This window comes from Podarcis tiliguerta (assembly GCF_965153285.1).
Source record: "Podarcis tiliguerta genome assembly, chromosome: 6".
NCBI lineage: Eukaryota > Metazoa > Chordata > Lepidosauria > Squamata > Lacertidae > Podarcis > Podarcis tiliguerta.
In genome coordinates, this window is record NC_139539.1 from 86,387,073 (window position 1) to 86,656,819 (window position 269,747).

Below are 269,747 nucleotides of genomic sequence, written 5' to 3' on the forward strand. Positions count from 1 at the left end.
GGGGGTGTCAAAGTATAATGGGATAAGACCACAGTGCATCTTAGGGCCCCCACCCAGAGTGGCTTGGGTAACTCAGCCAGATGGGCGGGGTATAAATAATAAAATTGTTGTTGTTGTTAAAAAGGTAAAGGTAAAGGGACCCCTGACCGTTAGGTCTAGTCGCGGATGACTCTGGGGTTGCGGAGCTCATCTCGCTTTATTGGCCAAGGGAGCCGGTGTACAGCTTCCGGGTCATGTGGCCAACATGACTAAGCCGCTTCTGGTGAACCAGAGCAGCGCACGGAAACGCCGTTTACCTTCCCGCCGGAGCGGTACTTATTTATCTACTTGCACTTCGTGCTTTCAAACTGCTAGGTTGGCAGGAGCAGGGACTGAGCAACGGGAGCTCACCCCATCACAGGGATTCGAACCGCCAACCTTCTGATCAGCAAGTCCTAGGCTCTGTGGTTTAATCCACAGCGCCACCCGCATCCCTAAGGCAAACACATACATATGTATATAAACCATGTGTCTGAAATAGTACAGGAGAACAATCCTCAAGCCATGTTGACTCTCCCAAATTGACCTCAAATATTTCTCAGCAAGCAGGAAGGAAATGGGAAAGTCCATTGTCTTTGGACTGTTGGGGTTTACATCTCCCTTTTCAAATACAGTCTGGCAGGTATCTGTTAAGCTGAGCAATATGCGTAAGAGTTTCAGGAACTGAGTATTTACTATCTCAAAGAAACGGCCAGGCTACCCAGAAAATGCAATTAAGTAAGGCACTATCAGGCAGACAGGAGAGGCAGCACTCTCAAATTTCTGCTGGAGACCACCTCCTTCTGTGATGTATGTACAGTGGTGCCTCGCAAGACAAAATTAATCCGTTCCGCGAGTCTCTTTGTCTAGCTGTTTTTTCGTCTTGCGAAGCAACCCTATTAGCGGATTAGCGCTATTAGCGGTTTAGCGGCTATTAGCGGCTATTAAAGGCTTAAGGGATTAGCGGATTAGCTGCTAAAAGGCTATTAGCAGTTTAGCGCCTTAGAAAAAGGGGGTGGGGAGCGGGAAAAAATCTCAAGAATCGCAAGACATTTCTTGCGAAGCAAGCCCATAGAGAAATTCGTCCTGCGAAGCGCATTGAAAAACGGAAAACCCTTTCGTCTAGTGGGTTTTCCGTCTTGCGAGGCATTCATCTTGCGGGGCACCACTGTATGATGTTTTGGGGGGTGGTCTTGGGCTATAGGGCGGGCAATTTCAAAAGCCTTTATAGGGTCTTGCACACCATTGTTCGGGGTTCTCTCTCCTGTGTGTGGTGAGTGGGGATCCTGTTGTAATAGTTTATTTCCTTTAATAAAGATCAGGTTTACTAGCCGTTTTGCTTTCAGTATACAGTGGTACCTCGGTTTAAGTACTTAATTCGTTCTTAACCTGAAACTGTTCTTAACCTGAGGTACCACTTTAGCTAATGGGGCCTCCTGCTGCCGCTGCGCCACCGGAGCACGATTTCTGTTCTCATCCTGAAGCAAAGTTCTTATCCTGAAGCACTACTTCTGGGTTAGCAGAGTCTGTAACCTGAAGCGTATGTAACCTGAAGCGTATGTAACCTGAGCTACCACTGTACTCTGGCTGGCCTGTGCTTTATCTCCATCTGGTAGAGATCTCCTGAGGGACTCTGTATGGGCTCTGGATACCCCATAAGGGAATTAGAGGTAGTTTTCTTATAACATTTTATGCTCAGAATTGTCGTTTTTGTTACATCCTGCCGCCCGGGACTTATCTTGCCTAATCATTTCCCTCTCTCTTTATGCTCTTAGCTGATGTCACCATTGCTCATCCTGGCCAATAGGGGGCGTGATAGACATCTGCCCACAATGGCCGATGCTGGTTGGTGGTGAGCCGTAGTGAGGTATTGCAGGACAAAGCCTCTCCTCCTCCCATAGGGTATTGCAGGACAAAGCCTCTCCTCCTCCCATAGGGGAGGGGTTGTGAGTGGGAGCAGCCTCCTGCGGGGGCCCCCCTGATTGGTTCTGCTGCCGCAGCCAAGCCTCCCAGCCAACCAATAGGATTGGCTGGTGGGCGGGGCTAAATGCGCTTAAACAGCCATGGCAGCCCACTTCTCTCATTCTGTTCCTGCTTCCTTCGGATATGGGTATTCCGTTAGAGGAATCCGGCGGTTGTGGATCCTGTCCGATGCCCTACTAATGGCTAGGGCCATGGCACGACCCCCAGTGACGTCATGGGGTTGCTTCCAGTTGTATTTGCATCAACAAGCTCCTCCCATTGGTTGTTAACCCTGATATGAATCCCGGCTGAGCGGGGTGGAGTTTTGGATTGCTGTTTCATCCAATGCCTAAGCCAATACTCAGTGGCGTAGCGTGGGTTGTCAGCACCCGGGGCAAGGCAAGTAATTTGCGCCCCCTAACCCGTGGATTTTAGCACTCAGAGAGCTGCGAGTGCGAGCGCGCGCCCCCCCAGATGTTGCGCCCGGTGTGCCTGCACCCCCCTGCACCCCCCACACTACGCCACTGCCAATACTACTCAGATGCTGTAACCAATAAAAGTTGTGGCCTAATTTTGCCCATTAACCTAAAATAACGTGTCTGTGTGTCTTATTATAATCCTATGCAGGTGGAGGGTCCTTGACTCACAAAGCTTTATGCACTGCATGACCTGTCATGCGCCTCCTAAGCTAGCTTGCTGCCCTCATGTGCTGTGGAGATCACCGGTCCATTTGCCACTGTTGAAGTGAGAATCAGCCAACAGCCTGGCCGGCTTCTGTAAATAGAGCCAGAGTGGTTGCACCGTGTTTTCCTTCGCCTTGAGCGTTCTGCCAAGACTCTCCACATTTTTCAAGTATTCTGAGAGTTTCACTCAGGCATCTTCCGATTTCATGCTCATTCTTCTCTGCGGCCGACCTTTATTTGCAGGAGAAGGTGCTAGAAAGAAAGGGCAGACATCTGGAGTACACATGTGTGGAGCTGTCAAGACCTTGAAAGCTGAAGAATACTCTTCAACCACCTCCTTTCATTCTCCCCTATTTCCCTATGGAATTACCTTGCTTGTCTCATTCTCCATAGCAGACTTCAGATAACATGTCATCCAGGCCCAGGAGGGGTTCTCAAAAAAAGAAGGAGAGAGAATGCACCTTAGCTAAATGGTCCACAGTCACCACACATCACTAAAATACCTACATTGTTCCTAGTAATAATTTCACCCTAATGAGAAAGCTCAATGCTACACCCTCTGAAGTCAAGTAGTGATTTCATGTTCTTTATTTCAGCTCAAAGGAACAGTGATTGAATTCCCCCCCCCAACCTCAGGCTTTTATATACATTATTTACACAACGGGTCCCGTGTGATTGGCTGATTCTGCTTCCCTCCTGGAGCCTGATTGGTCTGCTCCTGCCGGCCAATCGGCTATTGCATTCTAGGATCCTACTGGCCTAATAAGCTGATTCACTTCTTCCTGGTGTCTGATTGGTCTGCTCCTGCAGGCCAATCAGGTTGTTGCATTCCAGGATCCTACCTGCCTATTGTCCTAGGATCCAAGCTCAGTACATAATACCCTCCCTCCTTAAAAACACAAAAAGAGCTCTGCTGGATCAGGTGAGTGGTCCCTCTTGTCCAAAATCCTGTCTCAAGGTGTCAAGAGAAGCCTATGGAAAGTGCACAAGTAGAATTTGAATGCAACAAATTTCCAGCAACTGATGTTCAGAAGCATTTACTGCCTTCCTGAACTTGTGGAACTTCCCAGAACAGTGAAATGCTTATAGGTGCAGTGTTTTCCCTTTGGTCGGAGAGATCGCTGGAGACACAGATGTCAGTAATAGCTGGGTTTATTTGCAAATATACAAATAAAGCATAGAGGAAGGCAAACAGCTTAAGGATTTCTACAAGGAGTAAATCCACTGTCCCACATCAGATTGTCAAAGTGAAACTCAGCACCCCAAAATGTTTTTTCTCTTGGCTCTCTCCTCCTTCTGTCTCATTCTCCATTGTTCTTTACACATACAGATCTAACATATAGTGTATAGACCTGGCCACAGTGATCCATGCGACGGTCACCTCCAGGCTTGACTACTGTAATTCGCTCTACGCGGGGCTGCCCTTGAAGCTGTCCCACAAACTCCAGCGGGTGCAGAATGCTGCAGCGAGGCTCCTCACGGGGTCTCTGCCATGGGAGCATATTCACCCAGTGCTTTTCAAGCTGCACTGGCTCCCGGTGGAGTACAGGGTCAGATTTAAGGTGCTGCTTTTGACCTTTAAAGCCCTTCACGGCCTAGGACCCTCGTACCTACGGGACCGCCTCTCCCGGTATGCCCCACAGAGAGCCTCAAGGTCCATAAATAGCAACACCCTAGTGGTCCCGGGCCCTAAGGAAGTTAGATTGGCTTCAACCAGAGCCAGGGCCTTTTCAACTCTGGCTCCGGCCTGGTGGAACGCTCTGCCTCATGAGACCAGGGCCCTGCATGATCTGATTTCTTTCCGCAGGGCCTGTAAGACACAGTTGTTCCGCCTGGCCTTTGGCTTGGAGCGAATTCGATTCCCTCCCTCTCTTTCTTTTTTCTTTTCCTTCTCCTCCTGCGATGAGGCTACCTTTTAATATTTTAATGTTCTCATCCTGAAGCAAAGTTCTTAACCTGAAGCACTACTTCTGGGTTAGCGGAGTCTGTAACTTGAAGCGTATGTAACCCGAGGTACCACTGTATTGCAGTGGCCAGGAGTTCCTCATCATTGCGAGACAAGAGGGGGATCTCAGGAGGGCCAGGAATGCAGCCTTTTGCTCTGCAAGATTTCCGGGCAAGCTTTGGGTATAAGGCTATAAAGGCCTCTCCCCACATTTCTTGGCCTTGATATGGGCCAGCATGTCAAACACCCAACCCTTCCTCCTTCAACGTCAGGTTTACCACAGGCATCTGCTGGCTGTACTTTTATAGAACTGGGAAGGAGTTTTTTTCATGTGCAGAATGTCTGGGGGTGGACATGGGTTGTTGTTGTTGTTTTGCCTTCTTTGGTGTTTTTATGGAGTTGGTATGGTTGTTACTTATTAATTGCATCATTGCATGCTTTATTATTTTAATCAGAACTAGTCAGGAGGGCAATAAAGTTTGGGTAAGTCCCCCAAACTGCAGATATACCCCTTTCTTAGTAATTGTAAGACAGTAATGGTCCCCTCAGGTATGGGGGAGAACATTTACCTGGCTTGTGGACATAGCAGCAGAGCAAGGGCCAGACAGCTGATCTTTCCAGATGTTGGCGAGGTGATGGTATCTGCTGCCAGTCTAACCATCACACAAGGCTTGAGGCACCTGAGGAACACATACAGCATGGGCAGTCAGGCCAGTTCCTCAGGTCAGCGAGTATTCAAAATGTGGTACAGTGGTACCTCTGGTTACGAACGTAATTCGTTCTGGAGGTCTGTTCTTAACCTGAAACTGTTCTTACCCTGAGGTACCACTTGAGCTAATGGGGCCTCCCGCTGCACCGCCGCCGGATGATTTCTGTTCTCATCCTGAAGCAAAGTTCTTAACCCGAGGTACTATTTCTGGGTTAGTGGAGTCTGTAACCTGAAGCGCCTGTAAGCTGAAGCATCTGCAACCTGAGATACCACTGTATAATGCATTTGCATGCATTATTTTCATGCATGTATTAATTTTTATACAAGCTTTCCCCAAATAGATTTATTTTTGTAAACATTGGTTTGCTGAAAAATTGCATTGCAAAATTCAGTTAAGTGCAAATTTTGAAGAGTTTTGGTTTGCTGCTTCTTCTTTCTTCTTCTTTGGTGATCCCTCGTAGCTGAGTAAGATTGTCTTCCAAAAACACGGTTTTAACAGTGTGGAGGCCAATTCTGGATCCACACGTCCTTCCACAGTGGGGATATTGGTTTCCGGGCTGGAGTTGATCACGGTGAGGATTTGCCAAGCGTGCCTTCCTCTTAGCACGTTTCTCCCTTTCGTCCTGCGTTCGGGCGTCTTCAAAGCCCATGGCACCTTTGGTAAAGGCTGTTCTCCAACTGGAGTGCTCGCAGAGCAGTGCTTCCCAGTTGTCAGTGTTTATACTACATTTTTAAAGATTTGCCTTGAGAGAGTCCTTAAACCTCTTTTGTTGACCACCAGCATTACGCTTTCCATTTTTAAGTTTGGAATAGAGTAGTTGCTTTTGAAGACGATAATCAGGCATCCACACAAACATCCAGGGATCCAAGTACCCGCAACTAGGACTCAACGCTGTCTTTCACAGTTTTATTTTTTTCATGCTGATTTGGCTTTTAGTGTGAATTTGTATTCCCGTCATATCTTAAAAGTTGTCGTCATTAAACTTATTGCACATCATCTAGAGAATCTAAATTATGAGGTAGCTACTAAATACAAATAATTGATTTATTGACTTTACCAAAACCACGATATGTTCCACATGCCACTTAACGGGAGCATTTAAAAAAAAAAAAAAACTGCAATGGTAAATAGTATTACTCAAGTGGCAACTGGTTTCCTTCAACAGGTCATTAAACGCTTCGTATAAATTGGTTTCTGCCCACAGTCCTCTGCTATTTTAAGTGCCACATGTCTAGGATGTGAAAATACAAAAAGAAAAAAGTGACCCTTAGCATAGCACCTTCTTTAACCTTCAAATTATTATTATTTATTATCGCTTCCAACACTAACATTTGTTTAAGAAACAGGTAAAGGTAAAGGTACCCCTGCCCGTACGGGCCAGTCTTGACAGACTCTAGGGTTGTGCACCCATCTCACTCAAAGAGGCCAAGGGCCAGCGCTGTCCGAAGACACTTCCGGGTCACGTGGCCAGCGTGACATTGCTGCTCTGGCGAGCCAGAGCCGAACACGGAAACGCCGTTTACCTTCCCGCTAGTAAGCGGTCCCTATTTATCTACTTGCACCCGAGAGTGCTTTCGAACTGCTAGGTTGGCAGGCGCTGGGACCGAACAACAGGAGCGCACCCCACCGCGGGGATTCGAACCGCCAACCTTTTGATCGGCAAGCCCTAGGCACTGAGGCTTTAACCCACAGCGCCACCCGCGTCCCCAAGAAACAGGTAAGAAGACGCATTTGCTTTTCTTAACACCCTCTGTCTTGTGTATCAATCATCAGCAAAGACATGGCAGATGAATTTTTAATAAACAACAGCTACTGTTTCTAGGACTGTGATGGTTTATGATTCTTAGAGATGGGGGGAGGGAATTAAATTCATCCCAATGCGAAGATTTTCCAACTTTGGGTTTGAATATAACCTCTCGGGAGGAGCTTCTTATATTTTTTTAAGACTTATAAAACTGAATTGATTTTAAAATGTTCTCAGAGGTTGCACATGGAGAAAACCACATTGCAGAATGAGGAATGATGGTTTGAGCCAACATAGTCTTTTAAGAAATGAAAAAGTTTTGTGCCCTGTATATACTCTTTGTACATTCCGTAGATATTGCCATTCAAAACACCTCTAACCGCATACCTCTTACTGAGGCACCAGGCTGGGATCTGGTTCAGCAGGCAGCCAAACCGCCTGGTCACAAAGCTTTGATTGAAGGCTACTGAGACACTTTGATGATGCTCTTTCAAATCACTCATGAGAACAGCCACAACAGCAACTGCTATGAAATTAGGGATCAGCATCAAAAGGTAAAGGACCGCTGACAGTTAAGTCCAGTCGCGAATGACTCTGGGGTTGCAGCGCTCATCTCGCTTTACTGGCCGAGGGAGCTGGCATTTGTCCCCAGACAGTTTTTCCGGGTCATGTGGCCAGCATGACTAAGCTGCTTCTGGAGAAACCAGAGCAGCGCATGGAAATGCCGTTTACCTTCCCGCCGGAGTGGTACCTATTTATCTACTTGCTTTTTGACTGCTTTCGAACTGCTAGGTGGGCAGGAGCTGGGACCGAGCAATGGGAGCTCACCCCGTCGCGGGGATTCGAACCACCAACCTTCCGATCAACACGCTTTAGGCTCAGTGGTTTAGACCACAGCGCCACCCACGTCCCCGAGGGATCAGCACAGCAATAAACAATTGAATTAATTGCTTGTTTTTTCTTTTTCTTTTCTTTTTCTTTTTTTTTTTTGTATCTCTTTGTTGCATTGCTTTAAGCCACCTTGAGGCCTGCTTTCTGAGAAAGGTGACCTAAAAATTAAATACAAAGTCCAACTGGATTTTCACAAGTAGAGTCTGTTAAGAATGACCCCAATTTTGGAGATGGGCTAACTTGGTGCCAGGTCTGGCTCGCACCACAAGCATCTCCCTAACTCCTTGGCTTTCTGAGCTTTGCTTCACAGGTGACTGTGTAAAGTGTGTGTGCCCTTTCAAGCACAAAGAGGGGATTCAAAATGTGGTACAGTGGTACCTCTGGTTATGAACTTAATTCATTCTGGAGATCCGTTCTTAACCTGAAACCGTTCTTAACCTGAGGTTACAGGCTGAGGGAGCCGGCGTTTGTCTGCAGACAGTTTCTCCAAGTCATGTGGCCAGCATGACTAAGCTGCCTCTGGAGCAACAGAAGACCGAAACCAGAGCAGTGCACAGAAACACAGTTTACCTTCCCGCCGGAGAGGTACCTATTTATCTACTTGCACTTTTTGGCGTGCTTTTGAACTGCTAGGTTGGCAGGAGCAGGGACTGAGCAACGGGAGCTCACCCCGTTGTGGGGATTCGAACCGCCGACCTTCCGATTGGCAAGCCCTAGGCTCAGTAGTTTAGACCACAGGGCCACCCACGTTCCTAATTTGTCATTGTTATAATGAGGCTATTAATGGACTGTAATTGAAAACTAATAAAAAATATTATTTAAAAAAGAGAGAATGCCATCTTCTGCCCTGACAAGGGCTGTATGCCTTTCAAAAGGTTCATGTTGGGCAGAAACTACTTGCATTTGGTGTTTCCTCTCACAGCATCTTAATGCTAATAAACTGTACTTGTTGCATTTCTGCCTGTCATACAGCTGTTAAAGGAGCAGAAGCTTCCGCGGCAAGCCATTCTCTATGACCCTGGGGATTCCAGATAAAGCAAACTGTGGCCTCCGTGCCTCCTGCAAATGGGAATGGGCCCAGGCCAGTGACTCAGATGGCCTCAGGAATGCATTTGCATCCGAGCTGTTTTCCTTTGAACATCTGGAGAACATCCTCCTCCTGCCGTAACCATAGCTATACCTTCCCAGAGCACGTCAATTTTCACTGTGTGACGAAGTGGGGGGAGAAAGGCATGTGAACATCACACGTTTGAGATGAAAGAGGTCCTTTAGTGCAAGTATTTCTCTGGAAAATGCTGGTTATGTAGATGAACAGCTCGCAAACCACAGCATGCAGTTGGTTGGTAGAGCAATTCTGCCATAAACATGAGAGAAGATGGGTTTCTGGTGCTTAAGGTCCACCTGAAGGCCCTCCAAACAGAAGTTTCACCAGCAGTGGTCTACCACCAAGTTGCTGCTTCCAAGGAAGTAATAGGTTCAGCAGAGGGTGAGTGGTCCATGGGAAGGGAGCCAGGATGAGCAACCACCTCCATAATACATTCCTACAAGTCTGAGCTGTTATCTCCATGAATGCCCACTTGGCCATTTAGGATTGTTGTTGTTCTTGTTTAGTTGTTTAGTCGTGTCCGACTCTTCGTGACCCCCTGGACCAGAGCACGCCAGGCACTCCTGTCTTCCACTGCCTCCCGCAGTTTGGTCAAACTCATGCTGGTAGCTTCGAGAACACTATCCAACCATCTCGTCCTCTGTCGTCCCCTTCTCCTTGTGCCCTCCATCTTTCCCAACATCAGGGTCTTTTCCAGGGAGTCTTCTCTTCTCATGAGGTGGCCAAAGTATTGGAGCCTCAGCTTCACGATCTGTCCTTCCAGTGAGCACTCAGGGCTGATTTCCTTAAGAATGGATGTGTTTGATCTTCTTGCAGTCCATGGGACTCTCAAGAGTCTCCTCCAGCACCATAATTCAATAGCATCAATTCTTCAGCGATCAGTCTTCTTTATGGTCCAGCTCTCACTTCCTTACATCACTACTGGGAAAACCATAGCTTTTACTATACGGACCTTTGTTGGCAAGGAGATGTCTCTGCTTTTTAAGATGCTGTCTAGGTTTGTCATTGCTTTTCTTGGCCATTTAGGATTACATTTACCCAACTTTATCCAGACAGAATATAACCTACGGAGTAGGGAGCAGAGACAGTGGATTTTCCCTCCACCCCTTACTGCACTTCTTTTCTTTCAAGATCCCTTCTAGATACATTCGCAGATGGATATATTGTGATAATAGCATTTTCACTTTAGTTCTGCTGGAAGGAACTGCTGTTGTTCTAGGCATCTCAAGGAAGCTGTTATTAAATGACTTTTGTGTAAAGCAATGTAGTCCCCCTTGGTGGAATGAATTGTTCTGTCCATTTGATTGTGGCCCAGACTGAAATAATCTCCTTATATGCGCTGAAGAAAATTGGGCTGCTTTTTACCCAGAGGGCTTCGGAAGCTTAAGATCCACCTACCCGTAGATCAGATCCCAGTCTGGTAACTGTAAGCAAAGGATTAACTATAGAAATATGGGGAATACATGGCTTTGTCTTCCCTTAAGGTTATTGACTAAGCCGAAAACAACAACAAAAATGGAAAAGATCCAAGTGAACAGGGTAGAGGAGGCTGGGCATTGGCTGGAGTTGAAGCAATTTCATAGAATCGTAGAATTGGAAGGGAACCAAGGGTCATCTAGTCCAACCCCCTGCAATGCAGTAATTTCAGCTAAAGCATCCATGACAGATGGCCACCCAACCTCTGCTGAAAAACCTCCAGGGGAGAATTTGTCCTTGTGGAGGTCAAAGAGACTGGACAATGTGGTCATTTGGACACGGCATGGCATAATTAAATGGTCGGTCTGTGAACCCTTCAAAAAGGATGCTGTTTTTATATGCAACAACAGTGGCAAGAGTATTGTTGGCCCAGAAATGGAAGCAAGAAGAATTACCGACGAAAGAAGAATGGCACACAAAATTAATGGACTACGCAGAATTAGATAAGATGACAGGAAGGATTCGAAACCTGCGGGACAAGAGATTCGCAGAAGATTGGAATAAATACACAAACTATTTGAAGAGCAACTGTAATCAACAAATTACGCTAGTAGGACTACAAGAAGTTTTGTAAGGAGGAATATATGAAATTTTGCAAAGAAGATAAAGAAGAGAGACGTTAGTTATGATACTTAAAAGTAATAGTGAAAGTAAGAAATGTAAACTAAGTGGGAAAGATTGGAAAATTTTCAGATGTGATTGACGGAAGTAAAAAAAAATTGTATAAGATATGAAAGTATGTTTTATAATTGTTGAAAATGATATGTTAAAACACACACACACACACATATATGAATGAAAAGGATGCTGTGATTACTAAGACCTAGCATGGGTTTCTCAAAAACAAGCCATGCCACGTGAATCTCATTTCTTTTTTTGATAGAGTTACAAGTTAGGTGATCAGGGGAATGTTGTGGACGTAGTGTACCTTGATTTCAGTCAGGTTCCCTGATGATATTCTTGCAGAGAAGCTGGTACAATATGGGCTGGAAGAGGTAACTGTTAGATGGATTTGTAGCTGGTTGACTGACAGAAACCAAGGAGTGCTCACTAACAGTTCCTTGTCATCCCGGAAAAAAGTGACAAGTGGTCTGCCGCATGGGTTCTGTCCTGGGCCCATTGTCATTCAACGTCTTCCTAAATGACTTGGATGAAGGAATTGAGGGGATGCTCATCAAATTTGCAGATGACACCACACGGGAGACAGAATCGGGATTCAAAATGACCTTAACGGTTTGGAGAACTGGGCCTAAACTAACAGAATGAATTTCAATAAGGACAAGTGTAAGGTTCTACACTTAGGCAGAAAGAACAAGCTGCACCCATCAGTGGAACCAACTGCAGCGGCCCCTGGGGGCCCAGGCACCCACGTTTTTTTGCCATTGGTTCCTGGGCTTCGCTCGTGACTGCTGCATACTGCCGCCACTGTCCGCCACCTTACTTCTGGCGCTGCAGCGCTGCGGCGGCAACTGGCCTGGCCCCGTCGCTGCTGCAGCACTGGCCGGGGCTGCCACCGCAGGACCTCTGTTGGGGCCCACTGCAGCCGCAGACATGGACAAGTCAACCTGAACATGATAAAAGTGGTTCTCTGGCTGATAAACATGATAAAAGTGGTTCTCTACACAGGCACTGATTGTTTAGACATGTTCAAGCATACAAAGAATGAACAGTAATCATGCACAGTATTTACTTTCAATGCATTGGTTATGGAACACCTTACTGCAGGGGTAGGCAACCTAAGGCCCATGGGCCACAAGTGGCCCAAAGGGGTCATTTAACTGCCCCACAAACTGAGCTGCCTGCTCAGCAAGTCCCCACACACTGCGCTAAACTGGCGCAGCACGGCGTGGGGACTCGCTTCCACGTTGCCAGAAATCGCACCTGTGCATGCTCGGAGTCCAAAAAAATCCGTCTACACAGATACTGGAAATCGTGTCTGCGCAGATGCCGGAAATCGCGGCTGTGCACATGATCTGGCCCACGGAGAGATCTCCGTTGGAGTGAACCGGGCCAGGTGAGGTAAACCTTGCCGACTCCTGCCTTGTGATTCGAGGACCCGATCCCCGCTTGGGGAATAAAGACATGTGAACACAGAATGTAAGGTTAATGGGTAAGGTAAAGGCCACAACTTTATTGATTGCAGCATGTGAGAAGGTATTGGCTTAGGCATTGGACCACGGAACATTAGACTCCACCCACTCGTAGAGGGGTGAGTCTGAGGAGGGGTTAACCACCAGTAGGGGAAGCCTGTTGATGCTAATCCAACTATAGGCTCTCTTCCTGATGTCACCGAGGGTCGTGCCATGGCCCCCCGCCACACGGGCATCGGACAGGATCCACGACTGCCGGATTCCTTTAGCAGAATACCCAAAATTGTCGGGGAAGGCGATGGCCACGCCTTGCACCCCGAAACACCAACAACACATTCCAATGCCTAACCGCCAAATACCACGAAAGTTGTGATGGTTGCTACGAGGTAGGCGGAAAAAACCAAGAGGCTGGGCCAATTTAGCCAATTGGAAAAAACTCCTACCAGGCCCCCTGGTTAAACAGGGCGACCAACCAGAGGTCCATAGCAAAGTCTCAGGAACAGCTAATCTAAAGGGAGTGGAGGGTGGGTGACTCGAAGAAAATGTGTGTGCAATGGTGGGGATACCTGGCGCGGCTGCGTTTGAGCAGCAAGCTATGCCCCCGCCGAGCTTCCCTATTGGGTGCCCACCTGGGGAGGGGCGTGGCACCAACCCTGGAGGTGAAGCAGGGGGCGGCGCACCCCCTGCATGATGCAGGAATCATCTCCCGATCACAACCCCTGCCCTCCTGGGAGGAGGAAAGGCTTTACTGTCTTGCAAACCAATTCAGTGGGAAAAAGCTACGTGGTTCTTGGGAAGGCAGGAGAAGTTTGGGATAGGTCAAAGACCAAGTTCCCAGCTGTGAATAGAGTTTTCTGAGAGTTCAGTCCATCACTACTAATTCTGAAGTAACTTCATTAGCCCAAACCTGCAAATAAGGTAAAGGTAAAGGGACCCCTGACCATTAGGTCCAGACGTGACCGACTCTGGGGTTGCGGTGCTCATCTCGCTTTATTGGCCGAGGGAGCCGGCGTACAGCTTCCGGGTCAGGTGGCCAGCATGACTAAGCCGCTTCTGGCGAACTAGAGCAGCGCACCGAAACGCCGTTTACCTTCCCGCCAGAGCGGTACCTATTTATCTACTTGCACTTTGACGTGCTTTCGAACTGCTAGGTTGGCAGGAGCAGGGACCAGGCAACGGGAGCTCACCCCATCGCGGGCATTCGAACCGCCGACCTTCTGATCGACAAGTCCTCGGCTCTGTGATTTAATCCACAGCGCCACCCATGTCCCGCAAACCTGCAAATATACTGACCTTTTCTCAACCCTACAAGTACCTTTTGTTGCATTTCAGGAGAAGAGGTGGCTCTTCTGCAACCAGAGCAGACAAAAAGATGTGGTGAGGAATGTGTGGATGTGAACCATTTGAAAATATTTTTAGGGTATATTTGGGTCCCCTCTCTTTCACACAGTCTGTCAATGAAAACAGTGTGAGGAACATGACTCGCCCCTCCCAAATCAGTGCTATGAAATAATTCCAACTTTTTTCAATATGAATCCAAAAATAAGAATTTTGCAAAAGCTCTCGTCATACCCGTTGCCTAGATCCTCCTTGTTCATTAAAAAAGTTCTCCATCTCTCTGAAAACTAAACTGCTCTTGTGCAAATCCACCTACATGCTAACTAGCACAGCCCAGACAATCTCACAATTTTGGGAAGTCCATTAAGGTTTCCCTCCCTACTTTCTTCAACATCATATCAAAATTACCAGTGCATTTGGTTGCTGAGATGTTCGGTTGCAATTAGCACACATTTCAGCAATATATATATATATATATCTCCGTATTTTTCACTCTATAAGACGCACCAGACCACAAGACGCACCTAGTTTTTGGAGGAGGAAAACAAGGAAAAAAATATTCTGACTCTTAGAAGCCAGAACAGCAAGAGGCATCTCTGTGCAGTGAAAGCAGCAATCCCTCTTGCTGTTCTGGCTTCTGGGATAGCTGCGCAGCCTGTATTCGCTCCATAAGACACACACTCATTTCCCCTTACTTTTTAGGAGGGAAAAAGTGAGTCTTATACAGCAAAAAATACAGTATATTTAAAGAAAAAGATCCTTCAGATACTGATGGAAGACACTCGCCTAAAGGACGAAGATGGGACCATGGGGAGCAAACTGAAAGCAGGAGAAATGAGAGAAGAGGAACCGAAGCAGATACTTCTGCTGCTTCCAAAACTGCCTGTGGAAGTCATCCTTAGGTCCTTAACCCAGCAGGGCCTAGGACCAACACCCGAGCTATTCTTGAGGTTTGAAGCAAACTCCAGTTGCACCCGAATGCATAGCAAAAGGCTTTTGCCAGCCTGTAGGAATCGCACAAAGGACCATTGAGAACCTGAATCCGACCTCTACCGCCCCTGCCCCTTCACTGCAGGTTCATTAAGGCTTTTTCCATAGAAAACAGGCTGCATTTTGGGGGCCGCTGGAGCGTTTGATATTTTCCACTCCGAGAGTCAAGGGCATTTACAGTCGGCGTCAGAATGTTCTGTCAGTCTGAGGGAAGCACTTTGAAGTGTTTGTGGTCTGGGCCACATCTGCAGGCAACATGTGCCTCTCCAGCAGTTCCTCTCTGCTGCCCAAGATCTTACTCAGCTCACATTCCCAGAGTCATGTGACAAGGAACAACACTGCTTAACCCTTTCCTACGGCCGCAGCCGGCTTCCTCCGAGAACGCTGGGACCATTGATGCATGCAAAGGAGACCCAGAAGCAAAGGAGCCTTCTACTTATGCTGCTGTTTCCGTTCCTACCACTGTATTTCCAAAGCTATGGAAACCAAGACGACTTCATGGATGGATGGCGGCTAACAGATTGAGGTTGAATCCTGACAAGACAGAAGTACTGTTTTGGGGGAACAGGGGGCGGGCGGGTGTGGGGGATTCCCTGGTCCTGAATGGGGTAACTGTGCCCCTGAAGGACCAGGTGCGCAGCCTGGGAGTCATTTTGGACTCACAGCTGTCCATGGAGGTGCAGGTTAATTCTGTGTCCAGGGCAGCTGTTTACCAACTCCATCTGGTACGCAGGCTAAGACCCTACCTGCCTGCAGACTGCCTCACCAGAGTGGTGCATGCTCTGGTTATCTCCCGCTTGGACTACTGCAACATGCTCTACGTGGGGCTACCTTTGAAGGTCACCCGGAAACTGCAATTAATCCAGAATGCGGAAGCTAGACTGGTGACTGGGAGTGACCACCGGGACCACATAACACCGGATCTGAGAGATCTGCATTGGCTCCCAGTACGTTTCCGAGCACAATTCAAAGTGTTGGTGTTGACCTAAAGCCCTAAATGGCCTCGGTCCAGTATACCTGAAGGAGCGTCTCCAGCCCCATTGTTCAGCCCAGACACTGAGATCCAGCGCCAAGGGCCTTCTGGTGGTTCCCTCATTGTGAGAAGTAAGGGTACAGGGAACCAGACAGAGGGCCTTCTTGGTAGTGGCACCCACCCTGTGGAACACCCTCCCTTCAGATGTGAAGGAAATAAGCAGCTATCCTATCTTTAAAAGACATCTGAAGGCAGCCCTGTTCAGGGAAGTTTTTAATATTTAACACTGTATTGTTTTTAACACTTGATTGGGAGCCACCCAGAGTGGCTGAGGAAACTCAGCCAGATGGGCGGGGTATAAATAATAAATTAAAATTACAGTGGTACCCCGCAAGACGAATGCCTCGCAAGACGAAAAACTCGCTAGACGAAAGAGTTTTCCATTTTCTGAGGTGCTTCGCAAGACGGATTTCCCTATGGGCTTGCTTCGCAAGACAAAACGTCTTGCGCCTTTTTTTAAAAAACCGCCAATGCATTCCTATGGGAAACCGTCAGTACACATTGGTGCTTCACAAGATGAAAAAACTCGTAGAACGAAAAAACTCGCAGAACGAATTAATTTCGTCTTGCGGGGCACCACTGTATTATTATTATTAGTAGTAGTAGTAGTAGTAGTAGTAGTAGTATTCACAGATGGCCTTAGCTTAACTTTACTAGCCTGAACTGAAATTTATCCGGTTAGTCAGCAGCCAGAATTCGAGGGCAAATCCAGAGGAGATCCCTGCCCCAAACACAGCTTTGCACTTACTGTGCATGTGTGTGCTATGCACATGGCCATTACATCACCACATGTTGGGGTGATGGTGAGCATGACAGCATTTGCAGCCGAGAGCATGCATGTGAACTGAGGACTGGGAATGAAAATGCACCGATGCTGCTCTGCCACGTGAAGCTCTGCCACGTCAAAGACGAGGCAGGCACCTTTTAATGTTCCTTTCCCTTGCATGCGCAGAATTTCTGGCGGGCTTTTGGCATGCGCTAACACATTTGGTGAAAGGGAACAGTCGCTAGGAAAATATACGGAGTTGGTGGAAGCACTTGTATGAGTAGTTACTGCAGTAAAATGCTACTGTAAACACACCCAAATGGCCTCAGGTATAATAATAATAATAATAATAATAATAATAATAATAATAATAATACATTATTTATTCCTTATTCTTCATTCTTTATTATATATACCTCGCCCATCTGGCTGGGTTTCCCCAGCCACTCTGGGTGACTCCCAACAGAGTATTACCGTATTTTTCGCTCTATAAGACGCACCAGACCACAAGACGCACCTAGTTTTTGGAGGAGGAAAACAAGAAAAAAAATATTCTGAATCTCAGAAGCCAGAACAGCAAGAGGGATCGCTGCGCAGTGAAAGCAGCAATCCCTCTTGCTGTTCTGGCTTCTGGGATAGCTGCGCAGCCTGCATTTGCTCCATAAGACGCACACACATTTCCCCTTACTTTTTAGGAGGGAAAAAGTGAGTCTTATAGAGCAAAAAAATACGGTAATAATAATAATAATAAAGTGATAAAACATCAAACATTAAAAGTTTCCCTAAACAGGGTTGCCTTCAGATGTCTTCTAAAAGTCAGATAGTTTCCTTGATATCTGGTGGGAGGGCGTTCCATAGGGCGGGTGCCACTACCGAGAAGGCCCTCTGCCTGGTTCCCTGTAACTTGGCTTCTCGCAGTCAGGGAGCCGCCAGAAGGCCCTCAGTGCTGGACCTCAGTGTCCGGGCTGAGCAGGTATGTTCACATCATCACTTTCTCTGCATCCACTGCAATCCTACTGCTAGTTTAATGCATATTTCGTTTCCTCAAACCAGTTCCAATTTGACTAGAAAGACACATTCTCTTTGTACTTGAAAATGGGCATGCGCAGACAACAGCTTCATGAATCGTTGCTGAGAAGGGGGAGTCGCAGGGGCAGGAAAACCCAAAAGCTCTTGTGACCAGGTGATGACATCACCACCACCCCTGTGACACAAACATCACTGTGAAAATGCAGGGGGACAGCCTAACTGCATTTTAAGTGGCCCGTGTGAACATACCCTTTGACTGGAGGCAGCCAATTGTTTTCCAATACGTCTACACCGAAAGCATCGCTGCCTTTTAATGTACACACTCATTTCTTCTTTTGCAGCCCTCTTATCTTGGGAGGTTTACGAAGCTCTATGAAAACGTGTGAAGGGTGTTGCTTGCAGGATGGGCACCCACAGCACAGGCAAGAACACCATTAAAAAAACCTGTTGTGTAGCTCTGGCTATTGATAACCAGGAACACTCTTAGAGACACAGGAAAAGAAACAGCCTCTTGCCCTCTGCGACACTGAGGCAGGTCATCTGGAGAGCAAATACCAGCAATTCTTCATTCTAGATGCCAGAGGGAAGGGAGAGCTCTGAAACTTACTTGTCCGTGGGGCACGACCCGCTAGGAACCATGCCTTTCAGAGCACAGCTGGAGAGCCAAACAACGTGCAACGAAGTAACTTCAAATCTCTATGTTACTGTATTTTAATATTTTGTTGGAAGCCACCCAGAGTTGGGAAGCCCAGCCAGATGGGCGGGGTATAAATAATAAATTATTATTATTATTATTGTTGTTGTTGTTGTTGTTGTTGTTATGTTATACTGGGTACGGGGAATGGCAGGGGAACCATCACGCTCAGGACTGTGAGGAAGGAGAACAATAGTCTGATCCTGCCTTAAACAACAACAAAAATAATTCAACATTATTATTAACAACAACAACGGGGACGTGGGTGGTGCTGTGGGTTAAACCACAGAGCCTAGGGCTTGCTCCTGCCAACCTAGCAGTTCGAAAGCACGTCAAAGTGCAAGTAGATAAATAGGTACCGCTCCGGCAGGAAGGTAAACAGCGTTTCCGTGCGCTGCTCTGGTTCGCCAGAAGCAGCTTAGTCATGCTGGCCACATGACCCGGAAGCTGTACGCCGGCTCCCTCGGCCAGTAAAGCGAAATGAGCACTGCAACCCCAGAGTTGGCCATGACTGGACCTGATGGTCAGGGATCCCTTTACCTTTTTAACAACAACAACTATTTTATTATATATACTGAGCCCATCTGGCTGAGTTACCCAAGCCACTCTGGGTGGCAGCCCTAAGATGCACTGTGGTCTCATCCCATTACACTTTGACACCCCCTCCCCTTATTTTTATTGTTATTAATACAGCTGCCTGGCAACCCAGCAGCCTGGCCCCTGTCACAATAGGCAGGTTTGCAAGCAAGCATCATATTGCCCTGAGAGACGGATGTCTGTCAGTCTAATGGTGATACACTTGCCAAGGCCCGTGGTGCCCATAAGCGATAATGAGCAGGAACTGTGAAGGTAAGAGGAGTTTAGATGCCAGATTCTTGAACTGGGGGGGGGGGGGGACCACATTCATTGGGAATGGAAAACCAGGAGGGGGTTGTGTGTCAAAGGATTGTGCCTTGACTTCAAGGGGAACGCTGGGGAGATGTGTTTTGCTCTTGCTCAAGATTGCCACACTGGTTTTCCCACATATTGGAGGACAGGAAGGCTGTGCTAGTCCAGGGGGGGGGGGCATGATCCGTGTCTGGTCCAAGGCTGAAGCAGGGTCCAAGGCAGGGAGTCGGGCGTGGTCAGGAACTCAGGCAGAAAGCAGGACAGGGTGCCGGCAGGAACAGGTAACCAACGATGTTGCTCCTGCAACCTGGGACTGGGGCTGGCTGGCCCAGGCTGCCCCGAGGCATAGGGTGGCCCCAGTCCATAGGTGACTCATCTCTCCTGGCCTGGAGGCGAGCACTCCTCCTGCGGGAACTTAGTTCCCTCCGCCTCTCTGCCCTCAGCCTCCGCAGCTCCGGGGAGGCTGGAGGGTTACCGGAACCAGAGGCAACCTCAGCTTCTCCTGACAGGGCTGGGAGAGGAGCACTTGCAGGCAATGGGTCCTCCATCACCTCTGGAGCCAGAGCAGATTCAGCTGGTGTCTGCTCCTGAGGATCGAGCACAGGTGAGGGCCCTTCAGGTTCAAGCCCCTGCCCCGGCTCAGCCGGCCCTGGAGGCGGGGACTCCTGTGCAGGCTGGGATTCCTCAGGTTCAGCCTCTGAATCAGATTCCCAGGCCATCACAAAGGCCTTGGGAAATGCATAAATGAATCCTGCTATTTCCTACCAACCAATCCCATTTTAACGAATATTAAACAAATCTCACACCCAACCAATTAATTCAGCCTGTCTTTTTCAGTGGAAATTTTAGGGCCAGATTCAACTGAATAGTCAGGCTAGTAGGAACCTGCACAATGAGTCCCACTAGCATTTTCCTCTCCTTCCCACACCCAACTGCCATTTGCTCCAGTTGAGTGCTAAAGAGCAGCTTTCCCAGGGGATGGGAAGCAGCCAGGTGAAATGGAAGTGCAGATAAGCTCCCCGCTACCTCATCCCCATTTTGAAGTGGGTGAAAAGAGCTCAGAAACGGTCCTTGCCAATTCAGTACAGTCCTAATAGTTTTTTTATGGGACGCAGGTGGCGCTGTGGGTAAAAGCCTCAGCACCTAGTGCTTGCCGATCGAAAGGTCGGCGGTTCAAATCCCCGCGGCGGGGTGCGCTCCCGTCGTTCGGTCCCAGCGCCTGCCAACCTAGCAGTTCGAAAGCACTCCCGGGTGCAAGTAGATAAATAGGGACCGCTTACTAGCGGGAAGGTAAACGGCGTTCCGTGTGCGGCTCTGGCTCACCAGAGCAGTGATGTCACGCTGGCCACGTGACCCGGAAGTGCCTCCGGACAGCGCTGGCCCCCGGCCTCTTTGAGTGAGATGGGTGCACAACCCTAGAGTCTGTCAAGACTGGCCCGTATGGGCAGGGGTACCTTTACCTTTACCTAATAGTTTTTTTAAAATTGAACATAAATATGGAAAGCGTAATCAACAAAAGAGGTTGCAAGACTCTCTCGAGGCGAATCTAAAAAGAAATGTAGTATAAACACCAACAACTGGGGAAACACTGGCCTACGAGCGCTCCAGTTGGAGAACAGCCTTTCCAAAGTTGTCATGGGCTTTGAAGACACTCAAACTCAGGACAAAAGGGAGAAACATGCTAAGAGGAAGGTACGCTTCGCAAACCCTCACTATGATCAACTCCAGCCCGGAAACCCATGTCCCCACTGTGGAAGGACATGTGGATCCAAAATTGGCCTCCACAGTCACTTACGGACTCCAGACCATGTTCATGGAAGACTATCTTACTTGGCTACGTGTGATCGCATTCTCCAGAGAAGAGTAGTTTAGGAATTTCATTCAAGTAATTGAATTTCAGGACTTAATGTGAGCCAAGCTTGCCAATACTGCTCTGTCCTAAAACATAGGAAGTAGCCAAACTTGAATGCTCCATTTCTTCACCACCAATTAAGCGCCACCACTGTTCACACATCTAAAAACATGTGTCAGAATCCATTAGTACGCAGACAGGCTTGGGCCTTTTGCAGTGTTTTCCTGTCCTTTAAGTCTTTCATATTTGGTCTTTATGATTGCAGTTCCTCTGTTGGCCAATATCCCAAACCACAATACTCCACCAAACAAACCCCAGTGAGGCAGTCCTGTTTTCCTTTTCTCCTTTCTCTGACAGCCAGCAGAGTGTGTGACTCACAAACGGAACTGGATTTACCCCTTTAATGATTCATTCCTTTGGGGGGAAGAATCTGTGTTTCTATGGAGGGCCTAGATCCAGCATCCCCTTTCTGGCGGTGTTAGTGTCAAGAAAGCACCCTCAGAGGTCAGACTGTTGGCAGCACAAACGGATCGAACTTACCGTTTGTTATGATTCATCCACCCCCTTAAACATAAAATAAGGAGTTTTACTGGAAAGCTCAACACTGCTAAGAAAGGGCAGTTTTTCAAAATTCTAAAAATACTAACTGCACCATCCTGGGTCCTCTTCTTGCTGCTGGATTCTGGACCTAGAAAACAGGATTGTTTTATTTGTTCTGTGCATTTCACGGGGATTTTTATTACAAATGTTGCACCTCTGGTGCCCTACGAACAGGTAAGGACAGTCTAATCTTTATAGACAAGGCTACTTTCTCTCCTTGGAGCTTTCCATTGTTTTTTCCACCACAGTCTGAACGCTACCAATCCCTCTGGCAGCATAGGAGAATGCCTTCCTGGCTTGGTCTATATACAGGTAACTCACTCATTTAAGATTACCGTATTTTTCGCTCTATAAGACGCACCAGACCACAAGATGCACCTAGTTTTTGGAGGAGGAAAACAAGAAAAAAAATATTCTGACTCTCAGAAGCCAGAACAGGAAGAGGGATCACAGCACAGTGAAAGCAGCAATCCCTCTTGCTGTTCTGGCTTCTGGGATAGCTGCGCAGCCTGCATTCGCTTCATAAGACGCACACACATTTCCCCTTACTTTTTAGAAGGGAAAAAGTGAGTCTTATAGAGCAAAAAATACGGTATTTTATTTATGATGTAAAAATGGCATGCATGGGTGGTGGGGGAAGGATAAAATTGTGAAAATGGGAGGGAGGTGGTGGTAGAGCAGGCAACAGCCCAAGAAGGGAAGAAGAAGAAGAAGAAGAAGAAGAAGAAGAAGAAGAAGAAGAAGAAGAAGAAGAAGAAGAAGGTGGGAGGAGGAGTTTGGATTTGATATCCTGCTTTATCACTACCCGAAGGAGTCTCAAAGCGGCTAACATTCTCCTTCCCCTTCCTCCCCCACAACAAACACTCTGTGAGGTGAGTGGGGCTGAGAGACTTCAGAGAAGTGTGACTAGCCCAAGGTCACCCAGCAGCTGCATGTGGAGGAGCGGGGAAGCAAACCCGGTTCACCAGATTACGAGTCTACCGCTCTTAACCACTACACCACACTGGCTCTCAAGCCTTCTTGTTTAGATGAGGAAGAGGCAGTTGATGAGGACGATTGGAGGAGGCAGAGAGATTTGCAGAGTGGAAGAGCTCATTGAGGACCAACAAACTGTTGAAGCATTGGAGGGACTGGTTAGAGCAGGTTCAGGATGCAAGGATTGATGGTGCTGGCATGAGCCAGCAAGCTAGAACAACTCCTCCAAGTCGCATAGAGCGCAAATGATCCCTTTGCAGACTTTGAACCCCTCCATAGAACGCAGCCTCAAGATCATCCATGGGATTGCATACACCCCAAGACCGTATAAGGAGCTCAAGAGGCAGCAGCAGCTGCCAACCACTGTATTCCTCACCAGGAAAACCACCAGCAGCAGGCATTAGTTGTGCCCCACCCCTTGGTCTTGAACCACAGCCAAGCACTTCTTCTGGCTACTGGTCTTTATATCATCTGAAGCATCATCTGGCGAGGGAGAGGAGGAGGAAGAGGAGGAAAACTTAGTGCTGCATTCAGCCGCAATTTTCTACGTGGTTTTTATATGGTATTCTAGGGGTCAGTCTGACTTTACGCGATTTTGCCTATATGCATGGTGGCCAGAACCTAACCGCCACTGTCAGGAACTGGGCAGAAGAGGGATGGTGGAGACCACCTCCCCAGCCTGACCCTTCCAGAGAAGAAGAAGACAGTTCAGAATTACAACAGGGATCTGAGGGAGGTCACAGCTCAGGGGAAGATGAGGGGGAAAGTTGGGAAATAATGGGAGAGGAGAAGGAGGCAGAGCTGGAGCAGCTGGCTGACACTTTATCACTAGAAAGCCTTCCAGACCCTCCACCTCCAGAACCTGGCGAGCCTTGAAAGTAGGAGAGCAAAGAGCTCAAAGACAGAGGACAACGCCGTTATCCAAGAGGCTGCATTCTCAAGCCTCTCTCTGTAAATATTGAATAAACAGCAGATGGTAAGCAGATGGTAAGAGAGCCAGTGTGGTGTAGTGGTTAAGAGCGGTAGATTCGTACTCTGGGGAACTGGGTTCGCTTCCCCGCTCCTCCACATGCAGCTGCTGGGTGACCTTGGGCCAGTCACACTTCTCTGAAGTCTCTCAGCCCCACTCACCTCACAGAGTGTTTGTTGCGGGGGAGGAAGGGAAAAGAGCCGCTTTGAGACTCCTTCGGGTAGTGATAAAGCAGGATATCAAATCCAAACTCTTCTTCTTCTTCTTCTCTGTTCCTGGCAACCTGCTGTGGGAGTTGGTTCCTCTGCTGCCTGACACCCATATCAGATGCGAGTTACCTTTATAAATCCATAGCTAAAGCTATACAGACCTTTCCAGACAGACAAAGCCATTGTTGGCCTTTACCTGTAGCACCAGTCCCATTATTGATGAATACCTAAAGGGGAATAGCCTTGTTGCAGTGGGTGGTTGCTTTGGCAAGGTATGTGTGCAAATATTGTTGCATACTTCAAGACTAGATGGGAAACGGGCATATCAGATTGCAGCCTGAATCATATCCTGTTAGATCATCCCTGCTTCCCTTACTGGTGGAAAGTTCCAGGACAGTATTGCTGGGGTTCTTCCATTTGGAGCAATTTAAACTTAGGATGTCTTTGTAACGTTTGGCTTATTTGCAAATATACAAAGCAGAGTGAAAGTTGGGCCACATACACTCGGCAGTAGGTAGCAAATCTGTTGACCCATAATAATGAAATGTGTAAAGATGCTCGAGGAATTCAGCCTCTTTGAATTCAAACATGAACCATCCTCTCAGACTAATTTGTGGTTGAGAACTTAATTATCCGTTGGCATTCACACTTCCTTTGACAGTTCTTCCACTGACAGTTCTCAACTAAAAAAAAACACATGAAAAGGCACTTCCTATTTTCTTTTCAATGTAAATACTTTTAGAAGTGCATATTTTGAGAGAAAATACGCTTAAAATACATATTCACATACATATTTAAATATACATTTTCATGTATATGAAGATGGGCAGAAAGAGAGTGAGCAGACTTAAAAGCGACATGGATCAAAAATCTCCACAACCGTATTTCCTGCTTACAATGTAAACCTTCTGTGAATTGATGTTTAGGGCATACATCAACTTAAAATTTCCATGCTTTTTTATGCATGACTAAAGTCATGAGTGTCTTAATTTTTTTCCTGTTTAAAAAGTGACCCCTCCCCCATCCTGGAATCTATTTTACACTCCTAAGTACTGTACAGTTCAGAGCTAGGTAAAGGGTAAAGGGACCCCTGACCATTAGGTCCAGTCATGGACGTCTCTGGGGTTGCGGCGCTCATCTCGCTTTATTGGCCGAGGGAGCCAGCGTACAGCTTCCGGGTCATGTGGCCAGCATGACTAAGCCGCTTCTGGCGAACCAGAGCAGCGCACGGAAACGCTGTTTACCTTCCCGCCGGAGCGGTACCTATTTATCTAGTTGCACTTTGACATGCTTTCAAACTGCTAGGTTGGCAGGAGCTGGGACCTAGCAACGGGAGCTCACCCCGTCGTGGGGATTCGAACCGCCAACCTTCTGATCAGCAAGCGCTAGGCTCTGTGGTTTAGACCACAGCGCCACCCGTGTCCCTTATGGTTCAGAGCTAACCTTGGTCAAATAGTGGTGGTGGTGCTCAGTGGGATCTGAATAGAAAAGACACCCAACTTTTCATACATCAACGACAACTCCAGTTCTAGCTTTCTGATATTTGGGTGCAGGGGCATGTTGGCTTGTTGCCGTCAAAATGAGCTCACTTTGAAACTCCAGTTCCTTGTTTGATCTCTTATTTGTGTTGCTTGACTACTGTCAGTCCTATCAGGGTTGTCTTTACCCAGGGGTGCAAGGGGTTTGGGGCACCCAGGCGCCAAATTCTGGGAGGCGCCAGGCACCCGCCACTGAAGCCTCCTAAGCTCTTAACCAGGGGTAGGCAAACTAAGGCCCGGGGGCCGGATCTGGCCCAATCGCCTTCTAAATCTGGCCTGCGGACGGTCTGGGAATCAGCATGTTTTTAGTTGAGTAGACTGTGTGCTTTTATTTAAAATGCATCTCTGGGTTATTTGTGGGGCATAGGAATTTGTTCATTTTTTTTTCTTCAAATATAGTCCAGCCCCCCACAAGGTCTGAGGGACAGTGGACCGGCCCCCTGCTGAAAAAGTTTGCTGACCCCTGCTCTTAACTATCTACCTGTTATGAAATAAGAAATAGTTTTGATCAAGCTAGAAAAACAAAATACATATATACCTATGTGTCAGAGCTGGCTCCTGGTCCCAGCTCACCAAGGACCAACGCTAGCCGGTAGTAAAGTATCAAAGTCTTTATTGAAGAATAGTCTCCATTTCCAAGCCTCAGCGTCCCAGCTCTACGTCTGGACTCTAGACCGGCGAAGCTCCGTCTGAGTCTCCACCCCCTGTGCACCAGTTTAAGACTCTAATCTTACTCCACCTCTTCCTTCTCTCTCTCTTCCTCTGGGTCCTACTACCCCCCGGGGTCTCCTCCCTCCTGGACTCTTCTGACGCAGACGTTGACCCCTCTGACTCCTCCCCTTCTCTTCGGCGGGCTTTAGGACCTGGCTCCCTACCCGGGCTGCCCACCTTGCCGCCCTCCTGTACATTTGAACTTGGCGCGCGCGCGCGTTTAACTTTCCTGATGACCGTTTCCTCGCTCCCTGACGAGGGTGTGGTCACTCCTGCCTCACGTTCTCCCTCTGCCCGCGCGCCACCTGATCCCGATGCCTGGGACTCCTCCCCCCTACTGCCCTCTGGGGGGGACGCTGGTCCGGATTTCCAGCTGCTACTCTCTGAGTCCCCTCTGGCCCCTTCTTCCCGAGGTGTCCCCCTGGGCACTCCCCTTGCCCTGACTATGGGGGCCCCTTTCTGTGAATCCTCCGAGTCACTGGAGAGACTCAGAGACCTCGGACTGCTGTCATAGCTGACATTTCCTTCGGACTCCTCCCCCTCGCTCTCCATTTCCTCCCTCTCCTGTGACTCTGCTCCTGAACCCCTGACACTATGTATTACCGAAACGTATACCTACTGTTTCACTAAAGGACTTTCGACTTTGTGCGCTCATTTACCAAAGATGCGCTGTACCAGCGACGGCGCTTGTCATTTACAACAGTGGCGCTTGTCATTCACAATGGCGCCGAGCACGCGAAATTAACTCTTACATCAAAATATGATATTACATATTGTATTGAGCTGCTATGCGGCAGCGGAGTCAGTGACACCTTTGACACGACTGATGTTTCTCCTAAGGAGTTGCCTAAACAATACTTATAAGTTTAAGTGTGGTGGTGTTGTATACTTAAGTATAAGTGTATTGTAAATAAATGAGCAAATTTAAAAGTTTTATTTCTTTTTCCTCCCTTCTTTCGTAGACAAGAGATAAGGCGTAAGCGTGGTGTCTGACATAAGCATAATAAAAGTTAATTGGGGGGCTAAACTAAATTTGGGGGCGCTGGGTGGATCTTTGCACCCCGGCGGCGCATATGCGAAATACAGCGTTGAGTCCAAGTTGCAGGTACCTGGATCCCTGGATGTTTGTGTGGATGCCTGATGATCATCTTCCAAAGCAACTACTCTATTCCAAACTTAAAAATGGAAAGCGTAATGCTGGTGGTCAACAAAAGAGGTTTAAGGACTCTCTCGAGGCAGATCTTTAAAAATGTAGTATAAACACTGACAACTGGGAAACACTGGCCTGCGAGTGCTCCAGTTGGAGAACAGCCTTTTCCAAAGGTGTCATGGGCTCTGAAAACGCTCGAACTCAGGACGAAAGGGAGAAATGTGCAAAGAGGAAGGTATGCTTGGCAAACCCTCACCGTGATCAACTCCCACCCAGAAACCTATGTCCCCACTGTGGAAAGATGTGTGGATCCAGAATTGGCCTCCACAGTCACTTACAGACTCACTGGTAAGACCATGTTCATGGAAGACAATCTTACACAGCTACGAGGAATCGCCAAAGAAGAAAAAGACCTGGATCCCAGTGGCAGCAATGCTTATACTGTAGCAATGATTCGAGGGGGGCTTCTCTGAAGTTTCTCATTTGAGAACTCGCTTGGCTGGGGTGGGAGAGACGCAGAGGGAGAAAAATCACATCTGGCTGGCTCTTATCCCAGATAAATTCTCTCCCCTTCATTCATGTTTCCTGCGGCTTCGGGACAATCAAACTAAGGAATGTTTCCATGAACGTACCTTTCAGAAGGCACAGTATGTGAGCGATATGCCCCAAGAGCACCCCACTGCTTCTTCCTTTCCCCGGCTTCTACGCTCTGCAAGGCTTTCTCCAGCAATTACGTAAAACACTGTCAACATCCTGGCAAGCCTCAGCCCCTGGCAAGATCAAAGGCCCTGATGTGCCAGTCCTTGAAAGTGAAGAAAAACAAGAAGCACGGTTATCTATCTAGGAGTGCCAACCTTCACACACAGCTCTGCAACTTAAAAGACTGAAAGGAGAGCCGTATTGTGAAGAAGAATATATTCTTAAGATGGCTGTTCAGTATTATTATTTGCTTCTTCTTCTTCTTCTTCTTCTTCTTCTTCTTCTTCTTCTTCTTCTTTTATTTATGCCCCACCCATCTGGCTGGGTTTCCCCAGCCACTCTGGGCGGCTTACAACACATAAAAAATTGTAAAACATTAGTAAAAATTTCCCAATACAGGGTTGCCTTCAGATGTCTTCTAAAAGGCAGGTGGTTGTTTATTTCCTTGACATCTGATAGGAGGGTGTTCCACAGGGCAGGTGCCACTACTGAGAAGTCCCTCTGCCTGCTTCCCTGTAACCTCACTTCTTGCAGGGAGGGAACCGCCAGAAGGCCCTTGGAGCTGGACCTCAGTGTCCAGGCAGAACAATGGGGGTGGAGACGCTCCTTCAGGTATACTGTGCCGAGGCTGTTTAGGGCTTTAAAGGTCAGCACCAACACTTTGAATTTTGCTCAGAAACATACTGGGAGCCAATAGAGGTCTTTCAGGACCGGTGTTATATGGTCTCAGCGGCCACTCCCAGTCACCAGTCTAGCTGCCACAGTAGTCCAAGCGGGAGAGAACCAGAGCATGCACCACTCTGGCAAGACAGTCTGTGGGCAGGTAGGGTCTCAGCCTTTATACCAGATGGAGCTGGTAGATAGAAAAGCAGGGAGAGGAGTTAAATGTTCGCATTTGATACCAGAAGGACAAATCATTGGAGTTTAATCCTTGTGGACAGCCTCATTCCCCCACACCAAGGTGTAATGGGACGGCAGATCACAGCTTGGGGAGCAGCTATAGTTGAGAGATCACATACTTTGAATGCAGAAGATCCAGGTTACATGTACCTGACAAGATTAGGAGAGGCCAGGCATACAATATCTGTGGAGCATGCACATTGAACACGGCCTATTCAGTCCATCCAAATGCCAAAACAGATCTGCCTACAGAACACTGTTTCTTTCCCTATTTTTGTGCGACTGATTATTTGCTCATAAATGCCAGCAGGGTATAAAAATAACCATTGCCAACTAAGCCTACGAGGGCTGATTTTTTTATTTATTTTTTGCACGTGCAGCCATGCTACATTTATTCCCCACAAAAAAAATATTATTTTACTCTAATTGGAACCCTGTTTCTCATCTGTGACTAAGCCCTTCTAATTTTTAGCACCGAATAGTTCAAATTCTGGCATAGGATAAAGGATACCGTTTCAGTGCATTAGGCCTCCAGAAGAAAATGGGTTCCCTTTTTTGTTCGTTTTAAATCAATGGTAAAACAATAAAGCAGAGGCATTAAGGTAAAATATTGTGGTGAAACCAACTGACAAAGTCACCTTTGTGGGATATTGAGGTGAAATTCACACACCAAGAGGCCCAATTTACACATTTAGGGTTCATTGAATAGAACCTGGGGTCTTCTAGACAGTGTAAAAAATGGAAGCACCGCAGTAGCATAAGTAAAGGTAAAGGACCCCTGGACGGTTAAGTCCAGTCAAAGGCAACTATGGGATTGTGGCGCTCATCTTGCTTCAGGCCGAGGGAGCCAGCATTTGTCCACAGACAGTTTTCTGGGTCATGTGGCCAGCGTGACTAAACCGCTTCTGGCACAACAGAACACCGTGATGGAAACCAGAGCACACGGAAACGCCATTTACCTTTCAGCCACAACAGTACCTACTGGTATTTATCTATTTACACTCATATAAGATTTTTTTATTTATGATGTAAAAATGGCATGCACGGGTGGTAGGGAAAGGATAAAATTATGAAAATGGGAGGGAACAGCCCCAGAAGCCTTCTTGAGAGTGTTTAGATGAGGAAGAGGTAGTTGATGAGGACGATTGGAGGAGGCAGAGAGATTTGCAGAGTGGAAGAGCTCATTGAGGACCAGCAAACTGTTGAAGCATTGGAGGGACTGGTTAGAGCAGGTTCAGGATGCAAGGATTGACGGTGCTGGCAGGAGCCAACAAGCTAGAACAATTCCCTCAAGTCGCATAGCACGCAAAAGATCCCTTTGCAGACTTTGAACCCCTCCATAGAATGCAGCCTCAAGATCATCCATGGGATTGCAGACACCCCGAGACCGTATCATGAAATATATAAGGAGCTCAAGGAGCAGCAGTTGCCAACCACTGTATTCCTTACCAAGAAAACCACCAGCAGCAGGCATTAGTTGTGCCCCACCGCTTGGTCTTGAACCACAGCCAAGCACTTCTTCCAGCTACTGGTCAACCCCGCTGGTCCTTATATCATCTCAAATTTCATCCAGTGAGGGAGAGGAGGAGGAAGAGGAGATAAACTTCATCGGCAATTGCACTGGCGTGCTTTCGAACTGCTAGGTAGGCAGGAGCTGGGACAGAACAACAGGAGCTCATTCTGTCGCGGGGATTCGAACCGCCAACCTTCTGATCGGCAAGCCCAAGAGGCTCCTTGGTTAAGACCACAGTGCCACCTGCATCCCATAAGTGCATTAGTGGACAGTGCTGGACTTGGATTTCAGAAATCTGGATAACCCTGGGCTAGTATCTTTGCGTCTTACCTCAAAGGGCTGTTATGATGCTAGAGTGGGACACCCTAAGTGTACTGCCTAATAATGTAGTTCTGCCAGTGCCACCAAAGTGGTGAGCCCATCTAACTGGTTTTCACTTTCTGGTACCAAAACGGTCCAGTCTAAATTCCTAAGACAGATTCTAGCCGTTCCATCATGCGTACCAAATGCGGCCCTACGGCTGGAGACCGGCCTCCTCTCCGTTGAGACCCGGACCTGGATAAGAACATTCAACTATTGGCTTCGTTTAAATTTAAACCCATCCGGACTATTACCTCTAGTAGCACGAGACGCTCATAGAAGTCGGTGGTCCAAAGCAGTGCATCAAAAACTACTTACATGTGGCCTACAAGCACAGCATCTCCTGAAAGTGGGTCTCCCCAAGGCAAAAACCATTATCGAACAGCGCTTGAAGGATATTGAGCAGCAGAATAATTTGGCCTATATTAAGAAATTTAGTGCCTGGTACGCTTATCTGCCCCCCTCCCATTTTGATTTTCGGGCACCTTATTTGTCTACCCTAACCATTCCAAAACTTAGGCGGGCCTTTACACTGGCCAGACTAAATATGTTACCGTCAGCTGTTCTCGAAGGTAGATATCAAAAAATTCCATTTGAGAACCGGCTCTGCCCCTGTGGAGCTGGCTATGTAGAGACGGCGTCACACGTTCTCTTGTCTTGCTCCCTATATAAAGATCTCAGGGACGAGACCATCACGCCGCTCCTATCGGCCATCCCCGGCCGCTCTTGCGAAGCCAAATTGTGCTCACTTCTAGCCGATCAGAACAGCTTGACAACAGAGAAGGTTGCCAATTTTATCGAGAGAGCAATGAGACTGAGAGCTGGTATCTGAATGATATCAACGTGGTCACCCGGATTCCTCGCCTGGGTTTTTATGATTATTATCATTATGTTTTATTACTATTATTTTATTACTTCTGCCAAGTTTTAAGTACTGAGATTATTAATTTACCTAGGGTTTTAATCGGTCACAAGATTTTAATTATATTTGTAATGTACTTCTGTTGTTTGTCCTTTGATGCTATGGCCTGTTGGCTATGCAAATAAAGTTTATTCTATTCTATACCAGAAATCTCCTGGTTGTGGGGAGAGCTGCCATTTGTATGTGATGTTTTCCATCACCCCAGGTTCACACTGCAGTTTAAACTGGGACCCCATGCGATGATACAGCCATTTTCAAAGACTTTGAACAACTATGGACCAAGAGTGCCAGGAAACAGACCTGAAATAGACCAGAAACAAGGAGGAGATTTTGCTCTACTGATGAGCAAAATGGAAGGTTCATAGCATTTATATCAGGTCCACTCAATGCAGAGGTCTCTTACTGCTCACGGTTCCAAGAGATGAGAATGGACATCTTTATTCACTTCTATGCCCAAAAAGAGGTCTCTCAGTATATTAGGGACTCAGCAACATTCGTCAAAAAATGACGCTTTGAATGTGTTATGAACATACAACACAAGATGGCGACGGAGAGCAAAAAAGTTTTCTATGAGATTTTTACATAGCGTTTTTTCTCTCTTCTGTTATAACAATTTAATTTCTGGCTTAATTGTAGCTTTTTTCGCCCTGTGTGTAGATCCACCCACAGCTGAACAGATCGGTCGGGGAAGTCCCTACCTCAGATTATACAGATTTTGTTTCTAATCCTAGATCCCATGACACCTCAAGGCGAAACCGTACACCACAAACAGAGTTCAGTATAATTTTTCCCTGCTCATTTTTTTTTAAATGAAAAGCAGTCACTGCTAGGGTTGCCATATTCCCAAAAGTGAAAATCTGGACAAAGTGGTTGAGCTTGCTTTTTTTTTACTTTTACTTTTTTCTTTTTTAGTTGTTGAGCATTTTCTATGGATTTTTCATTTTTAAAAAAATTACCTCCCCCCACCCCAATACCATACGTCCAGGTTTTCCCAGACATTTTGCCGATTTGGCAAAAATCTGCACAGACATCGTTCTGCTGCCCGAATCCTGGTTGTGTCCGAGGAAATCCAAATGTATGCAGCCATGTTGTTGTTTAGTCGTTTAGTCGTGTCCGACCCTTTGTGACCCCATGGACCAGAGCACGCCAGGCACTCCTGTCCTCCACTGCCTCCCGCAGTTTGGTCAAACTCATGCTAGTAGCTTCGAGAACACTATCCAACCATCTCGTCCTCTGTCGTCCCCTTCTCCTTGTGCCTTTCCCAACATCAGGGTCTTTTCCAGGGAGTCTTCTCTTCTCATGAGGTGTCTCAGCTTCAGGATCTGTCCTTCCAGTGAGCACTCAGGGCTGATTTCCTTCAGAATGAATGCGTTTGATCTTCCTGAAGTCCATGGGGCTCTCAAGAGTCTCCTCCAGCACCATAATTCAAAAGCATCAATTCTTCGGCGATCAGCCTTCTTTATGGTCCAGCTCTCACTTCCATATATCACTACTGGGGAAACCATGGCTTTTACTATACGGACCTTTGTTGGTAAGGTGATGTCTCTGCTTTTTAAGATGCTGTCTAGGTTTGCCATCGCCTTTCTCCCAAGGAGCAGGCGTCTAGTACTCAGAAATCAAAGAATAGTCAGTGAACTGCCCTCTTTTCAGTGAACTGCCCTGAGACCTCTGCGTATAGGATGGTATATAAATTCAGTAAATAATAATAGTACAATTAAACTGCGCTCAACTTTTTCCCCTGCCACCCTTTCCCCTCTCAAAACTGCTGTCCTCAAACTGCTTTTCTCCCCGTGCAAGTAAATGCACAGAAACCGATACGTTTTCCTCTCTGAGGGAAAAAGCAGCTTTAAGTGACAGCTTTAAGAGACGCTCTTGGTTGTGAGTCATGGAAGACCTGCTCCCTGCTTTGCTGGCCTGGAAGAAGAGGCCTTGACTGACTTCAGTCACAAAACCCGAGGCTGCTGTTTAGGGGTTTGTGTCGTTATTGATACTCACTTTTTGCCTCTTTATTTTTAGACCTTATTATGATTTAATGCTCTAATGGTTAATCTGGTTGTGTATTTTTTTAATGTGTTTTATTATTGTGTGACCATTTTTATTATATTTATTTGTAATTTTGTGGTGTGTTTTCATGTTGTAAGCTGCCTCGAGTGTGGCATGAATTATGGAAAGGCGGCATACAAATAAAATGATTTATGATTTATGCATTCTGTATAATAATACGTAAATGGTCAGTAGGGAAAGGGTTAAGCACCCCCTCCCCTCCCCCTCTTTTTTCCTTCCTGATTGCAACAGCTGTTTTTCATATTAAACAAGCAAACAAAAAAATATGACTTTTTTTGAAGAACATTTGTTGACAGCCTAATCAGCAAAAGTCCTCTGGGCAGTTGCAACAGAGTAAAAACAATATACAATTAAAACGTTATAATATTAAAACATTAATTAAAACGTTAAAACCGAGTCCATTTCCTGCCTAAAAACCAGTGTATGCAGCTAAGAGCTTTTAAAATGCAGCTTTGACAATATGTATACACTTGCCGCATTCACAAGCCGAAAAGACGCAACATGAACCTAACGCAACCCTGACCATTAGGTCTAGTCGTGATCAACTCTGGGGTTGCGGCACTCATCTCGCTTTATTCGCCTAGGGAGCCAGCGTACAGCTTCTGGGTCATGTGGCCAGCAGGACTAAGCCGCTTCTGGTGAACCAAAGCAGCGCACGGAAACGCCGTTTCCCTTCCCAGTGGAGCGGTACCTATTTATCTACTTGCACTTTGACGTGCTTTCGAACTGCTAGGTTGGCAGGAGCAGGGACCGAGCAACGGGAGCTCACCCCGTCGCGGAGATTCGAACCGCCGACCTTCTGATTGGCAAGTCCTAGGCTCTGTGGTTTAACCCACAGCGCCACCGGCATCCCTTAGTTTTAAAAGGTAGGGCAGAATAAAAATCAGAGAAAGCTACATCGAGCTATGCCTAACATGTAGTCGGGTCTTTAATCCCAAATGTTAATACATCAAAATTCCATGCATGCTACCAAAAGTTATATAGAAATAGTAGAGCAAGGAGCTCCAATCTTTGGTGGAAATCCATCCACCACCAAAAAGTAACGCAAAACAACCAGCTGAAAAAACACACCCACCAATTGGTTCAAATATGACACACAGTATCATTACAATTCACTATAAAGTTTCCAGAGACATGAGAACCTTGCTCTTAGCATTGTAGATCAAATACTGAAAGGTTAAGGTTCAAGCTTACTGGGAAATGATATATAATGAATTGAAAAAGATGTTTAAAATAATGTTTGTAAAAAAAACCCAGAAGCCTTTCTCTTAGGAATTATAGGCATAGATTCACCTTTGTTAGAGCCAGATTTAATGTGTTCCCCTCAAATGTGCTGAGCAATAGATTTTCTAACGGTAAAACCTCGGTTTTATGCGCATGTGACAACAAATCAATAGAATCCCTTTATCATATCTTGTTTAATTGTCCTTTATATTTTGTTCCCCGATCAAGGATTCTGAGTTCAATCATTTTGGAAACTGTTGCTAAACCACTTGAATTACATCTTGCCTATCTACTCCAGGACATTGACTCTTCTAGAACATTACAGGTTGCCAGATTCCTGAATTCAGTTCTTTCATACAAAAGACTTCATGGAATGCTGCATGACTATTAAAAATCTAGTAAACTTTATCCACCATCCTTATACTCAGGGCCACAATATGGTATATCTAGAGATGGTACGTAACGTGAAGGAGATTATGCGTTGAAATATTTTAGTTGATATTTTAGAATGTAAAATGCTATTTTATTTATTGAGTGGTTTTATCTTGTGGACTTATAGCCGAATAAAGTATCTGATCTGATCTGATCTAGGGATAGAACTACTGAAACTGTATAGAAATGTATTCATGTAGGCTACTACAGCGGCAAGAATGTTACTTGCCCCAAAATGGAAAGAAACAGAAGTCCCAGCAAAGGAAGAATGAATACAAAAACTATGGAACATGCAGAAGTGGTGGAACTTAGCAGAAATCAAGACAACAAGATTTTTTTAATGGAAATGGTTTATTGAATATTTACAAATATATTGTAAACAGATGAGAACATTGGCAGGGTTATTGTAACAACCTGCAGTTTTATAAGAGTATATATTTAAAGGTAGCCCTGTGGTCTAAACCACTGAGCCTCTTGGGCTTGCTGATCAGAAGGTTGGCGGTTCGAATCCCCGTGACAGGGTGAGCTCCTGTTGCTCAGTCCCTCCTCCTGCCAACCTAGCAGTTCAGAAGCACTTCAAAGTGCAAGTAGATAAATAGATACCGCTCCAGCGGGAAGGTAAACGGCGTTTCTGTGCGCTGCTCTGGTTTTGGTGTTCCGTTGTGCCAGAATGTCATGCTGGCCACATGACCCGGGAAAACTGTCTGCGGACAAACATTGGCTCCCTCGGCCTATAAAGTCAGATGAGCACCGCAACCCCAGAGTCATCTGCGACTGGACATAACTGTCAGGGGTCCTTTACCTTTACCTATATTTAAAGTAGATAAATAAATGAGAGCAAATTAAGTTAATTTGGATCTGCAGAAGATATTAAAAAAAAATAATAAGGAATCGCAGAAAGAGGGGGAAGGAAGTCGAGTTTTGAAATGTTAAAATGATTGTAAAATCAGGGAAATGTATAAATAAAAAGTATAAATAAGAAGTTTGAAATAAAACAAAAATAGCACTGAATACAAAATGCTGATTTCTCTCTCTCTAAGGCTCTCATGGTGACATGATAGTATCCTTCCCTGCACCTGAGGCAGAAGGCCAGACCAGTGGTCCCAGGACATACCATGGGACAAAACAGGACTAGCTAAGAACTGACTATCTGTGTCTAAACTGTGTGAAAAGACTTCAATCTCTCTTGTAGTAGAGATTCCCCACTATGACCCACACAGAACGGGAACAGACCAACTGTTGGAAGGTTGGCACCCAATGCTTCTTGACCCAAAATCAATTACAAGATCTTCAGGTGACCATGAAGATGGATAGGAGGCACTTAAGAGATTGTCTCTTCAGGTCCAATGCAGAAAGGGATTTTGCCTCTACCAAAAGTTCACCATGGTTCCCACTTATCAAAACGGAGCACATCCGAGCTAGTTATTTGACAAAGCTCCCACCTGTGTTACTAAGAATTGCTTTTACAGAATTACAATTCCAATTGATGCCCTCGGTGGTGGTGGATGGTCAGTAAGGCAAGGAGAGACTTTGTCTGCGTGGGCAACCTTGCGTAGAAGACCTGTACCACTATTTATTGCAATGCCCGCTATATATAGAACCAAGAGACCAATTTATAAAACCCCTGCTCACGAATGGAACACCCTTGAACAGGGTGGAAAGGGTGAAATGGCTGCTGAGCGATACTGATGACTTTGTAACTTATAAAGTAGCACTACATGCGTTGGCAGCTAAGAAGATCAGGAGAAAAGAACTACATGGCCTTTGGCTAGTGCAATAAAGTTCATGATGAAAGAAAGACTAGCTAGGGAAGGTTTGGGAGGGACAGTGGCTGTTCCTCTGCATTTACCACCTGAAACAGTCACCAAATTGGGAAGGACGGACCTGTGGTTCCTCCTTCCTGAGTCTCAGGGTTATGGCTTCCCACGGCTACCCAAGTCATTCTCCTTTTTCTGAATACGAATGCAAATTTCCCTAAAGCAGCTGGTGGCCATCTCAGCCTCTTCAGCTCCAGCAAGTGATTTGTTGTTGTTTAGTCGTTTAGTCGTGTCCGACTCTTCGTGACCCCATGGACCAGAGCACACCAGGCACTCCTGTCTTCCACTGCCTCCCGCAGCTTAGTCAAACTCATGCTGGTAGCTTCAAGAACACTATCCAATCATCTCGTCCTCTGTCGTCCCCTTCTCCTTGTGCCCTCCATCTTTCCCAACATCAGGGTCTTTTCCAGGGAGTCTTCTCTTCTCATGAGGTGGCCAAAGTATTGGAGCCTCAGCTTCAGGATCTGTCCTTCCAGTGAGCACTCAGGGCTGATTTCCTTAAGAATGGATAGGTTTGATCTTCTAGCAGTCCATGGGACTCTCAAGAGTCTCCTCCAGCACCATAATTCAAAAGCATCAATTCTTCAGTGATCAGCCTTCTTTATGATCCAGCTCTCAATGCCATACATCAGTAGTGGGAAAACCATAGCTTTAACTATATGGACCTTTATTGGCAAGGTGATTTCTCTGCTTTTTAAGATGTTGTCTAGGTTTGTCATTGCTTTTCTCCCAAGAAGGAGGCGTCTTTTAATTTTGTGACTGCTGTCACCATCTGCAGTGATCATGGAGCCCCAGAAAGTAAAATATAATAATAATAATAATAATAATAATAATAATAATAATAACAACAACAACAACAACCCCGCCCATCTGGCTGAGTTTCCTCAGCCACTCTGGGCAGCTTCCAATCAAGTGTTAAAAACAATACAGCATTAAATATTAAAAACTTCCCTAAACAGGGCTGCCTTCAGATGTCTTTTAAAAAGAAGATAGCTGCTTATTTCCTCCACCTCCACCACCTCCATTATTTCTCTTACCACCTCCATTTCTTCCCCTTCTATTTGCCAGGAGGTGATGGGCCCAGTGGCCATGATCTTCGTTTTTTTGATGTTGAACTTCAGACCATATTTTGCGCTCTCCTCTTTCACCCTCATTAAAAGGTTCTTTAATTCCTCCTTACTTTCTGCCATCAATGTTGTGTCATCTGCATATCTGAGGTTGTTGATATTTCTTCCGGCAATCTTAATTCCGGCTAGGGATTCATCCAGCCCAGCCTTTTGCATGATGAATTCTGCATATAAGTAAAATAAACAGGGAGACAATATACAGCCTTGTCGTACTCCTTTCCAAATTTTGAACCAATCAGTTGTTCCATATCCAGATCTAACTATAGCTTCTTGTCCCACATAGAGATTTCTCAGGAGACAGATGAGGTGATCAAGCACTCCCATTTGTTTAAGGACGTGTCATAGTCCAGCAAGTGATATGGAAAGCAAAAAAAAAAGCCATCCTATCTATTTCATGGAACTCTTAGAAACAGCATGGTGGGTTCGGCAAGCCTTAAGCTGCGAAGGAGAAGCTGAAAGCCTATCCGTAGATCATTTGTGGTATGCCTGAACTTCTGCCAAGGTGGATAAAAATAAAATAAGAGAAAATAAGGTCATTTTAAAAAATAAAATAAAAAATGGGGGTGGGGGTAGCATTACATTTGAAAATAGGAGTAACTGTGTTCTATATCTGAAATGGCATCTGAAAATGATTTAGCTGAACAATGTGGTTTCTGATTGGTATTTGAATTGGTTCCAGAACATTTTTAACAACCATCATAAAGATCCCAATTATCTGATCCTTCCCCCTCCCGATTCACCCCCCAGCCTGGTTAGAGAGTTAAGTTTCCTGGAGGGAGATATTTTTCCTCCTTTGCTTTCTGAACCTTGCACACAATTCCAGGACTACACATGCACATTCCTGTCTAAGTGAAAGCTGCTCATGTGCGCAGTAAACGCTCTTAATGTGTTTGAAATAGCATGGTTTACAGAGGAGTGCATTTTGTACTCCGGTCTGGTGAATGAGGCCGCTAATTCTAGGCCCACTCGCCATTCCAAGGGCTATGCAAGATTCATTTATAAAGCCCTGTAAATCTCAACATTCCTCAAATAATTCCTTACTTAAACAGCTCCGTAAAACCCAACAACGGGAAGAAATACGAACCAGAAACCTTTCCTACTTCAACGGTATCAGGTCTGAATGTCAGACCAATTTCTGAGCTGCTTCCCCACAAACATCATCCCTTTTATGTCAGTAAAGAGTCCTTAGTAGCGATAACAAACCTTGAACATAAATCTGGCCTGGCTGGGAGGTGGTTTTATTTTCTGGAACAGTTGCCAGATTTTGTGTGTGTGTGTGCAGGCCAACGTTTGGGTCTGATTGCCATAATATGTTTGACTACAGCTGGAACTGGAAAAGTTGGCCGAATCGTGTTTGCATGCTTGAGCTATGTAGCTCACAAAGGCTGCAAGCCAAGCTCCGCTTACCTGGCAGAAGACACCCCCCCCCCCAATAAATTCAGTAGGACTTACTCCTGAGTAGAAATTATAGAATCATAGAATCATAGAGTTGGAATAGACCACAAGAACCATCGAGTCCAACCCCCTGCCAAGCAGGAAACACCATCAGAGCACTCCTGACATATGGTTGTCAAGCCTCTGCTTAAAGACCTCCAAAGAAGGAGACTCCACCACACTCCTTGGCAGCAAATTCCACTGTCGAACAGCTCTTACTGTCAAGAGGTTCTTCCTAATGTTTAGGTGGAATCTTCTTTCTTGTAGTTTGGATCCATTGCTCCGTGTCCGCTTCTCTGGAGCAGCAGAAAACAACCTTTCTCCCTCCTCTATGTGACATCCTTTTATATATTTGAACACGGCTATCATATCACCCCTTAACCTCCTCTTCTCCAGGCTAAACATGCCCAGCTCCCTTAGCCGTTCCTCATAAGGCATCGTTTCCAGGCCTTTGACCATTTTGGTTGCCCTCCTCTGGACACGTTCCAGTTTGTCAGTGTCCTTCTTGAACTGTGGTGCCCAGAACTGGACACAGTACTCCAGGTGAGGTCTGACCAGAGCAGAATACAGTGGCACTAAATGGCTAGGATTGCAGTGTAAAGAAGCTTACAGTGCTGCAACACACCACTGCATTGAATTTTGCTGCCCTCCCAGCTCCACTTAAAAGAAGCCAGCTGAACTGGCAGCTGAATCTCATATGAATGCTGGCGACAGAATAACATCTTCTACCCCATGGGAGGCAAAATGCAAGATTATGGCAGGAGACAGGCACACCCACCTTCCCTGGGGCTACATAATAATAATAATAATAATAATAATAATAATTTTTTATTTATACCCCGCCCTCCCCAGCCAAGGCCGGGCTCAGAGCGGCTTACAAGCAATATTAAAAACAAGATGAATGATTACAACTTAAAAACAAAAGTAAAATACAACATTAAAATGTAGCCACATCACAGGAGGAAAAGGAAAAGAAAAAAGAAAGAGAGGGAGGGAGGGAATCAAATTGGCTCCAAGCCAAAGGCCAGGCGGAGCAACTCTGTCTTACAGGCCCTGCGGAAAGAAATCAGATCCTGCAGGGCCCCGGTGTCATGAGGCAGAGCGTTCCACCAGGCCGGAGCCAGTGTTGAAAAGGCCCTGGCTCTGGTTGAAGCTAATCTAACTTCCTTAGGGCCTGGGACCACTAGGGTGTTGTTATTTATGGACCTTGAGGCTCTCCGTGGGGCATACCGGGAGAGGCGGTCCTGTAGGTACGAGGGTCCTAGGCTGTGAAGGGCTTTAAAGGTCAAAAGCAGCACCTTAAATCTGACCCTGTACTCCACTGGGAGCCAGTGCAGCTTGAAAAGCACTGGGTGAAACATGCTCCCATGGCAGAGACCCCATGAGGAGCCTCGCTGCAGCATTCTGTACCCGCTGGAGTTTCTGGGACAGCTTCAAGGGCAGCCCTGCGTAGAGCGAATTACAGTAGTCAAGCCTGGAGATGACCGTCGCATGGATCACTGTGTGTCCTGGGAAACAAAAAAGAAGTCAGGAAATCCAGACCAAGGAGCCAGTTCCATTAGCTCCTGCAGTTGGCCTAATGATATTATGTATTTACAGCACTCTAGTACTGTGGTATCGCGGTTCTCAAACGCCTTGGTACTCAAACAACTTTGCACCCCAACACTGCAAATCCGGAAGTAAGTGTTCCGGCTTGCAAACTTTTTTCGGAAACCAAACATGCTCCGTTTTGAGTGTTACACTTCTGATTTGAGTGCCACACTTCTGTTTGGAGTGTTACCCTGAAGTCTGTCTAATTTTGCTATTTATTCTGCGTTTTTGTGGCTCTGTTTTTTGCTTTTTGTGACTGTGTGGAACCCAGTTAATTGATTGATTGTGTGACTGCAGTATATTGTTTATTGCTTTCATTTTATGGATCAATGGTCTCGTTAAATAGTAAAATTCATGCCAACTTGCTGTTTTAGGGGTTGTTGGTTTTCTGTTAAATAATTTTTATTGATTTTCTTTTCTCATAACAGATATTCAATATGATCATTTAGCATCCATTTTCTAGTTTCCCCCCTCCCTGTTGATTTCCCCCAACTTCCATTTCTGGTTTATTACATCAAAGTCTGGAACAGAATAATCCATTTTGCATTACTTTCTATGGGAAAGCGTGCCTTGGTTTTGGAACGCTTTCATTTTGGAACAGACTTCCGGAACGGATTAAGTTTGAGAACCAAGGTACCACTCTATTTCGAATTGGCAAGTGCCTTGGCACAGCAAGCAGTATATAAATAGGGGGGGAGTAGCCAAGGGCTCCTACTGCTGTCCTTGCCTGACTCTGCCTAATAGTTGTAGGGCAGGGGTTAGCAACCTTTTCCATCTGTGGGTCGGTTCACTGTCCTTCAGACCATGTGGGGGGGCCTGGACTATATTGGGGGGGGGGATGAACGAATTCCTATGCCCCACAAATAACACATTCTACTCATGTAAAAACACACTGATTCCTGGACCGTCCACGGGCCATATTTAGAAGGCGATTGGGCCGCATCCGGCCCTAGGGCCTTAGGTTGCCTACCCCTGATGTAGGGTAACCAGCCTCATATAACCAGCAAGCTTTAGTCTAATTAATGCATGAAGAGGTTAATGCCACGGACATGGAGTAATCTGTCCTACTAGGCTTAGCCCATATCACTTCCCCTCAGCTTGGGAGGATATGTGCAACAAAGCCTTTGGTTGTACTCAGCCAACCTGTGAAATTGGTATTTGAGTAAATAAATTTTATTTGCAGTACCTCGTACCTACGGGACCGCCTCTCCCGGTCTACTTGTAAGCTGCTCTGAGCCCTGCCTTGGCTGGGGAGGGTGGGGTATAAATAAAATATTATTATTATTATTATTATTATTATTATTATTATTATTATTATTGGTTTTACAATTTCAACAATTATTTTCCATCAAGTAGAATGAAAGATACAAAATATCCAACATAAAAAATAAAAAGTGAAATAAAAGTAAAGAGAAAGGAAAAAGAAAAGATCTTTTCTGAGGTTCTCTTTAATCTCCTGACTTCCCTCCCATTTCCTTTCCTGGTTCATTGAATATATATACAGTATATATACCTTTTCTGCATCCGTAAGTAATTTGTATTTTATTCTTGACTTTTCCCCTTTCCAGGTAAATTTTGTAATGCCTTTTTGCCATTCTTTGAAGCGTCTCGTGTTATTTATCACTAGGATTGATTGAAACAAAAATAGCATTTCTGGCAATACGTTCATCTTAATTACTAAAATTCTTCCTATAAGTGATAAATTGGTGTTTGAGGACTGAGGAGCTCCTCTTTTGCTTCAGACCAGAATGGAGTTTGAAACTATCATTTTCCTCTACAAATTGTTTCGGAACTTGTGCCATTCTGTAGCCAAGCGAAGCTTTACTGCCTGTGCAACTTTTTCTGACTGCTGTATGGAAAAGCACATGAATTTAGAGAGTTTTGTAAGTAATATGAAAATGTTATATCAATGGTACCCGACACCAAGTAAATTGGTAAAAATGTATAAATCCAAATCAAATAAGTGCTGGAAATGTAAAGAGAAAGAAGGTTCTTTTTATCATAGGTGGTGGTCTTGTAGTAAGGTTAAAGCTTACTGGGAAATGATGTATAATGAATTGAAAAAGATGTTTAAAATAACATTTGTAATAAAACCAACCCAGAAGCTTTTCTTTTGAGAATTATAGGGACAGAACTACTGTATAGAAATGTATTCATGTCTATGATTAAATGGGCACAAGACGTTGGACATAACATAATGATGGCTGACTGGGAACAGTTATGGACCACAGGTATGAAATTTACGGCATGTAATGCCTTAAGATAGAATATTATGAAAATGATATACAGGTGGTACATGACACCAGTCAAGCTTGCAAAAATCTACCATTTGCCCGATAATAAATGTTGGAAATGCAAAGAAATTGAAGGCACATTTTTTCACCTTTGGTGGACGTGCCCAAGGATTAAGGCTTTCTGGGAGATGATTTACAATGAAATGAAAAAGGTATTTAAATATACCTTTCTGAAGAAACCAGAGGCCTTTCTCCTGGGCATGGTCGGCCAATTGGTGTTAAAGAAAGATAGAACCTTTTTTATGTATGCTACAACAGCAGCAAGAATACTCATCGCAAAGTATTGGAAGACACAAGAACTACCCACTCTGGAAGAATGGCAGATGAAGGTGATGGACTATATGGAACTGGCAGAAATGACCGGCAGAATCCGAGACCAGGGAGAAGAGTCAGTGGAAGAAGATTGGAAGAAATTTAAAGACTATTTAAAGACTATTTACAGAAACACTGTAAAATCAATGAATGTTAGAATGATGCTGGATTGAAGTTAAGTGGGATTTTTTAGCAGCAATGTTAAGGAATATGAAAAAAAAGGGACTGTTAACAGGTGAAAATTTAAAGTTATAATATATTAAGATAAAGGACAGGATAAAATTAAAGAGGGAAAGGATTTGCTGAATTAACCATTCCAGTTCAATTAACCAATTGAACTGGAATGCAAGAAAGGGAGGTGTGGGGAGGTCAGGGAAACAAGTAAATGAAAGATAAGACATGGAAAGACTGTTTTTAACTGTTCCTATTTTGTATTTTCTTTTCTTTTTTCTTTTTTTTCTTTTTTCTATTCTTTTTGTAATATATTGAAAACTTTAATAAATATCTTATATAAAAAAAAAATAGAAATGTATTCATGTATGCGACTATAGCAGCAAGAATGTTACTTGCCCAAAAATGGAAAGAAAAAGTCCCAGTGAAAGAAGAATGGATACATGTGGAATATGCAGAAATGGCAAAAGTTACCGGAAAAATAAGAAATCAAGACAACAAGCTTTCTTTTTTTATAAAAGAACGGAAATGGTTTATTGAATATTTACAAATAAATTGTAAACAGATAAGAACATTGGCAGGATTATTGTAATAACCCGCAGACTTATAAGAGTATATATTTAAAGTAGATGAATAAATGAGCAAATTAAGTTAATTTGGAATATGCAGAAAATATTAGAAACAAATTTAAGGAACCCCGGAAAGAGGGGGAAGGAAGTTGAGTTTATATTAAAATGATTGTAAAGTTATTGAAATGTATACAACTGAAAATCATAAGTAAAATAATAAAAACGAAGTGTTTTGTAAGTAAACCATTTTATGACTTCCTAAGTGTGTGGTCTAGCTTTGTACTTTGGAGAGAAGCATTAAAAGTGGGATACTTTCAGAGTTCACCGGAAAGGGCACATTTCAAAGATCTAGCAGCCCATATTTCCATGCTTTTCTTTGCGGCATGTTTTGCTATGTTAAATCTCTGGTGGGGTTTGTAATAATAAAATTTAAGGTCACATATATATATTGTATTTTTCACTCTATAAGACGCACCAGACCACAAGATGCACCTAGTTTTTGGAGGAGGAAAAAAAGAGAAAAAAATCTGACTCTCAGAAGCCAGAACAGCAAGAGGGATCGGTGCGCAGTGAAAGCAGCAATCCCTCTTGCTGTTCTGGCTTCTGTGATAGCTGCGCAGCCTGCATTCGCTCCATAAGATGCACACACATTTCCCCTTACTTTTTAGGAGAGAAGAGGTGAGTCTTATAGAGCAAAAAATACGGTGTGTGTATATATATATATGTGTGTGTGTGTGTGTGTGTGTGTGTGTGTATATATATATATATATATATATATATAGTCATAAATGTACCAACCAAGCACGTCCATAAATCAGCACAAGAAGACTGACCTGAAACCATTTTGACTCCCAAACTGACCAAATGTTTTCTCTGCAAGGAGGGAGGGGGTCAGGGAGCCTTCCCATTGTCTTAGGAATTGGGAAATCACAATCCCAAAGGAATGGCCAGACTACCAGGAAAGGCAATCAGATAAGGCATTATCAGATAACCTGGCAGACAGGAAATACAGCATTCAAATTTCTGTTGTAGACCGCCATTTCTGTGGTGTAGGTATGATGTTTGTGGGGTGTGGTCTTGGGTTACACCCCTTTTGTGATGTATGTATGATGTATGGAGGGGTGGTCTTGAGCTCCAGGGCAGGGAATTTAAAATGTCTATATAAGGGCGGGCACACCTTGGTTCTGGGTCCTCCTCCTTTGCTGCATGTGAGGGGAGCGTCCTGTTGTAACAGATCAATAAAGATCAGGCTTGCTAGCTGCTTTGCTTCTCAATATTCTCTGGTTGGCCTCTGTTCTTTTCTCCTACCAATAGGGAACCCACTTAAGGACTCCATACGGGCTCCTGGATACCCCATAAGGGGAAATGGGCAGATTTTGTTTACAACAGGTTCTCTCACCAAAGAGCCCTTGCCCCCCCCCCCATACTTACTTGGCTTCCAAGGATTTCCAGCATTAGTAAGGTCAGCCCTGCAGTGTTGCAGGAGAGAATTGCAGGGCTGAATCAGAATGAGGTGGTTCCTTGATGGCTTTTCTTTTCAAAAATTTGTTTCTGTTAAAGATTAAGAGTACATGCCGATGTCGGAAGTCTAGATTTTGGATAACTTTTTGAAACATGGCAACCCTCAAATAGGAGCTACTCAAGAATGTGGGCAGGTCAGTTTGTGGGAGTGTGGGGAGCGGATCTATTATTATTATTATTATTATTATTATTATTATTATTATTATTATTTATTAAATTTCTATACATATTCCTATATAGAGGAGGGAGAAAGGTTGTTTTCTGCTGCTCCAGAGAAGCGGACACGGAGCAATGGATCCAAACTCCAAGAAAGAAGATTCCATCTAAACATTAGGAAGAACTTCCTGACAGTAAGAGCTGTTCGACAGTGGAATTTGCTGCCAAGGGGTGTGGTGGAGTCTCCTTCTTTGGAGGTCTTTAAGCAGAGGCTTGACAACCATATGTCAGGAGTGCTCTGATGGTGTTTCCTGCTTGGCAGGGGGTTGGACTCGATGGCCCTTGTGGTCTCTTCCAACTCTATGATGCTATGATTCTATACCACCCTTAAGCCGAAAGTGACAGGATGGTTTACACTGCCAAGCTTCCTCAACCTCGGCCCTCCAGATGTTTTGAGACTACAATTCCCATCATCCCTGACCACTGGTCCTGCTAGCTAGGGATCATGGGAGTTGTAGGCCAAAAACATCTGGAGGGCCGAGGTTGAGGAAGCCTGGTTTACAATATAAAAACACAAAATACATATCATAATAACAAAAGGGAATAGTACCTCCCCCCCACACATACACAGATTTAAAAGGCCATCAATTGTCACCAGTCGTCTAAAATTTCTAAATGTCTCCCATCAGCAGGAGGGGGGCAGGGGGAGTTGAAGAGTCATTTTTTTGCTCCTGCTGTTCCCTTTTAGATGGTTTCCAAAGAACGGAAAAAGTCTCTGGGAGTGGAGAGATGGAAAAATGAATGCTGACCTCAGCATCCCATGTCACCCTCTTTTGTTTAGGGCTTATGCGTATAATTTATGAGGTGTCAGACCAAAATGGCTTTGGGCAGGGCCCATTTTTACACTTCAGTTGTGGTTTCATTCTGTTTCTTTCTCCCCGCACGGTCTGTCTCCTTAATCAGCGGAGCCTCACGCCTTCCAGAGATTATTTGTATAGTAAAGTAACTATACTAAGTCGCAGTTACACCGAGACATGTGTGATTTCTCCTCCTTTTCCTTACTGGCCTTTTCATCCCTGATTAGATGGGAACTCCCTTTTCTTGGGGCTTGGAAACGCTGGCTTTGACAAATTGCTTCGTGTGTGTTTTGAGAAGAGCTGGGAGGGAGGACGTTTATTAAGGATTCCTCCATATACTTGAAGAATCAGGAACTCGGGCAACCACCTTCATCAAACCGCAGCAACCCAGAGGCATATGGAGCCTAAGGTTTCTTTGCTGGGAATTTACGAAGGGAAGGGAAGAGAAAAAGAGGCCCCAGCTCAGCAGTCTCCTCCAAATCCGCTACACGTCCCTGTCTCTGTAAAAGCGTTCTTGGGACCGAAGCCCTGTTTCCTTTGGCTGGCATGCCCAGCCTCCTGGCTCCTCTTGACATGCAAAGCTGTAGACATTCTGCGGAGTATCTTGCGACCTTGCTTGCCAGGAAAAGCCAATGTCTCCGCGGAGAAATCTCAGCGGAGGCTCTTCGTATCAAACCTCGGGCAGAGAGGAAGGGAGTTTGTTCCTGCTTTTTGGATTTTGAGACAAAGAAAGAAAAGAAAGAAAGAAAGAAAGAAAGAAAGAAAGAAAGAAAGGAGAAAGAGAGAAAGGCAAAGCCATGTCAGTGGGCTAGCCACTATATGAACCACCCAAGGCAATGGAGCAAAAGTGTCGTCATATTTGGCTAGAGATGGAGACAACTGTAAGATGCCTGATGGATCCAAAATCCAGTGAAACCACTGGGATTCTGCCTTTTTAAAATAGCAACAGACTGTTGCAGTAGAAAGTTTCCTTTTCTTTGAAATAAAAATTTTAAGGTCATATATATATAATGTTCATAACTGCATATATAAACCACATGTCTGAAAGCCCACAGAAAAAGTCCTGAGACCCTTTTGTCCCTCCCAAATGGTCCTCAAGTATTTCTCTGCAAGGTCGAAGGAAAACAGAAAACCCTTCCCATTGTCTTTTTGTTCACAAATCCTGTCTTAAGAGTATGAATAGGGTGAGCCTGTGACCTGGCTCAGTTCCTCAGTATTTATTATTACAAAAGACTGGCCAGGCTCCCCAGGTAATCCAGTCAAGTGACCATTAACAAGTGACCTGCCAGACAGAAGATAAACAACGCACTCAGATTTCTGTTGTAGACCGCCCTTTCTGTGATGCAGGTATGATGTATCCATGGGGTGGTCATGTGCTACACCCCTTCTGTGATGTATGTATGATGTTTCTGGGGGTGGTCTTGGACTCCAGGGCGGGCAATTTAAAATGTCCATATAAGGGCGGGCACACCTTTGTTCTGGGTCCTCCTCCTCTCTTCTGCGTGTGGGGCGAGCACCCTGTGGCAACAGCTCAATAAAGATCAGGCTTACGAGCTGTTTTGCTTCTCAATATTCTCTGGTTAGCCTCTGTTATTTTCTCCAACCGATGGAGAACCTACAAAGGACTCTCTGAGGGCTCTTGTGTTCCCCATAAGGGAATAAGGGAAGATTTTTGTTTATTACATCTTCATTTGTCTTTTAAAAAATTGTGCTGCCACCACTGCAACAGGGTAAGACCTTGGTGTGAATTTTGTTTCCCCAAAATCACAAACATGCCTGTCCCCTTCAGATGGAGGTATCTGGTACCAGCGAATATGAGTACCCTGGACTTTACCACAATTTCATTTGTGGGTGCATGTATTTAAAATGAAGGTGGGTAGCTGAAATATACTCTGAGTCCTGCAGTGATTTCATGCTCTTTATTGCAGCTTGTAAAACAGTGATTGAATTTCCCCCCAAACCTCAGGCCTTTATATACATTATTTACACAATGAGTCCTGTCTGATTGGCTGATTCTGCTTCCCTCCTGGAGCCTGATTGGTTTTTTCCTGCAGGCCAATCAGTTGTTGTATTCTACTATCCTACCAGCCTAATAGGCTGACTAACTTTCTCCTGGAGCCTGATTGGTCTTTTCCTGCAGGCCAATCAGTTGTTGCATTCTAGGATCCTACTCGCCTATTGTTCTAAGATCCAAGCTTAGTACATAACAGTAGCCGTGTTGATCTGACACAGTAGAAATATATATAAAAATTGTCTAGTAGCACCTTAGAGACCAACTAAGTTTGTTCTTGGTATGAGCTTTCGTGTGCATGCACACTTCTTCAGATGTATTTAAAATGTTAAAATGCTTTCCCATTAGGACAGCTTCCAAGGAATCTTAACTCCAAGAGCTAAAGCAATCAGTTTAAAACATGCAACAATCAAGCTCATATAAAACAGCAGAAAAGACCAATGGCAAAACAATAAATCAGGAGCAAAGACAGCACTTTTCACTCCTGTACCTCCAACTAAACCTGTGGCCCCAAAAAGCCACCAACTGGAATGGTTGGGCTTCTTTCGCCTGAAAAGCCCCGCACTTATTCAGCCAGTCAAAGGGACGTGGGTGGCGCTGTGGGTTAAACCACAGAGCCTAGGACTTGCCGATCAGAAGGTCGGTGGTTGAAATCCCCGCAACGGGGTGAGCTCCCATTGCTCAGTCCCAGCTCCTTCCAACCTAGCAGTTCGAAAGCACGTCAAAGTGCAAGTAGATAAATAGGTACCACTCCGGCGGGAAGGTAAACGCCGTTTCTGTGTGCTGCTCTGGTTTGCCAGAAGCGGCTTAGTCATGCTGGCCACATGAGCCAGAAGCTGTACGCCGGCTCTCTTGGCCAATAAAGCGAGATGAGCGCCGCAACCCCAGCGTCGGTCACGACTGGACCTAATGGTCAGGGGTCCCTTTACCTTTACCTTATTCAGCCAGATATGTGCTGTAGCAGTCGGCTGCCTGCTACAGCACATATTTTTTAAATACGTCTAGATCACATGTTATTCCCCGCTGCCCATACTTAGGGCCTCTCAAATTGCAGTTGAAGTCCACAAGTCTGCATTACAAGTGAGTCGGCCCTTAGGTTTGCTTCCCATCCAAATGGCAGTAAGCCTGCTCCGAAATAACATCTCAGTCAGTAGGTGTTCGGATACTGCCAGGGAGACAAAGTCCATCTTGACTCCACGTCGTCTCCGGACGTCCATCTCCCGTAGACACGCAGTATCAGCAATTAGCGGCACGAGCTCCAGAAATAGCTTCCCACATTCTAGAGCCGATGCACGCTCTTATCAGCAGATAAAGTACAGCGAAAGACGCACACAGGAGAGCATGATTTCCAAGTTTATTCAGCGTTGATCAGAACAAAGAAAACTGTGACTGCCTGCTTGAGAGTTTCCGGCAGAGAGAGAGAGAAAAACGAAAGCAAAGACACAACATAAACATCCTGTGAAACAGGAAATACGCAGGCTGTGACACAAACATCCTGCTCCCTTTTAAGGTGGAACGGAAATATCCTAACAGTAGGTGGCACTGAGCACTGAAAAGCTGGGGACTCAGGTTTCCCATCAGCAAAGATGGGATGGCAACAGAAAGCTGTGGGATGCTCTACAGATTTAAAGAATATGTAGTAAAGGTGAGAGTCCAGGACGGAGAGAAAGTTCATAGACAGGACCACGTGCTTCATTTTTGTTTGTTTGGTTTCAGGTGGGGGCTTCCTTGCCTCTGGAAAGCAAATGTTGGGAGAGAGGAGAGGTTTCTCAATCCGAGCTCCCAAGCCAAAAGAAGGATTAGTGGAAGGAATAGCTCCTGGTGGATAAAGGCCTCGCATGGATTCCTCTTGGCTTTTCACCTTGGCAGTCTTGGCTGGGGATTCTGTGCTACTGAACTCCACACAATGCTGCCTCTGAAAAGCCGACCCAAGTGCCTGCTGGGAAGAGGTCCCTGACACACCAGTGCCAAAACGTTTAGGCAGGGAATTTGCCCTGGGTGAAGTTTCCAGAGGGCACTATGGATGCTCTTGGCATGCCAGCCAGTCCACAGTGAGCCCTGGCTGTTTCTCCCCATTATACTGTCTGGGCTTTTTTTCCAGCTCCCTTCTCTCTCTCTCCCAGACACCCTTACCTGCAGCCCTGGAACACACCTTCATCCCAGTGATAAGAATTTTAAAGTCTTAGATACATAATAAATGTTCATAAATGTACCAACGTAAATCAGCACAGGAAGACCGACCAGAAACCATTTTTGATTCCCAAACTGACCAAATGTTTTCTCTGCAAGGTCAAAGGAAAATGGAGAAGCCTCCCCATTGTCTTTTCCTTCACAAATCCGGTCTTAAGGGTATGTCTGTCTGTGTTTGAATAGGGTGAGCCTGTGACCTGGCTCAGGAACTAAGTATTTATCATTACAAAAGACTGGCCAGGCTCCCCAGGGTATCCAATCAAGTGAGCATTAACAGGTAACCTGCCAGACACACTCAGATTTCTGCTGTAGACCGCATTTTCTGTGATGTATGTATGATGTATGGAGGGGTGGTCTGGAGCTCCAGGGCAGGGAATTAAAAATTTCTATATAAGGGCAGGCACACCTTTGTTCTGGGTTCCTCCTCCTTTCCTGCGTGTGAGGGGAGCACCCTGTTGCAACAAAGCAATAAAGATCAGGCTTACTAGCTGCTTTGCTTTTCAATATTCTCTGCTTGGCCTCTGTTATTTTCTCCTACCAATAGGGAACCTAGAATCATAGAATCATAGATTTGGAATAGACCACAAGGGCCGAGTCCAACCCCCTGCCAAGCAGGAACCACCATCAGACCACTCCTGACATATGGTTGTTAAGCCTCTGCTTAAAGACCTCCAAAGAAGGAGACTCCACCACACTCCTTGGCAGCAAATTCCACTGTCGAACAGCTCTTACTGTCAGGAAGTTCTTCCTAATGTTTAGGTGGAATCTTCTTTCTTGTAGTTTGGATCCATTGCTCCGTGTCCGCTTCTCTGGAGCAGCAGAAAACAACCTTTCTCCCTCCTCTATGTGACATCCTTTTATATATTTGAACATGGCTATCATATCACCCCTTAACCTCCTCTTCTCCAGGCTAAACATGCCCAGCTCCCTTAGCCGTTCCTCAGAAGGCATTGTAAGAACTCTTGGATACCCCATAAGGGGAAAAGGACATATTTTTGTTTACAACACTCCCAAAACAGGGAGCTCACCCAACCCCAGGAGGGAAGCACCGGCACAACCCTTTGGAAAGAGAAGGCAACACAGGCATGCACAGCAGTGCAGGACAGACACTGTGGCTCAGGCGCTGCAGGCCCAGCAACTCCCATGGGGCCAGCGCATACCAGTTACGCCCATCTCAGCTGCCTTCTGGCAGCTGGGGGGGGCAGCAGTTTGGTGTGCTGCAAGCCCAGCCTTGGCCTGTGCCCTTTTCTGGGGCGCATGGACTTGCATACCACCTTAGGCTCCGGCATGCTGCATGGCCACGGCAGCAACAACAGGAGGAAGAGCCACCAGCCACCAAAGATGTGCTGCACCTGGCTCCGTATTCACGCCCCCCCCCCCCGAACAATTCACACACACTCCTGAACAATTCACATGCACCCCAAAAATTGCATGGCCCAAAGTGCCTTGGCCCCTAGGAGTTGGCGCCTATGCAGGTTTCTATGGAGGGCACCGTGTGTGTGTGTGTGTGTGTGTGTGTGTGTCCCTGCAAAACAAATTCCCCCCATCCCGCAAATTCCCTTCCTCTCTAGGAACCTTGCTCAGTTTATCTTTAACCCTTTGAAAGGAAGGCCAAGCAGCACTGCCGTCTCCCTCGGGTGCTCAGAGAAGCTAAGGAGGAAAGAAGCCCAGTCTGGGATGCTCCTGCCCACCCTATGCGAGTACCGTATTTTTCGCTCTATAAGACGCACCAGACCACTAGACGCACCTAGTTTTTGGAGGAGGAAAACAAGAAGAAAAATATTCTGAATCCCAGAAGCCAGAACAGCAAGAGGGATCACTGCACAGCGAAAGCAGTGATCCCTCTTGCTGTTCTGGCTTCTGGGATAGCTGCGCAGCCTGCATTCGCTCCATAAGACGCACACACATTTCCCCTTACATTTTAGGAGGGAAAAAGTGAGTCTTATAGAGCAAAAAATACGGTATATTTCAGTCATCTCACCCCATTCTGCTCATGGCAGCCCTGGTTGCCTCAATCCCTCCTGGTCTCAACTGTGCGAAGCTCCAGCAAAGCCCTCCCCACCCCACTTACAGCGGGGCTCCCTCCAGCCAGGAGCATGGGTAGGTTGGTGTCTTGCCGCAAATGAATCCATGAAATCTTTGAATACCAAATTTTGTTTTTTCTATGTAATAATACGTCACCTGCTTTTTATGCCCTTTAAGAAAAAAAAGTGTTGAGGTGTATGTGCCGAAATGAGTCTTTGACTGGGTGAAATCAAGCCTAGTTTCACCTCTGGCCACACACAGTTTGCAGTCCACCAGCAATTTGTGATCATGATCTATGTGCATTGATGTATTATTGGTGGCATGTAAATTGTCCTCAATGAATAGTCCTTGGGCAATTCCTCCGGAGAGCAACTCCATCAACCCCTCCATCAATTCAAAGGGGACTTTGCTCTGGAGGTGCAATTTGACTATACAATTCTCTCCCCACCCCCACCCCAATAATTATCTCATGAAATGTGGATATGCTGTCACACAGTATCAAATCCTATGTTCTCAAGGTTAAGGAGATCAACGTAAATCTTTGCCAAGCGCCTCAGCTCTTCTCTGTCCAATGATGGATGTAAACGGTTACTCAGTTTCAGCAGCTTTCATATGTGTCAGGATTGGGTCTGTAAAGATGGAAGCAGTTTGCAGGTGATTTGAGCTCTGAAAGAGACACCTGGAAAAAGCTAGAACTTATGTCTAGCCCATCAACACGGTTTTTATGCTGTGATGATACTGTTTTTCCCTAGATGAAAAGAATTGCTTCAACCAGATTTTCTATTTATTTACCAGGGTTATGATGACCTTCCAAAGGAAGAAGGGAAGGTTTGCAAATAACTGCAGTAGCCTTTTCTTGAGTTTATCACACAATCATCAAAGGAAGAAAAGAAAAGGAGGGAATCAACACAACTGGTTTTAATCACACATAACAGTTAAACGCATTTGACCATTATCTGACAGAGCAACAGGAGATGCTTTATAAAGGAAACAGAAAATCATGATGATGGTAACACTAGTCAGGATACACATATCGTAGATGGCTTTATTACATTAAATGTGAGACTCTGGTTGTGCCCAATTTGTGTGTCCAGTACAAATAGCTAATTATTCCCATGGATACTTTACATACATTGTTGCTATAGTCACATTGAAGGCCATTAATTTGGCTTCATTTCTGTGTGCCAAGGAGCAACATGAGTTACATACAATTTGCTACAGCCAGCTCAGACAGCAGACAGGTTTGGCCCATGAGGCCCAGTCCATTATCTCCCACTCAGACTACTGAGGTGCCAAATTTTGTCAGCAAAACGTAAGGTGTAAGAATCTGTTTATTAATTTTTCTGACAGTAACACAACAGGCCCCTGTTGGAATTCTCCCTTCCCCTCTGACCTGACATTTCACATGTCATGAGGATTTCTCATGACACCTCCAAAATGCCATGTTTTGCTGGAGGGATTCAGATGCATACTTTAGATTTCCACATTTGAGGTGGGTTAAAGCAGCTGTGGCTCTGTGGTCTAAATCACAGAGCCTAGGGCTTGCTTATTGGAAGGTCAGTAGTTGGAATCCCTGCGGCGGGGTGACCTCCCGTTGCTCAGTCCCTGCTCCTGCCAACCTAGCAGTTCGAAAGCACGTCAAAATTGCAAGTAGATAAATATGTACCACTCCGGCGGGAAGGTAAACAGCGTTTCCGTGCACTGCTCTGGTTCACCAGAAGCGGCTTAGTCATGCTGGCCACATGACCCGGAAGCTGTACGCCGGCTCCCTCGGCCAATAAAGCGAGATGAGCACAGCAACCCCAGAGTCGGCCACGACTGGACTTAACTGTCGGGGGTCCTTTACCTTTACCTTTTTAAAGCACTCTAGCACAATAAATCAACATAGGAAACTTTTTTTTTGTAGTGATGGGGAAATGCATTGAAAAGTTTGGGATGGAGGAATGGATGAACGATTAACAGGAAGACATATAAACACCCTCAAGAAAATCTGGATGAATGCTCAATAAATCAGTTATTGACAAACTAGAGCTACTTTCATTGCTGTACTAAAGATGTGGGCAAAAGATCTCTACTTTTATTCTGCCCACAGCCATACATTTTGCTGTATGATCTTAGCGAGTTACTGTATCTTGGGTTCAACCCACCTCATGGGACTATTGTGAGAATAAAAGGGAGTGAATTACCCCAGGGTCTTTGGTGAAATAATGTGATAACATGGAATAATGAAATAAATTTTAGCTTTAAAAGTGGCTCCAGCCTAAAGTTACCAGATTTTTTTTCAGTGAATCCGGGGACACTTTTCAACTTGAGTTGAAGGGGATGGATTTTGTCAGGGGACTGATTTGTAAATCTGGGGACGTCTGGTAACCTGACTCCAACCACCTGCTTCCATTTATACAAAACTAGAGAAAGATGGGGAGGTTTTGCCTCCCCGGCTACCACAGACTCATTGGGGAGGAATGGTGTGGTATAAATTCAATGAATAAATAAAAATAAATAAACCTACTCTTAATGCCTAGACTCCTACAAGTGCTTGGGTACGCCTATACTACCATAGTTTGGCTAAGGCATGCAACCAAAACGGAATATTTTAATTGTCATCGTCAAAGAAATAACTAAATTCCTCATCTATTGTCAGATAACCTTGTAGTCATTTGACTGAATCTTCCTGAATATGTAGCATATGGACCATTGTATCAAAGCCAGAGGGAGATAATCTAAAACATTTTCATTCCACATATTCTGCTTCTATTTCTTCTGTGGGTTGTTTAAAGTTTCAAGCTAAATGCGCATAAAATGCTGTGTTTGAATGCATTGCATTTAAAACGCTGTACAGGGAAGAGGTTTTGCTATGGCAAAAGCTTCAGAGAACACCGGTATTTTACCATTTCAATGAGCTAAAAACCAACTGAGGACTTATTGCCGGAAACAGGCGCTTACAGGAATCTGAAACTTGAGAAGTCTCTGTGTGTTCTTGTTGGGGGTGGCTAGCAGCAGCAACCATGGCGGAACAACTGCACATCTATGAACAAGCTTAGGATCATTATGTGGTGGAGAGAATTTGTCTGAGGTGATAAGAAACTACGAACTCCCAGTTGCATGCATCCAGGTTTTCAAGCGAGAATTGCCACTGGCATTTGAGTTACTCATGCCCCCCCGAATCTCAAACTTTGTGGAAACACCACAGAATGAATACCTTGAATACTATTCTAGATAATGCCCAACAGAAAGGAGCAAGGAACAACCGTAAGTTAGGAACAGAGCAGCGTGTGAAGAAGAACAAAACAAACCAACAAAAATAGCTGTACATTTTTTCTTTCAGGGAAAAAAAGCAGTTTAAAGGGGGCAGTTAGAGCTGAAAACAACCAAAGGGGAACAGATTAAGTAACTTATTAAGTAACCTCTCCTTCTTCTGCTCAGACGTGAAGACTGCCCAAGCTGGTTGAGATTAAAACTCAAACAAAAACCCAAAAGGAAGTCATCACAAAGCTCCATGTAACTCTGCCTTGGCCACAATGAGATATTTCAGGAAACATGATCTGTACACTTCCAGTCACAATCACATGTACACACCAGCAGCTTAAAACTCAGCGAGATTGTTTCCCCTGCCATGCTTCAAGTCACGTTTCTGTGTTACTGTACACACCTGAGTGGGGTGTCGGCAATGCTGTTTAGAAAGAAGAAGAAGAAGAGTTTGGATTTGATATCCCGCTTTATCACTACCCGAAGGAGTCTCAAAGCGGCTAACATTCTCCTTTCCCTTCCTCCCCCACAACAAACACTCTGTGAGGTGAGTGGGGCTGAGAGACTTCAGAGAAGTGTGACTGGCCCAAGGTCACCCAGCAGCTGCATGTGGAGGAGCGGGGAAGCGAACCCAGTTCACCAGATTACGAGTCCACCGCTCTTAACCACTACACCACACTGGCTCTCAAAGAGAAGGGTTAACGTGATAAGAGTTGATTCTAAGAAAGGCAAGTGACAGAGAAGGAAATGGCTAGAGTAGATGCTATTCCAGCCATTATCACACTGCATAGGACAGCTGTTTGATGGGTCCTCTACACTCATTGCAATAAAAAGAATGACAACCATTCTTCTGAGCTCTGAAAACCAAGGAAACTGCAGAGGAGAAACATGGGAGTGCCGCTGCTGTTTTACAATGAGAAATCCAGTCTGGAAACACTAATTCCCCCCACTTTGTTGCCCTGAACTCCAGCCCTATGTCAATGGCCCTTACAACATCCCATTTCTCATAGGGATAGGATTCTTCTGCATGGCTATCATCCAGACTGGTACACACTGCTCAGGGAAGCCCTCTTGCTTTTCCCGTCTCACGATGGTGAGGCCGCTCTTTTCAATAAGACTGCTGAGGATGTTCAGGTCTCGGATGACACTGCTGTCCAACGGATCGAGGACGCAGCCCTCCCGTGCCACGTTGTCCTTGAGAATAATAATGCCGTTCTCCTTCAAACCATCCTGGCAGCGAATGAAAAACCCCAGTAAATCCTTATCTGTCAGGTTTCCTGCAGGAGGTCAAAACAGAACAGGGCTATACTTTTCGTTGGAACGGTGGCTTCAGCCTTCCAACAGTATTACTGTATTTTTTGCTCTATAAGACTCACTTTTTCCCTCCTAAAAAGTAAGGGGAAATGTGTGTGCGTCTTATGGAGCGAATGCAGGCTGTGCAGCTATCCCAGAAGCCAGAACAGCAAGAGGGATTGCTGCTTTCACTGCACAGCGATCCCTCTTGCTGTTCTGGCTTCCGAGATGCAGAATATTTTTTTACTTGTTTTCCTCCTCCAAAAACTAGGTGCGTCTTGTTGTCTGGTGCGTCTTATAGAGCGAAAAATACGGTAAGTTCTTTAAGGTGTAGATGCAATATTTATTATTGCAAATTTTGTACAATATTGCCCCAAGGCATAGAATAGGGGCAAAGTACCGATAATTATTTTTTTGGGGGGAGCACTGCCTTACATCTCTGATTTCTGAAATAAAAAAAGAAAAGAGAGAGCAGGGGGCAAGCTAGTTATCAGAGGAGTAGATTGGGGGGAAAAACTCCTTGCTTAGCATCATCCAGGAATGTCTAACAAATAACTATACTTAATATTCTGCAAACTCCACAACTGCTTCACTGTGGCACATTTTGGTTAGGGACGCATGGACATGTAAATTCTGGTCCACCCCAGATCTCAGATGGAATGGGACTAAGAAATTATGAGGTGATGCAAGGTTTGCAACTATTCTGTTGTTGTCGTCGTTGTTGTCCCCATTTTTCATTTAAAAACTTCTAAAATAGGATATCCAGTGACTCACATTCTAAGCAGCTGGTTTGCAGCGTTCCTTGCCACTACATATTTTGAACGCTCATAGAGCAAGTCCCCTTTGGAAGAATGGGTCTTGACGGCATTCTGTTGCTCTCCAGAGGAATTGGAGAGAAAAAGCAAGGCTGTCCTCATGCAAAAGACTGCTTTGCAGTTCAAGGATGCATTCCAAGGAGACAAATACATTGGAGGTGGGTCCAGAAAAGGGTTGTCAAGGGGTGTGACCCAGATAGAGAAACGTGGAGGGCAGTATTGGACCACATCCCTGTGCTGTAAGCACTGACTACACAGGGAGTTTTGGTAGGAAAATGGGAAGGTGCCTTATACCAAGTGCACTGAGTTGGATCTTCTAGATATAAACTCTTGTTCATTAGGCCTTGGTTCTATACCTGCAGCCTGTGATGCAGTGTGTGGCCATGGTCTGTACAAGGTATGAGGAAAGATGGAGAGAGGTAGCCTGAGGACATTTGGTCCACTGATGCCTAGGGCTTATTCACACCTAAGTTTGCACCACTGCTTGTCCAGTGAAACCTGCCCTTCCTCTCTTTTAAATCAGAACCAGTGAATAATAGTAATAGTAATAGTAATAGTAATAGTAATAATAATTTAGTATTTGTACCCTGCCCATCTGGCTGTGTTTCCCCAGCCACTCTGGGCGGCTTCCAACAAAGATTAAAAATACAGTGGTGCCTCGCAAGATGAAATAAATTTGTTCCGCGAGTCTCTTCATCTAGCGGTTTTTTCGTCTTGCGAATCAACCCTATTAGCAGCTTAGCGGATTAGCGCTATTAGCGGTTTAGCGGCTATTAGCGGCTATTAGCGGCTATTAAAGGCTTAAGGGATTAGCGGATTAGCTGCTAAAAGGCTATTAGCGATTTAGCGGCTTATAAAAAGGGGGTGGGGAGCGGGGAAAAATCTCAAGACTCGCAAGACATTTTCGTCTTGCGAAGCAAGCCCATAGGGAAATTCGTCCTGCGAAGCACATCGAAAAACGGAAAACCCTTTCGTCTAGCGGGTTTTCCGTCTTGCGAGGCATTCGTCTTGCGGGGTACCACTGTACATTAGAATGTCACACATTAAAAACTTCCCTGAACCGGGCTGCCTTCAGATGTCTTCTAAATGTTAGGTAGTTGTTTATCTCTTTGACATCTGATGGGAGGGCGTTCCACAGGGCAGGCGCCACTACCGAGAAGGCCCACCACCTGGTTCCCTGTAGCTTTGCGTCTTGCAATGAGGGAACTGCCAGAAGGCCCTCGGAGCTGGACCTCAATGTCTGGGCAGAATGATGGGGGTGGAGACGCTCCTTCAGGTTTACTGGGCCGAGGCTGTTTAGGGCTTTAAAGGTCAACACCCACAGTTTGAATTGTGCTCGCAAACATACTGGGAGCCAATGTAGGTCTTTCAAGACCGGTGTTATGTAGTCTCGACGGCATGAAGTGAAGGCGGTGAAGGTCCTGTGTGAGTGCCTGGAGGCGGTTGGAGGATGGATGGCAGCTAACAGATTGAGGTTGAATCTTGACAAGACAGAAGTACTATTCTTGGGGAACAGGGGGCGGGCGGGTGTGGGGGACTCCCTGGTCTTGAATGGGGCAACTGTACCCCTGAAGGAGTAGGTGCACAGCCTGGGAGTCATTTTGGACCCACAGCTGTCCATGGAGGCGCAGGTCAATTCTGTGTCCAGGGCAGCTATCTACCAGCTCCATCTGGTACACCGGTTGAGACCCTACCTGCCCGCAGACTGTCTCGCCAGAGTGGTGCATGGCCTAGTTATCTCCCGCTTGGACTACTGCAATGCGCTCTACGTGGGGCTACCTTTGAAGGTGATTTGGAAACTACAACTAATCCAGAATGTGGCAGCTAGACTGGTGACTGGGGGCAGCCGCCGAGACCATATAACACCGGTCTTGAAAGACCTATATTGGCTCCCAGTACATTTCCGAGCACAATTCAAAGTGTTGGTGCTGACCTTTAAAGCCCTAAAGAGCCTCAGCTCAGGATACCTGAAGGAGCGTCTCCACCCCCATCGTTCTGCCCGGACACTGAGGTCCAGCTCCGAGGGCCTTCTGGTGGTTCCCTCAGTGCGAGGAGCGAAGTTACAAGGAACCAGGCACAGGGCCTTCTCGGTAGTGGCGCCCGCCCTGTGGAATGCCCTCCCATCAGATGTCAAAGAAATAAACAACTATATGACATTTAGAAGACATCTGAAGGCAGCCCTGTTTAGGGACGTTTTTAATGACGGATATTTTAATGTATTTTTAATCTTTTGTTGTAAGCCATCCAGAGTAGGGTAGAAATAAATTATTATCATCATCATTATTTAGTAGTAGTAGTAGTAGTAGTGCTGAATCAGAACAAATGGTGGTGGATTGCCATTTGTTCCAATTCAGCACTAAAGAGCATGTTTTCAGGGGGAAAGCAGAGACAAAAGTGCTCCTACCCATGCTTAGAAAGCATATGAGACAAGCAGAAAACCACTTTGACCCATGCTTTCTAGGTACAGGAAGAGCCCCTGGCTGCTGCATATCCTGTGTCACTCGCAAAGATGACCAGTTATGTGCCCTTCCCATAGCTTCTCTTGCTCACTTGTTTTTACATGGTTGACCAAATGGCAGAACTGACCTGAAACCCACTGGATCCAGATGACGTCGTATTTCCTAGGCGTTGGTGTGAATTCCTGGAGGCTGCAGCAATAGTACATGTCGACTTTTTCTCCCTGGCCATGCAAGTAGTTCTGAGCTTCTGTCAGAAATACATCCATCATGTCCACCAGCTCCACGTGCTTGAATAAGGGAAGGAGGACATGTTTGCTCACCCTCCCTATTCCTGAGCCGCAGTCAAGAGCGAAGTCAGTGCCCGCTTTGCCAGGCCCCTGCGGAGAGCATGAAAAACAGCACTTGAGTGCTCTGGCCTCTCACATTCATTACCTCAGTAAACCTCACGGATATCTTGCAAAGCCAGTATTGTCCTTCTGTTATTGCTGAAAGAGGCAAGGAAGAGGAACAGTGGATTGCCCAAACATTCACACCAGATACAAAACCCTTTCCTTTTTAAAAAAATAAACAAATAAATTGCTTTTGCGTTTTCTATTTTACAAACAATAACCGAAAAGCAAAAAACAAAAGACAAAAAGAAACAGAATACAAACAACTTATCCCGGGGTCAGCAAACTTTTTCAGCAGGGGGCCGGTCCACTGTCCCTCAGACTTTGTTGGGGGCCGGACTATATTTTGATTATTATTATTTTTTAAAATGAACACATTCCTATGCCCCACAAATAACCCAGAGATGCATTCTAAATAAAAGCACACATTCTACTCATGTAAAAACACGCTGATTCCAGGACCGTCCACAGGCCGGATTTAGAAGGTGATTGGGCCAGATTTAGAAGGCGATTGGGCCGAATCCGGCCCCCGGGCCTTAGTTTGCCTACCATGAGATATCCCCTTTGACTTCCCTCCCCCCACCTTTTATGGATTCGTATGTTATTATTTTCCCTCTGCTTCTTCTCAAAAATTCCAATTATTATAAAGCCTTAATCAATCCGTAATTCAGTTTTTTTACTACAAGGTTTCTGCCAATCCCACTAATGTGTGTAATTGTTTGCAGTACATTATATACTTTCCCCATGCCTTATTCAAGGGGGCTGAAACCCTTTCTGCCCCCTATAGCTGCCCCCCCCCCCCCCGTGGGGATATATAGAATAACAACAGATTCACATGGAAATGACTTCCCTGTTGCTCCGCGATACCCCAGGAGCGATGAAGTTAAAGTCCCCTCCAAACCATTGGCGCCACATATATAGGAGCTATCGTAGGGCAGAGTTTGGCTCTAAATAGTTTCCCTCTAACATTACTAATAGTTGTAAATCATGTCAGGTGCCCATATGCCATTTCTACTTGGGCTGTGCTTCAGTGTTTAATTCAGCAGATTATTAAGGTCAAACCAGGGGCAAACAGACAGTGTCATAGCTATAAATATCCCTGGTTGCAAAGAGTAATTGTAGAACGAGCTCATTCTGCCCCTTCCCACTTTGCTCTGCCGATGGTGCTGTCCTCAACGTAAGCAGGCAACACAATTTAATTTCCTTTTTTTAGAAGGAGAAGAGTCCTTTGTTCTCGCACAGATGTCATGGGAGCAGATGTCAAACCCTCAAGCAGGTATAAAAAAAGGTAAAGGACCCCTGACAGTTAAGTCCAGTTGCAGACGACTCTGGGGTTTCGGCGCTCATCTCGCTTTACAGGCCAAGGGAGCCGGCGTTTGTCTGCAGACAGTTTTTCCAGGTCATGTGGCCAGTATGACTAAGCCACTTCTGGTGAAACCAGAGCAGCGCACGGAAACTCTGTTTACCTTCCTGCCAGAGCGGTACCTATTTATCTACTTGCAATTTTTGGGCATGGTTTCAAACTTCTAGGTATAACAGGTGGTTTTCATGCCAGAGGCAGCAATTGTCGAAACGACCGGCTGTATTGAATGTCTACTATCACCTTTAGGACAAGATCCCATTTTAGAAGTACACAAAGTCTCTAACTCAGGGGTTGCTAACCTGTTAAATCTAAGAGCTGCACCCCAGCCGAAAGTGGGTGTACGCACTTTGCATGCACAGACTTATGGAGAATACACACAGACCTCCTTGGCTGTTCTGTGCTGCAAGCACAGCAGCGGGCATCATTCGGTGTGAATTCTACCAAATTCAAGTTGTTGCAGTACGATAAAACACCATATGAACAAATGGAAAGCAATTTGTAAAAACCAGTCAAAACTCACTGGGCATCTATCACATGACAATGGCTACGGCTACAAAGACCCTCAGCAACTTTCAAGGAGTCTATGCTGCGAGAGGGAGGCATTTTTTAAAACTCTGATTTTGCCTATTCCCACATGGTTCCACACTTCCAATTATATTCACAATGCAGAGCATTTTGTATAAAACATCCTATGATGAATTTCAGAGACACAAGAAATTTCAGGTGTTATGAATGCAACTGAATAGGCATGCAAATCCATCTGAATAACAGAGCACGTGGAGTCATTTTAATTTACACTTAAGCACACGCACTGAATAGACAGTGTTGGGAATGGGAGTTCAGCTTTCACTTACATTTTTTCATTTACATTTATGATAAGCAGTATAGAGTTGAGACTCTGGGAAACTGGGAAGGGATTTAAGGCAGGGCAGAAGCACCAGTTGCCGTTGTTGTTTTAAATTCATAGAATCATAGATTTGTAGCCACCTATTTCAGCCATGAAATCTTCACCAGAAGTTTGCACTTCCTTGGTCCCCATTCATGTAGGGTAAGCTCTCAGTCATATTCTCCTTGAACCTTATGCCAAGCTCCAAAAATACACACAACACCAATGCCAATAATGAATTAAGACTTAACTCATTCCTGGTGCTTATGGTTCATGTTACTGTGTGAGAGACCATCCATAGATTGCACCCATGCTTTATGTCACAGGTTTCAAAGAGAAACTGCTGGCAGTTTTGGAGACAGAACTTTATTAAAACTTAGAGCTAAACTCACATACAAACCTGGCATGTAGGTTGTACACAGGAAAGGAGGGGCAGTCTGAACTGAGCACCCTCCCTTCTCTAACAGAGAATCGTGGTAATTATATTGTGTATTTATATGTTGTTGTTGTTTAGTAGTTTAGTCGTGCCCGACTCTTCGTGACCCCATGGACCAGAGCACGCCAGGCACTCCTGTCTTCCACTGCCTCCCACAGTTTAGTCAATCTTATGCTGGCAGCTTCGAGAACACTATCCAACCATCTCATCCTCTGTTGTCCCCTTCTCCTTGTGCCCTCCATCTTTCCCAACATCAGGGTCTTTTCCAGGGAGTCTTCTCTTCTCATGAGGTGGCCAAAGTATTGGAGTCTCAGCTTCAGGATCTGTCCCTCTGGTGAGCACTCAGGGCTGATTTCCTTAAGAATGGGTAGGTTTGATCCTCTTGCAGTCCATGGGACTCTCAAGCATCTCCTCCAGCGCCATAATTCAAAAGCATCAATTCTTCAGCTATCAGTCTTCTTTATGGTCCAGCTCTCACTTCCATACATCACTACTGGGAAAACCATAGCTTTAACTATAAGGACCTTTGTTGTCACATTCTAATTCACAAAGTTCTTCAAGTATGTTATCTTTTTGTAAACATCGCTGCAGTGTAGGTGAGGAATGGAGGAGAAATTTGATTTAGTTCTCATTTAAAGGCAAATCTACCTACTTTGCCCTTTCTGAAACAACGAGTGGGCCAAAACACAACCGTCCTTCAATATTTGCAATTCTCTGAATCTTTGTAGTGCAGTTCTCTGGCCAAGCAATGTGTAAAACAAAAAATGCACACGCTAGAGCAAAGTGTGTTGGTTAAAATAACATACAAGCATGCATATTAAGGAAAATTCCTTTGTGAAAATGTATATAGTAGACAAAATTGCACACAAATGTGTATATTGGAGAAATCTGCGCAAAAATGCTAATGAATTCTCCCCATCCCCACCCCATAAACTGATGTGAGAATGTGGAGAACTGATCTGAAGACTGGAAAAATGAGAAACTCAGAGAAACAGAAATTGGCCAACACTTCCTTCCATCCCTAAAGGTAAGTGTGTGTGGTGGCCTGGGAGTCCGATTCAGAGGCTGAACCGGAGGAACCCCAGCCTGCACAGGAGTCCCCGCCTCCAGGGCCGGCTGAACTGGGGCAGGGCCTTGGATCTGAAGCACCTGCACCTGTGCCGGATCCTCAGGAGCAGGCACCAGGTGAATCCTATCTGGCTCCGGAGGTGATTGAAAACACAGTGCCTACAGGTGCGCCTCTCCCAGCCCTGTCAGGGGAAGGCGAGTCTCCCCCTGGGTCCAGTAACCCTCCAGCCTCTCCTGAGCTGCAGAGGCTCAGGGCAGAGAGGCGGAGGGAACTGGTTTCTCCCAGGAGGAGTGCTCACCTTAAGGCCAGGAGAGGCGGGTCTCCTGTGGGCCGGGGCCGCCCCTGGCCTCAGAGAAGATAAAGGCGAGTCAGCCCAGTCCCAGGTTGTGGGAGCAACGTCGTTGAAGAGCTGTTTCGGCCAGCACCCTGTCCTGTTCCTCGAGAGTTCCTGTCCTTGCCCTGCTCCTCGCCCTGGACCCCGCTTCACCCGTGGAGGACTGTCTGCCGACCCTCGACTCAGGTCCTGGACCTCGCCCCACGGTAACCTCCCCCTGGGACCAGCACAGTGTGACTTATTACCCCTATCTCACAGATTGGGGAGTTGAAGCTGAGTGTATGGCTTGCTTAAGGTCACATATCAAATTCCTGGCAGTGGCAAGATTAATAAAAACCATTGGCTTCCTGGCTTGGTCACTTGGTTCCTATGCTTGCTCTTACCTTAAGCAAGAACTGGAGTCTATGTGTGAGAAGGCTGCACTCATGAAAGCAATCCATATTTTATGGCTCTGCTGCATGTGCAACCTTATGCGCTGGTGCCAGATGTGACTTGGCTCCACGGCATCACGAAGTGACAACACAGCATGAGAATGAAATCTAAATACGTAACGAGTAGCTCTTTGGAATTTCTGGTTGATTAAATTCGTAACTTTTTTGCTGTACAAGCAACCATATAAATGTGACTGCTTTCAAGTCACTGAACGAACAGTTTGATCACTGCTAAAAGTCGCAGTGAACACGGTGACTAAGTGAAAGGATTAAGTACCACTTGAGAGCTGTTTAAGATAACCAAACAGCCCTGAAGTGGAATTTATTACACTTAATCCTTGTTCTAGCTCCAGCGCCACTGAGGAGTTACAAACCTCTACAACTAAATTATTATTATTATTTCAGATATTTCTGATTGATATTGTAGATTAGGGCCTTTTGACATCTTCTCAGAAAAGCTTTGTTACTTTCAAGCGACTTTTTTATACAGTGGTACCTTGGGCTAAGTACTTAATTCGTTCCAGAGGTCTGTTCTTAACCTGAAACTGTTCTTAACCTGAAGCACCACTTTAGCTAATGGGGCCTCCTGCTGCCGCCGCGCCGCCGGAGCACGATTTCTGTTCTCATCCTGAAGCAAAGTTCTTAACCCGAGGTACTATTTCTGGGTTAGCGGAGTCTGTAACCTGAAGCATCTGTAACCCGAGGTACCACTGTATTGATACATGCCACCCCTGTCTCTGAGTGGTGTGAGATTTCAGGAGTTCCAGGCACTTACATAGGGTTTGTTTTTTGCTTTGGGAGTAAATTACAGCAGAGACTGTGGTGTGTGGCCCTCCAAATATTGCCGAGCATATTATGCATTCCTGGCTGAGGCTAATGCAAGTCGAGAGCCCATCAACATTGAGGAGGGCACATTTCCATGCTGCTCTGCCAGACAACTGGAGGATTTCGATACTGTCATCTGTGTGAATGTTTTCAGTTGTCATTTTAAAAATCGCCTTTATATTTAACATGGATTGATTTCTATTCTGCAGTGTATTTCTAATTGGTTTTAAATTTGGTTTGCTTAAATGTCTTTTATTGGTTTCGTACATTGCTTTGGGGGCTAATTTTTTGCAGAAAGGCAATTGAGAACTGTAATAAAATACATAAATAAATCAACTGGTTGTCTGAGATACATCTTTCCAGTCTGTTTAACTTTTCCTTAAATGAGTCCCAGGCTTAGTGGTGTGTTTTTTCCCCATAAGTTATTTTTCCTTCCTATAGGTCTATTCCTTCTTTAAAAATTAACCAAATACTGACAGTCAGGCATCTCAGGGCAGCCGAATTATATTATTGCATTGCCACACCTGGTGGAAGGCATGAGAAACGCACTGAAGGAACATAAAACTGCTACCCAGGAAAGTGTGCAACCAGTTCAAGTCTCTGAGATAAAGGGTTGCAGATTATCATGGCTGACCGGAACAAATGTACAAAAGCCATCACTGCTTTCTTGCAAGGAGTCATTGAAATATCTTGTCATTGGAAAAATGTGATTTCCTGTCCTTACCCTCAGCAAACATGTATACAGCCAGTTAAGACCAAATTCTCCTCACCAGGGCTGACTGGATTTGAGCAACGCACTTCCAAATGCAAGTTTCAAATTTGTGGGCTATTTTCCCTCAAAGACGTTTACACACACACCCCTCAAAAAGACAAGAACCATGTTTCTCTTGCACAAAATGGAGGCATCATCATAAAACCAAAGGGGTTTATAACAAGAGATGTGAACTTCAAAGACAGACACAACTCACCCCTACAAAATTCTTAAGAAATTCCCTGGAGGACTCAATATCTGTGTTGGACAACTCGATGAAATCCCCCATCATGCCTTCTTCTGATGCCGGCACCTCTTTGTAGAAATGTTTGGCTCTGGCGTAGAACTGCATCTCACCGTTGATGACTTCACTTGTCAGAGCATAAAGTTTGACTGCAAAGAGACAAAAGCAATAACTGCTTGTGGACTTTCCCAGTTGTATAAACTGATTTTTTAAAAATATATATATAAAATTACTTCTTGTTAGAAGGCAGCAGAGCCGGCCCATCCATTAGCCTCAATGAGTCAATTGCCTCAAGCGGCAGGTTGCAGAGAGCTGGGGCCGGGGGGAGGCAGATCTGGAAAGGATAGACTGGGACGTCCTTGTGTGCCTTTGCCAATTTTCTGGCGGTTGTGGCTGCAGAACCAAAAGAATCTTGCAGCCACCCACCTGGGCAGGGCTCCAGGTATGGGTTAGTTCAGGTGAGGAGAGGCACTCCTTGAAGCATTGGTGTCATACCCTCCAACATTTCTCTGATGAAAATAGAGATTAACAGCTAAATGATGTTCAAATGTGGGCAAACAAGGAGTCTCAGTGCATAGAGAGGGCTCCTTGATGCAGAAACTCCCTTTTCATTCAGCTCCCTTTTCATCATGCTTGCCCTGTACAAATAACATATGCAGAAACTGCAGCTGCCCTTTTCTGTTTTGTAATTCATTCTACATTGCCTGCACATACAATTGCATTATCTTCTGGATTTTCTCCTGCATTAACAAAAGTTGCCGTGATACATATTGTTGGAAGTGCAACAGCAGTTGTTTTTTATTGTTGTTATGTTATGTTATGTTATGTTATGTTGTTATGTTATGTTGTTGTGTTGTGTTGTGTTGTGTTGTGTTGTGTTGTGTTGTGTTGTGTTGTGATGTGATGTTATGTTATACAGTGGTGCCCCGCAAGACGAATGCCTCAGAAGACGAAAAACTCGCAAGAAGAAAGGGTTTTTCGTTTTCTGAGTTGCTTCGCAAGACGGATTTCCCTATGGGCTTGCTTCGCAAGACGAAACGTCTTGCGCCTTTTTTTTTTTTAAACCGCCAATGCATTCCTATGGGAAACCGTCAATACACATTGGTGCTTTGCAAGACGAAAAAACTCGTAGAACGAAAAAACTCGCAGAACGAATTAATTTCGTCTTGCGAGGCACCACTGTATGGGTTAATTTCGTTGTTGGTGAGTCAGCTAACCAAGAGGAAAGGGTAGATGTGTTGTTTGGTAGAGTGGCAGAGTGGTCTGATCTTCACTGAGGTAGGATGTACCCTGATTGGCTATGTTGTTTTGAGGGAATTTCCCCTCTGTGTTTTGGTTGTATGTCTCCCTGCTTTGTACAAGGTTTAAAGTAAGAAAGAGAAAGCCTCTCTGTTCCTTTCCCCTCAAATTGCATTATTTTGTGTTCAGTTTCCTCAGTAAAGTGTTATCAGGATTCCTTTTCACTCTGGCCTCCCTCTGCATTAGTCAAGTGATTTTGCTAACACATACATTGTGAGAAAGCCAACTGCACTCTTAATTGGTCATTTATAGTTTTATTTTCTTTAACGTTTGCTACTGACAGCAAATCCAGAAGTGTGGGACTGCACAGTTTAACAATGACGACGTCCCTTGCAAGGATCAAGAAAACGTAATGGGAATAATTCACAGCAAGGCAGACTGTGAGAATAGGGCTCTTAAGTTTCATCTAAACAACATGCCTGGGCTGTTGCTCCTTCCAACAAAAGCAATGTTCCCAGCCCTCCTTGTCATCACCTGCTTAAGACAACTGCTGAGCGGATACTATTAAACCTTTAATCCATTACACATTTATGTTATGCCTGAGAGATGTATGCTGCAAGTGAGTGCTGAACTCAGCACAGGTCAGACCTGGGGTTGTTTTTACACCCCCTGGTGATTTATTTTTGCATCCTCTGCCTCAAACAATTTTGCAAATGGAAACAAACAATGGCAGATGATTCCCCTGGTTGTGGTGACTGGGCTGTAACGGTTGCTGTGCAATTCTGGGAGATTCTCTTTCTGTCTCTTGACACATATATAGCCATATATGACCTGCGGAAAGGAAATAGCATCTGATATATTTTATCTGTATCTTGAGTACCATTCCAGTGGAGTGGGTGCGGTAGCCTGCAGCACAGCTGTAAAACCCTCAAAGGCACGAGAGAGAAAGTTGTGGAAGTGGTATGATAGAGACACAATTGCAGCTCATTTATGTTCTGCCACCTTTGCCTCCACTCGAACAGGCTTCACGGGTTTGTAAGCACTACCAAAAAACGCTGCAAAACCTGTTTACAGAAATTGACAGTGGGATAGGTGTGCAATGGACAGCAATCACACTGCCGTGCCACTTTGCGGGTGCAGATAGAGCATTGTAAAAGCAGTTGTGTCAGATTTTTGCCTATGGCATAGACCAGGGGTAGGCAACCTAAGGCCCGTGGGCCGGATGCGGCCCAATCGCCTTCTCAATCCGGCCTGCGGATGGTCTGGGAATCAATGTGTTTTTACATAAGTAGAATGTGTCCTTTTCTTTAAAATGCATCTCTGGGTTATTTGTGGGGCATAGGAATTCGTTCATTTTTTCCCTTCAAAATATAGTCTGGCTGCCCACAAGGTCTGAGGGACAGTGGACCGGCCCCCTACCGAAAAAGTTTGCTGACCCCTGGCATAGACATAGCATCTCAACTTATGTTACACATGAACATACCATGATAATCAATTACTGGACCTGACCTGCTTCTGATAGGCAAGTCTAGACATGCCCCACATTCCCACATAGGCTGTTCATCTCATAAGGGATGCGGGTGGCGCTGTGGTCTAAACCACTGAGCCTCTTGGGGTGAGCTCCCGTTACTCTGCCCCAGCTCCTGCCAACCTAGCTGTTCGAAAGCACACCAGTGCAAGTAGATAAATAGGTACCACTGCTGCGGGAATGTAAACCGTGTTTCCATGCATTTTGGTTTCCGTCACGGTGTTCCGTTGTACCAGAAGTGGTTCAGTCATGTTGTCCACATGACCCGGAAAGCTGTCTGTGGACAAACGCTGGCTCCCTTGACCTGAAAGTGAGATGAGCGCCGCAACCCCATAGTCAATTTGATGGACTTAACCGTCCTTTACCTTTTACCATCTTATAAAAGCATTTAAAAGCAACACATGCTCATTTATTTTGTATACATATGTTTATCTTTCAAACAAAAAATGAACTTTTTTTTTTAAGGCTGCAAAACTTCCCTGGATGTTGGCGATATCGTAAGCCTCAGCCAATACTAGCCCACGACATGCAGATTTCTGCTGACATGAAAAAGGAGTCATGCTGTAAACCTGCAGAAAACCCACTCCCCCCCCCCCGCACCTGCTTCAAAGCTCATCCCAGAACAAAAGAAAGAAGTAAGTGGGTTTGGAGAACAGTGACAAGGTTGTCCACCGTTCACGAAGTGACATGTCTGCCTTCAAATTGAGACAACTACCCCTAGTCTCCATCGCAGCTGAATACAAATCTGGTGTTCTGTTGTTGTTTAGTCGTGTCTGACTCTTTGTGACCCCATGGACCACAGCACGCCAGGCACTCCTGTCTTCCACTGCCTCCCGCAGCTTAGTCAAACTCATGCTGGTAGCTTCGAGAACACTGTCCAGCCATCTCGTCCTCTGTCATCCCCTTCTCCTTGTGCCCTCCATCTTTCCCAGCATCAGGGTCTTTTCCAGGGAGTCTTCTCTTCTCATGAGGTGGCCAAAGTATTGGAGCCTCAGCTTCACGATCTGTCCTTCCAGTGAGCACTCAGGGCTGATTTCCTTCAGAATGGATAGGTTTGATCTTCTTGCAGTCCATGGGACTCTCAAGAGTCTCCTCCAGCTCCATAATTCAAAATGTTCTAGTTATTGTTAAAAATTGTCTGGAGCCAAGTGAGGATTCCCAGGTAAGATCCTCCCTCTATTGTGTGGGCAGGTAGTCCCTCCCCTACCTGGCCTGGTCTCCTTGGCAACGCTTCCCCCAGGCGGGATTGGACAACTGACTGAGGTAGGCAGAGACCTCCAGGTATCCCACCTGGGGGAAGGTGAAGCCAAGCCTGTGTTGATGGAGCCGTTCCAGATCCAGGGGCTGAGCTCGTCCACGCAAAGGGCGCCCCCCATTTTATGCGGGGAGTGGTCATTGTTAAAAATTGTTTGGTATACAAAGTTTCTCCTTTGCTTGCTTCATGATCGCTGCATGAATGACAGTTCTGTGCTGACTGTGCTTCAGATATTTAAGAAGTATGTGACAGCTATTGCAACCAAGCATCTGAGTGTTTAGCTTCACAAGATCTTGCACCACAGGGGTTCGCTCTGCAAATGTCTTAAGCATTTTTACTAGACAATGCATCTAGTCCTTCTCCCTGATGTACGGAAAGGGAACTTTAATGCTGTTTGCAGAGCCAGGTACAGGATGTAGTAGGTACCACTAGAACAGTGGTGTGCGCCCATGCAAACTAGGGGTCCCGAATGCGATACAATAATAAATAATAATAATAAATTTTTATTTATACCCCGCCCTTCCCGGTTCAGGAAACCGGGCTCAGGGCGGCTAACAACAAATTTAAAACACTTAATTGATGCAACAAAAAAACTGCATAAAATACAGTACAAAACATGAATAACAATAAATTCAGAATTCAAAAATCAATTTAGGGGGAAAATCCATCCAATAAACGTTAGATTATCACCAGGGCTAGCTGGCTAAATTAGTCCTATTTGGGCCAGCGAGGAGACCAGGGAAGAATTAGCTGTGGGATCCCAGAGCGGGTAATCTTCATAAAAAAGGGGAGGGGGAAGGAAGGAAGGAAGGGGAATAAAAGATCAGGCTAAGTTCAAATTTAAAGCCAGGTGGAATACCTCTGTCTTAAAGGCCCAGCAGAAGGAAGTTAAATCCTGAAGGGCCCTAGTCTCATGGGACAGAGCATTCCACCAGGTCGGAGCCATCACTGAGAAGGCCCTGGCCCTGGTGGAGGATATTCTGGCTTCCTTTGGGGCCCGGGACCTCTAAACTATGATTATTCATGGACCTTAAGGTCCTCTGCAGGGCAGAGGAGAGGCGGTCCTGTAAATACGAGGGCCCTAAGCCACAAAGGGCTTTAAAGGTCAAAACCAGCACCTTAAACCTGGTGTCTTGTGTCTTGACTGCAGACCCTACGGGACCCCAGTCAATGTTGCTATATGTAGCAGCAACAAATGCATCCAGACAGTAGTCCAGGTCAAGGGAAGTCATAGTACCTCTCTATTCTGCCTTGGTCAGACCACACTTGGGAGTCCTGTGTCCAATTTTGGCCCCACATTTTAAGAAGGGTGTGGAAAAGCTGGAATGTGTACAGAGGAGGAGGACCAAGATGATAATGGGTCTGGAAACCAAGCCTGATGAGGAATGGTTGAGGGAGCTGGGTATGTTTATCCTGGAAAAGAGGAGACTGAGAGGAGATCTGATAGCCATGTATCTCAAGGGTTGCCACAGGGAAGATGGAGCAAGCTTGTTTTCTCCTGCGATGGAGGGTAGGACACAAGCCAATAGTTTCAAATTGCAAGAAAGGACTAAGCATCAGGAAAAAAACTTTCTGACAGTAGGAACTGTTTGACAGTGGGACAGAATCCTTCGGAAGGCTGTGGACTCTCCTTCCTTAAAGGTTTTTAAGCAGAAGTTGGAAGAAGAAGAAGAAGAAGAAGAAGAAGAAGAAGAGGAGGAGTTTGGATTTGATATCCCGCCTTTCACTCCCCTTCAGGAGTCTCAAAGCAGCTAACATTCTCCTTTCCCTTCCTCCCCCACAACAAACACTCTGTGAGGTGAGTGGGGCTGAGAGACTTCAAAGAAGTGTGACTGGCCCAAGGTCACCCAGCAGCTGCATGTGGAGGAGCGGAGACGCGAACCCGGTTCCCCAGATTACGAGACTACCACTCTTAACCACTACACCACACTGGAAGGCCATCTCATACCCTCCAACATTTCTCCGATGAAAATAGGGACATCCCATTCCACGATAATTTTACTATTTATGCCCCACACATCTCACTGGGTTGGCCCAGCCACTCGGACAGCTTCCAACATATATAAAACATAATAAAACATTAAGCTTTTTTAAAATAAGTAAATAAATCCTTCCCTATACAGGATTGCCTTCAGACAATTCAGGGGTTAGATAACTCCATAGCCTCCAACATTCTGTCCATGAAAATAAGGACATCCTAAGGAAAAGTGGGACATTATGGGATCAATCGGAAACCGGGACGGCTTCTCTAAATCAGGGATGTCCCTGGAAAATAGGGACACTTGGAGAGTCTGTCATCTGTTTTGTTTGCTTTAGTTGAGACTCCTGTATCACCTAGATGACCTTTGGGGTCCCTTCCAACTCTACAGTTCTATCATTCTATATGTATCAGCATTAGCCATGGACTTTCAAAAAATGTACGTTAGCAGATCTTAAAAGCGAGCAGCATACAAGTGAATTTCAAACGCAAGACACAGCAGAATCATAGAATCGTCGAGTGGGAAGAGACGCTGACGACTACTCTCTGCAAATTCTAATTTCTTTTTTTTAAAGATATTTATTAACATTTCAACATATTACAAAAATTAGAGAAAATAGAAAAAAATAAAATAAAAAGAAAGAGAAAATACAAAATAAAGACAGTTAAAAACAAACCAGTCTTTCCATAACTTATCTTTCATTTACTTGTTTCTCTGACCTCCTCACACCTCCCCTTCTTGTATTCCAATTCAGTTGGTTAATTCAGCAAATCCTTTCCCTCTTTAATTTCATCTTACTCTTATAGCTTTAAATTATCACGCATTAACAATCCATTTTTACATATTCCTTAACATTGCTGCTAAAAACCCACTTAACTTCAATCCATCATCATTCTAGCATTCATTAATTTTGCAATGTTTCTGTAAATAGTCTTTAAATTCCTTCCAATCTTCTTCCACTGACTCTTCTCCCTGGTCTCGGATTCTGCCAGTCATTTCCGCCAATTCCATATAGTCCATTACCTTCATCTGCCATTCTTCCAAAGTGGGTAATTCTTGTGTCTTCCAATACTTCGCAATAAGTATTCTTGCTGCTGTTGTAGCATACATAAAGAAAGTTCTATCCTCCTTTAACACCAATTCTGCAAATTCTAATTTCTTCCTGGCGTTACTCACTGACCTGGTCCATATGACACACTAAGGCAAATCATGGTTTAGCACGAATATGTGGGCAAGGAGGTCCCCAGGGAGGAAACAGAGGCTTTGCTTCTTCTGATGCTGCGCTGTTGCCAGCTAAGTCATGGTTTGGCATAGTGTTTTATCCAAACCTGGGCCTGTGGTCTGTCTTGCATGAGACAAGCCATGAGCTGTAACCAAAGTTTGTTCTGTTTGTCTGAAGGAGGCAAACTACAAGCCCAGATTCCGATGACATTTGACGCCAAACCATGGCTTAGCTCATAGCACCATAAGGGCTGGAGAAGCTCAGCAACTGCAATCTCCTCTCTGGGGACCTGCAGGCTTGTGGTATATTCGCTCTAAGCCAAGAGTTTGACTTAGGGCTCGCATACACGTCCCATGCATAGAAACCATGGGTCTGAGCGATCTTCTGCTTGCCCCGTGCTTTCTAGACTTGTTTCCGATTAGTTTTTCCTTTGCTGCTTTCCCATGGAAAAAAATGTTTTTTAGTGCTAAATCAGAACATACAGCCATCTGCAGAAGACCCAGTTGCTGTTTGTCCTGATTCAGTGCTAAACTGCTGGCTTTCCTGGGGGGAAATAACAAGGCAAAGAAAAACATGGACGGGCCCTTAGTGTTATGTGTGAGCCAACCCACTGACTCATAGTACTAGCTAAAGCAGACTGTACCCATACCTTTCTAACACAACCTGCAACTATAGGGGCATGCAAGAGACAGACGCAGGCAGGCAGGCAGGGGAAAGGGAACCTGGTGAAACCTTGGTGATGGATTCTGGGGGTAGTCCAATATCAATTTTTAATCTGCAACCAGGCCATTAACAACTGGTCAGTGGCACTGATTAATGGAGCTCACAGATACGTCCTTCAGCAATAATTAAACATTTGGAGATGTACTGCCAAGATTTATTTTGCTAGTTGACTATCACATTTAAAGATGACTGCAAATCAGTATTTCAAGAGCAAATAAATTGATTAATTTCACATCTCTGAAAAAATTTCAACCAGAGGTCCGAAACCCTGCTCTTCTTTTCAGAAGCCAAGCATACTCTGGCAAGCCACTCAACGCTGCTGCTGCTTTTCAGCTTACTCACCCAGAGGCAGCCGCTCCAGAAGGTAGAGGTAACTCTGGAAAAAATCGTTCCGAATTGCCTTGTGGAGGATGAAGGACATGCTGTGTCGACAGAGTTCCTCATCTGTCTTGTGCCAGCGTGATTTAAAGGCTAAATGGGCCCCCATATACTCCATGCTATTCAGGACTTTCTGGAGGAAGTTGCCTGGGTGCCAAGTGGGACCTCTCTGCTCTCTCAGAGGGCTCCGGTGGTGTCATTTAAACCACGTCCATCTCTGTCATTCTATATGTGGCTGTCTGTCTGTCTGCCTGCCTGAGTCTCCTGACACTTGCTCAGAATAATCCCTGAAGTGTCATGCTCTTCCACTAGCAGGTGCTGGGAAGTGATAAAAAGCCAGATTGCTTAGACAGGGGAAAAGTATATCTGCTCTTAGATAGGTCACTTTACCTCCCATCTTAAAACTCGTTAGCTTCTTCTTGAAAGGGACAGAAACATTGTCCCATGGCTTCTCCTGCACCCCATAGGACTGTTTCCCAATACAAAGGCCATTACTTTAGGTTTGTAACCCACCCGCAACCGCTAAGGGCTCAGAGCCATACAAAAACAACATGATCATGCACTAGGGCAGGGGTCTGCAACCTTTAAGACAAAAAGAGCCACTTGGACCCGTTTCCGAAGAGAAAAAAACTGGGAGCCGCAAAACTTGTCATTATAAAAATAACTTTTTTGTCACTTTTTTATTATTTCTTTGTTTGACCCCTCAGAATTACTCCTCCTCATAGAAATAAACGTTAAATTAACAAGTTACCTTTTTTGTGTGTGTTCTTCACTCTCCTTCAATGCAGTGACCAGCGTACATGCCCCCTTTCAATGCAGTGACCAGCGTACATGCCCCCTTTCAATGCAGTGACCAGCGTACATGCCCCTTACAATGTAGCAGGCAGGCGGGCGGGAAGGTGACGTCGGGACAGTGCGTGACTAAAGCACGCACCGCCTCCATGCGACGTCACAGCCAGTACAGCACCCGCCACAGTGGGGAGTGTCGGGGCGCACAATGTGCCTCCTCCCCTCGCTAGTATCCGCCCCGGAGCCGCAGCAAAGGTGTAAAAGAGCCACATGCGGCTCCGGAGCCGCGGGTTGCTGACCCCTGCACTAGGGCATGTGAGAGGTCAGCTACATTAACGACAATGTATCTGTAGCATAAAAGAACTACAAGGACTTCTTCAGATTGTAGCTGCTTGCAATCCATGAAACTTTCCCCTGGAGGTTCATCAAACCTGAATTTGCACTTTCATTCATTCTGAGCTGATGCAAGACCTTTTTTTATTTTTTTAATGCAAACGGGCATTTAGTGGCCATGAATAAGCAAATGCTAAAGGTAAAGGTAAAGGGGCCCCTGACCATTAGGTCCAGTCGTGGCCGACTCTGGGGTTGCAGCACTCATCTCACTTTATTGGCCGAGGGAGCCGGTGTACAGCTTCCGGGTCATGTGGCCAGCATGACTAAGCCGCTTCTGGCGAACCAGAGCAGTGCACGGAAACGCCGTTTACCTTACTGACGGAGCGGTACCTATTTATCTACTTGCAACAGGAGCTCATTCCGTTGCGGGGATTCGAACCGCCGACCTTCTGATCGGCAACTTCTAGGCTCTGTGGTTTAACCTACGGAGCCACCCACGTCCCAAACATATGCCAGCCACATCCTAAATATCTGTATGGGCATAACTGCCTGTTGCACTGCTACATTGTGAAAACGCTGGCAACGTCACATCATTTTGTCATGTTGTGCGGACACAGGTGTTGACATGCCATCTCTTCCACCTTTTGCATTTATGTTACCCTATGAAGCACAAAGTAAATTGATGGCACCAAAACATGCCCCCCCCCCCCGGTGCCTGTGTGATGCTGCAGCAAGACACAGGATGGGGCATTTAGCAATAAGTTCTATTTATTGTTTTAGGGTATTTGGGATGTGTCTGTATTTTTCAAAACACTGCAAGCTGGTTTTCTTTGGGGGGGAGGGTTACACTTAAACTAGGAGTGGGCCACATTTCGGCCACATGGGGTGGTGAGTGAGTACTCAGGGGCCACATAGCAGAGGTATGGCCACTGGTTCCCAGCATGTTTCAGAGCACAATTAAAAGTGTTGGTGCTGACCTTGAAAGCCCTAAACGGCCTCGGTCCAGTATACCTGAAGGAGCGTCTCCACCTCCATCGTTCTGCTCAGACACTGAGGTCCAGCGCCGAGGGCCTTCTGGCAGTTCCCTCACTGTGAGAAGCCAAGTTACAGGGAACCAGGCAAAGGGCCTTCTTGGTAGTGGCACCTGCCCTGTGGAACGCCCTCCCACCAGATGTCAAAGAGAACAACTATCAAACTTTTAGAAGACATCTAAAGGCAGCCCTGTTTAGGGAAGCTTTTAATGTTTACTAGGTTATTGTATTTTAGTGTTTTGTTGGAAGCCGCCCAGAGTGGCTGGGGAAACCCAGCCAGATGGGCGGGGTATAAATAAATTATTATTATTATTATTATTATTATTATTCACTGGTGGAGGACTTTGGGTGAATACACTCACAGATGCAGTTAGTTCTTACATTCAAAGTCCTTCTCTGTTGTAGCCAAGAAAGGCAGACTCCATCAGTGAGAGAGAGACCACTTTGAAAAAGGGGATTCTGTCAAAAATCTCCAACAGGAACTATTTGGTGGAATGTACATTACCCGTCTTCTGATACTGTGTACTAATTGTTTGTCCTTCAACTTGTAACTAATGCTGGATTACTCGCTACCCAACTGTAGTTCTCTGGGCAATAGAAAACCAGCTGCTCATTATTCTACTGCTTTGGAAGGATACAGAGTTTGAGGTTCTGAAAAAGGTATGTGCTGTATCTAAGGGCAAAAATTTGTTTACTGGGTGGTGTATATTTAGAACATACAGTTTATATTGAAAATCTCCCCCCCCCCCCAAAAAAGGGAATGATTCAAAGTTAATATTGATCTCTTGCTGGAAGGGGGGGATGGGTGATTGCTTGAGGGCACTATAATATTTTTGGCCATAAATTTCAAGGAGCAAGAACTATTTCATATGGGCATGTTGCCCTCTGTTGGTTAGTTGCTCTTCAAATGGGGGCCTGCTTGCTCCTTGAAGGTTGAAAACAGGTAATAATAGCTTTTAGGTGTTGTGTTAGAGTCATTATTGGGTTCAGTCCAATGATTTAGTCATACTTTCAGACCAACTGAAAACAATAGTCCACAAGCCTCATTGATTTCAATATGCCTGCTCCAAGTCTGGATCCAAGGTTCCAAGGCTGCAGCAGGCATTCATCTCTTTTGCCCATTTTTTACTCTGGGCAAACAGCATTCAGCATGGCAGAATATTTTTTTTGAAATGGTTGTTTTAATAACTAAAAACAACCACTTAAGTCGCAAATTCAATAATGGACACACAACAAAATAACCCAGCTGCAAACCATCATGCCAAATTATATGATATGCCACTTATTATTATTGTTGTTGTTGTTGTTTAGTCATGTCCGACTCTTTGTGACACCATGGACCAGAGCACACCAGGCACTCCTGTCTTCCACTGCCTCCCGCAGTTTGATCAAACTCATGCTGGTAGCTTCGAGAACACTGTCCAACCATCTCGTCCTCTGTTGGCCCCTTCTCCTTGTGTCCTCAATCTTTCCCAGCATCAGGGTCTTTTCCAGGGAGTCTTCTCTTCTCATGAGGTGGCCAAAGTACAGTATTGGAGCCTCAGCTTCACAATCTGTCCTTCCAGTGAGCACTCAGGGCTAATTTCCTTCAGAATGGAGAGGTTTGATCTTCTTGCAGTCCATGGGACTCTCAAGAGTCTCCTCCAGCACCATAATTCAAAAGCATCAATTCTTCGGCAATCAGCCTTCTTTAGGGTCCAGCTCTCACTTCCATACATCACTACGGAACTTTGTTGGTAAGGTGATATCTCTGCTTTTTAAGATGCTGTCTAGGTTTCTCATTGTTTATCTCCCAAGTAGCAGGCATCTTTTAGTTTCGTGGCTGCTTTCACCATCTGCAGCGATCATGGGCCCCAAGAAAGTAAAATCTCTCACTGCCTCCATTTCTTCCCCTTCTATTTGCCAGGAGATGATAGGACCAGTGGCCATGATCTTCAGTTTTTTTTATGTTGAGCTTCAGACCATATTTTGTGCTCTCTTCTTTCACCCTCATTAAAAGGTTCTTTAATTCCTCCTTACTTTCTGCCATCAATGTTGCGCCATCTGCGTATCTGAGGTTGTTGATATTTCTTTCGGCAATCTTAATTCCGGCAAGGGATTCATCCAGCCCCGCCTTTCGCATGATGAATTCTGCATATAAGTTAAATAAGCAGGGAGACAATATACAGCCTTGTAGTACTCCTTTCCCAATTTTGAACCAATCAGTTGTTCCATATCCAGTTCTAACTGTAGCTTCTTGTCCCACATAGAGATTTCTCAGGAGACAGATGAGGTGATCAGGCACTCCCATTTCTTTAAGAACTTGCCGTAGTTTGCTGTGGTTGACACAGTCAAAGGCTGTAATAATAAATTATTATTACTTGGCTGCTTTGTGTATATAGTTCTTTCAGACTGTCAATCTTGATACTTGTGTTCATTCTTCCTTTACTTTCTTGTTATGTACTGAGTTGAATAGAATCCAAACTGCAGCAGTCTGATTGGTCCTAGAACAACAGGATCCAAAAGGCAGCAGTCTGATTGGTCCTAGAACAATAGGATTCAGAATGCAGCAGTCTGATTGGTCCTAGAACAATGCAGCAGTATGATTGGTTGGCAGGAACCACCCAATCATGCTCCAGATAGAAGTGAATCCACAACCTGATTGGCTTACAGTAGGATTCCGGAATTAGCCAATCATGTGCAGCCCATTGTGTAAATAATGTATATAAAGCAGATACTTTGAGGGGACTTTCATTCATTCCTCCTCACCACTATGAGCTGAATAAAGAGCATGAAATCACTTTGCGACTCAGAGTATATTTCATTTCTGATGCCTTGCTATCTGCTTTCTTCCCTTGAATCCTTTTCCCCTCCCCTCTTTCATCAACAGACTTTTCTCCTTGCTCATTCCCAGCATTCAATCCTTCCTCTTTATTAGGCTCACATTCTATGACCTTGCAGAAGTTGGCATCACAGAACTCCCTCCTCAGAGAGGCTCGCCAGATGTGTTCCGCTGAGGCCATTTCACATTTACTGCTGAATCAATTATATACAGAAATACCAGAAAGCCTTGTTTCTTCAGTCCCAGGGTTTCAAGGTAGGATTGCAGATATGAAACCTGGAGCACAGAGCCTTAGGTTCTATCAGAGCTGTGTAGGTGATCCTTTCACACGAAGCAATGCCCAATATAATAATAAATAATAATACATTTTTATTTTTACCCCGCCCTTCCCGGTTCAGAAAACCGGGCTCAGGGTGGCTAACAACAAATTTAAAACGCTTAATTGATGCAACAAAAAACAGCATAAAACACAGTATAAAATGTGAATAACAATAAACTCAGAATTCAAAAATCAATTTAGGGGGGAAATCCATCCAATAAACATTAGATGATCACCAGGGCTAGCTGGCTAAGTTAGTCCTATTCGGGGCAGCGAGGAGACCAGGAAAGAAATAGCTGTGGGATCCCAGAGCGGGTAATCTTCATAAAAAGGGGAGGGGGGAGGAAGGAAGGGGAATAAAAGATCAGGCTAAGTTCAAATGGAAAGCCAGGAGGAATAGCTTTGTCTTAAAGGCCCTGCGGAAGGAAGTTAAATCCTGCAGGGCCCTGGTCTCATGGGACAGAGCATTCCACCAGGTCGGAGCCATCACCGAGAAGGCCTTGGCCCTGGGGAGGATAATCTGACTTCCTTAGGTCCCGGGACCTCTAAACTATTCATGGACCTTAAGGTCCTCTGCGGGGCAGACCAGGAGAGGCGGTCCCATAAATATAAGAGCTTTCTTGAGAACCAGTCCAGTTCAGCTGCCATGTTCAATCCATGACTGCACAGCCTGTGACCAACAAAGTCAAATCCAGTCCATGGCCTGCAAAGGGCTTGACATCCCTTCCCAGTTTGTGCACTCCTAGACTGAGATTGAGAGCAAGACAATCACTGTGTTCCTGGCAGGCCGTGTGATATAGCTAACCGAAGGGCATTTAACTTGGTGGGTCAAAAGTTGTGCATACAGTTTTATAATTTGAGAACTTGCCTTGAGTTGTTTGGGATGCCTGTGTGTGTTTTTAAAGAAAAGTCAACAAACTGTATACACCAACAGATAATTTGTGTTGGAAGACAGTGGTTTTTTTAAAATGTTCTATCAAGTGGGAGGATAATTTTAGTACTCATATGTATTCTATCAGACATTTATTTGGAGAGCCAGGTGGTGGTTAAAATAAATCCTCAAAACTTGATGGAATGGAGTAGAACACTACAGATGAACAGCTTTTGATATAGCTACCTTCAGAGCTTGGGACGTTATCAGTTGGTAAGTGGCCATTTGGACTTATTCACTGACCTTAAAAAACATATTACAAACCATTTTATCTGCTTTTATTTTTAGTAGTTTACTATTACTTTACTGTTTAATCATCAATAATAATAATAATAATAATAATAATAAACTGCCCTTCATTTGAGGATCACAGAGCGGTTTAGAGTATAAAACCACAATAATACAGAACGTAATTAAAAATACTTCTATCTTTTCTTTCCTTGCATTGACATGACTCTCTTCAGCTCTGTTTAACTTAGGACTAGTGGTTAAAATAACATTTGTATCAAGCTGTCCCCAGTAACTGTGAAACCGTTGAGACATGAAAAGACTAAAGATTTCCTCCAGAGATTGGGGATAAGGAGTCTGATCAAGTAGCAAATGTAAATTTAAGAAAAACGCTTGAAGTGACCTGACATGGGAAGCATACATTGTATTTTTAATGGGTTGGGTTGTACAAAGCTGTCCCAGGAGAGCTATATCTCACTAAGAAAGCACCATGTTAAGTTTATCAAATATCCAACACCTAGATATTAAGCCTTGGGGACTCAGTATTTCCCCTGGATTAGTAAAATACATATTAGTAAATTTGGATGAAGACAATCTCAAGTGCCAGAGCTTTTAAGGTAAACATTAAAAGTGTTCTAGTTACAATGGAAAGCTCATTGACAATCCCTGCTTCTTAGGTTATACTGATTTTCCTTGAGAAAGTTTCCATCATTATAATGTTTTATTTTGAATCATTTCTTTGCAGGCCTTTTCCCACCCAACCTAGGAGGGTGAGGCCCTGAATGACTACAACTACAAAAACTGAGGCTAAACAGAATCTTGAGCTAGGGTATGATGGTTAGAGTATTGGACTATGACCGGGATTTGAATTCCAACTTAGCCATGAAGCTCACTTGGATGCTAAGGCCAGTCACCATCCCTTAACTTAACATCGTACCTACGGGACCGCCTCTCCCGGTATGCCCGACGGAGAGCCTCAAGGTCCATAAATAGCAACACCCTAGTGGTCCCGGGCCCTAAGGAAGTTAGATTGGCTTCAACCAGAGCCAGGGCCTTTTCAACACTGGCCCCTGCCTGGTGGAACGCTCTGCCTCACGAGACCAGGGCCCTGCAGGATCTGATTTCTTTCCGCAGGGCCTGTAAGACAGAGTTGTTCCGCCTGGCCTTTGTCTTGGAGCCAATCTGATTCCCTCCCTCCCTCTCTTTCTTTTTTCCTTTCCTTCTTCTCCTGCGATGAAGCTACATTTTAATATTTTAATGTTTCAATATTTTAATGTTGTATTTTAATTTTGTTTTTAAGTTGTAATCATTCAACTTGTTTTTATTATTGCTTGTAAGCCGCTCTGAGCCCGGCCTTGGCTGGGGAGGGTGGGGTATAAATAAAAATTATTATTATTATTATTATTATTATTATTAACCTACCTAAAACGTTTGTTGCAAGAATGAAACAAAGAGGAAGTTCTTGGAAGATGAAGGTTGTTGGTGAATGAATTAATGAATGAATAGGGTTTTTTGTGGGAGGGGGGAGCTTGTTGCTACTATTGATATTTTTTTCCATCTTTATTTGAGAACGTATTCTGATTTATGCTGAAATTGTTGAATTCTGTTGTGTACTTTTTGACATATTATTGTTTATGACATCTTTTATTGTGTTTGTAATTATGTATTTTTTCATGTTGTAATCCACCATGAGCATGATTGGAATGCTCAAAAGACGGCGTACAAATTAAATGATATATGATGTATGATGATGTAAGTATTTAGGGCGGCATTCAACATCGCACTAATGAGATTTTTCTGTCATTGCAAACATTTCACCCCTCTCTTCCTGCAGGGTTCTCCTGACCCTCCTGAACAAATTTGGAAAAGGCACAGGGGGGGAGGATAAGAGGGAAAGTCCCACTGCAAGACTTTTGTGCTGGCTTCCGTAAGCACAACTTAGTTAAATCTAGCCCACTGTAATTAAAATGTTCTCTTAACAATACATCCCACGTATAAGGAGGAGAATTTCATCTGGTCAACATTTTTAAGCAAATGGACTTGATTTAGATGAATCAGAACATGATAATCATTTGTATTAAAATGTATCCAGATCTTACAAATTTGGCTCAAAAAAGGACCGATTTTTTTAAAAATAAATAAATGTTATTTTTAGGACAAAAAATGTTTAGAGATGCATGAAAAACAAAACCCCAGAAAGACAAAGAGCACAAGTTAATGACCACTGTGACTTTCCTTTTCTTACCAGCAAGTAAGTCTGGAGTTATCATAGTGATGTCACAGTTCACAGGTCACTAAGATGCTGAGTCTCAGCAACACCCAATGCCCTTTTCACCAAAGCTGCCTTTAAAGTATCAATTTAGCACATGCTAAAAGAACATCACAGTCCATCATGATGGGTGAGGTACCTGGACAGCAGGAAGCCTTGGACCCATTTTTCAGCATCATAACTAGGTAGGACTGCAATAATTCCATCTTATGGGCAGAGATCCCTTTTATATTCATTTTTACCAACAACTCAGGGCGGCTTACAGACTAAAACAAGGAAAGTTAAAAACACAGAGGAATAGAAACCCCATCATTTTTTAAAAATATTATTATTAGAATCAAAAATAGCTTTATTTGCACCAGCCACCAGCCATAGCAATAAAATAAAATGTACTGAAGACATAGGTAAAAATTTAATTATAGAAAATACATTTTGGGGGTTTACATCAATAATCAAATAATATATATTATTATTATTAATGACTGTTTGATTGATTGATACCCCGCTTCCCCCCACCCCCCGCTGAGGGACTCAACAAGAAAAGTTAAAAACACAGAAAAATAGAAACCCCAACATTAAAAAAGCAACAACGACGCATTAACTGAATTAAAATTCAGTCTCTCACAGAGAGACATATAGGAACAGATTCCGAAACTGACAGAACTCAACCGCCTCAGAGCACTTCGCCCCGCCCCCTCGTGACGCCGCGCGCGCCTGCGCAGTTCGGAGGCCGCGCCTGCGCCTGCGCCTCTCTGCCCTCAGCCCTCCGCCTGCCGCCTCTCCATCCCTCGCTCTCTCCGTCTCCCTGGCAACGGCGCCTTCCCCGCCCCCTCTGCCCCCCGATGTCCGCCGGCGACGGGCGCCCCGCGCAGCCCCCCTCGCGCTTCAGCACCGCGGCCGCCGCCATGCAGGGGGAGGACGCCCGGTACCTCAAGAGGTAGAGCGCCTCAGGGCCTGGTGCTGAGGGAGCGGCAGTGAAATGGCCCCACCTCCCCCCCGCCGGCCGAGCATCCTCCCCTTCTCTCCCCTCACCTCCCCTCAGATGTCAACGAGTTGGGGGGGCGCCGGTGAGGGGGTCGCGGAGAGGTTTGGGGTAGGGGGGCTGTGGGGCGGGAGATGGTGGGAGGTGGAGAAAAAGCCGGGGGGGGGGGAGAGAAGATGGCGGCGTGTTTGGGGAGAAGGTGAGGGTCCTTGGGGTGGGGGGAGAAGGTGAGGGTGGGTTTGGGGACAAGGTGAGGGTCCTTGAGGTGGGTGGAGAAGGTGAGGGTCCTTGGGGTGGGGAGGGGGGAGAAGGTGAGGGTGGGTTTGGGGACAAGGTGGGGGTCCTTGGGGTGGGGTGAGTGGAGAAGGTGAGGGTCCTTGGGGTGGGGAGGGGGGAGAAGGTGAGGGTCCTTGAGGTGGGGTGGGGGGAGAAGGTGAGGGTCCTTGGGGTGGAGGGAGAAGGTGAGGGTGGGTTTGGGGACAAGGTGAGGGTCCTTGAGGTAGGGTGGGTGGAGAAGGTGAGGGTCCTTGGGGTGGGGTGGGTGGAGAAGGTGAGGGTCCTTGAGGTGGGGTGGGGGGAGAAGGTGAGGGTCCTTGTGGTGGAGGGAGAAAGTGAGGGTGGGTTTGGGGACAAGGTGAGGGTCCTTGAGGTGGGGTGGGGGGAGAAGGTGAGGGTCCTTGAGGTGGGGTGGGGGGAGAAGGTGAGGGTCCTTGGGGAGGGGGGAGAAGGTGAGGGTGGGTTTGGGGACAAGGTGAGGGTCCTTGAGGTGGGGTGGGGGGAGAAGGTGACGGTCCTTGGGGTGGGGAGGGGGGAGAAGGTGAGGGTCCTTGAGGTGGGGTGGGGGGAGAAGGTGAGGGTCCTTGGGGTGGGGTGGCGGGTTGAAGTTGGCGGTGGGTTTGGGGACAAGGTGAGGGTCCTTGGGGTGGGGTGGGGGGAGAAGGTGAGGGCCGTTGAAGTGGAGGTGAGAACTTAGTGGGATTGAGGAAGCTGCCTCAGGTTGAGTCAGACCATTGGCTCATCTTGCTCCGAATCAGGTCCCCCCCCCATGAAGTGTTGGATGGAACACAACTCCCATCATCCTTAGCCAACTTCTTCTTTGGCGATCCGCCGTAGTCGAGTAAGATTGTCTTCCACATGGTTTTAAAAGTCAGTCTGTAAAAGACTCTGGAGGCCAATTCTGGATCCACACATCCTTCCACAGTGGGGACATTGGTTTCCAGGGGGGAGTTGATCACAGTGGGGGTTCGAGCGTCTTCACAGCCCATGACACCTTTGGTAAAGGCTGTTCTCCAATTGGGGCCCTCGCAGGCTTGTGTTCCCCAGTTGTTGGTGTTTCTACTACATTTTGTTAGATTTGCCTTGAGAGCATCTTTAAACCTCTTTTGTTGACCACTGCCATTACGCTTTCCATTTTTAAGTTCGGAATGGAGTAGTTGCTTAGGAAGACGATAATCAGGCATCTGAACAACATGAACAATCCAATGAAGTTGATGTTGAAGAATCATTGCTTCAACACTCTGGGCAGCTTCCAGCACATATATAAAAACAGGTGTCTTCTAGAAGTTGGGTAGTAACTGATAAGACTTCTACAGGATTGGCTAGTAACTGATAAGACTTCTACAGGATGGGGTATTAGTGTGTGAAAGGAGTCCGGATCCAATGATCCCCAGGCATACATCTGCAGATGGTGAGAGATGTCTGGCACCCAGACATCTTCACTTGGTCGCAAGTGGTCAAAAGCTAAGTGTAAAATGCTAACACCTTGCTAATTTCGAACATTGGCCAGCGGGGGGATTGGACCTCAGGGGACCATCTGCTCACAAGGCACATATTCTCTTCCACTGAGCGATAGGTGAGAGAGCTTGACAATGTCACAGGAAAGCGCTTTTGGAAGCTTTTGCACTGCTTCATGGCAAGAAGAAAGCAGACAGTTCAAGGGCATCTTTCTAAGGCATGATACTTAGCAGAATAAACTTTAAATGTGAGGGCACTTTTCAGTGGCTGCTAACATTCATGTCTCTGAATGTTAGTTCCTGGGGAACAAGCAACGGGAGGGCTGTGACCTTCATTCCCTGTTTGTGAGACTTCTTTCTGATCACTGTTGGGTTTTGCAGCAGTCTAGCAGTATTTGATATATTTTTATGATCTTGTGGCTTGATAGTACATCTGGTAGATGGAAGGCCAAGTAGTGTGCTCAGCTTTATTTCCTCATCCGTTACTGTGACAAATAATAGGTGCTGATTGCTATCTGAAGTGCCATCCATGGATACTCTGAGACAGCTGCTTGAAATAGCATCTCCTGTATCAGTGGTTCCCAAACAACCCATCCATGAAAATTGCTGAGGGTTTTGGTGGACCACAGTGCTTTTTCTGCCTGTTGTAGCAACTGAAATGTGTTGGGCTAGATGACACACTGGAGCACGTCAGTGGAGCTCAGGGATGATGAATGATGCAAATATGGCCTGGAACTGGTAGATACTGCTTTCCTAGAAACATCTGCATTTGCTAGCTCTCCATTTGTCAAAATGGGAATAGTAGTAACTGCCTCAGCTGACTATTCCAAGAATAAACAAAACAGACTAAAGTACATTTTGCACTAAAAGTTCTGTGTAGGTAACAAAAAATTCTATTTACCTGAAAAGGAGAATTGTATCTTCTTGTTTTGGTGATGGGAAGCGGTAATTGGCTCTGTCATTCTTATTGTTCTAGGATCAGATGTTTTTCCTTATGGCTTTTTCATTAGAAATGGTTTTAATAGTAGTTAGTTGTATCCCACATTTCAAGAGCAAAACATGACAGTAAGGCTTTGTACTGAGAGACAAAGCCAAGAAGTATTATCCAAATGAAGAGAACAAAAAGGAACATATACTTTGGCCAAAGAAATACAAGCAAGTCAATAAGGGATGCTAAAAAGAAAAAAAGGACTTTAGGAGCATATTGCTTAAAACATAAAAGACCAATAACAAACCAGTCTTTAAAGAAATACAATAGTAGCAGGAGACCACCTAAGGAGGGCGGTAGGACCTTTGAATGTCAAGAGGGTCAAATATAAGTTGAACTTATTGTATCAAATATATGTTTTTCTTATCACCCAGCATAATTGCTACACATAATTTTTCTTACTTAACAGGAAGGTAAAAGGGGGAAATATAGATGTACATCCATCAGAAAAGGCACTTATTGTTCACTATGAAGTGGAAGCTACCATCCTTGGGGAGATGGGAGATCCTATGCTGGGAGAGCGAAAGGAGTGTCAAAAAATGTAAGTTTATAGTATTCAGAAGTTCTTGTTAAAATACCTTTGATGTCTAGCTTTTTTCATTTTTAAAGTTTCAAAAAGTTTAAATCAGGAAATTTTAGATAACCTAAATCAGTTGAGACTTGATTGAGCATATAGTAAACCATATCAACTCTACATAATATATAAAGAAATGGGAGTAGCGTTATTGGTTTGGTTTGGCTTTTGTTTATTTTTATTATGTATTTTGTGTTCTCATTTTGTATTTTAATGTTGTGAACCACCCTGTGATCTTCGCATGAAGGGTGGTAGACAAATTTAATAATAATAATGTCAAAAAGATTTTCAAAAGCCAAATATTTCAGGAAAAAACAAAAAGCATAATATTCTAAGCCAAAATGGTGGGGGAGAGCTGGAAAGTCCTTGTGGCTCGCTAGGAGACCCTCCCCTGAGCCCAAAGAGGATACCAATGATCCAAAAGTCCAGAAAAAAAGACTCCAAGGGCTCCAAAATGGCATGTGGGAGCTCTTGCTCTCCTGTGCTACCCTGCTCAACAGCTGGGGGGGGGGACTGTATGTACTGCAGTGGGCTCCCCACAGAATGCAACCCCCATGTAAGTGGGGAGTCACCTGATTATGAGATCTGCATCAGCTAAGAGTGAAAAATCTTGGATTATATTTTACAGCATCCGACTGAAGAGTCTCAATGCAAACACAGACATTTCTTCCCTGGCTCGGAAGGTGGTGGAGGAATGCAAGCTTATTCACCCCTCCAAACTAGCAGAGGTAGAACAGTTGCTGTATTACCTGCAGAACCGCAGGGACACCTCATCGGCAAAAGGTGGGCAAAACAAGATTAAATGCAGACTTTGAAACAGTCTGTGGTGTAGGCACCTCTCACTTTTACCTGTTTATTGAGGGAAGAGCAGTGGTGAAGGCAGCCTCTCTTTCCACCAGATAAACAACTTTCTGGGGAAAACATAACCAGCCAAGTAGAAGAACACTAAAATATGAATACGTTTTCATTAATCAAGCAATATCACTGGCATTTTTGTTGTTGAAAATTCTTTCCCAAATGTGCATTTAGTGAGATAGAGAAAGATGCCGCATGATGCTTTCAATCAACTCTGATCAGTGTTGTTTTTTTTGGGGGGGGGTGTAGAGGGAAGCTAGAAGGAAAGTCTTTAAGGTTGGGATCCTAGAAGGTTGCATTAAATTATAGCCCCCTGCAATGTCCTATTTACAGAGTATTTTACCCATGATTCCCAAGCTCAGCAATGGCCCCCACTAACAAAAATCCTGGCTGCACCCATGCTGCCTTTCTGTTGTTGTTGTTTAGTCGTTCAGTCGTGTCCGACTCTTCGTGACCCCATGGACCAGTCTTCCACTGCCACCCGCAGTTTGGTCAGATTCATGTTTGTAGCTTCGAGAACACTGTCTAACCATCTCGTCCTCTGTCGTCCTCTTCTCCTTGTGCCCTCCATCTTTCCCAACATCAGGGTCTTTTCCAGTGAGTCTTCTCTTCTCATGAGGTGGCCAAAGTATTGGAGCCTCAGCTTCACGATCTGTCCTTCCAGTGAGCACTCAGGGCTGATTTCCTTAAGAATGGATGTGTTTGATCTTCTTGCAGTCCATGGGACTCTCAAGAGTCTCCTCCAGCACCATAATTCAAAAGCGTCAATTCTTCGGCGATCAGCCTTCTTTATGGTCCAGCTCTCACTTCCATACATCACTACTGGGAAAACCATAGCTTTTACTATACGGACCTTTGTTGGCAAGGTGATGTCTCTACTTTTTAAAATGCTATCTAGGTTTGCCATTGCTTTCCTCCCAAGAAGCAGGCGTCTCTTAATTTCGTGGCTGCTGTCACCATCTGCAGTGATCATGGAGCCCAAGAAAGTAAAATCTCTCACTGCCTCCATTTCCTCCCCTTCTATTTGCCAGGAGGTGATGGGACCAGTGGCCATGATCTTCGTTTTTTTGATGTTGAGCTTCAGACCATATTTTGTGCTCTCCTCTTTCACCCTCAATAAAAGGTTTTTTAATTCCTCCTCACTTTCTGCCATCAAGGTTGTGTCATCTGCATATCTGAGGTTGTTGATATTTCTTCCAGCAATCTTAATTCCGGCTAGGGATTCATCCAGCCCAGCCTTTCGCATGATGAATTCTGCATATAAGTTAAATAAGCAGGTAGACAAAATACAGCCTTGTCGTACTCCTTTCCCAATTTTGAACCAATCAGTTGTTCCATATCCAGTTCTAACTGTAGCTTCTTGTCCCACATAGAGATTTCTCAGGAGACAGATGAGGTGATCAGGCACTCCCATTTCTTTAAGAACTTGCCATAGTTTGCTGTGGTCGACACAGTCGAAGGCTTTTGCATAGTCAATGAAGCAGAAGTAGATGTCTTTCTGGAACTCTCTAGCTTTCTCCATAACCCTGCGCATGTTTGCAATTTGGTCTCTGGTTCCCCTGCCTCTTCTAAATCCAGCTTGCACTTCTGGGAGTTCTCGGTCCACATACTGCTTGAGCCTTCCTTGAAGAATTTTAAGCATAACCTTGCTAGCGTGTGAAATGAGTGCAATTGTGCGGTAGTTGGAGCATTCTTTAGCACTGCCCTTCTTTGGGATTGGGATGTAGACTGACCTTCTCCAATCTTGGGATTGGGATGTAGACTGACCTTCTCCAATCTGGAGCAGGAACCGGCAAGCCACTCCAGTATCCCTGCCAAGAAAACTCCATGGACAAAGACAACAGGCTGCCTTTCTAATGGAAAATAATAACAAGTATAAAGTTATTTACTAGTAACTACTTCTCAAAATTAAATACAGTTTCTCATAATGTCAAAATCAACATCGTGACATAACATATTAAAATGTAGCTTATTCAGTTAACCACCAAGTCCAGTATGTACAAAATGCAATTCCTATTTTGTCAGTCCCGTAGTATATTCATTTCTTCATCTTCTCTTGTATATTTCTATGTGATGGAGATTACCATGGAATAGCCTTCTAAGTGTCTAATGATGATGATAAGGTTGGTAGACATAAGAAACTGGCACTGGTAGATGCTGGCACAGGCAGACGAGACAAGAATTCCTGGATATTCCCCTGTTTCGCCCCAAGGGGCTTCATCATTCATTCATTTTCAATTGGTTTTGCGTAATATAGGCGTTCTAGTGGTTTTGCCTTTCTAATGGCAGCTGCTCCTCTGGAATGACATTCTTTAGGTTGCGATGAGCTGCTGCTAGGAGGGATAGTGTCCCCTTAGGATAAGCAGTTTGTGTGCTCTTTTTTTTAGTGCGTAACCTAAGTGGTAATCTGTGATAATGGACTAGACTGATACCCTGACCTCAAAATACGTCTACCTAGAAATGAGTAAACTATGGATTTCAATGGAACTTCCCCAAGCATGCATAGGCCTTTGGCATGTATGAGTACCACTGACCCAGCACTTTTCAGTTCTCCTCCAGATCCTTTTTTGAGCTGAACATAAAGAGACGGTTTAAAATAAAGCGAGAATGTTAAAGGAGCCTTTATTGCCATGACCCTGTTTTCTTTCCATAGAAAAGAAGGAAAAATCCAATAAGCCAAAAGACCCACCACCTTTTGAAGGGATGGAGGTAGGCATTGTTAAAGTTAGCGGATTTTAAATACTGTATAGTTAAACTTTTCTGTCATCTCATTGACTTGTTTGGAATGAATTCATCTATTCTAGACGAAGTTTAAAAATTACTGAAAGATGCAGTAGTACATGATAATAATGTACTTCATAACCATTTTGTAAAATTGCAAAATAGTGAATTCCTTCCTTGAAGGGGTTTTAAGCTGAGGTTGGATGGCCATTTGTCATGGATGCTTTACTTGAAATTCCTGCGTTGCAGGGGGTTGGGCTTGATGACCCTCAGGGTCCCTTCCAATTCTACGATTCTGTGATTCTATAGTGCACTTTGTTGTTGTTGTTTTAAAAAATTCAAACAATGTTTGATATAATTTTATGCTGCTTAACTACTGTGTTTAATGATACGTAAACTGACACTTTACAAAATAAAATGATTAATTTGGGTAGCACATTCATGTTCATAATGGCTATCTTCCCCACCCCTGAAGTTTTCATTCATACTTATCTCTCAGTGTCTCATTTCAAACCTGTTTATACAAGATTTCATTCCTCACTAGCTACTTATACAAATTATCCTTTAAATGCAGTGGGGCTACTTATATGAAAAATAAGGAATGAATTTAAGTACTTGCAATTTGTTTCCTGGCATGTCTGCAGTAGTTTTCTTTTGCTCTGCTTGATATTTTCAGATTGATGAAGTAGCCAATATCAATGACATGGACGAATACATTGAACTACTTTATGAAGATATTCCTGATAAAGTGCGTGGCTCTGCACTCATTCTGCAGCTGGCCAGAAATCCTGATAATCTGGAAGAACTTCTGCTTAATGGTAATTTTAGGCTTATTTCTAACTTTCAGCTTGTGAAGGGAATTTTGCCTCAGTAAATGGAGCAGGCTTAGTAGTCAGATTTTCATTTAAGCTTTTCAGATAAGTACCAGCCAAAGGCCCTGGCATCATCCAGAGAAGGAAAACAAAAACCAGAACAGCATACATATGTAGTAAAACCATGATCAAATCCACCAAAACTACTTATTGCACAGAATAAAAAGTAATTCTAAAAAAAAATATGCAAATTAGTCCTCAGAGTCCCCTTTGCAATTGACCACTAGCCCATTCAGTTCTTTCTTCCTAATCTTCCTAGCCTGTGCTTTTTTCAGGGGGACGCATACCCCTGAACATTTTGTGAATCTAAGTTTGGCCTCATTGAGGGGCAGTATTTCAATATGAGTAGGAAAATGAGAGTACCCCTAAACATTTTTTAAGAAAAACAGCACTGTTCCTAGCTGCTAGGGCATAGACAGACACTATAAGTCACAGAGTCCTCAGTATCACTCAGCAGCCATTTCACCCTCTCCGCCCTGGTTAGACTTAGTAGTCTTTATGCATGTTTGTTAGGTTTATCTTAATTACTTATTTTTTAATATGCATATGCATCACTCTGCCTCACAGTTACTTGAACCAGGAATTTTTCAGCCACTGGTTTGCTAAACTATGATCCCTTGAGACACAGAATTCTAACTTCTAGCAGTGAGAAGCTGAAGTGGAAGCTCTTTAGACAGTGACTGTCTTGTTCTAGTGTTGGCGTCTTTTGCTTTGATTTCTGGCTCCTCTTCTTTATACCTCTCCATCTTTGCTCCTTGCTATTTTTCATCTTTATCATTTTTAATTTAAAAAAAATAATTAAATTTTTATAGCGCCCTAATACCCATAGATCTCAGGACAATTCACAACATAAAATTACACAAAATACATGAGAACAAAGACAACCCTGTAATGTCCCCTTCCACAACACATTTAAAAGGGCATTGGATGTCAGTCAGCCAAAGGCAAGGTTAAAGAGGAACGTCTTCACCTGGTACCTAAAGGTGTATAATGAAAGCGCCATGCGAACCTCCCTAGGGAGAGCATTCCACAAATGAGGAGCCATTGTGGAAAAGGCCTGTTCTTGTGTTGCCACCCTCCAGACCTCTTCTGGAGGAGGCACACAAAGAAGGGCCTCAGAGGATCATCTCAGGTTGCAGCTAGGTTCATATGGAGAGAGGCGGTCCTTGAGGTCCTGAGCCATTTCAGGCTTTATAGGTCAAAACCAGCACTTTGAATTGGGACCAGAAACTAATTGGTAGCCAGTGCAGTCAGGCCAGGATCGGTGCAATAGGCTCAAAGCACCTTGCCCAGTTGAGCAATCTGGCTGCTGAATTCTGCACTCACTGAAGTTTCTGAGCTGTCTTCAGAGGCAGCCTTGATATGCTTCAGAGGCACCTGGAGTACTGTGTCCAGTTCTGGGCACCACAGTTCAAGAAGGACACTGACAAACTGGAATGTGTCCAGAGGAGGGCAACCAAAATGGGCAAAGGCCTGGAAACAATGCCTTATGAGGAACGGCTAAGGGAGCTGGGCATGTTTAGCCTGGAGAAGAGGAGGTTAAGGGGTGATATGATAGCCATGTTCAAATATATAAAAGGATGTCACATAGAGGAGGGAGAAAGGTTGTTTTCTGCTGCTCCAGAGAAGCGGACGAGGAGCAATGGATCCAAACTACAAGAAAGAAGATTCCACCTAAACATTAGGAAGAACTTCCTGACAGTAAGAGCTGTTCGACAGTGGAATTTGCTGCCAAGGAGTGTGGTGGAGTCTCCTTCTTTGGAGGTCTTTAAGCAGAGGCTTGACAACCATATGTCAGGAGTGCTCTGATGGTGTTTCCTGCTTGGCAGGGGGTTGGACTCGATGGCCCTTGTGGTCTCTTCCAACTCTATGATTCTATGATTCTATATAACACATTGCAGTAATCTAAGTTAGAGGTTGGTTCTCATTCCTGCTTTCTGCACGTAACGCAAACTTGCTTGCCGTTTTTGTGTGCCTAGATAGCATATTGTAAAGCAAGTTCTAGAGGTATCATGAATTGAAGAGGCAACTCTAAAGTAACATGGCAGGATATATTTTGTGGCTAAGTGCATGTTTCAGATGGTCTTAGGGGGCAAGAATGTTTGCTTCCTGATGCAATGTAATCCGCAGCTGAGACTGATCATACTCTCCCCCTTCTTTAGAAACGGCACTGGGTGCTTTGGCCAGAGTTCTACGAGAGGACTGGAAACAAAGTGTAGAACTTGCTACTAATATCATTTATATTTTCTTCTGCTTCTCTAGGTATGTCACATAATTTATAATGTATATGAATGTTTTCTGAAAATTTAATATATATATTTTAAATGAGGATGCTGAAGCACAGAGTAGAACCTCTCTATCGTTGCAACATCACTGATCTGTTTTTGTATGTGTTAGACTGGCAATAGAAGTTTTGTTTCAAAGCCAATCACCCTGGTCTGATTTTTTTTATTGGTATTTTTCATAATGTAGTTTTTCTCAGTTTCATGGACTTATCACACACTACAAGATTGGGGCTCTCTGCATGAACATCATTGATCATGAATTGAAGAGGCATGAGCTGTGGCAAGAAGAACTCACGAAGAAGAAGAAAGCCGATATCCTTTCTGTAATTTTATCTTAGCCTTCACCTTAGCTTAGTTATCTGTAGTAGACAAGTGGGACTGCAACACAGTATTGTAGCATTTAGTGCTCCTGTTCAGAGTTCCAGCCAGTTAACCTCCTTCCCTTAAAAAATCCAGTCACTACTGTGTGTTCACTAAGAATGGTCAGTCTCCATTGGAGTATTTTGGGGTCCCCTCTTAGGGTTCCTCCCCTAAAGTTCTGCAGGCCAGGTATTACTTCTCTTTAAGACTGGATAGTGTCATTTTGACTACATAAGGATGCACACCGATGGGATGAGCTCACTGTTGATTATAGGGCTGAGACAGCAAATTGCCTTAGACTAATCTGATTGCTTTGGGACACGGGTGGAGCTGTGGGTTAAACCACAGAGCCTAGGACTTGCCGATCAGAAGGTCGGCGGTTCAAATCCCCGCGACGGGGTAAGGTCCCGTTGCTCGGTCCCAGCTCCTGCCAACCTAGCAGTTCGAAAGCACGTCAAAGTGCAAGTAGATAAATAGGTATCACTCTGGCGGGAAGGTAAACGGCGTTTCCGTGCGCTGCTCTGGTTCGCCAGAAGCGGCTTAGTCATGCTGGCCACATGACCCGGAAGCTGTACGCTGGCTCCCTCGGCCAATAAAGCGAGATGAGCGCCGCAACCCCAGAGTCGGTCACGACTGGACCTAATGAACAGGGGTCCCTTTACCTTTACCTTTAATCTGATTGCTTTACTTACAGAAGTTGTCAGATCCTAGCTTTGAATTGCATCAGACTGCTTGTACTCAAGACTGAAGAGTTTCTGTTCTTTCTTTTTTCCCTGATGTGTTGAGCATATTCTTAACTCCCAGTGTTCACTTGATGAAGATCCTGATAATCAGACCCTGAAAAAAGAATATGAAAAAACCTTTAAAAAGTACCAGGGGCTTGTTGTCAAGCAAGAGCAGCTACTTCGAGGTACAAATTCCTAATGTAGTAGTTACTTTCTCCATTTTAAGGGAAATTGTTGACAAGGACTCCAAGGTTGTTCATGTCCTTTTAACACTGAAGTTATTTGGGCTACTCAGAACTGCTGTTTCAGCGAAGCTTATTTTGGTTTTGCAGCTATTAATAGCAGGTGGGCACCTTTGCTGAACTGTGTTGTGTTTTTTTTACACCTGTTAAAAACATTTTCATTTCAGCAAGCTTACCCAGACTTGTTACTTTGTTACTGAAGTGTCATTGGTTGTTCCTAGAGTTGGTGAGGCCCATGTGTAACAACAAAAAACAGAGCTGTGTCATTGACCCAGTAGAGCAGGTGCCCCCAACCTGCGGCCCTCCAGATGTTTGGCCTACAACTCCCATGATCTCTAGCTAGCAGGACCAGTGGTCAGGGATGATGGGAATTGTAGTCCAAAACATCTGAAGGGGTCAAAGGTTGGGGATGCCTGCAGTAGAGGTTCCTCAGGCACTTTTTATTGAAAATGTAAATGCCTGCTGAAAACCTTTCTATTCCACAGGCCTATGCAGGCAATTAAGGACACATCTGTCTGCAATAGCTAGTTGATTTTTTAAAAATAAATAAATAAATGTATTATTATAAACCGCTTTGATTTTTTAAAAAAGGAAATAGCAGTATGTAAATATTTGTTATAAATAAATTACATTTATTTATTTTTAAAGTTTGATTATTTTATTGATTTTTAAAATAAACATTTTAGACTTATGTAAAATGCTTAATATACTTTTTCATTAAACAGTCTATGAATTTTGTTAAACAGCCAATCATTTCTACTTACAAATTCATCTGTTGAGAAAAGCCCCCTGCTTTCAGGTTACATGAGGCCTGCACAGAGCTAAGGCCCTAGCACACTACCAACATCAACTAGGTATCAGCTAGTGACCATCAGAAAATGAGAAATTTCCAGCGTTTGTTTAAGAATTTGTGTACAGCGCTGGAAGTGAAAAGGCACTGAATGGATAGAATATGTTGAATAGATAAAACTTTCTGTGGAAATTTGATACTAGATCATGGATATTAATAGTACAGGAAAATGTGAACTCCGATATTCTTCTAAATATTGTTGGCACAGTCAAGCCACTGTGTTAGCAATACTGAAGTGACCTTCCCTGGGTACAATGCCTAAATATGGTTGGATGTTATTACACAATTTGGAAGCATGTATAATCTTTTGTGGCACTTGGTTGAAGTATAGATAAGACTACAGATCAGTAGTGTATGAAATCTCTTAATGCTTTGTTCATTCATATAATTCAACTGGAGAATAGAATTTGCCTTTCATTATGAGTTGTAGAGTCCATTGATTTCAGTGGGATGTGTAACAAATAATACTGCCTGGGTATAGCTTCTTATTATTTATGCTTATGGTGGAATGAACTTAAACCTTCTCCTATCATTTATTTGAAATGTTTCCCTTTATTCAGAAGTCTTACTGTAGGTAGCAGGTTTAGAAAGAGAGCCCATTTAACTTTAAGACTAACCATCAAATTCCAACTCAACTGAAAGGCGTTTCTCTGCCTCTGGAACCTCCATGGAAACAGTTCTGAGCAACCACTCACGAAATGTGCTAGTCCACCTTTGCTGTTTAAATATAGTCCACTGATGATTCTGTAAAGAGAGAGGTGGTGCCCCAGGGGGGGAAAGGTCAACAACTTTGTCCAGATTTTCACTTTTGGGAATATGGCAACCCTAGGTAGGAGCCAAGCCATGTTTAATATTGTTATGATAATTGGTGTAAATATTTGAGTTTATTTTTAAAAGACCAAGCTACACTTTTCCAGTAAACTAAAACACTTGAAATATATGCAGTAGCTTACTTCCACCTTTTTGTTGTTGAAATCACTTAAGCATCAAAGAGGATATGCTATGCTTAAGTGGCTCTCATTTCACTGAGCCATACACAGGAGATGTTTGCAGTATCCAAAATCCTTGGAAATATTTCACATTCTTAGAAATGAATGAGCGCTACATTTTTTGTTTCTCAGTATTGTGATTTCTATCTCACCCCCTCCCCAAATGTGCCAGTTGCCCTTTACCTGCTGTTGAACCTTGCGGAGGATACTCGTACTGAGCTGAAGATGAGAAACAAAAACATTGTCCACATGTTGGTGAAAGCTCTGGACCGGGATAACTTTGAGCTGCTGATACTGGTTGTGTCATTTCTGAAGAAACTCAGCATCTTCATGGAAAACAAAAATGATATGGTAAATCTTCTAGCATTTTGCTGAAACCGTGTTAGTTGTCTATGGAAAGCTAATCAACAAAAGGCAATGTCATTGTTTTTCTGTTCTCCATTTGTAACTAGGTCTTCATTTGCAGTTTGCTTGAATTGGTATGGTGTTAGATCAATTAGTTTGCAATGCCTAAGTATCTGGGAACTTGCACCTTCATGTACCTCACACAGGGAAAGATAAAAGTTCACTGGAAGCGTGCATGTCTTCCATGTAGAGGAGTCCCTCACAACTCCAGGGCTTGGAAAGGTCTCTGTCTGATATGCTGAAATGCTATGGCCAATCACAGTAGATTTCTATGGGATCAACGGACAAATGGCTGACTTGGTGTATGCAGGCATGCCTTTTATCTGAATATATTAGGTTATTCAGAGGAACGCAGGTGGTGCTGTGGGTTAAACCACAGAGCCTAGGGCTTGCCGATCAGAAGGTTGGCGGTTCGAATCCCCATGATGGGGTGAGCTCCCATTGCTCGGTCCTAGCTCCTGCCAACCTAGCAGTTTGAAAGCACGTCAAAGTGCAAGTAGATAAATAGGGACCGCTCCGGTGGCAAGGTAAACGGCGTTTCCGTGTGCTGCTCTGGTTCGCCAGAAGTGGCTTAGTCATGCTTAGTTTGTCTGAGGACAAACGCTGGCTCCCTCGGCCTATAGAGCGAGATGAGCGTGCAACCCCAGAGTCGGTCACGACTGGACCTAATGGTCAGGGGTCCCTTTACCTTTTTATTAGGTTATTCAAGACCAGCAATACGGAGCCTATAGCCCTTCAGATGTTGTTTGACTGCAACTCCGATCATTCATTTCAGCAGTTAAATAAAGGCAACTCCCCTCTTTTATGGGGGTTAAGTTCCGGCGCCCCACACACCTAATGGGGAGCACCGTCTAGACACCCTTTCAACACCCTCCCTGTCACATTCTTTCCACCTAGATAAAAAATACTGTACCAAAAATATCCACAACTGGAATTGAAGGAGACATTGTGCTTAAACTCTCTGGTATTTTTGCAACATTCTGAACTTTATGATATGATTATGTTTAAAATGCTGCAACAGATCCTTGAATTCAGTTACTGAGTTCTTGCTTGTACCCTTCTATGACTCCCGTTGATTTAAAAACGGATCATAAAGACATTCTGATTGTTTTCTTTCCATTTTGCTTCTTAGATTAAAGAAATAGGCATGCTTTTGCATAAAACTAGAGAGTCTTGACATGTATCAGGGAATTGTTGCTGAGGAGAGAGATCTTGTTTACTGCCAGTCATGATCAAATGTCTCTCTTTGCTCTGTCCTCTGTGCAGAAAACATGATATCGGGATATGATACTGCTCATAAGTCTTTGGAATATAGCTTTTAAAATGAATTAATTAAATCGTTGTGGCATTTAAAATGATATGCAGTTGAACATGACCTTCATACATCTGTTAAAGGGTAACATTTTGCTGCCTAGAATAAACACAGTGTCTTGGTAGTTATAGTTTCATATTGTTAATTGTTTCATCTCACTCCACCACCCCAGTTTTTACTATTTCTTGAATTGCATTCCTAAAGTTCTGAGCCTGTAGTTTCACTTGAACAGGTTCATTTTCCAGATGCTAAGCATTGCTGAACTTTGACTTAAGTATTGTTTATGTTTTGGTAACCTTCAGCCAGAAGCTATTCATGAGGAAACTTCAGCAGACCTCTTTTTAGGAAAATAAAAATTACTGTATTTGAGGAGAAAGTGCTGTGGAAGCCTTAACCTTTTAACTGTTGTTCCATTTTATGAAATCTTTGCAAGAAGGCTTTCAGAATTCTTACTTCCCTATGCTTTTAACACAGGTTGAAATGGATATTGTTGACAAACTGGTTAAAATGGTACCATGTGAACATGAAGACTTGCTGAACATTACCCTTCGACTTTTACTGAACCTTTCGTTTGACACAGGCTTGAGAAATAAAATGGTACAGGTTGGGCTTCTTCCAAAACTCACTGCATTGTTGGGTAGGTTTCAGTCTTTTTTTCACTACTCACTTTAACCTTAGAGCTACTGAAAGCATTTTCTTAGTGAAAAATGTTCTGGAGAAATACATATTTTTGCTACTATATCCTAATTATTACCAGTTCTCTAACATCCCCTCCTTAAATGAAGCTGTTTCAGAATATAGCAAGCATAGTTCAGGGTATAATTTGAGCTGAAGCTCTCAAGGTAGGGGGGAAATGAAAATAAGATGTGGGGAATGGGAAGAAATTTGGTTTTGTTTGCCTTTTAATGAGAAGCAATCTAAGATGTACTTCTTGAACACAGCTAGCTTCTAAAATTTGCACTTCTCTGGTTTTTATATAATGTTTTTCAACCAAATAATCTGCACAAAAACACATTTATTATTGTTGTTATTAAAAATTGTATACTGCCCTTCATCCAAAGATCACAGAGAAGTTCACAGCATAAAAAAAATGAGAAGACAAAATAGTGTGCATAAAAATGCATACATTCATGAAAATGACAGAAAAAAATGCATTAGGTTGGAGGAAATTGCTTGCAAAAATGTGTATATTGGTCAAACATGCATTCAGAAATGTATTTATTAAGAGAAATTAATATTTCAATTTGGACAAGTATCTTTCTAGACTGTAGTTCATTCATATATCTCTGTAATAAGCGAGCTTGAATTAGGTCCACACTTGGAAATTATTTCTTCTATGTAATGATTAATACATGAAGTGGAGCACCACTTCTAGATGTAGTATTAAACATGATATATCTTCAAAATTAGATTCTGGATATTCTCAATCAGTGTTCAAAACTCCCATTGCTCTAGGTGCATTTTGTGACATGGAATTTCACTAGCACAAGCAGTTTCTGAGCTCTGGGTGCAGTACTGTGCCGAAGATTTCAGATTAAAACTGCAGAGTGGAAGGAAAGGCAGGTCCTTTTTCTGCCTCCCCACTTCCAGCTACTCTCTGAAGCCTGGAGAAGAGACCCTCTGAAGAATATTAGGGGGTGGGCAGGGGAAGGACTAGACCAATGTGAAAAATGAACATAATATTTTAGCTGCAGTTCATTCATTTTCAGCTTTGTATTCTTATTATTAACAAAAGCATGCCTAGACATTCCATTGTTGCGCCCATAACCTCAGTTTAAGGTGCCATTTAGCTCCTAGCTTTCATATCTCGGTTTCTAACACTGTTCTCAATATGTATTTGTCTGCAGTTCTTTAGTACAGGAGTATAACAAGACTGCATATTTATTTCTCTGTCCAGATCATCACTTTACATAGTCATCCAGCTAAAAGATGTATTTTGGTGGGCCATCCAATCTGATGAAGTTCAAACAGGCCACTGTTTGTAGTAATATTGAATTACCTATTGGCAAGGGGATAATATTTATAATTCTGAACCCTCGCTTACATTCTGCTTTTGATATGATCATCATAACAGTTGCTTTAAGTGGCTGAAAGTCCTTTGGTATATTGACAAAGGCAGCACATATCACAGGTTCTCAAAAGACTTCTGCTGATATGCCCACACAGATATTTAGCACTTCGGCACTCCATGAACCTGTTTGTCTCCAGAACGCAGCTTGCTGTCCGTCAGCCAGTTCTGTCAAAAACTTCTAGCACGCATATCAGTTAGCTATACTTTTATTTTGTTGGCTGCAAATTTTGCGCAGGCTGTTCTGAAGCCGGGCAAGGCAAATCCTACAGAGATGGCTTTTTATTCCCTTAACAGCTGAAAACCCAAGCCTTGGGAGCCTGTTTCCATTTAGCCTTGTCCAGAGAGATGTGAGCAGCAAAATATTTCCTCATAATTCTTTTGCAATCCTGGCATGACCCTGCTTTGTGTTGGTTTGAAAATAAGAGGAATAGCTGTCGGTCTGCCTGAAAAAAGTAGGTTGGGATCTCAGTGTGCTTGAAGCACGCTTGTGGATACTACGGAGACAGACACTTGGGGTGGATTTTTGCATTCTTGTTTCTTGATTTTTGCATGGTGCCTTTTTTATATAGAAAAATTGTGTCCGTACTCACCATGAAGTTGTTCTAGTAAGTGCCACACTTTTAACATTTGGGAAGGAAGGTGCCGGTACTGTGTACCTTTGAGTATCCCCATGGGAAAAAAAGCACTGGACCGTCAAAATAGCAGGGGGAGCTAATGGGTTGCTCTCTAGAAGCAAGGACAGGAAGGCCTTTCTTGACAACCTTTCAGAACGTAAAGAGGATTGTGGCAGAATGAATTGATTATTGCAAGTTAGTGCCGGGCCCAGATAAATTATGCTTGAGTGGTGTTATAGTCCAGGGTTAGGGAGCTGGCCAGTGGACTGGATCCTCATCTCCCCCAACCCCTGTGGGTCATTTTAACAGGTGAGTGAGGGTTGTCCACCTATCAGTCCCTGCTTCCTGCATCATTGCCTGCCTGTTGGGTTTAGGGCAGGTGGGTGTGGCTTGGAAGAAATGGCCTTCCCAGCCAAATTAGGATCCCTACCAAGCCTAATTAGGCCTACAGGACCAAGGTTCCCCATTGCTGCTATGGTCCCTTAATTGGCAGGCATTCATTCTTTACCTTTGGACTCAGCTGCACTGGCAAAGAAAAAGCGCTTTATATGTGTCGTTTATGCATTCTAACACTGTGACACCAGATGGTGCTGTGGAGTTCTCTTTTAGCTAACCCGATTTCTCATACAAAGTTTGAGGTGCATTTAACTGACACACTTCTTTGATGTGTCAAGATACAGCTTTTGTTTCCCTAGGAAATTATTTTCTTGACAAATATAGTGTAATAAGGCCTGTCTCTGAAGTCACTCAAGCCATCTGCCTATAAAGTGAATTGTTCATCACAATTGGGGCATTGTAAAACGACTTTAACCAAGGTGAAATTTTAAGTTAGTAAATATTTTTTAACCTTCTTTTGACTGCAATACCTTGTTCTTTCTCCTGAGTCAGTTCTATGAGGGGTGCTGCTGTTGGTTAAAAAAAAAAAAATGAAGGCGAAAATGTTTGTACAATCCCACTTCAAAATGATTCTCCACCTCACCTTCTTAGTTTCACGTTTGTGGCAAAATTGAATGGCCTTAACTTTGACTGTCTTGATTTTTCTAAACCCCCTTCCGAAAAAGGCCTGGTCTTCAAAACCTGTTTGCTACTTCTGATTTCTCTGAAGGAAAGCATTGCAATTTGTTTCCTTAATAAATGGTGATTTAGAACCTCGAAACAGATGATCATATTGAAATCTGGAGATAAACAAGTTCATGGAGTGCTGAAGTGCTAAATATCTGTTTGGGCATATCAGGTTGTGCTTATAACTTGTAACTGCTGCCTCCTGTGCTTTTGCTGTATTTGCAACACTGAAGTGACCTCTTAGATGCAGACCTGGGTAGTGTGTATAGAGGTCCTGGGCTGCCCAAAACAAGCCCCTGCCTTGCTGTTGTGGTCTAAAGAAAAGGAAAGCAATACATTTGGCACCAGCTTAGTGGTAGGAGTTGCCTAAAGGAGGCATACAAGACACTATCCAACAGCCTCAAGGACTCCACTCCAGATTTGTGTAGGGTTTACTGCTTAGCCTTTTGTTCTCCCAAAGATGTATTGCAAGGCGTTTTTCCTTGGGTTTACACCCGAAGCCTTTCTCATGTGCCACAAGGCTGCAGTGGTTTAGGACCAGAGTTTTCCTTCTCCTAGTTGCAGTGGCGTAGCGTGGGTTGTCAGCGCCTGGGGCAAGGCAAGTAATTTGCGTCCCCTAACTCGGGGCAAGGCAAGTAATTTGCGCCCCCTGCTGCACTGTCCCTCCCCCAGATAGTCCCTCGCTCTCTCTCCGCACCGCACCGCACGCCTGGCACCCTCCCCCCTCCACAGTGGGCAGCGACCCAGCGGCTCGGATCGGATTCGCACAGCCAGCACTGCAGTGAGAGAGAGTGAGTGAGCCAGGTAGGGGCAGAGAGCTGCGAGTGCGAGCGCCCCCCCCCCAGATGTTGCGCCCGGTGCGGCCGGCCCCCCCTGCACCCCCCACGCTACGCCACTGCCTAGTTGGGCTACTTTCCCAGGTTGCCCATCTGCCCTTCAAGCTTAACTTGTTCACAAAGTTTAATTGACAGTCAAAAACAACCGCAAATAAACTTTGTTTTTATGTCTTTACACATGTCTTGTGGTATTATATGCTGCTATTGTGTTCAGTTTTATCTTCAGCTTTTAAAAAGTTGTATGCTTTCTTTGTCTACCAGAGCTATGGTCTTTTTTCTTTTTTTTAATAAAGGTTCCATTATTTTTATGAACGTTTATTTCCAAGAAGTTTTAAACCAACTTTTCCTTTATGCCCTGGCTTGGCCTTTTCATAATGAATTTAATATGCAGTTTCACACATTTGTTTGAGAAAGGACCTTCTTATTGGCTACAGCAATGTTGTTCTAATTTTAATAAGCCTAATTTATCCTATAAAGAAACATACATTTTCCAACCCGATTAAGTGAGCAAACAATTGGGGTTAGATGTGGCAGATCGTAACAGAAAGCACATGTCTTGCCCTGAGAGCACAGCAAAGTCTCTTATCAGGATTGCTTGAAGTTATTCATGGTAGTAAAATGTTATGCTTCCTCCTGTTTTCCCAATTAAATGAGGAAACCTTTATTCCTATGGCAGCCCTGCCACAGCTGGTTTCAATATTTTGTGTGTGAACATTGCCTAAGGTGTCCTTTTCTTTCTAGCAGTAACTAGCTGAATCATATTAAGAATGAAAGGGATTGGTCTTGGGAAAACAGTAATTATTCAGAGATTTATTCAGAAGGTGGGTTTTGTGCTATTTGCAGCATGCATGTCTTGGAAAAACATGTTGCCTCCATAATCCATGTAGGTCTAGAGTTGTCTAGATAGAAGGCACTATGGAAGAAGAGATCCTAGGGCCCTAGGCTATGCTTGCACTGAAGTCTCAACAGTGCTAGATTACGTCATTCAAGGGTGGGTGGGATTACAAAGTGCAGATTTGCCTGTTTTTGAAGGGAAGCTCACCCATATTGCAGGATCCAAGTGCTACTTGGATGGTCATTTCCAGAGGGTGATGCTTAGGGCCCCACGGAGCCTTCAGTGTGGAGTTCCTCAGGGTTTAATTTTATTCCCTGTGCTGTTTAGCATCTACATGAAACCACTGAGTGAGGTTATCTAGAGTTTGGGAGTATGCTGTCAGCAATATGCTGATGACACACAGCTCTACTTCTCCTTTACACCTGCAGGTGAGGCAGGGATGAACGGGACCATGGTCTTACCTCAGTAATGAGGACGAGAGCCAACAAACTGAAACGCAATCCAGGTAAGACCTAGGCCAGGCATAGGCACACTCGGCCCTCCAGATGTTTGCGAGACTACAGTTCCCATCATCCCTGACCACTGGTCCTGCTAGCTAGGGATCATGGGAGTTGTAGTTCCAAAACATCTGGAGGGCCGAGTTTGCCTATGCCTGACCTAGGCACTGTTAGTGGGGTGACGGATGAGAGGTTGCTTGCTCTTGATGGGGTTGCAATTGCCCCCGAAGGAGCAGGTATGCAGCTTGTGGGTACTCCGGGATCTCTTGGTGTCGCTTGAGGCTCAGGTGGCCTCAGTGTTGTGGGGTGCCTTCCATCAGCTTCTGCTGCACCCCTTATTTGGACAGGGATAGCTTTGCTTCTGTTTTCTTGGCTCTGGTAACCGCTAGGCTGGATTACTGGAACACATTATACGTAGGGCTACCTCTGAAGACGGTTCAGAAACTTCAGCTGGTGCAGAATTCTGCTGGTTAATTCCACCATATCTTCTGCTTTGTCATGCAGTCAATGAGAGGGAAGTTTCTTGTCTCAGTTCCAGGGCTGGTGTAAAGTTGCCCCATTGACAGGGATGTGCTCATGGTCTGGAGGGGTACAGCATATGTCTGTCCCTCCCTGTGTTGTCTCCCACCCTGTCCCACTTTTAGGTGTTTTCAATGGCATACGTTTGCCAGCAGAACTGCTACACTGATGAAGTTTTCCATTGGCCTATCTGCCATGGTGGCAGCATATTTCGTGTTCCATTGGCATAGTAGGACTTCTGCCATATTGCCTCGTGGCCCGTGTGACCTTTTTTGGCGGAATTCCTCTGTTAATCTAAAAATTATTACATGTGGGAAACAAAACAAAAAGTGGAAAAATAAGCTCAATAGGGTACAGGCATTGTTTTGTTCTGTGCGGGAGCAGGCAAAGGTGATATGATGATATTGCATATATGTTGGGGTTTCATGTAGTGATGTGCACATATTCTTTAGCGCAGATGCATCAGATTGGTTCTAATGAGTAGGGCGTACAAGTCACAAAATGTAGAGAGAGGATTAAAACTCAGTGTTGCATTGCAGCCCTAGCATGGTTAGGATTTGTGTACTAATGAGCAGAATGGAGTAGTTTTGGTCTATAATTGCTGCTACATGGCTTGCTTAATGTTCAAAAGCTTAAAATAATTTTGAACTTTGGATTCATCATATGTGTAGTTGGAGCTTTTAATTTGTTGAAAACTTGTTGTGAAAACAGCCCAAGGGACACAATATTTTTCCACCCCAGCTGTTCCAGATGAACTGCAGCTGCAAATTTAACGGTATTATTTCTATAAACCACTGAGTATATTTTATAATGGCAATAATTTCCACAGAAAAACCAGTTATTGCTGCTAATGACTGGGTTGTTGAGCATTAACAGCCTTCAGCTGGGAATGACCAAGTGTTCTGGAATGGCAGTATAAATGCAAAGGACAATTGAATAACACTTTGGAATAATGATTTGATTAATCAATGATAAATTCCTGTGGGAATAAATTCAAAGTATTTCTGACCACCCAGTTTATTGGCCAGTGAGCTCATCATTATTTAACCTTATTACCATAATACATAATGTCCAGGCTGTTAGTTGCTAGAGCTGTCCTTAAGTGTTTTGGCCAACCCACTATTAGTCATTAAATGCTGTTGTTTTCAAGCAGCTTGTCTCTCTGCAAGGCATCATATGACTATTTTTATCCTTGTCTTTTAAAAACCTTGCAATTGGCATTTGTGTTTATATCTGAATTGTTGCCTTGCTATGACTTTCCCTATGAAACATCATGTAATCTTGTGCTTAAATTGGGTCAATCTGGTGTGCTGTGCTTCTCCCTTCCCTTTGCCTATCTGCCTTCCAACTTTATCCACTCATGGCGCAAATAATTGGCAGATGTACAATGCCATCAAAACTCCTTGTGATAGAATTGCTGTGACAGTTATGCGTACCCTCTGAACATTGTTAGTACAAAATGAGTGCTGACCACCCATAATGTCTTGGTCTACTTGACCAACTGCATAACAAACCAGAGAGCTGCCAACCCCATAACCTTTTTCTTGATTTTCCCGTGCTTTTAGCAACCAACTGCTTCTAGCATATTGCAGTGGTTGAGAAACTCGCTTTCAAATTGAGATTGGCAAAGGGGGGAAAAATCAACATTGTCTGTTATATGGAACATGCCCATGATTTATATTAGAGGACACAGACCTGCAACAGGAATGGCAGGGTGTATGTATTCCTCAAGTTCTGGGACAAGGTTAGAGTGGGAAAAGATGTAGGCTGTACAACTGAAATAGCCTCCTTTTCACACTAGGTTTGCAGGAGGTGTTGATGCTGTAGCACTTATACTAAGCTATATTGCTAAGGGGGACACGGGTGGCTCTGTGGGGATGCGGGTGGCGCTGTGGGTAAAAGCCTCAGTGCCTAGGGCTTGCCGATCGAAAGGTCGGCGGTTCGAATCCCCGTGGCGGGGTGCGCTCCCGTTGTTTGGTCCCAGCGCCTGCCAACCTAGCAGTTTGAAAGCACTCCCGGGTGCAAGTAGATAAATAGGGACCACTTACTAGCGGGAAGGTAAACAGCGTTTCTGTGTGCGGCTCTGGCTCGCCAGAACAGCGATGTCATGCTGGCCACGTGACCCGGAAGTGTCTTCGGACAGCGCTGGCCCCCAGTCTTTTGAGTGAGATGGGCGCACAACCCTAGAGTCTGTCAAGACTGGCCTGTACGGGCAGGGGTACCTTTACCTTTACCTTTATATAGCTATGTGCAATATCATCCCCCTGCTTTATTTTTTTTATTTTTTTACTGGTGGTGGGGCAAGATAAGGATTTGCCACATGATTTGGTGGAAGGAGTGAGTGTGCATTTCTAAGCACTTTGAACTTAGATTGGACTTGCAATAGGATCTTTACAGATTCCCTTGCCAGTTCCCCCTTGCTCTTCACCACGGAACCATTACAGTACTAAGGAAATTTTCTTTAAATGGTATGCATAAAAGGGGTATGCATATTGGTAAAAGGGGTGTGCATATTGTTAATTGCCCCTATAATAGAGCAATGCTCTCTTATCTTCAGAACACAGTGGGCATGATTAATCTAAAATTAAGTACTTTTCAGTTCCATTGATTTCCATAGGAAAAATCCAGAACATATTGCAGCTAGACTGTGCTAAATCTATTTTTGATTAGATCTTTGATATGGAGCGAGCTGCCTACCTCTACTCTAAAAGCCTTCATCCCCCAGTTCTTTGTTGAATCTACAGAATCAACTATGAGAATTCCCATGATAAATGGCAGCTCCGTAACACTAAGCTTATCCTTAGCTTACTGAGTTGAAAGGGTTGGGACGGGCAGGAAATGGCAAAGACACGGGAACAGTGGGAGTGAAGAGACCTGGTCGCCTGACATCCTGAAGTATTAGAACCTAATACTAAGAGAGGAATACTTGGGGGCATGAAGAATAAATCAGGAGACACAACAATTGGCTCAGTGTCTATTAAGGTGTATCCAAAATGGTTCTTACTTTGATTCTGCCTGGTGTTGCATTTACTTCAAAATGTTTTCTTTGTTCCTTTTTTATTTTTAAAGGGCAGTAACAGTAGAATAGTACAAATGCTTGTCTCTGAAATGGCAAACTTTGAAAAGTCTTTAAAAACCTGGTTAAACGTGCATTAATGCCAATTCAAACATCATGAATTAATCTAGGTTATCCTTTTTGTCCATTTTTTTTCCCGTAGCCAATGAAAATTATAAGCAAGTGGCCATGTGTATTCTCTACCATATAAGCATGGATGATCGCTTTAAATCGATGTTTGCATACACAGACTGCATTCCTCAGGTAGGTGTGTCTTCTTTTCAAATGGCCATTTCACCCATACTGTATTATTCCTCGGTTTCTTTGTAGCAGAATTCATAAGGACATTACAGTAAAAGTGACAATATCTCCCCCCTTTCTAATGCTCTTCAGTGGCTTTTTTTTGGGGGGGGGGGGAACCACCCATTTTTCTTCTAGGCGATAGGATTTGCCCATTGATTTGGCAGGCAAATGCTTCGCCTCTGTTTTGTTGCAGTGCTGCTCCTGATCATTTTTAGAAATTGTAACTCCCAAAAGCTGCTGCTGCTTCAGAAAAATCTCAGTGAGTAGGAAGGTTTTGAAATCTTATCTTTCTTGTATGGTCTTGGGATTTTCTGTTGTTTTCATTTATGTAGTTTTGGATCTCTATACTTTTGAGCTTTCACTGATCAATGGTAACAGGTTACTCTCCTTGGTTCAGTCCATTCATTAGTAACTTTACTGAAAAAGGAATATTTATGATATTTCAAACTGGGTTCACCTAAGTTAGACTTCTTTTATCTCCTTCATAAGTTTATTTTGGTATGTTAGCTCTCCCAAAGTCTGCATCCTTTCCCCTGTAAATTGGACCTAATGGCTTGGGTCCTGCTTTCTGGAGTGCCTTTTGTCTATGTTGAAATTGATATCAAACACCCCATAACCTACTTAGACTCCAGTTAAATCTAGGTCGGTTCTTGCTGCACTCGCCAGTGGTTTGACATGACAAATGATAAAGCTGGTAGCGAACAGCCTTGATGAGTTCCTGAAGAGCCTTCAATAGTCTGATTTTGTACTGTTTGTCACTAGAGAGATACTGCTTACCTTTAGTATTTATATTCCGAACTGGTTACGTTCAATTTTTAAAAGTTAAGTCTGCATAATCAGCATTTTTCTAGGGCAATAAAGAGTTGTGATTACTGTTCTATTTGTTTGTAATCCTGCTAGTCTTTTGGCATCCAAATACATATGCAGCTGTGAGAATTTACGTCTTAAAAGAATAAATTTGAATTCTCAGGCTTGTAACTGGAGGTTATACAAAAGTGCTACATGGACAGCAAATCAACTCACTTTTGTGAGTTAGACGCTTCTGTGGGTTTTCGGTTTGCAACCTGTAGGTTCATTGGGTTGCTATCTTTTTTAAAACCATTTTTAGTGGCTGAAAGGAATGCAATATCACTGGAAGGCTCTCATGCCTTGCCCGAGTTAATGGGTGCTATTGTAGTAAGAGTTAAAAGTGAGCATTAACAGTCCATTCTTGTTTAGACCCCAGCAGTGCATGCTTTATTTAAATAGGTGCAAATGCCATCCAGATGTTTATGAAAGCATTTATAGGTAATAGCCTGGCCAATCAAAGGGCATGGTTGTACTGTGATGTCATCGTGATATTCAATATTCTTCCACAGAGCAGTATGCAAACTCCTCTGCAGCTTACTTATCCACATGTTTTTCCATCACAGTTGTCAGTTGGGCCTCTCTTTGATCTGCAAGCTTCTTTTTAGCTTAATGCTGGTAAACGTTCTCTCTTGACAGCCCCCTTTGCTTTTGTCCACCATTATCTGCTGAAGTTCAGAAACCAGAGCATTACTTCAAACATTAAGAGTGAGGGAGTAGCCAGTCAAGAGAGATTCTTGAGGCATGCAGTTCTGGCATAATCATTCAAAGATGTTTGAGCCGGGGAGAGGGAGAGGGCTGGACTGAGGTGTATGAACGGAAAGCTGTGGGGGTTGGCCTCTGGTCACTGGTAAATAAGTGAAGTCAGGTGCCAGAGAGTCTAGACACAGTGATTTTAGTCCTGGGCTGTGGTATCTGATACTCAATATGGGACTTGTCTGATTGAAAACTACTGCCTCTTCGTTGCACACGCTGCAGCCCTTTTACTGCTTTCCTGCTAAATGAAGAAAAGATGACAATGGACATAGTAAAAGCAGAACAAATTTAATTTTAATATTTCCTATTTGGCAGCAATTACACTCCCCTTTGAAGTGGCATGAGTAGCAATCAAATTAAATGAAGACATAATGGGAAACATGGAGCTCGTACCAAAGGATTATTCTAAAAACTTGAACTAGTTTAGATAAAATTACAGGACTTCCCTCCCTTTCTACAGGAATGCAGTTCAGCGCTGGCAGCACACTTTAACTTCAATTCATTTTTCATTTAATTAAGAGAGGACAATTTTATCTTCTAAATACAATAGATAATTTACAGACAAACTACAGGTGAAATAATTTAATTCAGTGGGTCTGCACTGCGTATGACTTAGTTGGAGGATCCCCTTTAGCATTTTTAGATTAAGTCCTTTGCAGATTCAAGTAGGTCAAAATAAGTTACAACAATTCTTTAAAAAGATAGTTTAAAAGACTTTTCTTAGAAACCTAAAACCTCCCTTAAAAGAATCAAGTCTTCAGAAAAGTTATATGATCTAAGAAAGTCTTTAAAAGAATACTTCCAGAAGAATTTAAAAATTATAAAGTAGTACCTTAGAGACCAACTGAGTAGTTTTAGGTATAAGCTTTTGTGTGCATGCACACTTCTTCAGATACACCCTTTGCAGATGTTTTGTTTAATTCCTGCTCTGTAGCATTCCCCATTCTTGATATGAAAACCAAGCGTCAGGACAGGTAAAATGAAGTCCTCCTTCACACAGTACGTTGTTAAACTGTGAAATTTGCTGCTACAGAAAGGTTTTTCTGACTTCTTAAACTCTCTTCTGTTGCAGTTCTTTATTACATTATCTTTCTCTTCATTGCTGCAGTATGAGGTCACAATTATTAAACTGCTCTGGCAATTGTGTAGCTGAAAAGCAGTCTATAAATGCTTAAAATAAAATAAAATAAAAATCATAAGGTGTTGTGCTCTAAGAGACTTCTAGGCATACTGAACATTAAAGGAATAGTAAGGAAGAAAAGACTTGAGGGCAGGTCTGCACTATACATTCAAAGCATGTGACACTCACCCCCAACCACATCTTGGGAACTATAGTTTCCCCGCCCAGAGCTGCAATTCCCATCCTATAAAAACTACATTGTTGGGGGGGAGCTATGTGTGCATTTCAGTGTGCGTTTCAGTGTGCATTGAATGTGCCTTAATATATGGTTTGGATCTGTTCCCATGGGTGTTCCAAAGTCCTACCAGCAGCTGAGGATAGTAGACCTGCAGGGGCAGAAGGGGAGGAATAGGGCTAGTGAGGATGCCAAACACAAAAGGTATGTGTTGGATATGATATAGAAAAATAGGGTTGGTTGGCTTCTGCTGCCCAACTCCCCAAAGGACTGAGTCCCTTAAGTCCATGTTCAGTCAGAGATGAATGGATGGAGGCAGGATTCAGGGAAAGCAAGGCAGATCTTTAATTTTCTTTTGCAACAGAGTTCCCTCCCCTCCTTGCGAGGAGGCAAGAGAGACCCTGAGCCAATAAGAAACATCTCTTTTAAGGTTTGCATCCCCTTTACGAACCGTCAGAAATTACATCACACATAAGGTAGGGTTACTGTGTCTCAGGCAGGCCGAGGTGCCATATTCCTGAGGATATAGCAAGTTTTACATAGTTCCAGACACAGTTTATACAAAACATTAGCGTTTGAGAAGACAATTTGGATGCCCGTCAGACATCCCTCAGTGCAGAGCATCTGGGCAAACAATGACAATTAATACAAAGGAGGTTCATAGATATATAGGAGAGGAATCCCTTCAGGAACTTCCCCTGACTGCTGTCTGCCTGCGTTTTCTCAGGCAAGGGGGATTAAGGAGGCAGAGGAAATATTGAGAGTCTTTAGAAGAACCAAGATGACTTTTGGGTTGCTCTCCTGTACTATGTTAGACATGTGGGTTATATACTTATGTATGCGTGTTTACCTTGTGCAGTTATCAACATTTATTCTATATTTGAGACCTTAGAATTCCTGTAACAGATAGGAGACTGGATTGAAGCTAGTATGGAAATCTTAAGGAGTGTTGCACAATGTCAACTCTTGAGAGATGTGAATGTTTCTGGTGGTAAAATTCTGGATCTAGGTAAGAGGGCCGAGATGTGACAATGAAAGGCCAGAGTGGAGAAAGTTGCAGTAGAATGAGAACATGAACCAAAGGTTTCACCAAGGAGATGGAGAGGTAGGGTAGTATAGTGTTGGACTAGGACCTGGAAGATCAGGGTTCAAATCCCTGCTCAGCCATGAAGCTCATTGACCCAGTCACCTTAAGTGTCTCACAGAGTTGTTATAAGCATAAAGGTAAAGGTAAAGGTACCCCTGCCCGTATGGGCCAGTCTTGACAGACTCTAGGGTTGTGCGCTCATCTCACTCTAGAGGCCGGGAGCCAGCGCTGTCCGCAGACACTTCCAGGTCACGTGGCCAGTGTGACGAAGCTGCTCTGGCGAACCGGCACCAGAGCAGCACACGGAAACGCCGTTTACCTTCCCGCCAGTAGCGGTCCCTATTTATCTACTTGCACCCAGGGGTGCTTTCAAACTGCTAGGTTGGCAGGCGCTGGGACCGAGCGACGGGAGCGCACCCCGCCGCGGGGATTCGAACCGCCAACCTTTCGATCGGCAAGTCCTAGGCGCTGAGGCTTTTACCCACAGCGCCACCCGCGTCCCACTGTACCCGCGTCCCGTTGTATGTATAAGCATACAACGGAGTAATGTACAAGTTTGTACATTGCGTGAGCTCCTTGGAGGGCAGGTGGAAGATAAATGTAGGAATAAATAAATAATTTTTGTCACTTTGTACAGAAAGAAACAACAGAATATGGCAGCAGACGGAAGGTCAGTTAAATTTTAGAGAGTGGGTTATCTTTAAGGCATTTTGATTAAGATAAAATCAGTCCTTTGGCTGGGAAGATTAAAAACCCTCCTTTTATGTATCTTTGCAAAAGCCCTTAATTATCCATATTAATCAATGAGTCGCAGCCTCAATGATCTCATTAGGAGCGTCTTATGGATGACAATTTATCTTGTAAAATATATGTGTTAGTTAAACCAGGTTTAACCTCATCACCGAGGGGCCATAATATAATTACGGAGCCAGAACCCACTTTAGCAATCTAACTGATGACATTTTACAGAACTGTGCCGTTTCCATTTCTTTCCTGGAGGGAAAAATACTCTAGCCCTCATACTGGAAGACGAAAGGGCAAATACATTTTTGATCCCTTAGGATTGGGAAGCAGAAAGGATCTGAGCACTGGAACTCCTAAAGGAAATATTTACGTAAACTGGAATTGTAACGCTGCTAAAATGCCGCTTGTGCTGATTGGGCACAGAGTGTGTCCGCGTTACAAAGGTCTGATAGCAGCATGGGGCAGGGGGGAAATCGGTTGGGAATTGTTTCACTGCATTCTAGTGCAGTGCTGTATTGTTGGAGGAGAAGGTGGGGAAATGCAAGGCCCAAATAGGGGTTGTGGAGATGGGTACTCTTTTAACAGTATGTAACCTCCACTGCGGGAGGCAGTGGAAGATAGGAGTGCCTGGCGTGCTCTGGTCCATGGGGTCACAAAGAGTCGGACACGACTAAACGACTAAACAACGACAGCCTCCACTGCACACCTAAGTCCTAAGAGATAAGGAATGAGACCAAATTGTATGTCTTAGTTGAGGATGTTTATGTGAACCTACTTCCCTGTATTTATATGGGGTGTTCAAATCTTGCGAGATTTCCTGGGTCAAATCAGAAGCAGATAAAAAGTCTTGAAATCACATACTCATTGTCTAGAAACAATAATTCATGGTTCTGTTTGAGACCATTTCTCTCTTGCAAGTGACAGCTGCCTCAAATAGAGAAATGCAACATTTTAGCATAACTGTGATTGGGCAGCGGTTTTTCTTCTTGCAAACCAAGTATGGCAATGAACAGATACTCATCATGTTCTTTCTGACCCCAGCCTTTTTGCAACTGAAACATGTGGTGTTAATTTTGTTAAGGGTGAAATGCTTTAAAAACTGCCTTGCAAAGAAGGTCTGTCATTGTGATTCCCAGATCGCAGGTCGAGGGAACTGTGGCTGGGAAAGCATGGCTTGTTCCTCTGTAGTCGATTTAGAAAAGCTAATAATAAACGCAAACATAAAATTCTGCATATTGAAGCACAATAAAACAATTCCATTCTGATGAACATATCCGTAAAATATCTTTCTAATGATGAAATACTACACATTTAAGCCTCATTGAATATAGTGGGACTTCTGAGTAAACATGTGTAGGATTATGCTATATAAGACATTTATGAGTAATTCACATATATATAAGTCCACACGACCATGTCTCGCATAAGGAGACATGTTATAGAAAAATAGGGGGGCTGGCTTTTGCTGCCCAACCCTCCATAGGACTAAGCCCCCTAAGTCCATGATTGGTCCATGATCGGTCAGAGAAGAATGGATAGAGGCAGGATCCAGTGAAAGCAAGGCAGATCTTTATTTTTCTGTTGCAACAGAGTCTCCCCACCTTTGGACTTTCCCCACTGTTGGACTGGGGCGATGGAATAAAAACTTGCCCACAATATCTTTGCTTACTTTATTTTTAAATAATATTTAAACAGCTGCAACTCACCACTCTACACCAGCCAGTACCATACAAAGTGTTTGGTCAACTTAAATACAGTTTTCAAAATAATCAATTACCCTATCACATCGCTGCATCACATAACTCCACCTCTAATTAGTTACGTTGTTAAGATACAGGTGTGCTGAAACATTGATAGTTCGCAGGTGTGCTGCCATGCAACACATTATTATAAACAAACGCATACCACTCAGTAGCACCGTTGACCACATCAATACTGTATTAAGAAAACCCAACACGCCCCCCCTCAAGAAGGTAAGAGAAACCAAGAACAAGGTGTGCAGGAACCTTTAAGGACTTTTGACATTGCCCAACCCCATAGCCAAAGACCACCCTAAAAACATCATACATACATCACACATTTCTGCATCCTGTACTGGTTGTGTTTGATCATTTGTATTGGCCTGTTACACTGTCTATCTTCCATATAGTTTTTTACTCTGGGACTAGCTTACTGCCTTTCTTTCCCTGCCTAAAAGTTGTCCAAGAAAACCATCCACAAAAAGCTGCTGCACAACTTCCACTCACATTTTTATTGGTGACCTAAGTTGTTTCACCAAGGTCTGCCACCATATTTGAGCAATGCATGGAGCAGATAAGTTGAGATGATGTGGCTGTCTTCTTCTTTGGCAATCACTCGTAGCCCAGTAAGATTGTCTTCCATGAACATGGTCTTAACAGTGACTGTGGGGGCCAATTCCTGATCAACACGTCCTTCCACAGTGGGGACATAGGTTTCTGGGCAGGAGTTGATCACAGTGAGAGTTTGCCAAGCGTGCCTTCCACTTAGCATGTTTCTCCCTTTCGTCCTGAGTTCGAGCATCTTCAGGGTCCATGGCACCTTTGGTAAAGGCTGTTCTCCAGTTGGAGCGCTCACAGGCCAGTCTTTCCCAGTTGTCAGTGTTTATACTGCTTTTTTTTTTTTTTTTTTTTTTTTTGCCTCGAGAGTCTTTAAACCGTTTTTGTTGACCACCAGCATTACACTTTCCATTTTTAAGTCCGAACAACATGACCATCTAACAAAGTTGAGGTTGAAGAATCATTGCTTCGACTCTGGTGATCTTTGCTTCTTCCAGTACACTGGCATTAGTTCGCCTATCATGTGGGTATCATGTAAGAGATGGGTTCATTTTTATTGCTGCTAATGCAGTTGCTTGACATTTATGTGTTGATAGTTAATGAAGATGTTGTTTGAGTGCCCTGATGAACGTGTCGACCTCGAGCTCATTTCCTTTTGCATTAACCTGGCAGCTAACAAGAGAAATGTACAACTCATTTGTGAAGGTGAGTATTCCACTATGGCAGAGGAACTGCTTAACTATGAATAATGTCATGAATCAGGATAGGCTCAACCCTGACTTGTTTTAGAAACTGAACCAGTTCCAATACAGATCTTTAAAGCACCTAACTTCCCTTAGTTGAAGGAGCAGCCAGCTTATGTCTACCTTCTTGTTCCATGTTTCAGATATGCAACAGAACCTGTTCTCATACCCCATGACTGCTAAGTTTATTCAACAGCTTTAGTTAGTAGATTCTGTCAAAAGCATTTTGGAAGTCCGGGTATACAATGTCTACCAGATTAGCCCTGTCTGCATACTTTTTGACACTTGAAAATCTCAAAAGACTGGCAAAATAAGACTTTCCTATGCAGAATCCATGATAAGTCTTCCTTAGAAAGATGTAGTATTCCGAATATATAAGATTAAAAAAATGTATAATATATTTTGTGTATAAGATGATTGTTGTCATCTGCCCTGCAACCCTAGGAAGAAGGATGAGATATACCGTTAAATCTCAATAACGAATGAATGAAGGGAAGTTTTCTACCAAATTACTAAGCCAGTCTTTTTTCTTTCTTTTTTAAAAGAGTCTCCCCCCCCCCCCAACATTAAGAAATTGAACAACAAAACATGCTATCACTGATAGCAGCTTACAGGAGAGCAATCTAGTCAAGACTACTACCTTTGCCATAAATGGACAGCTCAGTAGGTCTGCTCTGTGTAGGACTAGATTGCATACTACCCTTTGTTGACTACTTATAGCAAGCCCCTACCAAGATGTGATGTTGTTTGTGCTACATAACCAGAGTAGGCATCATGTACAATGTAAATAGATTGGATGGTCTCTTTGTTAATGTTGTATACAAAATGTTATAATCAGTTGGTTCATACATTTCTCCCTCCCCTTTCATTTGGGTTGTTTCTTTTCAGGAAATGGACTGAAGATGCTGATGAAGAGAGCACTGAAATTCAAGGACCCATTATTGATGAAGATGATTAGGAACATCTCTCAGCATGATGGGCCAACCAAAACTCTGTTTATTGTAAGCATGCCTTATAAGTAACTTCTACCCTTCATAAGGTGGGGGACTTGTTTTATTTTAATGAAATTGAATAATGGATAAAATAACTTCACGTTGAACACTGCATTTGATAGTTTGCAGCTTTGCAAATGCTTTCACTTCCCATGACTTAATTATGTTGGAATACTATAGTAAACAATGTAAACTCTGACTTCTCTAGTTCATATTACTGCATGCCAGTATTTTTTTAAAAAAAGATCATTTCTTCTGTCCTTCCTGTTGCTGTGCAGTAGCTGATTACTGAGCTTTCAGACCTCAGCATCCCTGCCATCATCTTTCTTATAAGAATATCTGACTTGCCTTTATAAAGCTGTTACCATGTGTATGGAGTGCTTTGAATACTGAGAATGTATTTGAAAGTATTTTTGAAAGTGTAGTTGGCATTCATATAGCACTTCTTTCTAAATTTAGATTTTAATATATAAAAAAAGTGTTTGTTGGACTGGATAATGAGTCTGGAACTGAAAAAGTATTCATTAGCTTGACATAGGAAGAACAGTTAAGGGTTTCTGTTGCCAAAGTACACTCTTGATGTTGGATCCACAATATTGTGTGTGTGTTGTCTTTCTAATATAATCAGCAGTTTAGTAACCACCTAGGCACACCTGCTCATTCCAGTTCACCAGCATTATAACAGCCAATGCCTTTTCCTTTATGCACACAGTGTATTTGTTAAATGCTTGCTTTATTTGTTTGTTTAGGATTATGTTGGTGACCTAGCTGCCCAAGTATCAAATGATGAAGATGAGGAATTTGTGATCGAATGCTTGGGAACACTGGCCAATTTGACATTGCCTGATTTGGATTGGGAACTTGTCTTGAAAGAATACAAAATGGTACCATACCTCAAAGATAAATTAAAGCCAGGTATGTATTATGAATGCCCAGTAACTCAAGATACTTTCTTTTGCTGTGCGGCATGGTTGTAGGTTCATTAATTTGCATGGGTTTTACTTTGAATTTTGGGAAGTTGAAGAACATAAAGTAACACTTCAGCAAACTTTCATAGTTGGGCTAAAATCCCAAATGACAATCCAGGCATGGTCTATTTCTCAGTCAGATGAAAACATCAGATATCCTAGTCAGGTTTTTGAAATGATATAGGGGGCTTTTCCCTGTATCCAGAAAGCAAGTTTTCTAGAGGTATAAACCAATAATCATATGTTTTCATTTACTACCCAGATATGCTTTCACATCTGTACAAGCATTGAAATATAGTTTTCCTATAAATAGCCAGCGGCTTCCATGCTCAAACTCTTTCTGACCAGAAATCCAAAGAAGAGTCTAATGGGGTGTGTTTTATGACACGTGTGTGCTGATTTTCTTTGCTGGTGGCAGCTGTTTGCACATTATGGACCGCCATTCCAGATGGTCTCCTGACATTTAGGGGCAGCCTTTTAGAGGTTACAGGGGCTAAAATAGAAAGGGTACAGCTCTTTAAATCCTGATTTCTCTGTTTGGCTAAATAAACCAAGAAAGCTGACTTTACTTGGCCAAATGATTAACAAATACAGGAACAGACAGTGTTATAACACATGTGGGTTATCTAGGCTTCCTTCCCTTTCTCCAGTAATAATGATTGTGACACATTACAGTAATTCACTTGACCATGCATGTGCTCTCTCGAGCTCTGTCCCTCTTGCCTAATCAAATCTAGCTGGCAAGGTTTAACCAGCTGGGTCCAGGAGGTGGTAATTGTGCCTTTACCTAAGGCAGTGATGGCCAAACTTGGCCCTCCAGCTGTTTTGGGACTACAATTCCCATCATCTCTGACCATTGGTCCTGTTAGCTAGGGATGATGGGAGTTGTAGTCCCAAAACAGCTGGAGGGCCAAGTTTGATCATCACTGGCCTAAGGGGATCGTCCCCACTGCCCTTAAAGAGGAAGTAGTACAGCCACTCCTAAAGAAGCCCACCCTGAACACAATGCTTTGTGACAGCTTTCATCCAACCACAAATACCCTGTTTGGGGGGAAGGTGGTCAAGGCAGGGTTGGTGGTGTAACAGCAGACCTTCTTTAAATATACCAGTTATCTAGACCTATTCCAGTCTGGTTCAGCGCTGACTTTGGGATGGAATCAGTCAACGTCGCCCTGATCAATGACCTTTATAGAGAGAACAAGACAAGTAAAGCATGACCTTACTCCTTCTCCTCAGTGTCTCTGCAGCTTTTGATACGTTTGATGATTGCGTTCTCCTGGACCCAACTTTGTAGGGTGGGTACTTGGGGCACGTTTTACAGAGGTTCCACTCCTACTTCCAGGGTCAGCATAGTATTGAGGAAGTGCTCTTCTGCCCTGTGGCAATTAGGCTATGGCGTTCTGCAGAGCACAGTTTTGTCCCCAGTGCTATTTAACATATATATGAGGTCATTGAGAGAGGTCATTGGGCTGAATGAGGACCAATAAACTGAGCTTGACTTCTGGTAAGATGGGTGCAGGGCTGGTGAAAATGCTCTGATGGACCCATGAATCTAACCAGTGCTTTTTTTCTGGGGGTGGGGGCACAGGGGTACGCATACCTCTAAACATTTTGTGAATCTTTGTACTTTTGCCTCTTTACTGTATTTATTTTCCCCAATTTGAACTATAAAATGGTGATTTTCTTGAGTCAAAATGAGAGTACCCCATAACATTTGCTTAGAAAAAAAGCACTGGATCTAACAATCCCTAACCAGATATTGTAACTCCCAAAGCAATGCTTGTCTCAAAGAAGCTGTGACATAGGTGCTGTCCTAAAGCCTTCCTGGCTATTAGCCCACGGTATTGGTTTTTTTAAAAAAAAGAGTTTAGAATGGGCAGAGGAGTTACGATCAGCGACCCTGTTGTACTTTGTTGGGGCTGAAGGCTAAACAAGGATGTTGCATCAGTATGGCAGCCACCTCAAATGCTTGCTTGCTGCTAAAAAAAAGAAGACATTTTGCTGGGCATATTGAAAGATTCTCTCTGTGTGTGGCTTTCTTCCAGCATGAAGCTTAGTGTGTGTCTGTGGGATTCAACAATACCCTCTCTCTTTGTTAAATTTATCAGGTTCTGCAGAAGATGACCTTGTTTTGGAAGTGGTGATAATGATTGGCACAGTGTCCATGGATGATTCTTGCGCAGCGATGCTAGCTAAATCTGGGATTATTCCAGCACTCATTGAACTACTAAATGGTATGTTATTAAGAATCTCCTATGGGTGTTTGGGGGGGGGGGGTGCGCGCACAGTTTCTAGTTCCACAAGTCTGTAAGCACTTGAATATTAAACCTATGTTGTGAAAGCTTATTTAATGTTAGATTGTTTATTGCCCTCTGATGCTCATCCAAGACAAATACTTTCAGTGGATATACCACTTCAAAAAAAACCCCACATTGTACAAAAATTACTGTGGATTTTTTTTCGACGGGATCAATTTACTTCAGCTTAGCAACTCCTCTGATTAGACCTCTCATTAAAAGCAATAATATTCAAGAGGTTGGGGCTTGAAATGCTAACTCTTCTCTGCCCCTTCTTCAAGAAGGCCGGCTATTATTCATGTTTGGATCCATCTTCTTAAGACCTTGGACGAGCTAGAAATGAGGTTTGTACCTTCCCTCTACTATGTCCCATCTCTTTATTCTTCCGAACCCTTGCTTTTCCCTTAGCTAAAGAAGTTTTCCGTTGGCAAAGGAGAACGGGTAATGATCTACAGAAGACTCCTTTTGGCTGTAACGAAAGGATGCATTGGTGAAAAGCAGCAGCTCACATGCGGGGCATGGCTTAGAGCTGAGAAAGGGACACATGCTCTCTGGAGAGCTGTTCTCAGTTCAGCTCAAAGGAGAGCAGAAACATCACTAACCCAGAACTGAGCTTCAGATGGTTTTGACTTGGGAATTCAGTGTGACTTTCGACAAAGGACCTGCCCCTCTGAGGCAGTCGGGTCCTGGGAACCACATATTTCAGGGGAGTGACCAGAATTTGAGGACCCACCCTTCCACAAGTTATGGATTATTATTATTATTATTTTACTTGAGCAAGGGGGTGTCTAGTAGTGAAGAGGGTGTGGTGAATAAATTGGACTTTTCAAGTCTTCCAGAGGAACACTCAAAAATCCCTTGAGGTTTTTTGAGTTTTGAATTGGAACTCTTTAAAAGCCCAATTTATCTTCAGGCCAATCTGGCACCGGTTGACACATTCCTGACTTTCCAGATGTGAGATGGACATGTAGATTAAGCCTGAAAACTGCACATTCTGTCTACTTCACGTCTTGAAACTTGCGACTGCTACTTTCCCTCTGCAAAGTGGTATCAGCGCATGAGTGATTAACAGGAGAGGAGAAATTTAGGAGGTGTGTGTGGGGGGTGTCTAACCTTTCCCTTGCCTGCCATTTCCCACAATTCTCTTCCTAGTGGTTTTTATTCCAACCTGTGCCTCCGTCACAAACACAGATCTGGGATGCCAGCTGGAAAATAAGTGGCAGGGGTGTGGAAAGTTGGCAGGAGCATGATTAAATTCCTTTCTCCAAACTGCCACATTGCTTCTTCTTGGTGCTGCTTTGCTCAGGAAAAGTGGTGTCCAGATTTTCTGGATGTGGAGTCAGAGTGCAGTGGGTATTTCTGTCCTAAAGGCAAGGAGAGTTGTGCTCCAAAGCCCTGCCTTCTGTCCTTAATGCAGGCAACCACCTCCATTGTCCACCTCCTTCAGAACTAGTTTAAAAAACAAACAAGGAGTCACTTTTTACTTCAAGCAGACCAGGGACTCCTAGTTTACAGTGAAACCTCAGTTCTCGAACATCTCTGTCGATGAGCAATTTGGAACCCGAACGCTGACAACCCAGAAGTAATTGCTTCCGTTTCTGAATGCGCCTCAGAATTCGAACAGCTTTCTCCATTTTTTCAATGGATTTTGCTGGCCACCCTTTGATCTTCGGTTTTCAAACTTTTCGGAAGCTGAATGGTCTTTTAGAACGGATTACATTCAAAAACTGAGGTTCCACTGTATTTGCTTTGAGCTAGGCCAGGTAGCAGAGCTATTTGGATTTAGAGGGTGGGATTTTCACTTTTGCTTTTTTTATGGAAGTGGCCTGAGCAAAGACAATTCTTGGGGTTAAGTGGGTGGAGCAAAGCAGTGTGCTAACTCAGAGTGCATATCTTCCAAATCTCCAAAAGTAAAATGGGGTGGGAAGATTGGTGGCATATTCTGCCCTCCCCCCACCCCCCAAAGCGAGAAGAATATGTTGAAAGCTGTAGAAAGTAGTGGCATTGATTTCCTTCCAATTCAGGATGTCCCTTGGAATTATAAGCGCATGCTTCTCCGCTTCTGTAAGTAACTCTGGAGAACCTTCAGACAAATGCCACTCCAGAACTTTGGTTAAAACTGGTATGTTTTTAGTGTATATGTTCGTGTGGATTATGATCTAGAAAATTTAATGCATCGTCTTCATGATTAAATGCTAGTAATTGGGGATTTAAAGTTTGATGGGGCAATTCTTTTTCCTTTTGTATAGCTCAGCAAGAAGATGACGAGTTTGTGTGCCAAATCATTTATGTGTTTTACCAGATGGTCTTCCATCAAGCCACTAGAGATGTCATAATCAAGGAGACTCGTATCCTTCTTCTATAGATCAAATAGTCCTGCTGCAGTGCTTTTATTGGTTCTACAGAATATGCAGAAGCTCTTATTTCAAGGTTTCATCACTATAGGTTCACCACAGACCATGCATTTCTATTTGAAATTGAATTGCTTTGTATTTTAAAGGTAAAGGTACCCCTGACCGTTAGGTCCAGTTGCGGATGACTCTGGGGTTGCATGCTCATCTTGCTCTCTAGGCTGAGGGAGCCGGCGTTTGTCCTCAGACAGCTTCCGGGTCATGTGGCCAGCATGACTAAGCTGCTTCTGGCGAACCAGAGCAGCACACGGAAACGCCGTTTACCTTCCCACCGGAGCGGTACCTATTTATCTACTTGCACTTTGACGTACTTTCAAACTGCTAGGTGGGCGGGAGCTGGGACTGAACAACGGGAGTTCACCCCGTGCGGGGATTCGAGCCGCTGACCTTCTGACCGGCAAGCCCAAGAGACTCAGTGGTTTAGACCACAGCGCCACCCGCGTCCGCTTTGTATTTTAGGATCATTAAAAAATATATATATAACCAACTATTTTCTAGAGATGCAGTGAAGCAATTGAAGCTAATATTGGTGTTGTATCTTAAGCTGCTATTTATTGAGGAGGAGTAACTCCTTTGTGGGGTTACTAGTTTGGTCCTCCCAGGATTCCTGTGCCTTCCCGGGGCAAATGTAATGACTGCAGCCATGCCTACCACGGAGATGCAGTGACGGTGAAAGGCTATTTGTTACTCTTCTGTGTGTCACGCAGCTTTCTTAAAAACGGGAGCTCTGCAAAAGTGAAAGGGCTGGCAATCCAATTATTCTGTGTTGCCTTCAGAAATGGCCCCACTTCACAGCTGTGTTTCTGTTCTTATAAGGGATAGCAAACGAAATAACATGCCTTCTCCTCTTCTGTCCACCCCCATCCCTGTCACTAATCTTGGATGTCTTCATTCACAACAGTAGGTGGTCAGTTTCAAAGGATGATGGCAGGAATAGCTGTGGTTTTTGATCTGTAGCTTTTGTTTCCAAAGCTGCTGCTGCTGCTCTTCTGTGAACTCTGCTGCTGACGCTGCATGGGATCATAGCTATGGGTGGTATCCCGTTCAGTTTTACTCAGAGTAGACCAATCACAATTACTGGACCTTAGTAACGTACATTTTGTTGAGTCTGTTCTGAGTTAATCTGAGTTGAATATCACAGTATGTTATAACACTCCTTTTTGCTCTGGAATAGAAGTTGTTTAGTGTAGTCAGGTCATAGAACGAGCTTATTAGCATGTGTGCTAAACCATCTCCATAACAACTGTATTTTTTTTTTGTATCCATAAACATTTACATGACTTTTTAGTAAGGCTGCAAGCTTTAATAAAATGTTCATATGATCTTAGCTTAATGGGTGGCGCTGGGAACATGTACATATGCAAAACAAATGGCTGTTATTTCCGTTTTGCATGTGATGCTAGCATATCTTTATGCTTTCAAAATCAGTTACTGTGGGCGGTGATGTAATAGGGATTAGGGAATGATCTGTATTCCTGCTTTCCAAATGTAATGAAAAGAAACACCTATTGGTTGTTTTTCCTTCTAGCATTGTTAATAGTAAGTCTATCTCCCACTTAAAAAGCACACTCCCTTTTCTTTAGAGTTCTCGGTAAAGGTAAAGGGACCCCTGACCATTAGGTCCAGTCGTGGCCGACTCTGGGGTTGCGGCGCTCATCCCGCTTTATTGGCCGAGGGAGCTGGCGTACAGCTTCCAGGTCATGTAGCCAGCATGACTAAGCCGCTTCTGGAGAACCAGAGCAGCGCACGGAAACGCTGTTTACCTTCCCGCTGGAGCGGTACCTATTTATCTACTTGCACTTTGACATGCTTTCGAAACAGGAGCAGGGACCGAGCAATGGGAGCTCACCCCGTCCGGGGATTCAAACTGCCAACCTTCTAATCAGCAAGTCCTAGGCTCTGTGGTTTAACCCACAGCGCCACCCACGTCTCAGTAATTTAATGTTAACAGATGTGCGTTTCTTCCAAGCCTTATGAAGATGGTTGAAGGAGCTGGAGATGTTTAGCCTGGAAAAGAGGACACTAGGGGGAGATAGGTTAGCCATGTTCAAATACCTTAAGGGCTGTCACATGGAGTAAGCTTGTTTACCCCTGCTCTGACAGGTAGGACCAATGGCTTCAAGTTACAAGAAAGGAGATTCTGACTCAATATTAAGAAGAACTTTCTGACAGTGAGAGCTGTTAGACGGTGTAACAGTCTCTCTCAGGAGGTGATGGACACTCCTTCCTTGAAGATTTTAAGCAGATGTTTGATGGCCATCTGTCATGGATGCTTTAGTTGAGATTCCTGCATTATAGGGGGTTAGACTAGATGATGCTTGAGGTCCCTTCCAACTCTGCAGTTCTGCGATTTATTTAAATTATTTCTTACCTACCCTTCACCACAAGGGTCTAGAATGAATTTAAAATGCTATGTTAAAATAAGTTTGAAACAGTTTCTTCACCCCTGGCATACACTGTTCACACCAAAATTGTATAGAACACTATTTGGAGGCATCCATAATTGCTTTATGTCCTTAACTATGTCTTTGTAGAGGCTCCAGCATATCTTATAGACCTGATGCATGATAAAAATGCTGAGATCCGTAAAGTCTGTGACAATACACTGGATATAATAGCAGTAAGTGACTTTTTACTTTCTTCCTTCTGAGTGTTAATGAAAATAACAAGCACCTTTTTTTCTGAAAAGCAGTAGTATTTTCTGACATGTGACTGAAAACTATGTCAATTGTGTTGCAAATACGTTTCAGTAAAATTTGTTCCTCCGATTTTACTCAGTTATTTTTGCTTCCGAAATTATAGGTGCATTCAGAAAACATAGGATTGGTGGAGTCCTTTATTATGTGTTGCCTTTTGAAGCTTCTATGCCAGGTTATATGATTTAAAAAAACAATTCAGTGTGTTTATTTTAAGGCGCTTTCTCCCGTCTTATATGGTGAATATTTTCTTATAACAGAATAATTGTTATACCATGTGGATCAGATCAGATTGAAATATTAGGCAGAAACAGCAACTCCTGTGCACTGAAACACTGCCCTGAATGTCTGTGTGCATAAAAACGAGTAAACTCTATTTTTTCAGATTATTTTTTTAGATGCAAGATTGTTTACAATATTTTAAGACTTGGAGATTTTAATTCATGCAAAATCATATTTATAGTCCTCAAAAATACTTAATTTACCCTTGCGAGGAAGTCGCGATCAGTGGTGTTTTGTAACATTTTTGCATGTATGCAGTTCCCCACACCTGGATTATTTCACCTATTTAGTACTATGATATATTTCATGAAAATAAATGTTTCGTATTTAGTAAGGCAGAGCTGTTTCTCCTAGACTTTGGGTTGTTTCTGTAGGTCATTCCTGTATAAATATTTGCACATAGCATGGTTGCGTCCCCTCTGTGGCTTTTCCAGGTCTCCGGGTCCCCCATCTTCTGGCTCCAGTAGCAGCTTACTGAGCCTGTGGCAATTGCCATCTTGCTGGCATTTTCTCTCTTCAGAACCTGGATGTTCTGCTCAAATCCACTCTGCGGTGATTAATGCGGTGAAAGCTTTGGAACCGATTTTAGGGCTGGAGAAAAATGGGGTGTGACTATTATGCGGTGGCAACGATTATGCGATGAAATACGGTAGTTTTAGAATGTAATGTACCATCTCCACAGTGTGTCTTCACAATATATTTACAAGTCCAACTTGTCTCCCTATTTCAACTGTACTTTATTGCCACAGGGCAGATAATAATACTACATCAGCCTAAATTGTTGGACAAATTGTGGTTAGAAGCTATGTGCTGGCACCGTTTAAGATAAATAACCCCAAGAAGTAAAATTCAAGGTGGCAGTTTTGTGATACAATCCTGGTGGTTTCAGGCATATTGTGTTTTACCACAGTAGCTGTGAGCTTATGTAATGTGCAAAGATATGTATGGCTGTATAACATTTCAAGTGGGGTTTTTTTTGCTGTGCTTCCAACTTACTGCATTGCAGCTTTAATTTAGTTGAGCAGTTGTCTTTAATGAACCTTATTACTGACCAGATTAAGGACCTGCCACGTTAAAGAAAAAAGGGGAATCTGTTTTCCATCAGACACAGCGAAACACAGAACAGATTTATATAGTTCTCTCTTAGCACCGAGTATTTTAATTAGATAAAAGGTGTGACGGAAACCAGTGACAAAGAGGACCCCAATGGATAGCACCCAGATTTTGAGAGGCTACTTAATGCTTTATAAAGTGTCAGTGGTTTAGTACTCTAGGGAAAGGTTTAGTCGTTCAAAAAGGATGGCACATACCCTGCAGAAATAATTTGTGTATTTTCCACGATGAAGGTGCTAATAAAGGTAGATGACAATAACAAGAACTGGTTAAATTTGCAGCAGGGGGAAGAACAGTATTTTCACTGCTATACATGCTCAAACAATCGTCTTGCCTCCCATGTTCTTATCTTCTGTTTTGGCTATTTGTCAGAAATCCCCACACATCTGATTCAGAAAGCTTGAAGCCACCCCCCACTTCAACCCTGCTTTCTGTGGGAATTATCTATGTCAGAGGTTCCCAAACTTATTTGGCCTACTGTCCCCTTTTCAGAAAAGAATTACTCAGCATGCCGCCACCTTCTTTAGGCGAACAAACAGAAATATGCAGTGACAAATTTGCATTCTTTTATGTATCTTTATTTCTACCTACGTCGTACTGCACTACATCCTATGTCCTCCATGCCTGATTTGCACACACACCATCCGCCGGACCTCTGGGACTGCTCCTTTCCTTATCCCCATGACTGATCTCCAGTTTCAGACATCGTGATATATCGGAATATCACAATGTTTAACTGCTGATGTATCACAATGTTGAAAACCGGATATCACTTAGCCCTAGTCTGTTTGGTTTTTTTTAGTATGCCTAAAATCCTTTGCTTATAAGGGGCTACCCCACATTTTGTCCATAAAATTGCTTTGCAGAGGTAACTACCAAAGAGTTATCAAAATTTACCAGAGTAGGGGGTCCATGGCTTGGGTTTTGAAAAATAGGGGGTCCTCAGTAATTGGTTAATTAGGAACCACTGTCCTACAACATTGGATGTGCAGATGAAACATGTACAAACAGATTTTCAAAACTTGGCGAGGAGGTGGACTAGGCCCCAGGACCAGAGTCAAGCCTGCCTGTTCAGTCCAATCTTCCCCAGGGGTGGGGCCAGCGCTGCAGCTCCGCTGCCATTGGCCAAATAGGCAGGCAAGCTGTGACCTACTTCTTGGGCCTGGGTGAAGCCAAAAAGTGTTCACCCACACCCAGGAAAATCCCTCCCTCCAGCACAACCATCAGATCCAGGGGGAGGCATTGTTGCCATCTCGCAACAGCGCCAGACCTGGCGGTACGTGTCATTACGCAACAGGCGAAACATGTATGAACAGTTTTTCAGAATTCTATTCTTTAGGCTTCCGCCAGCCCCTTATTTTTATTTAATGCCCCCCCCCCAATTGCACTTGAGGCTTCTACTGCTCCCCTGGATTGTTCCAGAGCCCCCCAGGAGGCGTTATTGCCAACTTTGGGAAACCCTGATCTTTGTGATCAAGTTTCCCATGGGGTACTCAGCTGTGCAGCCAATCCAGCCACTTCTGTACCTGCACCAAACTGGACAAGAAGTTAGGAGGAAATGGACTCATGGCACAAATTTGGCCTAGGGGCTGGAGATTCTCCCCACACTTTAAACAAACTGCAAGCAGCAAGCTGAGAACAAAACATTGACTTTTGCTCATGATTTGTTGGCAGAAAAGTAAAACCTGAGCCTGGGTCCACTCTTGTGGGGAGCGTTTTGATTTTAGCTTTTAAGGTGCCTTTTTTAATTACCTATCCAAAAAGTTTAATAGCAAAAGTGAAGAACTAATAACAGTTTTTACTTTAAGACTAGTTAGTATTAAAGCCTTTAAATCTCCCAACAGGAATATGATGAGGAATGGGCCAAGAAGATCCAGAGTGAGAAGTTTCGATGGCACAACTCTCAGTGGCTGGAAATGGTGGAAAGTCGGCAGATGGATGAAAATGAGCAGTACTTGTATGGGGATGACCGGATTGAGCCATATATTCATGAAGGGGACATTCTTGAAAGACCTGATCTTTACTACAATGCAGGTAAGGCTGATACAGATAACATTAACTTCCCCACTGCACAAGCTCCCTGCAAGCATTTCATGGAGTTGATTCCCAGTATACCCAATCTTACAGAGAGGTTCAGCTAAAGTTAAGATATTTTGCTGGGAAAGAAAAAAACGTTGCCTTACATTAGGTTTGTTATTATAGGAAGCTGAATGCATGCTTAGCAACTGGCATAAGTTCATAATTCACATGGTTTTTACAGTGATAAAGTTAAATTAATACATGCACCATTATTTTACGATGCAATCACTTTGCTTTTGATATGTATATTAATGCATTATGGGTGGCACTCGACCATGCTTTACTTTGAGTAGACCCACTGAAATTAATTGACCATGGTCATGTTCATTAATTACATCCGCATAAAACTTAGTTGAATACCACCCTGTATCTCTAAATACTACACGTTAAAATGATTAATTTTTAAGAGCGATCAGTTTGATAGGCAATGTTTTTCTTTCAAAATGTATTTTAGTACAGTGGTGCCTCGCAAGACGAAATTAATTCGTTCTGCTAGTTTTTTCGTTCTGCGAGTTTTTTCGTCTTGCGAAGCACCACTGTGTATTGACGGTTTCCCATAGGAATGCATTGGCGGTTTTTAAAAAAAGGCGCAAGACGTTTCGTCTTGCGAAGCAAGCCCATAGAGAAATCCGTCTTGCGAAGCAACTCAGAAAACGAAAAACTCTTTCGTCTTGTGAGTTTTTCGTCTTGCGAGGCATTCGTCTTGCGAGGTACCACTGTACAGTGGTACAGTAATACCTCCATGAACGTACGCCTCATCTAGCGTCCATTCCGGCGAATGTCCGCGGCAAACCCGGAAGTACCAGAACAGGTTACTTCCGGGTTTGCCACTTGCGCAGTGGTTTGCCACGCTTGCGCAGATGTGGCACTTTGCCCTGCGTCCTTTTCAGCTAGCGGCCGGGGCTCCAGAATGGATCCCAGCCACCAAACAAGGTACGACTGTACCTCGGTTTAAGAACAGCCCTGTTTAAGAACTACAGTGGACGCTCGGGTTGCGAACGTGATCCATGCGGGTTGCACGTTCGCAACCCGCAATGTTTGCAGCCCGACCCGCGCATCTGTGCAAAGCGTGATTTAGCATTTCTGCGCATGCGCGAGCGCCAAAACCCGGAAGTAACCCGTTCTGGTATTTCCGGGTTCGGCGCGGTGCACAACCCGGAAACGTGCAACCTGAAGCGTCTGTAACCCGAGGTATGATTGTATTCGGTTTACGAACTCCGCAAAACTGGAAGTAGTGTCCCAGCTTGCGAACTTTATCTCGGTCTAAGAACGGAATCCGAACGGTGGAAGGGCACCAGTGGTGGGAGACCTCATTAGGGAAACCATGCCTCGGTTTAAGAACGGTTTTGGTTTAAGAACGGACTTCCGGAACGGATTAAGTTCGTAAACCAAGGTATCACTGTATATAAAAGAGGCATTGGATTTTCAATACATTCTCAAAAGCCTGTGGAAGGAGATCTTGACCCACCCCCCCACACACAAAGGAATGGTATAATAATAGTTATTGTCAGCTGCCTCCTGCAAAACACTCTCGCCAGGAATGGGTCCACAAAGCTGCCCTATTGACCATGGAGTTGTGTCACTTAACTAGGATGGGGCAGAACATGATGGCAGTGACTTTGGGGTGGTATGACTGCAACAGTGGGATCGATGAATTGGCTGTGCCAATGTGCCCTTGCCACCTCAACTGCACCTCTGCCCTACCCCCCCCCCATCATGTTGGTAAGCACATTGGGTATGCACCCCCCCCCCCCATTGCTTGCTTTGATTCTGAGTCTTAGTTGTGAAAGAAAGCAGTGGTAGGATATTGGACTTGCGGGTAGTTGATACGCAAAAGGAACTGAGACTCACAGAGAGCAAAGCTGAGCTGTGAAGACTCCCACCTGCTACATACTAAAAGCCCCAACTATAGCACTGGTCAGTTCAGTTGAAATGAGATGGTATTGCTGCGAACAAAATCTTGCCTCTCAGTTGCTCACTCTTACTCACCACCTTCTTTGTCACACCTTGTTTATGCTGAAAGCTTTCTTAGGGATCTCTACGTTGCAAGGGAATTTGTGTTTCTTTACTAAGTCATCCATTTGTGCTTAATTTAGGGTAGAAAGCATGTGGATCTGTTTATCTACTGCTTAGTAATGAAATTGTAACCATCCCCTGTTGGCCTGTTCTTTAGATGCAAATTGCAATTGTGGTAAATAACAGTCTAATACCCGTGGGCTGGATGCGGCCCAATCGCCTTCTCAATCCGGCCTGCAGACAGTCCGGGAATCAGCATGTTTTTACATGAGTAGAATGTGTCCTTTTATTTAAAATGCATCTCTGGGTTATTTGCGGGGCGTAGGAATTTGTTCATTTATTTATTTATTCAAAATATAGTCCAGCCCACCACATGGTCTGAGGGACGGTGGACCGGCGCATGGCTTAAAAAGGTTGCTGACCCCTGGTCTAATGGGAATTGGTTTAAATTGTTTATATTGATAACTGCTGGGACTGAATTTTCACAAGTTTGCCAAGACTTCCTAGGTTAGGGTAGAGTAGTGGTCAAAGGGTCAGACTACATTCTGGGAGACTAAATCCCCTCTCCGGCTTGAAGGTGACCTCAGGACAGTCCCTATATTCCAACTTAATCTACCTCACAGGGTTGTTATGAGGATGAAATGAAGAAGCATATTGTAATGGTTCTAGGGGTTGCTCGTGCATAAGCTTGTTCCAACCTCTGGCTGGGTTACTTGAGTGAACCTTTCCTGTCCGGGCAGCCACTCGCCCGTGACCGTCTCAATCGCTGGCAGAATCCGTCAGTGGGCATTTCTTAAACTTCTTCCAGCAAAGAAGCTCTTTGACGCCTAGTCTCCTCCTACTCTCCCTGCGCGGAAGCCTTCTGCGCAAGGAGGGCGTAGGTAGCGGAGGACCCTTCCTCTCGCCGCTGGCCCCGGCTAGGAATCATGGGACCGCCTCGCCGATTCCCCCATCTGCCCCCCTTCTCCACTGGAGCTACGCTGATTCTCTTCCCCAGAAGATGGGCTGCCCCTCCCACTCCCGGGACGCTCTCTGGGATCCCTTTGGAGCTTGCTCTCTCCCTCGGACACTGATGGCAGTTCCCTGACACATATACACCACCTTGAGCTCTTTGGAGGAATGGTGGGGTGTAAATGTAATAGTAAATAAAAATGGATAAACAGCACATTCAGCCTCTACCTCTTCTCTTTATATAGAAGGACTGATAGCACACGATGGAGCAGTGAGTCCTGATTTCTTCGGTGATTACCACCTTCAGAATGGAGACCTTGTGGGTCAGCATCATTTCTCCAGCAGGTAAATTGATTCTGCAAAAGGCTAAGCTTATCTTAATTCAAACGTTATCAATGTCACATCTTCAGCTTTGGATTTGTACATTTTCAAACACGTGTTTCAGGGTAGGTGCGATTCTGTACTCCATCTCTGCTGCCTGAGGGGCTGTAGGATTTGGTGGAAGCCCTATGTCAGGAGAATACGGCAGACATTCTCTTTCTGTATCTCTCCAGCCACCCGGTGCATGACGGAGTATAACTGTCAAGTCAAGCCACTTTTAAAAAGCATAGTAAGGGAATAAAGCTGCAAAGTAGAAACCATTCACCAAACTTTACCATTTTGTTATGTTGGAAGCCCCAGCTGTCAGTTGAATCCTGGGTTTCTTCTAACAGATTGGTATAACAAAGTATTTCTGATAGCTTCCCAAAATCAATAAAACAAAACACAAAACCAGACCACACAATTATTTCCATGTTGTGACAGGCATTGTTGTTTGAAAACTGGTCTGCATTTGGAGTTTTGATTTACTTCACAGAGATGCTTTCAGTAATTTTAAATGAGTTGTTAAATATAAATTTCTCTACTGCTATTATTATTTTTCAACTAAAATCTTTCTACCTAATGGACAGCATTATTGCTGATGCCCTGGGCTCCAAAAAGCCGCTCAGAGTAATTTTAAGCATTGAGCTGAAATGGGTGGTAGTGGCACGTTTTGCAACACTTTCTTCTACAAAACGACCCTCCCTTTAGTGATTTTCCACATCCTTTTAAGAGAGGCTCTTCGCAAGAGTGTGTCAAGGAAGAGAGGATAGGCTTTGTCATTGACGGTGTGCTCTCCCGTCCAGCCACACACCTGATTAAGTTAGGTGAGATGTGAATGAGAAGACACATTCAGAAGTGCATCTCCCTGTGTATATCTTAGCTCATGTAGCCATGTGTGTTATATGCTTCTAGATCAAGGCAGATGCTGTTGAACACAATAAAACGGCAACTGCAGCGTAGCAAAACAAAATGCTTCCCACATGCCTTTGCAATCAGTGTGAGGGCTTTTTTGCCCTTAGTTGAGTTATTGCAATATTAGATCTGGCTGGCTGTGTACTGCCAGGAAAAGTGAACCTTGATCACAAGAAGCAACATTTAAATGATAGAAAAGCAACCATATACATCACTGAAAAGGGTTGCAAAAGATCTCTAAGGTGGGGCTATTTTCCCTAGGGCTTCTAAAATTACTCAAAAGCACACTTCTCATCTTGAAAATTTAATATCATAAAAATCCATTGCCGCACTAGTTTTTTCAGAAATGTGTGTCTGCACCTCTCCCGTCTCTTCCATTCTGATCATGTGCCAACTTTTCTGGGAAGACCAAGTAGGTGAACTTTGATTTTGCAACAGATTTGGCATTGCTTCTTTGCTGGAATTATGGAACACCTTTTATTTAGGAGACATGTTTGTGAAATAAAGAGATGGGTTTGGAAGCTATCCCTTTGAACAGTGCATAAACAAACTGTAGTATTTTCTTCAGTAAGACACGTGTGGGAGAAGTGCATTGTATGTGAATATTTCCTAACAAGAGAATCACACAAAGGAAGAATGTAGATGGTAAGAAATGGCACTGAAACTTTTTCCAGGAATACTACAACCCGGAGCTGCTTTAAAATTTTGGTATAGAAATGTGAAAGCCCTGAGAGCTGAACTGCCTTTGCGTCCTTTATTTTAGACACCTAAATTGCCAACCAAATAAATATTACTATTTACTAGAGGAATTTGAGCATGGAAGTATGCAAACTAGCTTATGGAGTCTTGAAAGTGAGGTTCACAGATCTGTATTTTTATTTATGGCCCATTCAGATGACAGATTTCAGCAGGCAATAATCCATCATGATCACTAAGGTCCCTCTTGGCTGTATATTCTTATGAAAGATGATGATGGCTGCAATCTGGCTTGGGGTGTGTGTGTGTGTGTGTGTGTGTGTGTGTGTAAAACATCTTGTCTGTTTGCCAAATGAGGCCCTTTTCTTCAGCTGTGAAAAAGCAAGTTGTCCTCACACGAAAGTTACAGTTGCTTTCAGGACCTTGAATGCAAACGTATACGGTGGTACCTTGGGTTACATATGCTTCAGGTTACATACGCTTCAGGTTACAGACTCTGCAAACCCAGAAATAGTACCTCGGGTTATGAACTTTGCTTCAGGATGAGAACAGAAATCGTGCTCTGGCGACGCGTCAGCAGCAGGAGGCCCCATTAACTAAAGTGCTGCTTCAGGTTAAGAACAGTTTCAGGTTAAGTACGGACCTCCAGAACGAATTAAGTACGTAACCAGAGGTACCACTGTATATAAAAAGACATCCTGAAAACGGATGCATTTTGGTCCCTTGCGCTGTAGAGACCAAGTAGCATTAGTGCTGAGGGCCCTTTTCACCAAACCTTTTACATTCTACAAAAGTGCCTCACAGTTTTGGTAGATTTAAGGAGATGCGTGAGAAAAGGCAAAACATTCCTCTCCTTTCCAGTGGCCGCTTAGAGCTGTGGTACACACTTAGGCCCCTCCCCTTCTCTTGCCTGCCAGGTGGAAGAGAGATCGTGATGTGCATCATTCAGCATGAAAAGCTGGCATCTTTTGGCAGAATCTCCCCCCTCCCTCCACTCTTAAAAAATAAAAAATGTGAAAATTCAGTGCAGTGCTAAATTCACATAGCTAACATTTTGGGTAATTGATTTACTTTTTTCAGAGATCCGGATTGGTTTAGAGTAAAATCAAACATAAAAATCAAGAGTTGACACTCCCTTTTCAAATGTAGCTTGGGGGCACTTCCTGCACTGTTAATTTATCGTAGGATTGAACACAATGGGAGGGGCGATTGCAGGACCAGAACTTTGGGTGCTGCCTGCCAAGCAAATGCTTGTTCATTTTATGGCGGTGGGTATTGCTTTAAACTGCTTTAGGTGCTAATTTTGCAAGTGTCACATGGACACCTACCTTAGAGGTATTCACACAGATTGCTGCAAATATTTAAAAAGGGGTTTTAGGTATCTGATACATAATTATTCATATACAGTGGTGCCTCGCAAGACGAAATTAATTCGTTCCGCGAGTTTTTTCGTTGTGCGAGTTTTTTTGTCTTGCGAAACACCACTGCATTTAAACACTAACAACGGCGGGGAGGGGGGGGGAGAAGCAGGACAGCTGCCGCAGCCGGTACCTCAGACTCACCCGCACCTTGTGGCCACCGTGTGACGTGGCTGCTGGAGGGCGGCGGGGCTCAGGAGCGCGACTCCGGCTGCAACGCTGGCTGCTGGCGGCAACAGCTCTCTGAGGGGAGCGCGCGAGGGGGGTGGGCAGCGGCGCGAGGCACTAACCGTCAGCCGGAAGGTCGGAGGGAGCCGGAGGAGCCAGAAGGTGGGAGGGAGCCGGAGGAGCCAGGAAGCGAGCGTGCATGCGTGCAGTGACCGTTGCCATGACACGAGAGGCAGGGCCGTTTTGTCTAGCGAAGCAAGCCCTTAGGAAAATCTGTCTTGAGAAGCACCTCAGAAAACGAAAAACCCTTTCGTCTAGCAGTTTTTCGTCTTCCGAGGCATCCGTCTTGCGGGGTACCACTGTACTGTGCTATATGGAGGCCTCTCAGATGCAGAAAATAGTAATGCAAGAACCCCACCTAACTCAAGTCAAAACCAGTCAAATACTTGCAAAACATCAAGGATTTTTGCAAGTGTTCAACAGCAATGCTCACAAAGGTACCGGTCATTCTTGTGGCTCTCTTCCTTACGCTGCCAAATCTTTCTCCCTTCCTCACCTCCAGACAATACAACATTGTTCTGTGTATATTCAGGCATCATTTCCTGCTTGGAAATTATTATCATTAAATTTATTTACCACCCTTCATTCGAGGATCACGTGGATCATTGAATTTGCAATACAGTTTGTACTATAGGAATGACAATAAATTTCCCTCTTGAGCATTCTCCAAAGCACCATTTCAAGCTCAGAAACTGAATAGGTAACCCCATCAGCGAGCCCTCGCTGCTCCTGGTTTCCCCTTCTCACAATGTTGTTGTTGTTGTTTAGTTGTTTAGTCGTGTCCGACTCCTCGTGACCCCATGGACCAGAGCACGCCAGGCACTCCTGTCTTCCACTGCCGGGTCTTTTCCAGGGAGTCTTCTCTTCTCATGAGGTGGCCAAAGTATTGGAGCCTCAGCTTCAGGATCTGTTCTTCCAGTGAGCATTCAGGGCTGATTTCCTTCAGAATGGAGAGGTTTGATCTTCTTGCAGTCCATGGGACTCTCAAGACTCTCCTCCAGCACCATAATTCAAAAGCAATTATCTCACAATGTATCAGCACACAAATGCTTCAAATGGGACTGGCAAGTTGTTGCAAAGGCACAGCTGTGATGTTATGATAATTATGCTGCAATATTGCTAATGTTCAATAATATATGGCTTACTGATAAAATTGTAGCTTTTCTGCCAAATATTAGAATTTGGGCAGCATAGTAGGATATATGCACAAAGCCTGTGTTATGATTTTCCAGTGCATTCCTTCTTTCTGGGAATACTTCTTATATGGTTATCCGCAGAGCTATTCGTAAGACAAAAACTACCTAATTGAAAACATGTTCTGCTGCAAATACTCCGTTTCACATAGCAAAGGAGGGGGAGACAGTGATTTGCTTGAAAGAATAGACAGCAGCATTTGGATAGTGAATCCCAGTTTTCAGACATGTGTCATTACAGTTTTGAACTTCTTGGCGCCAGAAGCCAGGATTTCCTGATGTTTGAGCTTGATGTAAAATGCATTAGTGCTCTGGGGCATGAACAACAGAATTGCTATTCCCCAGTGTTCGGAGTTCAACTGCCCATCTCTTCAAATCTGACTTGGTGTTGGAAGTTAAAATCATACTTAATAGGAAGGCTAATTAAAAATAATTGCAGAAAGGCGGGATTCTCTTATATAGTGTGCATTTCATTCATTTCATAATATCATTCTAGGGCATTTTAATGCTTAACTGTTTACAACCTAATAAGAATCGTATGTTACTGTGCTTGAGGCTTCCCCTTCTCAATTTGAGAAACACTTTCAGCATTTCATCAGCTGTAACTGCATTTAACACAGTACTACCACACACATGTTTCTTGCTGTCTTTTGGTTCTTTATTAGATAACTTCCATAAAATAACTTTACCCAGGGGTTTGTAACTTTGGTCTGCCCTTGTATCCACACCAAATATTTTAGCCACCACCTCTTAACACAGTAGTATAGTGGCAAATTCAGAAGTGCAGGGTTCATGATAGTCACGCCTCACCCCCTGCCAGCCATGCCCCCTTCTAAGACTACAATAAAAATGAGCTTTCAGTCTCTTACTTTGTTTGGAGTTCTGTTGAACTTCAATGCTGGATGAGGGTAGTATTGCTTTCTGAGGTTCAGCAAGAAGACGACAATGATAAACAGAAAAAAATGTGGGTTTTTTGCACAAAATAAAGCACAGCTCAAAAGCGCAAGTCTCACAGACACGCTCAGAGCAAAAGTGTGTTTTGCTTTATTTTGCAGAGCAGAGTAATGCAGTTTTCAAAAGTTTGACTAATGCAGCCCCCAAGTGAAAAATACAGGATAGTGATATAAATGCACATAAATGAAAAGCCCTGCAATTTCAGAATAACAGGGTTCTTGCTGAAGTAATAGCAATTTTGCTTTCAAATGAATCCAGTTTCAAACACTTCTCAGAAGAATGGAGGGGGAAGGGAAGGAGAAAACGGAGAAAAGAATTTTCAGATAGCCCAGGAAAATCATAGCCAGAGTAGTCCCCTGTTCTAACTAAGTCATTGGTTGATGCTTCACACAGCTAAAACAGGCTAACCATGTACAGTGGAACCTCGGGTACCAAGGTACGCCTGTCCTGTATTTGCAGCAGAGTGTTGTCATGCAGGTGGGCAGCCCAGGTGGGCAAGCAGATGGGCAGGTGACCCAGGTGAGCCACATAGGAACTGTCAGGACAGACAGACCAGCTTCCTAGCAACTGGCTTGCCCTGCCAATACCTATCTCAGACTGATGCTGCTATTTCAGCCTCTACAGTGGCAATGGCCAAGGAGGCCCATGCAAGCCACAGAGGAACAGGCAAAACAGAGCAACTCCTCAGCACCTCTCCTCTTCTGCCACTGTCATCGGTCGCTTTCCCCTTCCTCATCTGAGGCTGAAATGATAATTGTTTGAGGCAAGCAGTAAGGAGAGGGGGGGATGAACTGTTTTGGGGTACTGTTATTGCTCAGCGATGTAACATGGGAGCTTAGCATGGTGCATGGAGGCAGGAGCTTTGAATTGGCTCCACCACCATGCACTGAGGTCCCTGCCCCTTTTGCTAAGTGGTAGTGACCCACAGTGTTGGCAAGCTGGGAGAGTAACTGAACCCCACCCATGCCAGCTCACCAGCCACTATTGGATTGAGCAGTGGTTTGGGCAAAGTGGGGGGCCTTGGATGAGCTATAAGGGCAGGGTTGGCAAGGTCTAAGGGAAGAGAGCTTGGTGAGGGCAGGCACAGCCCCTAGTATGCATATACTAGTACTGTATCCTTATATAGAACCATGTATGTGCCTTTATTCGGATAAGGAGAACTTTATGGGAAAGCAGGCTCATGTTTGCAGGTCAGCAAACATAGAGGTATATCAGATGCATGTTTTCATGTGCATTTGAAGATGGATGATACAATCCACACTGCAGCGCTTTTAGCTGGTTGCAAATTTTGATGCTTATCTGGAGTTGCTAGCCATCATAACGTCACGTAGCCAGAGTTGGATCCTGGCGATAGTGGCTATGTTGGCGGCGACTCTTAATCATTACATATAACGTGCACTTTTGTTGAATGTCCTTAAGACGCTTCTGAGTTCCCTTTAAGTCCAGTGAAATGAAGTGATATTTGACTTTTAGCACTTGGACATCATTCATTTGCCTACCCTCTCCAGGAAGAACTGAATTAGATTTTATTAGCAGATTGGGCCTATAAACCAGTAGTAACGTTTTATTAGTTTATCACACATCAGCATTAGCAAACTGTAAATCTACTTCAGTGAACAAGAAAAGGTCTCTAGAGGCTTTGAAAAACTGGTGTTTCCAGAGGAAAGAATGTTCTAATCCGAAAAAAGGTATGACCTTAACCGGCAAATATCTTCCTTCCCTCCATTTCCAATGCCCAGCTTGGGACTCCTGTTGCATTCAAAATGCAACCCCCACATGCAAGGGGGTGCTATTGGAGGTTTTGAAGGAACCCAAAGTCAGCTAAAATCCCCCAAAAATATTTAGACAAAAGTACTATAAGGGTATGGGATGTGGGTGGCGCTGTGGGTAAAACCTCAGTGCCTAGGACTTGCCGATCGAAAGGTCGGCGGTTCGAATCCCCACAGCGGGGTGCGCTGCTGTTGCTCGGTCCCAGCGCCTGCCAACCTAGCAGTTCGAAAGCACCACCGGGTGCAAGTAGATAAATAGGGACCGCTTACTGGCGGGAAGGTAAGCGGCGTTTCCATGTGCTGCGCTGGCTCACCAGATGCAGCTTTGTCATGCTGGCCATGTGACCCGGAAGTGTCTCCGGACAGCACTGGCCCCAGGCCTCTTAAGTGAGATGGGCGTACAACCCTAGAGTCGGACACGACTGGGCCGTACGGGCAGGGGTACCTTTACCTTTACTATAAGGACAGGGACGTGGGTGGCCCTGTGGGTTAAACCACAGAGCCTAGGACTTGCCAGTCAGAAGGTTGGTGGTTCGAATCCCCGCAACGAGGTGAGCTCCCGTTGCTCGGTCCCTGCTCCTGCCAACCTAGCAGTTTGAAAGCACATCAATGTGCAAGTAGATAAATAGGTACCGCTCCAGCGGGAAGGTAAACAGCGTTTCCGTGCGCTGCTCTGGTTCGCCAGAAGCGGCTTAGTCATGCTGGCCACATGACCTGGAAGCTGTACGCCGGCTCCCTCGGCCAGTAAAGCGAGATGAGCGCCGCAACCCCAGAGTCGGTCACGACTGGACCTAATGGTCAGGGGTCCCTTTACCCTTTAACTTTACCATAAGGATATGAACCCCCAAAACAGCCCAACGAGGATTGAATCATAGAATTGTAGAGTTGGAAGGGGCCCAAGGGTCATTTAGTCCAACCCCCTGCAATGCAGAATCTCAACTAAAGCATCAGTGACCAATGGCCACCCAGCCTCTGCTTAAAAACCTCCAACGAAGGAAAGTCCACCACCCCCTGAGATGGTCCAGTTTACTGTTGAACAGCTTTTACCATCAGAAAGTTCTTCCTGATGTTGAATCAGAATCTCCTTCCTTGTAACTTGTACCCATTTGTTTGGGCCTTGCCCTTCAGAGCAGGAGAAAACAAGCTTTGAATATATTAGATATTCCTTTCATGTTTCCCCCTTCAATTCTGGGCAGAGCCACCAGGGGCTCTTTCTCCGCCTCCATCAGTGTCTTCTAAGCAACACCGGCTTCCCATTTCCCTTTCACTGCTGAGGAAGAGCTGTAGCTACTCAGGAAAGCATCCAAACACATTTGCAACTCAACTTTCAAGTACTGCCCATGCCAGTGGCATCAACATCAGCTTGCCTGCTTTATGCCCAGGTATTGCTGTCTATAGGGGACACGGGTGGTGCTGTGGGTTAAAGCCTCAGCACCTAGGACTTGCCGATCGAAAGGTCGGCGGTTCGAATCCCCGCGGCGGGGTGCGCTCCCGCCGTTCGGTCCCAGCGCCTGCCAACCCAGCAGTTCGAAAGCACCCTCGGGTGCAAGTAGATAAATAGGGACCGCTTACCAGCGGGAAGGTAAACGGCGTTCCGTGTGCTGCGCTGGCTCACCAGATGCAGCTTGTCACGTTGGCCACGTGACCCGGAAGTGTCTCCGGACAGCGCTGGCTCCCGGCCTTTAGAGTGAGATGAGCGCACAACCCTAGAGTCTGGCAAGACTGGCCCGTACGGGCAGGGGTACCTTTACCTTTATTGCTGTCTATGGTGTTACTTAATACAGTGGTACCTTGGTTTGCATACATCTTGGTTAGCATATGTTTTGGATTATAAACACGTCAAACCCGGAAGTGCAACCTTTTTTTTGGATTACGGACAAAAAACTTTGGGGGGCCCCATTGGCAAAAGCGTGCCTTGGGTTACAACCTGTTTTGGTTTACAAATGGACCTCCAGAACGGATTATGGTTGTAAACCAAGGTACCACTGTATAACTAAGTCAGTTTTATTCTCGTGCACACGTCACATTTTATCAAGAATCTTAACTTAATCCTTTGTACCTACTTAATCCATATTACAAAAGAAGAAGAAGAAGAAGAGTTTGGATTTGATATTCCGCCTTTAACTCCCCTTCAGGAGTCTCAAAACAGCTAACATTCTCCTTTCCCTTCCTCCCCCACAACAAACACTCTGTGAGGTGAGTGGGGCTGAGAGACTTCAAAGAAGTGTGACTGGCCCAAGGTCACCCAGCAGCTGCATATGGAGGAGCGGGGAAGCGAACCCAGTTCACCAGATTACGAGACTACCGCTCTTAACCACTACACCACACTGGCTCTCACGTTGGATTGTGTCCATTGTTAGTTATACTTTGTGCAGACCCGTTGAAATTAAAGGATCCACTAAAGGACCCGTTGAAATTAAAGGATCCTCTAACTTGGATCCATCAATACCAGTGATTCTTCTCTGAGTAGAATTTAGTTGGATGCAGCCCCTTTCTTGAAAGTGGAGGTACCTGTCACGAGAGCAGGGAGCGCTGCCTCATACCACAAGAAAATAGTGGGTTGGGGTCAACTGATGCGCTGCTTGGCTGTAGGTGCAGGAGTTCAATTAATAATATAAAAAGAAGTTCAAAATTCTATTCACTGTCTGAAATGCTTGCAAAAAATAGGACCCTTCTCCATGATTGCAAATCTAAAAATAAATGTTGGAACCTTATTATTTAGTGAAACCTGTTTGATCATCATCAGAACATTTACTTAATAATGGTATTAAGCCTATTAGACAAAATTGCCGCCAGGGTTTTATATCACGGATGGCATAAGATAGTCTTGGCATTCTCCAGGAGTTCTGGGGTGGGGGAGTCTTTACTTCCAGGTCGTCTGGCCTCTTGGCTGATGGGCAGGGCCTATCGCCAGAAGGACCCATAAAAGTGGGACTTCCCCTTAATTTTCAGCACAACACTGTTTGGTTAGCAGTCAGCAGGGTTTTGACCATACACCTATCTAAGCCGTTGTGACTGTACTCTAACCGCTTATTGCTTTTGCAGGAAAGAGGCACTTGACATGGAGTTGGGTCATGGTTTACTTGCATTCTAACCTCAAAACTTGAGGAAACACTGTTTCTAGGGAGATAGGGCCTTTTGTATCTCAGCTTTTCTCCTTCCTTTGAAAAACTACACTTTTCCAGATTCAGCAGTGCAGTGTACAAGTGTGCTCAGCGATCTTCACTACAGAATCAGGCAGAAGCAGAATGCTGCTTAACTCTGGAAAGATACTGCTATTGTCATTGGTCAATGATGCTGGCAACCAAGAGGGCTGGGAGCAGCTAAGCTCTTGGGAGAGTTGAGCCTAGGACAGTTCATTTATAAATCCTCCCATTTCTGAAACACTTCTCTAGCCTTAGTCTCAGTTTTCCCATTGTGTCTACAGTTGTCCAAAGACTGTGAAACCAGAGATCTGTGTGCAGAGTTCTCGTTTAGATGTTTCTCCACAGACTCTCCCTCGGCTTACCGTACTTTTTCCGTCTATAAGACCCCCCCATGTATAAGACGTCCCCTATTTTTGGGTACTCATATTTATGAAAATGGGGGGGGGGGAGAGAGATGGCCCAGAGTATAAGACACCCCCTAATTTTTGACATTATTTTTTTGGGGGGGGGGGGGACCTAGTCTTATACACAAAAAATACAGTATTTGGTGGTGCCTCTGCGCTTCTAATAACTTTATACTTTATTGCTCAAGTATATTTTCTACACTTCAGTCGTGTTGGGGTGTGTGTGTGTTTCTGTTTGTAGGTGGGAGGCAAACATAGTCTGGAGTTGAAGCTGGTCTGTGACCGTATTAATAAATTCATTCATATCCTGGAGTGGCCACATCATAGGTCTGTTCCTGTTAAATTGTGCTTTTAGTATTGAACTGTGGTGAAAAAATGGGGAGGTGGCTGTGCAACACTGAATGAAACCTGCCAGGTTTTGGTTAACACGTTTCCAGTTACATGCATGTTTAGGGAAGCTTTTAATATTTGATGCATTATGGTATTTTAATATTTTATTGGAAGCTGCCCAGCTGGGCGGGGTATAAATAATAAATTATGATGATGATGATGCAGGTCTTGCTATCCAGATGCTCATTATACAAAGATCCACTTATCCAAACACAAGGAGTTAGTACCCAAACTGCGCTGTATACAATACAGATTTAGATAGTTAGCCAGACTTGTGTGTAGTACCGTAAGCAAATAAGCAGCCTTAAACAAGACTTACTTTGGGTGTTTTGCTGATCCACATCAGCCATTTTACCAGAAACCATGGTGGGAGGTAGGGAGGAAATGGGAGAGTTCAGACCAATAAGAGAGTATTTTCTCCCCCCCTGTTTGCCTTTTGCAAGGTTTGAGGAAGGTATTCCCAGTTATTTTTTCATCATATGGGAGTCAAAATTCTGTGGTTGGGAACACATTAGAAATGTTCTCATAGGAAACAATGGAAATGGTCAACTCATTACGTGAATGCTTGTCTAACAAACAATTTCCTGAGAACGCATTGTGTTTGGATAGCAGGACCTTCATTTAGGCCTTGTAGAAGTGTGTCAGTGAGCGACTGAGTGAGTGACAGATAGCTCTGACAACGAATTTTGCTAAGCTACTTGCAGTTTGTAGAAGTTTTATGATTGCTCCAGCAATTAGTTTTTAATTATTTCATGAAATATCTGTGAATTGGAGTGAGTGGTGATAATTCTGAGCAGAACATTTATCTGACGCTTTTCTCAAGGAGGCTGTGTATTCAGCTGTTAATCTAGCTCAAGTATTTAGCTGCCTTGTTTTCTCACATGTGGCTCTTTAACTCACTTACACCTGCAGTCTGGTCAGCATTAATACATACTGAAACTGGGTCTTGAATGTTGGTGCAGTAATTTCAGGTTCCTCCTCCATGTCCTACGAGAGAACAAAAAAATTGTCAATTTCTGAAACTTAGTATTAATTAATTCCCATGTTCTTGCTGCTCCCTGAACTTCCTCCAGATGTGGTGCTTGGAATAGACCAGCTCCTGGGTTACAAGCCATCTGGGCTGTGTAAACTGATTTGTGCCTATATTAAACAATAATTGAACAGAATGCGGAAGACTTAATAAAGAAAATGTACATTGCCTGTAAATCCCAAAAATAAAATATTAAAATGTAGTAAATGGGCATGGAATGTGCAAATGAAGACCTGCTTATTTTAATGTGTTTAGCTGTGACCTTCTCAATTTCAGCCCAGAGGAGGGGGGGAATCTATTTTTCTCTTTTTAAAATAAAACTCCCCTATAAAACTGCTTACAGAAGTATGTGAGACAGAAACAAGGAAATATAATGTTCTGAACTTGACTGGTCCAAACCACTTGAGCTGCTGTGACAGCTCATAAAACAGAACAGTTTTTAGGTGGACTCTGTTTTAGTTGCCAGAGTGAATTTTCTTGCAGGAAGTAGCCTGAAGGTTTATTTTAGTTTCCAGACTGCAGCTTTGATCTCTCTGTTCTGTCGCTTCTCAGGTTACATAGCCCTTTTTCACTGCAGTAAATCTGCAACAGTTAAATGGAATAAAATTTCCTCCTCCTCACTGATCACATGCTGTTAAATGCCAAGCCACAGCCAGCAGAAGGTTTGCAGAGCTCCACTGCATGGTACAAAAGCAGTACAAAAGGTTTAATCACCTTGTCTTTCTACTCTTTCTTCACTACAAATTCACTTCACAATAGAGATGTACACAGTGGAACTTGGATTTGCTGTCTGTCTGATGAAAGGGCAGCTATGTGCATGCTTTACTCATGCGTAAGAGCAGCTTTGACAGTGATCCAAACCACAAGGACGGCAAAACGTCTCACCAGGGGCCCAACTCAACATAAAGGCTTAAAAAGAGGATTGGACAAGAGGCAAAGTCTCTTGATGGCTACAAGTCATGGTGACTCGGCTGTGCCTCCACTGTTGGAGACGGCGCTTCTGAATATCAGTTCCTGGAAACCACAGGACAGGAAACTTCTCATGCTTGGGTTCTGCTTATGGGCTTCCCGTACGTATCTGGTTGGTCACTGTGAGAACGGGATATTTTACTAGATGGGCCATTGGCTTGATCCAGTAGGCTCTTCTAATTTTTTTTAATAATGCAACTCCATGTGTTCATGCCTAGTTAGTGCTTTCTCAGCTTTTCCGGTCTTTGGGAAGGCAGCGCAAGCACTTCCTTCTGAGTAGACATGATTTGTTTAGACGCTTAGTCGTGTCCGACTCTTCGTGACCCCACGGAGCAGAGCGCACCAGGCACTCCTGTCTTCCACTGCCTCCCGCAGTTTGGTCAAACTCATGCTGGTAGCTTCAAGAACACTGTTCAACCATCTCGTCCTCTGTCGTCCCCTTCTCCTTGTGCCTTCCATCTTTCCCAACATCAGGGTCTTTTCCAGGGAGTCTTCTCTTCTCATGAGAAGAGTATTGGTGCCTCAGCTTCAGGATCTGTCCTTCCAGTGAGCACTCAAGGCTAATTTCCTTCAGAATGGAGAGGTGAGGATTGCACTGTTAAATCAGTGATGGGAAATGTGTGTCCCCCCAGAAGTTGTTCATGCCTGTCTACTGACCATGCTGGCTGGGGAGAGTTGTAGACCTGTAGGTTCAAAGGTTCCCCGTTCCTGAGCTAAATAAATTAGGTGAATTGAGGTTCTTTTTAAAAAATAAAAAAAGTGGAGGAAAGAAAAACGATTATTCCTAGAGCTTACTAGAAAGGCTTGTCATAGCTCTGTTACCTTAAAGACCTTATAGACATCTGAGGCCCTTTTCAATGTTGTGAAATTATTGGGTTTCTGCTTTTGTTTTTATTACGTACTTCGTGTTTTTTTATATTGTAGTTTTGTGTTGTGATCAACCCTGAGATCTACAGATATAGGGTGGTATACAAATTTAATTAACAATAATCCTTAACAGTGTTGAAACTTAGCATGTTTTGATAACTAAGGGATGCAGGGAGGATGATGTTATTGTGACACCTATCAGTAGTTGCAAGAATTCAGCCCGTTACAAAATTTAGCAGGAGTCTTAAGATGTATGTTGATGAAAAGTAACATTGAAAGCAGCTGAGAGATAGGCTCAAGTTTGGTGTGTATTTAGTATTGCATAATGTATCAAACAGTGTAGAGACCAAATTCAGTATTTTAGGAAACATTCAAACACTAGTTGTATTTATCTGTAGCAGAAGCTACAAAACTAATGGTGGTTGATACTTCCTTCCTCTTGTGGATTGTTTTGTTGGTGTGCCAGTTATTTATTTACTTTCACTGTTGCTGGCTACTTTTTATTTATTTATTTAGAAATTTTCTAGAACACATCTTCATCCAAACATGAATTCCAGTGTAGTGTATGAACTGTAATAGTGTTTTGATGATTGAATTTTTAAAACCAAAACTGACAATCGTAGCAGTGAAATAAGATTTGAGAAGCACTAAACCAAAAGCCATTCAGTTAGCTAAATTAATATGGTGAATTCTAAAAAGCCTAGACAAATAAAAATGTATTAACCTGGCAGTGTCAGCCCCTCCCTTTACTTCCTCTGGGAGGATATAGCAGAGAAGGCCCCCTCTCCTTCCTGGATGCATAAAATACAGCTCTCCTACAGAAGGAACTCAAAGAAGAGCCTTGTCTGAAGATCTTAATGCATGGGTAGGCAAACTAAGGCCCACGGGCCGGATCCGGCCCACGTCTCCTAAATCCGGCCCAGGGACAGTCCAGGAATCAGGGTGTTTTTACATGAGTAGAATGTGTCATTTTTTAAAAAATGCATCTCTAGGTTATTTGTGGGGCATAGGAATTTGTTCATCCCCCCCCCCCCAAGAAAAAATATAGTCCGGCCCCCCAGAAGGTCTGAGGGACAGTGGACCGGACCCCTGCTGAATAAGTTTGCTGACTCCTATCTTAATGCATGGGCAGAGCAGGATTTGGGTCCAAAGCACTGTTTAGTGCTTGAAATAACAGCATCGGTACCCCCAAATGGGCTTGGAAATTAATAGGCAGCTGATGTGGTTGCTTTAGAAAATTTCAGGCTTGAGTGGCTGCGGCTGTGCAGAAACACAGCCCATCCACGATCCACTTCGCAGCTTGTTGGGTTTTGCTTTCATTTGCTGTTTTGGACTCTGGTTCTTTTAGGCCTCAGCATCAGTCTGCTTTCAAACTGAGCAGGATGATGCCTGTCGCAGCTCACTTGCGTATGTGCCTGGTGGTGCTAAGCCAGGCCTCTGCACCATGAATGTTGTTCTGTGCCAAGTACAAAACCAATATGTGTGACTGTACAGGTGAGCACTCACATAGCTGCAGTCTCAGGTAAACAAGCTGTCTTTCTCCTACTCTCTTGAGGACTGTGCTTATGAAAGAAATTAGGTTTTGTGGGCCACAACGAATTATTGCAATTTATTGGTGTAATACTTTTCATTTTAACAGAATCGTAAGAGTTGGAACGGACCCCAATGGTAGTTTAGCAGGAATCTCAACTAAACATCCCTGGTGGGTAGCCATCCAACCTCTGCTTAAAAATCTCCAGTGAAGGAGAGTCCACCAGTCTTTGTGGGAGTCTGTTCCACTGTCAAGCAGCTCTTGATGTCAGAAAGTTACTCCTTTTTTGTAACTTGAATCTCCTTTTTTTGTAACTTGAAGTCATTGGTTCAAGTCCTTCTCTCCAGAGCATGCGAAAACAAGCATGTTCCCACCTCCATGTGACAGCCCTTTAGATATTTGAAGATGCCTATAGTATCTCCTCTCGGACTCCTCTTTGCTACTTTGACGTGTCTCAGCTGATTCAGGGATCCTGAATATATGTGGTATTTTTATTTGCTCCGAAGCAGTGCAAGCCCCAAGGACTTTATAAAATGCATCATGTATTTTTGGAACATTTCCTCTTTTGACAAGTTCTCACGAGCAAATTAGAAAGCTCAGCTGCCATTCTGAAGAGGTCCTCGGTCATGCTAGCAGCCCGAGTTATCCGAGAGGTTAAGTATTGGCATTTAGTTTACAGTGCAATTTTCTCTTGACAAGGCTGGCAGACCAATAGGAAAAAGAAATATTTGTGCTCAAGAGAAGTGCATATGTAGAGACCACAAGCTTAACTGATGGCTGGAAATGATTTCAGACTAAAAAAACAAATCATTAAGAGTGCAGAGGGGGGTAAAATATACAGTCCTATTTTAACGGATCTCAAAATGATCGAGCAACTGAAGTTAGTATTACACAGTAATTAGCTAAGCTAAGCTGTTCACTACTTTAACTCCATGTCTCCCAGTCACTGTAAAGGTTCCAGGGTGCAACTAGACCTGAATCTGTTTTGGGTGTCAGTATATTCCACCAGTGGCAAGAAGCTTGTGAAACCTAAACCCATTGATACATAGTCTAAAGGAGGATGATAAATGACTGTTTCCCCCTCTATTTATAGCTTTTTGTTGGATTTCACAGAAGTGCAACTGCTGTTCTGAACAGCAGGAATTCTTACATCCGAGTCCTGTAATTTATCCAAGCACACTTTGGCAGCTATATAAAAATTTGCATATCTGAAAGGTGGTGATTGTTGAATATTAACTTCGAATTAGATTGCTAGCTTGTTAACACAGTGCAGAAGAAGATGGGGCTTGAGTAGCCTCTAGTTTTGAACTATGAGCATGATATTCATTATCATGTGCACATTTTGTTAGCAAAATTCTTGTGTACTAGTGTGGATCCATTGCATGTTGGTGCATTGTCTTGTCCCCATATACAAAATGGGGATTATGGTGTCACTTCCATCTGCAGCTTTAGAAAAGGAACCGTTAGCTGAACAGCTTTTATAATTATATTTTCTATACCTGTAACACACCATGGGACCTCAGCCGAAGGGCAGGCAAGAAATATTATTTATAAATAAATAAATCAAACCTTCAAGTAATTCTGGGATTTATTTATTTTTTAAAGAAAATTAAGGAGATCTATAAAATGGTAGGGCATTGGTGCAGAGACAAGGAGTGATTTCTTGCTGATTTCTTTGTGCCACTTCTTTGTAGTTGCTAAAGCGTTACTTGAATATTCATTCTGGAGTTCCAGCTGCAGAACACATTTTTATGTTCATATAAACTTTAAAAGAAAAAAAACCCAATCAAACCAAAGCTTAAATTCTTACCACATCGTGGAGGCCTCAGAATCTGCTTTTATGACCCTGGGTCATGCTATGATATAACCAAATTTGCAACTACAGTGGTGCCTCGCAAGACGAAAAGAATCCGTTCCGCGGGTCTTTTCGTCTTGCGGTTTTTTCGTCTTGCGAAGCAAGCCCATTGACGGAGTAGCGCTATTAGCGCTGTTGGTGATTTAAGGGCTAAAAACGGCTTTTTAAGGGTGGGGGATTAGCGGTTTTGCTGCTAAAATGCTTTTAGCAGCTTAGCGATTCAAAATAAGGGGTTTTGGAGCAAAAAAAAAATAAATCATTTTTTCCGTCATTTTTCGTCTTGCGAAGCAAGCCCATAGGGAAATTCGTCCTGCGAAGCGCCTCTGCAAACGGAAAACCCTTTCGTCTTGCGGGTTTTCCGTCTTGCGAGGCATTCGTCTTGCGGGGCACCACTGTACTCTGAGCACATTATCTGGTAGGGAGAGTAGAAACATTGAACTTTCATTGTACAAATTCTACCATCCATTTTAGAAGTCAATGTGTTAATAGGCATGAAGAGATGAAACCTTCATTAGTTTGTATAATAACTTTTAAGGCCTCACTGGTACTTATTTATTAACTGCACAAAGTCTTGTTCTCTGCATGGAATAGTTTTATGGTTTCTCTTAGTCTGTTGCCTGGAATGTGTATTATTCATGGTTTTCTGCTTCCATCTGAAGCTTAAAGGTTCTCTTGTGTGGGGAAGAAAGGCAACGAAGAGCAAACCAACACATTTTTAGACAAGCAACTCCTAGGAGTATTATAGATCTGGGCTGATTATCAAGGTGTCCCGCAAATTGGTGACAGTCTTTACTATGCTTGTCCCTTACCAGCCACAAAGTTATCTATGAGTTACCCATGTGTGAGGGTCCCCTTATTTATATGTTAGTGTTTGGGTATGATTGCTCCTCCCTCGTTGTTGTTTGCCACACTGACTAAGAAATACCTAAAAAGTTCTGTACCAGCACCATGTCTCCATTGGACTTCTGACACTGGCATTAAAACTATCCTTACGTTTAAAACTTTAGACACCAGCATTTCAATGTGGGAATTGACCATAAGGGAGCAGCAATTATGTCGCAAAAGTAACATGTAAACTAGGCCAGATTCACAGCCTTCCCAGTGATCTTTCCAGTGATCTGAATGTTTTAATATTATGTTGGTTTAATGTCTCAAATTGTCATAGCGGAGCCATCACATACGCAAACCATTTGGAAATAACCAAAATGTCTCGAGCTCTGAACTGTAAGGCTCTGCACCTAATTACTTTCATGTTTATTGAACTAAAGGAGTTGATTTGATCGGAACGTAATTGAAACCATGATTCCCCTCCCCTACCTAATTAAAAATATGTTCAGGAGTAGTTTTGAGTAGGTTGAAGTAAATTGAAAGTGACTGGAAGCAGCTAACAACATCCAGAGATGAGGAGAGAGTGCCACCTACTGGTTCAAAAAGGCAGCCTACTCCTCTGCCCCCTTGTACCCATCAAAGAAATGCATGGAATTGGGCACAAGAGGTTTTGCCAGCAGGGCAGCTTCTGTTCAGTCAGTGGAGGATGCTTCCAGATGGGTGCTCAGTTTGCAGAAGGGCTGTCACAATATCACCAATGGGCCATTGGCTATCAGGTTTTCCTCCAGAACGGTAAATCCAGATTAAAAGGAATGTGGGCTGGCCTTTTGATCATAACGACATGTGGATGCTGCAAAAACTTGCAGGCGTGAGAAGCACCAGTTGCACAGAGGGCCATCATTTAGAGAGAACCAACATTAAAGATTTTTGAAGCCAAGATTGTGTCTCACCTCTTATATGGGGTTACCATTGCAGTGAGGAACTTGATGTACCACCTTCAAAATAGATTCCTGCGTACGATATTGGCAGTGCCACATAATACACCTGGAGCACTACACTCTATAAGGCCTTAACTCTATAAAAGTTCGTATACACAAATCCATGTTTCTGTATTGGAGGAAAATATCATTGCAGCCAAAATAACACTTAGCCAAAAGATGCTTTTTGGATTTGCAGACAAGAGAAGGCTGGGTAAAATCTCGTAGAGGTCTGATGCAGAGTTATTTGATCTCCCCAACAGTGATATTGGTAGTTGCTCCTGGTCACAAGAGTCAAAATATCGTGTTTAGCAAAGATGCAAAAAAAAGATATTGAATATATAAAGAATTGCCACCCTGCTATTTGGTACACTAAAATTAAATCAGACCGCAAAAGGGTTATATGTACTTGGGAGAATTAACTTTCCCCCCTGTTATACGAGCTTTCACTCAGCTCAGATTTCAGACAATGCCTGCTGAATATCTGAATGGGAGATTTACTAACAGATCTGTAAAAGAGTACCTCTGTACATGTGGATCAGGGCTTATTGAGGATCTGGTACATTATATTTTATATTGTCCACTGTATAATTCACCCAGAGCTAAATTTATCTCCCCTTTTCAGATTGCCTTAGAACAGTAATGGCTAAACTTGGCCCTCCAGCTGTTTTGGGACTACAACTCCCATCATTCCTAGCTAGCAGGACCAGTGGTGATGGGAATTGTAGACCCAAAACTGCCAAGTTTGGCCATCACTGCCTTAGAACATCACCCAGATGATTTGAAAATTAAATGGCTGCTGGCAGATGTTGATCATTGCATCAGCTCTAAGGTGGCACCATTTGCACTAGCAGCAAGAAAGATAAGGTCAACATTTCCGGATAGTGGAAGTGCCAAACTCCAGGGATACTGACCAGAAGGAATGCTTTTACATTTTGGACATTGTAGATTTGTCCTGGTCCGGTGCACGAAATGTCTTTTGCTTTGCAGCTTTGCGATTTGTGCTCATGCTGCCATGTGATGGCTATTGGCTATAAACAATAAAATAAGATGATGATGAATACTTGGCTATGATGGACCAACGATTTGATTGAGTATAAGGCAACATTTTCCATGCAAAGCACTCTGGCTACCCCTGTGTTAATTGCTGCTTCCATGTTACGCTGGTCACCCAAGTAGCCTTAATTTGCTGGAGAGACAGCTGATTTGATAAGAACCAGGTCTCTAAGACAGGGCAGAGACTTCAACCCCCAGCGTATGGTTGATACCAAATAGGTACATTTCAATATATTTTTGCATTCTGGAAAAAGTCAGAGGGGACCTTGCACTGCATGATGTCTATTTGCAAGGGTCAGTTTTCAAATGTCAACTCAGGTGTTTTTCTTTTCTGCATAGCGTTGCTGTGGATGGATTTGGCCAGCCCATGGGCATCCCAAGCCGCCCCACCACTGCTTATGGATATCGGCCGGATGAACCGTACTACTACGCCTTTGGAGCCCGATAAAACATCCTGATGTATTAAACTATTGCCTTCCCGTATTCTTGAACTGTAGTTAAATTAAGACTTATCTCTGTCTTCTTAGTGCATGGTTATACTGTTTACGGGTCTTTGTGGTGCATTTTCTTCCGTGTGTGTTGCAAAGAAATGTTAGTCGTTCTGTGACTCCCTTTTTGTACAGTCTGTGCTGTGTGTTGAAATCTATTAACTGGAATGTCAACACTTGTTATGTATATTAAGCAACTAATTTAATTGATATTAAATGCAGGTTCTGTAGACCGTGGTACTGAATACTGAGGCTCTGTGAGTTTTTAAGTAAGCTTACTACAGTTGATGAGCAATAATTTTAACTAGCTTCTGAAAAAGTAATTGATTTATCCTTTTTAATGTCCTTGAAGAAGGCTGAATAACATCCTTAAATCCAGGGTTGGCCACCTTCTATGAGACTTTACGAACAGAGACACACTTCGTACACCTGCTACAAGTGATAAGTTGCATTAGTGTCATTGAATAGTTCTAAAACAGGTGTGCATATACTTTTGTGACCATGCTGTTTGCAAACTGCAAGAGACATCCTATGCACATGGTGCTCTGTGTTGTTTGAATACAGGGAGTGGTGTCAAAATGGTGAAAACCAATAGGGCAAACTTGGAAAAGGTGCATACAACTGAATGCCAAATGTTGACTTTACTCTTCTTTGGCGCAACTGCGCTTAATTTACCTCTACGTACAAGGTGTGTTTCCTGAGGAAGTTGTATTTACGTGTGTACAAGCATAGGTGAGGGATCCAGACCATAGTGACATTCTTAATTAACTGAGACGTAAAAGTACAATTCCACATTTTCCATATTCATATTCTAGATCAGTGATGGCCACATTTGGCCCTCCAGCTGTTTTGGGACTACAATTCCCATCATCCCTGGCCACTGGTCCGTTAGCTAGGGATGATGGGAGTTGTAGTTCCAAAACAGCTGGAGGGCCAAGTTTGGTCATGGCTGTTCTAGAGGAAAACCGTTGCTGTAGACCAGAGCTTTCCAAACTTTTCACGTTGGTGACACACTTTTTGGACATGCATCATTTCGCAATACAGTAATTCAGTTTTGCATCATTTCGTGACATAGTAATGCAGTTTTACTAGCAAACTTGAGGTTCAACTAACCCCTTCCAGCCCCAGGAGAGAGTTTGTGCTACACACCTACACACTGCAGCCAACACACTAACATGTCGCAACACACGGTTTGGAAAGTTCTGATCTAGACAGAATGTGCCTTTCAAAGCACAGGTGTATCTTTCTGCTTAATTATATAGCACTGCCACCACAGGAGAACACTATGTTGCAAGGAGCTGCTTTGCCAAGAAGCCCAGCCTATGCTGCATGGAATAATGGTGTGCGAATCAGGACTGACTATATAGTAGACATTAACAGACCCTCCGTCTTTCATTTGTGCCAGTTCTCTCTTAACTATGCTGCACTTTGTATATCACTAATATGGCAAAACGATACTAATCCTGAACTACATTTTATAAACTGCAATGGACGTTTTGACTTCTCCCGTATTTGAGCTTCAAAATGACTTGGCAAACCACATCCTAATGTCTCCATATCGTATGCAGCAAGGATCATACTTGGTGAAATGAAAAATGTGTGCTGGGGGGAAAAAAACCCCAGACCTCCCACTCTGGTAATTTCTTTCCATGTTCATTTTGCTATCCAAAATACTCCCAGGAAATATCTCCCCAGAGTCCTTTTACTACATTTAATGGAGAACTATTTGTTTTAATGACTGTAGAAGCTGTCTGTTTGTGTTGCTTTTTTGTTAAAATGCTGAAGCAATTGAGTTGGGGGGCCTTAGACTTACGCAGACCACCTGCCTTGAGTGTTTGGTTCTCACCTCAACGACTCACACTTCAGACCCCTTGAGCGGTTACTAGCAGGCTTCCCAGTGTGCTTTGGGGCTGAACACACAAATCCCACAGAAAGGAACTATGGAAATAAATTTTAATAGCAGCTAGACTGGTTTAATCTGATCCTGGATGCAGTCCCATAATATATGAAGCAGGAGGGTTTATTAATTTCTGTAGTATTTTGGCACTATATTAAAATGCCCCGGCTCATGCTAGCTTTCTCCAGACGCTGGTGGCGTTATTCATGTTACTGACCCTTACACGTTGCCCCACTACACAGAATACATCCTTCACCTGGGCTTGTGTCTGATACTAAAATGAAAGATGGATTGTCCATAAATTACTAATATGCAATGCGACAAGCACACAAGAGTTTATGTGTACAGAGTTAGGCCAGCATCTCCTAGAATCTAGGGGCTGGATTATGACTTTCAAATATTGGCTAAAAAATTATTTTAATACAGACACGGAAAGCTTACTTCTTTATTGAGAGATACACATAATTCTACATGGTTTTCTGATACTACCCTCAAACTCAGGCAAATAGGGATTGCAATAGGTTCCCTTCTTCTGTTGGATGACTCACAAATCTCTCTCATCAAGCAGAGGCTGCTAGATCATGAAATCTAAAAACTCTACCCCTCCCAGCCTTTTTATGCACATCTGCTTATTTAGGATTGCAGCCCCACCATGGTGTCATGCCTAATAATTTAGAAACTTCATTGCAGAGCTTTTATGCTAGCTCGTCTAAATGCATTCCCCTATCATCTGTATTGTTTGGAAGGTTTCAAAAAATCCCCTTCCAGAACAGATTCTGTCCCTGTATTAAGAAAACACCAGATACATCACATAATTTTGGATTGCCCTCTTCTCTACACCCATCGCAGAAATCTCCTAGTGACTCCCTTACAGCTCAAAATGTTGTTTTGCAAAGAGTCTGTAATCCAGTATTTGCTGAGAGATGCTACTCCCGAAACCAAGATTGTTTCCGGGTACTTGGCTGAGATCTTTAAAGCTAAATCTAAAGTTGCCTGATTTATTCCATGGTGGATATCTAGTCTTCAATGGCTTCAAAATGCAAGAAAGGAGATTCCGACTAAACATCAGGAAGAACTTTCTGACAGCAAGAGCTGTCGGCAGTGGAACAGACTCCCACGAGAGGCGGTAGACTCTTCCTCCTCGGAGGTTTTTAAGCAGAGGTTGGGTGTGTTAGGATATTGATGTTCTGTTCCACCTTAAAACAGATGTGTGGATTGTTGTATGTCACATGTCTGTTTACACTCCAGCACAGCTTGCTGGGAATTTTTGTTTGCGTGGATAGCTTTTGCTGCTTGCTCTTGGACACGAAAGGGAGAAGACATGTTTTTCCTTTGTCCTGACGTATGCTGAATAAACTGCCTGTAAATATACTTTCACAGCTGTCTCCTGCCACTTCTGTTTGCGCAGTGTTATTTTCTCTGCTGATTGGAGCGTGTTCCAGCTTCTGAAGGCTTCTGAAACTGCGGGTCGCTGTTTCATGCTGAGCCAAGGACCAGAGATCGCCCGGCTACCGGCCGGTGGGCTGGAGCTAGCTGGGGCTGGCAAATTGCCCCTGTTTCCTTGGAAGCATCTGTCATGGATGCTTTAGTTGAGATTCCTGCATTGTACAGGGTTGGACTAGATGGCCCCTGGGTGCCTTCCAGCTCAGATTCTATGATTCTATGATTGTCCCTTTGGGAAAGAGAACTTGCAAATCAGTACTTCCAAATATGTCTGGTAAGTTTACATTCTTCGTAATACACCCAGTCTCCATTTTTCTTGACATAATTCAAATCCTACAGGTGACCTTCCATTGAAGAGCTTTCTTGATCCCTGAAGGCATTCAGGAAATACATTGAATTCCTCTTACCTCTACAGAGACAATATTTAAATCTTGGTGCCTTTAAAATTTGAATAACGCCTAAACGGATGCCATCAAGTTATTTGAATAATTGTTGTTACAGATAATTGTCAGAGAGGCAGGAGTTCTTCTTTTTATCCATTTATCTATTAAAGGTAAAGGTACCCCTGCCCCTACGGGCCAGTCTTGCCAGACTCTAGGGTTGTGCGCTCATCTCACTCTAAAGGCCGAGAGCCAGCGCTGTCTGCAGACACTTCCGGGTCACGTGGCCAGCGTGACACGCTGCTCTGGCGAGCCAGAGCCGCACACGGAAACGCCGTTTACCTTCCCGCTAGTAAGCGGTCCCTATTTATCTACTTGCACCCAGGGGTGCTTTCGAACTGCTAGGTTGGCAGGCGCTGGGACCGAACAGCGGGAGCTCACCCCGCTGCGGGGATTCGAACAGCCGACCTTTCGATCGGCAAGCCCTAGGCACTGAGGCTTTAACCCACAGCGCCACCCGCGTCCCTTATTTATCTATTAATTTAGTTATTTTCCTCTGTTATTTTTTCTCTTTCTGTTTTTTATATAATTGCGTTTAGCAAGGATCATGAGTATTACATTTTATATTTTCTTTCTCTTTATTCTTCTTTTTGATATATAGCTTTCTATTCTCTTTTTATAAATGAGTTTGGATTTCAGTGCTCAGTATCTTTAAAATCTTCAATAAAATTGTCAACCCCCTCCAAAAAACAAACCCCACTGCAAAATAACTGCAAAACTTTGGCACTGGTTTCCAGGGGATCCCAAATGTTGGGGTTCATAGTTGTTAAGTACGAACCCCGTGTTTGATATATCAGTTATTCCGTTTGCGGGGTGCTGCAAAACACGGGGTTTTCCACTGCAAAAAAACTGGAAAACTTTGGCACAGGTTTCCATCCTTCTTCCTAAGAACCGTTGCTCCAAGCAGCAACTTGCCATCTTGTCCCCCTTTATCCAGACCTGTTTCCCTCCCAAAAGGGCACATTTTTTCTTGTGGGACATCATGCTTCATGTGACCTCCCTTTCCCAACACAATTCTTCTGCTAAAATGCATCTGGGGAAGGAAAGGACAGCACCTGCATAGCCAATTGTTTATTATTATTATTATTATTAATTTATACCGCGCCCATCTGGCTAGGCTTCCCCAGCCAACAAAATATTAAAATACAGTAATCCATCAGACATTAAAAGCTTCCCTAAACAGGGCTGCCTTCAGATGGCCCTGCACTGGAGTTTTATTTCCTTGTGTCCTTAACTGCATTGCTACCTTCTGAACAGAGCTGGTCCAGCCTGTGTTTTAAATCTAACACCTGGCACCTTCCCTTCAATACTCCAATTTGTACCATTTATTCATTTGCTGCATCCCCTCATTCTAGCACAGGCTTCCTCAACCTCGGCCCTCCAGATGTTTTTGGCCTACAACTCCCATGATCCCTAGCTAGCAGGACCAGTGCTCAGGGATGATGGGAACTGTAGTCTCAAAACATCTGGAGGGCCGAGGTTGAGGAAGCCTGCTGTAGCAGTTATGGGTGCGCCCTTGCAACCCCACCCCCCCAAAAAAAAACTTACTGTAGATCTGTAACAATCTAAATAATTGTAATAAAGATATACATGGCCGTGGGGGCAAAGATGCCCTCTGAGGACTGCAGAACATTCACTGAGAGTCTTTTGGGGGCTGTCAGTAGATTGAGGACAGGCTTCTTATATATTCATTTATAAGAATATTAATTCTTATATTCTCCCCACCCCCCAACTGATGGGACTTGTGCTCAGGGCAGGATTAAAGACTGAAAACAAGAAGGTGTATGTTGGAAATGTTATGGAATTCAGGGATTTTTGTTCACGTGGCAGTCCTGTAAAATAATTAAGGAATATTGGGAAACTATATATAATGAATTGAAAAAGATACTTTTAAAAATCTCCCCAAAACGTGAGATTTTCCTCTTGGGGATGGTAACAACAGAGGTCCCCCAAAAACAAAAGCATTTACTACTATACGCCACCGCTGCAGCTAGAATCTTATTGGCACAAAGGTGGAGAACAAGTCTAGTACCCACTAAGGAAGAATGGCACTGTAAAAGGTTGGAAATATGCTGAACTGGCTGGTCTGATGAACAAGGATAAGAGAAAACGAAAATAAGGAATATAAGGAGGAATGGACAAGTTTATTGAATATTTCAAGAACCAGTATAGACAGATACATAGCAGGTCTTATGTAAATCCAGCAGACTTGACATAGATTAAGAATATTTAATAGATAATTAATTGAATGAATAAAAAGATGTGGATTACGCAGAGCAGTAGAAAAACAAAAGGAACCAGAAAAAGGGTGGAAGGGAAGTCATATGGTATTTGTATATATGCTGTTCAAGATGCTCTCTGTTCCTGCTTTTGAAAATGCAAATAAAAATTAAAAGAAAACAAGAATCACAGAAAACACCCATGAAAATTCAAACAAGAGCAAAATCAAAACCACCCACATATTAAACCCGTTTGAAATGGGGGATGTTATTGGGTTGTTGTCTTTATACACACAGAGAGAGATACACAGACACATAGTGGTTTTATGCTGATCTTGTTCTACAAACCGCCCTGAGACCTCTAGGTATAGGGCAGTATAGAAACCCAATACTGTAAATAAAATAAAAAACCCACTAATTATAATAAAAAATAAAATAATAAGAAAATAAAAAAAATAACAAGAAGAAGAAGATTATTGCAATGAAAAGAACACGGCACCAGTTCTTTCATTTAAAGCCACCCCAGTTCCTAAAAGCCCGCTCTCCTTTTTCTTTTAGGATAACGGACAGACGGATGAGCAGGGCGGAGGGGATAATAATAAATAAATTAAAAAACCCGAAGTTGGCCCCGGGAAAGGGGTTGGCCGGAACCAATCAGCCCGGGTTATGTGTTGCTACCGGACGCAATCAGCCCGTGCTACGTGTCGCCGTGCCCTCTTGCTGCCGGACAGGAAGTGCGTCACCTTCGCAACATGGCGGCCCCCTTGGCGGCCGCTTTCCGCGGAAGCGCTTCTGCGCGGCTGCTGCTGTGGTGTAGACTCTATGGTGCTCCGCGGGCCGGAAGTCCGCCTCCCGGCCTCGAAGTGGGAAGCGCCTCTGCGCGGCAGCTGCTGTGGTGTAGACTCTATGGTGCTCCTCGGGCCGGAAGTCCGCCTCCGAACTCGCCTTGACGGGAGAAGCGGCGGTGCGGGAGCGGAGAAGGGAAGGGCGGCGAAGGGAAGGGCGGCACGGGGGGCGCCCCCCGCCCTCGGGGCAGCAGGTGAGCGGGGCGGGAAGGGGGGGGTCGCCCCTCCGGGCCTAGTCCGCCTTGGGCCCCGACGAGGGGCTCAGGAGAAAAGGGGGGAGGGAATTGGGGGGGTCCCCCCAAAAATAAACCTTTTCGATCACTGTTTGTGGGGATCTAGCTCTGAGTCCATTGGAGGAGCTTGTGTTGCTTGTTACACTGCACGTGTGTATGTGTGTGAGAGAGAGTGGTGGGTTCCCCCCCGCCCCGTAACTGCAAGGCGGTTGTTTTTGTTTTGGTTATGTATTTCGTGGTTTTGGTTTTATTCAGTGGACCGCCGGGAGACCTCCGGGTAGAGGGCGGTACAGTGGTACCTCGGGTTACTGACGCTTCAGGTTACAGACACTTCAGGTTACAGACTCCGCTAACCCAGAAATAGTACCTCGAGTTAAGAACTTTGCTTCAGGGTGAGAACAGCAGCGCAGCAGCAGCAGCAGGAGGCCCCATTAGCTAAAGTGGTACCTCAGGTTAAGAACAGTTTCAGGTTAAGTACGGACCTCCAGAATGAATTAAGTACTTAAAACCGAAGTACCACTGTACAATGGTACCTCGGGATGCGAACAGGATCCGTTCCAGAGCCCCGTTCGCATCCAGAAACAAACGTAACTAGTGACGGCACGTCACTTTTCGCAGCTTCTGCGCATGTGCGTGACGTAATTTTGAGCACATGCGCAGGCGGCGAAACCCGGAAGTAATGCACTCCGTTACTTCTGGGTTGCCGCGGAGCACAACTCAAACGTGCTCAAACTGAAGCGCGTTCAACCCGAGGTATGACTGTATACAAATTCAATAAACGATGATGATAAAAAGGTAAAGAAAAGGTAAGAATGATAGTAATAATGGTAAAGATGATGATGATGATACACATCAGCTGGTGGTGCTGCCTGTCAGTGTTGGGGCTCTCCTTAAGGCCTGGTGGAAAGCAAATTAGATATTTCCCTTCAAACACATTGGTTCACATTCGTTTGCTCCAGGGAAGAGCTGTGATTGGACATTGAAGCAAAACACCAAAGTCTTGGAAGACGCCTTAAACACGGACAGCTTCATTATGGGAGAACCCCTTGCAGAACGGAACCCAGCCGGACACATAGTGCACCCTGAACTAGATGCGCAAAAATCGTGTGCGTACCACGTTGCTATTGGTGGTGGGAGTTAAGAGTGCATCTGACAAAAGTAGCTATTGTCCTTGTAAACTTTTATTACAGAAGGCCTGTTGGTTTTGAAAGTGTTGCAAGACTTGGGTGTGTGTGTGTGCATGTTAACTGAAGACTTTCCCTGATGACATAGTTTGGCCAGAAAACAAACGCTCTCCTATCAGATGTCAAGGAAATAAACAACTTTCTGACTTTTAGAAGACATCTGAAGGCTGTCTTTAGGGAAGTTTTTAATGTTTGATTCTATTTTTAATATTCCGTTGGTAGCCGCCCAGAGTGGCTAGGGAAACCCAGCCAGATGGGCGGGGTATAAATAAATATATTATAATTAATACTACTACTACAAAGCAAAGAGTTGGGAAAAGCAAGGGCTGTCAAGGAGGTGGGTTGTTTTTTTGTTGGGCAGGGTAAGCATAATAATAATAATAATAATAATAATAATAATAATAATTTATTATTTGTACCCCGCCCATCTGGCTGGGTTTCCCCAGCCACTCTGGGCGGCTTCCAACAAAGATGAAAAATACACTAAAATGTCACATATTAAAAACTTCCCTGAACTGCCTTCAGATGTCTTCTGAATGTCAGGTAGTTGTTTATCGCTTTGACATCTGATGGGAGGGCGTTCCACAGGGCGGGCGCCACTACTGAGAAGGCCCTCTGCCTGGTTCCCTGTAACTTGGCCTCTCGCAGTGAGGGAACCACCAGAAGGCCCTCAGAGCTGGACCTCAGTGTCCGGGCAGAACGATTGGGGTGGAGATGCTCCTTCAGATATACTGGACCGAGGCCGTTTAGGGCTTTAAAGGTCAGCACCAACACTTTGAATTGTGCTCGGAAACGTACTGGGAGCCAATGTAGGTCTTTCAAGACCGGTGTTATATGGTCTTGGCGGCCGCTCCCAGTCACCAGTCTAGCTGCCGCATTCTGGATTAGTTGTAGTTTCCAGGTCACCTTCAAAGGTAGCCCCACGTAGAGTGCATTGCAGTAGTTCAAGCGGGAGATAACCAGAGCATGCACCACTGTGGCGAGACAGTCTGCAGGCAAATGGTGTGTTGGCATGAGTGGCAGATTTTCTTATCTGGGTCTGATATGAAGCAACACATAATTACTGGCGCTGAATTCCAGGTGCCCATCAAACTTTGCTTAAATAACACACACGAAAATATTAATGGCTTAACATAGTACTACTCTGTCTGATTTTGTCCACACAAAAAACAGGTGGGGTGGCGTTGTGTAACAAACACATTTTTCCGGAGTATTAAAAAAATCTTGGTTTTACAAGCTTAAGGCTGCAGAGGAAAACCAGAAAATTCATACCTGAAGTACACAAAAGTGCTTAGAAGAAGTAGGCTTTTTCTGTATCCATCAGAGCCAAGGACAAAAGAAAAATTTGTGCATCCTATAGGGATGGTTAGAGGTTTCAACATCAGGCTCAAGAGGCAAATCCACAAGTGATTTACATAACCTGTTGCATATGAACACAACTGAGTTCTTTATTTCTTAATACAGTGTGTAAACTGTTTTCTTACTGATTTACTTTTCTGGTCCTCTTCCTCTCTCATTGGCATAGGTTTTTGAAAGCATCCAATTTCAAAATATTAAATTTTTCAAGGTGTCTGTGGATAGCTCAGTCCGTAGAGCATGAGACTCTTAATCTCATGGATTCGAGTTCCACGTTGGGCAAAGGTTTCCAACTCTATAATCCTATGATTCTGTGTAATTCTTTGGTTTCATTTGAATACATCATGTTCGTGGATAAGTTTAAAGTGGACTTTGTTGCTTTTGACTGAACAAAATTTGGGCTGGGCAGTGGGCACAGCTAATTTGCTGCTTCCAGAGAATGCAGATTCTGGTGCTTTCCTGTGTACATTCCTACTTCTGGCTTTATGTTTTAGCATTAACTGATAGAAATAGCGTGGCTGTTTCTTTAACGCAAAGAACTGTGAAAAGTTGATGTTGTCTTTTGAACCTTGGAATCTCTGTGCTTAACACACTGATTGGAATTCGAACCCTTTGTCCCAAGACTGATTCAAAGCAATCCTATGCATGTTTACTTGAAAGTAAGTCTCATTTAGAATTGCAAGAGCATTAAGCTCTTTTTGTGTGTGAGAGAAAAGCCAAAACAATATCTAAAATTATTTATTGTGTCTTTCATCTTTGTGCAGAGAATGCTATGAGGAATTTACAGTAACATCTCTTGGGACTAATTTGTCTGGAATCGCTTCTCATTAAAGTTGCTTTGACACTAGAAAACCCCCGCTGCAAAACGGCTTGAGTTTACAAGGTAATGGGCTCAGAGAACAGCGCTTTAAAGCGTGATGCATTGGAAGAGCCTCCATTTACTTTACCCTCTGGAGTCAATATTTACCCAGCGGTACTGCAGCGTGGCAAACTTGCTTCTGTCTTTGTGTACAAGAGAGAAAATGAAGACAATGTTAACAAAGCTGCCAAGGTATTGTATTATATTTGGCATATTATTTATTTTTTAAAAATTTAGAACTTGCTTCACCAGCGGTTTCCAGGGTGGTTCGTATAAAAAGACCTCAGAGACAATGATAACTCTCGGGTTAGGAATAGTACAATATCCTCCTTTTGTTGCAGGCTTTCCCTCTGCCCTACTCACCCAACTTAGAGCAGGAGCCAAACCAAACTAACAGGAATTCTAGCTAATTCACAGCCCCTTGAGCTTATATGACTCAGCTTCTTCCAGATTTGGCTAACCAACACAGCTCAAACTCACCAGCGCAAAACATGAGCAGAAACTGGTGAAAACTAGAAATATGTTATTGGGCTGTCAGCATTGAACAAGGGTATACAGAGCAAGAAAATAAAGTGGCAAATGAAGGAAGGGCTGAGAGTTGAGAAAGACCCTTTCCCCATCTTCTGGATCCCGGGGAAAACTCAGCCAATGTGCTGCACCTGGAACTGGGTGTGGAGAATGGGGCACAGCTGTAGGCAGCCTGAGCATCACCCACCTTGGGCCTGCCCATGAAAAGCAAATCCAGAGTGATAGGCCTATGGTGATGTCTGCTGTTTCCAGAAATTCTTCTCGTTGTGAGGATTTTGTGGGTGGGGAGTTTGTTCGAACCCAGGGTGAGAACCAGGAGGCTGAGAGGGAGGGTATGTCAGAAGGAAAATGAATTGATACCAATTTTCATATGTAACTTTGTATTAATGCAACTTTTTAATATGTAACTGTATTTTTGTACTTTTTTTTGACTATTGCTTCAGGGTTTTTTTTCTACACTTCCTGGATATATTTTAAATATATTAAGCAGCGTAAGGTAAAGGTAAAGGTACCCCTGCCCGTATGGGCCAGTCTTGCCAGACTCTAGGGTTGTGCGCTCATCTCACTCTAGAGGCCGGGAGCCAGCTCTGTCCGCAGACACTTCCAGGTCACGTGGCCAGCATGACGAAGCTGCTCTTGCAAACCGGCACCAGAGCAGCACACGGAAATGCCGTTTACCTTCCCGCTAGTAAGCGGTCCCTATTTATCTACTTGCACTTGGTGCTTTCGAACTGCTAGGTTGGCAGGCGCTGGGACCAAGCGACGGGAGCGCACCCCGCCGCGGGGATTTGAACCGCCGACCTTTCAATCGGCAAGTCCTAGGCGCTGAGGCTTTAACCCACAGCGCCACCTGCGTCCCATTAAGCAGCGTAGAAATTAAATAATCAAATCGTATCATGTGAAAATCAAGCTGTGCCAAAAAAACCACCAATGTAGACTACTGTTCATTTTCCCTATTTTAATGTGTGATGTATAATGTGTGATGCCCCATACTGAGTGGCTTTATCTTGCGTTTTGAAAGCACCTGAAAACTTTACGCCACCCCTGCCTCCTGCGCTTCCTTTCTTGTACTGTGGAAACAGATGGAATCCACCTGGTTACAGAGCGTGTTCAGCCACTGGAGAAAGTACTGGAGACCCTCTCTTCTCCAGAGATATGCGCTGGTATCTATGATGTTTTGCAGGCTCTTGTCTTCCTCCATGATAGGGTGAGTTTTGGGTTTGGTTTTCTCTCTACTTCTAGGAATAGAGGTGAATGTTTAGGATAGAAAAACATTGGTGCCCTCTAGGTAGTTTGACCACAATTCTCATCTGCCCATGGTAAGGTATAAGAGTTGGAGTCCACAACATATGGAGAGCACCACATTGATTGGCATGGCCTAAACTAATTGTAATGTATGGAGGGAGCTTTGCTTGACAAACTGGTCATTGTGCTACTTTGAATGCAAGATATTGGACATGTAAAATCATATGTCTTGAGTCTGCTTGTTTTTTTTCAAATGAGCAGTTTCAGAGCTAAATTAATTTACTTAATGCTAACTGATAGCAAAGCTACTGGGCTGCTTTCAGATGGCAAGAAGGATTGATGAGTTCTTCGGAGGCCTCATTCAGTCTTCCAGGGTAATATATTGATGATTGACACAGTCTGGTTTTGAAACGGCATATTAGGAAGACCCCTTGGATATGCATGTTGCGTAATATGTTCCAAAAGTAAAACAAATTCTTTATTGCAAGACCTCCTTTGAGCACTTTTTTGCAGATATATTAAGCTAATACTTTTGCATAAACTCGTTATTTGTATGCTTTGTTTTGAAGTAGAAATTTGATTTTTAAAATAATGCATTAAATTTTGGCTGGTGTGGGAGAACAGCAAGAAGAGGAGGTTTATATGTGGGTGACATGCGAAATGATGCTCGTTGAAATTAGTAGCATAAAGAATAGTGATCTTCCTATGCTCCTGGAGTTGGGAGTTGTGGGTTTTGCAGTGAAAGGAAATTCATTTCTGCTGGGAAGTTGGCAGTATTACCATCTGGCCATAGGTGTTGGAATAAAGGAAAATGCCTTTTGAAATACACAACAGATCACGTGCCTTCTGAGGCTGGCTTTGTATTTTTCCAGTCTTTTACATGATTCATTGCAATGTCTCCCATCTGGTTTGTTCAGCAGTTGTTTTGTGCTTCTTCTGCAGATTTGAAGGGAGCACACCCTGAGGCAGCATAAATTTCTCTCCTTGCCCAGATATGGTGTGCTGGGAGTAAACTGAGTTATGCTAGTTAAACTTGGCCTGGCATACAGCTCCTCTCCTTGCAGGAGCTCTCTGGTGGCATATAAACCTCCTCTGTGGTTTTGGCAGCGCTCCTCTGGAGTCTCGTGACACCCAATTAGTACTAACGAGCGCTTTATGCCTGCAATTATCCCCAGTCTTATTGTATGTTTTCCCTTCCTTTCAAAATGTATTCTAGGGACACCTGACACACAACAATGTTTGCTTATCTTCTGTATTTGTGAGTGAAGATGGGCACTGGAAGCTAGGAGGCATGGAAACTGTCTGCAACCAGAATGAAGCAACAGCAGAGGTAGAGTCACATAAGCCACTCCTTTGCCATGCCCAAAGAGGGCATTTCCTGGCTTCTGGGTGGTCTTTGCTATTGAACTCCCTGCGTCGGGTAATTTAAAGTTTGTTAGGTTGAAATGCGTGTGGGCTCATTAGCAAGCCTTGTTGCCTTGAAATACAGGGTGAAGCCAGCTTGCAGATTCCCTAAACCAGGAGTGGCAAACATGGACCCCACAGATGTCATTGGACTGCATCTTCCAGCAACCCTGACTAGCTGGACTAGAACATTGCCTGGAGGGCATTTAATGCTGCCTTAAATGATGGCGTTCAGCAAGACTGGCAGCTAATTATCTTTTAGCCAAAAGTTCACTAGCTCCTGTAGGCTGCAATGAACAAGCAAGTTATTGACTTATTTGGGCAATTTATATCCTGCTTATATTTGAACAAAACAGGTGGTTAACAACAACGTAGGTTATACCAGGCACAGGCAAACTCGGCCCTCCAGATGTTTCGGGACTACAGCTCCCATCATCCCTAGCTAACAGGACCAGGGGTCAGGGATGATGGGAATTGTAGTCTCAAAATGTCTGGAGGGCCGAGTTTGCTTATGCCTGGGTTATACAAACAATACCAGGGAATTTCTACATTCTGTAAAAGCACGACTAAATAGAGCATCTGCTTTAGTATTAACATAAACATTACACATTACCAAGGACAAAAATACAAGAAGAAATTGACAATAAACATAGCAAAGAAGTATACAAAATATTTCCTAAACGTGAAGTAAAATATCACAAATGAAATCAACTCAACCTTTTTTTAATAACATGGCAAACCTGAGAGTAATGCTATTGCCACTTGGGTTTTGTGGGTTTATTCTTGGCTGCAGCTCATGGTTATTGATGACAGAGCTTAATCAGTAATCCTAGTTCGGTCCACTCAATAAGGCAAAGGTTGGTTTAGCTCAGCACAAAGGACTGTAGAGGAGCGAAGCAGCTGTGAGCTCCTCTCCAGGAGCCTGCACATTCTCAGTTTCCCAGCAAGCCGTAGTTTGGTTTACTGTGCCATGTGAGTCAGGCTATTCTTAGGTGCATCTTTCAAATAAGAATTTTAGAAGTGCTGTTATAAGAATTTTAAGGTCTTAGATATATAATAAATGTTCATAAATGTACCAAGCAAACACGTACATAAATATATAACATGTCTGAAGCAGCACAGAAAGACTGTCCTGAAACCATTTTGACTCCCAAGCTGACCAAATGTTTCTCTGCAAGGAGGGAGGAGGTGAAAAAACCTTCCTTGTTACAGGAATTTAGTAATCACCATTTCAAAGGGATGGGCAGACTACCAGGAAAGGCAATCAGATAAGGCAGCATCGGATAACCTGGCAGACAGAAAAAACAACAACATTCAAATTTCTGTTGTAGACCGCCTTTTCTGTGATGTAGGTATGATGTTTGTGGGGTGGTGGTCTTGGGTTACACCCCTTCTGTGATGTATGTATGATGTATGGAGGGGTGGTCTTGGGTTACCTCTTCTGTGATGTATGTATGATGTATGGTCTTGAGCTCCAGGGCAGGGAATTTAAAATGTCTATATAAGGGCAGGCACACCTGTCCTGCATGTGGGGGAGCACCCTGTTGCAACAGATCAATAAAGATCAGGCTTACTAGCTGCTTTGCTTCTCAATATTCTCTGGTTGGCCTCTGTTATTTTCTCCTACCAATAGGGAACCCACGTAAGGACTCTATATGGGCTCCTGGATACCCCATAAGGGAAAAAGATCAAATTTTGTTTACAACATGCCTATCATCATCAGCACCTCCTGTTCCTTTTGGCTGGCACAGTACTATGCAATTTTCCTCTATGATGGAGCCGTAAAAGGAAACTAACTCCACAAAATAGAGGCATTCTGTGTAGTGGTTTTATTCCCACTTTAATATATCCTGTTGAGGAGCCCATGCTTCTACAGAGCACTGTGTTGGGCAAGGCATTCTGGATAGCTGCTACTTCCGGGGTGAAACAGAGAGGAAAGACTCAGCTTCTTGAATATTTGATCAATGTATGGCCAAGATTATAAGGATGACAGCTAACATGTGAAGACTTCTGTAGTATATGCTTTTCGTAATTTGTCATGTTTCAATCCCCCTGAGATCTACCAATGAAGTGTGGTGTGCAAATTTAATAAGCAGTAGTCTTGCCCAGTGCTAAAATCACCATTCATTGGCTCAAAGGCTTCTTCTCTCTTTATAGTTCCTGCATAGTATCAAGTCAATACGGGAGAAGACTGGCATTCCACCTGAAGAACTGGTAAGTTTTCTCCATTGTTTATGTGGGAGATCTGAAAAAATAAGCTCAGAAAACTATCATTTTAATTTGATGGGTGGAGCCAATAAGCAGCTAACTTAACGTTATCTTCTGTGGGGAAGATACTTTAAAAGATGCTAAGATGAAGTTGCTGTTAAGTTTCTATTTTGGAATTGCGTGGGGAAACCCTCAAGAACGTTGTCTCTGGATTTTCTGTCTGTAAACATTTTTAACCAGAGTCCAAATTTGGCTCCACAAAATCCCCGCTTGCCTTTTCAAGTCGTATTTTAACATGTAAAGTGTATTTAAAATTCAGTATCCTGTTTTTCCCCCCAATTTGTCACTAGACTTTTAAGCTTTTGTGTTTTTTAGACTCCTTGCTACTATATGGTCTGTTGTTTTCCATTGTTTTTGTATTTTGTTATGGTATTGTTCTTCATTTTTGTAATTTGCGTTGAACACTTTAATGGAAAGTCAGGGCTATAAAATAAATTTTGTACAAACTGTCTGGAGTCAGAGGTGGGAAGTATTTTCAAAGGGACTAAGCCAGTTTCTGCTGTGTGATCCTCTTTCTATTGCTCTAGTCTGACGACTTCCAACTTCTTCCTGACGGCCAAGGGCATTCCCGGGATGCCTACTCATTTGGTGTAATGGTTGAAAACCTGCTGACTTTTTTAAATGAAGAGGGTAAGAGTTCTTGGAATTGAAATGGCATCATTGCAAATAAGTAATCCCAAGTTCCCTTTGTGACTGACTCTTCTAAGGAGCTGCTTTTGGTATAATAATAATAATAATAATAATAATAATAATAATAATTTTTTATTTATTTATACCCCACCCTCCCCAGCCAAGGCCGGGTGCAGAGCGGCTTACAAGCAATAATAAAAACAAGATGAATGATTACAACTTAAAAACAAAAGTAAAATACAACATTAAAATAATGGAACATTAAAATATTAAAATGTAGCCTCATTGCAGGAGGAGAAGGAAAAGAAAAAAGAAAGAGAGGGAGGGAGGGAATCAAATTGGCTCCAAGCCAAAGGCCAGGCGGAACAACTCTGTCTTACAGGCCCTGCGGAAAGAAATCAGATCCTGCAGGGCCCTGGTCTCATGATGCAGAGCGTTCCACCAGGCTGGAGCCAGAGTTGAAAAGGCCCTGGCTCTGGTTGAAGCCAATCTAACTTTCTTAGGGCCTGGGACCACTAAGGTGTTGCTATTTATGGACCTTGAGGCTCTCCGTGGGGCATACCGGGAGAGGCGGTCCCGTAGGTACGAGGGTCCTAGGCCGTGAAGGGCTTTAAAGGTCAAAAGCAGCACCTTAAATCTGGTATGGAAAATATGTCCTTGCAGTTAAAATTGTTGCCTTAGCAGAACATTCACTCCGGAGGAATTGAGTTGTCTATTCTTTCCCCGATAGTTCAGAATTTGGTGGTGTTGTTGAACAAATGTCCTGGTTCCAAACATACCCCACGTAGGAAATGACTTCTTAAGTGGTGTGATGGTTTTGTTTGCAATTTCAGGGACAACATGTCGCCTTTTAAAGATTGTAATGAATGGTATTAAGGGACTTTAATACACAGGGTTCCTCCATGAGAGATTCTATTGTACTGAGTCTGAGCAACAGCTGTCCTAAATGCAAGCGCTGTGCAGTAGCTGACAGTGGTTTGCTATTTAAAATGGTTTCTCAGAGCTCTAGAGTATATGCAGAATGTAAAGGTAAAGGAACCCCTGACCATTAGGTCCAGTCGTGACCGACTCTGGGGTTGCGGCGCTCATCTCGTTTTATAGGCTGAGGGAGCCAGCGTACAGCTTCCACGTCATGTGGCCAACATTACTAAGCCGCTTCTGGCAAACCAGAGCAGCGCACAGAAACGCTGTTTTCCTTCCTGCTGGAGCGGCACCTATTTATCTACTTGCACTTTGACGTGCTTTTGAACTGCTAGGTTGGCAGGAGCAGGGACCGAGCAAGGGGAGCTCACCCCATTGCAGGGATTAGAACCGCTGACCTGATCGGCAAGTCCTAGGCTCTGTGGTTTAACCCACAGCGCCACCCGCATCCCAGTGTAAACATAGCAATGGCTTAATTGTCCCACCTGCATATATTAGCTAAGGGTTTAGATAAATAGCATGGTAATCTGCACTGAGGTGATTCTGGCATATTTTATATTATTGGCCCACTTGGTGGAAGAGAATCTGCCCTAAATATTCCCAGGCATTCGTGCCACATACCTGTGGAAGCTCCACCAGCTAAATGGCACGAGGAATGACTTCCTTAAGAGTACTTTTCTGTAATTTATCAAGTAGGCCTAAGTCCTAAAGTAGAAGCTAATATTATTTTTAAGGGTGTTCTCTCCTTGTGTTGGTTTGGAAGGATATTTCTTGGTACTTAGTGCTTCCATTGCCATCTGGCCAAACCTTGTTTTCTGCATTCTTAAACAACTGCAGGAAAAGTCATTCCTGTTGCTGAAAGTGTTGCTGTTAAGCTTATGGTGCAGAAGAATGAACCTTAATTGCCCCCACTATTGCTTGAGGCTGTCTTTTTGCTCTGAGTTTCTAACATAGATTTGATTGCTAAACTGTCTTTCAGTTTCAGAGGACGTTATATCCAGCTTTCACCACACCTTACGGTCTACTTTGCTAAACCCAGATTTTATGGGCCGCTCGCCACTGTCCAGTTTATTACTGCATGAATTCTTCAGGTGAGCATAACTCTTAGAATGTGTGCCGATGCCTTAAAAGCTTACCTAAGTATGAAATTCAGAGGTCATCATCAGAGGTTTCTTGAGTGTGGGTGAAAGGAGCCGTACAACTGGGGATATGTAACAAGTGTACTCCTTAAAAGAATTTAATTACGGATTAGGAGCGGGGGATTAAAGTGACCATCATATGCTACAAGTACAATCACTCCAATTTTAGTGGTGTGATGGGAAATGACACTCTTAGAAATCCCGATTTTCTAGGTTACATTTGCCGACATTTCTCACACCCAGTGGTCGAAATTGCCTAAATTCTGGCCTCTGGTAAACAAAATATACTTCCCTACCATAATTGCAAGAAGGTATGATTAAGAGAAATGTCACAGTGTCCTCTTATTTGAATTGTTGCGTAATTCAGTTCTGTCAGTTAATATACATACTGAAGTTGAAGTATTCATCTGAAGACTTAAGTAGGCTAATGCCAGGTCCTATAATTTCCTTCTAAAGTTGAAAGAGTTGTATCGACTGTTGGTTGTACTTTCACCAGTTGAAGTTAATGGGCATGACTAACATAGGTCCATTGTGCTGAGCAGAACATCGTTGGATACAACCCCAAATTTTAATTCTACAGTGGTACCTTGGTTGCCAAACTTAATCCATTCCGGGAGTCCATTCAACTCCTGGAATGGTTCGAAAAACAAGGCGGCGCTTCTGATTGGCTGCAGGAGCTTCCTGCACTCAAGCTGCGTCGGACGTTCGGCTTCCGAAAAACATTTGCAAACCGGAACACTCACTTCCAGGTTTGCAGTGTTCAGGAGTCAAAATATCCGAGTACCAAGGCGTTTGACAACCAAGGTACGACTACTAAGAATGTAAGAAAAGCCCTGCTAGATCAAGCCATAGGCCCTTCTAGATTAGCATATTCAGAGGTATACTGTCAGTGGGAGTACAATGTAGGCATCATGACTAGTAGCCAATAATAATAATAATAATAATAATAATAATAATAATAATAATAATAAATTTTATTATTTATACCCCCCCATCTGGCTGAATTTCCCCAGCCACTCTGGGCGGCTTCCAACAAAACACTAAAATACAATAACCTATTAAACATTAAAAGCTTCCCTAAACAGGGCTGCCTTTAGATGTCTTCTAAAAGTTTGGTAGTTATTTTTCTCTTTGACATCTGGTGGAGGGTGTTCCACAGGGTGGGTGCCACTACCGAGAAGGCCCTCTGCCTTCGGTTCCCTGTAACTTGGCTTCTTACAGCGAGGGAACTGCCAGAAGGCCCTCAGAGCTGGACCTCAGCATCTGGGCAGGCAGAACGATGGGGGTGGAGATGCTCCTTCAGGTATACTGGGCCGAGGTCATTTAGGGCTTTAAAGGTCAATGCCAATACTTTGAATTGTGCTCGGAAACGTACTGGGAGCCAGTGTAGTTCTTTCAAGACCGGTGTTATGTGATCTTGGTGGCCGCTCCCAGTCACCAGTCTAGCTGCCGCATTCTGGATTAGTTGTAGTTTCTGGGTCACCTTCAAAGGTAAGCCCCACATAGAGCGCATTGCAGTAATCAGCTGCTCCTCCATGGATGTCTCAACCCCTTTTAAAGCCATCAGGGATGGTGGGGGCCATCAATCGCTACATCATGTAGAAGTGAATCCCATACAGAGGCGCCAACTCACCAGTTACATGGGGGGGGGGGGTGCATTACAAGACGCATCCGCTCTAGTGGGACATGCTGCGGGGAGGAGGAGGAACGCAGTGCTGGGCTCGGCTGCACGCCCTTGCTCATCCCATCCCCCTTTCGGCTTCTGGGTGTGGGCTGGGGTGCCTAGCAGTGACGGGGATGTCGCCCCCCCTCAATATTGGGGGGGCTGGACCTCCTGATTCTAAATATTGAGGGGGCTGGAGCCCCTAGCACCCCCTATACTTGGCGCCAGTGATCTCATACCACCATGTAAATAAGTACTTTTGTCTTTCCTGATTCTTCCAGCATTCAGTTTCATTAGATAATCCCTTGATTTCCAGCAGCATGAGATGAGAGGGAAAAGCTTACCGTACTTTCTCTATCTCTACTTTACTTAAGCGTTTCTGTTCCTTTGTGGATACCAAATTCCTTTTGCTTCTGCTTCTCAATTCTTGATGCATAGTGACTTTTTTTTCATTATCAGAAATGATTTTCTGGAAGTTGTGAGTTTTCTGAACAGTCTAACACTGAAAACGGAAGAGGAGAAAACTGAATTTTTCAAGTAAGTGAAAAATGTCAGTAGCTAATTGATTACTTAGGTTAGCTTGCCACTATTTATAAAAAGTCTTCTTTTCTATAGTATTTTTATTAGTATTTTCTCTGGTAACTGTGGGCATCAACTGTGTGATTTGGTTTTAATGCACAGATTGAAAAGGGGTCCTTTTAACTCCAAAAAAGCTGTGGTAACATTCTTGAAAAACGTTGTTTTGTGTCTGTCAGAACAGTGGCACGTTGCAGAAAAATATCTTCCTTTTGCAATGACTGCAAGTGACGTCCTGTCTAATTACTAGTTCTCATGTATATGAGGGTGCAAATGAGAATCACGGTCTCAACTAGTTCATTTTAGGACCGTAACTTAGTGGCAACAGAGCCCCCACTTTAGACAGTTGGGTATTAGTTCAGTTGTGAAGCATGCAGTGAACATTTCTCTCCCCCATGCCCATTCCATATTTTCAACATAAACAATAAGCACCATTTTGTTGCAAAAAAAAAAAAAAAAAAAGATACTACATTTTAAAAGTAAAAATAACCAAAGCCATTATACATAGGGTTGGGGGAGTTAGCTGGTTGAGCGCTACTGGTCTGAATGGTGGTCTGATCATGCAAATAATTGTGTAGGACTGAGCTATGATATGTAGGACTGAAAGAATTGCACTCTGTAGATGTTTAGAGACACTTGACGTTCCTCACTTCAAGCACACCAGTACTCTCTAATGTATAGGCATACACAGCAAGGGCATAGAAATCTTTTGCTTTCAAGGGCTCCATTCCTTCTGGAGAAATCACTCGGGGCCAGCATGGGTGAGACTTAAGCAGTCTTCAAAAATGCAGATAAATCAGAACATCTAGCCGCTATACATGTGACCAAATAACACTGTGGTACAAGCTTCAGTGTAACAAAAAATGAAAATTATCTCTTCAAATGACTAAATCTTTACTGCATTCAGTGGGACTTACTCCCAGGTGTGTCTTGGATCTGGAAATACCAGAAATAGATTTGCCATTCCCGAAAGGATTGTGTCCACTGCTCTTATTACCATAGCCCTGGGCTCCTAAGTCACTGGGCATTTATACAACTGATACACTCCGCCAGTGTTTGGGTTGTAAATGGGCGAGCGAGAAAGGGGAGGGGAGGAAATTGGTGCAGCGATTGCATTGCGAGGCAATAATGGCGAAGGCTGAGCAATTTCTCTCTCAACACAGGTTCCTGCTGGACAGAGTGGCTGGCTTGTCAGAAAAGTTGATCGCTTTGCGGTTGGTACCTCTGTTGCTCAATCCGCTTGTGTTTGCTGAGCCAGTAGCTGTCAAGAGTTTCCTTCCCCATCTCCTTGGTCCAAGAAAAGGTGAAATTTTCATTATCTCTTCAGATTAAGTGCAACGCATTAGAAGTGTGAGTGCATGGAGAATTTCAAGCTGTGCTGAAGGCGACAGCTGTACCATTATATTTTTGTTGTTGTTTAGTCGTTTAGTCGTGTCCGACTCTTTGTGACCCCATGGACCAGAGCATGCCAGGCCCTCCTGTCTTCCACTGCCTCCCGCAGTTTGGTCAGACTCATGTTTGTAGCTTCGAAGACACTATCCCACCATCTCGTCCTCTGTCGTCCCCTTCTCCTTGTGCCCTCCATCGTTCCCAACTCCAGGGTCTTTTCCAGTGAGTCTTCTCTTCTCATGAGGTGGCCAAAGTCTTGGAGCCTCAGCTTCACGATTTGTCCTTCCAGTGAGCACTCAGGGCTGATTTCCATAAGAATGGAGAGGTTTGATCTTCTTGCAGTCCATGGGACTCTCAAGAGTCTCCTCCAGCACCAGAATTCAGAAGCATCAATTCTTCGGCGATCAGCCTTCTTTATGGTCCAGCTCTCACTTCCATACATCACTACTGGGAAAACCATAGCTTTTACTATACGGACCTTTGTTGGCAAGGTGATGGTACCATTATATACCTGCCCACAATATGGCCGTTCTTCCCTGTTGCTGCCTCTCCTTCTCGCTTGATGCTCTAACTCCCTTGTAGAGATTAGCTTGTCCTCTGGCCTAAACGTACCAGGCAGAAGAAAGCTATTCTGCTGCTCACCCACTGATGCTGTTCCTTTTCCCTTAAGACTCCAGACTGCTCTTCCTATAGTGCCTGCCCACCTACAACCACCAGAAGAGTCAATAGGTTAATGCATTGGACTTCGTCATTTATTTGTGTACCATCTTTAGACCATGATTCTCAAGGTGGCTTGCTGTTAACTCTCGCAGAGCCATACAACTCAGCAGCCCTTAGTGCAATGTATGAGACCCGAGCATGCTTTCCTTCAGTTTTACAATCCCAGGCCAACTGGGAGTTTGGGGGCAGAGAAGAAGCATTCCCTGCAGCTGCCGCTTCTGTGGCTGATAGAAGCACTCAGCTTCTGCTCCCAGCTGCAGCATCGCTCGAGAAAAGCTGCCACGCATTACTGTAAGATTCTTTGTGGTGGTTAGAGACATTTTCCTGTCCGTGCCGGCAGTTTCAAATCGCCAGTTTCAGCAGACACCCTGTTGACCCTTCCAACCCTTTTTTGCTTTAGATAAAGTGGGCGAGAGCCAAATCAATGGCCTGCTGTCTCCGGCCGTGTTCCAGACGCACGTCAGCCCCGTGCTGCTGAAACTGTTTGAGGTGCATGAAGAGCACGTTCGGATGGTATTGCTGTCTCACCTAGATGCCTATGCAGAGCTGTTCACTCAGAAAGAGCTGAAAAATGTAATATTGCCACAGGTGAATATGACAAAGCAGGAATCTGGGACTAACGTATCAGGAAAGCACTTGTTTCTGCGGTGGGGTTCCCGACAAAATAAAGGCTGTCCGGCACTGGAACAAGTCAATCTTATTGCCCATATCTATAAATTATATCCACGTGTCCTATCTCCCCCCTCCTTCAGCTTTGCTTGTGTCTCCCTGTGCAGAAACAAATGTGCCCGTCTCCTAAAGCAGGGCCAGGAAACGGGGGCCTCCATCCCTGTTTATTGGCCATGCTGGGAACTGAATTCGAATCACACAGATTTCCCATCCCTGTCGTACAGCCCATGCTATGCAATCATAGCCCTATTTCCCGTTTAGACGACAAACCCTGCTTATTGGCATGTTGACTCACACTGAACCTCCTTCTCCAAACCCTGGGTTAGAATTCACCATACGCAGATGCTATCTAGTGTCTCATTATTACTGGTTTTGTGAAGAAGCCAGGGTGTTGAAGGGAGGTGGGCTTGCTCACTTACCCACATTGGTTTCAGAAGGAAGTTGGCTAGAGGAATGAGGCATGTCACAGGGACTTCCCCCCAGATGGTTGGGCTGTCAAGAGAGGATTAAGAACCTGCAGCAAACGGTTCCCCAGTTGAACGGGCTTGTGCTTGATAGCCTGTCCTTATTCTAGGTTTTACTGGGGCTGCGAGATACCAGCGACTCTCTGGTGGCTGCAACGCTGCAAAGCTTAGGGGTGCTGGTTTCACTGCTCGGACCAGAAGTTGTTGTGGGAGGCGACAGGACAAAGATCTTCAAAAGCTCAGCTCCAAGCTTCACGAAAACCACAGACCTTTCCCCAGAAGGTAAGTAAATAACAGCAGGTTTCAAGCTCTCCTACAAACCAGTTGAGCTGCACATAGGCCTGCTCTTCTCAAACCAGAACAGAGATTGTAACTGGAGTAACAGACTATAATTAGTGAACTATTTTCTGAAAGACGCAGCATTGATGCTCTAATTAGGAAAGCACCAGGGCTTATGGTTAGCTCTCAGCTGAACCCACTAATTTTCTCTTCAGGGTTGGGATGTTTAGGCAACCAGTTCTAAACAGAAAATTTACTTGTGGCATGTGAGTCAAAAGTGCACTGGGTGACTAGTGGTTAGTAGAGGTCATTGCTCCCATTGATGGAACAAGCCTAATAAAAAATATTACGCGCTAATTGTAATAGGCTCAGCTGTTCATATTTTGTGTGCATGCTGAGCAGCCGGTCGTCCTCTCATCCCCCCCCCCCCCCCGAGCTCCTGAATCTATTTGAAATGGAACCTTTACTTAAAATTTAAGTATGCATGGGTAGAATCTCTCTTGGGTGGAGGGGGAACAAACTCTCATTTAAAGTCTTCCAGAATCTTGAAATTGTCTCTGCAGATGATCCTCCTTTCTCTAATCAAGTTGTTTGAGTCTGGTGTTCAAGTTTATGCAAAAGGTTTGGTGCCTACCTTCCTTAAATGTATGTTTGTGTTGTCACAGCAGTTTTTAACGGGTTTATGACAACACCACAGTGCCTAAAAGCCCAGCTTAGGTATCTTTCATTCCACCGAGGGCACATGGACCTCTGGCAACAATGATTAACAGCACAACAGACTCTGCTGTTTCTTCCTGTCTTCATAGCCTAACAAGTGAGAAAAATCCCTGTCTTTCCCCAAGACCTGTTTGTGGGAAATCAGGGCAGAGTGATCCAATGTGCTTGGTATGCTAAAAAGTGCAACTGACAAAAATAAACTCCAGTTAAGTACAAATACTAAATGTATTCTGCTTGGTTGGCTCATTAAAGTATGCCAGAATTCAAAATAAATTTAGCTATACTTTAAACTGCTTAGAATTACACCTTTGCGTATGAGTAAGTGGAAGTTTTGAAAAGCAAATATTGTTGATAGATGATTTTTCCATATTTTTTTGGTTTGTGTATCCTTGTAGACTCTCCTAATCATGTAGTAAGTTGCCAAAGAAGGCTGATTTATCAGCCCCTGCAGAAGAATAACTCCATGTTTCTCAAGTGCCCCAGCTCTGGGAATCTTCCCTTCAGCAGCAGGAACCATGTGCCAAGGCAAGATTCTCATGTCGCCTTAAGGGAAGGTAATCCTGGCTTTTTCTTTTTCATTGCCACAGTCCTTGCTTCTAAAAAAGCTCTGAAGATTCTGCAATGCCTTCTGCTCTATGGGAAAAAATCTAGCATTTACAGTGGTGCCCCGCAAGACGAAATTAATTCGTTCTGCGAGTTTTTTCGTCTTGCAAAGCACCACTGCATTTAAACACTGACAACGGCGGGGAGGGGCGGGGAGAAGCAGGACGTTAATTCACGGGCTGACTGACTTTGCAGTGAGCGTGGCACGGAAGAGGAGACTCTGGAGGAGGAATGCTGCTGGTGGGGGTAGGGAGAAAGGCGAGAGGGGCCGACGCGGCTCCCCCATTCAGTTGGCGCCCCGGGTGCAGACCTGGCATCCGCACCAAAAGCGCAGCCAGGTGCCTCAGGGAGCTTTCCTGAGACGGGGAGTAGGTCTCTGCTGCCGCAGCCGGTACCTCAGAGTCACCCGCGTTGTGGCCACCGTGCAAAGCGGCTGCTGAAGGGTGGCGGGGCTCAGGAGCGCGACTCGGTGGAACCGCCACCATCCTCTTTACCTGAGGGAGAGAGGCGCTGTTAGCAACGAGGGGAGCGGGCAGCGGCGCGAGGCACCAACCGTCAGCAGGAAGGTGGGAGGGAGCGGGGAAGCGGGGGGACGGGGACAAACCGCTCCTCCGTGAGCCACCATGACACGAGAGGCAGGGCCGTTTCGTCTTGCAAAGCAAGCCCATAAGGAAATCCGTCTTGCGAAGCACCTCAGAAAGCGAAAAACTCTTTCGTCTTCCGAGGTACCACTGTATAGCTTTTAGCCACTTTAGACGGCAGACCTTTCATATCATTGAACTTACTATTTTTAACTGCTTAGGTTGATAGCCGCAAGAGATGTCAGGCTAGGTTAATATGTTCTGATCTGGTGGACTTTTCTTCAGCTTGATTACCTTTTATGTCTCTTCAGTGCAAGCAGTCATGTATGTTGGTGTGTTTAAACTTTTATAATGCATCCCTCCTCAAAACAGACATATGCTCTGTGTCTTTCACAGGAGAACAAGACTCACTGCACTTAAGCAGTGTTCCCGGTGGACTAAATATATTGAGGAATGGTGGAAATTATCAGCATGCAGTTGAGAAGATAGGAGAGGAATGGCCAGACTGGAGCGAGGGTGAAAAGCCAGAGGCTGACAAAAGTGTAGAGAGCCAAAGGAAGGAGTTTTGTGTGAACAGCAGTCCCTGTCCTGCTGGTCACGATGAAGACAACAAATCTTGGGACGGTGCAGCTGACAGCCCTAACTTTAAACTCTCCTCAGGAAACAGCCTCACTGCTGTAGGGTTAAATGATGTGGCAGAGCTGCAGCTGCCTCCAACGATGTTTGAGCTCAGAAAAGAATTCAGAACTCTCCCATGTAATCCATCTCCGGGACCCAGCTTCAATAGTGGCAGCTACGGCCACAGGGACCACCAGCAAGACGAAATCGGTTTGCCCAAAGCGGGGCTTTTAGAGAAGCCTCCCAAGTTGGAATGTGGCTTAGGGGAGGAGTATATGATCCAGGTGAAGAGGAAAGAGTTGCATGACACAGAGCTGGACTGGTTTGCTGACATGGTCCCGGACATCAAACCTCCGTCAGCACTACTGATTCTGCCAGAGCTGGGGGCCCATCCTGTCATTCAGAACAACTTTAACACAGTCTCCAGCAGCGAATGTGATGCACAGTTCTCTTCTAAATTTGCAGCAGCTGAAATTACAGAGGTGAGAATTTGGAAATTGGATACCTCTCTTTGTTCAACATGTTGTATCAGTTTAAAAAAAATAAAAATATTCTAGCTGGTTTAGGATACAGCCCATGGTCTTTCTCAAAGTAATGCTAGAAGAAAGAAATCGTGAGGTTTGTGAACAACACTGTGTTGGCCACCAGGACTTTAGAGGGATGGAGTCTCTGCCTTCAGCATCCCTTTTCTACTACTACTCTTCTACGTAAAGTGTATCAACACTGATAGCCAATAAAAACTAATGGCTCTTAGCAGCTTAGCTGTGCAACATTTGTTTGTTACAGAGCTTGTTGGTATGATTAATGCATTTTATCTTTATTCTAGGTGGATGTTGGCTGGGAACAAGATGAGCTGAACTGGGAAGATGATGCCAACTGGTGACAGATAAAAGACCTTGAGCTATGTTTTGAGTTAGATAGCTGCTTCCGCAATGCTCTGGACAAGTCTTGCCCCTCCACAGGCACCAAGGCCTCAAAGGTATCTTCAGAGTCCGTTCAGGTGCTTGCCTTTTTCACCTGCAGCATTTAGGCCACATGACAACTCATGCATCCAGCCCTGTGCGCTTGGAAAGAGGGATAGGCTGTGTGGTCTGATTTTTTTCCACCAACCGTTACTGTTTATGGAAAACTAGGAAAAATAAATGGACAATTCACTGGTTAAATGTTTGTGTAATCTATTTCTTATGGGAATTGATTCAACAGGTAGAGGTGCAAGAAATTCTAGGCTGTCTTTTACAAAGCTATGTTTTTGTACAGTGTGAGAAGCTGTGAACTTAAATTAGGGGAGAATAGCATCACAGCAAAAATTTTCATTCTCACAGTTTAGTTTCCATTACATGTTTGTAATACTCTTGGTAAGCAAAGGAGGCAGGCTGAAGTCGAAGGAAATGGCATAGAAAAAATGTATTTTAATTCTGTGTTCAATAACTTACTTTAAGCTTCGCTCAGTATCTTCACTCTTCGAACCAATAAGACCCTGTAAACTTTACAAAGCGACTATACAACATGCTTACTCTAAAATTACCACTGGGCTGCACTTTGTTTCCTTGGCTTTGAGCTGTGAATCTCTAGTGGGACTGCAGTACTGAAGTCACTCAAAAGGTTGCATTAAATCTATCAACTTATGCTGTTCTTCAAACTGTTCAGCGTCATCTGTAAAGTTTCCAATTTCTTTGCGAACCAAATAGGGGGTGGGCCCTTTTGTAGTAGCGCTTTCAAAACCTCCAGTGTCCTTCCGGCAGCGTCGATTGCTGACTTATATTGCTCTTCACTGGCTGAGTAGCAAGTTCTTTTCGGGAAGGGCTATAAATGAAAAACAGTAGTTTTATAATCCGACACTTCTGTAACCCAGTCACTGCTCAACACACAAGATGGAATCTGATTTTCAAGATTTTGATACATAGCCATTAAGCATGCTAAGTACAGTGGTACCTCGCAAGACGAAAAACTCGCAAAACGAAAGAGTTTTTCGTTTTCTGAGTTGCTTCGCAAGACGGATTTCCCTATGGGCTTGCTTCGCAAGACGAAAAAACTCGAACGAAAAAACTCGCAGAACGAATTAATTTCGTCTTGCGAGGCACCACTGTAGTGCTGCTTAGTCAAAAATCAAAATGATCCACTTTCAAATTGTATGTAGACTATCTTCTTGGCCTGTAATTGCAAACTCCAAAGAAAAAGGTTGCAATACCAAGAGGGCTCACTTCTCATGACAGTGTTTATTTTTAAAAGCACCTCACAGACTACTAGTTACTTGTCATTCCAACAAACAAAAAGCCCCAGCATGGGCTATACATGCAGGTTGTGTTTACTGAATATAATGCATTCCTGGAAATCAGTAATTAAACAAGCTTTTGCATAACGTGTCAACGATTACTATGGGAAAATTTCTAATGCGTTCTCAAGCATGGAGTTTTGACCCCAAAACGACAGGAAAACCCTCTGAAACATTGCAAAAGGCAAACAAGGAAACAAATGCTCTCTTATTTGTCCAGTCTCTTCCCCCTCCCTCTCATCATGGTTTCCGGCAAAACGGCTATTGCAGATCAGCAAAATGCAACAAGTAAGGCTTGTTTAAGCCTGCTTATTTGTTTACTGTGCCACACACAGATCCAGCTGTTGGACTATCTGAATCCGTGGCATATACAGCATGGTTTGGGCACTAATTCCTCCTATTCAGATAAGTGAAGTTTTGTATAACAAGCATCTGTAGAGCAAGACCTGTGTGTACCAGCAAGACTATAAAAGCAGCTGTGGCCCCATCACTTACAAACTCAATTACAATAATATGATTGACGTTCAACAGTCAAAAGAATGGGTCTTAAAACCTCTTGCCCTGCCTAAAAAAGGCTCTGCCTAACATGGCCCTTTAAAGCCTGCAATCCAAGCCACACTGAACTCAGTGGCATGAATTGCAAGGGTTAGAAATGTTTACAGTTTGTATCTTAATAATAAAAAGTAGGGCTTGAAGGTAAGAATATACTGCAATGCAAAACTATCCTCACTTCCTAATATCAGGATAAAGTGTGACTCCCTGAACTGGGAGACCATATGTTCCAGACTGCCTTTCCCCAACTGATGAGAATGATTTCCAAGTGCTATCTTCCCCCTTCAGCCAGGGGTCCATCGCTTTCTTCCTTACAGCAAAAGCTACATAAAGGTAAAGGGACCATTAGATCCAGTCGTGACCGACTCTGGTGTTGCGGCGCTCATCTCACTTTATTGGCCAAGAGAGCCGGCGTGCAGCCTCCGGGTCATGTGGCCAGTATGACTAAGCCGCTGAACCAGAGCAGCGCACGGAAACACCATTTACTTTCCCGCCGGAGCGGTACCTATTTATCTACTTGCATTTTGACGTGCTTTCAAACTGCTAGGTGGGCAGGAACAGGGACCAAACAACAGGAGCTCACCCCGTCACAGGGATTCAAACCGTCGAACTTCTGATCGGCAAGTCTTAGGCTCTGTGGTTTAACCCACAGCGCCACCCGTGTCCCTTAAAAGCTACAGACCAGGATATAAAATGAGGACTAATAGACCCCAAACTAGCATTTTTGTTTGCCTGACTAGTGACTGCCTCTGGGTAAACATTCACATGCAGACTGTATGAACTGGAAAAATACAGATAGAAAGCAGCAATTCCTATAAACTGCTGTGATCATGTGACATGACTGTTGCCTATATATAGTTCACACGATAAATGTATTCTCATGAGCGCACAGACTTGCTCAGGTTAACAACAAAAATGTGTGTCTTGGCCCTCAATTTGCTGGCACAAATTTAGCACCATCATGAACTGTGTGGCAATGATAGCAGAAATCACTGCAACACGCAATCCCAATTCCGCAACATACCTCCGAGGTCAGGCTCCTTTGTCTGTCTGCTGTGGCTTCTCGCAAATGGCACTTAAGGCGAACATTTTCCTCTTTCATCCGTTCTGCTCTTGCTTCTGCTGTCTCCTCTACAAGGCGGGTCTGAGAGAAAAGCCAGAGCAGAAATAACCTAACTATGCAGTTAAAATTCATAGCTTCTGCTGCTGCTACTGTCAAAAGTTTGGAAGAAAACTGTTTCTAACATTACATGTGCAGTTTTCCCTTAGTTAGAGGTTATTGGCTGCCTTAAAGAAGGCCCGTTAGGCTGAAAGATGTGATTTAAATATTTCAAATAAATAAGCACAGGTATGACTGCAGAGACCACAAAGAAGTGATTTAGTGTCCTTACTTGTGTAAATAAACAAAAGTCCATCTTTTGGTACATGTACAAGGTATGTCGTCTGCATATCTTCGTTTCAGGTTATGCATTTTGGTTTGATAAAGCTTAGTTTAGTTGTAAACTCAATACAGTGGACCCTCCGGATACGAACTTAATTTGTTCCGGTGGTCTGTATGTACCCCAAAAAGTCTGCAATGTGAGGCGCCACTTCTGCGCACGCATGCGGCGTGATAGATCACTTCTGCGCATGTGGTGAAACCCGAAAGTATACACTTCCGGGGTGGCCGCTTCACAACCCAAAAGTTACGTTGCCCGAAGGTCCACTGTATAACTCTGTATTATCAATGTGCATAATTTGTTCAGGAAACATTAAATTTCAAAATGGAAAATCTGGCACCAGCAGCATACCATCTATTTTATATTTTAAGAAATACCTTTGATAGGAAGCCAACAACTTTGCTTTTGATTTCTTCAGAATTAAGGCACTGGGAAAGTATGGCTTCGTGGCTCGTCTCCTTAATACAAAAAACAACAACACAAAAACAAATAGGGGAGAAGAGGGTTCATGCCCACCGCAGCCTGGTTATGTTAACACAAGAATCAAGCAGATCTGAGGAATTTCTGCTAAACAACTGGAAATGTTCAGCACTATTAAAACTAACAACAGACGGGCAGGCAGTTTATTATTCAAAGTCAGGTACTCCCAAATCTTTCTGCCCTGTTTGTCATCCCTTATATCTTATTTAATGTTATTGTTATTTTAAAATTCCAAGCCCTAGCCTTTCCCTGTACCCAAAGTATTTTATGAAAGCAGAGCTAAAATTACAACTAAAATACCAATCAGTAGAATTTACGCAATTCCTTCTTCAGCTGCTTTTCTGTTCTCTTTAATAACACAAACATCTACAGATCCAGAAAAAACTAATCTGTAGTATGTCATTGTGACTTAACACTACTTATATTACCCAGCCGAAGAGTGGTACTAATCTAAGTACCACTGAATGTGATGGAAGTTAAGCAGTGGTCTGCAAACCCTAGCTTTGCTTACTAAAGGTTGTTTCTCAATTTGCCCTGGAACATAGAGAAAGCAAAGGGATAGAAAGTGGAAGAGACTTGAGTTTCTTTTGGGGTGGGTTTTTTTTTTAACAACTTCACCAAACCTCAGGAGAACGAAATAAATCCTTGCATTTTCTCTTTCAAGTTGTCCTACTGTTTCTCGTTTTCTCCAAACTCCAGAAGACAGTGCATCTTCCTGAAACCATGTGGCAAGGTTTTGGAAGAGTGGTGGACTCTTCTCTAGCTACACTGAAGTTTGGACATGGTAAGAGTCAGAGAGATTTTTGCTGCTTCTCATTTCTCAAAACTGCAGTGCAAATGAGAACTTGGGGGAGGGAATGTGCTACTGGCAGTTCTTTCCACCAGAGGGCCGGCACACTTTCCTGTGGAATCTCTGGATGCCAGGAGCTCAGTTACTTGTAACCAAACTTAGCTGGACCGAGCCCTTTACAGCCCTTAACACCAAGAGTGTTAAGAGTGAGCTTAAAACTGATTAATTTTAGTGGGATCATGTGCATTTCTCCCCCAACTGGAAAGCACAGCTGGACTTCATCTTACCTGTGCAAACTGTGTGAATGCCTCTATGGTGTGCTGTTGAATCAACCAGCTACTGTTGGCCAGCAAAGAAGAAAACAGGTAGGACAGCTTGGATAAAATCTGCTCCTAACAAGTGAATAATGCAGTTATTTGTATTTTAAGCCTATATATTCGCCTCCGCTCATAATTTCCTGGGAATCATAATTAAATACAACCCAGATACCCCACTGAGAATGACAATAATGAAAAGCTCATGGCAGCCTTTACTGACAAAACGTATCAAATAATCTTGCAGCAATTTACAGACTGACAATTTTGTTACAGCATATGCATCAGATAGAAGAGAATCACTTAAGCCATAATACATGTGTCAGTCTCTTAAGATACCAAAATATTTTTTGTTGGTTTTGACTATTCGTCTGGACTCTGCCGACAAATAGACATGCCCAGCCCTCCAAATCAAACCAGCAAAACATCCCACAATATGCCAAGTCCTGTTGTCACACTGACCCACTGCCATTCAACAAGAGTCAAGAAAGTGTCTTTAAAATGGAAAAATTCCAAGTAAAAATGCATTTCCAAGCTAAAATAAACTCAGGGGCAAGAACACCACCAAGTCTAGGGATAATGTAATAGTGATATCTTTCTACCCCTAGGTAACTATCAAGGAGTCCCTGTACCTTTCATTACCCATGTAGGCTTCCCACACAGGGTTTCTAAAAAGTAATAGGAACTTGACATTCTTATGATTAATGTACTTTGGGACTTAGCTACTCAGTGGCCACTACTGAAAAACAGTAAACGACACCTGCAGAAGGTTAATGAAAGAACAGAATATTGTTCTAGTGAATTTACCTGGAATTCTGGTGGAATAATGGGAACCCCCATCGAAGAGAGAAAATCTAAGATTGCAGTGAGAACATGATCTGGGGGATTGAGTTGAAGGAGGGAAGTTTGTAGTGTAAGTATCTGCAGGAAGAGAAAACAACGAATAGTGTTGTCACATTTGAAGATTGTGATATAAGGTCTTTTGGTCCATTTCATCCAGTGCATGCAGATGCAGCTATACACACATTGGTGGAGTAAGGTTTAGAGGGGTTTAAAATGCAAGAACACTAAGTGACAATTCACATAACCTGGCCTGCATGCAAAAGAAGCACAGCAACCTTTCATAACAGAAATAATAGATTAAACAATCAGCGTAGTAGTGGGACAGGAAAGCTTGTGATTTTAAGTATGGTCAGGAAATTCTATTCCACTGACCAACCTAGCTCCTGGCACTGTTTGCTTCTCCCAAATCCGTCAACCCTCACCAGAGTAGCATTGTGTATGCACAGTTGCTAAATACAGTGGACACTCGGGTCGCGAATGTGATCCGTGCGGGAGGCACATTCACAACCTACAGCGCCGCGTCTGCGCACACGCGGATCGCAATTTGGCACGTCTGCACATGCGCCGAAACCCGGAAGTAACCCGTTGCGGTACTTCTACGTTTGGTGTGGTGCACAACCCGGTATCACGCAACCTGAAGCGTCTGCAACCCGAGGTATGACTGTATGCTCAACCTCAACTAGGTTGGCAAATACACTTCAAATTCTGGTTGCTAGCAGTCATGACTAGCCTTGACAATGGACAGGTCAATAAAGGATGGAAGTGGGGAACATTCAGGCCAGTGGTGTTGTGCCTGCATTGGCCTGGGCAAGAGGTGTGCGCCTCCAAATATAATACACTCTGTTTGAAGGCCCTTAAAATGGTGTAGGGGGGCAAAACACACTTCCTCCCTCTCACCATACTGTGAACATCTGTGAGTGAAGATGCAGGAGGTTGTTTTGTGAATATGTTGCAAACCAGCTGTAACTTAATAATTACACCCTATGAAGCAAACTGTAGCTCTGCTTCTTGAGGGCTAGGGTTTCTAAATAGCCAGGAACTAGGATCATGGCATTCTTGTACTACTGTGGCTTATGCTTACCAGGGTCATTCTCTGGTAGAAAAATGATGATGGATACACCTGTCATAACTAGCAGCAATCAGCTTTGAAAACTACTTTGCTAGACATCCATCTGTGTATGCAAGGCAAGTCTGCTCATCATACTATTTCTTACCTGAATTAGCAGTTGAGGCTCTAATATTTGGATGAAGAACTGCATGAGTCGAAGCACCAAGCTAAAGGTCTGCTGCAGAGAGGACAGACTGGAGACCTTCAATGGACAAAAAGAGCATATTATAGCCTCACAGTGTCCTCCATTTCTGGCTAGCTAAGTAACTAGGTAAAGATTCATTGCAAAGTGAATGTTTAATGATTCTGCTATGCCCTGCCTCTGTGACAGCAGCATGAAAGGCTGTCTGGCTAAGTAAGTGTTGTTGATCTACTCAAACTGACAGAAGGTGCACTCCTCTCACAGACGGAAAGTGTGAAGTCAGCTTCATCTAAATATGAGGACTGATACAAACTACCACAAACTGCTGCCTCCTAGCCCAGTTCCCTTTTGGGTTCTTTGCCAGATGGGAGTAAAGCACAATGTTTGGTGATTGTAGGTAGCAAAAGTCTCACACGATTCGCAAGTGTTAACTGCAATTCATATTGCACTGAAGTGTTATTAAATTCACCCTGTATATTAAAGCGGAAACACTTCTTTGCCTGTTTCTATGGCTATATGGTACAAGGCAAAAATAGAGCACCCCTCCCTCTTTTGGCACATAATGGAACTAGTACTATAGGAAGAGTCATCAACACCTTAAATGCTGACATTTGTATGGCAAGACATTTGTACGGGACTGCCTCTCCTGGTATGCCCCACGGAGAGCCTCATGGTCCATAAATAACAACACCCTAGTGGTCCCAGGCCCTAAGGAAGTTAGATTGGCTTCAACCAGAGCCAGGGCCTTTTCAACTCTGTCTCCGGCCTTTTGGAACGCTCTGCCTCATGAGACCAGGGCCCTGCAGGATCTGATTTCTTTCTGCAGGGCCTGTAAGTCAGAGTTGTTCCGCCTGGCCTTTGGCTTGGAGCCAATTTGATTCCCTCCCTCCCTCTCTTTCTTTTTTCTTTTCCTTCTCCTCCTGCGATGAGGCTACATTTTAATATTTTAATGTTCCATTATTTTAATGTTGTATTTCTTTTGTTTTTAAGTTGTAATCATTCATCTTGTTTTTATTATTGCTTGTAAGCCGCTCTGAGCCCGGCCTTGGCTGGGGAGGGCGGGGTATAAATAAAAAAGTATTATTATTATTATTATTATTATTATTATTACTATTATACTGGGAGGCAACTGCATGCTCTTGTAACAAAACAAAGTCGTCGTCGTCTTCTCTCTCCTGGAATTCTGCTTTCTCCTCCTATAGCCCTCCCACAAGAGCAGGAAAACTGCAGCTATCTCTGTTCTGACGTATTAATGGACTTGTGGAGAAGGGAGAACTAGATGGAGCAGCAGGAAGTGGGAAATGAGAGAATTGACTCACCTGTGTGGCAGGTAGAACTACCAAGAACTGTCCAACAATTCCAACAAGTGCTGTTTGCTGTCCCACCTCTGGTGACTTCCCAGCAGTTTGGCACAAGGACAACAAGGCACAGAGAGCCGTGTTCTAACAGAGAAGAAGGAGCTGTGAGGAGCTAGGAACACTTCTAGTTGTATCTCTGATCACTAGAAACACCACCCAATCTGCAAGCATTTAGGCACAGGGAGAGCCTGTCTCTCTCCAGAAGTGCCTGTCAACCTCAGCTAACCAGTACAGTGGTACCCCGCAAGACGAATGCCTCGGAAGACGAAAAACTCGCTAGACGAAAGGGTTTTTCGTTTTCTGAGGTGCTTTGCAAGACGGATTTTCCTAAGGGCTTGCTTCGCTAGACGAAACAGCCCTGCCTCTCCTGTCATGGCGACGGTCACTGCATGCACGCACGCTCGCTTCCCCGCTCTTCCGGCTCCCTCCCACCTTCCGGCTGCCGACTCCTCCGGCTCCCTCCCACCTTCCGGCTGATGGCTGACCTTCCGGCTGCCTCGCACCGCTGCCCACCGCCCTCGCGCGCTCCTCTGAGAGAGCTGTTGCCGCCAGCAGCCAGCGTTGCAGCCGGAGTCGCGCTCCTGAGCCCCGCCGCCCTCCAGCAGCCGCGGGTGAGTCCGAGGTACCGGCTGCGGCAGTTGCCCTGCTTCTCCCCATCGCTCCCCGCCGTTCTTAGTGTTTAACTGCAGTGGTGCTTCGCAAGACGAAAAACTCGCTCAACGAAAAAACTCGCGGAACGAATTAATTTCGTCTTGCGAGGTACCACTGTAGTTTGCAGTGGTGGGAGCTCTAGTCCAGCAACATCTAGAGAGCCACAGGTTGACCACCCTTGTTTTAACAGAAAAAGTATGTCCACTTTCAGGCTTCCATCTGCAACTACAAAGGCAAGAAAAAAATACATGCACTCTCTCTTTAAAGTGCAAGTCCTGAAGCTCAGGAATCTGAAGTCCTGCATCCTTTGCATCAACCCTTGATCCCAGTCATGCAAACTATTGATAGACCCGGTACAAAAAGTTACCATCGCTCTGAAATCATACTATTAGTAAAGTAAAGGTAAAGGTACCCCTGCCCGTACGGGCCAGTCTTGACAGACTCTAGGGTTGTGCGCCCATCTCACTTAAGAGGCCGAGGGCCAGCACTGTCCGAAGACACTTCCGGGTCACGTGGCCAGCGTGACATCGCTGCTCTGGCGAGCCAGAGCTGCACACGGAAACGCTGTTTACCTTCCCGCTAGTAAGCGGTCCCTATTTATCTACTTGCACCCGAGAGTGCTTTCGAACTGCTAGGTTGGCAGGCACTGGGACCGAACAACGGGAGCGCACCCCGCCGCGGGGATTCGAACCGCCGACCTTTCGATCGGCAAGCCCTAGGCGCTGAGGCTTTAACCCACAGCGCCACCCGCGTCCCCATACTATTAGTACAAAGATGCAAAAAGCTGGGCTTACTTGTGGGTATCCCCATAACAGAAAAATAGAACCGAAGAGGACAAGAAAATCCTCACCAGAGTTTTTCATCCGCAAGTAATTCATTCAAGCCTTCCCTTACCACCTGTGGAAGTTCCTCCAGAGACCTTTTGCTGCTCAGCCACTCTTGACATTGTGCAAATCCGGCCACAAAGAGCTCATGAGCAACTTGCTGTCTGAGGGGAGGGATCAGGGCCTGGAGAGAAAGATGCTGCCACAATATCAGGTTCTCTGTTTCTCTGGAAGGAAATTGCTGGGTGAACCTCACCTGCAAGGAGGTGAAGGCAACGTTAGAAAGAGCACAGGAGAGTTCAATAAACTGTTTCACAAATATAGGAAAATAATAAACTAAACAGGATATCCTTTCTGTCCAATGACAGAGTAAGATGGCAGGCTAGAGGAGAAAGGATTGCTCCCTCTCAAAGGCAAGGCTTAGACTCTGAAACTATCCCAGCAGCTTCTCCAGTCCCCAACCCAGAATGTGACTTCAGCCACTCTCTTTCCAAGACAGATAATTATTATTATCATTATTATTATTTATTTATTTTTTTATACCGCCCTATACCCCAAGGTCTCTGGATGGTTCACAGAAAACCATAACAATACCCATAAAATATGTCTACACTTTAATAACAGAACAGACAGACAGGTGCACAACTTTGGTTAGTACTGAGGAAGATTCCTGAGAGATTTAATTGCCAAAAGACTCCACACAATGATTCCTTTGGGCTAAATTCAGATAGTACGCCTCTCACCTAGATGCAGCCAAAATGTTTTCACAGAACACCAGTGACATACTCTGGTTGTTAAAGCCTGTGTAAGCCTTTTACCATGAGGGGAAACTCTCAATGCCTGGGCTGCACATTCAGTGCAGCAGTTAAAAGGGAGACTTTCTGGATGGTAAGACTAATCTAATCATACAAAAACATCTTTGACCACCTTCCTATGGTGAGTGTAATATTTGAATGAGCCCTCAAAATTTGTTACGGTTGTAGCAAAGCAGGTTGAAACATATGCCTCTTCCCTCACTAAACAAAAAGTGCTTAACACCTCGAGTTCCTTGAAGGAAAGATGGGTTACAGATGGAATCAATAAATAACATTTTTGGCAGTACTTGCCTGGTGATCAGCAGTCATCAGGAATAGCACACGCCTTAGCAGGACTCCAAGCAGAGAAACTTGAAAATGCTCTGCAGGACAAGCTTTTATCTGAATAGGGTAAGAAATTATTAGCCCACAAAATTCTAACAATCTAGCGACACCTAAGCATGTTTATTTGGTTTTTCTTTAAAAAGGGAACAGTTTTGATGCAGAACCTATAGCTACACATACACTGGGTCCTATTTTAGGTAACAGCAAGTCCAACATTACTTACGTATTCCTTTTTAACATTACGGATTCTCCACTTGACCACAGCCAGATGTCTGTATTAACCAAATACCATTTGCACCCATCTGTGTGTCCCTCCTAAACTACTTCACAGAGTAGCCTGTACCACACAAATTATTCTGTTACAACAAGCCTAAAATTAGGAATTAATCAAAGTGGCTCCATGTTAGAGTGGCCTATCAGGGCCAGCATTTGTTTGTTAAAACCATCCAGATAGCTCAAACAAATGAGCCAAGCCACATAACTAAAGAGGAAGGTAAAAATAAATAAAAAATTAATCCCATCACTAGGTAATCAGACCTAGAGAAAAATGCTTATCAAAATGAAGCAAAGCTGAACAACCAAGCATCTCCTGAAGAAAGCACCATGAACATATTTAGGCTTGTTTAAAATGATTGAATATGACATGATTCCCAGATTTTATTGTGCTACTGTTTATTTTGAAATAGTGTTGATAATTAATTTTGTATGTAAATTTCCTTGGAATCCATGTTTGGCTGAAGACATGGGGTGGAGTTTTTTCAAAATATATAATGAGAGAATCAAGCTGGCAAAAGAAAGTAAGAAAGAAAGAAAGAAAGAAAGAAAGAAAGAAAGAAAGAAAGAGACTATATAATCATTCACTGCATTTTGACTAAATTTAATTTGATTAAATACTGCTATATTACAAAACTAATATCTAGCCCTTATTATACAAACGTATCAGGAAATCAAGGAAGGGACTGAGCATTTCCCCTGTTTTGTACAACAGATTTTCCCATAGTCTTCAAGAGGCCTGGGATAATAATCTGCAGCTATGTAAACTTCATGTTGTGTTGTGCTGTGTTACATTTCCTGCTCTGCTCAAATACCTCTGCTTATAAACAAACCACATTCTGCTTACCAAATATGCTATGATAAATGCATGATGAGCACACAGGTCCGCTCTTCCATACCTGGGAGAAGAAAAAAGAGCAAGATGAACAAGTGAGGCAGCGGATCTCTCCTTGGGGTGCTAGTCTGTGTTGATCTTGAACTGGGAAGGCCTGCGTTCAAATCCCTGTTTAGTCATGGCACCTATTAGCATAGCTCTTGCAAGTCATTCTCTCTCAGCTTAACAAGTTTACTGTGAGGAGAGAAAAATGCCAAGTATGATACTCTACCTTTCTTGAAGAAAAAGTGGTATCTATATTTAGATATATTTAATAATTTTTTTTCCTTGTCCTTTTGCTAAAGGTGTGAGTGTGCAGGCCGCTCCCCGCAAGGCCCTTTCCACCTGGCCTAGGGGGCAGGGCCCAGATTCACCCAGCCCTACTAAAGAGGCTCCTCATGAGGCCAGAGGAACATTGCCCAGCTGTTGTTTTATTGATTTAATATGCTGTAAACCGCTTTGAGATTTTTATTAAAAATATAAAGTGGTATCAAAAATAAATAAATAAATAAATATGGGAAAACTTAGCAGTTTAGGTTACATCTGCCTGGGTTTCAGGATTTTTTTCCCTTTCTTACCGGGCAAGGAAGCACCAAACGTCCATAGCCAGGAGAGCAGTGATTGTGTTAGAACCAAGTACAGCCTCCAGCAGGGAACATTCCTGAAAGAAAACAGATACACGTATACACAGGCAAAAAGTTGCTTAGAAAGAAGTTACGGCTGCTGTTTATTGTCATCCCACCAACTAACAAAAAAAAACAAAGTTGTCTATGGAGGCAAAGGTCAGTTCTGTGTCCAGGGCAGCTGTCTACCAGCTCCATCTGGTATACCTGCCCACTGTCTCAAGATAAGACCACAAAGGCAACTATCTGTAAATAAACAATAAGCAGCCATAAAAATGGCAAAAGTAGTTTATTTCCAAAATACAGTGGTGCCTCGCAAGACGAAATTAATTCGTTCTGCAAATTTTTTCGTCTACACCACTGTGTATTGACGGTTTCCCATAGGAATGCATTGGCGGTTTTTAAAAAAAGGCGCAAGACGTTTCGTCTTGCGAAGCAAGCCCATAGGGAAATCCGTCTTGCGAAGCAACTCGGAAAACGAAAAACTCTTTCGTTTTGCGAGTTTTTCGTCTTCCGAGGCATTCGTCTTAAGAGGTACCACTGTAGGTTTTATCTTAAACAACTGAAAACGCAGTAAAATATACCAGTGGTTCAGTGCTCGAACGTTGTTCCGGTAATCAAGACGTTTCGTTGCTAAAGAGCTTAGTCATCGAGCTGTCAAAATCAATCATAACGTTGCCGTGCTTACAATTGTTTAAGATAAAACGTATTTTGGAAAGAAAGTACATTCGCCATTTTTATGGACGTTTCTTGTTTGTTTACAGATACAGTGGTGCCCCGCAAGACGAATGCCTCGGAAGACGGAAAACCCGCTAGACGAAAGGGTTTTCCGTTTTGGAGGTGCTTCGCAGGACGAATTTGCTATGGGCTTGCTTCGCAAGACGAAAATGTCTTGCGATTCCTGGGGGTTTTTTTCCGCTCCCCACCCCCTTTATCTAAGGCACTAAGCTGCTAATAGCCTTTTAGCAGCTAATCCGCTAATCCCTTAAGCCTTTAATAGCCGCTAAACCGCTAATAGCACTAATCCGCTAATGGGCTTGCTTCGCAAGACGAAGAAACCGCTAGACGAAGAGACTCACGGAACGGATTCTTTTCGTCTTGCGAGGCACCACTGTAGTTGCCTTTGCCCCTCGCCAACTCTCCTCCCCACTTCCTTTGCCCCTCAACAAACTCCCTTCCCACTCCCTGTGCAACCACCAACACACCCCTTTGCACAGCTCAAACTTCCAGAAGTGGGGAGGACAAATCCCTCTTTCTCTTATTTCCAGGGTAGAGACTCTTAAGGCAGTGGCGTGGAAGAATGAATGGACAAAGGGAGACTTTCTCCCCCACTCCATGGCAGTGGCAGCAAAGATGGAAAGGCAGGAGAGGACCACCCTGGACTCATCCTCTGTAGCTAGCCTGTGGCAGCTACACAAACTGAGGTCATCTTAAGATTTTATTATATGGTAAGATATGCAGTGGAGAAGAATGACTTATATTGGAAAGCTTGGTTTTAAAATCCACTAGCTGCTCCAAGTCAGCAGATGGGTCTTGTCGTACAATACTTCTCCTTACCAGTAGATGGAAGTGTGAAACCGAGAGGGATGTGATAAAGGCACACAAATGGACACAGACATAGTGGTAAAAGGTGACAAGATCCTCAGCTTGCCCGGTCCCCATTGCTGCTGGCAAACTAACAGGAAGAAAAAGCTCTCCAGGACACTGCTGAAGACTGAGGAAGAGGGCTGCAAACAAGGAGACTCTGCAGAGAAATGGAGAACATCAGGATTACTCTTACCTAAGGCTAACTCTTTGCAGCAATCCAACATGCATCACTAAAACGAATAATATAGAGACAGTGCAGCCTTAAATTGTGCTGGGTGGATTTTATGCTACTGACTGCTAGATTTCCAGATGCTTCAAAAGTCTACAATCAATGAAACAGAAATAAGCATCTTAAATCTAGCAAGAGCTATGCAGAATCTTTGTACAGTCAACTGACATTACTGAGGAAATTATATTTAGAATTAATCATGCTAACCTTCACTAAACCCTTCATTCAATACAAAACATCTTTTTATAAAATGTGTTCAAAACAACCTGGGGATGCAGCTTGGCAACATCAAGTATGCTAATCACAAAAACGCTTACCTATTAATATCAATCTACTATAAAGGTAAAGGTACCCCTGCCCGTACGGGCCAGTCTTGCCAGACTCTAGGGTTGTGCGCTCATCTCACTCTATAGGCCGGGAGCCAGCGCTGTCCGCAGACACTTCCGGGTCACGTGGCCAGCGTGACAAGCTGCATCTGGCGAGCCAGCGCAGCACACGGAAACGCCGTTTACCTTCCCGCTGGTAAGCGGTCCCTATTTATCTACTTGCACCCGGGGGTGCTTTCGAACTGCTAGGTTGGCAGGCGCTGGGACCGAACGATGGGAGCGCACCCCGCCGCGGGAATTCGAACCGCCGACCTGACGATCAGCAAGTCCTAGGCGCCGAGGCTCTTACCCACAGCGCCACCCGCGTCCCCTATCAATCTACTATAGCAGCAATGAATTACCTGGGAATCTCCTCTGGTAACTGACTTCCAGTGTTCCAAAGAGCCTGCACATCTTGGGGTTGGGATGGCAACTTGTCCATTACAGAAAGCAGAAGACGACATTGTGGAAAATGCAGCTCAGGAGAGAGATCTGTAGTCATTTTTAAAGAAAAAACTTTCTTTAAGTTAAAACTTTTAAAGCAAGCTTACATGTATATGGAGCTCTCATGTCTGAATAAATCTACAACCATGTACTTAAAACTCATTTGTCTTTGTAATTTTTATATACAGTGGTGTCCCGCAAGACGAATGCCTCGCAAGACGGAAAACCCGCTAGACAAAAGGGTTTTCCATTTTTCAATGCGCTTCCAGGACGAATTTCTCTATGGGCTTGCTTCGCAAGACGAAAATGTCTTGCGAGTCTTGAGATTTTTTTTCGCTCCCCACCCCCTTTTTCTAAGCCGCTAAACTGCTAATAGCCTTTTAGCAGCTAATCCGCTAATCCCTTAAGCCTTTAATAGCCGCTAAACCGCTAATAGCGCTAATCCGCTAATAGGGTTGCTTCGCAAGACGAAAAAACTGCTAGACAAAGAGACTCGCGGAACGGATTAATTTCGTCTTGCGAGGCACCACTGTATTTTATTTATTGAACGTTTATATAATGCTTATATACTGCTTGATTGTAAAAAAAACCTCAGTTTGCAAAAAGCATTAAACAATAACATTAACAGTAAAAATAGTTAAAAACAACTGTTCAAAACAAATGAAAACCAACAATAAGCTAAAATGAATTATAACATATGGAACACTGCACATGTTTGGAAAGGTTTGCCTAAACAAAAATGTCTTCATCAGGTGCCAAAGAAGAATACAGTGAAGACAGCTGCCTGATGTTAACAGGCAGGGAGTTCCGAAGCGAGTGCTGCCACACTAAAAGATCAATCTCTTACAAGTGCCAAACAAGTATTATGGGGCACCTGCAAAAAGTTTATGGCTTGTAACTAAACAAATAAAAATGTTATTAAGAGAAATTAAGCCTTTAATAAGAATACAAAATTCTACACATGAAAAAGAAAGATTAGCTTTAAAAATTAGAATGGTAAGAATACAGTGATGCCTCGCAAGACGAAAAGAATCCGTTCCGCGAGTCTCTTCGTCTTGCGGTTTTTTTCGTCTTGCGAAGCAACCCTATTAGCGGATTAGCGCTATTAGCGGCTTAGCGGATCAGCTGATAAGCGGCTTAGCGGATCAGCTGTTAAGCGGCTTAGCGGCTTGGGGAAAAGGGGGGGGGGAACCCTGCAGGAACTCGCAAGACATTTTCGTCTTGCGAAGCAAGCCCATAGGAAATTCGTTTTGCGAAGCACCTCCAAAACGGAAAACCCTTTCGTCTAGCGGGTTTTCCGTCTTGCGAGGCATTCGTCTTGCGGGGCACCACTGTATTCTAAAGCCATGAAATGAATATAATGATGATAATAATGTTTATGACCTGAAAAAAGCTGAGTTACTAATAAGTAACTTTGGTCTGATTGTACATTTGCAAAACAAATTGGTATATAGTATTGCTACTGTGGAATTTTATTATTCTTGCAGCTGACTAGGGGGAAGAAATGCCTGGCTTTCAGGGACCATCAGAATCCTCCACCCAGTTCTCTGCTGCAAGGAGAATGCAGTACTAACATTGTCAGGGCCTTTAAGCTTACCTGAAATTTTACTTAACGCCACTTCTAGGAAAGGCCTAAAAGAGAGCAAGTGGGGTAGGAGAGAGTCCAGCGTCACGAGGAATTCCCTCGCTATTTCATCCTGATGAGACTTAGAAATCGCTGGAGCATAAAGACTTGGAGGAAATTTGCTGTCAGGAAAGAATACAGAATGCCGCATGTATCACTTGTACTCTGAAGAGCACTAAACATGGATTTCAACAGAAATACAGAAACTCTGTAGAGCTAAGACAAGACACACTTTAATTATCTTCTTATTGTATTGGAGTGACATTCGTTTAAGAGCTGTTCAACAGTGGGAACAGCATCCCTTAGGAGGCTGTGGACTCTCCTTCCTTGGAGGTTTTTAAGCAGAGGTTGGATGGCCCCGTCATGGATGCTTTAGCTGAGATTCCTGAATTGCAGGGGGTTGGACTAGATGACCCTTGGGTCCCTTCCAACACTACGATACTATGACACTGTGTGGCACATACCTTGATACAGAAGGAAATGGGGCTATTGCAGATACATGCCAGGACATCAGTCTTCAGTCATCATGATTTTGGAACCCACTGTTTGCAAACTGCCATACCAGGAAGGCAGCTTTCAAATTACTTTCAAGCTCAGGCACAGAAAACACTAATGACATAATAATTATGTGAAAATAATAAAAATCAAATTAATTATCGGGTACCACTTACCTGTATATTTGAAGGTATGTCTGATGTAGCTGACAGCAGGAATCTGCCAGGAAAGGAGTGAACTCCTGTAAAGCCAACCATTTAAAATACTTTTAAATTTTAAAATTCATTGATATAACTTTATCTCCACTGCCTTTTATAAGCTGAAACTTTGCATCATTCTGGATAGATGAGATAATATATTATTATATTTTAGTAATTATATAATGATTATATTATTATATTTTAGTAATTTTATCTGTACAGTGGTACCTTGGGTTACAGACGCTTCAGGTTACAGACTCCGCTAACCCAGAAATAGTGCTTCAGGTTAAGAACTTTGCTTCAGGATAAGTACAGAAATCGGGCTCCAGCAGCGCAGTGGCAGCAGGAGGCCCCATTAGCTAAAGTGGTGCTTCAGGTTAAGAACAGTTTCAGGTTAAGTACGGACCTCCAGAATGAATTAAGTACTTAACCTGAGGTACCACTGTATCTTTATTGTAGGTTCAGACCTTTTGTGGAATTAATGTTGCAATTTTTTAAACTTACTTTTCAGCTGCACTTTACATACGATTCTGGTAAGTAGAGCACAATCCCAATTTTTTACTCCTGCAGCTCATGTGCATTTTATACTATAATATATGTATTTTTGGCTCTGTATGCACATGAAAGGATACTAAGCAAGACAACTTACTTGAAATAAAAGGCTACAATCTGAGACACACATTACTTTTTAGTATAGGAATGTGTTGTAATGCTACAATCCTGTCTATACACATTTGGAAGTCCCTCTAAGCACAGTGGAACTTTGTTCAAAAGATAATACAAAATAGTACAAGACTTACTGTACTGTATAAGCTACAATTCAGAATTAAAAATCTGTTCTACATATTTTAGAATCAAATTTTACCCACTCTTCTAAGTAGGGTGGGTCAGGTTAAAGTTACAAAACAGATAACCTTAAACAAAACAAAACATTTATTCAGGAAAAAAGGAAGCATAACATGGGATATAACACAAAAATACTATGCTGACTTAAGTAAACTCTTAACAACTACAGATGGACAATGCAATCACAGCAAATACTTGTGATTTAAGAACCAAGTAAATAAAACTTTCTGCAAAACACCAAAAACAAACTGCTTTTCCAGCAGATGCCGCTAAGGGAGAAACACACCCTAAGGAAATTTGGTTCAGATATCATTAGTGAACCATTTTATTTGTCCGTGGTACAAGGGTTGTTACAAAATATGGGAATAGTACAAGTACCTACAATAAAAAATGGGTAGCAAATCTAAATTCCCTCTGGGGAAAACACCATTTGTGATTCTCTACGTCAAGTGATGTTCTTCTCAAAGCATTTGCAAATTGACACAAAGGATGTAGGGGTGAAAAAGGATGATGTTCACTGACTTATTAGAAAGAGACTTCTATAACTGCAGACTTGAAGAGTTGTGCAATTTGTACAATACAAAGAGGACAGATATGACAAACTGGAAAGGTATCCTTATTTAGACACAGCTTTGAGCACAAACTTCATGGCTACGTAGAGTCTGTAGTTAACAATGTCGAATGTAGTATATAGACAGCCCTACATGACAAGTAATGATTCTGATGAATATGGATGGAATATTGCCAATTACTTTTTATATATGCTACCACATTTTCCAAGTTAGACAGAATATTTTATAGCAAAGCAATTAAGGCATATTCAAGCCAAACATACATTTTGCATCAGAGTGAACCCAGTTTCTATCTCTCACCTTGGTGTAGTGCACCAGGGAATTGGCTAAGAATCTACACAGCTTGACTGTCCTTTGGAACAACTTGCAATCAATGCTCTCCTATTTGAAAGGGAAGAAATCAAAGTCAAATGGACAGAATTCAACAGTGTTTTAGAAAACTTATACCAGAAATGCCTCACCTCCCTGCCCTATCCCCTCCTCAGCACTGAAAGGCCAGTCCTGTGAGGTAACATTCTGGCTATTTCATTCCCTGGCCTATGCACATACTGTAACGGAAGTTCAGCATACTCAAGAGAGAGGAGGGGGAAACCTGCTTATACACAGAAGCTATGCTACAATTGCCAATAAATTTATTTTATGCATGCATAAATTGAGACGTGTCCTTGGGAATTCTGAAAAACGGTTAATTTGGCTTTTTGATGTTTATCTCTCCTTCCATTTTCAGGCCTGCACAACAGATCCTATACCAGTGCTTACTCGACACGATTGGCTTCCATCCAGGAATCCCCCCAGCTATGACTATCAAATTTTCTCATCAAGTTCAGAATAAATTAGTGCACTGGAGAACAGCAACAAGTTGTGTGTAGCCCATTAAAGTGACAGTCTACATGATGCTCACCATTAGGGGAGCAAGTGTTCCTTAGCTCCTGAGATAGAGATGTCTGAAGAGGTTTTTGTCCATCCCCACCATTTACTAAAAAGTGGTCAAAAGGAAAGCTAGGATTCTATGGTTCTAAATAGTTTGTGTGCTGCCCAAACATAAGCTATGTTTGTGGCCTGTCTAAAGCTCTCAGAAGTTCACGCCCTTGCAACTTTAACCACAATACTATGGAAGTCAACTTTATCCCAAGGTCAATATGCCTAAAAGTCATATTCACCTCTGTTCCAGACCGCTTCATCTGCTCAGCCAGCTGCAAACAAGACTGGAAAGAAAACAGGATATCCTCACAAAGGCCACTGAGTATATCAGAATGCTTCAAGCTGTTCTTTATCAGAGATTTGTGCTTGAGACTTTGCCTGAAAGGGACAAACTTGTGACAATTCTCAAATAGTCAACAGGCTATTAGAACCATCACACACACCCCAATCACTCTCATCAACTCAGATGGCGAGTACCAGCTGAAACAGAGTCAACACAGGACCTCTGAGAAACAAAAGGGAGCACCCCCTCACCCCTAAATCAGTAGCCAAGAATGTTGAGAATCTGTTGGGGGGAAATCAGAAATGGAAATGGAGTGCTGTGGAGGAGGTTGTGGCTGGCTGCTGCAAGGACTCCTGTTAGAAGTTACAAATGGGGAATGGGTAACATGTGGCACCTGCTATAGTGCCACCTCCACAGGTAAACAGATGCAATCTTCACAGGTAAACTTGTCCCAAGTTGTTAAGGGCTTTACAGTCATACCTCAGGTTGCGAACGTGATCCGTGCGGGAGGCACGTTCGCAACCCGCAGCATTCGCAACCCGTGTCTGCGCACATGTGTGATGCAATTCGGCGCTTCTGCGCATGCACCAAAACCTGGAAGTAACCTGTTCTGGTACTTCCAGGTTCAGCGCGGTCCATAACCCGAAAACGCGCAACCCGCAGCATTCGCAACCCGAGGTATGCTTGTATATACTTGGCCCAGCAGCAAACCAGCAACCAGCGCAGACATCTGAGCCCAGGTGTTACATACTGACAGGTCTCACTCCTGTCAGCAATCGTGCTACAGCATTCTGTACTAACTGCAGCTTCCAGATCAAGTGCAAGGGAAGCCCCACACCAGTACCATGAACTACCAGTTCAAGAATGGCTGTAGCTGTCGAACCAATTGTAGTTGTTAAGAGGCACTTCCAGCCACTGAGGCTACCTGAGCCACCAGTGACAGAGCTGGATCCAGAAACAACCCCTGACTGCAAACCTGCTCCATCCAGGGTAGGCAATTCACTAATTTCTCAGACATGGGAACTACTCACCCACGGTGACTCCACCTTGCTATGATTCAAGCTTAGCTTGTTTTCCCTCATCCATCTCACCACTGCATTTAAGCAATGCAATGGCCCAGAACTCTGTCATATTTTTTAATTAAGTATTTAAATCTAAATGATTCATTCCTTCTCAGATTTTAAAGCCATGATCTCAGTGTAGACTGTAAATGAGATATTTTGGGGCTTAATAGCCATTTAGTGCGATCATGTACCTTTTAACTAATTTGAAACTAAAAATTCATTTTTATTATAGTGATCCATTCTGATCTATTGGTTCTATTTCCGCAGAGCATTCTTCACAATGGAGGAGCTGCCGTCAGTCCAAATCTGAGCCCATATTATGTCTAACAAGCTGAATTAGATACAGATTTTTCAATATCACAATTTGATGCAGAGCTCATATAATTTATTTAGATTATATAACAGATAACATTAATAGAATAAAAACATACCTGATTATGAACTTCCATGTGTTTGCATGAAGCGCATGATCTATGCTGGAAATAGCAGAACAGATCTCCAGCAAAGTATGAACAGCTGTAGCGCAAACGACAAAAAGTAAATGCAAGGTAAGTTCAGCATATAACATAGTGAACCGTTCAATACAATGAAGCTCATTTAATACAACAAAGACCACCATTTCCCTACGTTCACAACAGTAGTTAAGTGATAGCTGCACTTTTAATTGCTTTTATCTCACATTTAGCCCTGAATTTGAGAAGCAGATCAGATCATCCTGGACTGATGAGGAACACCAACTTTAACAGAAGGGAATAGGTATGTGGTAGGAGTTTATACATTTGGAGGAGTGGTCTGCTTTAAAGTGCATGGTTTGCATACACACCTGACGCTATAATCGCTATACTGTCTTCAGCAGCACAAGAGTTCACAGATACCATCTCAAGCAGTTCCATAAACTGCTTTTGCAAAGCATAGGCCTCCTTAAACAGAGACTGGAGTAAATCCGAAAACAAGTGGAGACACTCACTGTACAACGACTCACTATTCTGTAGCAAAAAAAACAAAACAAAACAAAACAAAAAAAAAACGTAGAGAAAGTGAACACATTGCATAGATCAGTGGTGGAAGCAACTAATTCATGACTCAGATCATTTCTCTATTCATATTTTCCATAGCTGCTAAGCACTAAATACAAGATCTCACTACATGCTATACAAGATGTACTCCAGAATTTATCCCAGATAAAACAACAAAGTTTCTTGTGACACCTCACAGACAAACAAATGTATTACTATGGCATAATATACATTTTTTTGGGGGGGGGGTTGCTGCTGCATACTAACACCAGAGGTTCTCACCCTCTGAAAATTATCCTTAAAAAGTATGAGTGCATATCAGGATAGTATTTATTGAACAAAACTGTATTCAGGCTTTCTCAGTATCGATTTCAATGGAAACAAACACTGGAAAATTGTTTGCACCAAGTTACTAAATCTCTAATATCCTTGTGATACCCTGTGAGAATACAGTTGGCAGATATCGAAAGGGTTGTTTTCCACTGGTAGCACAAGGCTAGCAGGTTAGGTTATGGCTCCTCCACCTGGTGGCAGAAGGGCAAACATTTTGGGAAGCAGGCAGCTCCCCAAATCTAGTTCACAGACTTGCCAAGCTCAAACAGGTGACAGGACTCAACTTCATACTTACAGAACAAGCAAAAGAGAAAAAGCAAGCATTGGAAAGGCCTATTTAAGAAGGTTCAGATTCGCAGATACTAGAAACAGGAGTATGAAGCTCTAATTTAGGCTTCACTTGTTCAGTCTCAATCTTGAAAGGACTCCAATTTATCTTTCCAAAACTGAAAATTACCTAGTTATCCTTTCAAATTAAATCTTCCATCATCTAACGTAGAGGCCAATCGTCAGGTTTTATGTGATAAAATCTGTTTGTATTGGTCTCATGTTTCCAAGCAAATATCTATTAACTCAGTTGGTTATAGTGTGGCGCTGACAATGTCAAGGTTGCAGGTTCGATCCCCATATAGGACAGCTGTATATTCCTGTATTGTTGGGGTTGAACTACATGATCCTCAGGGCCCTTTCCACCTCTACAATTCTATGATTCTGTTATGTGAGACACACAATATTTCTGTCTCTTCCACTTACCAATAGTAGGCTTCTAATATCGGTTTTGACAAAATATTCCTGTGATGGCCTGTACTAATTGTCCTGCATCATCAAAATATTGACTTATTTAAGAAATATCCAACCCCCTTCATTTTTATCTACTTTCCCAACTTTTCTGGCTACTTTGGGTTTTTTGCCTTTCCATATAAACTTACCTTTTGCCATTCTTTTTTATAACTGAATTCAATCTAGAGACAAGCAGGTTTTGTAATAGAAATAGGATGATGGGGAGGTATGTTCATTTTTATTATGTTAATTCTTCCTAATAATGAATGATTTGCCTTTTCCCAATTTTTCAGATCTTTCTGAACCAAGTTTCGGCAGAGTGTGATAGTTAAATTACAAATATTGCAGACTTATTGAACTATTTATATTGTAAACCACCCTGTGATCTTCAGATGAAGAGCGGTATAGAAATTTAATTAATAGTACTAGCTATGAAGTTCACCAACCTTGCAGTGTACAAATGTGTTCTTGATTACATGAAGAATGGAAGAGGGAAGACTGTAGACGTGTTCTAAGGGCACAACATCCTGTACAGTACAGATGTGGCGCACAGACCCTGTTAATGCTTCCAACACATGCACCAAAGTCTGTATGACAAAAATATTACTGTAAGCATCAATGGAGGTTATATAAACAACAATTCAACACAAATCAGAAGTGTTAGAGATGTTCAACCTTTGTACAATAGAATCAAACATATGCTCACACATCCTCAAATGATTTACCATGCATATGCTGGTATACTCCCTCCCAAAATACTGCCAACAATGTGGAATATATATATATATATATATATATATATATATATATATATATATAATAGGTATAATTCCTGTTGTTAGTTCTAATTCCAGTAGATTTACCTGCAGATGGTTTCTTAATGTTTCACGTAACTCTACATTGTGGCTTGTTACACTTGTGGCTTGGTGGGATAATTCATATATCAAAAGATCAAATAATTGTACGGTCTGTTAGGAAAAAAAGCAGATTTCAATTAAAATAATATCCACAGAAAACCCAGTATTGGTATTCTATATATTAAATGCAACCAAATTGCACAGCATTGTCATATGTTGGGATGGTTATTATTAACTTCGATGGCTTTTAAGAAGTACAAGAGAAAATCTGGGAGTACAGTGTGATTAGCCATGGCAGTCAAATACAGAACCTCCATTTAAAGAGATAACAGACAATCCTGGAAAAATCCAAATTCACAATGCCTTGCAAATCTTCTGAGATACCTGAGCATCTTTTCAATCTTGCTTAATTCTTCTTCTTCCATAATCTAACCACCCAGAGAAGCATTGAAAAATCCATTATGTTTATAATGACACCATCCTATGAGCAGTGACTAAATAAATAACCACAGAATGGAGGTTTTGTAATTATTTTGACATTTCGTCTAAACCAGAAGTGCAACAATTTTTGGATCTGGCAATCATACCCTTTTTCTTCATTAGTTAACAAAAACCCCAGATTCTGAAGTTTATTTTTATAGATAGCTGAGGTAAACTCAGAATGCAGATTGAGGCCTTTTTGTTAACTTAAACAAGCCAATGCTAAACTGTTACCTAAGTGCCAAATCATTTATCAACCATTTTATAGACCCATTTTCTCAACTAAAATGGGGGAAACAGTGGTAAAAGCTACTATCTGTTAGCACCGCTCTTCAAAGCAAACTGCTCACTGACACAAGCCAAGCTCCCATTAAAACAAGTAAATAAAAAATGTATCTTAAAAAATGACATGCTTCTAGAAGACGAGCTCAAGCATATAAATAACAGTACGCAAGTGTGAATACTCAGCAGTCCTTAACACACACACTTGCTGGTTCAAAATAGTGTCATACCTTAGGTAATATTTTAGAGAAAAATGCTTGCTCCAGCTCAGAAAGATTGATGCGGGGTAGAAACTGCTCTGTCAAGATCCTTAAGACACCTGGGAATGAAAAAATTTAAGAAAGTAAACCCACAATACTAAAAGGGGGAAGTCATTCTCTTTTCTTTCTTTTTTTTAAAAAGACCCATTAAAAAAACACATTTATTTAATATTAAAACAAATCGTTAATTCCCCACAAAATCAAGAGTTACACTAGTTTCATCAACTGCCATAATACAGTGGTGCCTCGCAAGACAAAATTAATTTGTTCTGCGAGTTTTTTCGTCTTGTGAATTTTTCTTCTTGCGAAGCACGGTTTCCCATAGGAAATGCATTGACAGTTTCCCATAGGAATGCATTGATGGTTTTAAGAAAAAGGCGCAAGACGTTTTCGTCTTGCGAAGCAAGCCCATAGGGAAATTCGTCTTGCGAAGCAACTCAAAGAACAAAAAACTCTTTCGTCTTGCGAGTTTTTCGTCTTGCGAGGCATTCGTCTTGCGAGGTACCACTGTACTCCATTCTCATTATTTTGCGGCATTTGTTTGCACAAAGCCTTGTCTGTACATACTCAACATTGTGAGAACTGAAACTATAGCCATAGATCTTTATAGCTTGTAAAAAGAGAGTAAAGGTATCAAAGATGGACCCAAGTATCAAGCAGTTTCCGAACACCTACAAGCAATAACTGCTGGTTTCTGGTGCAGAAGGATTGTGGTGGGAAACTAGGAAAAAAGTTGTAGGTGCCAAACCAAGTCCGTTACCCTGCTCCCCAGCATGACATAACAAAACTGTGTCATGCAACTTTGGTGGGGCTTCTTCATTGGGGCAAAACTCCTAACTAACCAAGAGGCACAATTTCAGTGCATTTTGCCAACCAAGGTGGATGTGACTAAGCCGCATCCCATGTTCATGTCTGAAGGAGACATTTCCTGTACAATCACCACCGAAACAGGGAAGTAAATCCAATGTTTTTTCCCCTAAAACAAATGTTTAGGGGTACTCTTTTTGACTCAATAAAATCACCATTTTATAGTGCAAATCGGGGAAAATAAATACAGTAAATGGACAAAAGTACAAAGATTCACAAAATGTTTAGGGGTATGCATACCCCCAGAAAAAAAGCACTGAGTAAATCTAACTGAAGTTTGCACAGCATTTACTTACCGATACGCTGGGTCCAGCTATCAGATGTCTGATACATAGAGTACAAATACTAAGGGAAAACTGCATACTTATGCTGGCAGATAAAAGGCTGGCTCAAAACTAGTCTTTTATCAACTTTCGCTCTGCTGCGAGGGAACGAAGGTACTTGTTGAATTTGCACGCCACGCCAATGGCTTTGTTTCCTATTGCGTTCCAACTGTACAGAATGGCACTATACTCAAAAGTTGTTGCTGTTATTAACTAAATTTATACAGATAGATTAGATATAGATATATAGTAGTAGTAGTCGTAAAAATAATTTATTACAGTGGTACCTCAGGTGAAGTACTTAATTTGTTCCGGAGGTCCGTTCTTAACCTGAAACTGTTCTTAACCTGAAGCACCACTTTAGCTAATGGGGCCTCCTGCTGCTGCCGTGCCACCAGAGCACGATTTCTGTTCTCATCCTGAAGCAAAGTTCTTAACCCGAGGTAATATTTCTGGGTTAGCGGAGTCTGTAACCTGAAGCGTATGTAACCTGAAGCATATGTAACCTGAGGTACCACTGTATTTATACCCCACCCATCTGGCTATATAGATATGGAGAGAGAGAGATATTGCCCTTCATCCCGAAAAACACAGGGCAGCTTTGTAGTATTAAAAAAACCACACAAGGTAACAAAACACAGCACTCCAGGAGGATGTTGGGTCTGAAAGGGTGCAGTAGTGACCTTGAGCATTTTCCTTGGGGTCAGATTCTTGGATTTTTAAACTACTATTTTTAAGTGATTGCCTCCCCCCTTTACGCTTATATGCTGTTCTTATTTCTAGCCTGAGTCTTAAAAGGGCAGGGTAGTGACTTTGAGCATTTTCCTTGGAGTCATATTTTGGATTTTTTTAATTATTATTTTTAAGCGATTGCCTTCCCCCCCTCCCCCTTTACGTTTTCAAGCTGTTCTTATTTCTGAGTCTTAAAAGGGCCCGGTAGTGACCTTGAGCATTTTCCTTGGGCGTCATATTTTGGATTTATTTTTTTAAGTGATTGCCTTCCAACCCCCCCCCCCCCGCTTTACATTTTCAAGCCATTTAAGGAAGCTTTTAATGTTTAACAGACTATTATATTTTAATATTTTGTTGGAAGCCGCCCAGAGCGGCTGGGGAAACCCAGCCAGATGGGCGGGGTATAAATATAATAATAATAATAATAATAATAATAATAATAATAAAAAATATTATTTCTAACCTGAGTCGCGGGGTGGGGGGACTGCGGGGTAGAAATACATTAAATACATTAAGAAAGGATGAGGGAGATGCCCACGGGAGTCCCGGGCCACAAGGAGGGATGGAAGGACCCCACAGATTATGGTGGGTGGGATGAGGGGGTCTTTCACACACACAGAGAGAGACACGCTCTCCGCTTCTTCCCCGCCAAGAAAGGATATAATGAGGCGGGGCAAGGCCGTGGGTAGCTGGCCGAGGCCCAGCTCCTCGGCCCGGCCCTCCACCTCCGACAGCGGCGGCGGCAGCGTCTCGGGCTCCACCTGCGACATGATGGCGGCGGCGGCGGCCTGGGATTCCCCTCAGGCGGCGGCGGCGGCTTCGAAGATTCCCCTCAGGCGGCAGCGACGGCGCCGCTCGAATCCGGCGCCCTGGAAGCGGAGGTCCAGCCCCTTTCTCGGCATCCCGTCAAGCCTCGCGAGGAAGGAAGGAAGGAAGGCGGGGACGACGGCGGCGGAGAGGGCCGCGCGCGTGTGGAGCTGAGGCGGCAGCGGAGCCACGCAAGGCCGGCGGGGAAAGAGGCGCCTGGGAGAAATTCCGACGGGGCAGGCCTCGCCCCAAAGCCCGCTTTCCCGGCGCTGCGAGTCTTCCTCTTCCTTTTTTAAAATAAAAGTCCAACTTGCTGGGTCCAGGCTGCGAACGACGACTGGCAAGCCCACCCGAGCCTCCAGTTGCCAAAATGGTTGTAAGGGGTGGGAAATGAACAGCACAAAACCTCAGTTTCACGTCCTTGCCTTTTGGTTGCTTTCTGTGCCCGCCTGAGAAAAGGTTATTTCGCCCCTTGCTTAGAGCTTTTCCTAGAAAAGAGCTCGCTAGAAAGAGGAATACTGTATGCATTTCCTAACTAAGGTGCAGCTGTGGCTGTAAGATATCTATATCCATATATAGATAGAATTTTGTATTTATGATTTTCAGTTATATGCATTTGCATAATTTTACTGTCCTAACATTTCGACCCTCGACTTCCTCCTCTTCTGCGGTTCCTTACATTTATTCATTTTTACATTTCCGGTGCACTCCAAATTAACTTGTTCATTTATTCCTCCGCTTTAAATATACAGTACGCTCTTAGGAAACTGCAGGTCATTACAACATGTGAGATATAAATGTTATATACATTTCAATAATACAATCCTAACATTTTGACCATTGACTTCCCCTTTCTGCTGTTCCTGAAATTTATTTATTTTTACATTTCCGGTGTATTCCAAATTAACTTGTTCATTTATTCCTCTGCTTTATTCCTCTTAGGAAACTGCAGGTCATTTCGAGGTGTGAGATATAAATGTAAGTGTGTTTTCACATGCATGGCATGTATCTAGTCTATTTCATATTCACGTAATAATAATTCTAACGTATGGATTTGCTCCAAAAAGGGAAGCTCTTCAAAATATAGAAGATAATTGATCCGCTTTGCGTATTATTCTATATCTCAACTTTTGCAGGGGCTTTCCTGGATTTCAGACAAAGGTGTATTAACAGTATTAACACCTTGGCATGTCTGAGATTTGAACTTGAGACCTTCTGTATGCAAAGCTTGTGCTGAAACCCCTGAGCTACACTCATCCCTCTACCCCCCCCCCTTAAGTTCAAAGTCAAGAGGTGCTGTGTTTTAGCTGGCCCAACTTTCGAACTCGCACCACTCCTTAGTTGGCAAGAAATAATAGCTTCATCAACTCTGAATCTCAAAAATTGGAAAAAGGATTTCCAGATAGGGATTCTAGGTTGACTCAGGCCCTGAAATGCAGGGGGCGTATCTGGGAATTAAGAAGGTGGTGCCTTGCAGATAAAGGATTGGGAGCACAGCCCTGCAAGAGAAGGCTTTGGTGACATGGTGTGAAGCCCCTGGAGAGGGTGCAAAGAATCTGGCTGAACTTTGAAAGGTTTGGGCAGAGTCTCGGTCACGGAACCCACAAACATATTTCTTCTCAGACTTGGATTGTTAGGGGAACCAAGAGTTGCTCACAGTTCTTTTCCACCTCGCTGATGAAACAAACAAGTTAGACAAACCAGAAGACAGAAACATTTGTGGGGTTTGGGGTTTTTTTTTGCAATTGGGGTGTATGTAAGAGTATTTTCACATAGTTTTAAAGATGCTGGTGAAGAATGTGGTCACAAACTGATGCCAAATGGGTTAACAGCATACTTAATACTGCTCTTTGCTGTCCGCATAAGCTGAAACGTAATACAGTGGTGCCTCGCAAGACAAAATTAATTCGTTCTGCGAGTCTCTTCGTCTAGCGGTTTTTTCGTCTTGCGAAGCAACCCTATTAGCGGTTTAGCGCTATTAGCGGTTTAGCAGCTATTAAAGGCTTAAGGGATTAGCGGATTAGCTGCTAAAAGGCTATTAGCGGTTTAGCGGCTTAGAAAAAGGGGGTGAGGAGCGAAAAAAAATCTCAAGACTCGCAAGACATTTTCGTCTTGCGAAGCAAGCCCATAGGGAAATTCGTCCTGTGAAGCGCATTGAAAAACGGAAAACCCTTTTGTCTAGCGGGTTTTCCGTCTTGCGAGGCATTCGTCTTGCGGGGCACCACTGTACTTCTGAAAGCAAAGGCAACGGATTGAAGTTGGTTTGGACAAACCTGTCCCCACAAAATAAAAGAACATACAGTGGTGCCTCGCAAGACGAAAAGAATCCGTTCCGTGAGTCTCTTCGTCTAGCGGTTTTTTCGTCTTGCGAAGCAAGCCCATTAGCGGATTAGTGCTATTAGCGGTTTAGCGGCTATTAAAAGGCTATTAGCAGTTTAGTGCCTTAGAAAAAGGGCGTGGGGAGCGAAAAAAAACCCCAGGAATCGCAAGGCATTTTCATCTTGCGAAGCAAGCCCATAGCAAATTCGTCCTGCGAAGCACCTCCAAAACGGAAAACCCTTTCGTCTAGCGGGTTTTCTGTCTTGCGAGGCATTCGTCTTGCGGGGCACCACTGTATTCTGTCTATAATAGTTTGTTTGCTTTGAACAGGGCTTCATAAATTCCCTCCCAGCTGGAGGGAGAGCAGCAAAGAGCAGTGTTGGGGACTTTGGGGTACATTTTAACCATCCTCAGCTATCCTATCTCAACATTGTGAAAAACAGTAGTAGTATTTTTATATATAGTAATTGTTTATTAATTTAATTTTGACCTCCCTCACTGGGAGAGCCCAGTGCACCAAACAGGATACACAATATAAAAACAAAGGAAAACATTCTAAAACTCTTAACAATTTTTTTTTAAAATGCTATTATCTCTTTACTCTGTAAACTACATTTCTTTTTTCTTTTTAAAGGAGGCTTTTATTCAAAGAAGTAGTGGAGTCTTCATAGTAGATGATCTCACAGTGAAGACTAGACTGGATCGGAAAACTACCTATCAGCACAGCACAGCCTTTGGAGTGTCTTCACGCTTCATGCTTTGCATATAAACTCTTGATTTTACCTGCTTTACAGGAAAATGGCATTTCAGTTCAACTTCTCTATTGACAGTGCAGCAAAAAACGGAATAGAGGCAGTTGGGAATGGAATGCAGGAATTGGTACAAGAGTCTTTAATCTTTTTGGACAAGCAAGAGAACACTACAGGAAAGAGTAAGGAGATTTCCTCAGAAGAAACAATATTAAACCAGGAGGATTTATCAGAAATCTCTGCTAATGTGGCAGGCAACAGCTTTTTGAGTAAAAGTAGCATTATGCCTAAAGAAGGCTTGTGCCTTAAATGTGCCAAAGAACATAATCTCCCTGAAGATTTCCAGAAATTGTTTAAAAACAAAGTTGTGGGGACCCTCGTTCCAGGCACACGCTATGCAAATATTTCTGTGGTGGAGACAGCACCCTCTGAAAATGCTGTTGGGGAAGACATTGTGTCACAAAGTGTTTCTTCTCATTCTGACCTAATCACAGGTGTCTATGAAGGAGGTCTGAAGATCTGGGAGTGCACCTTTGATCTCATGGATTATTTGTCAGAAGCTGAAATTCAGTTTGCACACAAATTGGTTTTGGACCTTGGCTGTGGGGCCGGGTTGCTGGGAATAGCTGCATTAAAAAGAAATGCTGAACAGGTCCATTTTCAGGATTATAACAGCACTGTGATTGAGGAACTAACCATGCCTAATGTATTGGTCAACTGTGCTAATCAGGGTGATGATGTTGAAGAAAATACTGAGCTTTCTGTAAAACAATGTCCAAAGAAGGACTTTACCCAAGACTTGTTTTCTAAATGCAAATTCTTTTCAGGGGAATGGTCAGAGTTTAGTAATCTTCTATTAAATGGCAGTAAGCCTTTAGCAAAATATGATCTCATACTCACCTCTGAGACTATTTATAATCCAGATTACTATGAGGCTTTTCATGAAACACTTTTAAAATTACTGAGAATAAATGGTTGTGTTTATTTAGCTAGCAAAGCACATTACTTTGGCTGTGGAGGTGGGGTCCACCTTTTTACAAAATTTATTGAGAAGAAAAATGTATTTAAGTCTAGAATTGTTAAAGTTATTGACAAAGGGCTAAAGCGTTTCATTATTGAGCTGGTCTTTAAGAAATCCTGTTAACATGCTCAGTGTGTTAGTAAATACTTCTTTATTGTTGTTTTGCTTTCATGTAGCTCTTACAGTAAATTGCTAGCACATTTTTCTTGATTTATGGTTGTGAATTTGTTCCCTGATCCTATTCTACATCTGCAGAGTCTTTGCTAGAAATTATATTCTTTTTTAAAAAAAACAACCAAAACCAGTTTTGAGATCATTTGTTCTGAATACACAATGCTATTTTGATGTCTGCAAGATCTCTTTTGTTGACTGAACCTGGTCCAACAATTTTTTTGTTTATTTATTGATTGATTTATATCTCACTACATATACTGTACAAAATGTTTACATATTACATATACATTATACTTGTAAATTCACATTTTTCATTTCATTATGTATCAATATTTAGGCATTTATTACTTCTTGTCTTTACCCTGTCTTCCCTCTACCCATGCATGACTTCCTAATTTTTATTTTATAACTTTATTATTGTGATTTTATTCTTGTATCTTAATAATTAAACATACATTCTTTTATATCTGTTTAAATTCACTTTGTGAGATCAGTCTATACATATCAATTAATTTTTGTTGGAGCATCTTTTAATCATGTATTTGTCTACACACCTCCATTCCTGTTTGAGATTTTGGTTAGATTGCATTCTAATTGTTGCCGTCATTTTTGCTAATTCAATCATTTCAAAAAAAATTATGTTGCCAATCTGCCACTGATGGTACATCTTCTGATTTCCAATTTTTAGCAACCAATAACCTAGCAGCAGTGGCTGCATATAGAAAAATTCTCTTCATGTCTTTGGGGATGTCATTTGTTACGATTCCTAAAAGGAATGCCTACAGCTTTTTACCAATTGTTATTCTGAATATTCTTTTCAATTCCTTATGTATATTCCCCCCTCCCAAAAAATTTAATTTTATCACATCCCCACCAGACATGATACAAAGATCCCTCTGATACCTTACATTTCTAACACAAATTCAATGTTAATTTATAAATTTTGGCTAGTTTTACAGGGGTTAAATACCACCTGTAAAACATCTTCATAATATTTCCTTTGATAGTAATACATGTGGTGAAATTAATATCTGATTTCCAAAGTTTTTCCCATTGATCTAATGGAATTGAATATCCGAAATCCTGTCCCCACTTGATCATCTTTGAGTTCCCATTCAAGTAGTAAATTATACATTTTTAATAGATTCTTTTTGCAACTTATTCAAAAGTTCTAGCTGGAATTTTGATTCTTCTTTTTGGAAACCAATTTTATTATCAGAGTTTAATTTATCATATAATTGATGATATTGTAGCCAAGTGGTACAAAACTGTTTAAGTTCTTCATAGGGTTTCAGTTTTAGTTGTCCTTACTCTTTAAGCATTGCTTGTACGTTACTCCTAATTTTTCCATATTATTCTTTTTTATTGATATCATTTCAAGTGGAACTGCCCACCAGGGGGGTTTTGGCTTTAGTAACCTGTGATATTTCCTCCATACTTGGATAAGAGAGCTTCTTATTATATGGTTCATAAATCCTTGATGGACCTCTGTCTTATTATCTAGGAGATATGCATATCTCCCAACAATTTATTTTTTTACCTATTTTGTCTAGATTGACACTGCTTCTACAATAATGTTGTATGCATATGTTCAAATCAAATGAACACATAGATTCATTTTACACAAAGGTAAATCTAACCAGGAGTACCATGCATTTGTAAGTAGAGCTAAATAGTAACAGCTGTCCTATGTGTCCTTTGCCAATGATATTCAAGAGTATGCTAATATTTTTGCTCAAGCTTCTGCTAGAGATGTGGATTCCCCTCACAGCTACAGTTGCCTGGGAAGAAGGGATGGTTGCTAAACTACAGTACTGCTTTATATAGTGAAGATGGAGCTTCAGTGCTTTATGAGCCCCCCTGGGAAAGCATACGTGGAAAAGCTGCAAACAATTTGCAATACTAATAATTGGTTCTTTTTCTTTCCTTTTTACACACAGTCCTGATGGCCTGCATGCATGTGCCATCAGTCCTCTACAGTTCTCAGCATGTTCATTCCCTCTTTCCCAAGGAGCTCTGGGAACTGTAGCTTTGTGAAGGGAATAGAGATTTCTTAACCATACTCAGCATCTTGAACAGACTACAATTCCCAGGATTTTAGGGGGGAAGCCATGACTTTATATAATGATATACGTTCTTTTAATGTATATTGTGGATAGAACCGTAGTGATGGTGGCATTTTCTCCACACCCCCTTTTGATGGGCTTTGGGCAAGACTTAAGCTCCCTTTTTATATTATGCTGGCAGTGTGATTCCTTTTCACATCAGTCCCATTCAGAATGTCGTCGCTCATCAGCCGCAACCAGAATGACCCAGCAGTCAGGTAATGAGAGCTGTTGTTCAGAACCATATGGATGGCCACAGGCTCCCCACCTGAGACAGACCACAAACTAGATTTAAAAACAAAAGTGGAAATAAAACAGGCATCAGCAACTTAAAATCGTAATCTCGTCACAAACTCCAAAGAGAAAAATTAAAGAGTATCGGATGGACTGCAAGAAGATCAAACGCATCCATTCTTAAGGAAATCAGCCCTGAGTGCTCACTGGAAGGACAGATCGTGAAGCTGAGGCTCCAATACTTTGGCCACCTCATGAGAAGAGAAGACTCCCTGGAAAAGACCCTGATGTTGGGAAAGATGGAGGGCACAAGGAGAAGGGGACGACAGAGGATGAGATGGTTGGATGGTGTTCTTGAAGCTACCAGCATAAGTTTGATCAAACTGCGGGAGGCAATGGAGGACAGAAGTGCCTGGCATGCTCTAGTCCATGGGGTCACGAAGAGTCGGACACGACTAAACGGGAATGAATTTATTTTTATCTAAGTAAGACTATTTTAATTATGGAAAACATCTGGGAAAGAAAAATTCAACTAACCAGCCCCATCAGCAGATGCCCTACACAAGGACCCTCGGAGCAGCAAGCAGGAATGCTTACGCAGAAGGGAAGAATGGCATTAAATTTCACGAACTTTCCCATTATCGAATTCAGGGTGTTACATGATTTAACCTTCCATAGTTGTCATTATTTATTTATTAAATTTATATATAAAAGCTGAAAGAAGTATTCAACTACTCAGACATGGCTGCAGGCAGTCAGTCACGTTTGTATTGTTCTTTAACACTGCTCACTATGAATGTGTACATTTGTAATTAGCCTTGCTAGGTGGTTTATAAATAGTTGTACTAAATGCTTATAGCTTGAGCCTGAGAAGTCAAAGGTGGCCGATTACCCAGGTTCCTAGAATTTTAATGCTTGGCATGTAATGGTTAAAAGAAGTACGAAAAAGGTACGCTAAGCTTGCAACTTGCGCACATTTAACTTGTGGGCATTCAGCTTTACGCATGTGGCCAAAATAATAATAATAATAATAATAATAATAAAAGAAAGAAAGAAAGAAAGAAAGAAAGAAAGAAAGAAAGAAAGGGTGGGTTGGGAAAAATTACTGTGTCAATCCCACCCGCCATTTAACCCAATGTGTTTTGACTATACATGATTTTGGCTGTTCCAAATGCAGTCAGTTTTCACTCTACATCTGGCTCAGAGATGCACATTTCTTGGAAGAAAGCCGGCCTGGTTTCATTTTATTTCCAGTAACCAAACAGGACACCGAAGAGGTATAAGCCTTGTTGGAAATCAGCGCAGGAAGGAAGAGGGGCATAGTTCAAATTGGACAAGCATTTGCCTAGTTTAGTCACCTGGGCTGGGGTGTGTTAAGTGTTGATTTGCTGATGGCAGGAATTGGATCTAAATTTAGATCTAAGCAACCACTGAGGCAGTTTAACAGCTACTTTTACAGTTGTCCCAGATAAAGTACTGGAGGCAGACAGCAGGTAGTTGGAAATGCATTTAGTGCTATTATCTGAGAAAAACTTTTTAGAATCCAGTGCGAATGCCTAATCCTACTTTAATTATAACATGAAGAATATATCCAGAATTCAGACTGTTGAAGGATTTTGCATTTTTGCATTTATATTTTTTTAAAATATTTGGATGCCAGTTTCTTGTTCCATTGTTGATGTTCCTTTGAACTGCACTTCAGATGATATGGGCCTTCTGGGCACTCTCAATTTTGCAATTGGGCAGAACAGTCCACTGTTTGCCAAACAGGTATCAAGACATAACAAGCATCTCACATAGCATATAAAACACGGGGAAGCCTATATTGAAACAGCCCCAATACGATAGTATCTTCAAGCCCAATTCAGGGAGAAGAAATACAGTGGTGCCTCGCAAGACGAAAAGAATCCGTTCCGTGAGTCTCTTCGTCTAGCGGTTTTTTTGTCTTGCGAAGCAACCCCATTAGTGGATTAGCGCTATTAGCGGTTTAGCGGCTATTAGCGGCTATTAAAGGCTTAAGGGATTAGCGGATTAGCTGCTAAAAGGCTATTAGCAGCTTAGTGCCTTAGAAAAAGGGGGTGGGGAGCGGAAAAAAATCGCAGCTACTCGCAAGACATTTTCGTCTTGCAAAGCAAGCCCATAGGAAATTCGTTTTGCAAAGCACCTCCAAAACGGAAAACCCTTTCGTCTAGCGGGTTTTCCGTCTTGCGAGGCATTCGTCTTGCGGGGCACCACTGTAATTGAATAAGCTAAACTAAAAGCACATTCAGACAGGAGCCTCATAAACTCTGAATCGAAATAAGTGTTTCAGGAGAAAAGACAAATCCCACCCAGTCATTTTCTACAACCCACTCCTTTTCTATCCACGCTACAAGATCCCAGGTGACTGCACAGTCTGCAGTGGTTTCTGCCATGTCATGGGGGTTTGATAACTGGTTTGATGTGATCAACCCAGCTGGGATAAAGTCATTTCCCAGGGCTTTACTGCTCTTCAGGTTTCTAATTAATACACAGACTTCTTCTACCATAACCGGAGTAAAGTGGAAGTTTTGTCAGCTCTGCAGAGTAATCATCACAAATAGGGGAAATTGTCAGTAAATACTGTTTTAAAATGTTTCTCCCATACTTGGGCTGAAAAAATGCAGCGAGGGTTCCAGGCAAAGTTCCTTTGGTCCCTACTTCAGGTTCCAAACTGTGTTCCTAATTCAATTCTACTTCTGAACACATGTGAATGCCCACTTTCCATCAAAGTGTGGTGGGCTCCCTTGAAATACTGATTTAAAGATTTTGGTATTTGGCCTGGGAAAGGGATTAGTGGCCAGAAGGTAAACAGTGTTTCTGTGCACTCTGGCTTCCGTCATGGTGTTTTGTTTGCCGGAAGTGGTTTAATCCTGCTGGTCACGACCGGGAAAGCTGTCTGTGGACAAACGCTCGCTCCCCCAGCCTGAAAGTGAGATGAGCACCGCAACCCCATAGTTGCCTGTGTCTGGACTTAACCGTCCAGGGGTCCTTTACCTTTTACTTTTATATTTAACCAATGGAGTCAATCAGCTCATGGTCAAAAACTATGGTCTGAAAAGCCTTATCAAAATAGACTGCTTATGTTCTACTACACTGTGGGCTGTATGAACAAGGCAGGGATCAGTTAATTAAATCCTTATTGGTAAATTTACCCAGAAATTCTGATACCTTCTGTCTCAAGTATCTTCTCGAAGGTAAGTCAGATGATATTACCCTAGCCGTGGCAAAATTTCTCGGAGGTAATAAGAAACCAACATGCTCTGGATAAAACATAGTGACTGCCTTAGAATCTTTTCCCTGTATCTGCTGCATTTTGCTTTCAAAGCTGTTTTTTTGTGGGGTTTTGGACCATAATATAGAATGTTTGTGCAATGTTTTCTCCTTTAGCAGCGGAAGGCAAAATTGAGTAGGACGTTCATTAGCAGTACCATCCCAAAGGGGAACCTTTGCCTGTGCCCAACATAAGACAAATTGGGGGGGGGGGGACCCTTTCCCAAAGGTGTGCTTCAACAGAAATAAAGTTGAGGCAGCAATGTGTCTGAATACTAGTAACTATCAGGGGTCCTTTACCTTTTTTACCAGTTGTTGGAAACCACAAGAGGGGAGAGTGCTCTCGTGGTCAGATCTTGCTTGCAGGTTTCCCATGTGCAACTGGTCAACAGCTGTGAAAACAGGATACAGGCCTAGATGGGCCATTGGCCTGATCCAGCAGGTTCTTCTTAAAGTAGTTGCACCATGTTTTCAATCAGCAGTGATGTTCTTACATGCCCTGAGAGTTGAGAGAATGACATGCAGTCCCTAATCTGCCTAGATTGCTTAGATGAAGAACCTGTGGTCCTTCAGATGCTGCTTGATGGACTGCAACACCCATAATCTCTGATCAGTGGCAATGCAGGCTGGGACTGGTAGGAGCTGGGAGTAAAATAACTTCTAGAAATCACAGGTTCCCCACCTCTGCCTTAGAGACTGGAGTAAATTACCGTATTTTTTGCACCATAACACTCACTTTTTTCCTCCTAGAAAGGGGAAATGTCTGTGCGTGTTATGGAGGGAATGCCTACGGGTGGCATGCCCACGGATTTTCCTCCTTTAAAAACTACGTGCGTGTTATGGTCGGGTGCGTGTTATAGAGCGAAAAATACGGTAACCAGAACTCCCTTGTGTACTTGAGGCACAAGAGCTTTGCAAAGTCTACCTTGTGCGACTCCTTCAGGTTCTGAAATGCAGATGAAAAGGGGAAAAGATCAGCTGATTCTATAGGTGAAGTTAATCTTAGGTAGAAATCGACTGCCTGGATTTGGGGGACTTCACCTTGACTGCCAGCATGGACTGCATCTTCAAGACATTATTTTTGGAACGCATCCCCTTTTAGAGTGAATTTTGAAAAATATTTTCTGCAATCCATAAAGTGGCAAAGCATTTGCCCAGACCCATTTTTATTTACGTGGACTTTTAAAAAAATTATCTTGTTCAGCTTTTTACCTTTGAAATGCTTAGATTATTTTAATAAATTATCTTTACTGCTACAAGGCTCTGCTACGAGAGGTTAATTCCACATTCTATCCCTACCCAAACTAGTTCTGGTTCACGTTACTAGGGATTGAACCTATCATAAGTTTTTTAAAAACTGTTTTAGGCTTAATAATTATTGGGCTACTATCTGCACCTTTAAAAAGTATACTGTATTGGTAGCCCTAAGGCCTAAACTAACAAGTAGGGGCAGCCTGTTGAGTTAGATGTGTTCGTGTCCTTTTAAGATGGATTGGTAGTCCCTGAATTTTAGGATGCACGCTTGCCTCAAGGCCTCTCATCATCAATTTGCAAATCCATGAACAGAATTCTTAGGCTTTGACCTAATATGTCCACCATCCCCACTGTAGTCCTTATGCCATTATAAGTCAGAAACTGACCAAGCTTTGCTCCTTGGCTCTTAGTGCCCAGGGGATGTTCTCCCATCCATGATCCTTCTCCCCTCAGTAAGAAATGCAGGGTGAAGTTGGATTCTCGTTCTCTGTCCAAGAAGCATAAAGAATTGTTGATACTGCAGCCACTTGAGCCACAACCTTCCCCCTCTCCCTATCTAATCAAGCAGATAAGGAAAAGTTGATCTCCGCTCTATGATTAATAAAGTTCCACCAACTAGAAAGGGCTTCCACAGGAAAGATGTATACAGAACTCAAGAATCTATTTCACGCCATGAAAGTACTGTACTGTATTCCCATTCACTAAGAGCAGACTAAGCTCTACAGTACGTTGTTTTTAAACTGATCCCACCACTTTGGGTTAGGTTGTGGGTAGGAATTGCCTCTTACAATATTTAAAATGCTTATAGTGGAATTTCACAAGATCAGAAGTACCTTTAAAACGTTTTTTGAATCAAGCACCAACAAATTCACAGTCAAAGTTTTTATTCAGCATTAAGCTAAATACATTACACATTTTGGTGGAAGCTTAGAATTATGTTGAAAAGAACCAAGAACAAACTGACTTTAAATTTGACTGCAAAGCAACGGTTCACTAGTCATCTGAACAACTAATGTCATAATCCTTAAACGTTTTCTTCAGTATTGCCACAGTCATGGAATGATCAGCTTTACCATATGCCTGTAGGAAAGAAGAATGCACAAAAATATTACTCCTAAAGAGAAAATGTGTGTGCTAAAGATTCTTGCTAGAATTTCTAATAATAATAATAATAATAATTTATTATTTATACCCCGTCCATCTGGCTGGGCTTCCCCAGCCACTCTGGGCGACTTCCAAAAAATATATTAAAATACTCTAATACATCAAACATTAAAAGCTTCCCTAAACAGGGCTGCCTTCAGATGTCTTCTAAAAGTCTGGTAGTTGTTGTTCTCTTTGACATCTGGTGGGAGGGCAGACAACATATGATTACCAATCTCATTTTTCATTTAATAAGTACCTAAGTGCACCACATAGTTTGTATCAATTGGGATCTTTTCTCTCTGTTCTCTACCCAAAAGGCCAGATTACTCCCCCCTATGATAGTAAGACATGCTTGGGAAACGAAAAGGAAAATGAGGATGGAAAATCTCTCTTGTGCTTTCTCCAAGAGTAGTGGGGAAAATAAGAGAAGTAAGAATATATAACAGTTCCTACACCATCCTAAATCCATATTAGGCCAATCAAAATTTAACAAAACCGTTTGCAAGCTTTTAAGATCTCCAGAACTCTTCCTGATGCTAGATATTAGAGGTTTTTTTTTTTTTTTTTTTTGGAAGCTCATTTAAAATTGTGGTAAGAATGGCTCTCCCTTGCATGTGAGAAGTCTAGACCTCTTATTAGCAACCTTTAAATAGTCAGTATAGTTGTAGATGCTGGACTTCAGCAAACCAGTCTTGATTGATTCTGTGGCTCTTCTCACAGATCATTTTACTAGCTTGTTTTAGGATGCTGTCACCTGCCCTGAGCTTTTGTAGTAACTTGATTATAAAATTATATTTTCATAGGGATTTATTTTGAAGAATTCAGTATTTTATTCATAAAGCTTTAAAATAATACAAGTAATTTCTTGTTTCCTGTAAAAGTATATTTCTTAGTGGATTATGCAGTGACTGACATTCACATACTAAACAAATATTCAAGTTCTGTCAGTATTATGTAATTCGTAAATTTGTCTGCTTCTTCTCAGAGACCAATATGAAACACAATTTTGTGACATTATCATTAATTACTAGCATATTTGCAAAGTGAATCGTCATATTTAGAAACTGGATGTATACAACACTTACTGGAGAAACACCAGATACATGGATTTTTTTGTCTCTGCTATTGTGCTCAATTTTTCCTCCTCCAAGACACTTGCACATACAGCCCATCTTTTCAATTTCAGAACATATCTTTTCATATATGTGATCTACAAAACAATAATAGTACTAAGAATACCTTATAAAAATAAAGGTGGAAATACCTGAAGTACAAAAATAATTATGCCTCATTTGAACGTTAGCATTTAATACGTTACAGCTGTACAGATTTGGAGCATTTTTAACATGGGTGGTTCAGCCCTAAAGACATCAGGAATTATTACAAAGGTTGGTGCTCCTCATTTTTTCTTATTTATCAATTGAGGGGGAAACCCCCACTAGAATAGAGTTGTACTTGAGCCTGGGAGAACCGCATTTATTATTGGATTTCACTGAATGGCCATGGGCAAGCGTACAGTATTTTATTCTCAGTCCATCTTCTGTAAAATGGCATTAGCAGTGACTTACTTCCTAGGATTATCAGAAGAATAAGGTATGGTTGTAAAGGACTTTTGAATGATTCAAGATGTGTGTTCAATATGGGATTAGTGCTACCCATGCGTTAAGATTTCCACAGTATCTCACTGTCAATACCATCAAAATCCCAGTCTGTAACTCCCTCCCTCCCCAATTTCATCCAAATCTACCCTTTCTACAGGAAGGTTCAGTACATTAAACAAAACCTGTTATTTATGACCCATTTGTGATATCTCGTTGACCCATTTTTACAGTATTACACCCCTATCTAAAAGCACCTTTTCACAAAAAGCACCTTTTTATTGAATGTCCTGGAAGATTGAAATGTTCTCCTACTGGTTTCTCTGTCTTGTGATTCCTGATGTCAGATTGGAATCACAAGACAGAGAAACCAGTAGAACACTTCAATCTCCCAGGACATTCAATACAAGATCACAGAGCAGCTGTCTTATTACAAAAGAATTTCAGAAATAGATGAGAGAAGTTGCTGAATTACAACTTATTACTAAACTGAAAACTATGGAGACCAGGTCTGAATAGAGATATTGGATTCTTGTCTCATTACAGATGCTAAAGCTATTTTTGGTCATCTGCATACTATCCCTTGCTTTTTCCTATACCCATTGAGTCAATCACCCATCTCCTACTACCCTGAGAAATACCCCACCCCACCCTCCCACTATATATAAGGGTCTGGTGACTTCTGTTTCAGTGTATCTGAAGCACACAAAAGCTTATACCCAGAACAAACTTAGTTGGTCTCTAAGGTGCTACTGGACAATTTTTTTATTTATTTCTACTGCTATATGTAATACTCCGGGCAGCGCAACAGGTATATTCAGGCTGGCTCAAAATAAGGAAAAGTATTAGGAGGTTCGGATGGTTCCCCACTCCCCCTTAAAAAAACCATGTTAGGAATATATAGGGGATTGTGAAGGCATCTTAACACTTTAGGGCAGGATTTTCAAACTTTAATAATAATTTATTATTTAAACCCCACCCATCTGGCTGGGTTTCCCTAACTTTATACCTGCACTAGTTCATACTCTTGTACGTGAACCATACATATGGCCTAGTATTTAAGTCTTCTAACTGGGACTACAAAGTTTATATTTCAATTTATTTTGGGATCTCTTCCCCACACTTATAAAAAAAACTATCATACTTCCATTTTCTAGTGTTTGTAGTACCCCGCTGGACTCCAGTGTATCAAATTTCATTTTTCTAGGTGTCGCAGAAGTCCCAACCAAGCTGCTGACAAGTGTATTTATGAGAAGCCCAGCCATGTTCCTTCTTACCACAAGCAAGACAAAGCAACAGAAGAAAGATTGCTGGTGGCAATGCAGACACACGTTCACACGTTTGCATTCTTCTTCCAACAGGCTTTGGGAAACTAACAGATTTTTATTTAAAGGGTGGGCACCATGCCATTTTTATTGTAATTATGTTTGGGGGGGTGGAGCAAAAGAAAATTTGTTGATCTTTTTTGGGGGAAATGTCCCCAAAAAGCACTTCTGAGTTCTCAGGTTAAAAAAAAGAGAGAGGACAATTACAGGGCATGGGCAAAGCCAGGATTTTTGTGTATTTTTAATGATATAAAAATCATTGGCTGCGCCTGTTACACCGTGGGGGGCCCTCAGGCTTTCATTTCGGGGTCAGGCTTGGGGTGGTGGTGGTGCAGAACCTTGTTAATTATTTTTTAGCACCCTTCAGTAATTTTTGACTGGGGCAGCGGCTCTTGGCTACGCCCATATTTGCATGGTTTAATTGGATAAAATCTCTACCTGTGGGTGTTATTTTATTTTGGTGGGTGTTATTCGAGTCTTTCTAACCAAATGTTTCTATATCTGTGTGGCTTTTTTAAACTCCCCCCCCCCCCCATTTCTAGCTGTTATTTTTATCGGTGGTTTATGGAAATCGGGCATAGGCAACCTTTGGCCCTCCAGATGTTTTGGCCTACAACTCCCATGATCCCTAGCTAACAGCAGCAGGGGTCAGGGATGGTGGGAGTTGTAGTCCAAAACATCTGAAGGTCGCCTATGCCTGTTTTAAATTATTGCCCCCCCCCACCTCTCCCTCCCTGCCCAATGTTTCTGTTGTTACTTTTGGTTTAAAAAATGGTTCTTCCCCCCAAAAAAATGTTTCTAGGTATTATTTTTTATCTGTGGGGTTTTTTTTTAATCATTTCCCCTCCCCCGACCTCTTCCCCGCCGCCAAATGTTTCTAGCTATTATTATTATCTGTGGGGTTTTTTTTGTTTTCCCCTTCCCGACCCCCGCCAAATGTTTCTAGCTGTTATTGTTTTATCTGTTAAATAGACCCTAATAACAATTCGCAAAGTGGTGGATTAAGCGAGAGACGCTTATTTCTTATTTTCCAATTTGTGAGCCGCCTGGCCGGGGGGTGCGAAGGCGTCGTGTAAAATCTCATCTCTCACTGTGCAACTCGGCGGAAGCGGTCCCCCTCACGATGTCTCTGCACTCGCCGCCACGGCTTGGGCTGCCGCCGCCGCGGCTTGGGCTGCCAATACGGCCTGGGCTGCAGCCTTGTTGGCCACCACTTTGGCCACCGCCTTGGCCGCTGCCTCCGCGCTGCACCCGCACCAGGATGTACTTGAAACAGCCGTCGGAGTCGATCTCCACCTCGGCCAACTCGCCCGCAAAGCAGCCTGATTTAGGCGGCGACGACGACGCCATGGCCTAGCGTTGCCCAAAGGGAGAGTAGCGAAGGATACCTCCCGCTCCCCACTAGCCCCGCTTGCGCGCAGACAGAAAACGACGAGCGAGGCGAAAACGGCGCCTCTCTTTCCCTCACTCCCCTCAGGAATAGCCTCGCTCGGAACGGAGACAAACGGCCCTCGCAAAACGGCGAGCGCTCATTGGCTCGCGCCTTACCGCGCGAGGCCCTGGTTGGACAGAAAGCGCGCGAAGGGCGGTTAGAAAGACTCGAATTAACGGTCGTCGCCTCTGTGGCGGTTTTTTTGGGCGCGCTCGCGCGCGTGGTTGCCGTTGGCACGTTGGTTTTCTTTAGGTTTTTTGTCATTTTTGAAAAAGAAATTCTCTTTTTTAAAAAAAAAAATTATTTAGTTTTTACAGATTTTGACAGTTTACAAACAATTATCAAACAACCAAAATAAAAAGAGATTCCCGAAGAATTTCCTCAACTTCCTTCCTGCCCTTTGTGGGTCTTTATATTAACCTTTCCCTCATGCATCTTGTCTGTTCATCCAAATCTTTTAAAAGTCCATACGCAAAAAAAATCAACATTAAGCTACAAGTGTCATTCCAATCCTACTAATAATTTCAAGAATCAGAAGAAAGATTCTTCTCACTCTTCTTCAACATTATGCTACAAATGTCATTCCAATCCTACTATTGATTTCAGTTGTTTGCAATGGTTTTTAAGGTAAATTATATTTCCCCCATTCCTTATTGAAATTTTGGTCTTTAAAAAAATTTATATTTTCCAAGTTTATACATTTCACTACTTTTACAATCATTTTGACATTTCAAAACTTGGCTTCCTTCCCCCTCTTTCTGTGGTTCTTTAAATTTATTTTAAATATCTTCTGCATATCCAGATTAACTTAATTTGTTCATTTATTTGTCTTCTTTAAATATATACTCTTAGGAAACTGCAGGTTATTACAATAATCCTGCCAATGTTTTTATCTGCTTACAATTTATCTGTAAATAGTCAATAAACCATTTCCACTTTATTTAAAAAAATGTTATCTTGTTTTCTTATTCTTCCAGTAAGTTTCACCATATCTGCATATCCCATAGGTTTTTGTATCCATTCTTCCTTTGCTGGGACATTTTTCCATTTTTTGTCTTCCTGGTTTCCTTCAGGTCATTTTTTGCCAAATTGGCATAGTCCATCAACTTAGAATCTGCCGTTCTTCTCTGAAGAAGAATGGTTTTGTTTTGTTTTGCTTTGCTTTGCTTTGTTTTGTTTTGTTTTTTGACACTGCAAGCTGCCTTGTGGTCTTTGGGTGAAGGGTGGCGTATAAGACAAATAAATAAATGCATAAATGAATGAATGAATGAATAAGCAAGCTCACAGAACACGTTACCTATTTGGGTATCCTATTCAGTGTGGCACATTTATTTACCTCAAATAGTGCTTAGGGCTTAAAATAAATAAATGAAGGAATGGCTTCCTTCCCCAAAATTTTGAAAGTTTTGCACCATTATGTTACAGAGACCGTAAATACCATTAAAAAACACATACACAAACACAAAAATGACCTGAGGTTTGATGAAATTCTGAAGTTGGTTCCTAATTCGCAGATCCTTTTCAGCAAAAAAATCCTGAATATCAAACAGAAGTTTCCACACTTTTGCTCCCCAAAACAGACCCTCCAAGTGTCCCTATTTCCCAGGGACAGCCCTGGATTTAGAGAAGCCATCCCAGCTTCTGATTTGACCCCGGAATGTCCCACTTTTCCTTAGGACGTCCTTATTTTCATCGGATAAATGTGGTGTTATCTGCCTCCCGAGCCATCTGAAGGCAATCCTGTATTGGGAAGTTTCTTTTTTAAAATGTTTAATATTTTATTATGTTTTTATATATGTTGGAAGCTGCCTAGAGTGGCTGGAGCAACCCAGTAAGATGTGTGGGGTATAAACAGTAAAATTATCATGATGGAATGGGATGTCCCTATTTTCAACAGAGAAATGTTGGAGGGTATGCCAAGATAACTTTGAGGACATTCCAAATCATACATCCCTACCATCAGAAAAACTCTCCTTTGAAATGCCCATAGCATTTTGTCAAGCCCTTATGGTAGGTTGAAAGGGCAACCCTTTTTCTATGAAGGGCCATAAACCCAAAGGGAAAGTCACCCAAGGGCCAGAGTCATGGTGGGTGGAATTGCAGTGAGAGAGAGAAAGAGGTAGGAGATCCTGAGAAGAGAACAAGGGTGGAAGGTGGTGAGCCAGAGAAAAGGAGGTAAAGTTCACTCATAAACAGGACTGGTCTGGTCATTAATGCCCATAGAGCGCAATCTTCTATGGACTAGTGTGCTTATGGTTTTGGGTGGCCCAAGACTGATGTGCAAAGCTTCAGTTTTCATTTTATTAGTGTATGATTTAGGTGCCTTATGTCTGAGGATGATGGAACATAAAAACAAAACTTTGAACCGGACACAATGCTACAGCCGGAAAATAGTCTTCCAGGATTTGGGTGGTCCAAAATTTATGCTTTAGTATACTGTGGTACCTTGGGTTACAGACGCTTCAGGTTACAGACTCTGCTAACTCAGAAATAGTACCTCGGGTTAAGAACTTTGCTTCAGGATGAGAACAGTAATCGCTCAGCGGTGGCACAGCGGCAGCAGGAGGCCCCATTAGCTAAAGTGGTGTCTCAGGTTAAGAACAGTTTCAGGTTAAGAATGGACCTCCAGAACGAATTAAGTTCTTAACCCGAGGTACCACTGTTGTAATGTGTAGGGATGCGGGTGGCGCTGTGGTGTAAACCACTGAACCTTGGGCTTCCCAATCGGAAGGTCGGCGGTTCGAATCCCTGCGACGGGGTGAGCTCCTGTTGCTCGGTCCCTGCTCCTGCCAACCTGGCAGTTCGAAAGCACGTCACAGTGGAAGTAGATAAATAGGTACCGCTCTTGTGGGAAGGTAAACGGCGTTTCTGTGCGCTGCTCTGGTTTCGCCAGAAGCAGCTTAGTCATACTGGCCACATGACCCGGAAAACCTGTCTGCGGACAAACGGCGGCTCCCTCGGCCAGTAAAGTGAGATGAGCGCCGCAACCCCAGAGTCGTTTGCGACTGGACTTAACTGTTAGGGGTCCTTTACATTGATATAGTAATCTGTAAACAATTACTTCCTTGCTTAGGTTGCTTCTAAACTTCCGGGTTGATGGATAGTCTCATAACCTATGACAAAGTGGATAGATGGAGGCATTTCAAATGATAGCTGGCTTTGCACCAATGAATAATTCCCCTCTTCGAGAAAAATTATGAGCAAACCATTTGTGGCAATTTTATATCTCTGTTGCCCAAGTAGTCTGAAATATATGCGGATATGGGTATGGGAAGTACATCTGGTACCAGAAAGATAAGATGGTTTTAGAAATCAGCATTCCAAGCATGCAAACTGTCTATAGATAGTTAATATTTCGTCACTGGCTTGCATTTCTAGAGGCATTGTTCTTTTGTTCATTACGCCCAAGAGACTTCTTATTTGCTCAACAGGACATCTAATGGAACGTTTCTTCAAAGAAAAGGAAGTGCTAATGGCTCATATACGGGACAGCACTTCAGCTGATTGTTCAGTGACTAAGGGCCAATCTGCAGAGAAACTTCTCAAAGGTGCCCACTTATGGCTCACAAGGCATGTACACACAGAGACACAGAGAGGAGTTGTAAAATTGAATTTCTACTTTTAGTTATTTCACTGCCTAAGGGAAATGTGCGTTTAAACAGCATTGGTTTTCTTTGCTCTGGGGTCCGAGTTCTTTTTCTACTGAACCGTGTCAGCAGTGTCCCACATGGTGAGCAGGGTGGGAAACATCAAAATGATAATAAAATACATAGCAGGAGAAGGCCAGCCGTTCTCTGACATTTATTTTTCTATGTGCAAAAGATTTGCTTTGTATGGAGGAAAGATCCCCTTGGTGTGCTCTTTTTACTCACAAGAAACAATCCTCGCTTGAGCCCAAGTATGGTGTGGCAAACAGAGGGTTCACTCAAGGGAGAGGTACTTCTGAGGAATCTGGTCACTCACTGCTGCCACCATCAAGTTCTCCCTGCCTTTGAAGTCCTAGAAGCTACAGGGCTGCATTGCACTTTTCAAGCCTGTCCGTTACCACCAGCATTTTTTTTTAAAGACTCCAGACAAGTGCATAGAGAAATGGTAAGTTGCATTAAAAAGAAAAAAGATAACCAAGGAAACTTAAGTAATCCTTGATCTAGATTCTAAAGTTAGTTCAGTAACTCACATACCAGCAAAACATCCTTCTTTACGTCAAGACAGGGAAATATTTCACTTTCCCCAGGCAGTGAACATAGAGAAATAAGTATGTTCAAAACTAGCTACTTTTATGTTTTGTCTTGGGTGGGAAGAACTGGCATGGGGGAAAGTCAGTCATATAGGATTCTGAACTTCTCCTGTTTTGCACATATGCGGGAGATGGGTGCACTGAAGTCATTAAGGGCTTTGTATGCTAATAAGAGTTGCACCTTGAACTTGGCCCGGTAGCAAACTGGCAACCAGTGGGAGTCTGACTAGCGGTGTTACATACTGAAGGGGGTCTCATGTTTGCCAATAATTGTGCCACAGCCTTCTGCACCTACCTGCAGTTTTCAGATCGCACACAAACAAAATAAAAATGCCCCCCCCCATTCGTCAAGGGAGGGGGGCAGTCACACTGGTTTGTTAGTTTGAAAAAGGTACATCGCGAACACATGAGCATAATGTGAGGTGCTTATCCTCATATTCCTATTGGCTTGGGCAAGAGGCAGGGGCCACTAACATAACTATACACCATGGGAAATTTTAAATGTGAGTCCTTTCATCCTAGGGGTTACAACAGCAGAGGCTGCAGCGAAAGGACAAGGAGTACAATAAGGACTTTTTATATTGTAAACCACACTGATCTTCAGATGCAGGGCGGTATAGAAATTTAATTAATAATAATAAAACACATTCCTTAGAATCTGGGACTGAGAGGACAGGCTTACACTCCCCAAACAAACATTTCTGGCACCAGGGCCCTCTTGGAGCCACGCCGTTGGTCGGAGAGACTCAAAACCTCCAACTATGTATATAGGCTACACAATACCCTAGAACTAACTTTTAGAAAATTAATATAAGAATTTCATTAAACGTATGTTCTTTGATATATAATTCATATAGGTGGGACTTCCAGTGAAAAAGGGTGGGGCACCTGGAAATTTTTCTTTGTGAAGGAAGCCTATTTGTTTTTATACACTCAAAATCCAGATTCCAGTTAATAAGTGTTATTATTGTTAAGAAAAAGGGATGAGAGAGAAAGGTGGGTATAAATGAAAAAGAAATCCAATAGTTTACTTGCTTAGATAACCTGTACTAGACACTCTTGTTGCAGAGAGATTCAAAATCTTATGTGCAAAATGCATTCATCACCCAATGACAAAGCTGATAAAAAGGATGATTAAAAAAAAAAACATAGGGAAAGGCCCATCTTTTATCTTGTAAGGTCATGAGAGGAGGGGTTGACAGGCAGAAGAGAATCCATCAGTCAGGTGTAGCCATAGGCCTCAGCAGTATCCTTGGAAGTAAATTGGTATGGGGTTGTGTGGAAATGAGATATTAGCACTTTCTCAGCACTTCCCATAAATACATCAGAGGTGGCCTACTTAGACCTGGGGGGAAACTGGGCAGCTAAGATGAGCCATGGGGGGAAATTCCTCTTTACACCTGGTAGACAAGACACATCAAAAAGGAGGAATTCCATCATATGTGTTTGAGCAGTGCGTCAGTATTTAGAGCACTTCCATATATATGGGGGTTTAATATTTCAAATAGGCCATTGACAACAGTTAAAAAATGATAATTGGGTATTTTTCTTTTCAAGCTCTTCTCCACAATGGACAACCTTTGAAAAATCAGTGCCTGGGGGGCAAGTCGTGGTTTGATCCAGTCTGACCAAAACAATACCACGTTAGTGCTAAATATATATTTATATATAAATCTGACGTACAATTTAAACTTTAAAAATGATGCCTTTCTGGAATCTGCCACAGATGCAGAGTAAGAATGCTGGCTTAGCATTTACAGTCATAAACAAAGCACAACTAAATACCCTTTCAAGTGTTTACTGGACCCTTTGCAACACTTACCAATAACTTTGAAGAACTGGGATTCAAACAATGGATTTGTGGCCTTGGGTTTATCTTGAAATGTCATTAAACACATTTTAGACATGTGAATGTAAACTTTGTAAGGAAGTGCAGCATTACGCCATTGTCTGCAGCAGTGCAGGTTTATAGCCCTGGTAGCAAAAGATCTCCGCTGGTGCCTTTTTCATTGTCTTTGTTGAGATTTATTTCTGCAGAGTGATGGCCCACTTTTTATAGTGCAGTTGTGTACTAGGGTAGAAGTATGAAATGCTGTTCCACAATTTAAAAAAACTGTACAGTGTGCAACTTTTGGACCACCCTTTGGAAGTAACATTATGCTGTTTGCAACTGGTGATGAATCCAGATTTGTTTGTCCTGAGCCCTGGATTTCCTCCCTCTATAATTAACACTCTCATTTATTCCTTCCTCTACAGTTCCATTCAGATATTCAATACTCATTGGTACTGAACATGTGAAAAAACCTGTGGTAAGATGTGCTTTGATGCCACCCTGCATCAAAATACCATTTATGATTTGATTTTACAACACCTGCAGTCCAGTCCTATACAGGTCTGCTCAAAGTTGCATCAAGTTCAATTTGGCTTGCTTACTCCCATTTAGGAAGGGACAGAATGACAGCTTTATGATTGTAATTGTTGTTTCTGTTGAAAAGTAAAATTCTGTCTCGTTGGCCTAAGTTTAGAGTTCTCTTGCATCCATATTTAAACAAAAGGTATTAAAGAGAGCTAGCTGCTCATGATGTGTGAACACATTTCTTCCACTTGCCTAATGTAAACACATTTTGTATTGTTTCAAACCTATTTCAGTAGAGGCAACAGAGAGACAAGAAGAAAGTGTGTAGAGACAGCACAGGAAGTGACACATCTTTCAAATCAGTGTGTCTCCAGCCATATCAAAAAACATTGTTCTTTCCCTCCAACTGAATGAGGCAGCCTGTATGATTCAAGCACAGAATTCCAAGTTCTGACAATACAGAGTGCCAGACAGATTGGAGACTTGAGTCAAAGAAACAAAATTTCCCAGCCTCTTGGGGCTGGCAGGATCCAGGGCTTCCTCACTTTCCACTAAACGTAAAACCCAGGCAAGAACAAAAAGATGTTTCAGCATCTTCTTATTTCCATACCCAAAGGACTTTTTCCTAGTAGAAATGTCGTGCCAAACATAGATTTCAATTCTTCTTTTCTACACACAAAGGAGTCATTTAACTTAATACCAAAAGATTAAAGCAACACTCTCTCATACAAGTGCCACAAAACAGGAAACATCTTATGTTGGCTGCTGCCACCTCTTCCCACTTTTCCATTGCTAATCATTTCTACCTTGAAACGGTAAACATTTCTATTTTATTTCTTCATGTTTCTGAGCTTTGTTCAGATCAGGAAAAGTTTTGTTTCTGGGTCTTCAGGATATATATTTGAGCCCATACCTAAATCATAAGAAAGAATGACATACTTTTCAGAAAAGTAGGTTTTTTCTCCCTACCAAAATGACTTCAACAGTCATTTTAGGAAAAAATGGTGTAAATAAAGTCCTAGTAGATCCTTTGGTCTGTGCATACCCCCCCCTCCAAACCTGCCCCTTGATGGTCTCCCTTCTAGGTTTGCCATATCTTGAATATCACAAAAGAGGGCATCACAAGCAGCTGTCATCCCAGATGGGCATGTTGGCCCCCAAAAGGAGAACATTTCTGGGTTTTCCTGGACCTATGACAACCCTACTCCCTTTTCTTCAAAATAACTCACATGTAGGGCTTATATTGTTGTTATGTTGTTATGTTATGTTTTATGTTAGTATGCATGTGTGCAAAATTTTGTCCTCACTCCCAGCACCATATTACCCAAGTCCGCCCCTGCTAATACTATATAAAATGATTTCTGCAAATGCTTTTTTTTTGTAGAAATATGCGTACTATATTTTAAAACAATCACACAGCAATGCTCCTCTAACACTCCTCCCTCAACATGCCCCCTACCAAAGACTGAGAGCGACTTTCAAAGAAATATCAGTAGAAAGTCCCTGCTTACAATCTAAGATACACAACACAAAAAGAAAAAGGAATGAAAGAGAGAAGGAAAATACCATACGGGAGAAAAAGGGTTTAAAGGAAAGGATCAAATCTGAACAATAAGATGATTGCTAATAATCTTAATTACCCACTTTCCAGTGAAGCTGGGTAAGCAGCCAAAACAATCAACTTGGTGGAAGTTTTACAGTGACCTTTTTCCTGCTTATCATCAGATGTAAAGTCTTGTTTGGACACTGGACAGGAAAGGTATTTCATAACCAACAAGCTTACAACCTGGTGGAGTTTCCTTCCTTTCTGGAACTTTACTAATGATGTATTATTCCAGTAAAGTTCCAACATGGCATTTAAAAAACTTCAGTCAATAAAAGTAGGTTTCAGTGTTAGTGATGCCTAGTAGGAAACTCATAAAATCCACTAAGGGGAAAATATCAAATCATAATAAAGGAAACATTTCAAATCACAAATGAATTTTCAAATTTGGGGGGGGTATGATTGAAAAGGGTTGCATCATTAAACATGTCAAAGATTATTATGCTACATGATTTCCAATTGCAAACTACAAAGGGAAACTTATATTGGTATTCCTATAGAAATGATGTCTACCACAGGAACAAACTCCTGGGGGCCAAGGTCCCTTTGGCCCCCCACCAATAAAACATTTGAGGGGGCTGGGCCTCTCCAAAGTTGATGGACATTGTCATTCAAATGGTGTATGTGTATGTGCGCCACGTCTTGTGATTGATTGTGCAGGGTGGGGTTTATCTGGGCCCCTCTAATACAGGTGCGCAGCCTGGGAGTCATTTTGGACTCACAGCTGTCCATGGAGGTGCAAGTCAATTCTGTGTCCAGGGCAGCTGTTTATCAGCTCCATCTGGTACGCAGGCGGAGACCCTACCTGCCCACAGACTGCCTTGCCACAGTGGTGCATGCTCTAGTTATCTCTCGCTTGGACTACTGCAATGCGCTCTACGTGGGGCTACCTTTGAAACTACCCCCGAAAATACAACTAATCCAGAATGTGGCAGCTAGACTGGTGACTGGGAGTGGCCGCCAAGACCACATAACACCGGTCTTGAAAGACCTACATTGGCTCCCAGTATGTTTCTGAGCACAATTCAAAGTGTTGGTGCTGACCTTTAAAGCCCTAAACAGCCCTGGTCCAGTATACCTGAAGGAGCATCTCCACCCCCATCGTTCAGCCCGGACACTGAGGTCCAGTGCCGAGGGCCTTCTGGCGGTTCCCTCATTGCGAGAAGCCAAGTTACAGGGAACCAGGCAGAGGGACTTCTCAGTAGGGCCCCCCCACCAGATGTCAAAGAGAAAAACAACAACCAGACTTTTAGAAGACATCTGAAGGCAGCCCTGTTTAGGGAAGCTTTTAATATTTAATAGACTATTGTACAGTGGTGCCCCGCAAGACGAATGCCTCGCAAGACGGAAAACCCGCTAGACGAAAGGGTTTTCCGTTTTTCAATGCGCTTCGCAGGACGAATTTCTCTATGGGCTTGCTTCGCAAGACGAAAATGTCTTGCGATTCTTGCGATTTTTTTTCGCTCCCCACCCCCTTTTTCTAAGGCACTAAGCTGCTAATAGCCTTTTAGCAGCTAATCCCCTAATCCCTTAAGCCTTTAATAGCCGCTAATAGCGCTAATCCGCTAATGGGCTTGCTTCGCAAGACGAAAAAACCGCTAGACGAAGAGACTCACGGAACGGATTCTTTTCGTCTTGCGAGGCACCACTGTATTTTAATATTTTGTTGGAAGCCACCCAGAGTGGCTGGGGAAACCCAGCCAGATGGGCGGGGTATTAACAACAACAACAACAACAACAATTTATTCAAGTTGGCACCCCAATGCCTGCATTCAGTATACATAGGGCCCCTTTTCAGGGCCAGCCTAAACAGCATATGCAAACATGTACATAGGATGATGGTATCTTACATGCAGTTAACTTGCACGATTTTAACTGCCCACAGTTGAAATTGTGCAAGTTAAGTCGAAGCAAGGTGGAGAGCTTAGAAGCTCTTTACACACTGGGTCTACTTCTGGCACAGAAATGTATTTCAAAATCACCTCCTTCATTGCTGGCCAAGGCCCGCTTGGCACTTGCGTACCCTCCAAGTACCCCAACTTTCAAGGGACAGTCCTGGAATTACAAAAAGCCATCCTGGCTTCTGATTTGATCCCAGAATGTCCCTATTTCCTCCAGCAGCGCTGCCGCCACCAAGCTCGGGGAGGAGGTGCTTGTCCCGAGCGACGCCAGCTGTGAGTCAGCATCCCGTTGCCTCTCCATGGCTGCATCCGCTGGCCTCCTCCGTTGGGCGGCTCGTAGTGGCTGCTAGAGGGCAGGCAAGGAGGAGGAGAGGCTGCCACTGCCAAGGCCGAGGGCTGAGGGGCAGGGAGAGGGCAGGGCCGCCCTGGGGAGTGGAGCAGAGCACAAGGTGTCCCAATTTATTTATTTTTAATGCTTTGTGAGTCTGTGTAATCCTGCCCCTTTCTAAAATCGATTTATAATTGTGTTTCTTTTTGTAACGCTGCCAAAAGAAAAATTAAAAATCCAGATTAAGGGATTTTCTCCATGGCCAAGAAAGGAGCGGCAGGGGGCTCGCTTCCGAACATGTAAAAACATTGGCAATTACTGAAGTCCTGGGTGTGGCTAGGGGTTATCAGACATTGCCTTGTCTATGTAGATAATCGCAGTGGCATAGTGGAGGGGGAGTGGGGTCCGGCAGGGCTGTGGCCCCGGGCATATTTTTTTCAGGGGGCTTGCAACCAGGGGCCCCCATGACAGGTTCCTTCGTCGAGGCCGGAGCTGCGGGCCTTTGGGGTCTGGCTAAAGCGTGCAAGGGAGCTGCCGAGGTAGCTTTCTCATGCAATGGCCCAATGTTGCCAGCCGGCTCCACTTGACCCCGGCTCAGGCTTGACCCTGGGGTGGAAGCGGCGGAGAGGGTTGCAGCAGCAATATTGGGCGTGGGAGTGTGCCTTCCCTCCCTGTGCCAGTTTCCGAGGCTGGAATTGGACCGTCCAACTATAATCATGTGTTGATTTACATTTTCCTTTCTTACAATTTTATAATTGTAAACTGTTTAGAATCCATTTGGGCATGTAAGTGGTAAAAGGTAAAGGGACCCCTGACCATTAGGTCCAGTCGTGATCGACTTTGGGGTTGCGGCGCTCATCTTGCTTTATTGACCGAGGGAGCCAGCGTACAGCTTCTGGGTCATGTGGCCAGCATGACTAAGCTGCTTCTGGCGAACCAGAGCAGCGCACAGAAACACCGTTTACCTTCCCACCGGAGCGGTACCTATTTATCTACTTGCACTTTGACGTGCTTTCGAACTGCTAGGTTGGCAGGAGCTGGGACCGAGCAACAGGAGCTCACCCCGTTGTGGGGATTTGAACCGCCGACCTTCTGATCGGCAAGTCCTAGGCTCTGTGGTTTAACCCACAGTGCCACCCGCCTCCCATTCATGTGAGTGGTATACAAATGTAATAACAACAACAACACAACTCAGCCCAAACCTGAGCAACCTACATAAATCCTTTCCCCTCTGAAACCTATTTATAAAAAAAAGTTTGAAAATTTGGATTTGGAAGAAAATAACACAAAGAACAATTTGTAAATTTGATTCACTGAAATAGCAGATTTTGATTCCACCATGTGAGTTTCTCTAGTTTAGAATACAGAACTTGCTTACGAAACAAACACAATTCCATTTGCAGCTACAGCAGCAAAGAAACTCAAATGCCTTTTTTTTTTTTACTGTTAGGACTGATTTCTATGTCCAGGAATTTAAAAAATAGCACAGATGCTCACCAGTGTTTTGAGAAGGAAGAGGCAGGGAGGCTGTCTGACTAATTTAGAAACACGGATATTCCGGGCAAATCATTTTTTTTCCTACCTAGGGAAATTCTCACTCCCCGCCTCCTCAGTAACATTTTGCTGGACACAATACTATAAAAGACGCAGGGCTCATGGCTCACAGTTAAGTATCAGCAAGTGAAAGCTGTAAGACGGGTCCTTGGCCAAAACCTAGAATACTGACCTCACCAAGGACACAGGTTCTACATCTAGGCAGCTACACCAGCTTACTTCTGAGATTCAGGATTGTGCAGCTATTGTTGGTAAGTAAGCAAGACTCTGCGTGCATATTTATGTATTTTTATTGCATATTAATAAACAGATAGTAAGCCATGTATGTATTGTACCATTGCTGAAATGCAAAAATGCATAAGGTGCCGAACTCAAAATGATGATTCTCGCCCATAATGAAACAATGCCACTTGGAAAAGAATTCCATGTGTGTGATTTGTCCATTTCTTCTAAGAACCTAGATTCAAGTAGGTAGCCGTGTTGGTCTGATGCAGTCGAAATAAAAAAAAAATTGTCCAGTAGCACCTTATAGACCAGCTAAGTTTGTTCTGGTATAAGCATGCACACAAAAGCTTATACCAGAACAAACTTAGTTGGTCTATAAAGTGCTACTGGACAATTATTATTTTTTAAAAAAAAATTTTCTAAGAACCTGTTACTGTGTTCACGCATGCCTATTTCCAATACCCATTCTGTAATAGTTGGGATTTCCCATTTTTCCAGTATTGAGCATGTACTATCCTAACTGCTAAGAAGAGATTAACTGTGAAGTGTTCACCTTCAATTTTAGGTACATTCATTATGTTATTTGTGGCGTAATCCTCCTATGCCCATCTCCTCGGGGCTTAGCCAGATTTCCTCTTGTCCTGCTGCTCTCAGGATTTTCATCTATTCAATTTAAAGCTAAAAAGCAGGTTTTCCCTGGGAAAGGAGTGGGGCAAGGCCTGTGTTTTCTAGGCACGGGTCAAGATGAAGTGTGGGCGAACCCTCAGTCAGAAGTAAATCCTATTTAATTCAATTACTACCAAGTAATTATGGATACATAGGATTGTAGTCTCAGAAAAGTACAAACCTCACAGCCTAAAACCATGTCCCAGTGTTCAACCTCAATATATTTTTCCTCTGCTTTAAAACCCATTCCTTACCATAAATGTGCTGCGCTTCCTTTTTTCTTTATACAGCAAATTCTGCAAAGTCAACCCAAGGGAGGGAGAAAAAAAGGTTTATAGTCAGTTCCTGCCATAATGAACGCCCTTTGGTTCCTGTCTGCTCTCACCTATGGTAAGTAATGTCTTTCAGAATGGGAAATCCTCTAGAAAAGGGACGGGTGGAGTTCAGCTTTCTGGGAACTCCTTTGGTTTTTAGTAGAGCCCCAAACGGAATTGTTTGCAGCCTACAATTATTGGATGAATTACTCAGCTGCCTTATTTGGCTGCCTTATTTGCCCAGGCAGGCACAGCCTGTGGCCCATGAGAGCAGCAAAATAACCAGATCGTACAATGGTGATGGGTTGAAATCAGGCCAAATCTTTATTGACAGCAGCAGGCAGGGCAAGGGTTGGCATGGCATTGGGTCCCAGGATCAGTTCATCCTTCCACCATGTTGATGGGATGGATCTGCCAGGTTTGGACCACTCCAAACCTGTCCTGTGGGAGTCAGCCTGTGTTGAACCTTGTTGTGGTGTAAGCCAAGCAAGCAAGGTATCAATAGGTGACCAGGCTGCAGATTCCAACCAGGCAGAAATCCAACCCAAGCTTGGGTTTGCCATGGTCAATCCTCCCCTTAGCCCTACCCCCTACTATGTTGATCCTGCCCAGTGCCATTTCCGCCTTCATATAAACAACGTTCTTCTGCCTAACGAAGGCCACAATTTCACTGAAGGAAAGGTGAAAAAAACCCAACCAAGAGAAAAATTCCTTTCTGGCCCTGCCAACCAGTGACCCAAAATTGCTCAGTGAAGGCTCTAACCCTTGCCCAGTTTTTTGCTTCAGTCTACGGGCCACAGCACTACCAAGCAAAGGCGTCCTAGGCACATAGGGTGAGGAACGGGGCTTAGATGGGAAAAGTCATTTTGCTGTTGCTTGGGTTAGAAAGCTTGCCAATCTAATGAACCAGAGAGCTATTTCCATTTACCTTTCCCCCAGTCCTGCTCTAGAATAATTCAGGAAACTAGAGCACGGGAAGTCAAACAAAATAGTTTAATTTGGTACTGAAAAATTGGCTCTTTTAATTGTATTGTAATTTGGTATTGTATTAATGTGACTTTTATTGGATTTTTATAAATGGAAATTAATAAAAATTATTATACTGGGGGGGGGGGGAATAATTCAGAAATCGACATTCCTTGTTTGATTTTTCTTTCCTCTGTAAGTGGCAGCCTTATTCTGCAGACATTTTTAAAAAGTATACTGAAAAGTCAGAAATGGACAGAAGTCATATTTTGATTAAAAAATGAATACAGAGTGTAGCCTCTCCTTCTTGACTTCTCTGACCAGTTGTCCAAAGTCATGTTATTTCTTCTCTTTGTCTTCCATCTAGCCTAGAGATTTCAGGAGACCTTTCCTCCTTGACTGCTCACTGGTTTTCTTGGCGCTTATAGGCCAGTCTCCAATCTCATTTGCTTTCCTCCACCACCCACCTTCATAGCTATGAATTTCCCCTTGTTCACAAGTAGGCTCTTTACTCCCAAAGGGCCTCAAGCTTCTATTTCTGCGTCTCAGGTCCATCACTGGGAATGACATGGTTGTTCACCACTTTTAGAGCAGGATGCTGCTCCTTCCACCGTTTGCCACTTGATTTGGCCGTCTGTCTATTTTGTCTTCTTACTCCAGCATAAACCTCGTTTCTGAACCCTCAAGGCTTGGAGAGGTCTTTGAGCAACATTTTTCTAAATAAATAGACATACATAGCAACTTGATGATGTGTTCTTTTTTCCAGGACTTTTGTTGCTTAAGGAAAGCACCTGCTGGACATATCATTATTCACTTGAAACCATGAATTATACAGAAGCTGAGAAATGGTGTAAAACCCACTTTACCCACCTGGTTGCGATTCAAAATAAGGAGGAAAATGAGTACTTAAACAAAGAGATCCCTTATAATGGATCGTACTACTGGATTGGGATCAGAAAAATTGGCAATGTGTGGAGGTGGGTGGGAACGAACAAGGCTTTGACTGAAGAAGCTAAAAACTGGGCAAAAGGTGAACCAAACAACAAAGGGAAAAACCAGGACTGCGTGGAAATCTACATCAACCGAATACAAGATGCAGGAAAGTGGAATGATGAACGTTGCAGCAACAAGAAAAGGGCTTTGTGCTATACAGGTATGGGATGGGATCCTTCTGACTAATATATTTGCCTCTAAAACAGCTAGAAACTTGTTTGGCAGATCCTACTGGCTTCTGTGCAAGAGAGCATCTTGTATTGTGTGGCATGCAGACTGCTGAATGTTCAGGGATCGTCCACACTTTTAAAAATTTACTTCATTTGTTCCGTGCCCTTATTGCATGGGTCTGAGTGGTTTCCTGCTTGTCCCATTCTTTCTAGGCACAGGTCCAAGAGGTTTTCCGTTTGCATCACTGCTTTCCCCAGGAAAACCCACTTTACCACTGAATTGGAATAACGTCAGTCCCTGGGAAACCCAGCTAATATTTGCTCTGATTCAACGATAAAGAGGGAAGAACCCTAAATAGTCGCAGGCTTGCACCACAGTTCCACTGTTCTCTATTCAGTCTATTCACTCTTCAATATCAGCACTATAATAATACTACCTGCCTATGAGGTGTAAATGTAATATGGGTTAGGGACAGAATGTCAGTAAATGCCTTTTGATCATCAGTGGAGTCTTTCAGTTCGTTTGTTTATCAATAAACTAATAAACCGATAAAGTAATAAAAACTAATAGTATGTTTCTTGCTCAAACTGTTGCTGGTGTCTGTAAGCCTGAGATGACTTCAAGAGGGCCAGTTAGTTAAGCTGTCCATTTTACTCATTTGCACAAAGTTTGCAAGGTGGTTGTGCAAAGTCAGCTGTTCCTTGTTCTGATTTGTTCACAAGGAGGTCTTAACTAAGGTTACCAGATTTCCCTGTTTCCCAGGGACAGACCCTGGATTTTCAAATCAGTCCCCATACAAAATCCATTGAAGTTGAAAAGTGTCCCCGGATTCATTGAAAAAAATCTGGTAACCTTAGTTTTAACAGCTGTTAATCCCACACAGCTGTTAATCCCCTTATCGCAAAAAGTATGATGTTTATTTTTATCGGGTGGTGGGAGCAGGTTTGCTGCAAAAGAGCATATACATCCACCTCAGTTTTGGATATAGCCATCTGATTTTGCCGGTGTGTGATTGAATCCCATTTGCAAAACAGCAACAGTGTGGAAGTGGCCTAAGCTGGGAAAATAAGCACAGGACAACTGTGTCGATGACACCTTGTGATAGCCAAGTGATATGCAGTGGTGCAGTGCTCTATAGTGAAACCATATCAAAGACTGGTGAAAATAAAACTTTTGCATAAAAGGAAGAGAATGGAGAACCCTCCAATAACTCCAAATTGTGGATTTCTCTGTTCTTTGCTGCCTTGTGGAACATGTTCCCCCTTGCATCCACAGAGCAGAAAAAGATGGGCAGCACCCAAAGGGCATGAGGCCAAGAAAGAGGATGTGCAGCCTGAAGATGTGGCCTACATATGATGCGATATTAAACTCAAAGTGGTTTAATGCATCAGTGTCTTCAGGGCCAAGAGCCTGTTCCACTCACTTGTTGTAATAGTTCATTTAAAGCATGTTACATATGATGGGGTGATTTATAGCCTGTTAATTGTCTTGCAGCCTCCTGTAATCTGCATTCCTGCAGCGGCCATGGCAAATGTGTGGAGACCATTAATAATTACACCTGCCAGTGTGATACAGGATTCTACGGGCGCAATTGTGAACATGGTAGGATTAATCGTATAGTTCTTTTTCAAACCCGGGCAATTCATCTCTAACCCTGTAGCTTTAATGCGCGTTGCTTGAAAAAACGGCCTTGCCTAACTCCTTGCTTGTTGTGTTCCTTCTCTATAGTAATTACCTGTGACACACTGAAAAACCCAGATCATGGTACCTTAGAATGCAGCCACCCAGTGAAGGGTTTTAGCTACAACTCATCTTGTCATGTTCAATGTGCCGAAGGCTACAAATCCACTGGACTGGAACCCGTATTGTGCACCGATTCTGGAAACTGGTCTGCACCCACCCCTTTGTGTAAAGGTCAGTGAACTGAGTGAGTCCTAAATGAATGAAAACTAATGCAGAACCTCATAGCTTAACCCTAGAAGTGATGAGGGAAGTGAGTCTTCATTAGCCATACAGCATCAAAATCTTTGCTAAGTTGGCAAAGGACATTGTTTTGTGCTAGATTCTGTGGGAGTTGTGACAATACAGTCATACCTTGGATCCCAAACGCCTTGGTACTCAGACGTTTTGGCCCCCAAACACCGCAAAACCTGGAAGTGAGTGTTCCAGTTTGCGAACTTTCTTTGGAACCCGAATGTCCAACAAGGCTTCCACAGCTTCTGATTGGCTGCAGGAGCATCCTGCAGCCAATCAGAAGCTGTGCTTTGGTTTCTGAACATTTTGGAAGTCGAACGGACTTCTGGAACGGATTCTGTTCGACTTCCAAGGTACAACCCAATAGGATAGCCCAAACCACCTTCAAATCCCAAGTTCTCTTTCTCTGGGGGGTGTTCCCTGAGACAGCCAAAATCGCACAATCCATACTTAAGAGGTGAGGAATCAGGCAGGCTTGGGGGAGCCCTAAGATTTGCAGCAGTACAAACAAAAGAAAACAACCCACATTTTAAAAAATTAAGGGAATACACTTCCCCAAAACCGGCCCAGAGTACAGTGGTGCCTCGCAAGATGAAATTAACTCGTTCTGCGAGTTTTTTCGTCTTGTGAATTTTTCGTCTTGCGAAGCACAGTTTCCCATAGGAAATGCATTGACGGTTTCCCATAGGAATGCATTGACAGTTTTAAGAAAAAGGCGCAAGACGTTATCGTCTTGCGAAGCAAGCACATAGGGAAATTCGTCTTGCGAAGCAACTCAAAAAACAAAAAACTCTTTCGTCTTGCGAGTTTTTCGTCTTGCGAGGCATTCATCTTGCGAGGTACCACTGTATGTTCAAAAGCCACAGAACAATGACGGTGTAGGAAGGGAAGAAATGCAAGCAGTGAAGATGGAATGGAGTATCTGAAAACTGTGTGGGTGGGTGTGTTTTTGTAATGGAGCAACCCAGAAAAGTGCTTGGCCGGCTGGAACCCTGAACAGGAGCACTCCACACGGCAACAATTTGTTTCAGGTCCCACTTTTAAATTTGTAATAGTCATCAAACTGCAAAAAATTGTCACGTCTTTGGTAGTTAGGTGAGGAATCCATGTTCGGCTTCAGGTACCGTGTATCTTATGGATTGGAGAACAAAGACAAACCTAAAGCATTTTGATTGCATTTCTAGTTGCGGAATGCCATGCGCTCCAGACACCTGCTCACGGGTTCCTCAACTGCTCCCATCCCTCTGGGAATTTTGCCTGGAATTCGTCATGTGAGTTTGGCTGTAGAGATGGCTTTGCCTTGAGTGGCTCCAGCAGGCTGCAGTGTCAGGCATCTGGAGAGTGGGACGGACAACAGCCAGCCTGTGAAGGTACTAGTTTTGTTCCATTGCCTTGCTTACCTTCACAGAGCTCATTATATTTCTCTGTGTGCACACCCTGCCCCCCCACAACACTCTCCTGTTATGTATCTGGATTAACCAAGGTCACGATCTGTGTCTGTTTCAGCGGTGAAATGTGAAGCGGTACCTTCGCCTGAAAATGGCTCTGTGAGTTGCTCCCATGTGGACGCAGAACTGACCTACAACTCAACCTGTGATTTTGTGTGTGAGCAGGGCTACGCCTTAAGAGGATCGCCTCAAATTCAGTGTTCATCCGAGGGACGCTGGTCACAGCCAATCCCTGCATGTGAAGGTAGGATTTCCTATCCACGGGAAAGAAAATGTTCTGGAAAATCTGTAGTTATGATTTTTATTCCATTGGTTTAAATTGAGCTGAATCCCACTCATCTCTCTAACTTGTTAATCTGTTAAAATGGTTTGTAATGAAAGCTTTCAACACATCTCTGGAAATACCGTATTTTTTGCTCTATAAGACGCACCAGACCATAAGACGCACCTAGTTTTTGGAGGAGGAAAACAAGAAAAAATATTCTGAATCTCAGAAGCCAGAACAACAAAAGGGATCGCTGTGCAGCGAAAGCAGCAATCCCTCTTGCTGTTCTGGCTTCTGGGATAGCTGCGCAGCCTGCATTCACTCCATAAGGCACACACACATTTCCCCTTACTTTTTAGGAGGGAAAAAGTGAGTCTTATAGAGCAAAAAATACGGTAGTTGTTTTGAAAGAGCTGGAAACAGGCTGGCTGGCCTGCTTCTGTTCCTACTAACTGATTCTGGCCCCTGGTGTTTTCAAAAACCAAATCAGAAAAAGAAAGAAAGCATTGTGAACCACTGTTCCTTTACTCTTCTTTCAAATAGCAGTCCAGATCAGAACCACAAGGTGAGGCTTTTTTACCATTTTGCCAATGGGTAAAGGAGCCTTCCTCCCCAAAGCTGCTATTTGTCCCAGGTCAGAAGTCCCACTTACACATCTAAAGGCTTATCAAGACTTTCTACTGCTACATTTTAGCTCTAACTATTATAAAAACAGGTATTGCCTTTCACGTGGCAAGATAAATTCAAGCAAGTGTTAATGTGTAGTTCAGCCCAAAGAAACATGGGAATACAGTGGTACCTCAGGTTAAGTACTTAATTCGTTCCGGAGGTCCGTTCTTAACCTGAAACTGTTCTTAACCTGAAGCACCACTTTAGCTAATGGGGCCTCCTGCTGCTGCCGCGCCGCCGGAGCCCGATTTCTGTTCTTATCCTAAAGCAAAGTTCTTAACCTGAAGCACTATTTCTGGGTTAGCGGAGTGTGTAACCTGAAGCGTATGTAACCTGAAGTGTATGTAACCCAAGGTACCACTGTATGTTTTCCCATAGCATGCAGGCCCTTCACACTCCCTGCCCATAGTAGTGACGACTGACCCTTCATTAATATAACCTTACAATTATGAGCTCCCCCCGCCCAACTGAATTTCAGAGTGAGGGAATCTTGCTGCTCTCTAGCATCTTGCCTCTAACAGTAGAGTCTAACACTTTGAAACCTTCAAGCCTCCCAGTCCATTCACCTGCAGCTCCCTTTCCCATCCACAAAAGCCTAAGCCCATCTTGTCGCCAGGTATATTTTTTCTTGTTACCCCCCAAGACAGAACTAATGCAGATGAATATGTCATTTAACAGCTGTGGAGTGTAGTGAACTGAAACCTCCAGTTCATGGCTTCTTGAACTGCTCTCACGCTTCTGGGAATTTCCCCTGGAATTCAACCTGCAAGTTTGCCTGTTCAGAAGGGTTTGTTCTGAGAGGGTCCAGTGAGCTCCAGTGTGGTGCCTATGGAGAATGGGATGGACAAAAACCAGAGTGTGAAGGTACTATCTCATTTGGGCCTTGCCTTTGTCTGCATTACAGGATTATTTTTTTCTTATTTCCAGTGTCCCAGTGACATGCAAACTAAACGTAAGTTTCAACGGTCTCTTACAGCAGTGAAATGCGAGGTGGTACATCAGCCCGAAAGGGGCTTTGTGAACTGCTCCCACCTGGATACAGATCCAAGCTACAATTCAGTCTGCGAATTTAGTTGTGAGGAGGGCTACACCTTGAGAGGGTCATCCAAAAGTCAATGCACATCCAAGGGGCACTGGTCAGAGCCAATTCCTGTTTGTGAAGGTGAGACTTAAGCCCATCTCAGCACATTTCCAAATCAGTTTGCAGATACTTTGAAATAAAAAGCCCTCAGGAAAATTCATTGTAGTATGCATTTCTCCTTATGTACACATTTTTGTGTACAATTTTGCACAATATATACAAGAACTAATATATGCAAGAGCCAATAAATGCATAGATATTTTCACTAATACAGTGGTGCCCCGCAAGACGAATGCCTCGCAAGACGGAAAACCCGCTAGACGAAAGGGTTTTCCGTTTTTCAATGCGCTTCGCAGGACGAATTTCTCTATGGGCTTGCTTCGCAAGACGAAAATGTCTTGCGATTCTTGCGATTTTTTTCCGCTCCCCACCCCCTTTTCCTAAGGCACTAAGCTGCTAATAGCCTTTTAGCAGCTAATCCCTTAAGCCTTTAATAGCCGCTAATAGCGCTAATCCGCTAATAGGGTTGCTTCGCAAGACGAAAAAACCGCTAGACAAAGAGACTCGCGGAACGGATTCTTTTCGTCTTGCGAGGCACCACTGTACTTTGAAATAAAAAGCCCTCTGGAAAATTCATCAGCATTGTAGTATGCATTTCTCCTAACGTACACATTTTTGTGTACGATTTTGCACAATATATACAAGAACTAATATATGCAAGAGCCAATAAATGCATAGATATTTTCACTAATATATGTTTTTATCAAAAAAAAATTTGATAGGAGAATTGAATCACAATATATAGAGGAGGGGAAATTTTGAAGGATAGTTTGTTTCAGTTTGTGTCTTGTTTTGGGAAATGCAAATGATGTAGGATTGCATTTAAATCAAAACCAAAACAAATTTCTCCCCTGTCTGTAGTAGAGTTGTATCTCAGGCCTATTATTAATTTTGCTATATTCATAGTCTGCTCTTTAATTATATTCCAAGTGGCTGGTTCATACAAGTAGCAAGATGAGTAGGCGATCCTCTTTCTAGACTACACTTTAGTTTGCTATTACATGAAAAACAGATCAATGTTCACAGAAACTCGCAGTTTACTAAACTTGGGTGGAATCTGCACACATATAAAAAACCCCTGTGAAAATGCTTTTTATAAAAACATTTTGGAAAATGTATTGAATTTGCCATAGCTCGCTGTCACCATCTAGTGACACATTTGTATATTGCACTTTAAAACCCACTTAAAACGTTTTATTCGCAGCTGTATAGCTGAGTCCTTAGGTTAATATCTGCATCATTGTATTTCAGCAATACAGTGTGAAATACTGACACCTCCTGAGAACGGCTTCTTGAATTGTTCGGACCCTGAGAGACATTTTGTCTATGGCACAATTTGCGAGGTCAGCTGTACAGAGGGATGGGTGCTGAATGGTTCCCACAGACTCCATTGCTTGGCTGCAGGAAACTGGACGTCAAGTCTTCCCACATGTGGAGGTATCCACTCATCTCATTGCTATCCTTTCTTGTAGTGCCAGCGGTGTAGAAGAGACCTTTGAGTGATCTTGAAAATCAGGGTGGGAAAAGGAAGCATTTTTAGAAACACATAATGGAGGGTCTAGGGACGCGGCTGGCGCTGTGGGTTAAACCACAGAGCCTAGGACTTGCTGATCAGAAGGTTGGCAGTTCGAATCCCCGCGACAGGGTGAGCTCCCGTTGCTCGGTCCCTGCTCCTGCCAACCTAGCAGTTCGAAAGAACGTCAAAGTGCAAGTAGATAAATAGGTATCGCTCCGGCGGGAGGGTAAACGGCGTTTCCGTGCGCTGCTCTGGTTTGCGAGAAGCGGCTTAGTCATGCTGGCCACATGACCCGGAAGCTGTACGCCGGCTCCCTCGGCCAATAAAGCGAGATGAGCGCCGCAACCCCAGAGTCGGTCACGACTGGACCTAATGGTCAGGGGTCCCTTTTCCTTTACCTTTTAATGGAGGGTCTCTTCTGATGCAGCTCTCTGAAGATGGTTGGATAGCGGAAATGCTTATATGAATTATGGGAGAAAAGGAACCAGTCGTAAACAGGAGTTTATCCATGAAGGGGAATACTGGTACCATGGTCCCAGGCAAAGCGCTGATATGGAGGAACCAGGGAGACACTACAAAGGAACAGAAGTGCTGATTTGAAGCCTCCTGTGCTATAACCTCTGACAGCTATGAAGTATTATAATAAATGCAATTTACCACTGATTTCATTCATAATCCTTTTTCCAACTTCAGCTCCTTCAGCATCTTCAAGCAACGTGACAATTGCAGCCACAGTCACTTCGGCCTCGTTGTTTTCAATAGGATCGTTCCTTATTTGGCTCATGAAGCGTTTTCGGAGGAAAGGTGAGATATTTCCCTCATCTGTTTGTTACCAAGCTACACCTAGGACTAAGGTACACAGTTTTAAATGCGTAGCAAAGTGCAATATACTAAATGTGACACCGGATGGTGACAGTGAGCTATGGCAAATTCAATATCGTTTTCAAAACGATTTTTTTAAAGCACCTTCACAGCGTTTTTTTATATGTGTGTAGATTCCACCCTAGTTGCACTCAAAGGGTTGAGGCAGAAATATGGAGTATCATAGAATCACAAAACTGTAAAGTTGGAAAAGACCCTGAGGGTCATCTAGTTCAACCCCCCCCCCCCCATGCAAGAATCTCAACTAAAGGCATTAACGCTTACCTAAATCAGAGGTTGCCAATGCACTTGCTGGTCTCTCTTATGACACCCATGAAAGGTCTCAGTTAATATCCCCTCAGTAATCCACACTGCAAGGGACGCGGGTGGCGCTGTGGGTAAAAGCCTCAGCGCCTAGGGCTTGCCAATCGAAAGGTCGGCGGTTCGAATCCCCGTGGCGGGGTGTGCTCCCGTTGTTCGGTCCCAGCGCCTGCCAACCTAGCAGTTTGAAAGCACTCCCGGGTGCAAGTAGATAAATAGGGACCGCTTACTAGCGGGAAGGTAAACGCGTTTTCGTGTGCGGCTCTGGCTCGCCAGAGCAGCGATGTCACGCTGGCCACGTGACCCAGAAGTGTCTCCGGACAGCGCTGGCCCTTGGCCTCTTTGAGTGAGATGGGCGCACAACCCTAGAGTCTGTCAAGACTGACCCGTACGGGCAGGGGTACCTTTACCTTTACCTTTAATCCACACTGCACTAGAGGCAGGTTGCTCTTTCTTGTTTGCACTCACACAGAGCCTAGGACTTGCCGATCAGAAGGTCGGCGGTTCGAATCCCCACGACGAGGTGAGCTCCCATTGCTCAGTCCCAGCTCCTGCCGACCTAGCAGTTCGAAAGCACATCAAAGTGCAAGTAGATAAATAGGTACCGCTCCGGCGGGAAGGTACACGGCGTTTCTGTGCGCTGCTCTGGTTCGCCAGAAGCGGCTTAGTCATACTGGCCACATGACCTGGAAGCTGTACTCCGGCTCCCTCAGCCAATAAAGCAAGATGAGCGCCGCAACCCCAGAGTCGGTCACGGCTGGACCTAATGGTCAGGGGTCCCTTTACCTTTACCTTTAGGCATCCTTGTATTAAACACTCTTCCTTAAACTTGCCCACATTTCATGGGATGCCAGGAGTGGATACCCTCCGTTCTATTCTGCACAGAGGAGAGCTGCAAAAAGTGTGATGTAAGCAATGTGATGGCAGATGTAGGGACCAGTTCTCCCCATTGATGGGGGTGGGGCAGGCCTGCATAATATTGAGGTCCTTTCTCTTTCTGTGACTGGTGCCTTACAGCACTTTCTCGAAATTCCACATGTGTTCACTGACCCAAAAAGTCTAGCAACCTCCAATTCATATAGAATTCCACATATAGCCCTAGTGTGTAAAAGAGTGCAAGAGGCCAGGTCGAATGTGTCCATCTTAGTACAGCTAAGAAAGTGGAATATTACCAAATAACGTGGAACCAGCTCCTGGGAATGTGGAACCTTTTCCCTAGGTACTTGTGCTTGGAATTGCAGCCTTGGTGTCCAAATACTAATACTTCCTCTTCTTCTTTTGCAGCGAAGAAATTTTCTCCTGCCAGGTACGTTGCGTTTCAAAACTTATGTGGAAAATTCAAAGTAATATTTTGTTGACATAGCACTGTTTTATGGCGGAGAGATTTATTAATACATGCATTTTTAATTTCTGTTTTGCAGCAGTTGCTACAGCGTGAATTCCGAAGCTACTTTTGGTCACCTGATTTAATTCACTCAGGTAAGACATGAAAAAGTTCATTTGGAAAAGACATATAAAGCTGAGAGTAAGGATCTTTTTATTTTTTATTTTTATCTTTCTTATTGATTTTTAAGTTTTTACAGATTGGTCACTAGTTTAAGCAAATTAAATTAAATTAAGACAAATTTAACTTTTTTCCAAATCTGACTTCTCGCACACCTTCCTAGATGTGTCAACGGTTCTCCTTAGTGCTGCATCATATTCCCCAATTAATTCTAGTTTAACTTCAAACACTACAGATAACCTTACATTACAATATACTTGCGTTTTTGACTTAATTTCTTTTCAGACAACTATCCATCAATCAATTCCTGCACGTATATTAAATTAACATTTCCAGTTTCAACAAGTGAGGTCGCTTATCAGATTGTCAATCCCTACTAAATCATTGATTAATATTAATGAACATAGAATAAAACTTCCTCTCCAGCCCTCTGTGTGTCTACAAACATAGCAATTTTCTTATTGTTCAGCTCCTTTGTCGTACATCGGATGTAGTCTGTGTTCTCTCTGTCTCTCTCTCTCTCTTTCTTTCTCTCTCTGTCTCTCTCTCTCTTTAAGATAGGAACTCCAAGGTAGATCATCTCACTCAGTATATTTTCCCACCAGTGACATCATAGCAACCAGCCCATGATATCCAGGGATGCTAACCACATTCTCCTAGATAATTCAAGTTCTTGTTCCAGCCTCTTCCCCTGATCCGAGCCACTTGGCCACAGATGTATATGTAATAAGAATTTGTGGTTGCGATCCTTATCCACACTTACTTGGGAGCAACCGCCACTGAATTTCAGTGAGACGGAAAGGTGTAAATATGCATAGGATTGTACAGTGTATAAGGTTTTTCCTGGATGCACCTCTTTTAAATTGCAAACATTGTTATTTTTGTAGGATTTCAAGCCGTCTCCTCTGGAGTATGTGAGGAAGGAGAATGAAGAATGGCCATAAGTCAGGCATCAGAAGTTCTTGTGTTTTATCAAGAAGAACAGCCTGAGCTAAACATTTGCTTTCTGCAAGAGAATATGGCAGTGCCAGTGTCCATCAGGCTTCTCAGAGCATGGACAAAGATCAAACATGGTGCCTCAGGCGGAGAGATCTGTCATCCTGGAACTGAAGAGAAGGTACCACAGTAACCTGAGAAAAATCTTCCTGCTACACCAAAGCCATCTGCCACCTACTGGACATCTCTGTTGATGAAGCTGCATCAGATGAGGAAGAGCACTGAATAGTCAGTGTGGAAGATATTCGAACAGCTAGTTCTCTTTCATTTCAGTGAGTCTAGCAGGGAGAAATTTTCTGGTGGATAATTACCCACATTTCGTGGGATAAAATAATTATTTGTATAATTCTTAGAGTTCAAATGCAAAAATTCACATTCCGATTCTTAACTTTTAAATGCATATGTTGAAAATCCTCACCCAGAATTTTGCATTTTGATTGCCATACAAAATAGTTGATCTATGCCAAAGTCCAAATATATATATATATATAAAGAGAACTCTGAAAATGTGCTGTTTTGATTTTAGATTCTGCTTGGAGATGGGTTTTAGATTTGCACCTTTGAATAGGAAACATTTTGTTTCACATCCTAAAAGTGTTTTTTGAAACCCAGACTTCAAGTTCTTATAGTCACATATATTTGCCGAAAAATAAATGTGGATGAGTTTCACCTCTTCCTCCTGGTGCGGAAGATATTATTTTGTTTTAAGTGAGCTCTATTTATTTATTTATATTTATTAAACTTATTAGTTGCTTGTAGCCTGAAGATCTCCAAGTGACTTACAGCAATATTTATATATATATTATCTAGCTAGCACTGAAATTAATTTTAGGATAGTAGCACCTGTTTAGTTTCTTAAATGCTGACTTTGAAACATTTATCAAAGCTACCGTAACCTTAATTCAGTTATAGCAATGTAGATTTTTTTCCTTTTTGGCTGCTATGTTTTACAAAGCGTTTTCACTATCAGAGCCTTCTTTGTGAAAGCAAAAGTGTAATTAAATCCAAGGCGTTAGAATTTTTTCATCCCTATGGGATTTGGTACTGTAATTTCAATTATATTGATTATATTTATTGCTTGGGCATTTTCATTTCAGTACAAAAAAAAAAAGATTATATACAGAAAAAAGTAGTAGAATTAATTATATTTACTAAAAATCCTCCTAATAAATAGCAAAGCTAAAAACCGTTGAAACAAATGGAAGCATATTTTCCTTATTATGGCTTATATCCACAGTTTTGGAATACCTCAATTTTACTTAATTTGTTCCAATTCAATATTGTTTAAATAGTTTATATTATTGTATATCAGGCCAACAGCACAAAGGGTGCAGATGGTTACGTCCATTCCCAGAAATTCTGTCACTTCTTAATTCTGAATTTTCCTTTGAAGAGTTAAGTTACATATTTAAAATTAGGTGTTTCTTTGGGAGGGATGTTTCGATATTATCAAATACAGTTAAAAGGCACTGCTAATTTCTGAAAATGATACCCATGTCCTGTCCTGGGCTTGCCTGATCTTATTTTCCTCTATAAACATTCCATTATATTCAGTCATTCAGAATGAATATATCAGTCGCATCTAAGGAATACTTTAAACTACCTTATAACTGCACCTGCACAAAGCTCTCTACTAGAAATGATACCCTGTTATATATGAAGTACAAAAATATGCAAAATCCGAGTACCTGAAATGTAGAGACTGAAAATTTAACAGTTATTTGGTATATGTTCAGAAATATGGGATATAATTTCAGTAGCATGTTGATGGGTAGCTTCCAGTAAGATCCTGGCAGTAACCCTAAGCATGTCTCCCTTAAAATAAGTGACACAATGTACTGTATTTAATAGTAAACATGGTTAAATCTAGCTTCCTGGGCATCCAAATCTTTTAAATCCTGATCTAAGCATAGACAATGAATGAGTGAGTGAGATTGTCTACCAAGCAATGTGTTTCAGATCAGGGTATTAGTGTTTACCCCTTCAAACAGTGGCATGGGGTTTCCTTATATTTCAAATCCCCCCTAGAAGCACACAAACAGTTAAAATCTAAAACGTAATAAAATATGCTATGTATTTAATTTATTTAATGTATTTAATTTGGCCATTGCCAGAAGTTTATTGTGCTTTTTTGTTTACGTGCATTCCCAATAAAACAGTTCTGAATTCAAAGCCTGTTGAAACTTTGCTTTATTAAGTCTGAACTGCCTGAGTCTGAACGCACAGCTTTCGGTGGCAGCGGCCGTCTGGATTATAATCTTGTTTTGCTCATCCGCCACAAGGACGCAGTTCACAGAAGGAGTGCTCTTCTGCCACCACAGAGCTTCCATGGAATGAAACTCTTGCAGAGATTGTTCCCTTGACATATTAAGAGTGAGAAAACACAGCGACCAGCAGATGGTGCCATTTGCACAGGACTCCGTGTCCGACGGATGGAGAGGGTGCTTCAGTCACGGTAGAGCTGAACACCCCAAATTCTCTCTCTTTTTTTAAAAAAAATAATTTTTATTGAATGATTTTATGTTACAAAAAAACATTACAACCATACTACCAAACATTCCGCTGGGACGCGGGTGGCGTTGTGGGTTAAAGCACAGAGCCTAGGGCTTGCTGATCAGAAGGTGGGCGGTTCGAATCCCCGCGACGGGGTGAGCTCCTGTTGTTTGGTCCCAGCTCCTGCCAACCTAGCAGTTCGAAAGCACGCCAAAGTGCAAGTAGATAAATAGGTACCGCTCCGGCGGGAAGGTAAATGGCGTTTCCATGCGCTGCTCTGGTTCGCCAGAAGCGGCTTAGTCATGCTGGCCACATGACCTGGAAGCTGCACGCCGGCTCCCTCAACCAATAAAGCGAGATGAGTGCTGCAACCCCAGAGTCGGTCACGACTGGACCTAATGGTCAGGGGTCCCTTTACCTTTACCAAACATTCCATACAAAACACACATATGTATAGACACCCACACAAAAATGAAAATAAAGAAAGTAAATATTTCCCCCCTTTTATCTTACAAAAAGTTTTCTTCAGTTTTGATTTCCTGTCAAGTCCCTTCGCATATGTTTTATCTTACAATCAAATGCACACAAAACAATAAACCTTTCTATATAAATTTTCCAATACATTCCGAAAACATAATAAATCCTTAATTGTTATCCACCTCCTTTTACTTCCTTTGTCACTCGAATGCTAGTACGGAGTCAAAACTATTATTGTATTTTTGAACATAATCTTCTATAACCACCCCATTTCCCCACAAATTTTTGCTTTCAGTTTCCTCTGAGTTTGCTAGTCAACTCAGCCATCTCCACCAATTCCTGTAATTTGATTTGCCAATCTCTTATTCTCAAACAAGAGCAACGAGGGGCCAGGGCCATAGCCAGCTGCTGAACCCGCCCTAAATGGGGCCTGCCCCATTTCTAGGAGGGTCTTGAAAGAAGCAGATTCCTTATAGAAACCTGTTGCTTCTGCATACATTTTAGCATTTATGAATTGTTAGCCTCCGGAAATTATTTTAAAATATGTCTATGCCACTATAGTTCCATGCAGGTTTACAAGGATTGAAATAACACACACACAACAACAATAGCTCAGCAATTGAAATAGAGCAGAACATAGATGCTGAATAAGAATAATAATTGTTCAGAAGCATTACCATACAGCCTCCTTAAATAAGCCATAGTTTTCGCAAGCAATCCTACACCTGCACCTCACCATTCACAGAGTCCTAGGAGTGAATTCCTTCCCTTTTTTGGCTCAAGAGGTGTCTTCACTTTTTGTTGTTGCTGTTAAATAATTTTTATTAATTTTCAATTCCAAAAATCTAATATGCGCATATTATATTAACACCAAATAGCAATAACAATTCAATTACAAATCAATTACATAGCCAACTACAGTGGTGCCCCGCAAGACGAATGCCTCGCAAGACGAAAGGGTTTTCCGTTTTTCAATGCGCTTCGCAGGACGAATTTCCCTATGGGCTTGCTTCGCAAGACGAAAATGTCTTGCATTTTTTTTCGCTCCCCACCCCCTTTTTCTAAGCCGCTAAACCGCTAATAGCCTTTTAGCAGCTAATCCGCTAATAGGGTTGCTTCGCAAGATGAAAAAACCGCTAGACGAAGAGACTCGCGGAACGAATTAATTTCGTCTTGCGAGGCACCACTGTATAAATTTTGTGTGGCTTCCCAAGTGCTGTACTTCAAGGTCTTATTCCCTTTCATTCTGCCTCCAGACTATTGCTCAAACCAAATACAATCCATTCTTGATAAAAACCCTTATGCCACAGCTACAATAATTAACTTCAACTCGCATTAACACGTATAGTAATTTGTAAATTCGCAAGTGAAGTTCTCCTTTCTTCCTGTGTGAAGTATTAATTTCCATCAATTGTTCCTTTAACTCTTTATCAAATATTATGTCGACGTTAGTTATTCCTGATCCCTTTGTGCCTAACGGCTTTGTTGACTCGAAGTTACTCCGGAGAGATCTCTCTCTTCCTTCTCAATTCTTCTGATTGCAGTTGAAAAATTCCTCCTTCACTCTTGACTGTTCACCAGAGTCACACACAGGCCAGCAGCCCCTTCCTCAGTTGATCCACACACGTCAGGTACAAAGGGGTACTGTATCACTGTCGTCTCTGATCATCAAATGACTGACCTGATGGCCAGGGAAGGAAGTTCATATCAGAGCATTGCCAAAATTGGCAGGGTCTTAACAGGGAGTAGGGATGCAGGTGGCGCTGTGGGTTAAACCACAGATCCTAGGACTTGCCAATCAGAAGGTCGGGGGTTTGAATCCCCGCGATGGGGTGAGTTCCCATTGCTCAGTCCCTGCTCCTGCCAACCTAGCAGTTTGAAAGGATATCAAAGTGCAAGTAGATAAATAGGTACCACTCCGGCAGGAAGGTAAACGGCGTTTCCGTGCACTGCTCTGGTTCGCCAGAAGCAGCTTAGTCATGCTGGCCACATGACCCGGAAGCTGTACGCCGGCTCCCTTGGCCAATAAAGCGAGATGAGCGCCACAACCCCAGAGTCGGTCATGACTGGACCTAATGATCAGGGGTCCCTTTATAACAGGGAGTAGGATGGGGGGGTGATTGGCTGGTTGGACCAGGCTCCCAAAGTAGGGATTCGCCACTCCTGAGGCAGAAGCAAGTCCCCCCCCCCCACAAAAAAATGGCTTAAGCATGGCAATATTGATAAAGGTCTTGGAAAAAATGCACTGTGAACCATGAGGAGCCTTCTTTGAGAGGATACCACCCGCCGAACGGAAAGCCCCGTATTGTTTAAATGGAAGCTAAGGTAAAGGTGGGGACACGGGTGGCACTGTGGGTTAAACCACAGAAACTAGGGCTTGCCGATCAGAAGGTCAGCGGTTCAAATCCCCGCAACAGGGTGAGCTCCAGTTGCTCGGTCCCTGTTCCTGCCAACCTAGCAGTTCGAAAGCACGTCAAAGTGCAAGTAGATAAATAGGTACCGCTCCAGCAGGAAGGTAAACAGCGTTTCTGTGCGCTGCTCTGGTTTGCCAGAAGCGGCTTAGTCATGCTGGCCACATGACTCGGCCAATAAAGCGAGATGAGCACCACAACCCCAGAGTCGGCCATGACTGGACCTAACGGTCAGGGGTCCCTTTACCTTTAAGGTAAAGGTAAAGCTATCATGTCACAAATTGAAATGCCTGTTTGCTGTTTTTAAAACAGCGGTGGGGGTGGCAGCAAAAACAAGCTCTCCCCCTGCAGAATTAGTACTTCAGACAGGGAGGAATACCCTCCCTTTGTGAAACATCTGCAGTTGAAACAGTGCAGGGGACTGTGGGCCTAGGGCATGAGGTTCTGTGCTGGAAAGTTACTTAGCTGAAGGGCCGGCCCACCCATGAGGCAAAGTGAGGCAACTGCCTCAGGTGGCAGGATCCACCGAGCAGCAGATCACAATGCAGATCTGTATTGCCCAACCTGTTTCTGCTGTAGATCATCACTCACCCCTTCTTCCCCGGCAGGGAAGAGAGGTAGCTTTTTGTGGTTTGCCTCAGGTGCCCAAATGTCTTGGGCTGTACCTGCTTAGCTGATACTTAGCACTCCTTGAATTCCGGCCTATACAAAACCAGAGGACTCCAAAAATCCTTTGTAAGAAGTTGCAGGTTTTATTTATTTAATTTTATATCGAGGTTTGTTGTTTGTATGGTTGTCTTTTAATGTTATATCTTGCCTTTCCGCCCAAAGGAGCCCAAAGTGACAAACAAGAAGAGATAGAAAAGGCATAGGCAAACTTGGCCCTCCAGATGTTTTGGGACTACAGTTCCCATCTTCCCTGACCACTGGTCCTGTTAGCTAGGGAACATGGGAGTTGTAGTCCCAAAACATCTGGAGGGCCGGGTTTGCCTATGCCTGAGATAGAACAATAAAAACATTAGAAACAGCTTTTAAAAAACAAAAATTCCTTGAAATCATTCTAATACAGATGGGGACAGGCGAAGATCTCATCTTAATCAGCTTGTCCCAAGAACACGATTAAACGCAGGCATGGAAAATAACACCTGGCTCCACCAAAACCATTGTCTGCCTCTACGCCTCCTTAAAGGTCCACGAAATAAACCGCTTTGTAAACACTGTGAAACCTCAAGGTATTATTGGTGTGCTATTCCAGCCTGATGGGGCTTTCTGCTTAAAATAGGGAGGCAGACAGGGAGCCAGGGCAGGGGGCAAGGATGGTCACAGCATGTCTAATGGGAGCACCATAACAAGGACTGACCTCTGGGTCAGAGATCTAAGTAGGTAATGCTGATGACTTAGTGATTATCAACTAAAGAGTAAGCAATAAATGGCCATTCCCCAGCACCCCACCCTCAGGCAGGATGGAGCCCCCAGAGGATGATCAGATGGAACATGTTAATCCCCCCCGGTTCCCTGAGGTGCCCTGTAGATTAGCCCTACATGCCCGATGAAAAATCCCCACTGAATCTGTTCTCAAGACTAAAGTCCCTCCAGGGCTTACAGTTCCTGTCTCTTCATCAATATTACAAATTATTCGAATACCGAAGGGTCCGTGGACAATAAGGAGGAGATAACAGGATGGATGGGAGTCCGTCCATTTTTGCGTTTGAAGGCAGAATCCAAACTTTCGGTGCATCAAAAGGATGCGAAGAGAGACTTCTGGAAACGGCAAAGAGCAATACCAAACGTGATTCAAAGCAAAAGGTAAACTGTTTTGCAGCAGCACAATTCACGGTTGCAATTTAATTTGCCCCATACACTCTGAAAACTGAGGTTTTGCTGTATATTAGAAAATGTTTGGCTAGGCGAGGAGAATCTTGCCATTATATGCTTTACTAGTCCATTTTCCAGGTCTGTATTTAATAGTTAAGATAATTAAAACAGTGTGACTAAATGCCAAAGATTGTATGGTGGTGTAATAATCCACTGGAGCTATGAATGTCTAGACTGTCTGTAGCTTGCCAGATTAAAAGGTGGCAACCCTACATGAGCTACCCATCAGCTTTGTTGCCAGTGCTGCTACTTTTATGTCTCCACAGCTGTAGAAACATCTGGTGGAGAAGAGGAAAAGAGCAAGACAGAAGCTTTATGCTGCACTGCTGAGAAAAATGACTTCACTGACATGTCTCTGTTTATGAGATCGGCTGTGCCATTTTAACAAACCTTGCATGCGCAGGTGCCAAGTTTTCTGATCATGTAATAATTTCACAAACGTCTTAGTATAAGAGTAGTTATTTCCTGTAAATAGTTACAGCCGACCTTTCCTCTGTGTAGATACCAGGGCAGTGTACAATGCAAAAGAGGGGCTGAGCTCAGGCAGCTTTTTAACAGTTGTCTAGAAGAGGGACTTTCCGTTGGCGCAGCTTTCTGCAAGTTATACCTGCTGAAATTCCCTCTTCATTCCCTCTTCTGCAAGGTATGGAAATCAGTCCAACTAGAAAAACCAACATATAAACTGAGAGCCTCTAGAGGTCAAAAAAGTAAGGACAAATTTCTTTCTGTTTGGCATGATTTTGTTGTTTAGATCAATAATGGAGAACAGAACCATTCTCTCCCTCTCTCTCTCTCTCTCTCCCTGCCCAATAAATGGCTGGGTATGATACAACAAATAGGAATATGTTTTTTTAATATATATTTTGTATTTATTTATTTTTTTGCAGAAGGCCTTCTCGGTAGTGCACCCGCCCTGTGGAATGCCCTCCCATCAGATGTCAAGGAAATAAACAACTACCTGACTTTTAGAAGACATCTGAAGGCAACCCAGTATCAGGAAAATTTTAATGTCTAATGTTTGACAGTTTTTTATGTGCTGTAAGCCACCCAGAGTGACTGGGGAAACCCAGGCAGATGGGTGGGGTATAAATAATAAAATTATTATTATTATTATTATTATTATTATTATTATTATTATTATTATTTCACAAACAAAGGTTTATTAGAAATGCAGCTCGCCCCACTGGAAAATAAGCTCAATTTTTTTTAATATAGACTTGTTATCAGGAGCACCAACTGCTGGGGACCCAACTCTTTTGCCCCCCTCCCCAATATTTTTTTTTTGGGGGGGTACTCCCCAATGTTCTAAAAAATCAGGGCCAAGCATGGAGCGCTTCAGTGGCTGGCTCCTCCTCCTCCTGGGAATGAGGGGGATACACACACACACACACACCATGTTCTCTTTGTGGTTCTATCATCACACGGAGGCCCGGCTTATGCAATTTCCTCATCCCTTATTTGGAGGGAGAGAGATCATTCCAACCAGGCCTTGATGTGATCAGCTTCCAGAGTCATTCCAGGTTTAACGACCAACGTTCCCTCTGGTGAGACCCTTCCTCTATCAGTGGGCTTACTTGGTTGCAGTGGTAGTGCTGTAAGTGGAGATGCAGGTGTCGCTGTGGTTGAAACCACTGAGCCTCTTGGTCTTGCCAATCGGAAGGTCGCGGTTCGAATCCCTGTGACGGTGTGAGCTCCTGTTGCTCTATCCCAGCTCCTGCCAACCTAGCAGTTCAAAAACACACCAGTGCAAGTAGATAAATAGGTACCGCTGCAGCGGGAAAGTAAATGGTGTTTCCATGCGCTCTGGCTTCTGTCACGGTGTCCCGTTATGCCAGAAGCGGTTTAGCCATGCTGGACACATGACCTGGAAAGCTGTCTGTGGACAAATGCTGGCTCCCTCAACCTGAACATGACAAGAGCGCCACAACCCCATAGTTGTCTTTGACTGGACTTAATCGTCCAGGGGTCCTTTACTTTGACCCCTTTTTGTGTTCTAAGTGGGGGCTATGTATAGCCTTTTTTGGATAGTCCGCAATGTCCCAGAGTGATGCTGGTTGAGGGGATTGTGGGAAATTTAAAGGGTGGCCATATCCAGGTGCCTTGTGTTGCTTGGAATGGTGCGCCAGGAAAACATGTGGGGTGGGCCTTGCTGCCCCCCCCAAGGGTATATGGTACTGGAGCCAGCCAGTGGCGTAGCGTGGGTTGTCAGCACCCGGGGCAAGGCAAGTAATTTGCGCCCCCTAACCCGTGGATTTTAGCAGGGGGCAGAGAGCTGCGAGTGCGAGCGCCCCCCCCCCGATGTTGCGCCCAGTGCGGCCGGCCCCCCCTGCACCCCCCACGCTACGCCACTGGAGCCAGCTCATGCTAGGAATTCTGTTCATACCTGAGGTGAGCTGGATGGTGAAGAGCAGAGGCTTGCCCCATTTTACCATGCTATCCTCCCCTTCTTCTGCCCCAGCTGAACGTGTGAGCCAGGCCCAGTTTCCCACCCTCCCCATATTCTTTTGGCATGGTGTAGAGAAGAGCCGGTGCTCTTTGACAGGTGTCGCACGGCGTGCTTGAGAGGTGAGCATGCACGGCTTGATGCTCTGACCTCTGCAAGCCGTGAGTGACATTAACTGGGAGGCATGTTTGCCCTTTCACACAGCCAGTCACCTGCAAGCAGAAGAAGAGATTTCTGCAATGCTTTCTCACATAGCCCAGAATGTATTTTGGTTATCGTGACCTAGTAAGCAATTTGCCTTTCTCCTTCTTGATGTCCCTACAGTGGGAATTCCCATTGCATCTACAGTGGTACCTCGGGTTAAGAACTTAATTCGTTCTGGAGGTCCGTTCTTAACCTGAAACTGTTCTTAACCTGAGGTATCACTTTAGCTAATGGGGCCTCCCGCTGCTACCGCGCCACTGCCACGCGATTTCTGTTCTCATCCTGAAGCAAAGTTCTGAACCCGAGGTACTATTTCTGGGTTAGTGGAGTTTGTAACCTGAAGCGTCTGTAAGCTGAAGCATCTGTAACCCAAGGTACCACTGTATATCTATGCTACTAATTGTCAGTGCCTTTGTTGCTGGGTAAATCGGGTCCTCCCTTAAAGAGGGCACGTATTGCGGTGAGACCTGGAAAACCGACACCCTGTGTTGTGGGTGGGTACGATTGGTCAGCCACAACACCCGATTGGTAGGTCCCTCGTAGCTGGGTGCAATCTGGCCAATGGGATGCAGTCCAAACGGTTCGAGGGACCTATTTATGCCCATGCATGTGACCCAGAGCTTCCTCTTTCGGCATGTGCATGCAGAACACCTGCCCACCTCTCCCTACTTTTAGGGCTTTGCGATTGACCTTGCTATGCCATCATGTGTCATTGGGACAGGGGCACGGCAGGAATTTCCCCCACTTGGCTGATTGGCTGTTGCCATTTGGGTTTGCCTGCTGTGTAGCAAATCGTCACAACTTGTAAGGTTGCGGATAGGTTCTGGTTCAGGTGATAGGGATGGGAGAACGCTCTCGCCATCCCTATATGAAGGGTATTCCGTTAAAGGAATCCAGGGACTCGATGGTTTGGTCAACCCCTGAGAGGGGGTTGTGCCCTTGCCTGAGTCCAGGGGGACGTTTGGGTGACAGAGATAGCCTGTTCCTGGATTTTTGCCTACCCAGGTGTTCACCCTTGGCTGACCTGTGCTGGAACCCTGGGTCAGCGCTACTTGCAAGGGTGCAGGGAACTAGTCAAACCAGAGCCTATGCAACCACTCACTTTCTGTAATCAATAAAGTTGTGGCCTAAATTCTGCCAAAAATCAAAACCAAAATTTGAGTCAAGTGTGAATTTATTTAGGGGGGAGGTCTCTGGGTCTGAACACGCAAATGGGGAGTTGCCTGTTCTTTTCCCTCGTGGGACACGAGCTGGGATTAGGAAGTCTGGGTACTAGAAACTGGTGCACTGCCTCCCTCTGATGGCCCCTGCACTGGGAGATAACAGTATATTAAAAGGGAACCCTAGAACCTTTGGCTACCAATTTTTGCTTTTTCCTAGTGTGCCTGTTATGTATTGAAGTTCTCACCCTGAGCCAGCAGGGGGATACTGTAGAGAGTTATGCAAATGAAGGATCGAAGGTGACGTTCAGTGATTGGATAGTTTTAGAAAGTTGCTCCAGTAACGTTGTACTGGAGCTCTATATAAGCAGGCTGACAGAGCCCTTCAGCTCAGTTCTGTTCTGGCCTCAGAATAAACAAGAGCTGTTTGAAGAATCGCTGTGTCGTCTGATATGTTCACCCCCAACTTAACAGTGCCCCTTTACAATGTGCCTTCAATACACATTGGCTGAGATGGCCAAGTTCGTAAATTATGCAAAATTTACCTCAGGAAGGTGAAAAAGAAAGCTGGGTTCCCTTTCCAATCTGGATGAATAAGTGTACACACACAAGAGCCTGAACTGATGGTGATGCAATGGGAAGGATCTTGAGATCATTGTGGGTAGTGATCTAGAAAAATAGGGGTGGTTGTCTTTTGCTGCCCAACTCCCCAAGGGACTAAGTCCATGACTGGTCAGAGATGAATGGATGGAGGCAGGATGCAGTGAAAGCAAGGCAGATCTTTATTTTTGTGTTGCATCAGAGTTCCCTCCTAGCAAGGAGACAAGAGAGACCCAGAACCAAGAAGAAACATCACTTTTAAGGGTTTGCATTTTGGCGTGGAGGAGGACATCCCTTCTACAAACAGTCAGAAATTACATCACATATAAGGTGGGGTTGCTGTGGCTCAGGCAGGCCGAGGTGTGATATTCCTGAGGATTTAGCAAGTTTCACAAAGATCCAGACACAGTTTACACAGAACACTAGCTTTTGATATGACAATTGGGATGCCTGTCAGACATCCCTCAATGCAGAGCATCTGAGCAAACAGTGACAATACCAAGGAAGTTCAAAGATATAGGAGAGGAATCCCTTCAGGAACTTCCCCTGACTAGGTGCTGTCAGGCAAGGGAGATTAAGGAGGCAGAGGAAATGTTGAGAGTCTTTAGGAGAGCCAAGATGGCTTTTGGGTTGCTCTCCTCTACTACAGTGGATGCTCAGGTTGCAAACGTGATCGGTGCCGCAGGCACACTCGCAACCCACAGCATTCGTAACCCGCAGCGCTGTGTCTGCGCATGTGTGGGTTGCAATTTGGTGCTTCTGCGCATGCGCAACACATGATTTAGCCGAAACCCGGAACTAACCCGTTCCAGTACTTCTGGGTATCAGCGTGTCCGTAACCCGAAAAAATGCAACCTGAAACGCCTGTAACCCAAGGTATGACTGTATTTCAGACATGTGGTTTATATACTTTTCGGTGGCGCTGTGGGTTAAACCACAGAGCCTAGGACTTGCCGTTCAGAAGGTCAGCAGTTCGAATCCCTGCGACGGGGTGAGCTCCTGTTGCTCGGTCCCACCTCCTGCCAACCTAGCAGTTCGAAAGCACGTCAAAGGGCAAGTAGATAAATAGGTACCGCTCCGGCGGGAAGGTAAACGGTGTTTCTGTGCGCTGCTCTGGTTCGCCAGAAGCGGCTTAGTCATGCTGGCCACATGACCCGGAAGCTGTACGCTGGCTCCCTCGACCAATAAAGCGAGATGAGCGCCGCAATCCCAGAGTCGGTCACGACTGGATCTAATGGTCAGGGGTCCCTTTACCTTTACCTTTATGTGTGTTTAGCTTGTGCAATTATCAAGATTGATTCTACATTTGAGACCTTAGAATTCCTATAACAGTAGCTTTATGGAAACGTTAACCCTGTGTGCTACAGCGGTGAAACAGCAAATCCATTGCCAGGGAGTGAAAAAGGAAGAGAAATAAAAAAGAAAACTGGTTTGCCACAGTCGCAGGGAACAGGTTCCCGGGCCAGATGGATCTTTAGCCTTTTCCAGCAAGATCCTTCTTCTGTTCTTACAACAAGGAAAGAGAGAAGCCTGAAGAATCGGTCAGCTGGAGATATATATAGAAAACAAATTGCCCAAGAGTTGCCGTGCTACAGATTCCACTTGTTAAAAGATTCATGCATCTTGCTGGCCACATTACCTGCGGGAAGAGCGTCTTGTTCCTGCAACCTTGGTTGGTTCCCATTGGAGCATTTAAATGCACAGCCACCATCTCCAGGAGGGCCTAGTCATCCTACAGTATTTCCAAACAATGGGTGGAATAACAGTGGTCTCTTCTGAAACCCCCCATTTCCATCAGCTCTTTGCTGCGTTTTCCCAGAGCGGGATTTGCGTTTTGCTGAGAAGTTACTGGATGTTCAAGTCCTTTGGTTCCCATAGCAACCCATTTCCTCCCTGCTCCTCCACCCTCAGTCCTGCAGAATTGACCTTTTGGAATGTGCTGCTTTCAAACTCTCCCATCTCAGATGAAAACATCGGGGGTTTTTTCCTCTGAAACCAGAGCTACTTGACATATGAATGCTTTTAACAGTGCAGCTCCAATTGCCGCTCCGTAGAAGAGAAACTATTAGAGAGAGACGGCAAGGACGAAGCAAAACCACCGCGGGCTTGGCTAGGAAATGATGATTACTAAGAACGGAGGGAGCTTGTTATTATTGCTGGGGGTCTCTCTGGTTTCATAATAAAGTTCTGAACCAGGCAGGTTTCTCCTCTCCAAAGGATACTCCGTGTATATAGCTCATTCATTCACAAACTAATATATAAGCTCCAACCAGCGTTTCTATCTCCTCCAGAAGAAGGTTGTGTCAGGTTTGTTTTTGTTTTGTTACATAAGGAAATGAAGCGAACGGTGAAGTTTGGACATCAGCAGCCATAGCTTCTACAACAGCATTTGCACAAGATAATAGACTTGGTTTTTCCAGAGATCATTTTATTGGCTCTCTGAAGAATCCAGTGGCTATTTATTTCAGAGGTAGAAGCAGGGGCGGCCTGCCCCGTCTTACCACTTGGGGTGAAAGGGCATTGCCGTCTCCTCCCCCCCCCCACTACTAATCTCAGTCTCCGCTCCTCTCAGTCTCCTCTTGTTTAGTGTGGAACTCACTGCCGATTGAGATTAAGCACTGTACTCTTTCAGTGCCTGTCAGTGGCGTAGCGTGGGTTGTCAGCACCCGGGGCAAGGCAAGTAATTTGCGCCCCCCCACTGCACTGTCCCTCCCCCAGATAGTCCCTCGCTCTCTCTCCGCACCGCACGCCTGGCATCCCTCCCCCCCACAGTGGGCAGCGACCCGGCAGCTCGGATCGGATTCGCACAGCCAGCACTGCAGTGAGAGAGAGTGAGTGAGCCAGGTAGGGGCAGAGAGCTGCGAGTGCGAGTGCGCCCCCCCCCCAGATGTTGCGCCCGGTGCGGCCGGCCCCCCACGCTACGCCACTGGTGCCTGCTGAAAACATTATTATTTAGACAAGCCTACTCGGCCTGCTTCTTGGGAGAAAAGCAATGACAAACCTAGACAGCATCTTAAAAAGTAGAGACATCACCTTGCCAACAAAGGTCCGTATAGTAAAAGCTATGGTTTTCCCAGTAGTGATGTATAGAAGTGAGAGCTGGACCATAAAGAAGGCTGATCGCCGAAGAATTGATGCTTTTGAATTCTGGTGCTGGAGGAGACTCTTGGGAGTCCCATGGACTGCAAGAAGATCAAACCTATCCATTCTTAAGGAAATCAGCCCTGAGTGCTCACTGGAAGGACAGATCCTGAAGCTGAGGCTCCAATACTTTGGCCACCTCATGAGAAGATAAGACTCCCTGGAAAAGACCCTGATGCTGGGAAAGATGGAGGACACAAGGAGAAGGGGATGACAGAGGACGAGATGGTTGGACAGTATTCTCAAAGCTACAAACATGAGCTTGAGCAAACTGCGGGAGGCAGTGGAAGACAGGAGTGCCTGGCGTGCTCTGGTCCATGGGGTCACGAAGAGTCGGACATGACTAAACGAATAAACAACAACAACTCGGGTGCTTAGAAACTTGAAGTAATTTTAATCTGTTTTAGTATTTTAACTTAAAACCCAACCCAGGAAATGAAACATAATTTTAAGGGATATCATAGAGGGTGAATCTCCACATGTAAAAAAAAGGTATAAAATTATGTGTTTTTTGTTGTTTTTTAAAAAACTGTTTAAAAATATATATGGAATTTACCAGTAGCTCACCAGCGGCATCAAGTGTCACATTTGTATGATGCACTTAAAACATTACATTTGCAGCTGTATAGGTGAGTCATGGGACGCGGGTGGCGCTGTGGGTAAAACCACAGAGCCTAGAGCTTGCCAATCAGAAGGTCGGCGGTTCAAATCCCCGCGATGGGGTGAGCTCCCGTTGCTCAGTCCCTGCTCCTGCCAACCTAACAGTTCGAAAGCACGTCAAAGTGCAAGTAGATAAATAGGTACCGCTCTGGCA

At 43.7% G+C, this 269,747-nt stretch overlaps 7 protein-coding genes across 23 annotated transcripts; 4 read left to right on the top strand and 3 right to left on the bottom strand.

Moving 5' to 3' along the window:
- Positions 1-55,129: 55,129 nt before the first annotated feature.
- Positions 55,130-76,639, bottom strand: NTMT2 (N-terminal Xaa-Pro-Lys N-methyltransferase 2). Its single transcript, XM_083445395.1, has 4 exons — positions 76,385-76,639; positions 68,070-68,245; positions 61,496-61,745; positions 55,130-58,078 (listed from the first exon to the last, which is right to left on the bottom strand). Exons 1-4 carry the CDS (start codon positions 76,536-76,538, stop codon positions 57,789-57,791), a joined length of 870 nt encoding a protein of 289 aa, XP_083301521.1. The 5' UTR covers positions 76,539-76,639; the 3' UTR covers positions 55,130-57,788.
- An 8,552-nt stretch (positions 76,640-85,191) lies between these two features.
- Positions 85,192-155,778, top strand: KIFAP3 (kinesin associated protein 3). Of its 2 annotated transcripts, none has more exons than XM_083445293.1 (20): positions 85,192-85,326; positions 89,254-89,385; positions 90,047-90,201; positions 92,927-92,982; positions 93,671-93,812; positions 96,029-96,128; positions 96,339-96,463; positions 97,323-97,421; positions 99,490-99,668; positions 101,509-101,671; positions 110,687-110,787; positions 118,508-118,616; positions 119,543-119,655; positions 120,396-120,561; positions 122,723-122,848; positions 125,161-125,259; positions 127,857-127,942; positions 131,258-131,447; positions 134,705-134,804; positions 155,385-155,778. In XM_083445293.1, exons 1-20 carry the CDS (start codon positions 85,265-85,267, stop codon positions 155,491-155,493), a joined length of 2,412 nt encoding a protein of 803 aa, XP_083301419.1. In that variant the 5' UTR covers positions 85,192-85,264; the 3' UTR covers positions 155,494-155,778. The 2 variants fall into 2 exon arrangements, with proteins under 2 accessions (XP_083301419.1, XP_083301418.1); XM_083445292.1 differs by lacking the exon at positions 85,192-85,326 and adding an exon at positions 85,868-86,078.
- Positions 155,779-162,319: 6,541 nt separating this feature from the next.
- On the top strand, positions 162,320-184,055 carry SCYL3 (SCY1 like pseudokinase 3). Of its 11 annotated transcripts, none has more exons than XM_083445306.1 (17): positions 162,428-162,571; positions 163,570-163,768; positions 164,968-165,107; positions 165,700-165,809; positions 165,915-166,201; positions 167,559-167,744; positions 168,999-169,112; positions 171,344-171,400; positions 171,982-172,084; positions 173,985-174,096; positions 176,267-176,344; positions 177,547-177,686; positions 178,893-179,080; positions 179,736-179,907; positions 181,017-181,175; positions 182,202-182,905; positions 183,250-184,055. In XM_083445306.1, exons 5-17 carry the CDS (start codon positions 166,037-166,039, stop codon positions 183,304-183,306), a joined length of 2,235 nt encoding a protein of 744 aa, XP_083301432.1. In that variant the 5' UTR covers positions 162,428-162,571; positions 163,570-163,768; positions 164,968-165,107; positions 165,700-165,809; positions 165,915-166,036; the 3' UTR covers positions 183,307-184,055. The 11 variants fall into 11 exon arrangements, with proteins under 11 accessions (XP_083301425.1, XP_083301433.1, XP_083301432.1 ...); XM_083445305.1 differs by having other exon boundaries at positions 165,032-165,107; XM_083445302.1 differs by having other exon boundaries at positions 163,570-163,716.
- On the bottom strand, positions 183,813-211,522 carry FIRRM (FIGNL1 interacting regulator of recombination and mitosis; the record flags this gene model as incomplete). Of its 2 annotated transcripts, none has more annotated exons than XM_083445291.1 (24): positions 183,813-184,226; positions 186,272-186,391; positions 187,064-187,144; positions 188,244-188,348; positions 189,078-189,191; positions 190,328-190,423; positions 191,683-191,805; positions 193,267-193,452; positions 194,303-194,392; positions 195,456-195,507; positions 196,061-196,143; positions 197,663-197,849; positions 198,649-198,778; positions 200,328-200,476; positions 201,026-201,090; positions 202,768-202,848; positions 203,628-203,766; positions 205,167-205,251; positions 205,559-205,721; positions 207,311-207,451; positions 207,728-207,832; positions 208,714-208,802; positions 209,907-210,031; positions 211,427-211,522. In XM_083445291.1, the coding sequence occupies 23 exons, from the start codon at positions 209,941-209,943 to the stop codon at positions 184,041-184,043; spliced, it is 2,607 nt and encodes an 868-aa protein (XP_083301417.1). In that variant the 3' UTR covers positions 183,813-184,040. The 2 variants fall into 2 exon arrangements, with proteins under 2 accessions (XP_083301417.1, XP_083301416.1); XM_083445290.1 differs by having other exon boundaries at positions 209,907-209,947; positions 211,329-211,435.
- METTL18 (methyltransferase 18, RPL3 N3(tau)-histidine) lies at positions 211,508-216,211 on the top strand. 3 transcript variants are annotated; one of them, XM_083445381.1, is made up of 3 exons: positions 211,508-211,601; positions 212,415-212,450; positions 214,426-216,211. In XM_083445381.1, exon 3 carries the CDS (start codon positions 214,590-214,592, stop codon positions 215,682-215,684), a length of 1,095 nt encoding a protein of 364 aa, XP_083301507.1. In that variant the 5' UTR covers positions 211,508-211,601; positions 212,415-212,450; positions 214,426-214,589; the 3' UTR covers positions 215,685-216,211. The 3 variants fall into 3 exon arrangements, with proteins under 3 accessions (XP_083301507.1, XP_083301505.1, XP_083301506.1); XM_083445379.1 differs by having other exon boundaries at positions 211,591-211,931; XM_083445380.1 differs by lacking the exon at positions 211,508-211,601 and adding an exon at positions 211,608-211,845.
- Positions 216,212-223,486: 7,275 nt separating this feature from the next.
- Positions 223,487-228,570, bottom strand: LOC310679753 (14 kDa phosphohistidine phosphatase-like). 2 transcript variants are annotated; one of them, XM_083445414.1, is made up of 4 exons: positions 228,541-228,570; positions 228,237-228,402; positions 224,851-224,975; positions 223,487-223,699 (listed from the first exon to the last, which is right to left on the bottom strand). In XM_083445414.1, exons 1-4 carry the CDS (start codon positions 228,553-228,555, stop codon positions 223,613-223,615), a joined length of 393 nt encoding a protein of 130 aa, XP_083301540.1. In that variant the 5' UTR covers positions 228,556-228,570; the 3' UTR covers positions 223,487-223,612. The 2 variants fall into 2 exon arrangements, with proteins under 2 accessions (XP_083301540.1, XP_083301539.1); XM_083445413.1 differs by lacking the exon at positions 228,541-228,570 and having other exon boundaries at positions 227,780-228,293.
- Positions 228,571-239,721: 11,151 nt separating this feature from the next.
- Positions 239,722-256,301, top strand: SELE (selectin E). 2 transcript variants are annotated; one of them, XM_083445318.1, is made up of 14 exons: positions 239,722-240,350; positions 241,281-241,380; positions 243,037-243,423; positions 244,929-245,036; positions 245,163-245,348; positions 246,593-246,778; positions 246,915-247,100; positions 248,469-248,654; positions 248,767-248,952; positions 250,183-250,368; positions 251,141-251,251; positions 252,914-252,935; positions 253,051-253,108; positions 254,021-256,301. In XM_083445318.1, the coding sequence occupies exons 2-13, from the start codon at positions 241,344-241,346 to the stop codon at positions 253,097-253,099; spliced, it is 1,830 nt and encodes a 609-aa protein (XP_083301444.1). In that variant the 5' UTR covers positions 239,722-240,350; positions 241,281-241,343; the 3' UTR covers positions 253,100-253,108; positions 254,021-256,301. The 2 variants fall into 2 exon arrangements, with proteins under 2 accessions (XP_083301444.1, XP_083301445.1); XM_083445319.1 differs by having other exon boundaries at positions 240,132-240,350; positions 253,054-253,108.
- The last annotated feature ends 13,446 nt before the right edge of the window (positions 256,302-269,747 follow it).

Excerpts from the sequence above, each read along its gene's own strand:
- NTMT2 (XM_083445395.1), bottom strand. The coding sequence starts at position 76,538 with ATGGAGTATATGGGGGCCCATTTAGCCTTTAAATCACGCTGGCACAAG. Across the intron at positions 68,246-76,384 it reads TCTGGAGCGGCTGCCTCTGG|TCAAACTTTATGCTCTGACA; the intron begins GTGAGTAAGCTG and ends GTCTCTTTGCAG. Across the intron at positions 61,746-68,069 it reads TTCTTAAGAATTTTGTAGGG|GGGCCTGGCAAAGCGGGCAC; the intron begins GTGAGTTGTGTC and ends TGCTCTCCGCAG.
- KIFAP3 (XM_083445292.1), top strand. The coding sequence starts at position 85,984 with ATGTCCGCCGGCGACGGGCGCCCCGCGCAGCCCCCCTCGCGCTTCAGC. Across the intron at positions 86,079-89,253 it reads GACGCCCGGTACCTCAAGAG|GAAGGTAAAAGGGGGAAATA; the intron begins GTAGAGCGCCTC and ends CTTACTTAACAG. Across the intron at positions 134,805-155,384 it reads CAGCATCATTTCTCCAGCAG|CGTTGCTGTGGATGGATTTG; the intron begins GTAAATTGATTC and ends TTTTCTGCATAG.
- SCYL3 (XM_083445299.1), top strand. The coding sequence starts at position 166,037 with ATGGGCTCAGAGAACAGCGCTTTAAAGCGTGATGCATTGGAAGAGCCT. Across the intron at positions 169,113-171,343 it reads AGAATGAAGCAACAGCAGAG|TTCCTGCATAGTATCAAGTC; the intron begins GTAGAGTCACAT and ends CTCTCTTTATAG. Across the intron at positions 179,908-181,016 it reads CACAGACCTTTCCCCAGAAG|ACTCTCCTAATCATGTAGTA; the intron begins GTAAGTAAATAA and ends GTATCCTTGTAG.
- METTL18 (XM_083445381.1), top strand. The coding sequence starts at position 214,590 with ATGGCATTTCAGTTCAACTTCTCTATTGACAGTGCAGCAAAAAACGGA.
- LOC310679753 (XM_083445413.1), bottom strand. The coding sequence starts at position 228,038 with ATGGCGTCGTCGTCGCCGCCTAAATCAGGCTGCTTTGCGGGCGAGTTG. Across the intron at positions 224,976-227,779 it reads CGCTTCCGCCGAGTTGCACA|ATCACATATATGAAAAGATA; the intron begins GTGAGAGATGAG and ends ATTGTTTTGTAG. Across the intron at positions 223,700-224,850 it reads ATGTATCTGGTGTTTCTCCA|GCATATGGTAAAGCTGATCA; the intron begins GTAAGTGTTGTA and ends TCTTTCCTACAG.
- SELE (XM_083445318.1), top strand. The coding sequence starts at position 241,344 with ATGAACGCCCTTTGGTTCCTGTCTGCTCTCACCTATG. Across the intron at positions 247,101-248,468 it reads GCCAATCCCTGCATGTGAAG|CTGTGGAGTGTAGTGAACTG; the intron begins GTAGGATTTCCT and ends GTCATTTAACAG. Across the intron at positions 248,655-248,766 it reads ACAAAAACCAGAGTGTGAAG|CAGTGAAATGCGAGGTGGTA; the intron begins GTACTATCTCAT and ends GGTCTCTTACAG.